The 288,358-nt window shown below is 40.1% G+C and overlaps 2 protein-coding genes, 1 long non-coding RNA gene and 1 pseudogene across 15 annotated transcripts in view; 2 read left to right on the top strand and 2 right to left on the bottom strand.

Moving 5' to 3' along the window:
- The first annotated feature begins 67,187 nt into the window (after window positions 1–67,187).
- On the top strand, window positions 67,188–254,217 carry DCLK2 (doublecortin like kinase 2). Of its 10 annotated transcripts, none has more exons than XR_188638.4 (18): window positions 67,329–68,178; window positions 89,692–90,026; window positions 186,085–186,187; window positions 189,871–189,972; window positions 190,924–190,974; window positions 194,756–194,850; window positions 215,367–215,442; window positions 218,284–218,392; window positions 221,423–221,480; window positions 230,703–230,822; window positions 231,053–231,199; window positions 239,164–239,297; window positions 239,703–239,780; window positions 245,520–245,616; window positions 246,223–246,303; window positions 247,759–247,875; window positions 250,505–250,585; window positions 252,850–254,217. XR_188638.4 is itself a non-coding variant. In XM_004469813.3 (17 exons), exons 1-17 carry the CDS (start codon window positions 67,758–67,760, stop codon window positions 253,075–253,077), a joined length of 2,352 nt encoding a protein of 783 aa, XP_004469870.2. In that variant the 5' UTR covers window positions 67,188–67,757; the 3' UTR covers window positions 253,078–254,217. The 10 variants fall into 10 exon arrangements, 6 of the variants coding, with proteins under 6 accessions (XP_004469870.2, XP_004469873.2, XP_004469871.2 ...); XR_011648536.1 differs by having other exon boundaries at window positions 250,505–251,489; XM_004469813.3 differs by lacking the exon at window positions 250,505–250,585 and having other exon boundaries at window positions 67,188–68,178.
- Window positions 103,128–104,142, top strand: LOC139439712 (large ribosomal subunit protein uL3m pseudogene; annotated as a pseudogene).
- Window positions 123,388–125,239, bottom strand: LOC131274846 (uncharacterized). Its single transcript, XR_009182173.1, has 2 exons — window positions 125,085–125,239; window positions 123,388–123,575 (listed from the first exon to the last, which is right to left on the bottom strand). It is a non-coding gene; the product is annotated as an uncharacterized lncRNA (long non-coding RNA).
- A 6,547-nt stretch (window positions 254,218–260,764) lies between the features above and the next one.
- LRBA (LPS responsive beige-like anchor protein) overlaps window positions 260,765–288,358 on the bottom strand; it is an 891,557-nt gene continuing 863,963 nt past the window's right edge. For all 4 annotated transcript variants that reach the window (XM_058282502.1, XM_058282620.2, XM_058282452.2 and 1 more), the window contains exons 53-57: window positions 288,026–288,193; window positions 272,598–272,699; window positions 267,609–267,805; window positions 263,089–263,240; window positions 260,765–261,886 (exon numbers count right to left, since the gene is read on the bottom strand). In XM_058282502.1, the coding sequence (XP_058138485.1) occupies window positions 261,796–261,886; window positions 263,089–263,240; window positions 267,609–267,805; window positions 272,598–272,699; window positions 288,026–288,193 (710 nt within the window). In that variant the 3' untranslated portion in view covers window positions 260,765–261,795. The remainder of the gene's footprint in view (window positions 261,887–263,088; window positions 263,241–267,608; window positions 267,806–272,597; window positions 272,700–288,025; window positions 288,194–288,358) is intronic.

Genomic DNA, 288,358 nt, shown 5'->3' with positions numbered 1-288,358 from the left:
AAGATGAAAATGAAATAAGGGAGAGTCAAGAAAAACTGCAACCCACAAAGAACAACCAGAACCTATGCTGGTCTCTAACTGTCTTCAAACCTCCAATTGTGATTATGTAGGTATCTTGTAGGAGAAGCTGGTACCCTTCGTCACAGAGCTAAAGGTAGACATGGTCCAGGAATCAGAGATGCTGAAGGAAAATCCAGGGGGACCTGAAGGAGCTATGGGCTTGGTTGCTGGACCAGCCAACAACAAAACGAGCCAGAGGATAAATGACAATGTGCGTGAGTGGCACCAGTACCTGTTATCTCTGGATTGACCTTCCAGGCATAAAAAGAATATGGCTGCTCCTTCATTTCCACCTTCCAATTTGCCTGCAAATTGTCTTTTATGCCCCCACCCCACCCCCAACTCAGAAAAATGCAAGGAAGGGATTTGGGGGAAATGTAGTTCCAGCTTAGCTAGGCTGACATAATACAAATCTACCATAATTCATTTTTCCACACATGTACCAGATCATTAAATGGGGGACCAAGCAGGGTGGCAGCAGTAATAAGTCATCAGGAATCAGCAGATGATTCCAAGAGGACAGTCCAAGAGCTGGGGCAACATCATCCACCTGTCCCTCCTCTCCAGGAAATTCCACTTTCAGTGCCACCTCATTTAATTGTAATATGGAAGGAAGTATTTCTTTACACATGCACATGAACTATGGGCATTCTTCAGGATGAGCTAGCAGAACCAACACCTAAACTTATCCTTTTCTCCCTCTCCCACCTCTCTGCTTCATTACCCAGAAGCTCCCAAAATCTGGAGTCCAGACTATCTTCCCAATTCACTATACCTACAAAATGGTTCTGACTCCACCAACCTAACAACGAACACAACTAACATTCCTACCAACTGAGTTAAGCCACTTCTAAAAGGATGTCTAGTGGTTTGTGACAAAATATGTGTCTTCAAAAATAAGAATACTACAATTAAAATTTAAGGGACTTATGCTTCTGATTAGGATGAAGAAATTTGCAAGAGACTACTCTTGATTATTAATTTTATGTGTCAACTTGGCTAGGCTATGGTATCCAGTTGCTTGGTCAAACACTAGCTTAGACGCTGCTGTGAAGGTATTTTGTAGATGTGATTAGCATCTATAATCAGTTGACTTTTAGTAAAGGAAATTAACCTTTTTAATGTATACAGGCCTCATCTAATCAGTTGAAAGCCTTAACAGCAAAAAAACTGAAGTTTCCCAAAGAAGAAATTCTTTCTCAAGACTACAACATCATCTCCTCTCTGAATGTCCAGCCTCCTGACCACTCACTCCCCTATGACTCAAAACTGCAACAGCAGTTCTTACCACAATTTCTAGCCTGCTGGCCTCCCCTATGGATTTCAGATTTGCCAGCCCCCACAATCACATGGAACAATTCTTTAAAATAAATTTCTCTCTCTCTCTCTCTCTCTCTCACACACACACACACACACACACACACAATCCTGTAGTTTCTGTTTCTCTGGAGAACACTGCCTAATATACTATTGTTTCCATCCTAACAATAAGAACAAGCTGGATAAGCTAAAAAATAAAAATAAATCGTAACTTTAGAAACCCAACAAAGATCTGGGGAATGAATCTAAATGAACTAATAGATGAACGGTTCCAAAAAGGATGTCTCTTTTGAAGAGAGAAGACACCCACAGCTGCTTTCACCCCCAGTATAACAGTGACAGCAGGGGTAACCTGTCATTGACTGAGGTACAGGAAAAACTAGCCTTATAACAAACTTTCAATTGTTGTGTGTAGGCCGGTGTCATATATGAGAAGCCAGAGAAGCCCCAGTGACAGAGTAATTCCTCACTTGCCAGTTCTTTCCTTCAGGGCCTTTACCACAGGCATAACATAGAAGGTAAGGGCCAGAGCAGGAAAGCTAGTAGAGATGCTTCTGAGGAGCACCTGGCATTATCCAGGAGAAGGCAACAACCAGCCTAAGGTAGAAGGCAGCATCAGAAAACTCAGCAAGATTCCTCTGAATGGCACTGAGCCTTCTCATGGCAGTAGCCACCAAAAGCTGGGGACAGGACAGAAGAGCTGAGTAAAATCCCTGTTTTAGTTTCCTAGGCTGCTCAAAGCAGATATCATGAAATGGATTGACTTTAAGCAATGGGAATTTATTAGCTTACACTTTCAGGCCATGAGAATGTCCAAATCAAGACATCATCAAGGCGATGCTTTCTTCTTGAAGACCAGCTGCTGGTAATCCTGGACTCCTCTGTCACATGGCAAGGGCATGGTTGCATCTTCTGGTTTCTCCCTTCTCTTCCAGATTTCATTGCTTTCAGCTTCTTACATCTGTGGCTTTCTTTTTTTCTGTATTCATCCCATTTATAGAGGATACCAATAAGAGGATTAAAACCATCCTGGGCCATTCTTTAATTGAAGTAACATCATCAAAATGTCCCACTTACAATAGGTTTACACCATAGAAAATGGATTAGCTATAAGAAAATGATTTTGAGGGGTACATAAAATTACAAACCACCACACACCCCAGGGCTCGTATATCCTTCACTGAGTATAAGCCAGCCGGGCTGCCAAAGAATAAAGATGGGACATCAGAGTCAGAAGAGATCTCCTGAAGTACAGGAAGCCAAGGTAGGATGAGAGGACAAAGAAAAGTCCCCAGAAATCCAAAAAGCTTGTGGTCAAACTGTATAGCAGAGACAGACCACTAGATACGCTCTGATTCTCATATCTCAAGCCATGTCAGCTGAAGTTACTGATCCTTTCTCCAAAACATTTGAAGCCAGTGATGAACTGAGTCTAAAGAAAACTGCTCCAATGGCCAGACATGGATCAATTACAGATTAGACTGAGCTCCCCACTCAACCACAGCAATTCAACAGAGCTTTGTCAGGGAAAAGATTATTTCCTTCCATCTTACTACTTTTTTATACATGATTTTGGTCATACAGTAAAAAACTACAAAATATGTGAAAGAGCAGGAAAATGTGACCCATAGTCAAAGTAAAAAACAACCTATAAAAGCCAACCAGAGATGATGTGATTTTGGAATTAGCACATAAAGCCCTTAAAGTAACCATGATGAGTATGTTAAATAATGTGTGAAAAAACTGGAGAGCATGCATGAAGACACATGTAATTTCAGCAAAAAAAAAAAAACTACAAAGAGAAACAAATGGAAAGTCTAGAACTGAAAATTACAGTATCAGAAATGAATAACTTATTCTAGCAGACTAGGAAATATATAGAAAAGAGGCACTGAAGATGGGTCAATAGAAATCATCCAAACTGAAGCAAAATTAGAAAAAAAAAGAAAAAGCAAAAATATGAACAGTGCATCTGAAAACTGTAGGTCGAAATCAAATGATCTAACATACATGAAATGAGAGTTCCAGAAGGAGAAAAGGGAGAAAAGGGGTTAGAAGAAATACTAGAAGAGAAAATGACTGATAATTTTCCGAAGTTCGTTAGACATCAAACCATAGATCCTAGAAGTTTAGAAAAATCCAAATAAATTCAAAGATAAATTCAAAGAAAACCAAACCTAGATACATCATAGTTGAAATGCTGAAAACCAAAGATGAAGGAAAAACTTCTTATAAGAAACCAGATGTGGATTTTCAACAAAGATGTCAGTGGAATCCAGTGAGGGAAGGAACACCTTTATAACAAACTGAAATAATTAAATATCCATAAGAGAAAACAATTGAACCTAGACTGTCATTATTCTGTATTTTAAAAATTAATCTATGATGAATTTTTGACCTAAATATAAAAGCTAGAACCATAACATTCTAAAAAAAAAAAAAATTAGTGAATAATTCCATGATTGGGTGTAAACGAAGATTTCTTAGGAAAGCACTAACCATGAAAACAATTTTAACTTGAACTCCAACATAATTTAAAATTTCTGTTCCCAAGGAGACACTATTAAGCAAATGAACAAGCCAGACACAAACTGGAAGGTAATTTTAACAATAAACATATGTGATAAAGAACTTATATCCAGAATTAAACTCCTACAAATCAATAACAAAATAACTATCAGTTAAAAATAAACAAAATATTTAAATAGATACTTCAAAAGACATACCAAAAGTCAATAGGCACATAATAGGTGCTCAGCGTCATTATTCATGAGGGAAATGCAAATTAAAACTACAGTAACATACAATGTCATACCTGCTAAATTAATGATATAAAAAGACTGACAACAAATTGAATATTAACAAGGATGTGGAACAAATACAACAACCATTTTGGAAAACTATTTAAGAGTTCAACTAAAATATACCTACACTATAACACACTGATTTTATTCCTAGGTAAATACCTAGGTAAATACCCAAGAGAAATAAAACTACATTTAGGGGAGCAGATGTGGCTCAAGTAGTTGGGCACTCGCCTCCCACATGGGAGGTCCAGGTTTGGTTTCTGCTTCCAAGCAGACAGACAAGGGAGCCATGGAGGGGAAGAGGGAATAAATAAAATAATTTTTTTTTTATTTCTCTCCCCGCCCCCCACCCTGGTTGTCTGTTCTCTGTGTCTATTTGCTGTGTCTTCTTTGTCTGCTTCTGTTTTTGTCAGCGGCACGGGAATCTGTGTTTTCTTTTTGCTGCATGATCTTGTTGTGTCATTTCTCTGTGTGGGCGACACCATTCTTAGGCAGACTGCACTTTCTTTGGTGCTGGGCAGCTCTCCTTACGGGGCGCACTCCTTGCACGTGGGGCTCCCCTATGCGGGGACTATCCCTGTGTGGCAGGGCACTCCTTGCACGCATCAGCACTGCGCATGGGCCAGCTCCACACGGGTCAAGGAGGCCCAGGGTTTGAACCACGGACCTCCCATGTGGTAGACGGACGCCCTAACCACTAGGCCAAGTCTGCCACCCTAAAATAAATTTTTAAAAAACAAAACTACATTTACATTGGGGAGCAGGATATAGCTCAGTAGTCGAGCACCTGCTTCCTATGTATGAGGTCCCAGATTCAATCCCTGGTACCTCCTAAAAAAAGAAGTGCAAAGCACTACATTTACAAAACAAAAGACTTTTACCAGAATGTTCAGAATAGCCTTATTCTGAACAGTCAAAAACTTGAAACAACTCAAATGTCCATCAACAGGAGAATGAAATATTGTTTAGCAATTAAAATAAACAAAAAGGAACAAAATAGTGATAAATGCAACAACATGGATTCATCCTTCAAACACAATATTGAGTGAACAAAGCAAGACACAGAGAGTATATATTGCATGACTTCAGATATGCAAAGTCCAAGAACAATGGTGACTACTATATCTATCATAATATAAACCAGAAAGTGGTTGCCTGGAGCTGATGGGATTAACCAGAAAGGAACACAAGGGGATATTCTGGAGAGATGGAAATATTGTTATGATTTGGGTGGTGTATACATAGGCATACACAATTTTCAAAGCACATTTAATATGTTGCATTTTATTTCATGTAAACTATCAATGAAAGATCGAAAATTTAAAAATATACATTGAAACTATATAGTGTTTCGGGTAATTTTATTACTAACTTTTCTACATTTGGTTCTGAGCTTCCTGGTGGCTAAGGTAAAGAAATGTTTATATTTCCTTTTAAAGAAGTTCTTCAACATATAAGGGTACATTAACATATGAACAAGGGTAAATATATCGGATTAGCTAGCTGCCAACTTGAAGCTAGCTCAGGGTCACTATCTACACTACCACTCCCTTAAGAAACCTGGTACCATTCTAGATCCCTCTTTCACCTCTATTCTTTTCCATCTACTCCAACATTAAGCCATCCAGAATTTGTCTCCTAAATTTTTCTCACATTTATCCCATTCTCAATATCTCTAACACCATTTTCCTAATTTAAACGTTGATCATCTCTCACTGCATCTATTGGATTAACATTCTAAATGTGCACTTTGTCTCTACTTTTGACCCTTTGGAATCCATCTCTCTACTTACAATCAGAGGGGACCTACATAATATGCAAATATACAATGATTTCCCCATTGACTGCAAAGTTCAAACTTCTTAGTGTGGCATCTAAGGGACTCCATAACCTCACACCTCTCTACCTCTCTAGCCTCATCTTCTACCATTCTTTGCTTCATGCCCTAAATTCATGTAAAACCCAATTGTTAAAATGTCCTCACACACACTGTTACGTAAAATCCCCATGCTTTTCTCAACTCTTCCATTTGCCCAGAATGCCTTTTTTGCCTATCTTATCCTGAATAACCCATTTCAGACTTAGCTCATGTATTGTCTTGGTTAGCCAGGGCTGCTATAACAAATACCACAGACTGGTTGGCTCAAACAACAGGAATTCATTGTCTCATGGGAGACCTGAGTAGCTAGAAGCCCAAAAGCAAGATATCAGCAGGGCATGCTTTCTCCGGAGTCTGCAGTGTTCTGGTAGCGGCTTGCTGGCCATCTATAACTCAGTGTCCACCTCCACCACGTGTCTTCTTCTGTCTCCTCTTCACTCTCTCTATGTCCACGTTTCTACAACTTACAAGGACCCCAGTCACATTGGTCTAAAGCCCACCCTGATTCAGTTTGACCTCATCTTAATAGGATCGTCAAAGATCCTGTTTACAAATGAGTTTGCATCCTCAAGACCAGGGATTAGGGCTTGAACTTGTCTTTTAGGGGGGCATGATTCAATCCACAACAGGTGTCATCTTTTCAGGATATGTTCCTTGAGCCTTCAGGTTCACACAGCACCCAATGTAGACCTTTAGCTTAACACTTAGCATATTTTTATTTCATCCACAAATACTAACTGAGCATTTAATATACAACAAGCACTGTTTTAGCACTTAGAGTACATCAATTAACCAAATAAACAGTCATGGGAAGTGGACATAGCTCAAGCAAATGAGCTCCCACCTACCACATGGGAGGTCCCTGGTTCAGTTCCCAGTGCCTCCTAAAGAAGACAGCAAGCTGACACAACAGGCAGTCACAGCAAGCCAGCACAACAAGATACACAAGAAGAAAAACATAATGGTGCCTCCTAAAGAGGATGAGCAAGACAGCAAGCTGGAGCAAGGGCAGGGGCAGCAAGCTGATGCAACAATATGATACAACAAGAGACACAAGAAGAAAAACACAAGGAGAGACAACAAAGCAGAGAATGGATGTGGCTCAAGCAATTAGATGCTTCTCTGCCATATCAAACGCTCCAGGTTCAGTTTCCAGTGCCTCCTAAAAGAAACAAGGAAGACGAAAATACACAGCAAGTGCAAACAATGAGGGGGTGGGGAGAAATAAGTAAGCAAAATAAATCTTTTTTTAAAAAGTCTTAATTTCATGCTATTAAATTTGTTTTTCTTGTCTGGCTAAACCACAAACTCCATTACTACTAATCAAAGCAATGGTGTTTCATCTCTGTAACCTGCAGCCCCAAGCACTGTGCCTGGTACATCATAGGTGCTCAGCATAAATCCTCCTGAACAGAAATGAACCAAATGATGGGACAGGACATGAAATAGATACATTTTGATTAGTAGTCACTGAGATGAGAGAGATGGATTCAGAACTGCTTGCGAAGTACAAGCCACAGAGGAGGACTCTCAGCTGTGGGGAACAAAGAGCAGGGCACCTCTAGAAACCATGGGGAGATGAAGTGCAGAAACCAAATTTCACTTACTACGTGATTTTGCCTAGAGCTGCCCCTACATGAAACAGCCAGAAATAATTTCAAGACCACGTAAGTGCTGAGTTTTTAGAAGTGGCAGATCCCTGCTGACATTCCACCTGAAGTTATTTGATTGCCACCCCCGCCCCAACTATATTCCAAACCAGATGTCTTTGGATGGCAATCTACCTTCTCTCACCTCAGGGTGGCCAGAGGGGAAGCTGGATTAGAGGTGGGTAGGCAATAGGGTAAGGGTTTTAAAAATTATATTCTATGACTGATTGCCTGAGATTATATATGAGGTGTGATTATAAAGTAATGAGAGCCATTTTCATGAGTGACTTGTCTCATATTTTAATCACACCTCATATATGGAATGTGTGTCATTTTATACAATGTTTGAAAATTACCACAACCTAGGGTATTTGACAGGAAATGTTAAAATTGTTATTGAGTGTTCTTCTGCAAAGTAACTGTACTCTGGTTTTGCTTCAGAACATGTATGTAATTAAATATTATGAAGACTCTTTCTTTGTGAGAATATGTCATTCCAGGCATGTTCACCTAAGAAGGAAGAAAGAAATACTTTATTAATAAAGGTGTGGTTATCTAAATACTCTACAGGCTTTTTACAGTTGGTATGAGCTACTTGGCAATAATGATAAATGAAACTTTTTATAAATATATAAAGGCCATACATTTGGAATTAAAGAGAGAAGTCAATTAAAATAATGTAAGTGAGAATGATACAGGATTTCTATACTGAATAATTATCATGATTCTTGCATTTGCCATTATTTTCCAAAAGTCATCTAAATGAATCTAGGGATTAGACAGACATTAAAACATGAAAATGAGTTTCTGGTGTACTTTTATTTTTGGGGCGTTCTTGCTGTTTCTAAAAGAATCCTGATTTGCTGAGTAAGCAAGATAATAACCATATTTTAAGAGTCTAAGATTTAAAGCTAAAGATGTCAAGTGCCAAAGAAATAACAAAAAGATAAATGGCCATTTATGAGGTTTATGAGAATTGGATTTCATCATTGGGCCCAGGTAGCTATATCCCTAACTATCAATATTAGGCCTTGAGGGATAATGATGGCCAGCCCAGCCTAGGAGGAGTAAAACTGTCAGCAGAAGCTACAGTCACACCCAACAGACTATGAAAAGGGGAATTCAAAAAGCCATTTTATCTAGAGTATATAATTTTCAAAATGTCTTAGGGCAGTAGTTCTCAAACTTTATGGCTCACAGAAATCAGCTGGGGTTCTTTTTAAAAGTGTAAATTACTCATTAAGGGGGAGGGTGGGACAGTAACCTAAATATGATTCTGATGCAGTGGTCCTCTGATCACATTTTTAAAGTAGCACAGAGAAAGGAGGAATTCTTACATAATTGTGATTTATTATTACAACTTCACTACATAATTTAATAATGATAAGACTAAGGTAAAGAAAGATGAAGCAAAACTTTTATTTGGGAAATAAATCCATTTTAAATTGTTTCCCCTTGAGTTTAATTATTTGAAGGGTCAATAAATCTACATGCTTTAGAGTATATAAGAGAACGCAAAAAGAACTTGATTTTCATTAGAATATGATTAATGAGTTGAAAATCATGAAGAAATAGGGGAAATATAAAATTTGAAATTAAATTTTCAAAGGTAGAGATTACAATAAATAATCAAGATGGATAGATCAGTGTGGCCAGATGTGATAATTTGACATGGAAATGAAGCTGTAGATATTCATATTTGTACTGATCTAATTTGAGTATGCAAATAAGGATTCTTTGCTGAGAAGCCATTTTACAAATTTTCTCTGAATTGCAAATGTGAGCCCAGAACATACTATTCCCACAGCCTCCAAAGGATCTAAGGCTGAACGGTTCCCATCTGCCAGGGGATTCTACCACTTGTGTGAAAGCAGCAGCTGCTGCTTCTCTGGTTTATGTTGATGTGAAACTCTCTAGTAAAATATAAGATTGGCATCTCAGCTTAATTCTACTTTGATAGAAATTTTATAGTGCTATGTTTGTAATGATTCCAAGGGGGATTTGAAAAATATAATCAGAAGGAAGCATTTCTCAAAATTCCCAATTGGATTACAAATATGTCTGTTACAGAGAAACAGGATCTTATTACTTATACTAATATAAAATGGGATTGATAAAGTATTATACAAGAAAAATGAGAAAAAGCCAAATTTTTACTACAGTTCAAGAGTAATATTTCCACATAGTAGTTGCTGTGGATTTATATCATTGAAAATATATTTATAAAAATGACATGAGGAAAATGGCTCCCTTCCCAATGGTATTAGAGGGGAGAAGGAACGAACTCACATTTAAAAAGGCACGTTGCTATGATACAAGGACACGTAGATCTCGGTAGACTCAAAAGTGAGAGAGTAGGCAATTTTACCTGGGACTGGCTGACAATTCTTCCTGGAAAATGTGAGCTGTATCTTTTTTAAAAAAATGAATAGACGAGGTGGGAATGTGCATTGCATGCAGAGGAAACAGTACAGGAATTTTGTGAACCACCAGTAGTTTGATATGGAACAAGGTGGGTCATGATATGTGTCAGAACCAGAAAGAGTCAGGAAGAAGTGGTAATTCAGGAACTTGGTCTGACTGGGAATTAGATCTCCATTTGGGAATCTCTAGGGTAGGTTGTGCATCAGTACTTTTTAATAGTGATTATTACACATTGCTAAGATTGATAACTGCTGCTCTAATGCATCATTTTCTATTTTCTACACGAATATTCAACATTTTGGTGTGGAGATAATATATACACCAATGTAATTCAAACAACACGTCTTTTACATTATTGCAGCACACAAACATTATTGTTACTGTATTTAGGATAGCTTGTGTGGAAGGGATGTGAGAAAGGAGGTGGAAGTCTAGTTAGGAGATTATTCCAGTAGTTCTGGCAGTAAGCCTGAATCAAGGCAATTTGGAGAAGATTGTGGAGATTGCATGGATGCAAGAAATAGTGAGAAGGCAAGATGAAAAGACCTGATCACAGATGCAGGGATAAAGATAAGGAGGGAATCAGGGATGGCTCCCAGGCCCTTGATTTAGATAAGTCTATGGATGAGCTTAGCATGAATTTTGCCAACTAGAAATATTCATGCTTTTCCTATCCTACCAAAACCAGCAGAAATACCACTTTTACATGTTCCCTGTGATCTTTCTTCTGACCATTCATAGAACTTTATCGATATTTCTCTGCAGTAATTAGTACTTTTAACCATTTACTGAAATAATGTACACCTGAATTTGTATAGTAGGTGCTGTATTAAAAAGTCCTTCTCATAATTGTACAAAACATAGGATTGTATAAAACAGGAAATCCTGTGGTGGATGCTGGACTGTGGTTAACAGGACAAATATCAGGACATTTTCTCATGAACGATGACAAATATATAATACTAATAGAGGGTGTTAATAATTGGGTGGGTTTGGGGGAAAATACACCAAATGTAAGATATGGGCTATAATCAGTAGCAATAATTTGCTGATGCTCTTTCATTTGTTAGTAATAAATGTTTCACAATAGTGCAAAGTGCTGGTGGTGGGGAGATGAATGAAAGCCTTGTACAATGATATGCATGTTTGTTTTGTAAATTCACAAATTTTACTATATACTTTTTGTTTATGTATGTTCATGTATGAATGCTATACTTCAATAAAATTTTATTAAAAGTCCCTCCCATAGCTAAGACCTTATAATTCTGTGCAGTGAAAAACTAGAAGTTTGTCTACAAGGCCTCCTGGAAATTATTACTCAGAGGTATAGGCCCAAAGCCTTTGTTCTTAACCTTTTTTATGTGCCATGGACTCTGTTGGCAATCTGGTGGCATTCTGGTAAATCTTATGGATCCCTATCAGAATAAACTTTTAAATGTATAAAACAAAGCACACAGGATTACAAGAGAAACCAATTATACTGGAATATAGTTTTCAAAATTTTTTGAAAAACAAATGCATAATATAATTTGTGTTTCTTTGTTAGCATATTAAATAAGAAAATATATTTTAGATATACATGTGTTCAAAAAATTATTTAATTTTTAAGGGACTTAATTGAAAGGCTGCTGTTGCTTAGTCTGAGTAAGAGCATAAAACTGTGGAGTCGACTTTTAGAAAGCAAGAAGCAAGTCATGCTGAATAGCCAATTAATTTTGTTTTATTATTATTATTATTATTATTGGTTACAGGTGTTGAAAAGTCCTGATTTGCAAAGATAAATCATTGCAAATGAAATTAAAACTTTCATAGCTACAAGACAAGACTAGCTTCTCTCAAAAAACACTCAAATTCCGAAGCCTTTTTAAGTTAAACTCCAATAGTAGTCAGTTTTTCAACCTAAGTCTAATTAATTCCTCTTTGACTAGGTCAGCTTCTTCAACAGTTTATATCAAAAAGGAATGATGATGCATGGTTCAAGCTTGATGTCACCAAGATAAGATAAAATAACATTTGAAAGTTTTCTGAAATGTTTCCAGGTGTTTGTAAATTTCTCTTTTCAAAGAAATTGACAGAGAATTTTGCAGCTTATCTCCATAGGATAAAGCAAGCCAGTAGGGTGTTCCCCATTAAGTCACTTAGCCAAGAAAGTTTATAATCTTTCAAGACTATCCAATATGGTGACATTATGGGCCCATGTACTTTTCTTTTTTTTTCCCCATGTTTTCCCATTTGTTTGTACTGTATTTCTTCTTTTTTTTTTAATTTTTTTAATTCATTTTTTAAAAATATTACATTCAAAAAATATGAGGTCCCATTCAATCCCACCGCCCCCACCCCACCACTCCCCCCACAGCAACACTCTCTCCCATCATCATAACACATACATTGCATTTGGTAAGTATATCTCTGGGCATCGCTGCCCAAAGTGGTCAATGGTCCACATCATAGCCCATACTCTCCCACGTTCCATCCAGTGGGCCCTGGGAAGATCTACAATGTCAGGTAATTGTCCTTGAAGCACTTGAACGATAACTTCAAGTCCCGAAAACGCCTCCACATCTCATCTCTTCCTCCCATTCCCCACACCCAGCAGCCACCATGGCCACTTTTCCCACACCAATGCCACATTTTCTCTGTGGACCTTGGATTGGTTGTGTCCATTGCACATCTATGTCAAGAGGAGGCTTTAGATTCCACATGGACACTGGATGCAATCCTCCTGCTTTCAGTTGTAGGCATTCTAGGCTCCATGGTGTGATGGTTGACATTCTTCAACTCCATGTTAGCTGAGTGGAGTAAGGCCAATAAATCAGAGTGTAGGAACTGAAATTGTTGAGGCTCAGGGCCTGGCTATCATATTGTCAGTCCAGAGATTCAAATCCCCTAGATATATCTTAAACCCCAGCACCAACTACAATTCCAGTAAAGTAACATGAAAGTCTTGTGAAAAGAGGTCCCATCTGTGTCCAACTCCATCACGCAGAAACACCAGCTCCAAAGAAGGGCCAACTGACATGGCAATGAACCCCATCTGCCATGACCATAGAGCCTGTGGGTCTCTTCAGCCCTCAAAAGAACCAATACCTGGGGTTGTATCTACTTTATCTGTCTCTGAGACTCTGCTCAGGTGTGTATAAGGGCAATCCTTCTGACAACCTTCAGACTCTTTTTTAGAGACTCATAGCCATATAAACTCATTTCTCCTTTCCATTTCCCCCTTACATTAAGTCAAACAGCATTTTAAACTCCTGTTATTATATGTAGACGGGGATATTTTGCTGGTCTGCGTTGAACCTTTAATTCAAGGTAATTTTCTAGTTGCATCATCAGCTGGTACTTGGTAGTGATCCCTTGGCACCAAGCAGGCTCATCCCCAGGTGTCATGTCCCACGCTGGGGGGAATGCATTGCATTTACATGCTGAGTTTGGCTTCGAGACTGGCCACATTTGAGTAACATGAAGGCTGTCAGGAGGAAAGTCCTAGCCACAGTGCTGCTCTAGGCCTTGTTCTTATTTCAGGCGTATAGGCTCACAAGCATAGTCATTAGTATCAGGGGCTTACTGTTAGACCCTCATTCCTTCCTGATCCTTACCGTTGCGTCTGGGGGACTGCTGCTGCTCCCCTAGGGACCACGACAGAGCACCTCCGGCCAGGAACCCAGTATCCCCCAGCTGTTGTTTTTAATTATTGCCACTATGAGTATATCCAAACATTACCATGCACCCTGGACATATGCCCTGTATAACTGCCTATCAACCACATATCACCTGTCAATAACATCCTATACCAGTATTTCTCCGCTGCCATTGTTGAACCACTCTGTGATCCAAAACTTCCTGAAAAGTGAAGCCCAATATAATGTCAGGATCCCTTACTAGTAAAATGGAATATAGCGATGGGTTTAAAGGTTAGATATAGAATACGTATTGATTTGGAAAAATTCTACATCCTATCTTTTTCTTTTCTTTTTTCCTAATTATTGAGCTTCTCTTCACAAGAGCCTTAGATCACAGTAATTCATATATACAATATATAGTACTCCCACACATCCACCATAAAACCTTTTCCCTTCCACAGCGATATTCTTATAACTTATTCATATCATATTTACTTAAACTGATGTACAGACTCTGAGACAATAGCTTTCAAACAAGGTGACATCTGTGCTTACATTGTGGTCCATACTTTAGGATATACAGTTTTCTAAATTTTTAGTTATCCTATGTTTTACATTATGGTTTACATTATTAGTCTGTCGTCCCCTGTATGTTTTTGGTGTAATATTACATGTTTTATATCCATCCTTGTGTATTCTCGCGAAACTCCTCTCTTACCCCCACATTTACCTTGGTTCCATCCATTTAACATCCATTTTCCCCTCCCCTTGGGGCCCACAGCGACAGCCAATCTCCATTTCCCGAGGAGCCACGTCCAGAGATACTTGCAACAGTGTTCAGGGCCTGACTTGCTCAACTGCCCTAATGCCCTGGGAGCCATCCTTTCTCTCGAGAGATACAGTTCCCTCTTTTTTGATGGCATTAGTCCTCCCCAGGATGTGGGTCCACCCCCACCCTCACTACTTGGGTCTCTATCCAATGGTACAACCCACCCTGGCAAAATGAGCATTCAGACATTCCCCAGGAGTCCGTCCCGTGTCAGACCATCCCCTCTGAGCATCCTAAACAGATAACCCTCTTAATTATATTTCGATACGGTTTCCTCAGCATTTTACTCTCAACCAAAATCTGACATGTTCGTATGTTGCCCCTCCCTCCCCCCAATTTTTTGGGCACTATTACCCATCCGCCCATCCCCAACCCCCCTCAAACCTGCAAAGCCCTACCCAAAGGCAACCCCTTGCCCCCATTTTATCTCTTCTTTGTGCTCATACTTACCGCCAGCTCATCATAGATTCCACCCCTGCAGACGTCGGCTCACATCCTTCCTCCACCCCCCGATTTCCTGTAAGCCTATCTTCCAGTCTCTAGCTCTCTGAGGCAGCTTGCTTATTTCATATCATTGAGGTCATGTAGTATTTGTCCTTCAATGCCTGGGTTGCTTCACTCAACATAAGGTTCTCAAGATTCATCCATGTTATCACATGTGTTTGTAGTGTATTTGTTCTTAAAGCCGAGTAGTATTCCATTGTGTGTATATACCACATTTTATTGATCCACTCATCTGTTGGTGGGCATTTGGGTTGATTACAACTTTTGGCGATAGTGAACAATGCTGCTATGAACATTGGTGTGCGTATATCGGTTTGTGTCCTTGTTTTCAGTTCTGCTGGGTATATACCAAGCAGTGGTATTGCTGGGTCATATGGCAAATCTATGGTTAGTTTTTTGAGAAACCGCCAAACTGTCCTCCAGAATGGTTGTATCCTTCTACATTCCCACCAGCAGTGGATGAGTGTTCCCATTTCTTCACATCCTCTCCAGCATTTGTATTCTTCTGTTTTGTTCATAGCTGCCAATCTTATGGGAGTAAGATGGTATCTCATTGTAGTTTTGATTTGCATTTCCCTGATAGCTAGAGATTTGGAGCATTTTTTCATGTGCTTTTTAGCCATTTGTGTTTCTTCTTTGGAGAAGTGTCTGTTTAAATCTTTTTCCCATTTTTTAAATAGGTTGTTTATCTTTTTATTTTCAAGATATATGAGTTCTTTATATATGCAAGTTATAAGTCTCTTATCAGATATATGGTTGCCAAATATTTTCTCCCATTGTGTGGGTTCCCTTCTTACTTTCTTTGAGGTGCAGAAGGCTTTAATTTTGAGGAAGTCCCATTTATCTATTAGTTCTTTTGCTGCTTGTGCTTTTGGTGTGATGTTCATGAAGCCATTTCCTATTACAAGGTCCTGTAGATGTTTCCCTACACTTCTTTCCAAGGTCTTTATGGTCTTGGCTCTTATATTTAGGTCTTTGATCCATCTTGAGTTGATCTTTGTATAAGGTGTGAGATGGTAATCCTCTTTCATTCTTCAACATATGGATATCCAGTTCTCTAGGCACCATTTGTTGAGTAGGCCATTCTCTCCCAGTTGAGAGGGTTTGGTGGCTTTATCGAATATTATATGGCTATATATATGAGGTTCTATATCAGAACTTTCAATTCGATTCCATTGGTCTGTGTGTCTCTCCTTATGCCAATACCATGCTGTTTTCACTACTGTAGCTTTGTAGTTGTTTTGAAGTCAGGTAGTGTGATTCCTCCAATTTCGTTTTTCTTTTTCAATATGTCTTTGGCTATTCGGGGCCTCTTTCTTTTCCAAATAAATTTCATAGCTAGTTTTTCTAGTTCCTTAAAGAAGGCTGTGCTGATTTTTATTGGGATTGCATTGAATGTGTAGATCAGTTTTGGTAGGATAGACATCTTAATAATATTTAGTCTTCCTATCCATGAACAAGGAATATTCTTCCATTTATTTAGGTCTTCTTTGATTTCCTTGAACAGTCTTGTATAGTTCTCAGTGTACATCTTTAGTTAAATTTATTCCTAAATATTTGATTTTTTTATTTACTATTGTAAATGGTATTTGTTTCTTAATTTCCTCCTGATCTTGCTCATTATTGGTGTACAGAAATGCTACTGATTTTTGCGCATTGATCTTATAACCTGCGCCTTTACTAAACTCGTTAGTAAATGAGTTCTAGAAGCTTGTTGTAGATCTCTCAGGGTTTTCTATGTATAGGATCATGTCATCTGCAAATAATGAAATTTTGACTTCTTCCTTTCCAATCTGAATGCCTTTTATATCTGGTTCTTGCCTCAGTGCTCGAGCAAGTACTTCTAAGACAATGTTAAATAGAAGGGGAGACAATGGGCATCCTTGTCTTGTTCCTGACTTTAGAGGGAAGGATTTTAGGATTTCTCCATTGTAAACAATGTTGGCTGTAGGTTTTTCATATATACTTTTTACCATGTTCAAAAAATTTCCTTGTATTCCAATCTTTTGGAGTGTTTTTTATCAAGAAAGGGTGCTGTATTTTGTCAAATGCCTTTTCTGCATCTATAGAGATAATCATGTGGGTTTTTTCCTTCAATCTGTTTATATGGTGTATTACATTGATAGATTTTATGTTGAACCATCCTTGCATATCTGGAATGAATCCCACTTGGTCATGGTGTATAATTCTTTTAATGTGTTGTTGAATACTATTAGCAAGTATTTTGTTAAGTATTTTTGCGTCTAGGTTCATTAGAGAAATTGGTCTGTAATTTTCCTTTCTTGTGGTGTCTTTGTTTGGCTTTGGTACTAGGGTAATGTTGGCATCATAGAAGGAGTTAGGCAATGTTCCTTCTGTTTCAATTTTTTGGAATAGTTTCAGCAGGATTGGTGTTAGTTCTTTCCGGAATGTTTTGTAGAATTCACCTGTAAAGCCATCTGGCCCTGGGCTCTTCTTAGTTGGGAGGTTTTTAATGACGGATTCTATCTCTTTACTTGTGATTGGTTTGTAGAGATCATCAATTTCTTCCTTCGTCAATATGGGCTGCTTATGTGTTTCTAGGAATTTGTCCATTTCCTCTGAATTGTCATTTTTGTTGGAATATAGTTTTTCAAAGTATCCTCTTATGATAGTCTTTATTTCTGTGGGGTCAGTGGTGATATCTCCTTTCTCATTTCTTATTTTGTGTATTTGCATCTTCTCTCTTTTTTTCTTTGTTAGTCTCGCTAAAGGTTTGTCAATTTTGTTGATCTTCTCAAAAAACCAGCTCTTGGTCTTGTTTATCTTTTCAAGTGCTTTCTTATTTTCTATTTCATTTAGTTCTGCTCTTATCTTTGTTATTTCCTTCCTTCTTCTTCCTGTTGGATTACTTTGTTGTTGTTTTTTTCTAATTCCTCCAAATGTGCAGTTAGTTCTTCAATTTTTGCTTTTTATTCTTTTTTGATATATGAATTTATGGCTATAAATTTCCTTCTCAGTACTGCTTTTGCTGCATCCCATAAATTTTGGTATGTTGTGTTATCATTATCATTTGTTTCAAGGTAGCCGTTGATTTCTTTTGAGATTTCCTCTTTGACCCACTGTTTTTCTAAGAGTGTGCTGTTTAATTTCCAAATCGTGGTGTGAAATCTGGGCCTCTGACCCTTGCAAATTTCCAGCTTCACTCCACTGTGGTCAGAGATATTATTTTGTATGATTATGATCTTTCTGAATTCATTAAGCCTTTCTTTGTGGCCTAGCATATGGTCTATCTTGGAAAATGATCCATGTGTGCTTGAGAAAAATGTATATCCTGCAGTATTTGGGTGTAATGATCTATATATGTCTATTAGATCCAGCTCCTCTAATATACTGTTCAAATGTTTTGTTTCTTTAGTGATTTTCTTTTGAGATATTCTGTCCAGAGTTGATAGTGGTGTATTAAAATCCCCACTATAATTGTAGTTGCATCTATTCTTTCACTTAGTTTTTCCAGTGTTTGCCTCACATATTTAGAGGCACCCTTGTTAGGAGCATAAATATTTATGATTGCTCGATCTTCTTGACAGATTGTCCCTTTCACTAAAATGTAGTATCCTTTGTCTCTCACAATTGTTTCGCATTTAAAGTCTATTTTGTCTGATATTAATATAGCTACTCCTGCCTTTTTTTGGCTATCGTTTGCTTGTATGATTGTTTTCCAACCATTCACTTTCAACCTCCATGAGTCTCTGGATCTAAGATGTGTCTCTTGTAGACAGCATATAGATGGGTCATATTTCCTTATCCAATGTCCCAGTCTGAATCTTTTGATAGGTGAGTTTAATCCATTGACATTCAGTGTTATTACTTTCAAGGAATTATTTGTGTTAGCCATATTTTGATTGGACTTGTGTTTGTCATATTTTGTTTGCTTTTTTTTCTCCTTCTCTTTTTGTCTTTGTTGTTCCTCTTACACTCTCCTCCAACTCTGCCTGTCCTGTTTTTTCCTTTCTTCCTGCAGAACTCCTTTTAGAATTTCTTGAAGGTGAGGTTTCTTGTTGGCATACTCTTTCAGTTTCTGTTTATCTGTGAATATTTTGAACTCTCCATCATTTTTTAATGCTAGTTTAGCTGGATAGAGTATTCTTGGTTGGAAATTTTTTTCCTTTAGTACCTTGACTATATCATACCACTGCCTTCTTGCCTCCATAGTTTCAGATGAGAAATCAGCACTTGATCTTATGGAGCTTCCCTTGTATGTGATGGTTTTCTTTTCTCTTGCTGCTTTTAGAATTTTCTCTTTGTCTTGAGAGTTGGATAATTTGACAAATATATGTCTTGGGGTGGGCCTGTTGGGGTTTATGATGATTGGGGTGCACTGTGCTTCTTGGATATGTACTTCTGTCTCTTTCAGTAGATTTGGGAAGTTTTCAGCCATTATTTCCTGCAACACTCCTTCTGACCCCTTTCCCTTCTCTTCTCCTTCTGGAATGCCTATAATACGTATGTTTGAGCGTTTTGCATTATCATTCAGGTCCCTAAGTCCTAGCTGGATTTTTTCTATCTTTTTATCGACCAATTCTACTATCTGTTTGATTTCCTATGTACTGTCTTCCACATCACTAAGTCTCTGCTCTGCCTCTTCTAGTCTGCTGATATTTGCTGCAAGTGTATTTTTGATTTCTTGAACTGTGGTGTTCATTCCCATCATATCTGTTACCTTTTTGCGTATGTCTGCAATTTCCCCTCCAAGTGTTGTCTTCATGTTGTTAACCTCTTCCTTTACTTCATTAAATTTGTCGGTGATAAATGTTCTGAGATCTTTCATTACTTGTGCAAAGTTCTGCTCCCCTTCCTGATTTTTATTTGTTCATTGGATTCAGCCATGTTTTCCTGATTACTGGTTTGGTTTGTAGATTTTTGTTGCTGTCTGGTCATCATTTTATCTTGACGGGTTTAATCAGTTCCTTAGCTTCTTTGTCTAGTCTTGAGGATTAATTAGCTGTTGTTTTTGCATAAGTGTTATATCTTCTCTTTGTCACTTTGTTCTTCTTATTCTAATTTCTTATTGCTGGTTGAGTTCACTTTAAAGGAGAGTATTAGGGCCAGGGAAAGGCAATTGTGTAAGCAAGGAAAAAGTGTAAAGTAGTATTGGTGATAAATGTTAACAAAGCAACAATATGAGATCTGGGAGGATGGATATTAGATTCATGTAAGTTGTGTAGAGTTATAGCAGTAGGTATAGTACCTATAATGAGGTAGTCGACTGAATATGGGAAGAATATGGTATGAATTAAAAAGCTAGTATTTTCATGAGAGAGGGAAAGAAAAAAGAAAGGTAATAGTTTCAAGAGTGGATAACAGACAGAAAACAAAACAAAGGTATTAGAAATTAAGAGTTAGACACTTTGTGGATCAAAGAAAAGGAGGTGGAATATAGGAGAGACAGTAGATGATGAAGGATATCAAGATGTAGGGGAAAGGGGATAGTGTAGGTAGCCAAAATCAATCCACACAGAAATGTGGCAGTGGAGGATGAGGAAACCCAGCAAATGTGAGGTGTTCCCTGCAGCACCTTCCCACCAAATCGATGTCCAGACACTTCCTGCCCTGCAAAAATCCCAAAACAGCCTGGTCCCCGAGAACCTCCAACACTGCCCAGCCGCTTCTTTGCAGGAGAGACCGTCAGGTAAGCTCACTCAGTCACCATCTTGCCCCACCCTCTTCCCATGTCCTTTATAAAAGGCCCTTGCTACCTTACAAAGAGTTAAGAATTCTTGTTTAAAGTAATTTTGTGTGTGTGAGAAAAGGTTCTAGAGGAAGTTTTTGGCAGGATGTAAATTTTGCATTAGCCCAATATCTGCTTTATTTGAAATTCATACTGGTTTGTGCAAATTAGCTTGACAAGCAAGTCTGAATTATGCAAATATTTAAAAAGATGATCTTTTTACTTAATTACTTTATTGCCTGTGATAATCCCTTATCCTCTGGTGCTTTAAAAGCTCCTTATACCAGAAAAGTAGGATAGACATCAAAATGCTTGAGCTTTTGTCCATATCTTGTTATCCAAGTGCTTGAGCGATCAAGGTTGTTAGAGATTTGCTGAGTTTGGCACTTTCCCTGGAAGCTCACCAAACAGTAGTCTCCCAGTCCTTCTGTGGACACAGCGCAGTCTGTGCAATTCTTCCCAAGAGCCAACAGAAAACATTTTTTTCTAGAGGTACAAAACTGAGAGAAAGAGGGAGACTGTGGAGGAAAAGGCGAGACCCTACTTTCTGGAGGTTGGCTGTATGGCAGGCATTTAACACATTACTTCATTTAACAATAAACCTGTGAGGGTGCTGTGATTCTAGTTTACAACTGAGGACATTTAGGCTGAGAAGTAATTAGCTTACTCAAGGTCACAAAGGAGACTCTAAAACCACGATTTGAAGTATTAAGAAGGGAGCCATGCTCTCCATGACCTGCTTTTGCCCTTGGAATATTATGTCCCCCAAACTTCTGAATCCAAGATTTAAAGAGGAAAGGAAAAAGAAGCAGGAAGATCCAAGTCCCTGGGAGAAGAAATTCAGGTCCTTTGGAGGCAGAAATCAGGGAGGTAATCACAGAAGAATAAAGTAAAAATTAGAATAAGTACGCCTGCTACAAGGTGTTGCTGTGCTATAAAGGCAGGAAATCAAGAAGGTTTTTCAGAGGGTGAAGATACGGTGCATATGTTTGCTTTAGTATTGCAGGGTGGGTTTTAATCCTTTACTGGAGTCCTATATAAATGGAGGAGAGGAAAAGCTGCCATTGTACCCTGCCATGTGAGCGAGGACTTCAGGGTTGCCTGCAGCCCCAGAAAGACAGAGACACCCCTAGAGGCTGAGAGAGAGACCGGAGGCTGGAATCAGCAAAGCAGCAGGAAGCTGAAGCAATGAGTCCCCTTGGAGAGGGGAGAGATGAGCTAAGACCAGATCACTCACAGCTGAGCTCGGGGAGAAAGTGAGCCTGGAGAGGCAGGCAGAGACTGGCTGCCACAGTGCCTTGCCCCATGGCAGGAGTCCAGGATCACCAGCAGCCGACCCTTGGCAAGACAGTATCTCTGATGGCTTGATTTGGACATTTTCACAGCCTCAGAACTGTGTGCTCTTTCCCTAATAAATTTCCCATTATAAAAGAAAAAAAAAAAAAGGTTTTTCCACAACCCAATGCAATTCTCACTATGATACAACACACTCATCGGGTTTTCAACCAAGTCTACTACGGTTTGTATTTGTCATAATACAAATCAAGAATCATTACAACATATGTAAAAAACATGGCTTGAAATATAGTTTTTCATCAGTCCTTTCCCATGTCCATATTCCAGCCTATATTTATTGACCTGAGTGTGGAACAAGAGCTGTTTCTTATTAGCAAAATTAGCTTTCCCTCTCCTTGGCTTAACATCTAACACAAAAGTCTTAACTTAAAGATAAGACTGATTGCCTTCTTTGAGTAAAGAGCTTTCAACAAAAATCACAATTAATTGAAAAAGCTTCCCTTGAGGTATAAACCACAGGGATTTAAAAAAAAAAAAAAAAAAAAAAAGAGGAACCACAATGAAAAGTATCAGAAATATAATATTTTATCCTGCAAGGTAGCATAAATGTAATAGCATTGGTAATTATATAGTTTATATTTATCTATGATATGTTTCTGTCAAGATACTCCACAAATGTAAATGAGATTAAATATTTTTAAATGACTGAAGATGAAAGTTTCTTTCATGCTTATATTCATTCTTCTTTTTTTTAAGCATCAACTATGTGCCAGCAGCAGAAAATATAGTAGGGGAACAAGAGAGACACATGACTGTCCTCATGATGCTTACAGGCTAATAAGGAATACAAAAATGTTTTTAAGTCACCCAGTTTTTACTTCCTAATTCTCTGTCAGTCTATACAGTCTATACAAGAAAAAGAAAAAGGAAAAAAAGGAAAAAAAAGAAGTCTATACAGACAGCCAGGACCATCTAAAAAAGAGCTGTAGATTTTAGGTAAAAAATAAAACAACAACACAGTTCTCACCTCAATTCTGCCACCATCTCTATAAACATCTTACTTAGGACTCTGCTTAAAGTAATAGGAACCATTTGTACCAGTTTAGGCAAAAAGGAAAATTTATTATAAACATATGTGGCAGGGGAGAGATTTCTTAACGTTTAAATACTACAACTTTCTCTCAAAACCTGCCCTATGCCCCCTCTATACAACCCCTCTGTCCCCAATTCCCCCAACCCTCCATTTTCCAGGCTTTGGTGATGGTCAAAGAAGAAAATGAGAAGAAAGAACATGAAAGGAGAGACAGAAAAAAGAGGGAGCAATGAGACCTAAAAATACACATGTTGGAGTTTTCTGGAGACTTTTTGAATTTGACAAGTAAGTGATTCCAAAATAGGTGTGGGGAACTGGGAATCAGATGAAAACAGTTTTTAAAAAGCTATTTCTATGGGTTGTGAATTGATCCCCAAGAGAAAAGTATAGATTGGAATTTAAATTACCTTTAATGTGCTTCTTTATGCTTCTTGCAAGCAGTTGATCAGGTATCATTACTGGAATGGGAATTCATGTACATCTATCTTGTCAATTTCCTTTAGTAGACAATTTTTTAAAATTAATTATGGGAAAACTCTCCAATATGATGATTCCCTCATTATCAATTTCTACTAAAAGACAACAAAAATGCAAATGTAAAAGTTATATTACAATCAAGTATTTGTATGTAAAATGAGATATCAACATTTCCACTAGATTTACATTTAAATATGACTATCTTTTAGTCAGTTTTTTGTTTCAGTATGTGTGGACAGTAGTCTAATTAAACTAGAAATATGACTAATTTATTCTATTATTGTTTCACCCATTAATAAGATAATTGGATAAATTTGATGGGCAAAAACATGCAATCTAGATAATTGGAAACAAACCCACCTTTCATAAGTAGGTTGTCAGCCTGAATTATATGGCAATTGTCACATTCATCAACACAGAGCTGTAGATATTTCAATAGGTAAGGATAAATTGTCAAATCATATTTGTTTTTGACCATTGTATTCCCCTCTAATACATTATATCATATAAGACATTTACAGATATCATGTGAGAAACTAGCTAGTATCTAGAGTCTCCCAATTTAATGTATAAATTGGTAGGGTTGAAGTGAATTAACTTAAATAAGACTTTGGAGTTACTTGAATACCCTATAACAGCCATTTGATAAATTGTACCCAGTTTGCCCTCATTAAACCTGGATTAAAATCATAGTTCTGGCAATTACTATCTGCATGACCTTTAGCAAGTCACTTGATCTTTCTAAGTCTCAATTTTCTTTTCTGTAGAGTAAGGATTGTTGTGAGATCCAAGTGAGAAAATGTGTATGCCCCATACATTGCCAAACACATAGTAAGTACTCAATAAATAATAAATTATTAATGCTAATAACAGTTATAAAAGATAATGAATGTATTTGCCATTACCTACAGGGAATGCTCAGTAAGACTTAATGAGGATTTCTCATCAGAAACCATAGAGGTGAGAAGACAGTATTATGGTATAATTAGGATACAGGGAGAAAAACTGCCAGCCAAGAATTCTTTATCTGTAAAAATTGTCCTTTAAATATGAAGGTGAGTTTAAAATATTCACAAATAAACAGAAAGTAAGAGAGTTTGTAAAAGAGACTCTGGCTTTGCTAGAAGCACTAAAAGGAGCCTTACAACCTGAAAGGAAAAGTCAGGAAAGAGGGGTTTGGAGGTGTGTGTAGAAGGGAAGACATTAGATAGGATACCCAAAAGGGTAAAATGACAGAGGAAAATAAAATATGACATTTGAAAGCCAAAAAATAAAATGGTAGAATTAAATATGCATTTACAGTGATATCATTGAATGTGAATGGATTAAACTCCCAATCAAAAAATAAAGTCTGAAAGAATAGATTTAAAAAGCAAAGCAAAACAAAACAAAACAAAAAAACTATGAGCCATCCATATGCTGTCTACAAGAGATTAAATCCAGGAATACAAATCAGCTGAAAGAGAAAGGTTGGAAAAAAGATATTTCATGCAAACAGTAGCCAAAAAAGAGCAGAGTTAGCTATACTAATATTGGGCAAAACATAATTTAAATGCAAAAAAAATTATAAGATGCATAAGGCATTATATTGATAACAGGGACAGTCTAATAGCAAGAGGTTACAGTCCTAAATACCTATTCACCTAACCAAGGTTCCCCAAAATACATAAGACAAACTCTGGCAAAATGGAAGAGAGAAATAGACATCTCTACAATAATAGTTGGAAACTTTAACTCATCACACACATCAATAGGTAGAACAGCTAGACAGAGATCAACAAGGAAACAGAGAACTTGAACAATATGATAAATGAGCTGGACCTAACAGACATATACAGAACATTGCCTCAAAACTCAGCAGGTTATACATTCTTCTCAAGTGCTCAAGGGTCTGCCTCCAGGATAGAACAGATGTTGGTCACATTGCAGGTCTCAATTAACAAAAAAGACTGACATTATGCAAAGCACCTCTCTGATGATAAAGGAAAAAAAAACTGGAAATCAATAATAGGTGGAAAAGGGGTAAATTTGCAAGTGTGTAGAGGCTAAACAACACACTCATAAACAAGCAATGAATCGAAGAAAAAATTGTAAGAGAAATTAATAAATAGAGATGAATGAAAACAATAATAGAACATATCATATCAAAACTTATGGTATACAGTGAAGGCAGTGCTGAGAGGGAAATTTATTGCCCTAAACACCTGTATTTAAAAAGAAGAAAGAGCTAAAATCAAATACCTAACTGAACACCTGGGGGAAAAAGAAAAAGAACAGCAAACCAGTCCAAAGCAAGCAGAAGGAAAGAAATAATAAAGATTAGAGCAGAAATAAATGGAATTGAGAAAAAAATAGAGAAAATCAACAAAGCCAAAAGCTGATTTTTTGAGAAGATCAATAAAATTGACAAATCCATACCTAGACTAACAAGGGAAAAAAAGAGAGAAGATGCAAATAAATAAAATCAGGGGTGAAAGAGGGACATAAAAACTGACCCCACAGAAATAAAAAGGATTATAAGAGGATATTATGAGAAACTCTGTCAACAAATTAGACAACCTATATGAAATGGACAAATTCCTAGAAAAACACAACCTTCATTGATTCTACAAGAAATAAAGGCACTCAACAAATCAATAACATTTAAAGAGATTGAATCAGTCATCAGAAATCTCCCAAAAAAGAAAATTCTAGGACCCGATGGCTTCACAGGTGAATTCAACCAAACATTTCAAGAAGAATTAACACCAATCCTGTTTAAACTCTTCCAAAAAACTGAAGAGGAGGGATAATTATCCAGAACATTTATGAAGCCCATATCACCCTAACAGCAAAGCCAGTAAAGACACTACAAGAAAATAAAATTATACACCAATCTCTTCAATGAACGCAGATAAAAAAAACTCTCAGCTAAATACTTGCAAATAGAATTCAATAGCATATCAAAAGAATTATATACATGATCAAATGGGATTTATTCCTGGAATGCAAGGGTGCTTCAATACAAGAAAATCAATTAACATAATATATCACATTAAAAAATTGAAGGAGAAAAAACACATGATCATCTCAATTGATGCAGAAAAGGCATTCAACTAAAACCTAGCATCCTTTCTTGATTAAAAATACTTTGAAACATGGGAATAGAAGAAAAGTTCCTCAACATGATAAAGGGCATATATGAAAAATCCATAGCCATTATCATACTCAATGGGGAAAGGTTGAAAATTTTCCCTCTAAGATTGGTTACAAGACAAGAATACCCACTGTCACCAATGTTATTCAACATTGTACTTGAAGTTCTAGCTAGAGCAATTATACAAGAAAATAAAATCAAAGGCACTCCAAAAGAAAAAGAGGAAGTAAAACTCTCACTAATCACAGATGACCTGATCCTATATTTAGAAAATGCTGAAATGTCTACAATGAAGCTACTTGAGAAAATAAATGAGTTCCACAAAATGGCAGGATACAAGGCCAACACGTGAAACTCAGTAATATTTCTGTACACTATTAATGAACAATCTGAGGAGGAAATCAATTTTTAAAAACTCCATTTACAATAGCAACAAAAAGACTCTACTACCTAGGAACCAATTTAACCAAAGATACAAAGGACCTATATTCAGAAAACTACAAAACACTGCTAAACAGAAATCGAAGAAGACCTAAACAAGGGGAAAGACATTCTGTATTCATGGAATGGAAGATTAGATATCATAAAGATGTCAATCCTACCTAAATTGATTTATAGATTCAATGCAAAACCAATCAAAATTCCAACAGTGTGCTTTTAAAGAAATAGAAAATGCAATTACCATGTTTATTTGGAAGGGAAAGGGAAACTGAATAGCCGAAAACAACCTAAAAAGGGAAGAGTGATATGTGAGGACTCTTACTTCGGGACCTTGAAACATACTACAAAGCTACAGTGGTCAAAACAGCATGGCATTGGCATAAAGATAGACCCATAGATCAATGGAGTAGAATCGAAAGTCTAGAAATAGACCCTCACCTTTACAGTCAACTGGTTTTTGAAAAACCTACCAAGTCCACACTACTGGGACAAAACAGTCTCTTTAACAAATGGTGCTGGGATAACTGAATATCCATAACCAAAAGAATGAGAGAAAACCCCTATCTCACTCTGTATACAAGAATCAACTCAAAATGGATCAAGGACCTAAATATAAAAGACAAGACCATAAAACTCCTAGAAGATAATGTATGGAAACATCTTCAAAACTTGGTAGTAGGTGGGAGTCTCTTAATCTTACACCCAAACCTCAAACAATGAAAGAAAAAAATAGATAAATGGAACCTCTTCAAAATTAAGCATTTCTGCATTTTGACACCTCAACAGATTTTCTCAAAATGATGAAAGGCCAGACAACTCAATGAGAGAAAACATTTGGAAATCACATATCCAATAAAGGTTTAATATCCAATATATATAAAAAGATTCTACAACTCAACAATAAAAGGATAAATGAACTGATTAAAAGACTTGAATATTTATTCAAGTCTTTGTTTGAATAAGAAATATAAATGGCAATAAAATACATGAAAGAAAATATTCAACATCACTAGCAATTACGGCACTGCAAATCAAAGCTACAATGAGATATCATTTGACACCTATTAGAATGACCACTATGAAAAAGACAGAGAGGGGAAGAGGACATGGCCCAATGGAAAGGGCATCCGCCTACCACATGGGAGGTCCGTGGTTCAAACCCCGGGCCTCCTTGATCCATGTGGAGCTGGCCCTTGCGCAGTGCTGATGCGCACAAGGAGTGCCCTGCCACCCCCGCATACGGGAGCCCCATGAGCAAAGAGTGCACCCCATAAGGAGAGCTGCCCAGCATGAAAGAAGGTGCAAACTACCCAAGAATGGCACTGCACACACAGAGAGCTGACACAAGATGATGCAACAACAAAAAACACAGATTCCCAGTGCCATTGATAAGGATAGAAGTGGTCACAGAAGAACACACAATGAATGGGCACAGAAAACAGACAACTGGGGGGGGGGGGGCGGGCAGAGGGAGGGAGAGAAATAGATAAATAAATAAATCTTAAAAAAAAAATAAGGACAGAGAACTACAAGTGTTGGAGAGGATGTGGGGAGATAGGAACACTTATTCACTGTTGGTGGGGACATAGAATGATATAGCCACTGTGGAGGGCTATTTGACATTCCCTGAAGAAGTCAAATATAGATTTGTCATGTGACCCAGACATCCAGAAGAACTGAGAGCAGTGACATGAACACACATCTACACACCAATGTTCATAGCAGCATTGTTCACAATTGCCAAAGATGGCAACAACCCAGGTACCCATTCAACAAATGAATGGATAAACAAATTGTGGTGTATACACCCAATGAAATATTATTCATGTGTAAGAAGAAATGATGTTGTGAAGCATATGAAAACATGGATGAACCTGAAGGACATTATGTTGAGTGAAGCAAGCCAGGCACAAAATTACAAATACTGTAGGACTGCACTATTTAGAACTAAATATATGGTGTAAACTCATGGAGTTAATAGATAGAATATAGGTCACCACAAAATAGAATGAGTTTAGAGAATGGAAAGCTAAGGTTTAATCTGTACAGAATTGGTAAAAAAAGGTTGTTAGTAAATATTTGGAAATGTTTAGAAATTATGAAAGCACATTATAGTGTAGAAGGAAAGCTAAAAATGTAACATGGACTGTATAGCCTAGTGAAACATCATGTGAAATATAAGCATGGGTAATATTGTTATATAAGACTGTTTTTCTTTGAAACAAATATACATTAATGACACATGATGTTAATATCAGGCAAAAATACAACCAAAGCAAACTCTGGACAGTAACATATAGGCAATATATTAACAATCTTCCATTAAGGGCTAAAAAAAAAAAAAAGGAAATAGTATACTAAGAAAGAAACTAGACAAAAGGTACTACAGATGGTTTGACTCCATCTATACACAATATAAATACAAATAAATTAGAGAGATGGAAACAGAATAGCAGCTATGTTTGGCAGAGGAAGGATAGAGGGTTTGAAAGTTGATTATTAAGGGGTAGAATTTTTTTGGTCTGTTTTCTATATTATTATTGGAGTAATTAATGAAAGTCCTCTAATATTGATTGAAGTGATGAATGGGCAACTCTGTGATTATACCAAATACCATTGATTGTACACTTCGCATGGGTTGTAGGCTTTATGAATACATATCAATAAAATATTTAAAAATTAATATTAAAATTAAAAAGCAGATAAGTATGATGCTGAAAAATGGTTAATAGATATTCACATTTTTTCCATCTTATTTCAACAGTAGCTCTTAAATTCTGGAAGCTGATTTTACTACCCAAATGTATCTTCTTTTCTTTCTATGTGTTTTGGTAATTCATTTTACTTTTAAATATTTTACTTTTTTTTCATTGTCTATTTTCCCCTCTCCCCCCCTCCTCCCCCTCCCCTGCCCTGCTGTTTTTGCTGTGTCCATTTACTGTGTGATTTTCTGCATCGATTTCCGTTTTTGTCTTCTCACCTTTCTCCTCTAGGATTCACCGGGATTCAATCCTGGGGACCTCTGATGTGGAGAGAGATTTCCTGTCAATTGTGCCACCTCGGTTCCTGGTCTCTGCTGCGCTTCACCTTGACTCTCCCCTTTGTCTCTCTTTTGTTGCGTCATCATCTTGGTGTGTGACTCATTTGTGTGGGCACTGGCTCACCACACGGGCACTCGCACAGACATTCAGCTCGCCACACAGGCACTAGGCTCGCCACATGGGCACTCACATGGGCATTTGGTTTGCCATGTGGGCCCTGACTCACCACATGGGCACTTAGCTTGCCACGCAGGCACTTGGCTCGCTGCGTGGGCACCCTTTCTTTTCTTCTATTTCACCAGGAGGCCAAAGGGATTGAACCCAGTTCCTATATGGTAGGCAGAGGCCTTAACACTTGAACCACATCTGCCTCCCTAAATATTTTATCTTAAAATGCATAATCTTAATGTACTTAAAGATCCATAGTGAAATTACTATGGTGTGGGTCACTTATCAATTTTAAAAATAAATATTAAAATTAATATTTGAGAAACTAAATGTAGTGGATATTTGCTGATATTTTTTATTATTGTTTTTGTTCACCTAGACACTGAACTTTCTACAGGGATCATTCATTGTGTGATGCAGGGTCCCTCTCACTCTAGAATTCCAAAAAAGGTTAGTTGCTTGCATTCCTGGCCTCCCTTACGGCTGCCGGGTGGGCACATAAAGGAAGCTCAAAGCATCAGGTGCCCCATCTCAGATTTTGAATCATGTGCTTAACAAAGAAAAGAAAGAAGATGGTGTAGAGGCTATTAGACAGGAGCATCCAGCCTAGCATGAGCAGGGGGGCATCCAGAGTTCATCAGGAGCTGCAATGCTGTCCTGGCCAGATTCATTCCAAGGCATAATTGTACCCGTGGTCCTGCATGCTGCCCCCTTTATTCCTGACTATTGTTCAGGCCTACCTTTCTAGCCATCCACGATTTAATTGGTCACTGATTGGCTTTAACCTGTTCCTTTTCTGCTTAGATCAGCCAGAGTCCGTTTCTATTGCTTGCAAACGAGAACCCTGGTGGATACACCAAATTTAAATTCAGAAATATAAAACTTTGAAAGGCATTACATAACAAATAGGTTGATATTTGTACAACTTTTTCCAAAGAATAGATCACAGTACCTAATCTCTACTCAGTGAATCACTCAGCTAAAAACAAATGAACAAAACATATATTTATCTCACACTTGAAATTATGCTTGCCAAAGCCATCAGGTTCTGAGTTGCCACAGCTAATGAAAATTTTCTGTCCTCATATGTCTTGATTTCAGAATAGCAATGGGCCAACATTTATCAATCCTTCCTTCTTGAGACACTTTCTCCCCTTGGCTCCATTACCATATCCTCCTGCTTTCCCTGCTCTCTTATCAGCTATTTCTTTTTAGTCCTCTTTGCTGGTTCCTTCTCTTTTGTCCTCCTCTTTGTCTGCCCACTCCCAGTAGGTGAATTTATGCAAGCCCCAACTTTAAATATCATCTATATTCAAATGACTAATAAAGTTATATTCCCAGCCCTGCCCCTCCCTCTGAGTTCCAGAACTATGCTTATAAATATCTACTCAACATTTACACTTGGCATCAAACATAGCATGTCCAGAACGGCACTCTTGATTTCTAGAGCAAAAGAAATGTTAACTCAGATTTCCCCAAGTCGGTGAATGAATAACCATCCACACAGTAGCTCGAGTAAAAAAAAACCACTAGTTGTTGGTTCTAGTCCTTTCGTCATCACACATTCAATTCATGTATAAAGCGCTCTTTGTTTCATCTCTAAAACATTCCAAACATGCCCACTTCTCTGTTGCTGCCACAATAGTCCAAAGTCCCGGAGGACCCACCAGGACCACAGAATTAACCCCCTAACTGATGTACCTGCTTCCACTCTCCCCTGGTGCACTTTTAACATGCAAGCCAGCAGAAAACTCTGCAATGGCTTCCCGTTCTCTTAAGAACTTTTTGTGCTATGAACACGACCTAGCTCTCTATCCTCAGTTCATGCCTCTTCTCCTCTCTGGCTACGTTTTAGCCACACTGGGCTTCTTTCTCTTTTTCCAACATATCAGGCTCCCTTTCGTTTCAGATCTCTTGCATTTGCGGTTCCCTCTGTGGGTAGCACTCTTCCCCTCAGGGCATCACCTGGGTGGCCCCTTTTGGCCATTTATGTCTGTCACATGTCAGTGCCATGATAACCTTCCCTTACTGCCTCATCTAATATTGTACTTCCATCACCCACCCCGGCCCTCTTTTGCTCAACATACTTTTTCTTTTTCTAGCCCTTGCCTTATCTGAAAGGCTTAGGAGTCATGTGTTGCTGTTATCCTCCACATTAGAATGTAAGCTCCATGACAGCTCAGAACTTGCCTGTCTTGTCTTTTCTGTACCCCAACTGTTAACTGAACACGTGTGTGCTTTCACGAAGTTCTGGGCAGGAGCACTGCATGGGGAGCAGAAGGAGGAGAGAAGCTCTGTGGCGCGGAATCCTAACACTCAGTCATCTCAGAAGTGGCTTTTACCCAGGCCACTCCCAGATGTGTGAGTCAAAAGGAAAACCGACTCATGTCAAGTGGAAGCCATTGCCAGGGCCAATAAGGCAGGTCCGGGAGTCCAGTAAGCCTCCAAATGGGAACATGAGTGATGAGGTGAGAAGCCCAGCAGATGGAGAACAGGACGGAGTGTTTTCTGAGAGAAGTGTTGTAACAAATTTTTCAGAACCAAGCCATGAACAGCCTAAATATATTGAAGGCCCCCAATTATATGAATTCTGGGGTGAAGGGCAAACATGGAGTTAACTTCGTAAAGGAACTAAAGAAGAATTTGACCCCAAGGGAAAGCAAACCCAGAGAAGAGAAGAGGTACATAGGGCAGGTAGTGCCATTTAGCTAAATAGGCCCTAGGAACAGATGCACATAGTGAAACTGGTAAATAATCCCCATTGCTGCAAGTATGCAAAAGACCTTCTCCACATCCCCTGAAAATATTCATTCTCAAGCTCTTTATCCCAAGCAAATAAAAGGACATCAGCTTTTCTATACCAGTGTAACCATTACTGCTTATAGTGATTTAATAGTATTTATCAGTATAGTCTTACACTGCTACTGGATTGTACAATTAATTTCCCTCTATGTGGGTACTGAAATAAATTTTTAAATATATTTACTTTCATACACAAGCTTAAAAAAGCGTGGATCTTTCTAAGATATTAAAAAAGTAAGAGTCATAAAAATATATTTATCCATAACCCTACTTCTAGAAGTATATTGTTGGTAAATATACAGAAGAAAAAAATTTAAACAACATGCAAAGATGTTTAATACAGATTTTGTAATAGAGTAATACTGGAAATGAACTAAAGTTTCAACAAAAGAGGCATGTTTAAACACATTTTTGGTTTATCAATGAGTAAGCAATTAAAATTAATAATAAAAAATGAAATAATACTAAATGGAAAAAGTAGAATGCATTATGTATCTGTATTAAAATTGTAACTATGTACATACTGTGCATATGTGTGTTGCTGTGTATACAGCAGTGAGCTGGAGCTGGCCAGTATCAGCTCCTGGGAACCAATTGTTAAATTTTCAGGAATTTTGCAAACCAGCTGTTAAACATAGCCATTATTTAAAATTAAACTAAACAAATTCTATTATAAACGCAAATACAGACTCAAAATTCATCACTTCCTAGTTATTTTAGGTTATGTTACTATTATTTATGATCTTTAAGTTATTCACATCTTTTATGTTAGAAATATTATGTAATGTACTACTGAGCAGCTGTACCAACTCTGTTATTTGACATCTCATTGCTGGTTGAATTCCTCTGTACTTGTGTGTAGTTGCATCAAGGAAATCAGCAAATACTGTAAATCAGGGTGTTATTTCTTTGGTCTTTTGTCTAGACTTAAAAGGTAATATAAAAAATGTTAATCATTCAGATTAAATTTCAGAATGTGTAGATGTCATTACATTATGAATGACATAAAATTTTAAGGGAATATTCTTTCAGTATTTGGAAGAGTTTAGCAAAGAATTTGCTTCTGTCATTGACAAATAAGTTCCTACATATATTTTCATCTTTTTACTTCCCTCTTAAACATTAATATAAATAAAAATATCAACCAATATTGATGTGGGAACTACACTTAGAGAGCTGGTTGTTAAACATTTAACAGCACAACACTTTGTGTGCATGTAAAACTATAGATCCTGAGTGTAAAGAAACAATTAGTAAGTTAAAATTATGAATGAACTATCCATTTTAAATATTTTCATTTCTAATGACCTAGAGATGAAATAATAATGATAATTTCAAAAGCAATAATATAAAACAAGGAGAGTGGGTGTAGCTCAGTGGTTGAGTACCTGCGTCCTATGTACAAGGTCCCAGGTTTAATCTCCAGGTACCTTCTGAAAAAAATATTAAAATATATATATAAAACAATCGGAGGTCCAGGGTTCACTTCCTGGGACCTCCTGGTGAACGCAAGCTGGCCTGCGCAGTGAGCTGGCCCAAGCAGCAAGCTGGCCTGGTGGAGTGCTGGCCCACACAGATTGCTGAGCTGTACAAAGTGCTGGCCCATGTGGAGAGCTGGCACAGCAAGATGATGCAACAACAAGAGACACAGCGGAGAGATAAGAAGAGACACGGCAGAGCAGGGAGCTGAGGGAGCAAAAAAAATTGACCACCTCTCTCCCACTCTGGAAGGTCCCAGGATAGATCCCCAGTGCCACCTAAAGAGAAGACAAGCAGACACAGAAGAACACACAGCAAATGGACACAGAGAGTAGACAGCACAAATACAATGGGGTGTTTGGGAGGGGATAAATAAATAAATCTTACATATATATTAATTAAAATTTCAAAAAAGTAACATTATGATACAATAATAAATTGTTTATTTATTTCCTTCTTTTCACCTTCCCTTCCTTTCTTCCACAAGTATGTACTGAGCCCTGCTCTGGGTAAAGTGCTATTTTACCATCCCTGAACTCATGGAGATTGTGTGGGATCAGAAAGAAAATAATTATGCAAACATATTCTTAAATGTCAATTTTGTTAAAATTGAAAAGAAAATATCAGGGTACCTAGACTAGGAGGACATTGAAAGCATTTTTGAAGTTGATGTTAGAAGTAGGAGTAGGAGCTAGACCAACAAAGAGGCTAGAAAGAGCAACCCAAGCAGAACCAACAACATAAGCAAAGGCCCTGAAGGTGTAGAAAACTCGGTCTGTAGGGGGAGCGATAAGGACAAGCTAGTGCAGTGTGACCGTGGCACTATTTAGGGCAGGGAGGTGGGGATGGGGGGGACGAGCCAAACTGCACAAGACTTTACAGGCGATAGGAAGGGCTTTGCTTCTTAGTTTAAGAGTAATTAAAAGGTACCACTGAATCTTAAAATTGCTTAGGGAATTGATTCAATGAAAACTAAGTCTAGTCAGCTCCACTGGGTTCTGAGTCAAAATTATATACATCAAAAGTGATACACTCAAATCCTTTTTTCTTTTGCTTTATATTACACTTTACAATAATAGGTATAAAACATAGGAAGATCAAAAGGTCGGCATCCCATCAGGTCTACAATCTAAGGCCTCCTATATTTAGCCCAGATGAGCCAGATTGGAACCTGGTCCTTTGAGATTCAGATAAAATTAACTCAGAGTCCATTCCTGGTAGATTAATCTCCTCCCAAAATGTCTGTAGGCTCACTGGGACTTATATTTGCCTGTTCACTTCTGGCTCCAAGTTTTTGCTCCTCCTAGATTTCAAGCTCATTTCACCCACAGTACTTCTCTTCTTGCTCCACATCTCCCCAGAAGTGGAACTCAGCCCCTCTTCCTTGATGCTCACACAAAACATCACATAAACACAAATACACGCTCAGGTATGCAACTTTGCTAAAGGGAATCAGAGCAGTTTGTCAATTTCCTTTGCCCTTAGGGTCTCACCTTCTATCTCTAAGTAGATTACATCTAACTTCCCTCCCCCACCTCTAGAGCCAAGAGTTAAAATTATATATTCATATATTCAATTTACAATATACAAAAAGAAATAAAGATTTGATGCATTTAGATAGGTAAGTCATTGCCTACAACCTTCTCCTTCTGGGACACCCATGACACGTATGTTTGTACTTCTCTTGCTGTTCTTTAGTTCCCTTCAACCTTGTTCAATTTTTTCCATTCTTTTCTTCATCTGTTCTTTTGCATGTTCACGTTCAGAGGCCATTTCTCCAAGCTCACCAATCCTTTCTTCTGCCTCCTCAAACCTGCTATTATATGATTACAGTGTTTTTTAAAATTTCATTGATTGCACCTTTCATTCCCATAAGATCTGCTATTTTTCTATGTATGCTTTCAAATTCTTCTTTGTGCTCATCCAATGTCTTCTTAATATCCTTAATCTCTTTAGCCATCTCATTGAATTTATTTAGGAGATTTGTTTGAACATCTATAATTAGTTGTCTCCACTCCTTTTATGTCATCTGGAGGCTTATCTTGTTCCTTTAATTGGGTCATATCTTCCTGTTTCTTGGTATGGATTGTAATTTTTGGTTGGTGTCTTCGCATCTGGCTTACTAGAGTATTTATTCTGGGTGCAGTTTTTCTCTTTAGTTTAGGGCTTCCTATCATTTCTCCCTTGCTGGTTGTGCAGTAGGAGCCCAGCATGTAGTTGGTGTTGTAAGCTGTGGAGGCTCAAGCTCCCCTCATTGCACCAGGGATCAATGAATCTTCTTCCAACTTTCTCCTTTGCCAAGGGTAGGGACAGAGTCACAGCTATGTGGAATAATCCACATGCAGGCCTAGACTGTAGTTGCCCAGAGAGACTGATGAAGCTTCACATCCCTTTCTCCCTTGCCTGGGGCGGGGATGGAGCTGCAGGTGTGGGCAGCAATCTATGCAGTGTGGGTCCAAGATGACCACAGTTGCCCCAGTAGACTTCTGATTTTCAGTCTATGCCAGCCAAAGTTACCTGCAGTTACCTGTATAGGCTGGTGCAGGGCTCCTCAGCCTCTCCTCACTAGAGGCAGGGCTGAAGCCTAGGCCGGCTACAGGCTGATTTGCCTGAAAGAAACTGGTTCCTGCCGACACTGAGTGTTTCAGTCAGCCTGCTTCCCCTTATGTTGGGGGCAGAGTCAGAAAGGCAGCTGCTGGCCTCTTTCTGACTTGGACTGGTTCACACCCCCCTGTTCCCGGGGTTATTTCTTAGCCAGCCAAGTCAACCAATAATAGCTGAAATCAGCAGCCAACCATCTTCTCCTCCCCTGTTTCTGGGAAATGGCGCTTCCAATTCTTGTCACAGAGCAGCTCCTGGGGCGGCTCGTGCTACCAGAGTAAGATAATCACTGGCCTCCGCAGCTTGGCCGGCAATTTCCCGGAGAGGCTGGCACAGGACCCCACAGCTTCCTCCCTGCTGGAGGTGGGGCTGGGGCCTAGGCTAGAGCTGTAATATGATCTGGATGGGAAGAAGCCGGCCTCCACCAGCACTGGGATCCTCAACCTGCCCTACTTCCCCTGGTGCCAGGTGCAGAGTTACGATGGCAGCTCCTGGCCTCTTTCTGACTTGGACAGACTCAAGCTTTAGCTGTTCTCAGGATTATACTGTAGCCCACTGAGTTTCCTCATCAATAGCTGAAATTGGTGCCAAATCGTCTCTTCTTCCCCCGTTTTGGGGAAGTGAAGCTTTCAATTCCAGCCACGGAACAGCTCCCGAGGTGGCTTGTGCCTCCAGTGGAGGATGGGCACCGGCCTCCGTGGTGTGGAGCCTCTACTTGCGAGTCTTCTCTGCAGATGGGCAGACTCCTCCTTCCACTCCTTCAAAGATATTGCAGGATGCTCTTCTGGTCTCCTGGCGCCCCCAAACAGGTGCTTCAGCCAGCTCCAGAGAGCTCTGGGTGTTTGCTAACTGCCCTGTAGCAGAAGCTGACTCTCTAGGAGCTCCTTACTCCACTCCTTACTCCTTACTCCACTTACTCCATCTTGCTGGTTGTCCTTGACCTTGATGTTTTTAAAGATTACTGGCCAGCTATTCTGTAGACTGTCCCTCAATTTAATATGATTATTAGAACTGGATTATGAATTTTTGACAGGAATATCACAGAAATTATTGTACCCTCCATAAACCATTTCAGGAGGCAGCTGATGTTGATTTTTCCCAACAAAGGTGATAACGACTTTGATCACTTGGAGGTATTTGCCAGGTTTCTCCATTGCAAAGTTAAACATTTTGCTTTGGTAATGAATAAGTAGTATTTATAACTCCCTCTTCTCACAATGAGAAGCTTGTTTCCCATTATCTTCAATATGTTTTACTCATTCACTTAGGCCTATAATACACAGAAAATGGTTTTAGAATACAACTGAGAAAACAAACCATCTAGTTTTTAAATGAAGAAACTGCAGTTCAGAGTGGCTTAAATGATTTCCTGAGAGACTAGTAAATGGCAGAGCCAAAATTATAATCCTATTCTTCAGTATCCATCATACCACCAAGATAAGAAACAAACAAAATAATGACTCTAAACATTTTTTTTTTAAAAGATTTATTTATTTATTTAATCCCCCCCCTCCCCTGGTTGTCTGTTCTTGGTGTCTATTTGCTGCGTCTTGTTTCTTTGTCCGCTTCTGTTGTTGTCAGCGGCACGGGAAGTGTGGGCGGCGCCATTCCTGGGCAGGCTGCACTTTCTTTTCACGCTGGGCGGCTTTCCTCACGGGCGCACTCCTTGCGCATGGGGCTCCCCCACGCGGGGGACACCCTTGCGTGGCACGGCACTCCTTGCGCGCATCAGCACTGCGCATGGCCAGCTCCACACGGGTCAAGGAGGCCCGGGGTTTGAACCGCAGACCTCCCATATGGTAGACGGACGCCCTAACCACTGGGCCAAAGTCCGTTTCCCGACTCTAAACATTTTATCTCTATTTGTAATTAATCAATCCCACTCAAGGTGTCAGAATCAAGGGGAATAGTAGGGAGTGTAGATGTTGCCAGTTTTGAATTGACTCTTTGGATATAAATTCTTTAGTAGGAGGCAAACATTAAAATATAGGAGATTTTACAAATAAATCTATCATTTTTACTGCATAATTTTTTAAAAAATTAATAGTCAAGGAGATTAGTGAATTAATGCTAATTGGATATATATTAATGTGAGCTTCCTTTTGACACTGCCCTCCCACCACGAATTTTTTCTCCACCCTCCACCCACTCACATTCCAGAGATAAGGCTAAGCAGTGAGTGTAAAAGCCATCCCACTCCTACAGATGGGAAGGATGCATCTTGCTAGAGAATCTCACTGTTAAGATTCTAAGATTTGAGATCTTCGATGGAAAAATCTAAATAATTCAGAGTTGCAATTACAGGTTTTGTCATCTGGCATATGCTTGTCACCTTCGTGTGGCTGATTAGAGTGATATTAATGGTCAAGTTCAGGTATCACAAGGTCTAGGAGGAAAGTATAAAATGACTGGAAGTAGAAGCACAATCCTGTTTATTTTTTTCTGGAGCAGGAATATCTAGGTAAGGACTATTATAATTCGAATGTATACAGTAATAAAGAACATGGGTATTATACTCCTTAAAATCTATTATTGCTTGGTCTTTGAAGCAGCCATTATGATACCACGGTGGTGAGACTATAAGTAGAAGATATGTGGTACCAACACATTTTGTAAAACAAAGTGAAAAAGAAAACCGTTCTTTTCTCCCCTCTAGGGGAAAAAGAGTAAGATTTTATCCACAATTTTTTAAATTAAGAGGTGTTAGGAATAGGAAATACAACTCAACATCTCACTTTGCTTTCCTTTGGGATGCAGTTCTGCTGATAATCCCTAGGGCTGAGCACTGTCACTCCAAGACAGAGAAGCAACAGAGTACAAGTAGCTAATGTGCTACCACTTATACTACTTCTAAAGAAAACCACTGTCCTTGATGGCCCTTGATGGGATTCTTAAGTGGGCTATCAGAATGAAGCTTTTGTCTGAAGAGCCTATAGAAAAAGTGGAATACTCTGGTCTGCTATGGGCCCTGAGATGTGATGAGGCAGTGGTTTACCGTCTCTGAGGTCAGTCGCACCCTCCTGTCACTCCCCGCCATAAATTGGGGACCAGTATCTCAAGCCCTCACTGACTCCATCCCGTCATAGGAAAAAACATACCTGGCAAGCTCTATCCCAAGTGCCCAGGGCATTTAGAGGAAGAAGAGGCCCCATCCTTCCATCCAGACCTGGCACAAAATGATGTGTGAGTAAAAGAGAAGGAAAGATTACCTCTCCCAAGGAAGCTATGGGAAGACTTTGTATAATACGTGGACTTTACTTGGGCCTAGAACTGCCAGGTAAGGCGCTTGTATATTAATTTAGTCAGGGTTCTCCAGAGAAACAGAACCACCAGGATACATACACACACACATGCATACATACATTAAGATATTTATTTCAAGGAATGGGCTCATGCAGTTGTGGGGACTCACAAGTCTGAATTCCATATGGCAGGTCAGAGGCTGGAAATTCTGGGAGGGATGATGTTGAAGTCTTTAGTCTGAAACTAAAGAGAGAGAGACCAGGTTGTAGCTGGAAGCAGAATTCCTTCAGATTCTAGACCTCTCCGCTCTTTGCTTTTTTAAGGTCTCCAACTGATTGCATGAGGCCCACCCACATTATCTAGAGCAATGTCCTTTACTTAAAGCCAACTGATTGTAGATACTAATCCCATCTACAAAATACCTTCACAGTAAGTCCTACGCCAGTGATTGAACAAACAACTGGACACCATAAGACAGCCAAGTTGATGTATGAAATTAACCATCAAAGTTTTTCATTCTTACAAGCTTAAAAAGCCCAAAGGACTCATCACCCAGTGCTCTGGCTCAGTCACCAAATGATTTAGAAAAGCAGCTGCCAACAAGTTAACTTGGTGGGTTTATTGTAGAGGGGCTAAAGACATCTCAGATGGGTTAAGGAAGGAGCAGCCAAATTTTCCTCACAGGGATGGAATACTTGTCTGTTGGTGAGACCAGCAGGGGCCCCCAAAGAACTCCTAAGTCTCATCAGCCCTTAGTATCTTATTTTGTACACAAATTCTTTATAATGATGAGAAATATAGTGGTGCAACTGACTTCAAACTTAGCCACAAGAGCTACTTTATTATTATTATTATTATTTATTTTATTAGAGAAGTTGTGAGTTTATAGAACAATTATGCTTAAAATACAGGATTCCCATATACCACTCTATTATTAACACTTTGCATACATGTGAGCACTCCAATAGTAGATAAGTTGAACTACATAATATTAGAACAATTTAGCCTTGTTTCGCTGCCAAAAATGCAATTTCATATGATTCAACCAATTACTATTGTTCAGTTATTTACTACTCATCTTTGAGTCCTACATAGTCCTATCATAGTATTTTTTCTTTATTTTTAAAGAAGTTTTAGATACATAAAAGTTACATTGGAAATGTAGGGGATTCACACATACTCTACTCCCTCCCCCCTTACACTTTCCTGCATTAACAAAATCTTTCATTTATTTATGAAATCTTACCATTTATTTATGGTACATTTATTACAGTTGCTGAATAGATATTGAAACATGGTCTTTTTTAAGTTTTATTTTTCACCACCCCCATACCCACCCCCACCCAGCTGTTTTTGCTGTCTGTGTCCATTCACTGTATGATCTTCTGTATCTATTTCTCTCTTTTTTTTGGTCTTCTCTCTCATCTTTCTCCTCTAGGATTCAGTGGGATTCGATCCTGGGGACCTCTGATGTGGAGAGAGGTTTCCTGTCAATTGTGTCACCTCAGTTCCTGGTCTCTGCTGTGCTTCACTTTGACTCTCCCCGTCATCTCTCTTTTGTTTTGTCATCATCTTGCTGTATGACTCACTTGCATGGGCACTCACTCACCACATGGGCACTTGCATGGGCACTTGGCTTACCACATGGGCACTCATGTGGGCACTGGTTCACCTTGCAGGCATGCTCTCTCTTCTTTTTCACCAGGAGGCCCCAGGGATTGAACCCGGTTCCTCCCATATGGTAGATGGAGGCTTTATCACTTGAGCTACATCCGCTTCCCACCATAGTCTATAATTTATATTATGGTTTACACTTTGCACCACACAATTTTATAGGTTTTGACAAAATGTATAACGGCCTGTATCCATCATTGCAATATCATGCAGAACAATCCCAATGTTCCCCCCAAAAATGCCCCGTTATACCTATTCCTCCCTCTGCCTCTCCTCAGAATCTCTGGTAATCACTGTCTTTATATCCATTTCCACTACTAGAATAATAATGTCTACGTTGGTCCATAGAAACATTTCCCACCCCCACCCCCTTATGTTTGCTCATTCTTCAGTCTTGAGGATTTGGGGATGGTGATGCCCACTCTGTTTCCAATTGAGAGGGGGCTTAGGTCCCAGGGGGCAGATGGATGGAAATGTCTTGCTTGCCGTTTTAGATACTCTCTGTTTTTTGGGATGGGTGCTGTCCATCACCATCCCTTTATTAATTGTCCTGGGTGAATCTGATGAACTGGAGAGTAGGTATTGGCTGCAACTCTGCTGAGATTCAGGGCTCAACAAACATATATGTCTCTGGGACATATATTTAACATATACAGTACTAATTATAGGTTCAAATAAAAGGGGCAGAAGAACTATGTGTAGGAAAATTATAAATGAGTCTATGATACATTAGGGAGATTATCATATATTTCAAGGTAAGGCCCACCGATGGGGTGAATATTTCCTGGAGTTGTCTGCCCTCTCTGTAGTGTCCAGCTGTCTCTGGAGCCCTTAGAAACACCCCTGCTTGAGAAACTGTTCACTGTGACAGTCAGTGAGATCCTCCTGAGACATGCATAAGGGTAACCTCTGGAATTACCTCCCAACTCACTTTGAAATCTCTTAGCCATAAAAACTCATTTGTACTGTATTTAATTATTCCCCCTGTGGTCAAGTTCTTTTTTCAAATACATCACTAGTTGGCACTTGCTATTAATCCCTTGGTGCCAGGGAGGGGCATTCATGGGAGTCGTGTCCCATGCCACGGGGGAAGATGTGAGCCTATATGCAGAGTTTGGCTTAGAAAGAGGCCACATTTGAGCAAAAAGGAGGTTTTCAGGAAGTAACTCCTAGGCAACATATATCACTAGGCTGAGTTTCAATTTTACAAGAATAAGGTTCATAAGTACAAGCATTAATATCAAGAGCCTGGTATACTGGTCTTTCCTCTTTACATAGGCACTGCCTATGTACTCTAGAGTTTCTTGCCCTCTACTACTAAAGAATGTAGTAGTACTATCCAAGATTGGAATTTAGTATTTTGCTGGTTATTGTGTGGGTCTCCATCCACTGAGATAATACCCCCATGACCACAGTAAACATATTCATATTCCATAGAGGCATGCATCTTTCCAAACACATCCCCCCACCACTGACATCCTGCACCAGTGATCCTCCCCTGCCATAGTTGTAACTTTTCTGTAAGCTAAACCCCCCAAAAAAACAAAGCCAAAAATTTTGATTTTTCATTGTGTCTTTCATCATATTAAGATCTGTTATCTTTTATGTATATAGACAATTTCTTCTGTATGTTCCTTAGTGTCTTTTTTTTATTTCACTTTATCTTCTAAGAAGCTTTAGGTTACAGAAAAGTCACATAAAATATATAGGGGATTCCCATATACCCTATCCCCTCCTTCTATCATAGTATTTTACAATAGTATTTGCTCAACGAGTAATGCCTGAGAATGTTGCATGAATGACATACTGCACGAAGCAATGAGATGATATTCAGGAAGTGATCTGAGATCCTCAGAGGAGGAGGAGGAGAGAACTAATTACCAGGTCTTTTTTTTTTAAGATTTATCTTATTTATTTATTCCCTGTCACCCCACGTTGCTTGCACTTACTGTCTGCTCTTGGTATCTCTTTGTTCTGTGCTCTCTTTGTCTGCTCATCTTTGTTTTTAGGAGGCACCGGGAACCAAACCCAGTACCTCCCATGTGGAAGGGAGGTGCCCAATCGTTTTTGCCACCTCCACTCCCTGCTTGTTGTGTCTCTCATTGTGTCTCCTCATTGCATCAGCTCGTTGCCTCAGCTCACTGTGCCAGCCCATCACATCACCTTGATGTCTTGCTCATCTTCTTTAGGAGGCACCAGAAGCTGAATCCAGGCCCTCTCATGTGGTAGGCAGTACCCAACTGCTTGAGCCACATTCGCTTCCCACCAGGTTCATTTCTAAGCTGGAAAAGACAGGGAGAAACTGTATTTTGCATATATAAATTTAATCTTCACAACTACCTACTCTTATTTTCCCCATTCGGCACATAAACTTAAGCTCAGCAGAGTCTGGTAACTTTCCACAAGTGGCATTGCTAGTGTGAGAGCCATTTACCTGTCATACTTCAAATTCTTACTCTACATCATGCTGGAAAGTTATTTTATCTGGTGAAAAATATTTTTTCCATTTTGAATATTTGTGCCTGGCCAGTGACAATCACATGATCATTAGAGATATATAAACACATTCCTTATTTGGGAATGAAAACATTGTACTTTTTCTGGGTTAGACTGGCAGAAGGGCTTTATCTATGACTGTTCATGTCTCACGTAAATATAAATAGGTGGGGAGCAGATGTGGCTTAAGCAGTTGAGTGCCTCCATAGGAGATCCCAGGTTTATTCACCACTGCCTCCTAAAAACAAAAACAAACAACAAGCAAAGGAATGAATAAACCAACTCAGGGGAGCAGATGTGGCTCAGTGGTTGAGTGCTGGCTTCCCACACATGAGGTCCCAGATTCAATCCCTGGCCCCAGTACCTAAATATAGATATATAAAAATAGGTGGGTTAGACCAAGTTTGTGCTCACCATCAGATCTCAATGAAGAGCCACAGTCACTATCACTCATCTAACTACCCCAGCTGGCCCAGATTCCCCTGGAGGGAGGGTGCAGCTTAGACACAGTCTCCTTTACACCCATCATGGTGGTGCCTCCAGAAGCCCTGTATGCATGTCCACCCTGCCTGGGCCTACGGAAGCTCTGGCCTGATAAAGTACATCACCACCAGGCATGGGATCTGGTTTTCATGGGGGTTGGCAATTCAGCTCATAAGTATCAGAAGAGGAATTCAAACTAATTCATTATATTTTTAAAATACATATTGTAAGGATGTGTTCAGCAGCAGATTACTGTTCTAGAACCTGTGAGCCAAAGTCCCAGATCTCACAACTCAGTGCAGAAAACAGAAAGCACTCTTCATATTCTAAGCAGAAAAGGATCGAGTACATGGAATTGGGTGCTGGGGCAGTTTGAGATTAGTTTATGAATCCCAAAAAAGAAAGGTATGTTTATAAACCAATCTATTCCTCTGGGTGTGATACTCTTTGATTGCATTAAATTCAGCTAAGGGGCCTTTGACTACATTCCTTGATAAGAACACTTTAGGGCTTTTTATTGAGTCTCCGCCCCCTTGCTGGGTCTGATATAAATGGAGTCACACAACAGACAGACACACACACAAAAGAAAGCCACCATGTTAAGAGAGGACTACAGGATCACTTAAGCATGAAGCCCCGAAGAGGCTGGGCCCACAGACCAGCTCAATAGGAGACGGTGAACCGGGAGGAGAAGGCAGAGATCGGTGGCCATTTTACTTCACCATGTGGCAACATGCCCAGAGCAACAACAGCGGACTATGGTAAGAAAGCATCTCTGTTGACGCCTCAATATGGACATTTCACGGCCTTGGAACTGTAAATTTTTACCCCAAATAAATTCCCTTTGTAAAAGCCAACAGATTTCTAGTACTTTGCATCAGCAGCCCTTTGGCAAATTAAAACAGGTGCTAATAAAATCATTAGCAGAGCTTGGTTTCTAGAAATGAATCCTAGAACCATGCCTCAGAACTGACTCTTAGAGAAGCTACTCCTTTGAGGCCACCACTTGAACAATTAGGTTCAACATTGTAACTGTAATGGAGAAATTAGGAAGCAAGAATCACAAAGCTGAATACAGCATTCAGCTTCCTCACACAGTTTCTTCTCTCAATACACAGAAAGCTGGAAAATGGACACAATAATATTACTTACCAAAAACAAGCCCCCGCCCCCCATCCACCTGACATCACCATGCCTTGCCTGCTAATGGAATAAAGTCAAAGTTAGGAAAATGTTTTTCACTTCTCTTCTGCCTTCCTAATCTCATACAAATGCACCTAATTATAGTAACCTATTAAGAGGAAATGAAATTTTTAACTTTCCAACTCTGTAATACAGAGAAATATACTATAAGCATGAAGAAATAAAGATTGAATTAACTAGACCACCATACCCACTACAGAGAAAAAAAGACTAATTTTACCATGTTGATTGATCACTATGAAATTACTAGAAAGGTTAGAAACTTTTAGAAAACTCAGCAAGTAAGAAAAAAAAAAAAAGAAGGAAACTAGATTTTTCTTCTTCCTTTTGTTAGACAATGAGTTTCCCTTTCAAAGTTTTGTGGTTGTTTCTAAATGTTTCCTTGAAGGAGCAGTCATTCCATTTTGTTTATTATTAGACACTGAGGACTGCTTACAGAGAAAACTTTTGAAAACTGCACTTTGAAAAGGCAATGTCTTTTTATTTAGGCCAGAATAGGTTCAACTTTGATTAGGTTATTTAAAAAAAATGGATTAGAATGGACTTACTGGTATTCTACTATAGTCTATTGTGACTAGCAATAAAAGAAACTATCATTGATGTGGAGACAGTGTCCACCATAGTTGCTGAGGACAGCAAGAGGGAAGAAGAGATGTGATGTGGGGCATTTTCAGGACTTGGAGTTGTCCTAAATGATATTGCAGGGACAGATGCTGGACATCATATATCCTGCCATAACCCACTGAATGGACTGGGGGAGAGTGTAAACTACAATGTAAGCTATAATCCAAGCAGTGTAGCAGTGCTCCAAAATGTATTCACTAAATGCAATGAATGTGCCACAATGATGAAAGAGGTTGTTGATGTGGGAGGAATGGGGGATGTGGGGGAGTGGGGTATATGGGAACCTCATATTTTTAATGTAACATTTTTTGTGATCTATGTATCTTTTAAAAAGAGACAATAAAAATACTTACTATTAAAAAGAAGTAGGGAAACGGACTTTGGCCCAGTGGTTAGGGTGTCCGTCTACCATATGGGAGGTCCGCGGTTCAAACCCCGGGCCTCCTTGACCCGTGTGGAGCTGGCCATGCGCAGTGCTGATGCGCGCAAGGAGTGCCGTGCCACGCAAGGGTGTCCCCAGCGTGGGGGAGCCCCACGCGCAAGGAGTGCGCCCGTGAGGAAAGCCGCCCAGCGTGAAAAGAAAGTGCAGCCTGCCCAGGAATGGCGCCGCCCACACTTCCCGTGCCGCTGACGACAACAGAAGCGGACAAAGAAACAAGACGCAGCAAACAGACACCAAGAACAGACAACCAGGGGAGGGGGGGGAATTAAATAAATAAATAAATCTTTAAAAAAAAAAAGAAGTATAGCTCTGTAATGGGTCAACCTCTGATCCTCTTTGTATTGACTAATACAATATTAAAAGAGTAGTTTTTTTAATATAATTTTTTTAAATTTCTTTTTTTCTTCCTTCTTATTTCTCCCCCCACCCTTCCATTGTCTGCTCTCTGTGTCCATTCACTGTGTGTTCTTCTGTGTCTGTTGTATTCTCATTAGGCAGCTCTGGGAACCCATCCTGGGACCTTCCGGAGTGGGAGAGGTGATCATTCTCTTGCTCCACCTCAGCTCCCTAGTTTGCTGCATCTCATATTGTCTCTTCTCTGTGTCTCTTTTTTGTTGCGTCGTCTTGCTGCGTCAGTTCTCCATGTGGGCAGTACCACTCCTGGGTGGTCTGCACTCCTGCAAGGGCCTGCACTCCTTGTGTGGGGGCCACTCCTTGCCTGGGGGGCACCCCTGTATGGGGTGGTACTCCTTGGGCATGGTAGCAACTCCAGGTGGGCCAGCTCACCACACAGGCCAGGAGGCCCTGCATATCGAACCCTGGACCTCTTATATGGTTGACGGAAGCTCTATCCATTGAGCCATATCCACTTCCCAACAGCAGTTTTTAAAACTACATTTCACTCTTTTTCCCTATGGCAGAGGAGTATTCATTTCCCCTAGCAAAAAACTGTCCACAAGTTTCTTTACTTAAATTATAATTAATTAAAGATTGGCACTAACTTATACAGATCATGATCATAAGTTGTTAAACCAAAAGGAATTTTAAGAATCACATAGCTTTATCCTCTTGTTTTACAAGGTAGGGGATTTGACATACAGCGATGTTAAGTATTATTCTATATATTGAACCTCTACTCCTTACTTTAAAAACATTTGCGGTCACCCCTCGGGCTGAAGTGTGGTTTGCTGGCCTGGCGGGGGAGCAGCCGCGGCAGGCCAAGCCGCTGCCCCCATAATAGGGTGGCTGGTCGGACTCACCGCCACCCCTGAAGGGAGCTCGGCATAGGTGCAGAGTGCCCTCGGGTCTCCCCTTCTCGGCAGCCATGCTTCCACGGCCGCCCCTCCTCCCGGGTGGCGCCACACGATGCCTGTGGGGCAGTACCCTTCTTCTTCCTTCTCCCTGCGCAGGCGCAGGGCGGAAAATTCCAGTCTGCCCTTTTCCCCTCCCCCGACAGCAGCAACAGCCAGGCGTGGGCGGAAAAATCCAGTCTGCCCTTTTCCCCTCCCCCGACAGCAGCAACAGCCAGGCGTGGGCGGGAAACTCAAGTCTGCCCTCCACCCCAGCAACAGCAGCCACCAATCCCTAAACCCTGCCCCTTCCCCCAGCAACAGCAACAGCCAATCCCTAACCACCACCCCTCCCCCATCCAGTACCGCCCACTGACCTTTCACCGGCAACCAATCAGAACAGGGCGTGGCTTCGACCAATCAGCCTTCCCCAGCCCCTATAAAACTGTTGCCTCTCCCTCAGTAAAGTGGACCTGCGTGTTTACCTCGTCTCCACGGTAGTTCTTCTGCCGTGCGCCCTCCAGTCCTGAGAGCCCCCGACAAGGGCCTGGCCTCCCTTGTCCCCAGTTCGTCACCTGCTTCTCCGGGCGACCCCTTCGTCGCCTGCTTCTCCAGGCGACCCCTTCGTCGCCGGCTTCTCCGGGCGACCCCGTCAGCCGAACCACGCAACCCCTTGTGAGACCGATCCCTCGTCTGCTGCCAAACCGACCCCTCGTCCCAAGCGGGACCGACCCCTTGTCCAGAGCTGGACCGACCCCTCGTCCGCAGCCAGACCCCACCTCTACCGACCGAGCAAGCCGCCGCAGCTGGCGCCCAACGTGGGGCAGTGCAACCCCACCTCTACCGACCGAGCAAGCCGCCACAAACATTCTCTCATATCTAATCATTGATCCAGTAAATACCAAGCACTTGTGATACAAAAAGCACTGTGAGACGTCTTGTATGGAAAAACTAGAGTATTTTTAGCCTTGTGTCTCAAAATTCCCTCTAGTAGGCCACACAAATACAGCCACTCAAGACTATGATGTACTTTCCAAAGGGACAAACACTTCCCTGGCTGGTCATTCCTTGCTTGGGACATCCTTCACCAGGCCCAACTCTACCCCTTTTCATGTCAAAATTTTAACCTCTGGGGAGCAGATGTGGCTCAACTCTTGAAAGCCTTCTTTCCACATGGGAGGTCCCAGTTTGGTTCCTGGTGCATCCTAGAAAAAAAAAAAACGAACAACAAGCAAAACAAAACAAAAAAACCAACTCAGGGGAACCAATGTGGTTCAGTTGTTGAGTGCCAGCTTCCCACAAACAAGGCCCCAGGGGTTGAATCTCTGGTCCCCATAAAAAACAAAACAAAACAAAACAAAAAACCTATCCCTTTCTAAAAGATCAATTCAATTGCTAATTATTCAATTAAGCTTTCCTTTCTCAAACCTTATAGTCACAATTAATTACTAGCTTTCTCAATTTCCATCAGACTTCCTTTACTTTTCTATTATTGCATGATTCATAGACTGTCTCTGGTTTGGTAGGTATGTAGTTAGATACATATTTACTTTGTGTCCTGATTCCAGCAATATGGTTGACTAAGTTAACATGGAAGTTCTTTTTAGGAGGATAAAATTATTTTTCTTTTTTTTTTAATTAAAAAAAATATTGAAGTATATCATTCATACATGAAACATACATAAATAATAAGTGTATAGTGAAAGTTGTGACCTTAAAAAACAAACATCCCTAACATCATACAGGGCTCCCATACATAATCACACCAGAAATATTTTTCTAAAAATTAATTTTTAACTGATCTTTCCAGAAAGAAAGGGGGTACTCAAGTGCCAGAAACAAAGAGGGAATTGAAGGCCAGCCTGACCTGTATGAGACTGGATGGAAGTAGCTGTATTGATTCTGTAATGAGCAGGGTTTTAATGCCTCAGGAAGAGGTGCCATCCTAGGCCCACCTGAGAGGGAAGGCAGGACCTGAGGAGTACATAAAGCCAGGACCCTCAAAAACTGCCGTCCCAGCCAAAGAGGCCAAAAAACTCAGCCAGCAAGATGTAGAAGATGACAACTGTGCTTGTGGGAAAACAAGCCTTCTGTGACAAATAAAATCCTATGCCTGTTTCTTTCATTGGTGTTTAATCTGAATTTACTCTAAATTGTGCTGCAGGAAATATTAGGCCTAGAAATTATGGTCATGGGCCACTGGCACCTGTGGGACACTTGGAAGATAGTAATACCTATACTGCCACCCATGCTGCATGAGATGACCACAGAGTCCCCCCCCCCAAAAAAAAAGCCTCACTGAGGAAGAGCTCACAATAAAAATTCATAAAGAATGTGTTAAAAAGAGTAAAGGAATACCAAAAATAGAAGGTTTTGCATCTCAAAACTTGATATATAGAGAAAAATAATCTGAAAGACAGCATAATCTAAGTAGGTTCTTTAATTTTTGAATATATAAAAGACAAAAACAAAAAACAAAAACAAATTGTAAGTCACCGTGATATTGCATATACCCCAGAAAAACATGTTCTTAAAGTTAATCCATTCCTGTGGGTTTGAACTCATTGTAAGTAGGACCTTTTGATGAGGTTACTTCAGTTAAGGTGTGATGCACCTCAATCAGGATGGGTCTTAATCCTATTCATAAGCAGAGTGAAATGCAGGCTTATAAAGGAAGAGAAAGCCTCAGGAGGTAAGAAGTCGAACTAGAACCTGGAAGAGAAGGAGACCAGGAGATACCACCATGTACCTTGGTACTATGACAGAGGAACCAAGGATCACTAGCAGCCAGGCCCAGAAACCCACTGTCTTTAGGCAGAAAGTATTGCCTGATGATGCCTTGATTTGGACATTTTCTCAGCCTCAAAACCATGAGTAAATAAATTCCCATTGTTTATCCTGACCCATTCATAGTATTCACTTCAGCAGCCTAGGAAACTTAAAACAGTCACTATGAAAAAACACATTTTTAAAAGAATAAATTAACAAATTAGAATTCTAGAAATAAATCGTCATTTAAATTTACCACTCAATGAGTGGGTTAAACAGCAGAGTAGACTTTGCTGAAAAAAGAATTAGTAAACTTGAAGATAGATTTGAACAAATGTCCCTGAATGTAGGACAGAAATAAAGTAATGAAGAACAAACATGAAGGTTCAACTTACATGTGGCAGAAATTCCAGAAGGACATGGAAATGTTTGAAGAGAGAATGGCTGATTGATAAAAATCAATTGATAAAAGATAAACTTCCCTCTCTTAATAGTCAATCGATTGCTTTGGGGCACTATATAATTTTTATTCTTATTGATATTCTTAAAACATTGTTATAACTCAATAAATATTGGTTTAATTAACATAAGCAAAAATATCAATAAAGAAAAAATAATAATAGTAATAATCAAGATGTGATAAGTGTCATTAGAGAAGTACAAAGAAAGTGCTCACTGCTGAAGAATTTATAGTGAGACATTCCAACTGAGATTATTAGAGAAGAATTCATTGACTAGGTAAATGAGTACAATTTGAAAAGAGTTAAGAAGGGGCAAAGCATTCTAAACAAACAGAATGATCTTACAAAAAGCATAGAGTGGGAAAATACAAAAAGCATTTGGGAAAAAGCAATTAGTCCATTTTTATTAAAGTGTATAAATTAGTATTAATTATGGAAAGACAAAAAATATTAGTACCAGATAAAGCCTTGAATGTCAGACTAAATTTTTTGGACTATTAGATAAAGAAAGAGCCACTCAAGTAACTCAATGCTGGAGGTCTTTTAGCTAAGGGGTGACAGGATGTGAGCTGTGGTTTAGGAAGATTTATCCAACCAATTACATAGAGACAGAAGACATTGGCATCAAGGAAATCAATTGAATTGTGTCTCCCAAAGGACTCTTGATGGTGACAGAAATGCAACCCAACCTGGCTTGAGCAAATAAGAGCTTTATCAGACTGTGTAACCAAAATGGCCAGGGTACATCTGATCAGGTATGTCTTTATCCAGCGTTGCAAAGCCCTTACAGTGGGATCATGCTTTGCACATTTAAGAAACAGCACAGAGGCCTGGGCACCTGAAATGAACAAGGGTAAGAGTGATAGCATGTGAGGTTGAACAAATAACCAAAGTTTCTCAGTTCCGGCTGCATGTTAGAATCACTTTTGGAGTCTTTACAAGACACCAGTGTTCAGGCCCCTTTCCATGCCAATTAAGTCAGAATCTCTTGGGTTGGGCCCAGGTATCTGTAGTTTTATAACTTCTTTAAATGCTGTAGGCCCTGGTGTAAGGACATTGGATTTTGGTCTGAGTGTAAGGGAAGCCAATTAAGAATTTTGAGCAGAGCAATGTCATGATCTGTCTTTTTTTTTTTACTTCCTCCCCACCCCCTTGTTGTTTGCACTTGCTGTGTGTTTATCTTCTTTTTTTCTTTGGGAGGTTAGGAGGTGTGGAGAACTGAACCCCAGACCTCCAATGTGGGAGGGAGGTAAATCGCTTTAGCCACCTCCATTCCCTGCTTTTGTTGTGTCTCTCATCATGTTCTTCTTTGTGTGTCTCCTGTTGCATCATCTTGTTGTGTTGGCTTGCCACACCTGTCCCATCGTGGCTGCCAGCTCACTGTCTCCTTTAGGAGGCACCTGGAACCAAACCACGGACCTCCCAAGTGGTAGGCAGGAGTCAACTGATTGAACCATATCTGCTTCCCTGTCATGATCTATCTTTAAGATGTAAAAGACTCACTCTAGCTGCTGCATGAAGACTACCCTATAGTGGAACAAGATGATAGGAAATCAAGTGAGGCATGAGGGTGGCTTGGAATAGGGTGCTTCTCTATGTGGCTGAGGTAGAGAGAAATGGTTAGATCTTGGGTATGCTTTGAAGGAAGACAATTTATTCATTAATTGGATATGGGGCATAAGAGGAAGAAAGAAGGCACGGATGACTTCTAAACACCAGGGCAAATGCTAATGCTAACCTGCGGCCAGGAAAATGCAATGGTCAGTTTGGTCACTGGCCAGGCCTGAGTCACATGCCCATCCCTGGGGTCAGGGGTGAAGTCAATCCTATCTAAAATATACAGACAGTGGTGGAGGAGTGTCAGAGTAAAAATCAGGGCATGTCACCAAAGGAAGGGTGTGTGGCCAAGAGCAATAGCTTATTGGAGCTTAGTTGATTACATTCTAGAGGACACATTAAGAGTAACACAAATTTAAAGGCAAAAAAAAATAAGTCTTCTTCTTTCCCTTTCCAAACAAGTCAGTCATAAAGTCCTTAGGTGGGGCCAATCCAGGTAGGTGTCTGCTCCAGGGAGGGCAGAGATTGGCCATGGTGGACCAGAACAGGATGACAGGGTGAGGACGGCATTTAGGTAAGGGAGCAATAGCGGCAGTCAGGCCTGGTAGGTTGGAGCCTGGGTGGGGTGAGAAGGGCAGTGCATAGGAGGGTTGACCTCACAGGCCAACCCAAGCAGGGTGAGGAGCATCTATGTAGGAGGGCTGCCCAGTGGGGTTCCAAGCTGAGTGGGATGGGGAGAGTGCCCATGTCGGGGGTGGGGGGTGGGGAACTGTGGTGTAAACTCATGGTTTTCAAGGTAGAGATTTACAAATAAATAAAGATGTGACTGTGCTTCATACACATACCATATGCATACACACACATATATTCCCTGGTTGTGTCTGCTGTGTTGTCCAGGAGCGCTATAACCCAATATCAATGAGTACCCCTAGTGCCCAATTCTTAGCTTCTAAACACCACTCTCCACTGAAAAGAAGAGAAATGGCTAATTCCAGGGCAAGGGCAGGGGAAATACAACATGAGCCTAGAACATGTAACTGAAAGTAAGAAAGTGCTCAAAGGATGATGGAGACAGGTCAAAGGACACAGAAGACAGCTGGAATGGGCTTCCACTGGACAAATTTGGGGAAATATGTGCATTAAAATAAATAATGGTAATTAAACAAAATAGCACACAGTGAGTATATACTATGATAAACAAATATAAAATAAACTTTGAGGAGGCACAAGATACTTACATTAGTTTCAAAGTGCATTCCTTCAAAAATACTTATTAATTACAAAGGGACAAAGGGAAGGCTGGCAAGTACTACTTAAATGATCAAAGCGAACGTCATCAGAGATGAGACTAATTGAAACCATGTGCCACCAGATATGATGCAAGAAGAGCTCAGCATCACTTCTGTGATTTTCCTGCCAAAGATGCATAACTTAAATCTGCTCCTGAGGAAAGGCCAGACATACCCAAATTGAGGAATTCTACACACTAATTTGCCTGTAATCTTTAGAAGTGTCAAGGTCACTAAAGTCAAGGAAAGACTGAAGATCTTTTCCAGGCTAAAGGAGACTAAAAAGACATGACAACTAAGCACAAAGCTTTGCTTAAAGGACACTGTTGGGACATATGGCAAAATTTGTATGGGTTCTGAAGATTAAATGATAGTAATTTATTAATGTTAATATCCTGAGTTTGATAGCTGGATTGTGCTGTGTAGGAGAATGTTTTTATTTGTAGAAATGCACTCTAAATTATTTAAGAATGATAAGACATGATTGTTGGCATCTTATTCTCAAATGATTCAGGGGAAAAAACCTCTTTTGTATAGAACTTGAATATTTTCTGTCAGTTTGAAATTGTTTCAAATTTTTTAAAAATAAAGAAAATGGTGAAGATAGTTTGGGTCTCATAGGTGAGATTAAAACTAAAATAGGAAAGAATAATTTCACTGTCAACTGGTACCATTCAGTGATCTAATTCTGAGTTTTCCTCACTCATTTCCTTCAAATAGAGACATGCTTTAAAAAGATGTCAGCAACAAACTTCATAACAAATTTTTAATTCTCTTTTCAATTATTGTAATAGATTTCTATGATAGCAGATGTGGATAAATTTCTTTATATATCATCTCTGTTTGAATTTCTTGACATTGGAGCACAGACTGAAAAAAAAAACAGTCTGACTGTGGCTGACAGACCACAGTTTCCTGTTGGAGGCCTTTGAATTAACCTTTGTAAACAAACAACTTTATACACTCTTATGAAAAACTACATTGGAGTAAAACTTTTAATCCAGAGAAATTCTTTTTACCATACCAGTAATAGAGAAAATGTGACTAATTTTACCTAGCCACTGAAACAACAGATCCAGCATCAAAAGTTTAGATAATTGTTTGAATTAAGATTAAGATAAAAAGCAGTTGCATACAGAGACATATCAGGATTTCTGCATTACACTTCTTTGCTGGCCCTCCCTTAGTTATCATTCTAAAGTACGTTAAGAATTTCCCACCGTAATTTCCCGCTGTAAACTGCATGAAATGAGATAGATAACTATAGAACTATTCCAACAGAAACAACTCAGCTATGAATGGTGGTTTGCAATATTTCCATGCTGCTAGGAGACCTATCATTTACATATTCTAGCTGTGCTGGGACTATTAAAGGAATATGAGAAGAGTGAAGAGATTACGCTAATCCTTCTTAACAAGTAAGATTTTTCTATTATATATCTTGGAGTTTGAGACTCCATATACTCCAGAAAACCATGTTCTTGAAACTGGTCCATTCCTGTAGGGGGGTGAACCTATTATAGTGGGACTGTTTGATCAGATTAGCTCAATAAGGTGAGATCCTGTGTGGGTCTTAATCTTCTTATTGGAGTCCTTTATAAATGGGATGAATACAGAGAAAGGAGGCCTCAGAGACACAAAGGAACTCAGAGAGGAACCCCTAAAAGCTGAGAAAGAAAGTCCTGGAAGCCAAAGCTGAAATCAACAGAACCCAGGAGAGAGAAAGCCACAGGAGCAGAGAGAAAGCTGGAGGAAGCAAGACACTGAAAGCAACGAGAAGAGAGTTTTACCTCCTGCCTTGATTTAGAAACTTTTTCCAGTCTCAGAACTGTAAGTTTATAAATTGATAAATCCCCATTGTAAAAGTTTATATAGGGAGGACAACCAGCAAGATGGCAGCAGAGTAAGGAGCTCCTAGAGTCAGCTTATGCTATAGAGTAACTGGTAATCACCCCAAGTTATCTAAAGCACCAGTTGCAGAAGAGCGTCCTGCAACATCCTCGAAAGAATGGAAGGAGGAGACTGTCCATATGCAGAGAGGATTCATAAGTAGAGCGCTCCTACCACAGATCCCTGTACCCATCTTCCACTGGCAGCACAAGCCACCTCGGGAGCTATTCCACTGCTGGAATTAGAAGTTCTACTTCCCAAGAATGGGGGAGGAAGGGACGGTTGGGCACTGACTTCAGCTACTGATTAGTAAACTCCGCTGGCTAAAGTATAAACCTAAGAACAGCTAAAGTTTGAACCTGCCCAGGTCAGAAGGGGCCAGTAGCTGCAATTTTAACTCTGTCTGCAGCATGAGGGGAAGCCGAGCTGACCGAAAATCACAGTGATGGTAGAGACTGGTTTCTTTCACCCAGATTGGCCTAGAGCCCTAGCCTAGGCTTCAGCCCCACCTCTAGCAGGGAAGAGCCTGGTGGGCTCTACCCCAGCCTCTCTGGGTAACTGCAGGTACATTTGACTGGCACAAACTGAATAGATGGAAGTCTACTGGGGTAACTGCAGTCATTTTTGACCCACATGACATAGACTGCAGCTCCGTTCCTGCCCCAGGCAGGGAGGAAGGAGCATGAAGCTTCTTCAGTCTCTCTGGGTCACTACAATCTAGGCCTGCATGACTTGGATTATTACACATGGCTGTGGTTCTGTCCCTGACCCTGGCAAAGGAGAAAGTTGAGAGAAGTTTCTTCAGTACCTTGGGCAATGTGGGCAGCTTGAGCCTCCACAACTTACAGCACCAACTACATCCTTGACTCCTACTACACAACCAGCAAGGGTGAAAGGGTAGGAAGCCCTAAACTAAAGAGAGAAACTGCACCTAGACTAAATACATCTAGTAAGTCAGAGGCCAAGATGCCAACAAAAAGTTACATTCCACACCAAGAAACAGGAAGATATGGTCCAGTTAAAGGAAAAAGATAAGCCTCCAGATGGTATAAAGGAATTGAGACAACTAATCATAGATGTTCAAACAAATCTCCTTAATTAATTCAATGAGATGGCTAAAGAGATTAAGAAGACATTGGATGAGCACAAAGAAGAACTTGAAAGCATACGTAGAGAATGAAAGGCATAATAAATGAAATTAAAAATACACTGGAATCATATAATAGCAGATTTGAGGAGGCAGAAGAAAGGATTTGTGAGCTTGAAGAAATGGCCTCTGAAAGAGAACATGCAAAAGAACAGGTGGAGAAAAGAATGGGAAAAAACTGAACAAGGTTGAAGGGAACTAAAGGACAGCAAGAGAAGTACAAACATAAGTGTCATGGGTGTCCCAAAAGGAGAAGAGATGGGAAAAGGGGCAGAAGGAATATTTGAAGAAATTATGGTAGAAAATTTCCCAACCCTATTGAAGGACATGGATATCCATGTCCAAGAAGCACAACATACTCCATCTGAATAAAACTGAATAGACCAACTCTGAGACACACACTAATCAGAATGTCAAATGCTAAAGACAAAGAGAGAATTCTGAGAGCAGCAAAAGAAAAGCAATGCATAACATTTAAGGGATACCCAATAAGATTAAGTGCTGATTTCTCACCAGAAACCATGGAGGCAAGAAGACAGTGGTATGATATATTTAAGATACTGCAAGAGAAAAACTTCCAGCCAAGTATCTTATATCCAGCAAGACTGTCTTTCAAAAATGAGGGTGAGTTTAGAATATTCACAGACAAACAGAAACTGAGAGTTTGTAACCAATAAACTGGCTTTGCAGGAAACACTATAGGGTGTGCTACAGTCTGAAAAGAAAAGACAGAACAAGAGAGGTTTGAAAGAGAGTCTAGAAATGAAGATAATATCAGTTAAAGTAACTGAAAGTCTCAAAAGAGCTATGAAAATAAAATATGATAGATAAAACCCAAATGTCAAAGTGGGTGAAATAAGAACTGCCTTTAAAGTAATAACATTGAATGTTAATGGATTAAACTTTCCAATCAAAAGCCACAGACTGGCAGAATGGATAAGAAAATATAAGCCACCTATAGGCTGTCTGCAAAAGAGTCACCTTATACCCAAGGATACCAATAGATTGAAAGCAAAAGCTGGAAAAAGATATTCCATGCATTCAGTAACAAAAACAACAACAACAACAACAACAACAAAACGACACCACAAAGGCAAACAAGCAAAAAGCAGCTGGAGCACCTATACTTATATTAGATGAAATAGACTTTAAAAGACTCTAGTAATGTCCAATCTTAGAAGGTAGTGATGCACTATCTGAGGAGGAAGTCAAGAAAAAAAATTCCATTTACAATAGAGACTAAAAGAATCACATATTTAGGCATAAACTTAACCAATGATGTGAAGTACTTCTATTCAGAAAACTACAACTCATTGTTAAAACATCTACTAATTGGAAGAACATTCCATGTGCATGGATTGGAAGACTATATCTCATTAAGATGTCAATTCTACCCAAATTGATATACAGATTCAAAGCAGTCCCAATAAAAATTCCACCAGCTTTTTTTAAATAAGTGGAAAATGTGATTATCAAATTTATTTGGAAGGGTAAGGGGTCCTGAATAGCCAGAAACATCATAAAAAGGAAAAATGAAGGTGGATGACTCTCACTTCCAGAGTTTAAATCATATTACCTCACTACAGTGGTAAAAACAGCATAGTACTGGCATAAAGACAGACACATAGACCAATGGAACTGAACTAATAGTTCAGAAACAGACCCTCACATGTATGGTCAAGTGATTTTTGACTAGCCTGTCAAACCCACATAGCTCAGGCAGAACAGTCCATTCAACAAATAATGCTGAGGAAACTTGATATCCATAGCCAAAAGAAGGAAAGAGGACCCTATCTCACACCTTATAAAAAAATTAACTCAAAATGGAACAAAAACCTAAATATGAAAGCAAGAATCATAAAACTTCTACAATAAAATGTAGGAAAATATCTTCAATACCTGGTGGTAGGTGGTGGATTCTTAAAGGAGAGAAGAGGAAGACTGAGATGGACTGCTGATGTTTAATGTATGTAGAAGTTTTAATTAATTTTATTGTAAAAGTGTGGAAATGTATAGAGATGGCAACACATTATAGTGAGTAACAGCTGGTTTATAAGTTAGAATGCGGCTGAAGAGGGTAGGCTAGGGATGTAAAATCCAGCTGAAAGAAAGGTAGAAAATAATTTGGGAACTGAATAACACAGTAAACCCAGATTGAATGAGAATTTTGGTTGATGGTTCAGATGCAAGAGTGTCCTTTGTGAGCTAGAGTGTATATACATTCCTATTGCAAGGTGATGGGAATGTGGAAAAGCATGGGAAAAATACAACTGGAGTGACCTATGGACTGTGGTTAACAGTAATTATGTAATATCCATGCATCTAAGTCAAAAATATATTGTGTTGATAATGGGGGAGTATGGAAAAAGTGTGTCGAATGTACACTATGGACCTGGTAATAGTCTGATATTATCCCATAATCTATAACAAATGTTTCACCATGGTGTGGTGTGTTAATAGAGGGATGTTGTATGGGAATACTGCACATGTGCATGATTGTTTTGTAAGTTTACAACTTCTGTCATAAAAATATATGTAAAAAATAATAATAGAGTGCATTGGGGGAATATACACCAAATGTAAGATAAGGACTATAGTTAGTAGTAAGATTTTGATGATATTCTTTCATCATTTGTAGCAAATGTCTCACAACAATGCAGGATGTTGGTAGTGGGTTGATGTATGGGACCCCTGTATGAAGTTATGCATGTTTGCTTTGTAAGTTCAAACTTCTACTATACACTTATTGTTTATGTATGTTCATATGTAAAGGATATAAAATTATAATAGTAATAATAATAATAGGGTGGATTGGGGGGGAAATACACCAAGTGTAAGATACTTTGGTTGGTAGTAATATTTTGAAGATGCTTTTTAATCATTATTTAAAAATATTTCACAACAATGCAAGGTATTAGTGGTAGGGAGAGAGGTATGATGCCCTGTATGATGTTATGCATTTTTTATAAGTTCACAACTATTACTATACACTTATTGTTTACATATTAAATAAAAAAGTTTACATAGTGCCTTGGTAGCCTTTAGCAAATTGAAATATATACACATGGTTAAAGAAGAATTATTTGTAATTATTTCAACATACCACATTTTCTACATATTTATACCTATATAAGACCATGTCACAGTACCCTAAAAGCCAGAACTTTAATATTCTTTTTAGCCAATCAGTCTATGTATAAGTGATAAAGAAGATAAGTCACCTTGGAACAAATCTGTGCTCTGAGTTAGTAGATGCCCACCATCTTTTTATTTATTTTGTGTTTTGTATTATTTGTTTGTTGAGTGAGAGAGAGGAAGAGAGAGAGCAAAAGAGAAAGACATCTTTCCTTCTTCTCTATACCTTCAGAAACTGTTGCTGGGCCCAGAACTGTACCCATTCTCAGTCATCAGAGGACATCAGACAGTGTGGGGCCTGAACTGACAGCATATACATATACATATACATATACATATACATATACATATACATATACATATACATATAGTGAGATTCTTTTTTTTTTTCAAATTCTACTCAATTTATTCATTTTTTAAAAAGATATTACATTAAAAAAAATATGAGGTCCCCATTCGCCCCCACCGCCCCCACCCCACCACTGCCCCCACCCCACCACTGCCCCCCCAGTAACACTCTCCCCCATCATCATGTCACATCCATTGCGTCTGGTGAGTTATAGTGAGATTCTTATGGGAATTTTCTCACACAACTGTGGGGATGGGTAAGTCCAAATTTCATGGGCAGGCTGCAAGCTAGAAACTCTGATGACGAAGGTTTTCCATGAATTCCCCAGTTGAAGCTGGCTGGCTAAAGTAGAGATGGAAATTCTCCCTTCTGACTGCTGAAATATCTCCTCTCCTTTTAAGGAGATGAGACTTCTCCCACCAATGAAGGCAATTTCTTCAGTTGATGATAGATGTAATCAGCCATAGATGCAATCAGTTTACTGATGAGTTCAGTACAGGAAATACCCCCACAGTAACAATCAGGCCAGTGCTTGCCTCACCAAACATCTGGACACCGTACCTGGTCAAAGTGACACATGAACTTAACCATCACAGGAGCTGACTCATTTTCTAGATTTCTCTTCATGAGAACTTAGGCTAGAACTTTTGAACCAAGTAAAACCCTAGGAGTTCATGGGCTTACACTGAACAGGGAAATCCTAGGGAGAAAAATATTATAATAATAATTAATGAATAATAATTGCAATTAACTTAGTCTAAAAATAAATGTAGTTTTATATTTTTAACAAATTGTTAAAGAATAATTTATCACTTACATTAAGATAAATATAATTGGATAGTACATGCACATACCACTTTGCTGGAGATATTTAATCTCAGAATATTTGTGTCAAATTTTTTATCTGAACAGTAAATCATGTAAATCAATAACAGTTTTTTTCAGATAGGGCTCTAGAAACTTCCAATGAAAAACAGTTTCATTGAATCTAAATCCATAGTCAAACAAGCATAGGGTTATTAAAGGGTACTGACAGAGTCTGAGTATTGCTATTCCCACAAATTTTCAACATTTGGATATTTCAAATATGTATATGGGGTTGAAAATATTTGTCCTAAAATAACCAGCTCATTTACATTATAAACCTACTGTAGGGAAAAAATCATTAATTTTTAACTATAAATTCCTAACAAGACAGTCCTTTTTGTGATTAATGAATTCTGAAAGATTGAAATGAACGTCTTCTAGAGTTAGCACGCCCTGGAGTCAATTTTCATCTCTTCTGCTTAATCTTACCTTTCTTAATTCCTTGTCTATAATACATCTCTTTAACTAGGTCATAACTACATATTAATCATTATAAAGCTTTATTACCCTTTAAGTGCTCATGAACATCATTATTTTAACCTAACATAGATTATGACAGGAACATAGTTTGTCACATTCAGTGTTCATATAAACATTGACTATGCTACTGAGAGGAGGAAATCACTAAAATTATGACCAATTTTAAGATAATTCTTTTTGAATTTTAAATGAAACAAAAAGCCTGGACTCAAAGAGTAAATTTTATATTTAGTATGTGAAATTTGATTCTACAGAAATAAAATGAGAGAACTACAGTACATTTCCATGGTCTTTTACTGCTGTTTTTATTCAAATAATTGTGAAAATCATTCAGCTGTGTCTCAGTTCCTTTATCTGGAAAGTAAAGATACTACTACTTGCTCAAAATTTCTTTACAGTAAGATTTAAGAGAAAAATTAAAATTAAAGTACCTAAGAAAAAAGTGCTGTATGATTTTTTTTTTGGCTTAATACTATATGATAGTTTGTTTTTTTTAAAAATTTCTCCCCCCTCCCTCCATTGTCTACTCTCTGTGTCCATTCGCTGTGTGTTCTTCTGTGTCTGCTTGTATTCTCATTAGGCAACTCTGGGAACCAATCCTGGGACCTTCCGGAGTGGGAGAGAGGCGATCATTCTCTTGAGCCACCTCAGCTCTCTGGTCTGCTGCGTCTCTTTTTGTTGTGTCATCTTGCTGTACAAGCTCTCTGTGTGAGCCAGCACTCCTGAGTGGGGCAGCACTCCACACGGGCCAGCTTGCCTTCACCAGGAGGCCCTGGGCATTGAATCCTGGACCTCCTTTATGGTAGATGGGAGCCCAATTGCTTGAGCCACATCTGATTCCCCTACATGATTTTAAAGTGATGTTTCTGTTACTTTCTTTTAACAATTACTGCAGCTGAACTGGCAAATAACAACAGCATTGAGTATTCTTCTGCATATATGGAATTTACCAGAAATGTGAGTCTTTAAGCCTTGACATTATTGAAGTAAAATATGCCCATAGGGAGAACTATTCAACCATAGTTTTTACACACACACAGGACTATTTGTGTGCTATATACATGTAAAGCTTGTATATTTGAATTTTTCTTCAATTGATGTAATATTTTCATAACGAATTAAACTTAGAATGTTTGAAAGTTTTAACCAATGAACTAAATTTGAATTTTTCTTAACCTGAAAATGTAGTTCAATCATTTCCTTACATATATTTGTGACGAAGTCCTTAATACATTTGTAAAGTGCTGTAAGGACCACAGGTTAAAAGCACCAACACAGTTCCCAATGTGAAACAACAAATGAGGGAATCGTTTGTCTGGTTCTTATTTCAAGTCTGGGTACAGGTTATGGGTTGGGGTGGAAAGTCAATTTCTGAACTTCTTTGCTTTATACCCTATTCCATTAAAACACGACTGAAAATTCTAGAATTTGTAATCAATAAAGATTGTGAAATCAAAAATCAAAGCCCATAGTCACCAGGCCCTTTCATCTTACACTGAAAACAGTTGTTTCATCACTTTTACTTCTGGGAGAAACACTTGGCACATCATGAAAAAGAATGAAATCATGAGGCAGCAGAAAGTCTCAGCACAGCACAGTTACAAAAGGTTCTTAGGCATCCTTTATGTAATAAGTAATGGAGAAACTGGAAAAAGGCCTTTGAAAACAGAAATTTCTGGCCAAGAGCAAAGACTAGCCAAGACATTTGAGAAGTAAAATAGCATGAAGGCAAACCAAGAGATATTGAAGGCAGGTTTCTTATGTAAAGGTCCACAACGAAGTATTTAAGGACGCCCCATTTAAACATATTGCCTAAAATAAAAATTTACATTGTACTTCTTAGTCAAGGTGGAGGTACAGGGGTGAGAGGGGCTGAGGAAGTTACCACTTGGCTAAAGGCAGCTCTGAGATTATATTCCTAAACCACGTGATCCAAAGAGAAGTGTAGGGAACAAAAAACAATGACTTCTCTTTTATGCCTGGTAGAGTTTACTTGCACTAAGTGGTTTTTTAGAATACCCCTCTTGGATATTACCAACAAAAGTTTTCTGTTCACTAGATGGAAATTATTACAGAAAGGAGTCATTTCTAATTGTGCAAAAATGGAAAAGATTTTTTAAATTGGTATTTTGGAATTGACTGTAACAGAGAAATGAAGCCATTTTTAAAGTACTCTGTATAAAAGTTTTTGCTTAGACATGTGTTAGATTAAGAGAGATTAGGAAAGGGTGTAAAGAATTTACAACAGAGAGAGCTAATGTGAAGGCAGGTTTCCAGGTGGTGAAGTGCCATCTGGGTCCCTCTTAATGAGGGCCCTTCAAACCAGCACAGGGCAGAGTAGGTAGATCTTGAGCTCTCCACAGAAAAGCAGACCATCTCTGGAAGGACAGATGAACAGCAAATCAGGTCGTGCTTTTTGGTTAGCATAAAGGGGATATCTCAACAAAGGGAAATGCCAAATAAAATACCTTAATCTGTAAATTCTGTAACTACATGGAAAGGGGTGAATTTGCTTTGGTTCAGTTAATTTAATTTTTTTAAAAGATTTACTTTTTATTTATTTCTCTCCCCTTCCTCCCCCCACCCCCCCCAGTTGTCTGCTCTCTGTGTCCATTTGCTGTGTGTTCTTCTGTGACCGCTTCTATCCTTATCAGTGGCACCGGGAATCTGTGTTTCTTTTTTGTTGCATCATCTTGTGTCAGCTCTCCATGTGTGCGGCTCCATTCTTGGGCAGGCTGCACTTTCTTTCGCACGGGCCGCTCTCCTTACTGGGCACGCTCTTTGTGCATGGGGCTCCCCTACACGGGGGACACCCCTGCGTGGCACAGGACTCTTTGTGCCCATCAGCACTGCACATAGGCCAGCTCCACACGGGTCAAGGAGGCCCAGGGTTTGAACCAGGGACCTCCCATGTGGTAGACTGACTGCCCTAATCACTGGGCCAAGTCCGCCTCCCATCACCCATCTAATTGACTCAACTTTATAGCCTGGGTTGGAAAGCTGGCTATGTATTAGAATATGCTGGGATGCTTTCAGTAAACTCAATTGGAGAGGACCATCTCCAGAAAATCTGATTTAATTTAATTTGTCTGGGTTGAGAACTATCATGGACGTGACCCTAATTACACTCCAGAATCCACCCCCCCCCCGCCCCATATAAACTATGTTGAAAGTCTCACACCAGCCCTGAATTCCAGCTTGTTCTGGTTGCAGACGTCAGGTATGTGCAGGTGTGTATCCAGGACCACTTTGGAGGAACTATGTATGGTGGACACATGGGAATGCTCTGGGGCATTGTCATGGCAGAGACACCAACTTTGCAGCTACTGAAGAACTATTATATATATATGCTGCCTTCTCTTATTCGTGCTCCTACAGAATCAGTTCACTCCAAGAAGAACGTCCATGCTTTCCTACGCTGGAGGTCAGTTTGGATTTGTCGTCTAGGGCCACTCAGAGAACCAGGTGCTGAATACCTTAAGGTTTCTGGGTAGTTTACCCATGTCAGATCAGAATCAAACATATTTACGCATCATCTCTCCCGGATGGCAAAATGGATATACCTAATGTTTCATACAAACCTTTGGACAAAATGCTTTTACTGTTAACCAGACACTACTAAATTAAGGCTCCTGGTATGACGGGTGCATACAGATGTTGACTTCCTTCCTAATTAGAAGTTCGGATTTGAAAAATTAAATACAACTTTAATGTCAGGGAGGGGCGCAGGAAGTCTGTTTCCTTTGCTAATATATTCCCCGTGACCGAAACAATGCCTAACCCATGACTTGAGCTCGATAAATATATGTTGATTAAATAAATGTCTCAGAAACCAATAACTTCTGATCATTCGAAGTTATTGAACGTTCCACGTTACTGAATCTGTTATGGAAATTGTGGAGAACTGTTTTATCAAAGTTTTTTTTTTTTTTAAATAAAACTCTAAATCTGTTTTTTAAAAAAATGAATTTTGGAGCCCAAACTCAATGCCATGCCTAGGATTTCTGCTCTAGCTTGGCCTCGGTTCTTCATTTGGTGGCTGGCTAAGGGATGTGATCCCTGCCCTTGAATCTCCTTCCTTTGTAGGGTTTTTTTTTTTTTTTTTTTTTGCCTGCGCATTTACGTTTCCCAGGCGGAGAAGCGCGAGCGGCGGCAGCGCCTGTCAGCGCGCGGCGCGCGGCTGGAGGGGCCGGGCGGGGCTGGAGGGGCCGGGCGGGCGGGGCTGCTAGGACCCAGGAGGAGCCGCTGCTCGCGGGCTGCGGCGCCTCGGCCGCCTACACGCCGGGCCCCTCTTCCCGCTCTTCCTCCCTCCGCGGCCGAGGCATCCCGGGGGTGGGAGGGGGCAGGAAGCCCCGCTCCCGGGCTGGCGGCGCGCCGGGCGGGCCGAGGCGCGGGGCCGGGGCGCGGATGCTCCCGGGTGGGCTGGGCCGGCTGTCAGCGGGGGAGGCGGGATCTGCGGGGGGAAGGGCCCCACGGGGCGCCCGCAGCGGAGCCGGTGCGTTAGGTGGCGCGGCCGCACCCGGGCGTCGGGCCCGCAGCGCCCGGCGGGCTCGCGGCGCCTCTCCCACGCCCCGGCCCCTCCCCCTCGCCTTCCTGCCTTCCCGTCCGCGCTCCCGGGAGCGGCCGGCGGGCGCGAGCCGCGGCGGGCGCCCGAGCTTTGTGTGCGCCCGCGGGGCCGGGGACGAGCAGGGGCCGCGGCCGAGGCTCCAGTGGCCCAACTTTGCCGCTCCTGACCGGCTCTCGGGGCTGCGTGGAGGAGGCGCTCGGGGGACGTGGGGCTCCCCGGCGGGCGGGAGGGGCGCTCGGCGCCGGGCTGGACAATGAGCGGGGCGGCTCCACGCTGCAGCCACTTTTAGCTGGGGGCGCGGGTCGGCCGCCGCCGCCGCCTCGGCCCACCTGCGAGCGGGCGGGATGACGGAGCCAGGTGTCCCGGCGCTCTAGGGCCCCTCCCAGTCAGACCCGAACCGGTGCTCGCGGTGACACTAGGCTGCCCGGAGGCTTTGGCCGGGACGTTTATTTGTGGGGAGCCCCCGGAGCAGTCGCGATGGCCAGCACCAGGAGTATTGAGCTGGAGCACTTTGAGGAAAGGGACAAAAGGCCGCGGCCAGGGTCGCGGAGAGGGGCGCCCAGCTCCTCCGGGGGCAGCAGCAGCTCGGGCCCCAAGGGGAACGGGCTCATCCCCAGCCCTGCGCACAGTGCCCACTGCAGCTTCTACCGCACGCGGACCCTGCAGGCCCTCAGCTCGGAGAAGAAGGCCAAGAAGGCGCGCTTCTACCGGAACGGGGACCGCTACTTCAAGGGCCTGGTGTTTGCCATCTCCAGCGACCGCTTCCGGTCCTTCGATGCGCTCCTCATGGAGCTCACCCGCTCCCTGTCCGACAACGTGAACCTGCCCCAGGGAGTCCGCGCCATCTACACTATCGACGGCAGCCGAAAGGTCACCAGCCTGGACGAGCTGCTGGAAGGTAGGAGGGGAGGGAGCGGCGCGGCAGGTGCGGCCGAGCGCGCCGGCAGGTGCAGTGGAGCGGGCCCCGCGCGCACCCGCCTGCCGGGCGCTGGGGGGAGCCTGCGGGGTGCTTTCCTGGCGGCTACGGGAATTGCCTGGTTCTTTCAGCTTCTCTGTGGGCTCTCTGTGGAGTATGCGCCCACATGTATTCAGACTTTCCTTCCCAAGAGATTTGCCTTTTGAGGAAAAAAAAAAAAAAAAAGGAAAGGGAAAAAATTCTTAACAGAGGCAAATTTAGGCGTTGGTGGTATGTCTTAAGATTAGTGAACTTATTTTTGTAGACGTGCAAACTGTTTGAAAAAGTGGCTCTCCCAAGAAGAGCTGATTAGCCCCTTATTAATTAGCTGTGACCGTTCAGTCCCCTGTGTAGACCTAGGAGGAAACACCTGCGGTGATTCAGCCTCCGGGATCATATTGTACCTGTTCTACTGTGATGCTGGGAGAAACGCTATAGGTAGGCTTTCTTGGTTTGCAGCAGAAGTTTCATGAGGTTAGGAGGGGTGATCCGTGACAGTGGTTCTCAATTTTGGATGCACCTTGGATCACTGGGGGCTTTTATATACACTGCTAACTGGGTCCCACCCCCAGATATTCTGATGTAATTGGTTTGGGGTGTGTCCTGGGCATTAGCAGTTGTAAAATCTCCCCAGGTGATGCTAATGTGCCAAGGTTAAGTGCTAAACGTTTTTCCACTTTTGGTTGGTAATGAGGCAAATCAAGGTCCATCTTTCCTCCACTACTAAGAGAAGCAAGTCAGAATGATAGAGGCAATGGTTGGGGCCTATCATAATTTGGTAATCCTGGAGTGTCAACCGTGCTTCACTCCAAGGAACTGCTTGGTTGTATGTTGGTTTGTCTTCGGATTCCTGTGATTTTTTACTCTCTTTTCAGAGAGAAGAAGCATTATTAAGAGTTAAGAATCTGTTTCCAGATCTAAATAGCACCCAGAAGGACCAGACAGAAGCCACATATGTGCTGACTGTTTTTATACAACCAGCACTTGTGCATCTTGCTTAATGGAAATGGCACATTCCATATGAGTCATAGCAGTATTGGCTTGGCACAGGGGGGGAACTGAACATTGAGCTAACTGCTTTTCTTAAATTATCTCGTTTTAATCCTCAAAACAGCCCTTAAGGCATTTATCCCCATTTTACAGATGAGGACGTTTCGGCAGCATGCCTTGTCACACAGTACCTGGAGTAGCCTTTATGCGAAATGTATGCTCTCACCTAGAGTTCACCTCTAAGTTATTGTAGCCATTCTAAGGACTTCTGAAAGTGGTTGCGTTTCTCTAGTTCATCACCGTTAGAAGTTTTCCCTGCCCCAGCTACGTGAGAACCCAGCCAAAATTAAGTTCCCTTTACTCTATGTGTGTTTGTGATTTCACACCGTCTCTTGATCAGATGTGTGTTCTCCTGAGGAGCTGAAGATAGCTGGAGGAGTGTTAAGTAAAATAAAGTACAGTGTTCAAAGGGCTTTATCCCTTTTCTTCCATCATGCTAAGTACTGGAAAGCAGCATCTGTATATGTAGTTCAGAACTGAGTAGTCCTTTTCTGACTGACCTGAGTCAGATCAGCAGCCCTGTGGAAGGGTCCAGGCAATGCCTATTGCTTAAGCACTTGTTACTCACATGCCCCTGGGAATCCTGTTCCTTGTGTGGTCTTAGGAGGGACAGCAATTTTAATATCCTTTTCTAAAGTAATTTTACAATCTACTTGTTACATAAAATTTACCCCAGAGATGAATATCCTCATAGGAAAAATGATCAGGATGACCATTATGCATATTAATTAATAAGAGTACTTAGTATCCATGAATCCATCATTCCCAGGAGGTGGACTGTCCACTGGGTCTAATTTTCAAACTGTAGTTACAACTACAAATTGCCACTTGCCAAATCTCCTTCCAGTCATTCATTCACTGATGTTTGGAGGATGGGCATTTGAGGAAATACTAACTATAAATATATGTAGAGTCCACATTATACCACAATATGATAAGTAATGATAGTTATAACACAAATGTTTGGACAACAAAAATGTTTCCATGGCCCAGCCAATTTTCCACTTGTTTCAAACAGTATTCCACATAATAAAATTACTCTTAGAGATGAAAATTTGGGCAGTCAACTTGTTTGTCATAGTGGCATTTTATCTGACAATGATTCTTTGTGTAAGTCTTGAATTTCCCATAAAATGAGTGGAATACCCCTATAGCAGTGCATTTTTAATGAAAGAAATAACTGCCAATGCTTAATATCAGTCATTCTAGAATTTAGTTCCAGCTTTTAGTTTGTTGTATGCTCAACTGTTCAGATTTATCATGCAGAAGAACAAACCAGCTACCTGTGTAGTTTTTACTTGCATCAATAAAAAATTGCCCATGTTGTCAAAATTGACTGCTTTTTTTTCATCTTAGTTCATCATTTTTAATAAAGACTCTCTTGGGCAATTTTTTACCCCATTATGTTTGTTCTCTCTCCTGCTTCTTTCATTCCATAAAATTTGTAGTTTAGGTTATATCGGGTTTTTTTCTAAAATAATTTTCTAAAATGTCTTTAGTGAAGAAAAGAAAATGATGACTCAGGATAGCAGGGCATGAACACTTGTTCAGAGCCCCAATCCAAATGAGCTTAGATGACAAAAGAAATCTGCATGACCCAGTTTTTTTTCTTCTTCCCTTGACCTTCAGGTCTCTGGAGAGTAAAAACAATGTTCTAGTGTTACCTGGCACTCCTTCGGCACTACACTAAACCAACAGACATCGCAGCCTATTGGTTTACCTCCCTTTGATCAAATTAATTTTACTGAGTTGATGCTGGGTGTCCCAGCCCTGTAATCCTGTTTATACTTTAAAACTGGGTAGAGCATCCTCTTGGAGAAGGATTGTGACTCAAGATAGGCAACACTGGGAAAATCAAGCTGCGCTGTCCAAAGCCATGAGCCTACTGAGCTCTGAGCATGTCTAATACCCAACCGAGGCTATTAGAGCTCAAGCTCTTGTGTTCAGCACTAAGGGTCAGAATTCCTGATCTTAGTTCTGTTCTGTGGATCTTGTCCCCTTCTGTGCATTTTGGTCATGTTTGTAAAATTTGATGTCCTGAGAGAGAGGACCAAGGGGAGTAGAATCAGTGTGTGACTGAATCAGGAGCCCTGGGTTCTACTGACCGGACTTAAGAAAATCACCTCAGTTCTCTGGGCCTCAGTTTCCTTTTCTGTGGAATGAGAGGTTGGTGGATCAATTCTCTAGGTTAGGTCCTTTCTAGTCTACAATGTATACCTTTCTTCTACCTTAGTAGTTATTTACTCAGTGTATGCTGGCCTGGCTGCCTTTCTCTACCAGGACCTGACTTCCAGAAAATTGAAGAGGCTGAAAATGTACCAGCACTGAGCAGGGAGGGTGGTAGGTCCCTCTCGTGAAGTGCTTGCCAGAAGCAAAAGAATTAATCAGTAGCTGACTGACACTGCCTCTATAATTCCAAAGTAATATGTCATTTTATGTTATTTCTACCTCTTACCCCTTGGTTAACAAGCTGGTGGACTTTTTGGCGTGTGAGAGAATTTTTATTATTTTCCTAAGTGATATTTTCATTTGCCCATTAATTTAATTTGGATATTTAAGAGAACTGAAATTCTGAAGAAATCAGCTCTTGAAGTTTCTGAGGTTCTCATACTAAACTTAGTTTGCCGCATCTGTTTAGTTTGGTCAGTCTCTTTGAAGGTGTTAAAGAGACCAAAATACACAGTTACCAAGAGTTTTTAAGTCAAGATGAGTCTACATAAGAGTTCAGATTATATTTAGTTGTTTTTTTTCTCTGCATGATCGATTTTGATAGTAATAATAGATATTGAATTCTTAGACCTTGTTGTGGGGAGGAAAGAAACTTAAACGGGTGAGTTTTTCTCTTCTGTGTCCCTTTCAGTCCAGGCTAGAAGTCTTTCTGCTCAAATTCTGTAGGTAGTTCAGGTGGGTTATCAAAAAATAGGACTTTCCACAGATCCTCCCTGGATAACTGCATTTCTAGTTCTGACGTCCACTGAAATCACTGACTGGATCTAAGTTCAACCACACCTTCTATAGCAAAGAATTTTTTGGTTAAACCCTCACATGAAACCCTATTCTCTGGGGAATTACCTCCTGAAAACTCAGGGAGATCGTGACAGAGCCACTTCTGGCCCTAGTCTAGGAGCACATTATCTGAATAGGCTGAGACTTGTCAAAAGCATCAGTTGCTAGTTCCTTTGTGCTTATGAGTTTAATTCTCAGCATATCCCTTTCTTCTCACAATTTAATATAAGCTACAAGAAACTGCCAGGATGCATCATCCATACTTAGCTTGGACTGTCCTCAACTAAATACCCAAGTTCCACTTTCAATTATACATCATAACACAATTTTGCCAAGTTTTCTGCCACTTCACACTGATGATCGCCTTTCCTCCAATTTCCCAAAAGACAGTCATCAATTCCTTATAAGTCCTCATTGGAAGTAACTTTAGTATCCATATTTCTACCAACAATTTCTTCAAAGCCCTCTAAGCTATTTCTATCAAGTACCTCACAGTTCTTCCAGCCTCATTGCACATGCCAACCCCATTTCCACATTTTCAGATATTTGTAATTGCAACACCCTACTTTCTAATACCCAAAACTCTTTTAATTTCCTAACTGCTAAAACAAATACCATGCTATGCATGCCAGCAGGAATTTATTGGCTCATGGTTTCAGAGATTTAGAAAGCTTACTTCCTCCTGGGTCCATATCTTCTACCTGGCTAACAATCTTTGTGATTCTTTGGCTTTTTAAAAAAATTACATGGCAATACATATGGTAGCATCGTTTCCTTTTTCTTTCAGGTTTACATTGACTTTCAGCTTCTGGCTGCTCCCTGTGTCTTCTCCTTCTGTGTCCTGTTTCCTTTGCATGTTGGATTAACGCCCACCCTCATTCAGTTTGGGCACATCTTAACCAATAACATCTATTTTTTAAATTTATTTATTTCTCTCGCCCTCCCCCCCCCCCCCCCCCCCGTTGTCTGCTCTCTGTGTCCATTCACTGTGTATTTTTCTGTGTCCGCTTGTATTCTTGTCAGTGGCACCAGAAATCTGTCTCATTCTGTTGCATCATCTTGCTAGGTCAGCTCTCCATGTGTTTGGCACCACTTTTGGGCAGGCTGTGCTTTTCTGTGTGGGGTGGCTCTCCTTGAAGGGCACACTCCTCCTTCCTTCTTGCACTTGGGGCTCCCCTATATGGGGAACACCCCTGTGTGGCATGTCACTCCTTGCACACATCCGCAGTGTGCATTGGCAAGCTCACCACACAGGTCAGGAGGCCCTGGGTTTGAACCCTGGACCTTCTATGTGGTAGGCGGATGCTCTATCAGTTGAGCCAAATCCACCTCCCCAAAGGTCTTATTTATAAATGGGTTCACACCCATAGGACCAGGGGTTAGGACCTGAACATACTCTCTGTGGGGGATATGACTCAGTCCTCAACAAATGGTTTTTGAAATGTTTCATGTGTGTAGTAGAATATGTACTGTATATACCTGCAAAATGAGGTCTGTTCAGTCCAAGTCTACCAATTTGTCTTGTTTGATCTCAGTTTCCTCATCTGTAATATGAAAGATGGTCAGATGATTGCCAAGTTCCCTCTCTCCTTTAATATTCATTGGTCCCAGGAAATGGTTCTTGAGGGTGGAAAAGACAAGTGGTCGCGACCCTCTCTGGTTCCATATGCCTCTTTAGAAGTTGTCCAAGTTTTGTGGTTTGATGTAGTTACCTTGGTTTAGGTGTACTTTTTTCAATAACCCTCAGGAAGACCTCCATAGACTATTCTCATGAAAGGGAACACTACAAACCTAATGAGAACTGGGACCACAGTCATCTCATTCATCCCTCTGTCCCACAGAAATATACTCCTGGTACATGGCATTTGTTGAATTAATTTTTACCTTTGTGACATATCTAAGACATTTCAGTGGGTGGGAATGGGTGGGTTGTTGGTATTTTTAAACAACCTTAGTTAAGACAGCAGCTGAATATTTGGCCAGATTTGCAGAAGTGGAATAAATTCTCTGTAATGGCTTGGAGCTGAGTACCTCAGAAAAACTTGTTCTTAACCTTTAATCCATTCCCCTGGGTGTGAACCCATTATAAATAGGAGCTGTTGATGAGGTTACTTCAGTTAAGGTGTGGTCCAGGACGAGTCTTAATCCTACTACTGGAGTGCTATATAAGCAGAGTGCAACTCAGAGAGAGAAAGTCACAGGAAACAAGTAGCTAAATTCAACGGAACCAGAACCAGAACCTGGAAGAGAATGGTGAGGCCAGGAGAAGCTGCCGTGTGCATTACTATGTTACAGAGTTGCCCAGGACCAAGGACCACTGACAGCCAGCCCCAGAAAGCCAGTCTTTGGGAAGAAAGCATTGCCTTGACACCTTTGATTTGGACTTTCTCTTTAGCTTCAAAGCCATGAGCTAATAAATTTCCATTGTTGAAACCAACCCATTGCATGGTCTTTGCTTGAGCAGCTCAGGAAACCAAAACATTCATGCTACAGGCAAGTATTAACTTGCCCTTTTATATTTCAGTTTTTAAAGATGCAGTAGACATGTTTTAATGATTTATTAATTTCGCTAGTGAGGTGCTTGACTTGATTTTTCTCAGTGACAGCTATCTTGACCAAATTCTTGTACTTTATATCCTGGGTGTATTTTGAAACTCCAGCGTTACTCTCATAAAGGCCCTGTTTTTTCAGTCTAAGTTCTCTTCCACAGCTAATGGTTAATTTTTTTTTCTCCTTAGCATTAATTCTTATATTAAGCTTTGTCTTCAGCTAATTTATTTCAATCTGAGTTTTTAACACAATTTGGTAACTCTTTACTTCTGTGATTTGGAAATGATTTTAAGGCTAGAAGTTAGATGAATATTTCTTTATTCCTAATGAAATGCTGTGAGTTTTATTCTAATCTGGACTATTTTGTCCTGTTTGCCATGTCTAATATAACCAAAAACTTAGTATAATTTTTGAGGAGCTCCTACTTTATAACACATTGGGAAAACATTGGTTTGGTGAAAGATCAACTCATTAAGTCCTTTTGAGTGTAACATTTACCAATTTATTTCAAAGACAGTGACTGAAATAGCCTAGAATTATGATCTGCTAAGGGACCTTTTGTTTATATGTTTTCAAATTAAAATCACTTGTAAATGAAATATACCTCAGCAAGAATTTTTAAAATATTTGCATTAATTTCTTTCTTCCTATATGCTTTACAAACTTCAGATTACTTTGTTAAATTTTAATTAATAAAAAGGTAATTATTTCTCAAAGTCAGTGACTAATGATTTTTTGCTCCATACCCTTGGCCATTATCCTGGTCTCTAGTTGATGGTATTTTGCCTCATCTGTTAAAGAATCAAGAAAAGAAAATGGGGCTCTGGAAACTTAATACTGATTATACTCATGCTCACCAAGACTGTATTTTTGGGTTATTTAAAAATGAAACATTGGGAAGTAGACTTGGCCCAGTGGTTAGGGCGTCCGTCTACCACATGGGAGGTCCGCGGTTCAAGCCCCGGGCCTCCTTGACCTGCGTGGAGCTGGCCCATGTGCAGTGCTGATGCGCGTAAGGAGTGCCCTGCCATGCAGGGGTGTCCCCCGCCTAGGAGAGCCCCATGCGCAAGTACACCCCGTAAGGAGAGCCGCCCAGCGCGAAAGAAAGTGCAGCCTGCCCAGAAATGGTGCTGCACACACGGAGAGCTGACGCGACAAGATGACGCAACAAAAAGAAACACAGATTCCCGTGCCACTGACAACACCAGAAGCAGACAAAGAAGAACAAGCAATAAATAGACTTAGAGAACAGGCAACTGGCGGGGGGAGAGGAGAGAAATTAAAAAAAACAGGGAAACGGACTTTGGCCCAGTGGATGGGGCGTCCGTCTACCATATGGGAGGTCCGCGGTTCAAGCCCCGGGCCTCCCTGACCTGTGTGGAGCTGGCCATGCGCAGCGCTGATGCACGCAGGGAGTGCCGTGCCACGCAGGGGTGTCCCCCGCGTGGGGGAGCCCCACGCGCAAGGAGTGCGCCCGTGAGGAGAGCCACCCAGCGTGAAGAGAGAGAGCAGCCTGCCCAGGAATGGCACCGCCCACACTTCCCGTGCTGCTGACGACAACAGAAGCGGACAAAGAAACAAGATGCAGCAAATAGACACCAAGAACAGACAACCACGGGAGGGGGGGGATTTAAATAAATAAATAAATCTTTAAAAAAAAACCAAACAAACAAACATAATTTAAAAACCTAATAGCCAAGTTATAGAAGCCAAAAATGACCTTAATTATTTTAATGACATTGTCACATAAATATTTATAAATATAAAGGTAGGCATGCTTATGTATATAGATCTTACATGCTCAGACAACCAAACAAATTTGTAACATAAGTACAACTAACATAACCAATAAAATGTAGTATAGATATATAAAGGTACAGATACCATTTTGCTGAAACTAAACTGGTGTTCCCAGCATGACTGAGGTACTGAATGCTGAGTTCAGTGTGCTGTAGTTTGGTATGGCACATAATGATGTGGTTTTTGCACTAACAAGCCTTCTATCATTTATATATATTAAGTCCACTTCTCTTTTTTCTCATTAACTCCTGGCAAAGTTATACCACTTAATGCCAATAGAAATGAGGCTGCGTACACTGAGTGGCAATGCTATACCTGATTTAGGAGCAGTTCAGATGTTATAGAATAGGATGATATTAACTTTTTAAGTTCTATCATTACAAGGAACCAAAATTAAAACTCTTAGTGAACTCTTACGGATTATGGAATTTGCTTGGCCCTGGTGTGAGGATCACAGAGATAATGAATCTGAGCTCTAGGTTCCAATCCTGCCAGAATATTGGATGCAATTTCTTTCTTCAGGTATAGCTTTTTGGTTGATGAGAACATTTTTTACTTTTACATGTAGCTAATTTCTTTGGTCATTAGTTAAATCCTCCCAGATTTTAATGCTTAATCATGTATTTGTGGATATATCTCTTTCTTCATAGTCAGTCAGATGTTCAAAATACCTTGTACCTTCCTTGATGGAATTTTCCTAGAATCCTTACAGCAGTATGTGACTGTAGGAGATGACTTGGTTCAGCTACTAGCCTTCAGGTATATTGAAAGGGCACTGGTCTTAGAAGTGAAAGATCTCACTTAGTGCCCCCAGTTCTACCCTACCGAAAGGGCAATAATACTCATTTTGTGGTTGCAAAAACAATAATCCAGAGTCACAGCAAATAAGTATAGGTGGGAATAGCATCCTTGTCAAAGCAGTGTACTTTGTCCTACTCTATACTAAATTTAAATTCTGGGTGCTGTACAGTTTGGTTAGATGATCCGATTATGCTTTCCTCAACAGAATAATAAATCAGTCTTTTTCTTACCCTGTATTTTTTTTCCTTACCTGGCTGTCATAGGATCTCATTCCAATGTGCTTTAGATGGAGATATGCATATTATAATCTACCCAGTAGGACAGTCTCCCAAGTGCTGTTCTTGATGAAGAATATGTAAACATCTTCTAGATGCAACATACCTGATTTTATTTTTCTTTATTACATTCCTTTGAAAGTCATTTTTAGGTTTGGAAGTAAGGAGATCATTTAGCTTCCTGAGATTTTACTAACATTAGCCCTAACGTGTCTGCCCATGCTTCATTTTCTTTCCTGTTTGTCTTTCTCTGTGTTACTTTATGTGTATGTGTTTAGCCTTTTTGTCTAAGACTTCCGCAGAATTTACAATGAAAGTTTTCCTTCCATTGTAAGGTTTCAGAGCTTTCCCCTACTCCAAGAGTTAGAAATAGTTTAAATGTCCAAATTTTGTCTAACTGAGCTTCTGCCATGATGTCAAAGTAGTTTATAATCATAAACTAATTAGTGGTTTAAGGCAAACTACAAAGTGGTAGTTTTTAGCTATGCACCCAAAAATTATGTTCTTAAATTCAATTTGTTCCTATGGATATGAACCCTTATAAGTAGGACTTTTTGATCAGGTTACTTCAGATAATACTTGGCCCAGGATGGGTCTTAATTCTATTACTGAAGGCCTTATAGGGAAGTTCATGGAAAGAGAAAACAAGGGGAAGCAAGAAGCTGAAAGTCAACAGAACCCTTGAAGTGAAGGAGAGGCCAGAAGAGGCTGCCATCTGCATTGGTATGTGACAGAGGAGCCACGGGCCAAGGATCATCAGCAACGAGCCCCAAAATGCCACGGTCTCCCCAGAGAAAGCATTGCCTTGATGCTGCCTTAATTTGGACTTCTCCTAGCCTCAGAACTGTGAGCCAATAAATTCCCATTGTTTAAACCAGCCTGTGGCATGGTATTTGCTTTAGCAACAAGGAAATTAAAACAGATGCTTAATGTAAATATTTTAATAAAGGTGTATGAGAGACTGTAATAGCTGATAGAAATTTGGCTAAATCATGTCATTGTTGAATTTCTAATGACCTAAGATTGCATGTAGTTATTTGTAGTCGCTAATGGTAAATTTTAAATGTCTGAAGGATTATTATTAAAAAAAGGAAATCTACATATATTTTTCCATCATTTAAAAGACATATTTATGGGATTACAAAGTCAACTCTTTACACTTTAAAGGTTTGAAATTTTTTTCAAAACTTGGTAGATACTAGGTATCTCTCATATTCTGCTTGTTTTCCTAGATGTCTTAGGCAGGTGTGACCTAAGAATATGCTCTTGGTCATTGACTGAGGTCCCTCAGAGGAGCCTGACTCTAAGTCTTTGAGGGTCATTCTGTGGGAACAACTGCATTACACAAATGCTTTACTTAGAGGCAATACAAATCCAAACCACAATATGAATAAGTGTGTTCTGGAAATATGCATTGTCTTTATTACTGTGACAAACATGCTTTGAGTTTTTTTTATATGCTAGATCCTATACTACATGCTGGCAATTTGAAGAAGGTACAGTCAGTGTTTTCAGTGAGCTTCCAGTCCAGGCAGTGGTTTGCAACCAGGAACTGTATTCACAATCACTGATGAGACTAAAAAACATTATCCATGTGTCCAGGTCCCACTTTCCATGATGCTGGTTCATTTGAACTGGCATAAGCCCAGGCATCTGTATTTATGCATCAAAATCTCACCTTTTTAAAAAAAAAATTTTATTCCCCACTAAGAATAGATGATTAGGAAAGATCAGGACATTGCTGGTTTAGGGTACAGCAGGAGCAGCCAAGAATGACATGTCATTTATTCTATTTTTTTAAATTTTTCTCCCCTTCCCCCCGCCCAGTTGTCTGCTCTCTGTGTCCATTTGCTGTGTGTTCTTCTGTGTCTGCATGTATTCTTGTCAGTGGCACCTAGAATCTGTCTCTTTTTTTGTTGTTGTTGCATTGTCTTGCGTCAGCTCTCCGTGTGTGTGGCACCACTCCTGGGCAGTCTACACTTTTTTCACACTGGGTGGCTTTCCTTATGGGACACACTCCTTGCATGTGGGGCTCCCCTATGCAGGGAACACTCCTGCGTGGCACAGCACTCCTTGCGCCCATCAGCACTGCACGTGGGCCAGCTCATCACACAGGTCAGAAGGCCCTGGGTTTGAACCCTGGACCTCCCATGTGGTAGGCGGATGCTCTATCCATTGAGCCAAATCCGCTTCCCGTATTCTATTTTTAAATTATGAAATATAACACTCCAATTGCTAGTAAGGATGTGGAGCAACAGTGGAGCAACTGATAATGCAAAAAGGCAGAGCCACTTTGGAAGACAGTTTGGCAGTTACTTACAAAGCTAAAACTAGGCATACCAGATGATTCCGCTTTCATACTTTTTAAGTATTTACCACAAATGAGTTGAAAACTTGTGTCCTCACAAAAACTTCCACATACCAATCTCGAAGCCAAACTCAGCATGTAAATGCAATGCCTTCCCCCAGCGTGGGACATGACACCCAGGGATGAGCCTCCCTGGCACTAAGGGATCACTACCGAGTACCAGCTGATGACGTAACTAGAAAATGACCTTAAATTAAAGGTTCAACGCGGACCAGCAGAATATCCCTGTCTACATATAATAACAGGAGTTAAAAATGCTGTTTGACCTAAAGTAAGGGGGAAATGGAAAAGACAAATGAGTTCATATAGCTATGAATTTCTAAAAAAGAGTCTGGAGGTTGTCAGAAGGATTGCCCTTATGCACACCTGAGCAGAGTCTCAGAGACAGATAAAGTAGATACAACCCCAGATATTGGTCCTTTTGAGGGCTAAAGAGACCCACAGGTTCTATGGTCATGGCAGATGGGGTTCACTGCCATGCCAGTTGACCCTTCTTCAGAGCTGGTGTTTCTGCGTGATGGAGCTGGACTTAGATGGGATCTCTTTTCACAAGCCTTTCATGCTACTTTACTGGAATTGTAGTTGGTGCTGGGGCTTAAGATATATCCAGGGGATTTGAATCTCTGAACTGACAATATGATAGCCAGGCCCTGAGCCTCAGTAGACTTCAGCTCCTACACTCTGATTTATTGGACTTACCCCACTCAGCTGACATGAGTGTCAACCACCACACCATGGAGCCTGGAGTGCCTACAACTGAAAGCAGAAGGATTGCATCCAATATCCATGTGGAATCTAAACCCCCTCTTGACATAGATGTGGACTGGACACAACCAAGCCAAGGTCCACAGGAAGGAGGAATACAGTAAGGATCAGAGTGGACTTAATGATATCCTATTCATGAACTATTGTGGTTAATAATCGAGAAAACGTGGCATTGATGTGGAAAAAGTGGTCATGGTGGCTGCTGGTTGCGGGGAAGGGGAGGAAGAGATGAGATGTGGAGGCATTCTCGGGACTTGGAGTTGTCCTGGGTGGTGCTCCAGGGACAATTGCCAGATCTTGTATGTCCTCCCATGGCCCACTGGATGGAACGTGGGAGAGTGTGGGCTATGGTGTGGAACACGGGACATGGGGTGCAGCGATGCCCGGAGATGTACTCACCAGATGCAATGGATGTGACATGATGATGGGGGAGAGTGTTACAGTGGGGGGAGTGGTGGGGTGGGGGCGGTGGGGGTGAATTTGGACCTCATATTTTTTATATGTAATATCTTTTAAAAAAATGAATAAATTGAGTAGAATTTGAAACAAACAAACAAACAAAAAAACCAAAAACTTCCACATGGATGTTTATAGCAGCTTTATTCATAATTGCCCAAAATTGTAAGCAACCAAGGTGTTCTCCAATAGACGCATGGATAAAAAACAAACTGGGATATATCCATACAATGGAGTATTATTCAGCAATCGAGAAATGAGCTAGCAAGCTACAAAAAGTCATGGAGAATGCATAAATGCATATTGCTAAATGAAATAAGCTAGTCTGAAAATCATACTGTGTAATTCTAGTAGTATGAAGAGAGACAATAAAAAAGATCAGTGTGATCAGGAATGAATAGTTGGAGAACAAGGCGCGTTTAGGTAAGTAAAACTATTTTGTATGATACTGTGATAGTGGATACATGGCATTATGCATTTGTTGAAACTCAGAGACTTGTACAACACACAGAGTGAGTGCTTTAGTTAATAATAATGCGTCAGTATTGTTTCATCAGCTGTAACAAGTGTACCGCCCTAACGCAAGATGTTAGTAATAGGAGAAACTGTGTGGGGAGAAGGGGGTGGGGTATATGGGCACTCTCTGTACTTTCTGCCCAATATTTTTATAAATCTGAAACTGTTCTAAAAAATAAAGTCCATGGGGAAAATATACCTATAATTTACCTATAGAAAAATTCGCAAAACATGCATGTGCAGCTCAGTGAGTTAAGAAATGTACACATTTGTGATCACCAGCTGTGTAAAGAAATAGAATATGGACAGCAGCTAAGCTCTCCCTCTTGTTACACTTCCCTCTTTGAGAGGAACGCTAGCCTGGCTTTCGCTTTTCTTTCTATTTTCCCACTTAGGAAGGCATCTCTAACAATATAGTTTAATTTTATCTGCATTTGAACTTTATATAAATTGCATCCTGCCTCTATTTTGTCATCTCTCGCTCATTAATATGTAACATATGCATATAGTTTGTTTTCATTACTGTATAGTACTCTCATATGAACATACCATAGTCTATGTAAATATTCTGTTACATAGACTGTGTGTATAACTGTTTTGCTGATAGGCATGTGGATTCTCATCTTTCGTTGTTGAGCAATACTTCTGTGAATACGCATGTGTACATATGTATATATATATATATATATCCTGGTGTCCATGTGCATAAGTTTCTCCAGAGTATTTTCCTGGATATATATATATATATATATACACCCTATACTCATCAATTGTCAGCTTAGTACTAGATAATGTGAACCAGTTTTTCGTAAGTGATTGAATCAACTTAAATCCTTCCAGCAGTGTGTGGGAGTTCCTGTTGTTTTTCATACTTACCAGGCATGCTTAATCTTCATAGGTCAGCAGTAAAAAGCCAATAGCAGAAGAAAGGAAGGTGATTTCAGGCATATAAAAAGGAGTGAGAATAAAAGGGTATATTGAGGGAAGCAGATGTGCCTCAGCCAGTTGGGTGCCCATCCACCATACGGGAGGTCCCGGGTTTGGTCCTGGTGCCTCCTAAGAAAAGAAGGGGTGCAGATGCTGCCCTCCCTACAACAAGCAGATCCCACAAGCCAGGAGATGCTGCAGCCTTCAGGGAGTGGGTGTGACTGAGGCCGTTGGGCACCTGCCTCCCATGCAGGAGGTCCAGGGTTCAGTTCCCGGTGAATCCTGGAGAAGTTGAGCAAACAAGGAGCAGACAGATGAAAGAACCATCTGGGGAAGGGCAGGGATAAATAAAGTAAAAAAAATAAATCTTAAAAAAAAAAAAGGGTGTGATGCGCTTGGGAGGAAATTGCAAATACCCTGATAATGACACTAAGTTAGAGACCTCAGGAGAAGTGGTGGGAGACAAGACTGGAAAGAGGCTTGTGACTGTGGTGTGCTGAGGACTTTCACCTTTATTTTAAAGGCAGTGAAGCAGGCTGAAGTCATCTTTTTAAAAACTTGCTGTTATAGCTGTGTGGAGGATGAGGGGGAGCGAGGCCTGGAAGGTGTAGCCTACCCCCTCTAACCCAGGTGAGAAATGAGACAATGCAGGTTCATAGGGGTTGGACTCCAGAGGGCTTAGACAGTGTTGCCACTTCTCTTGAGTGTGGGGAAAGGGAGAAGAGAAGCAGGAGTCTTGGTTTTTGCCTAAGTGACTGCATTGGTGGTGGTTTTGTTTGCTAAATTGGGGGTTCAGAGAGAGGGTTTGGGGTCACGGTGACAGTAGTGGAGCATGGAGGACGTTTCAGACATGTGGCATGTGAAGTCTTTAGGCTGTCTGAGTGTAAGAGAGGTCTGGACTGGAGATGTCCTCAGTGTTTGAGCCCTCGGTGTCCAGGTGGTTAAAGCCATGGACAGGCTTTGCACCTGCCCAGGGAGAACCTGAGGAGAGGATGTGGGCTGCCTGGAAGGGTGGAGGAAGAGGGTCCTGAGAAGCAGACTAAGGAGGGGCAGCCAAAGAAGTCAGAGGTAAAGAAATTAGATCGTGGAAGCTAAGGAAAAAAGTATTTGTAGAAAATGAATAATGACTCATGTCAAATGCTCCTCAGAGAAGGCACCAACTGAAATTAGATAGAAAGATGGGCCATGCAACTGGCTGTTAGGAAAGGTGCTTGTGGAGCAGAGCAAAAGTTTTTAGTCAGTGGAGTGCAGGGAGCAGAAGTGATGCTGCAGTGGTTGAAGAGCAAATAGTAGTGCGAACGTGGAAGCAATAAGTGAGGACTGCTCTTTAACTTGGCAGTGAATGGGAGCCAAGGGCACACTGGCTGGAGTGCAATGTGGAGTGAAGAGAGGGGAGTTTGGGGGGGTCGTGGATTGTGTGTGTGTGAAGTGGGAGACCCTTGCATGTGTAATCCTGTAAAGAGGCTGTCTAGACACACCCCTAGAGGGACTTAGCCTTGAATAGGAGGAAGGCACCTGTGTCATTAAGAAGGGAAAAGAGTGGGCGAAAATTGGCACAGATTGCAACCAATTTGTGGGGATGAAGGTTTTCAGAAAGCAAGAAATTGGGGAGCTTCTAGCTTTTAATAGCCTTTTACCTCCTAAATAGTAGGCAGTTTATTTGTTATTAGTTTATCTCTTCAACAGATACCAGGTATTACTACATAATTGTAGACACTTAGTCAATCTGCTAAATATGAAATAATGCAAACTGTTTTTGAATAAATGTCATTTCTAAGAGGGCATTGCCTTGCTGCTGGAGGGAATTTTAAGGGAAATTAAGAAACATTCTGTTCCTTTGTGTGCTTGGCAACAGTTCTTTAAATTATGTAACCACCTTATTCTATCTATCCTCTTTCTATACAGAAAGCAAATTCTCTGTTTTGTTTGTGTGTGTGTGTGTTGTTGAGGTACCTGGGGCTGGGGATTGAACCTGGGACCTCATATGTGGTAAGGTGGTGCTCAACCACTAAGTCACATCAGCGTCCCTGAGTTGGTTTTCACGTTGGTTCTCACATTTGTTTTGCTTGTTGTTTTTTGTTTTTTTCCCCAAAGGCACTGGGATCTGAACCTGGGTCCTCCCATGTGGGAGGCAGGAGCTCAACTGCTTGAGCCACATCCATTCCCAGCAAGCTCTTTTTTTTTTTTTTAAGATTTATTTTTATTTATTCCCCCTCATTTCCCCTGCTGTCTGCTCTATGTCCATTATGTGTTCTTCCGTGTCTGCTTATATTCTCATTAGGTGACTCTGGGAACTGATCCTGGGACCTTCCAGAGTGGGAGAGAGGGGATTACTCTCTTGCACCACCTCAACTCTGTTTTGCTACGTCGTCTTATTTTCTCTCCGTTGTGTCTCTTGTTGTGTCATCTTGCTGCGCCAGCTTTCTGTGTCGACTGGCACTCCTGCGCGAGGTGGCATTCCCTTGTGGGCTAGCACTCCGTGTGGGCCAGCCTGCTGTGTGGGCCAGCTTGCCCTCACCAGGAGGCCTGGGCATCAAACCCTGGACCTCCTGTATGGTAGACGGGAGCCCCACTGGTTGAGCCACATCCATTTCCCAGCAAGCTTTCTTTATACTGAGTAGTTACATCATCACAGTTTGCAAAGTGATTTCCACCAATTACTTACAGTCAAAGAATTCTTCAATGTTATTTTTCAAATGTGTGTGTGTGAGTTAAAGAGAGAGAAGAGGAGAAAGAGAGAGGAGGGAAAGTGGGGATGAAAGAATATGCCAGTTAGCCAAAACCGCCAGGAACATACCTGTAGTTGAACAAGTGGTTTTATTAATAATCACAGTGAAGAAGAATGCACATTATACAGAGCCATAGAACATCTCAGTAAGAGGTGTTACACTCTATTACAGGATTTGGGCTTTGGTTAAGTAATTTTGGGGAGGATTTAAGGAAGTAGAGACTCTTTCCATATTGGCTATTATCAGAAGACAGGGCAATTCTATTTGGGTATGTATTAAATGTTATCTATAGGAAGGGCAGACTAGATTGAGGATGAAGCTATAACTGGTAAAGAATTAGCAGTCATGCAGTAAGAGAAAATTTAGTATTTTGTGGGTTGCTCAGTGACTTTTTTTGTCTCATGTTATCATGGTCTTAGAGTGACCTCGGTTGATATAGATATTCTGTGAGACTGTTTATATCCAACAGGAGAACAGAGTGGTCTTGCTGTAAATGAAAGAGAAGTTCTGGATGGCAGGGACTGCTTTATTTATATATTCTTTTATTAAAAATTTATTTTACTTATCCCCCCTTTCCCCATTGTTTGCACTCACTGTCTACTCTCTCTGTTTGTTCATTGTCTGCTCATCGTTTTTTATGAGGCACCTGGAACTGAAACCTGGGACCTCCCAAGTGGGAGGGAGGCACCCAATCGCTTGAGTCACCTCTGCTCCCTGCATTTTTTTTTTATACTCATACACACAACACACACATATATATATATTACACTCACATACACCCACAAAAGTCCATATGTATCCTAGTTTAACTCTAATTTTTTAATGAGACTGTATTCTTTCCTTGTAGTTTTGGCAAGTGCTGTTTTAATAATATTGGCAAGAATTCAAAGAAAATTCTCTAATACTGTTGTATTTTATCAGTACATCAAGACTTATTACTTTAGTGTAAACTTTTTCAGCTATATCAGCATAGAATGTGCTGCCATTTGAAAGCTTGTTATATACTGAGGAATGAGCAGAAAACAGAAGACTCTTGATCCGAGTGGAAAGGAGGATCATTTTTAGAAATATTTAGAAGATAGAATAGACAGAGCTTGATGCAAGAATGTAGTAGGTGGGGAGACCAGAGGAGTGAAAGATGACACCTAGGTTTCCAACTGAGTAGCTTGAACACAAAGTGATATCACCAGGATGAAAAGAGAGGGAGGATGACAAGTCGACAGGGAGTAACAACTCTTAAACAAGAATCCCTGCAGTGCATGAACCCAGTTGGGGAGTGTGATTGCTTCTCATCAATCTTCTATGTGTCAGGAATTGAATAGAATAATAATTTATTGATGGATTGATTAACAGCAAGTAACTTTCCAGGTAACTAAAATCGTACATTCTTTTGCCAGCATCTCTCCCTGTAGGCAGAGCTACCTAAGTGACACATTACAATCAGGAGATTGTTTGATCTGGGTGGGGACATTATAAGGGCAGCTGGCCTGGGTATCTTTGTGGCTGTCACTATCAAGGTTTGATGCATCTGTCTGTACAGTGGGAATTTATGTGCCCAGTGTATAGAAACACAGTCTGAGCCCAAAACCTTGTCCTATGTCTCTGTGCTGAAATATTGGGTACAAGAATGCCACGGTGGTTTTCATATTGTGGCAGCAGCAACACATGAGCTGGTGCATAACAGGTACTCAGGGCATCTGTATTTGATAGAAGAGCACTCTAACGTGGTATCTGTGCCTTCAGGTACAGAGGAGGGGTGTGAGGCTCTGTCTGGCAGGATTTGCCCACCCTGCTTCAGAACTTGACACACTTATTGTAGAACTGGTCTGTATGTTTTTAATCAACATTACAAAGGAAGGAAGGGCGAGAGGGAGGAAGGGAGAGAAGGAAACCATTAAAATCTATTTGTGACCACACACACAAAACTTAAGAGGCTCTCTAGACTTCTTTGCATTCTGATATCCTGATAGATTTAAAAGGTGGCTCTACTGGTTGTTGTGTCAACTGTACAGGGACTAGATCAAGGAGATCCGATGTATTAAATTTGGTCTTATTTCGTCACTCCTACCATTGTCCTTCCCTTTATATTGGTGTTTTAATTTCCCTGGCTGCTCAAGCAAATACCACACAATAGTTTAAACAATGGGGATTTATTAGCTCAGGTCTAAGGGTATGAGAAAGCCCAAACGGAGGCATTCTGGGTCTGATGCTGGTGATCCTTGGCTCCTCTGTCACGTGGCAGTGCACATGGCAGCCTCTCCCGGTCTCTCCCAGGTTCCGTTTCCACTTCTTGCTTACTGTAGCTTTCTCTCTATCTGTCTGAGTTTCATTCTCTTATAATTGACTCCAGTAATAGGATTAAAACCCATTCTGATTGAAGTGGGCCACGCCTTTGCGGAAGTTAATCTCATCAAAGGGTCCCACTTACAATGGGTTCACACCCACAAGAATGGAGTAAGTTTAAGTACAGGTTTTTCTAAGGTACATACAGCTTCAAATGCCCACAACTGGAAAAATGTCAGCTGACTTATTTATCTATACTCTCAAAAAAAATTCATTTTCTCTTGCTGAGATTCCTTATTTTTCTTCCTTCTTATAGTTTATATCAGAATGTACAATTAAAGTGTTATCACAGGTTAAAACAGCTGTTTGATGTGAGAGTTACTTTCTTAATAAAATTAAAGAAAAACATAATTGCTTATTTTTGCTCATTAATACATAGATTTCTATTTTATGAAATTGGTATCCTATTTTTAAAATGTACATACCATTTTCTCAAATGATCGTATTGTAGAAAATGATTTAGATAAGCCTACAAAGCTGAAAAATCTCTAAATGGTGGTGATTGTGCTAGATTTCAAATTAGGGAGGTAGAAGCAGCATTGAAGACTGTGATTGGTTCTCTGGTTACCTTGGGCAGTGGCCTTATTGTGCCTTTAAATAGAAGACACTGCTTCTCATTTTAGACCCTTCTTACCTATCTGATCTATAACTGAATTATTCATGTGCCTTTGGGAAAACTTTTTCTTCATTAGAGAGGATTTCTAGAACATTGTGATCATAGTTAAATATAATATTATATTAATGGATCTTCCTCAGGAATTCCCTTTCATTATTGGTTGTTTTTGTTTTAAGCATTTCCAACACTTAAGATTTACCTTGTAATAATTGCATTAAAATGAAATTGTTATTCTGAATATGTGAAAAATAATGGATTGTTTTTGAATTAGAAGATAACTTAGAGAAAATCTTAAAGTGTAATACTCTTATATGTGAAAAGGTTAAGGCTCAAGGAATTGGCTGACTTCTGCATTTTCTGAAGGAAAAAATGGTATGCTGACATATAATTTTGGAACTTAAAAAAATTAAGGCATATTTAATTGATGAACCATTTGACAAATAGTATATAGCTTTTATGCTGTGCTTAATAAAAATTAAGCAGATGCCTCATTAAGTAATGGATTAATTATTTTTACTACTTAATAACTTTAACCATTTTAGTAGATATAGAAAATATTTTCTACTTTGTTTTTCCATTTTAAATTTGCTTTCTTTAATTAAGAAAAATAAATGCCTGAGGTATGTTTCTTTGAGCTGTCAAAACTCTTCCTTCATTTTGGTGATACTTTAATTGATTGCATAAATGATCCTATAACTGAGTATAATTTAGTCAACTATGTGAAGATGTAGTAATTATTCTTTGATTAAGACTGATATTAGTAATTGGAAGGAGAAGGATAATTGAAAGAAGGAAAATTATATGAATGTATTTTGTGATATAATTTTTTTTCCAGATGAGATTTTTAAAAATCAGATTTATCAATAGTTTTTTTTTTTAACAAGGAGGTACTTTAGAATTCAGGAGTTTCCATCAGTTAACTTTACAGATAATGATACTGAGAACCAAAGTGCAGAGGAATGAATTATCCAAGATGACACATTTGGTCTGAATAGAAACCAGATCTCATTCTGGTTTCTTGGCCCAGTGCTTTTTACCCTAGAAACCATGTCATTCTCTCAAAACCAATCTAGAAGCTTTTAAAAAGAAGGAAGGAGAGAATGCCAAGAAGGCCAAAGAAAATGATGTCATTAGTCCTTCAGAATCTGTTAAGTTTAAGAGTTTGCTTAACGGGTCACTAGCATCTTGTTTTTCAGGCAAACTGCTCCTATGGTGGAGTTAGTCATGCTAATAGAACTGATTTTTGTTTTTTAGGTGAGAGTTACGTGTGTGCATCCAATGAACCATTTCGTAAAGTTGATTACACCAAAAATGTTAATCCGAACTGGTCTGTGAACATCAAGGGTGGGACAACCCGATCCTTGGCCGCGGCCTCCACTGTGAAAAGTGAAGTGAAGGAAAGTAAAGATTTCATCAAACCTAAGTTAGTGACTGTGATTCGAAGTGGAGTGAAGCCTAGAAAAGCTGTGCGGATCCTTCTGAATAAAAAGACCGCTCATTCCTTTGAACAGGTCTTAACAGACATCACCGAAGCCATTAAACTAGACTCAGGAGTAGTCAAGAGGCTCTGCACACTGGATGGAAAGCAGGTAAGATGCTCCTAGACCCCTTCCTTTACCATTGAAACTCTTCCTTTACCATGGTGGTTACATATTTGACAACATAAATTCAGTAGTGGTTAGGAATTAGTCTGGTAGTCTCACTCAAGGGTTTTATGTGTACATGTGTTTATATTATTAACCTTTGTCTTGAAAAATGTAAGCTACTTACCTTTCTCTCACATATCTCAGGGTGAATATTGAGAAGTCCTTTGCCTATTTCTTTTTGCCATTGGAAGGGAAAATGTAAACTTTTGAGCCAAGTTTAAGTTGAGGAGACATCCCATGTTAAGTGAAATGTTTAAGAATAAGAATAGCCATTGACTAATAGAGTCATCTGGGCTTTGGTAAATCACAGTAGTCAAAATTACGGGTATTTACCATTTTGAGAAAAGCATTCGCCCCAAACTTACGTATAATATGAAAAATGCATTTCAAAAGAAAGTAATTTTATAGGAATGACCATACGAATTTCTTAGTGAACAATGGAGGTGATTAATCAGCGTTTCTTAAAAAATGAAGACACATTTGCACAGGATAATGAAGGTCCAATTATGGTACCAATACACCAGAGACTCTAAGGGACTAAAATAGGAGGGGAGGGGGCAATTTGCAAGAATGCACGAATAGCAGTTATACAAATACTGAGTTTCATCACAATTAGATTATCATTCTGAAATAGAAACATGTGGGTTCTGAAGTATTTTTTTCCTAATCAATGAAGTTAAATTGTTTATATTTACATTGTATTAAAAAATGGTTCCTGACATTAAATTTGTTTCTTCATTCCATTTTGTTTCTTCCCTCTAATACTTAATTTTATTTTAAAGTGTTTGGCTCATGTAGTCCTGAGAATGTAACAATTTAAAATACTGGAGTGGTGTCTTCTGGAAAAACATGATCCGTGTAGTTTCTAATTTTCTAGACTGTATCTAGTTATTAGGTTGTTTTCTGAAACACTAACAAAATTTTATAAATAGGTTATAAAAATTCTAGTAGATTATAGTAAGTTTACAGTGACTTTTCTAATTAATTTAATTAATGATTAGAAAGTATAAATCCCATAGCAGCTGCCCCAAGATATGTTTACAGTATGAGTTAAAATAGACACTTTTTACAACTGAGTTAATAGCACAGAACAATACAAAACACCTTCAGTTTCACTTTGGAAGTAAGTGAAAATAAATTAAGCCACAGAAAAAAGTGAATTTTTAAAATAAATTGCTGATTTTTGATGAGTATAGGGAAGATGGGAAATAGACAAATATTTAAAATACCTAACCAAAGGCAAAATGAAAATCATAAGTATACCAAATTATAAAAACTTGGCACATAAACAGGAAATGAAGATGAGATTTTTAAAAATTGGAGTACCATGTACAACTCAAATTTGGAACTCTCCAAATGAATAACGTTCTGAACACATCTAAGTGAAATGAGGTTGAACATTTAATTGATGTAATGATTAAAATTTTCATAGTTACCAAAAAAATTAACTTTAAACAAGTTCCAAACTAGAAAATGTAAACTAAAAAATGTAAACTGAAATACAAACAACTAAAAGTCAACATATTAAAGAATAATACCCTATGATGAGTGGGACTTAGGCCAAGATTTAAGATGCCTTATGTCTTAGTTTCCCAGTTGTTAAAATAAAACAAACCACACCGTGGGTTGGCTGTAACAATGGGAATTTATTACCTCATGGTTTTGAGACCAGAAGAATTACAAAACTGAGGTGTCCAAAAGGTGATGTTTCTCCCTGGAGACCTTGGTGTTCTGTGGTGCTTGCCGGCAATCCTCGGCTTCTCTGTCCCGTGGCAGTGCAAAAGGTGGCATCTTCCCCGTTCTCCGCTGGGTTCTGTTCACTTCCAGCTTGCGGCTGCTCCCGTGGCCCCCCTCTGTGCTTATGAAGACGTCAGCTGTAATGGATTAAGGTCCACCCTCATTCAGTTGGGGCACACAAAGGTCCTGTTGACAAATGGGCTCACACCCACAGGACCAGGAGTTGGGCCTGCAACATGCCTTTTGTGGGGGACGTGATTCAATCCCCAACAGCTTACTATTAAAAAATCTGTTTATACGTGAGATTTATAAGATACACAAAATACATACAACTACACAATCCCCAAATATTTTGCAGTGGCCCTTGAAAAGATACAAAATCCACTTGGAGATTTAGTAATAAAAAATAGAAGATGATTTCTCTAAAACACTAAAAAACAAAATCCCTATCTGAAACCTGTGTATCGATACATAAATGAGATAATGGAAATATTTCTATGAAAATGAGGTCTAAGATAAGGCTGCCTGAATAGCACCAGTATTCAACACTATTCTGTACATTTTTCCTGATTTTTACTTAGAGCTTAATGCAATTTCGGTAAGAATCTAAATGAGACTTTCTTTTGGGAGGAGGGAGAATACCTGACAGTGATTCTAAAAGTTAATTTGGAAAAGAAGCAGGAAAATTTTGGAAATAATGATAAATGGTCTTTCATGCTACCAGATAGTAAATCATCATTTTCATACTATACCAGAAATAAATTCCAGGTGTTTGGAAAATACAGATGTCAGAATGAAACAAAGGAACTAAAAGAAAGCATGTCAGTGGTTATGATGAAGCAGAAAAGGATTTTCTAAACATAAAAGTTGTGGGAAAATCACAAAGGAAAATGTTGATTGGTTTGACAACATAAAAATTAAAAATTTCTTGATGTCATAAACAAGAGTTATATGTTTTATAATAAGTTGTAGCAATTTAATATGACAAAGACTAAGAATACAATGGAAAAATGTATGAAAGGCCAAATGGATAAATTGGAAAGAAAGAAATACAAATAATCAACATTAGAAAAAGTTCAATCTCACTAATAAAAATTTGAATTAAAGCAATCATATTTTTTTAATATTTAAATTTGACAATTTTTAAAAACAGAATATGTCTATTATTAAAATGCAGTGAATTGGCATTCTCTGAAATATGTATTTCTTGAGCTGTATGGGAAGCAATGTTAATATGTGTAACTGTACAAATGTTTATATTATTGAACCAATATAGTAACCTCTAGCAATTTTTCCTAAACAACCTGAGAGACAAATATAATTACGGCATGAGGATTTTCATCCTAGCACAAGAGCAAAAGGTTGGAAACAGCTTAAAATTTCTAAAGTAGAAAGTGGTTAAATTATTTCCATCCAGCTTATATGTGGTCTTTGAAAAGTATATTTTGGAGAATATTTAAAGACATGGGAAATGTTTAATGAAAAAATGCAAGAAACAAACTTTGAGTAGTATTTTTAATTTTTGTGTTAAGTAGAGGAATTTCTTTTTTAACAAATTCAAAAGGAAACAGGATTATAGTTGTTACCCAAAATGGAATATTTTTTCTCATTTCCACTAACTCTTCCTCACTTTCTGTTAAAAAAACAAAAACTCAAACATGGTTTAAAAGAAAGCAATGTTGATCTCAATCAAATTTTAGAAATTAAAACTTCTGAATTCCTGAAATTTTAGCATGTTGCTATAAAATGTGACAAGTATCACTGTGTCACTGTTTATGCCTAATTAACTTAAACACTATTTTGCATGTACGAAGAAAAGAGATGCTTTTTAACGTTCAAATAAAATATTTATTTGGAAAAATTACAGATTTCATTTTGATAGCTTCAACTTTGGCTATCACATTTTCAGAGTGCCAGCTATCCTTATAAGCTATTGTCTTCTTGGTGTTATTTTAATATTGTACCATGGGTGGACTTGCTATTCTTCAAAACTTTGTCTGCTTTTGGTTGATAAATATTTTGAGTATAAAGTGAACATTAAATCTTGTTTTGAGATAACATGTTTATGAAATATGTTTTGAAATAACATTGTTTTATGTTTAAGATTAATGCAAATCTTCAGGCAGCGTTTGTTTTGATTTTTTTTTTTTAATAAAATGATTTTGTTTCTATGGTATATAAAATATCTGCTCTCTGAAAAGTCTTCAGAAAAAGACAGCTCTTTAGATAAAGGAAAAAAGTGAGAAACGAACTAAGAGCTGTAAATGGGTTGTCCCAGCACAAAATTTTAAAGTCTGCCTTAAATTATATATTTTTTCTGGTTACTTCCTACCACGATTCTTTTCATGTTAAATTAAACTTATCTTTGACACAAGGAAATAGATTTTAAAACTTTTAGGCAATTTATTATAAAGAGTCACTGACCCCATCCTAAACTCATGCTGAGTTTTAAGGAGTCCTGGTTATCTTTTATGGGCCTGAAAGTTTTCCTGATTGAAGTCACGATGCTGTGCCTTGTGCCAGTCCCAGTTATGCAGTTAAAACAATGTCCTTTGAGTCCTTCCTAAAATCAAAATGGATAATCACATCTTCCTAGTAGCATTGACTCCATTTGTAAGACTGATTAGTACAACTAATTCCTGTATTTGATGTCTCTTGATCAAACCATTTCAAAGAACATAATGTTTTCAGGTTATATGCATGTTAAGTTGGGTTTTCTTTGGTGTAGACCAGTGGTTCTCATCCAGGGGCAGTTTTGCTCCAAGGTGACACTTGGCACTGTCTGGAGGCACTACTGGGGGTAGAAGTGCCACTGGCGTCCAGTGTGCACAAGCCAGGGATGCTGACAAATATCCCGCAATGTACAGGACAGCCCTCTCCAATTCTGTGTTAAGAGTTATCTGGTCCCAAATGTCAAGAGTGCTGAGGTTGAGAAATTTTGGCATAGAGTAAGTGAAATGATTTGAAAGAACATGATACTTGTTAGACTATTAACTTTGTTATCAATTACAGCACATACTAAACTTCACTTCATGACTTGTTGATGTCCTCCTAATGTTATCTAATTGAGTCAGGTGTGATGTTGGAATATCATGGACTCTATAGACTTTATTTATTTATTTACTTTAAATTTATTATTTATTTCTCTCCCCTTCCCCCCCCCCCCAGTTGTCTGCTTTCTGTGATTGCTTCTATCCTTATCAGCAGCATGGGAATCTGTGTTTCTTTTTGTTGCATCATCTTGTTGTGTCAGTTCTCTGGGTGTGAAGCACCATTCCTGGGCAGGCTGCACTCTTTCACGCTGGGTGGCTCTCCTTACGGGGTGCACTCCTTGCACATGGGGCTCCCTGACGTGGGGGACAACCCTGCATGGCAGGGCAATCCTTGTGCGCATCAGCACTGCACATGGGCCAGCTCCACATGGGTCAAGGAGACCCAGGGTTTGAACCACAGACCTCCCATGTGGTAGGCGGATGACCTATCCATTGGGCCAAGTCCGCTTCCCTCTATAGTCTTTATATCTTGAATTTCTCTCTGTCTTCATTGTATGAGGCTGAAGTGTGCTCAGGAAGTAGAGTTTCTTTACAGGGGCTTAAATAAAGATATCCCGAAAGATTTTACATGTGTTTAAAATGAAGTGTAAGAAATCATGGTTTAATTTTATGCATTTTCAACAATTTAATACTTAAAAAATGATGTCGTGATTATTAATTTTAAAAAATACAAGCTATGTGTTTGTAGATGTGATGACTAGAAAGCATGATATATAAACAGAAGATATAATTATGCTCCTCAAAGTATTTTCTTTCAAAGTGCAATTCAGATTAAAAGCTTCATTTAAATGTTTCTCTTTGAAAAAAAAAACCTTCTTGAACTCTTAAGTTAAAGGGATTGCATAGGAAAACAAGGTTTACTTTTTAAAGTTTTGGAAAATCAAAGAGTGACTTTCTTATAATAAATTACAGCAGGAGAAGTTCTTTAAAATTTTCTTTATTCTGTTAAGGGACTGAAAAGTCCAAGTATAGCTTTTGTCCACATGTGTAAAAAATCGGGCATTTAGCTTTTCCAGAAACAGCAGAGATTTAACATAAAAGAAACGTATTTTGTGGAATTTTGGAACAAGTTGATTCTTGTCATGGGCAGAGGCAAAACAGACTCAGAAATTGCTAGCAGTTGATGCTTGGGGGGTAAAACACTTCCAGACTTTGGGACCACTGCCAGTCTTAGGATGCCAACATGGGGACCAGGGCAACCCCTTGTAGTGCCTCCAACTTTTCAGTCATCTTAGTACTCATGAAGGTCTCCGTCCTCACTTTTTAAAAAGTTTAACTATTTCATGGGTACCAAAATATAAATAATATTTATTTTATACCTTACTTTACATACTCTGGCATTACATTTCCGAGGAAAGGTTCATTTCTTTGTAATGACCTGAGTATACTTCTTTAAATCAATCTCTTTTCAAAACTTGCTACATAAAAATCACATGGTTGACATGTGTTCATAACTATTTTTTACAATTCAGTTAATCTTGACACAGTTTTTCCTTAAAGTAGATGAGGACAGAATTTGGCCTATAATCCTTCCACTGCTCCCACTGCAATGCATTTCCTTTTGTAGGTGATAGAAATCCAGACAACTGTGTTTTGTCCCAACTGCCAGATACATTCACAACTCAGAAATGCGGGCAGCTCTGCCCCATTTCAAGTAATGAAAATTTATCCCAACCAAGAGTCACTAGACTAAGAGCAACTAGTGTAATTTTTCGTTACCCAGGAAGGCCAGGCATAGAAAAGGAGAGAAAATGGTATTTTGTTCTTTGATCCCTGATCTAAGCAGATTTACCTCAGAGGGGAAAAAAACAGTGTGAAGTGGGAGTGGGGGATTAATCTTTGTTTATGATTTGTTGAACCCTTCTCACAGTGTGATCTGAAAAGTAGAGGGAAAGAAGGACATTTTAAATATCCCTCTTTTTCATTTGAAGTTTGTACATTTTGCATTCTGATATTCACTGTATACGCAGTTTCCCTGACCTTAAGTGATATTTTCTCCTGTTAATGGGAAAGTGGAGGAAAACACTGAAATCCTCAAGTTACTTTTATTGCAAGTGAGAAGAGAAAGAAACTATTTTAGCTCACAATGAATTATGCAAAGTATGGGTGAGAAGTTAAAAAATGTATCACAGCATACTCTTTTTTTTCCCTTTAATCATTTCTTTGATGTCTAAACAATGGTAATGCATGGAATATAAATATTGTGTCAAAGTGTAATTTTTTTTAAAGATTTATTTATTTATTTCTTCCCCCTCCCTCCATTGTCTGCTCTCTCTGTCCATTCGCTGTCTGTTCTGTGTCTGCTTGTATTCTCATTAGGTAGTTCTGGGAACCTGGGACCTTCCAGAGTGGAAGAGAGGCTGTCATTCTCTTGTGCCACCTCAGCTCCCTGGTCTGCTACGTCTCTTATTGTCTCTCCTCTGTGTCTCTTTTTGTTGCATCATCTCATTGCACCAGCTCTGTGCATGGGCCAGCACTTCTGCATGGGGCAGCACTCCTGCACAGGACAGCACTCTGCATGGATCAGTGCTCTGTGTGGGTCAGCTCACCACATGAGCCAGTTTACTTCACCAGGAGGCCATAAGTATTGAACCCTGGAGCTCCTATATGGTAGACTAGAGCCCAGTTGCTTGAGCCACATCCACTTCCCTGAAGTTTAATTTTTAAGTTGAAATTTTATGCAGGGTCAAAATTTTTTTCCATTTATTGAAGTATATCACTAATACACAAACATACATAAACAATAAGTATAATAATAATAATAGTAAAATTTGTGAACTTATAAGACAAACATATGTAACATCATACAGAGCTCTCATACCTCATCCTACCACCAATATCTTGCATTGCTGTGAAACATTTTTCACTAATGATTAAAGAGCAGCCTCAAAATATTACTACTAACGAAAGTATCTTACATTTGGTATATTTTTCCTCCAACCTACCCTATTATTATTATTATTTTACATAAACAATAAATATATAGTAAAAGTTGTGCTTACAAAGCAAACGTGTAGCATTATATAGGGGACCCATACATCAACCCACTGCCAACACTTTGCATTGTTATGAAACATTTGTTACAAAAGATGAAAGAATATTATCAAAATCTTACTGCTAACTATAGTCCTTATCTTACATTTGGTATATTTTTCCCCAACCTACCCTATTATTATTTTTTACATATAATTTTATGACAGGTTGTAAACTTACAAAACAATCATGCACATGTTTCCCATACAACACCCCTCTATCAACACATCACACTGTGGTGGCACATTTGTTACAGATTATGAGATAATATCAGATTATTACCAGGTCCATAGCGTACATTTGGCACACTTTTTCCATGCTCTGACATTATCAACATAGTGCATCTTTGGCATAGATACATGAATATTACATTATTACTGTTAACTGCAGTCCATAGGTCATTCCAGTTGTATTTTTCCCATGCTTCTCCATGTTCCCACCACCCTGCAATAGGGATTTATATCTGCTCTAACTCACAAAGGACACTCTTGCATCTGTGTCATCAACCACAATTCTCATCCATCTCTGGGTTTACTGTGCTATTCAGTCTCTAGATTATTCTCTAGCTTTCTGTCAGTTGACATTTACATCCCTAGACTACCCTTTTCAGCTACATTCCCATTTATACACCAGCTCTTACTCACTATAATGTGTTACTGTCGACTCTGTACATCTCCACACTTTCATTAAAGTTAAGTAAGACTTCTACATACATTATGTAACAGTAGTCCATCTCAGTCCTGCTCTTATCTCCTTTAAGAATCTACCACCTACCACCAGGTCTTGAAGATATTGTCCTACATTTTCTTCTAGAAGCTTTATAGTTCTTGTTTTTATATTTAGGTTTTTGTTTCATTTTGAGTTAATTTTTGTATAATGTGTGAGATAGGAGTCCTCTTTCCTTCTTTTGGCTGGGGATATCCAGTTCTCTCAGCACCATTTTTTAAATGGACTATTCTGCTTGAGTTGGGTGGGTTTGACAGGCTTGACAAAAATCTCTTGACCCTAGATGTGAGGGTCAGTTTCTGAACCATCAATTGGTCTGTGTGTCTGTCTTTATGCCAGTACCATGCTGCTCTTTCCACTGTAGCTAGTAGTATGATTTAAAGTCCGGAAGTGAGAATCCTCCAACTTTGCTTTTCTTTTTTAAGATGTTTCTTGCTATTCAGGGCCTCTTACCCTTCCAAATAAATTTGATAATCTTGCATTTTTAAAATGCTGATAGAAATTTTATCAGGATTGCACTGAATCTGTGTATCAATCTGAGTAGAAATGACATCTTAATGATATTTAGTCTTCCAATCTGTGAGCATGGAATGTTCTTCCAATTATTTAGGTCTTTTTTTTTTTTTCTTTTAACCATGTGTTATAGTTTTCTGAATACAAGTGCTTTACATCATTGGTTAACTTTATTCCTAAATATTTGGGTTTTAGCTGTCATGTTTTATTTTCACCACTCTTTTGAGACTTTCAGGTACTTTTACTAATATAAACTTCATTTCTAGACTGTCTTCCAAGCCGCTCTCCTGTTATTTCTTTTCAGTCTGTAGCACTCCCTTTATCTCCTGCAAAGCTGGTCTCTTGGTTGTAAACTCTCTCAGTTTCTGTTTATCTGTGAATATTCTAAACTCACCCTTATTTTTGAAAGACAATCTTGCCAGATAGAAGACTCTTGGTTGGGAATTTTTCTCTTGAAGTATCTTAAATATATCATACCACTGTCTTATTGCCTCCATAGTTACTGATGAGAAATCAGCACTTAATCTTATTGGGTGTCCCTTAAATGTTATGCATTGCTATTCTTTTGCTGTTCTCAGAATTCTCTCTTTGTCTTTGGCCTTTGACATTCTGATAAGTATGTGTCTTGGAGTTGGTCTATTCAGATTTATTTGGATGGGAGTATGTTGTGCTTCTTGGACACGGATATCCATGTCCTTCAATAGGGTTGGGAAATTTTCTACCATAATTTCTTTAAATATTCCTTCTGCCCCTTTTCCCATCTCTTTTCCTTCTGGGACACCTATGACACATATATTTGCACTTCTCTTGCTATCCTTTAGTTCCCTTCAACCTTTCAATTTTTTTTCCATTCTTTTCTCTGTCTCTTCTTTTGTATGAGGCCATTTCTTCAAGCTCACCAATCCTTTCTTCTGCCTCCTCAAATCTTCTATTACCTGATTCCAGACTATTTTTTATTTTATTTATTGTACTTTTCATCCCCATATGATCTGCTATTTTTCTGTGTATGCTTTCAAATTCTTTGTCCTAATCCAATGTCGTCTTAATATCCTCAATCCCTTTGGCCATCTCATTGAATTTATTAAGGAGATGTGTTTGAATATCTATAATTAGTTGTCTCAAATCCTTTATACCATCTGGAGGCTTATCTTGTTCCTTTAACTGGGCCATATCTTCCTGTTTCTTGGTGTGGACTGTAATTTTTTGTTGGTGTCTTGGCATCTGGGTGCAGTTCCTTAATTTAGTTTAGGGCTTTCTTGCCTTGTATCCCTTGCTGTTTGTGTAGTAGGAGTCAAGGATGTAGTTGGTGCTGTAAGCTGTAGAGGCTCAAGCTGCCCTCATTTCCCAGGGACTGATGAAGTATCTTCTAACTTTCTCCTTTGCCAGGGGTGGGGGTCAGAGCCACAGCTGTGTGTAATAATCCAAGTTGTGCATGACTAGACTATAGTCACCCAGAGAGTTTGAAGCTGCAAGCCACTTTTTCCCCTGCCTGGGGTGGGTCCGGACTGCAGGTGTGGGCAACATTCTAAGCCATGTGAGTCCAAAGTGGCAACAGTTGCCCCAATAGACCCAGATAGACTGGTGCAGGGACCGCCAACTTCCTCTCTGCTAGGTGGGGCTGAAGCCTAGGCTAGGGCTGCAGGCTGGTCTAGGTGCAAGAAGCTGGTCCCTACCAGCACTATGGTTTTCAGTCAGCCCATCTTCCCAGGCTACTGGCCTCTTTCTGACTTGGACAGGTTCAAACTTCCGCTGTTCTTAGGGTTATACTTTAGCCTGCCAAATTCACTAATCAGTCGCTGAAATTGATAGCCAACCATCTTTTCCTCCCCTGTTTTTGGGAAATGGAGCTTCCAGTTCCAGCCATAGAAGAGCTCCTGAGTTGGCTTGCACTGCAAAAGTAGGATGATCACTGGCCTCTGCGACGTGGCCTGTATTTTCCCAGGCTGGTGCAAGTCCTTCCAGCTTCTTCCCTGCTGGAGTTGGGGCTGGGGCTTATGCTAGAGCTCAATCTGATCTGGATGGAAAGAAGCCAGTTCCTACCTGCACTGTGATTTTCAGTCTGTCCACTTCCCCTAATGCCTAATGCCAGGAGTAGAGTTAATATGGCAGCTACCAGCATCTTTCTGACTTGGAAAGGTGGAAACTTCAGCTGTTCTTAGGATTATACTTTGGTCTGCCAAATTAACTGATCAGTAGCTGAAGGTGCCGAGTTGTCTCTTCCTTCCCCATTTTTTGGGAAGTGGATCTTCTATTCCAGCTGCAGAATAGCTCCTGAGGCAGCTTGTGCTTCCAGTGGAGGGTGAGCACTGGCCTCTGGGGTAGGGTGTCCTACTTAGAGATATTCTCTGCAGATGAGCAATCGCCTCCTTCAATTCTTTCAAGGATGTTGCAGGATGCTTTTCTGGTCTCCTGGAATCCTCAAACTCTTGTTTTCAATAGCTCTGGGTGATTACTAACTGCCCTCTAGCACAAGCTGATTCTATGAGCTCCTTACTCTGCTGCCATCTTACTAGTTGTCCAGGATCAAATTGTGATACCTAAAGTACATTATTTTTGTTCTGATTTTTTTTTAGTGATTATAAGAATGGATTATTACAATATATAATTTTGCTACAGGTATATATATATATGCGGCAGCGGCGGTCTGAGCCTGGCCGAGGGACAGGCGGCCGTGGGCCAGGCGACTCTTCCGGGAGGCGAGGGCGAGGCAGGAGGCTTGGCCGAGTCTCCGGCGGAGGCGTGCAAGGTGTGGAGGGCGGCGGGGACGAAGGAGACGAGACACCCTTGTGGAGCTGTAACAGAGCCCTTTATTCGGGGATGTACAGAGGTTATATAGGGCTGTCGCGGGGGCGGGGCGGAGCTCTTGCTGGGATGCCCTATAAGGCGCGCTGGGGAGACCCGCGGCAAGGATTGGCTGTGGACCACACGGAACTGCAAGGATGGGAGGGGTGCTGGGAGGAGTAGGCGTTTGCGCAGCGGGGGACGGGGGTGTATTTGCTAGGGGAGAAGGCTGGTACCTGAGGTGGGAGAGGTGGCGGCAGGGGATTGGCTATTGCTATTGCTGGGGCTTGAGCTTCTTAGGCTGTGGCGGGAAATAGAGAACAAGGCAGTTGCGTGGGGGGGAAGGGAGCGGGAGAGGGAGGGGAGGAAGAAGGGTGGAGTGGCAGGGGCCGACCAGATGTTGCGTTTAGGCGGGAGATTATGGGCGCAGCCTCTGCTGGTGCTTGGACGGGCTTGAGGGCGTCACGCCCGTGCCGGCTGAGGACGGGGCCGCCCATTCCAGCCGCCCTGTAGTAGGCCCGGGCAGGCTGAGGGCTTGCGCCCGTGCCAGCCACCCTGACCCCTGGCTCCAGGCTACGCGTATGCCTTCCGCCGGGGCTGGCCGTGCCTAGGGAGGCTTGCTGTCCCACATATATATATATGTATAAACACTTAAAGGTTTATGGAGGGAAGTGGATATGACTCAAGCAATTGGGCTCCCATCTACCAAATAGGAGGCCTAGGGTTTGATACCCGGGGCCTCCTAGTGAAGGCAGGCTGGGCCATGTGGCAAGCTGGCCCACATGGAGGTCTGCCCCGTGCAAGTAGTGCTGCACCCCTCAGGAGTGCTGGCCCACGTGGAGAGCTGGCACAGCAAGATGACACAACAAAAAGAGATACAGAGGAGACACAATAAGAGATGAAGCAGACCTCTGCTGGGAGGGAGCTGAGGTGGTGCAAGAGAATGATCACCTCTCTCCCGCTCCAGAAGGTCCCAGGATCAGTTCCTGGAGCCGTCTAATGAGAAATACAAGCAGACACAGAAGAACACAAAGTGAATGGACACAGAGAGCAGACGATGGGGAGGGGGGAAGAAATAAATACGTAAATATATTTTTTAGAAACGCTTTATGGACTGGGTGGCTGGTGGTGGATAAGCCTGAGGACTGCACTGGGCACGTGGCAGCTGTGTTGGCTGTCCTGAAACACCCCTCTAGCCACCATGGGGCATGGCTTCAGGCTGCTGGCGCAGGCACTGGGCCGGTGTAGCCTGGGCACTGCCCATGGCTGTGGGCACAGAACAAACATTTGGCTTTTTGTTAGCTCCATGGCAAGGGTTGCACTTGGTGGGATGAGCAGCTTTCTAAAGAAAATGTCCCATTTATTAAGCAGCTGGTCTCTGATGAAATTAAAGCCCCACTAGCAAGTAAACTGTGGCCTCTGAAAGATGAACCGTGGCCTGCACATCCTTGGGAACCAGGTTCCTCTAGAGGTGGCTTATTGCGCTGAAGCTGGGCATGATGCCTTTATGGACCAAGGATGGTAAACAGCATGTGGTCACATTACTTCAGGCACAAGGCTGTCATGTCTTAACGTACACTCCGAAGGAAAACCTTAATGGAAGAATGGCAGCCCTAACTGTAGGAGGAAAAACTGTATCACGTTTCCGAAAAGCTGAAGCCATGTTGGAATTTTACCGACAACTTGGATTGCCCCAAAACGGAAAATTTAAATCTTTCATGTGACAGATAACACTGTAATTAAGCCAGGCACTCCACTTCATGCTGTGCACTTTCACCCAGGACGGTATGTGGATGTCACAGCTCAAACTATTGGTAAAGTTTTTCAAGGCGTCATGAAAAGATGGGGATTTAAAGGCCAGCCTGCTACTCATGGTCAAACGAAAACCCACAGGAGACCTAGAGCTATCTCAACTGGTGATGTTGCCTGGAACTAAAATGCCTGGACAAATAGGAAACAGAGATAGGACAGCATTTGGACTGAAGGTGTGGAGAATAAATACAAAGCACAATATAATCTATGTAAATGGCTCTGTACCTGGACATAAAAATTGTTTCGTAAAGATGAGAGATTCTAACCTGCCTGCACATAAGGACTGCTGTAAAAATCTCCCTTTCCCTTCATACTTTCCTCATGGAGATGAGGAGGAACTCCCAGAAGACTTGTACGATGAGCATGTGTGTCAGCCCAGTGCTCCTTCTGTCGCCTTCACCTGATCTCACCGTGGGCAGAATCTCACATGCCCTGTGGCTTTCAGCCCAACAGTGATGCCCAGGGACAAGTCTCCCATCCTGGCCGTGATGGTACTGCACTTGCCATCTTTGTCAAGGGCACAAATACATTAGCCATCCCCAAAACGAGTTTTCTTAGGAAAATGACCACATTAAACACCATTTTAGTAGATTGGATGTGCCAAATATTAAAGGACTGTCAGTTTGCATATTAGCAAAATCTTTGTAGTTTGTGGGCATCATAGGACACGTTTCCTAAATTGTCCTAAGGTGTATATATATGAAACTTCTTTTACTAAAGAAGATTTTGTCTATCTTTGTGAGGGGGTGGTTGTGAGCCCTGGGGAACAATATGGGGACTATGTTGTAACCTATTTCAATAAACCATTTCCTAAAATTAAAAAAAACAAAAACTTTATGGAAATATTTTAGCATAAAAATTTATGATTATATACACAGTATTATTTCAGGCATGCATATTAGTGATGAGCAAAAGACTATTAAGCATAGAAACATACTACATTAGAATAAAATTGTATGAGAGATACAATAGAAATAGGAGCTTAAGAAAGCTAGTGAATGAAATAAAATTCCCAATGTTAAAGAAACCATTTGTTCACGTTTTTTAAGTGGACAACGGATGTCAAATCATTACAGCAGATTTCATTGAACACATTTAACAAGTGATAAAAACTTTTTTTCATTTTCGTTTTCCTTTATTCTCAAAAATCATTTATAAAAATATATATTGAATATGGATCATCATTTGGGAAATACAGGTATATTTTGTGATGATTATAATAATAGCTAACATCTAGTGAGCACTTACTATGTAAGACATGACATTTGTGCTTTACGTTAGTAATATTCTTCACTTATAACAGCCCTGGGAATTAGGTACTGTAATTCTGGTTTTACAGTGGGGAAGCCTAGCCAAAGAGAAATCAAATAACCTATTCAAAGACCTACAGCTTGTGGTGGAGTTGGAATTCACACTCAGACAATATGATTCAATACCTTCCACTCTTCACTGCTGGTTTGCAGTCCTCTGTGACTCATGAAACAGATATTTTTGTCAACCTCTGTGACATGCTTCAGTGATAACGATGAGGGACAGGACAAATAACAATAAGCTAATTAGGTTTTTTTTTGGAAAAAAGGGTTTAGAGTGATGCAGTTTTACTTGGGGTCAATATAAAGTGTATAATGATAAGTTGTATTGTAAAATTATACTTTCAAGTATGATCTGAGAAGCCAAAAATAGGTTAAGCAGTGGTTATTTGCTTGACCAAAAAGATAACCTTTTTTCTGGATGATTTATTTTATAGATTTAGTTTTTAAAAACTTAATGTAATATTGCAGAAATGCAAAACCCTTCCATTTTAACACTATAGTTTTTTTTAGTGGTAGTAAGTTATTTCCTCCCAGAGTATAATTTTATTTTTCTTAAGATTTTATTTATTTATTTCTCTCTCCCCGCTCCCATTGTTTTTGTACTTGCTGTCTGCTCTCTGTGTCCATTTGCTGTGTGTTCTTCTGTGTCTGCTTGTCTTATCCTCAGGTAGCACCATAAAAAACCCTGGGACCTTCCAGAGTGGGAGAGAGGTGCTCAGTCTCTTGTGCCACCTCAACTCCCTGGTCTGCTGCATCTTTTATTGTCTCTCCTCGTTGTCTCTTTTTGTTGTGTCATCTTGCAGCGCCAATTCTCCATGGGGACCAGCACTCCTGTGCAGGCCAACAGTCCTGTGTGGGCCAGCACTCCGTGTGGGCCTGCTCACCACACAGGCCAGCTTGCCTTCACCAGGAGGCCCTGGGATCGAACCCTGTGCCTCCAATATGGTAGACGGGAGCCCAATTGCTTGAGCCACATCCACTTCCCACTTTAGTTTTATAATTGAGTATTCCTGACCACATTTATATTTTCATATAAAGATTTTTTTTCTTTTTTTAAGGGAAACTTACCTAAGTAAAATAAGTATATTTTAATTGGAAACATTTAAACAATTCAGGAAAATGCAAAGAGTGAAAGTCCCTTTTTACATCTGCCCTTTATCATCATCAGTTCCATCCTACTTTTTAAAGGAAACCATAATAACAGTTTTATTACTGCAATTAAATATATATTTATACATAATTCTTGTATAGCATGATTTCTATGCATGATTGTGTATCCTTTTTTTTACATACTAATCATATTCTTTCATATTACATGATCTTCATTTTTCATATTTGAGTGACTGACCAATGTTTAGTTGGCTAGATATACCATAACTTATGGTATATCTGTTATACCAGCAATAGGATAAGAGAGGTGTATCTTAACATATTGCTGGACATTTGGGTTGTTTTTTTTTTTTCAAGTTTTACATTCCCTTATCCTCTGATCATCCTGCAGCCTATAGATTTTAACATTCTTTGGATCCTTTTCTTTCCTTAGAATAAATTCCTAGAAGTAGATTACTGAAAGGGACTTTAAAGTATTTTTGGGTTTGAGAGATACTGTCATTATCCGCAGACAAAAAGTTTGTCCCATTTGGCAGTGCCACCAGCATATACCTTGGTCTTTCCATCTTAAGAGACTGGATGCTGGACATAGTGCACACACTTAATTTGTTGCATGGAGGAACCCACATTCTGTGATATTGCTGTTGTATAAATAGAGACCTACCTACACTTCTCATACCACCTCCACCTGTGCTACATTCTTTTCTAGAAACTAGTTTAATTATAGGAGAAAAAAACCAATGATAGTTGGCCTATATGGTGATTTAATGACAAAGGCAGGTGCTGACCAAGTCACCTTGAAAATGTTAACCTTAATAGGGAGAACAAAAAATAAAATTTTTATTTTAGAAACTAGCCCACATCATGGTGCCTTAGTCATGAACTAAAACTCCTGTCACTTCCTTCAGTGTTTGCTTATAACCTTTGCCTGTATACCAGAAAATCATGAGTATATTTCTGGTACCTGGTGAATTGAAGTGCCTTTTGCTTTGTGACATTTTGCCTTCTAATTGAGATAAGGAGATTGCTTGCAATAGATGCTTTGTAAAGTTATTTTCCAATTTTGGTCAGAGCCAACTTTTGGGTTTGTTTTGTTGTTTTTGTATCTTATTGTCAATGCCTGGTGATAGCAATTTCTATCAATATGTGTAATATATAATATTAGTCTTTAAAGTTTTATTAGATTTCATGAAAGGGTCATTTGTAGATTGTGTCATACTTAAAACAAGGACAGGTGCAAGTTGGTATAGTATTTTAGAATGTGTAACTGATATAGGAAATTATTTAGCTCAACTTGCTCGTTTTACAGATAAGAAGTCTTTTGGGGTTCACAGTTGCCTTTGAGACCAGGTGAAAGCAGTGGCTCTTCTTCCCCCTAGTGAAGCCTGACTTAAAATTTTATGTATGAGGGAAGCGGACTTGGCTCAATGGATAGGGTGTCCGTCTACCACATGGGAGGTCCGCACTTGAAACCCTGGGCCTCCTTGACCCGTGTGGAGCTGGCCCACGCAAGGAGTGCCCTGCCATGCAGGGGTGTCCCCCAGGTAGGGGAGCCCCATGCGCAAGGAGCGCACCCTGTAAGGACAGCCGCCCAGCGTGAAAGAAAGTTCAGCCTGCCCAAGAATGGCGCTGCACACACGGAGAGCAGACACACACAAAAAAGATGACGCAACAAAAAGAAACAGATTCCCGTGCTGCTGAGAACAACAGAAGGCGACAAAGAAGAACATACAGCAAATAGACACAGAGAACAGACAACTGGGGTGGGGGTGGGGGAAGGGGAGAGAAATGAATAAAATAAATCTTAAAAAAAAAAAAAAGAAACAGATTCCTGTGCCACTGACAACAGAAGCGAACAAAGAACACATGGCAAATGGACAGAGAGAACAGACAACTGAGGCAGGAGGGAAGGGGAGAGAAATAAATAAAAAATTTAAAAAAATTTTTACGTATGGGGAAGCAGATATGGCTCAAGCAGTTAAGTGCCCATCTCCCACATGGGCGGTCCTGGGTTCAGTTTCTTGTGCCTCCTAAAGAGGACAAACAAACAATGAGCTGACAACAAGCAGACAATGAGAGAAAAAACAAAAAAGCAGGGGGCAGATGTAGCTCAAGCAGGTGAGTGTCCGCCTTCCACATGGGAAGTCCTGGGTTTGGTTCTGGTGCCTCCTAAAGAAAAAATGATCAGACAATGAGCAAGAGAAGACGACAGCAGAAGAGGGAGTATCCCGGGGCGTGGGAGGGGGCTTAAACATTTTGTGTGTGTGTGATCAGCTCGCTTGCAGACCATGGTGCAGTTTAAGAACCTCTGCCTTGTCCATTTCACTCTTTTCCCTTTAGCTGCGGAAGTACTTATTTTCAGTCTTATGGTCATTTATTTTTCTGGAGAGCGAAGGTTAAGTTGAATTAGTTATCCATATTCTTAGGGTGCTGCCTCATAGGACAGGAACTGATTGACTCTAAGCTATTAAGTTGCTTTGTGAAGAAAACTAGTGGTAGAATATGCATGTGTTACAGGAACCCTGAACAATTTTCCTGATTTAAAAATTAAGCTCGTGTGTTCATTATTATTTTCTTATGTAAAGAAGAGCACCGCATTTGAAACCATAAGACTAGCTTTCATGAATATTCTGTGTATTTTTAGGACATCTTAACTGTAGTGTGATGCAGCTGTCAGACTCTCAACACAAAGTGTTGGAAGGCTCCCTATTCATTAGAGGTTCACTTCCACAGTAATTTAATTTTCTGAGTCTAAGGACTCTTTAAATGAAACAATGCCTACCCAGATGGAGCATATCGTTTTTCTTTATGGTTTTGTGCTCTGCTTAAGACTTGAAATAGTGGAGGTTTTTATTTTAAATTTTCTTTTTTTTGTTTCGTAGGCTTCTCTACATGTGAGCATAAAGACATATGATTATATTTGAAAATATTATTTTTTTAGTTTGCCCACATGCTAAGTCATTAAAACACCATTTTAAGTTGTAGAAGATTAATTTAAATATCTGGATATTGAAATTTTCTGATGCAGACATTTGTTACATGGTTGTGTTTCTAAAGTTTATTAAACATGTAGTCTTTAGTAGCAGTTATGTTATATAATTTCAGTGGTACATTATTAGGGCTGACACATACTATTATGAAGATGTAAATTAGAAGACATTTTTCATTTTATGAAAAACAAAAGTTGTGAAAATAGAAACTTATAAAAGCCCACTTGGGTAACTTAATCTAAATTTTAACATTTTGTATGTGGCCTCTTGATTTTAAATCGAGGCCTATATCATTTGAGTGTAATACAGTAGCCTAGATTTCACATGTAGATCAAAATTTTAGAAATTTTACAAGTGATTTTCACTTCCAGAGCATTCCCCCTTAGGCAGCACCAATGTCTTAATCACTTCTTGAACTTCTAGGAATTGAGAGGATTGTGATCCATGAGATTTCTGCCCTACAGAGCTGATTATATGCTTTGGAGTCCAGAAAATACAAATTGAAATTTGACTTAAATGTATTCATTTCCTATAACACACAATCACATTATACTATCACTGAATGAAACAAAGTTGACATTTATACAATGATGGGAAGGATACAACATTTATTGCCAGGTATCACACCAGACCATTTACAGAGACTGTCACTTTATTCTCAAGACTACCCTGTGGTAGGTATATGGTGATATTCCCACTTGAGGGTTGTAATGAGCATGTTCAAAGAACCTTTGTCCTTTGGTTGCAGTTACACATCTTGTATGCGATAATACACTTAGCCTACGAGTCTGCCTTTGCTTCAGACATCTTTTACTTGCTCTCAGAGCTGGTTTCCAAGATTCAAAGGAAAATTGCTTTCATTACTTTATAATTATTCCTCATTGTTTTCCAGAATCTACTATATGACATGATTTATTCATTAGACTGGCTCTGAATAGCTTTCCAGGCTTTTCCCAGAACTATATTCACCCTCCATGATGAAGTGTGAAACCATCACAGATATTCAAAAGAATATGTTGTAGAATATAAGGCAATTCTAAAGTCGTTTATGATACTTTGAGCTGTTTGGCAAGTGGTAAAACAGAATCTATACTATATTTATAACTATCTGGATATAGTTATGCACATAGACAAATACTATAAAAGAATATAAAAATGAAAAAAAAATTTCTTAGTGATAAGATTATGGATGACTTTTCTTTCTCAAAATTTCCTTTATTAAAGTGATTATGCAATAAATTAAAGTATTTTAAGCACTATTGGCATGATTGAATATGCATTGACTCATGAGAGTCTGCTAGCATACAGACCTTATTTTTGAATTTCGCCATTTGTCCCACTAAGAAGTCATTCTTAAAGTGTCTGTGAGCAGTAGAAAAAAACAAGATGGTTTTTGGCTAATGAATAATTAATTCATATGTTAATACTGTATGCCTTCTCTGTGCTTGCTAGGCTCTCTATTAGATATTTGAGGACCAAGGATAAATAAAACAAGGCCCCTGTTTTTGAGGAACGGGCATTATAGTAGAAAAGACAGACAAAAGAAGTAATAATAATTGTAAAAGAGTGATGCTGTTATAGGGGTGATGCAGGGGACAGTGGCTCAAAAGAGAAGGGGCAGCTAACTCTTCCTAGGGGCATTGGGGTGCTTTACAGAGGAGACAACGAGTTTATTAAGACATTCCAGACCGTGGAATAACTTGTTTTGCTCTTCTTATCTGGTGTTTTCATTTTGAAGGACTGTCTCAGGTGATGGGAGTATATATTTCAAGTTTAAAAAATTTTTTAATGTATTTTAAATTTTCTTGCAATACTTTCAACTTATAAAAAAATGTTGCACAAATTGTACACAGATTCTATATTCTTCACTGTTTTCTGTAATGGTAACATTTTCTAACTATAGTACAACTATCTAAACCAGGATAGTGATATTGATATAATACTCTTAACTAGTATAAGTAGATTTACTTATTTGAAATTTGCCAATTCTCCCACTAATATCCTTTTTCTAGTCCAGGATCCCACATTGCATTCACTTGTCCTTATCTCTTTAGTATTCCTCTTACCTATGATATGTCCCTAACTTGACACTTTTGAAGAGTTCTAGCTGTGGCCATGTATTTTGTATAGTGCCTTTCAATTCTGGTTTGTCTCTGTTTTATCGTGATTAGATTAAGGTTATGCATTTTGGCAAAATAATCCAGAATTCTCGGGGTGTCATATCAGGAGGTACATGATCTCAGTATGTCTTATTAAAAATGTCTTAAAAATATTAATGATGTTAACATTGAATACTGGGTTAAGGGAGGTTTCTCCACTGTAAATTTGCAATTTTTCCCTTAGTAATTAATATCTTACAAGGAGATACTTTGTGATCATGAAAATATCTTGTTTCTCATCATACTTTCACCTACTAATGTTAGCATTCATTTTTTGTTTTGCCCACAACAGTTAATACTGTAGTGTTAGTCAAATATTAATAGTAATTTTTTCTATTTCCATCATTCCTTCTACATTTATTAACTGGAATTGTACTTTAAAGATGAACTGTTCCTTCTCCCCATTTATTGATTTTTTTCAGTTATTTATGATAATATGGATTAATGTATAATTATTATTTTTTTATTTTATAGGTTATAATTCTTTACAATTATTTATTATGAGACTTAAAATATCCCAAGTGTGGCTATTGGAGCTTCTTCAAGTTGGCTCTTTCAATGTGCCTGTCGAGTACCTATTTAAGAACACATGGAGTAAGGATTATAAGGACTTGAGCAGGTTCATAAGTAGACCTTGTGGCATGCAAAAATGCAACAGCAATTCTGTGTCACCACTACTGCTCTAGACCTGCCACTGTCAGGTTTCTTTTACTACTTTGCTGCTTCTTCAATGGCCCCTACCTGTATCTGCTCCTTAACCTCATGGCTTCTTCCTAGCCATGTGTTTACCAACATGCTTTCTATTCATTGCACACGTCTCCTGGTTTCAGTGAAACTGTGTCTCTCTTGGTGTGTTAATGGCATTAAACACTCTATGGTAGTAGGGCCTGTAGTATGTGATTGAGTTGGTTGGTGACTGTCCAGTATGTGAGCACCCTGTTCTTGACCTATAGATGGCTCTTCTTAGGTGAACATCTGTGACAGTTTGAAGTTCTTTTATGGATCCCAGAAAGAGAAAGATTATGTTTTTTGGTTTTTTTTTTTTAAAGATTTTATTTTTATTTAATTCCCCTCCCCTCCCCCCGGTTGTCTGTTTTCTGTGTCTTTTTGCTGCGTCTTGTTTCTTTGTCCGCTTCTGTTGTCGTCAGTGGCACGGGAAAGATTATGTTTTTGAACTAATTCATTCCTGTGTGTGAGACTCTTCATTGGACTACATCAGTGAGGCATGACTCAGGTTAAGTCCCCACCCTCTTATTGGAGCTGATATAAAGGGAGAGAGTCAGACACACAGGAAAAGGAAGCTGCCATATTTATATCTGACCCGGCCATGTGAGAGAAAGTACTCCAGGGGAAGGCAGAGGTAGATAGGCATTCATCTTCGCCATGCATCAAGATCCCAGACTCACCGGTAGCTGATTTTGGTGAGAAAGCATATCTGCTGATGCCTTGATTTGGACATTTCACAGCCCCAGAACTGTAAGCTTTTACCCCTAATAAATTTTGCATTATAAAAGCCAACCATTTCTGGTACTTTGCATTGGCATCCCTTTGGCAAACTAAAATAACACCCGTGATTAGTATTAAACAGAGTTGCTGTGATTGGGTCATACGATGCTGCAACCGAGTGCAAGGAACTTGGCTCAGAAGGGGCTGTGAGTATTGAGGGCATCTAGGAGTTCAATGTCTATTTGATTCTAAACTGAGGCAGTTTTGCTCCTCAGGACACATTTGAACATCCTGGAGATGGTTTTGGTTGTCATGGTGGGGAGTGGGGGAAAGGATGCTACTGGCATCTAATAGGTAGAAGCCAGTGATGTTACTGAGCATCCTATGATGCACAGGATGGCCCTCCACAAAAAAGAATTGCTGGCTAAAATATTGACAGTGCTTAGACTGAGAAACCCTAGCCTAATTTGATGGGTATAAGAGAGGAAAATAGCAGTTTTGGAATGGCCAGGGTAAAGGGTACAGGTATGTGTATGTGGTAGAGTGTGGGTATTTGAAATTTAAAAGTTAGGCAAGGGTAGGATTATATACAGCACAGAATGCTTTCCTAAGGGCCTCAATCACTGGGCTGTGGGTCACCATTAAAGGACTGTAAGAGGATCAGTTTTGCATTTTAGCATATTTAATCTGGCAAGTGTGAAATGAGTTCACACAAAGAGTTCTAAAGAACTAGAATGTTCCATGATGGGGAAGCATTTGAGGATAATATTATTTCAAAGTTGCAATACAGTTTCCTAAGTCCTTTTGGGAGATAGGTCCTTAACTCTACTCTAGATAGGAAGCAGAATTCCTAAAGAAATGCAAGAATTTGCAGAGGGTGAAGCCTTGGTTTTAGCAGAAAGAGAAGATAGAATGGTCAGGTAGTGGGGTCTGAAGTACATGGGCAAAAAGTATTTGGTTCAAGAGTATATAAAATCTTCAAAGTGATGAGAAAGTGGTATTTTATTTTAAATTTTGGTGGGAAAAACGGGCAATAACTTTCTCCATTATTTTTATGTTGTCAAATTATTTTGGATGTTTGTGGCAGGACAGATATCAGGGTTGTTATTCAGAACTAATGCTGGCAATGTTGGTAAATTGCCTTTTGTATGACCTGAAGGACTTGTGAATGCTTTTCTCCCTCCTTTTACTAACATGCACCTGAAATAATCCTTATGTGATTTGTTAGTGTGAGGCAAATTTATGTTTGGGAAAACCTGCCACTGCAGTATGAAAATTACTGTAATATTCTTCTCCTGATAACACATTTTATTTATGAATGATTTAGAAATAGTCACTATGACAACTAAGAAACTTTAATACAAAGTGCTTCTTGGTGGCATTATAAAAGAATACTTTTTCTTTAACACTATTAGAGTAGTTTAGAAAACAAATGGCCTAATACACACACAAAAAACTGAGTCAGGTCATAATATGTTTTACTGGCATACTTTAAAAATTTTGATAGCTTTAAAAAATGTAAATGCAGTTTGATTAATAAGATTTGTTCTCAAAGACATATTGTTAAAAATAATTTGTTATTGGAGAGTTATCTTTACTTTGCTTGGAAAACCAATACTGTTTCTTCCTAAAATCAAAATTTTCTTCTTCATTTACTAAAAAAGAAATCAGTTTGAGAAGGTACCTAAGCTCAATTAACGAGTTGACTTCATAAGCAGTTGTATTTGCAGTTTGCATGCTAGTATATTTAGACTAATCTGGTGACACACAATTTTGTATTGTTTATATTGTATAATATGGTTAATGGCTTCCTCAAACTATATTTAGAGCAGTTTAGGCATCAGTGTGGGGAAATGAGAAAGCAGAATGAAGTGAAATTTTTTTTGCAGGGAAGGTACTTACAGGATAATTACCTTGGTAAGCAAACATCTGGTCTATTTAATGAATCTGGAATGCTGAGGTAAAGCTGTGGTGCTCAAAAGTGCTTATAACACATTTCCACTGAAAACCCCGGTCTTAGTTTCCTAGGGCTGCCATAACAAAGTCTTATAAACTGGGGTGGCTTAAAACAACAGAAATTTATTGCCTTACAGTTTTGGAGACTAGAATTCCAAAATCACGGTGTCAGCAGGGCCATGCTCCCTTTGACGGCTCTAGGGAAGAATCCTTTTTGCCGCCTCCAGCTTCTGGTGGTTGTTGACAATCCTTGGCTTATGGCAGTATAACGTCAGTCTCTCCCTCCATCTTCTGTGGCCATCTTCCTTCTTTATGTGTCCAAATTTCCTGCTTCTTATAAGGGCATCAGTCATTGCATTAGGGCCTGCCCTAGTCCAGGCCTCATCTTAACTCGATTACATTTGCAAAGACCCTATTTCCAAATAAGGTTATATGGACAAGTACCAAGAGTTAGGACTTCATATCTTTTTAGGGAACACAATCAATTCACAACAGCTCCTGACTGCCCAACTTACCAGAATGCAGATGAGGTGAGATCCCTGCTCCTTTTTTTTAAAGATTTATTTATTTTTATTTATTTAATTCCCCTCCCCTCTCCTGGTTGTCTGTTTTCTTTGTCTTTTTGCTGTGTCTTGTTTCTTTGTCTGCTTCTGTTGTCGTCAGCAGCACGGGAAGTGTGGGCGGCGCCATTCCTGGGCAGGCTGCTCCCTCCTTCGAGCTGGGCGGCTCTCCCTATGGGTGCACTCCTTGCGCGTGGGGCTCCCCTACGCGGGGGACACCCCTGTGTGGCAGGGCACTCCTTGCGCGCATCAGCACTGCGCATGGGCCACCTGCACACGGGTCAAGGAGGCCCGGGGTTTGATCCGCGGACCTCCCATGTGGTAGACGGACACCCTAACCACTGGGCCAAAGTCCGTTTCCCGAGATCCCTGCTCTTGAAGCACTTATATTCCATTGGGTGAGGAAATCTAAAGCACATGATATAATTAGAGAATGGAATAGGTATCATAATTCAGCCAAAGGATGGAAGAGTGAACCAGAGGATTTGGGATGAAGAAATAGAATGCAAAGTAGGGTAAGGTGGTGGGAATGATTTAGAGACATTGCCTTCCCCCATCACCATCACAACACATCTACACACACACAGCAGTGTGGGAAATAAGAGAATGAAGAAATTGTGCAATACTAAAGGGAAACGAGAATAATGTCAGAACTTGGTAGGAAATGAGTTTTGAGAAGTTGGGAGGGGGTGGGCTTAACTTCAGACCTGGGGCTAGACTGGGAGAGAGAATCTGCTTTTGATGAAACAATGATGTCATGGAAACTGTGCGTTGAGTCTGCCAGCTGTGAGATGCTAAATGGAAGGGTGGGCACCAGCATAGCCAATGGGGAACCCCTCTCAGCACTCTAGGTGTGGTCAGTGGGGCGTAGATGAGCAGGGCAGAGTGAGACAGAGGTAGAGGCGTGAATCAGAGAATTCAGGCTGCATGATCTTTGACTGGAAAAGTCAGAGTGCTCAGAGGAATGTGGCATTTGAAAGAGCTACTCCAGTGTCCTTTATACAAGTGCCTCCTTTATACAAGTGCCAAACTGCACAGTTGCCACTATAGAAACACTGAGTCTTAAGGGGCCACTAAATATTAAATAAGCAAAAATATCAGTTGTCAAAAGTATAGCTTGTACTGTAATTTTAACATTTTGTTGAGGGGTTTGGCAGTTTGTCATTATGTCTTGGTAGGAAACATCCTAATACATTTTCTCCTAGGAATAAATAAAACAAACTCATTTTTAAAAAATACCTGCTTTAATGTTGACCTAATGAGGTAAAATTAACATTTTTTGGTTGAATTATTTGTCACAAAGGGCTTGCTTGGGAGTTTTTGTTTGTTTGCTTTTTAAGCAGATGTTCTTTGTGTGAAGAAAAACAAACTTTTACCTAAGTAAAATTTAAACCTAGTTTATGAACGAAATACCCTTATTTTGCTGAAACCCTAGGAAACATGATGAAGAACTAGACTGTGGCTGGAGCAAGTTTTGCAGAATATGTGTGACAACCTGTGAGAATAACCTGCAAGAACCTAGCAGAGGCCCCCTCTTAATGTTTATCTGGGCATTCTATGCCTAGGACCATCCCTGTTTACAAGAGGAACAGAGTCCCAGAGTCACCATTCCTTTTCAATACCCTGTTTATTAGGAGTAGAAATGACATAATGTGCAAGAGAAACATTCCCAGCCACTGGTCCTGTCCTTGCACTTTGAGAGGCCCCTCTGTTCCTTCTTAAAGTAACATGCTGCCCTTCCCTGACCCTCACATCCTGGCAGGGCTGTGACTCCTTCCCTTGGGACTCACCCATCCCCTTGTAGCAGAGTGGAGTCCTGTGGGCAAGACTAGTTATATCATTTAAGGGGCCCAGCCCAAAGGGAAAATGGAGGAATCCCTTGTCTAAAAATTAAGAATTTCAAGCCAGCAACAGCAGAGCATTAGGCCGAGTCTTGGTTGCACACCCATGAAGTTCTCCTGCCTATGAGGTAGGCTGTGGTATCCTCACCATCTCTTGAGGTCAGGCAAGGCATGGAAGGCAGCCTTACCTTCTGCTTAGGTGGAAGAAGGGGCACCTAAAACTGCCTTTTCTAGCTCTTCTTCAAACACCCTTGCCCAAGATCTGGTGCTAAAGAGAGGGTGCTTTCTCTACCACCCTCTCTGCCCTCAGGTTGGTTTTGTTATAATAGGAGCTTTGTTCTCAGGGGATTGGTTGAGTTCTCCCTGCGAGGTACTAGATTGTGTGCTACAAAATACAGGGGAGAATTCAGAATTCAGTAGTAAATGTGGGGTGTGAATCAAAGTATGCCATTGGGACTCAGTTTTGTGTGGGAAGCTCTTAGAGGTGTAAAAGGCTTGTAGGGAACAATTGCAAGTAAGATTGGAGAACTTTCAATGCCACGAATGGTTTTTGAATTCAGCTAAAGTAACAGTAGTGAGCAAATCTGTAGTGAAAAACCACCTATCAACATGACAAAATAAAGTTGTTTTTTTTGTTTTGTTTTTGTTGTTGTCATTGTTCTCTTTAAGGAGGTTCCGGGGATTGAACCTGGGACCTCCTACATGGGAAGCAGGTGTTCAACTACTAAGCTACACCACTCCCCTTCTTTTTTTTTTAAGGAATGATAGCAGGATGTGATACATCATTTATATATGATAAACCAAGACAGTGGTTTTTAAAGTTTGGGAGTTTGGTTGTGGGATGGGGAAAAAGAAATGATTGTGTCAGACATTCCCAAATTAAACCTGAAATGCATGTACTTCTCTTCTGATTATGGATTGTGAACAAGGTGTTGTAGGTTTGATAATTGACTGTGCTAATAACAATTACTGTCAGCTAATTACAATGTGTAAAAATAAAATGTCCAACTAATAGAAGGTTACATTATTTTCAGTTCATGAATCATCTCATGTAAACAAGGGTTTTAACAAAGCTAGGATATGAAAAGAGCAGAGTTCAGAGCAGGAAAAGGATATGTACTTTTTGTGTGCCCTTAAAGGAAAGTAATATTGTCCATAATAATGTCCAGTCTCATTATTTCATAATTGCAGGTGTTGATCTGGAAATCAGAATTCAGTGATTATTTGTGAAATTCAGAAAATGAGAATTACACATTTTGAAAGCATTCTCATCTTTGTGGTCAAATTCTTTTGAAGCATTCTTACGGTAGGGACTATTGTGTGAAATAAGCTAGATAAATTGGTGCTTGATGTGTTGCCAAGATAACTGAAAACAATGTCTTAATGAAAACTTCAGTCACTCATAAGGAGCAGTTCATCTGTATTTTCTTGTGTCTAGTGAGGGCTTGTACTCCAATATTTGTTTTTGTTTATCACCTCTGAAACAATTCTGTCCAGTGATGACACAGTTTCTAAGTGTCTCAGTTGCATCTATAATTGCTTTCTTCTAGCAAAGGTTAATTTTTTTTTTTTTTACTTTGTGTTTTTTTTCTGCCTTCAACAAAAATCCATCCCATTTTCCACAGCCTAGTGTGCTATTGGAGTGCAGTTTTGGCTTGTAGTTGTTCTACACAACAGTTTCCCCAATTGTGTTCTTTTTCTGCTTGCAGACTTCACTTTTACTAAAGAGACTAGGTGGGTGATCATACCACATCTTCCCTTTTCATACTGTTTTGACCTTTAAATGAGTACATCTTCTTTAAATGAGTAATCTGCTTTAAATACAGCAACTGTTTACTAGCTCGCTGAAACCAGATGATAATCCTAGACAGTTGCCCTTTAGGAAATCCTGATTTTATTCATTTTATAGTGAAATGGTTATTTGGAATGTTTTTGAATAATTTATGGACTAAATATTTGGAGATTATTTTTCTGAATTATGATTTTTCTCTGCTCTGTGGAGCAGTGGTTCCAGAATAAAATCACTCTCTCTCCTCTTGGCTTCCCCTTTCCTCCTCCTGTTCTCTTTCTTACATATACACAGTATCAGACCTCATTTGGGAAGAGCTTAATTCTTAGAGCTTTGTAGTCCACATTAGCACATTAGAGGTTTTGAAAATTCCTTCAGTGAAGGAATTTGTTAGAATATTTCCCAGATTATTTGGCCATGGAACTCAAAGCAAGAATGCTCTAGTAATATCCTCTTGGACTACTATTCTATCAAACCCTACCTTGAAGGCAAATAAGCACTTAAATGTTACCACTTACTCTATAGAGTGAGCATCTACTATGTTCCACACACCTAGCAAGTACAAGGCATACAAATGATGAATAAGACCTGTCATTGCCCTCAAGAAGAGGGCACTGAAGGATGTTACAAGATAATCTGATGGGTACGTGATAGAATAAGTACAAGGGGCTCCTGTGAAAGAATGTAGAAAGGCACCTAACCCCACCTGGCAGGGAAAGCCTCCTGAAGGAAGCAAAAAGGGATCATGCATTCATCTTACAAATGTCTTCTATGAATGGGGGATACAGCCATAAACAAGACAAGGTCTCTGCTCTCAGGAAGCTGGAATTCCAGTGGGGAAGTCATATAACAAGCAAATAGTTTAACATTTTGTGGTAGTGAAAAAATGCTATGAAGAAAATGAGGCAGGTCTGAAATAGTTTCTGTGGATGTCTGTTCTTCAAATCTTTTCACTACCACAAAATGTTAAACTATTTGCTTGTTATATGACTATCACGTGAGTATTTTACCCCTTAAATGAGTACATCTTCCTAAATAGCTGTTTGCTGGCTTACCAAAAACAGATGATAATGTTAGGTAGCTTTGAGGGTTCAGGTGAGGGTGGAAATCACGAATTTAAAAATGGAATCTTGAATGTACATAGTTGTGGTTTTTCTCCAGCAGCACCCATTGACCCAGGGAATGTACAAAGAATGTAGAGAGTTGGGTTGATTGATAATTTGAGGTTTTCTGAGTTGAGGGCACTGAGAGAACAGTTAAGTCATGTAGCTTTGACCTTATCAAGTACTGTACCAGGAAGGCTGACCTGGATAGGGAAGGAGGCCAAGTTTGGAGGGATCTCATAGAGTGAGGAAGCAGGGTGCTTAAGCAACTAACATTCCAGAAATCAAAGTATAGTGTAGTGGAAATGAAAGAGTAAAGGAGAAAAGTTGTGATTATGTGGGATATTTGATTTTTTAAAATTTATTTCTCTCCCTTTCCCCCTCAACCCCCCCCCCCCCCGTTGTCTGTTCTCTGTGTCCATTTGCTGCGTGTTCTTTTTGCCCACTTCTGATGTCGTCAGTGGCATGGGAATCTGTTTCTTTTTGTTGCGTCATCTTGTTGTGTCACCTCTCCATGTGTGTGGCACCATTCCTGGGCAGGCTGCACTTGCTTTTGCGCTGGGCGGCTCTATTTATGGGGCGCACTCCTTGCGCGTGGGGCTCCCCTACGCAGGGGAGCACGGCACTCCTTGCATGCATCAGCACTGCACATGGGCCAGCTCCACACAGGTCAAGGAGGCCTGGGGTTTGAACCGTGGACCTCCCATGTAGTAGACAGACGCCCTAACCACTGGGCCAAGTACACTTCCCGAATATTTGATTTTAAAGATCCAGGGGTGGGGCTTGGATGATAAAGGCCATGGGAGGCTGAAGAATTGTGACAGTGCTGGCCACACTGTTGCTGAGGAGATTATCCTGGCCATCAGCCTGGCCTATGATATCACTCAAGGTAATAGAAGTACCTGGGAAGGAGAGAAAGGCCACAGACTAAGGTCTAAAGCCTCAAGTGAAAGGGGCGCATGTCGGAACCTTATAATACTAGTGGTATAATTAGATGGTGTGAGATTCAAAGGAATATATATATACATCAGTGGAGGAGTGATTGAAAAAGTCCATGGGCATATAGCAGGTGCTTACTTCTTATCTGAACCCTGAGAAAATGAGTGTGGGAAAAGACGCAGCCTCCAGGATGCCTGGAATGTGGTTTAACTGGGCAACCTGGGGCTGAAAAGACTGTGTCCGCAGGCTGTATGTCCAGAACACTTTACCCTAGAGACAGAGATATAGAGGGTACAGGATAAAAAGCAATCACATTCATCCAGAAACCAAATAAATATTTATTTGATGCTGCTACTGGTAGTATATCCACTGTATGAAGTTGTGCACATAATGGACCAAGCTTTTGGAGTTATTATTCAAACAATTACTAACTTTTGGACATCGTATTTGGAAAATTGCCTTATTTAACAAATGATTGTTCTCAGATTTCTGTTTGGGCCACCATCCCTCCACCCCCAGTTCCCATATCTCTTCCACATTCGCCTATCTTTTATCTTTTCCATCCTGTCTTGGTCCTGCTTATGGCTAGAATTTCTTCTCCAAACCTAAGCCTGTGTCTCATCCTTAGGGACCTTTGAGAGGTCATTATTTCTAATTGATTTTCATTGGAGCCTTTCCTTGGTGCTCTTTACCTTAAAGATGAAGAATGAGGGTTTTGCAGTTAAGCAGACCTGCATTTGATTCCTGGATCCACCACTTATTAATGGTGTGACCTTCTTCAAAGTACTTATTAACCTATTCTCTTTTCTAAATATAAACAAAATGAGATTTATGCTAAAGCATTTAACACAGGGCCTAGCACTGTTTGATAATTCTGTTTCTCAGCATATCCAGAGGTCCTGGGAACTATTGTAGCAGAAGCACTTGGAGTTGACTGTTGAAGAAGAAGGAAATGAGTACTTGGAATCTGTTGTCCCAGCAGGGATAAACTTATTCTTAATATTCCTCCCAGTGAACTTCATATGCTTTAAGATCCAGTCTTCTGTGGACTGTGAATAGGCTGGCCCTTCATCTTTCAGGACATTACTGTAAATCAGGGGTTATTAATCATGGCTACACCAGTAGAACTTTATAGATTCAAAATCACCAGTAGAACTTTATAGATTCATGGGCCCCCTATCCAGAAGAGTCTCGTTCATAGGTCTGAGTCATCGGCCTGGGGTAGGGCCTACACATTTTTTTATTTTTTTAACCAGGGATTGAATGCAGGACCTTGTACATGGCCAACAGGCACTCAACCACTTAGCTACATCCACCCCCAGTGAGAGTAAGTTTTTTTTGTTTTGTTTTTAGGAGGTATGAGGTATTGAACCCTGGGACCTCGTACATGGGAAGCAGGTGCTTAACCACTTGAGCTACATCCACTCCCACAAATGATTTTAAATATTTTAAATTCTAGGGTGAACTGGTAGAGTTAAAGATAGGAATAATACCAATCTCCCAAAGTTGTCAGGATTAAATAACATATTAATGATTTCTGAAATTGCCTAGCACATAAATGCAGTTCAAAATATCTATCAGTTATCTTTTTCTGCATAGAAAATCGATCAGCCATATGGGATTGAAGCACCCTCTCAATTAAAGGTGGAGTGGTCATCGCCATCCCAGAATCCTCAGGATTGGAGAATAAAATATGGACTAGAGTGGATTTACTGGTATTCTATTATAGACTTGTTGTGATTCTAGCAGTGGAAGAAATTATATCATTGATGTGGAGGCAGTGGCCAGTGGAGTCGCTGAAGGCAGAGGGAGGGAAAAAGAGGTATAATATCGGAGCATTTTTGGGACTTGGAATTGTCCTCAATGACATTGCAAAGACAGGACATTATATATCTTGCCATAACCTATGAAAGGAGTGGAAGAGAGTGTAAATTACAATGTAAACTATAACTGTGCTGTGTGGCAGCGCTCCAAAATGTGTTCATGAATTGCAGTGAATGTACCACATTAATGAAAGAAGTTAATGTGGGAAAACTGGGAGGTGTGGGGAGTGGGGCATATGAGAATCCCTATATTTTTTTATGTAACATTTTATGTAGTCTATACATCTTTTAAAAATAACTAAAAATATATATTTTAAAAATATATAATTTCATTGTTGATATAATGCAGTCTTCATATTATTTTTTTCTGAGTTCAGTCACTTCTCATTTTTTCCAGATTTTTAGGTGTTTTTTTTTTATATGTTTACTTTAGTTTTTATATTTTTGAATCAAGATGATTTTTAATATTGCAAATGCTTTTTTGAATATGTTCAGTTTGCAGTGTTGTGTTATGTAGTTCTCTTCAGCTTCATGTTTAGTTTTTTGGGAAATGACATTTCATCAGTAAAATAAAGTTTACTCTCATACACACACGTACACAAAATCATCCCCAAACTCAGTGGCATTCAAAAATAAGCATTTATTTTTTACTCTTTAAGTATTATCTGCAGCAGCTTTGCTGATCTCAGCTGGGCTGCAGGATTGTGGTGGGGTTGGCGAGGGAGTGCTGGCTGATACTGCTCAGCCAGTGTTGCTTTCTTCCACGTCTCTTATCTTCCTTCCGACAGTGGGTTAGCCCAGGCATGATCTTCTCATGGTGGAGGCAGAAGCATAAGAGAGCAAGTGGAAACCACTGTAGGTCCCAAACTGGCATATAATTACTTCTGCCTCATTCAAATTGAAACTCTTGAGTCAAGGAATGACTCAATATGTATATATGAAGGGCATGGATACAGGGAGGGGTGAATGGGGACCATTAGTGCAATCTACCACAAAAGCTGGAAACCAACTTTTAGTAGTAAAAGTTTAAATGCCTGCAAATGAAAAGAAATGTCAACAAAGTACCTACTTTATATCAGGTTCAGTGGAAAAATGCCAAGCAAGCAAAAGTGACCAGGAACTCCCCCATAATAAAGGATTAATGAAGTATGTTAGTTACTTTATGAGTTAAATAGGTTTTTTTGGAACCAGGATATTGGAAACTTATATCTATTCATAACTTTTTGCTTCCCATAGGATAATGCATATAGGATTTCAAATGAGCCTTGGAAAATGAAAGTAATCATAAAATATGACCACCTGTATTTTCCAAATTGCTTAAAATCCCAGTTCATAACAAAATGTATTTTAAATGAAGTTATTGAACCCAAAACCCACATTCTATTCTTTCCAGCTACCATCTAGTTATTAGGTTGCATTTCCAGGGGAGCCTGTGAGAGACATTAGCACATTGGATTTTAAGGTAAAGCAATTGGGTACTATACCTGATACCTTCATTAGGACTATGGGTGTGAAATTTTTACTTCTGTCTGTTTCTTCATTTGTAATAATTTTTACCCTTCAAAGGTTTGCTATTAATATCAGATGTAATAATGTATGTGAAAGTAGCTTCAAGGTAATTGAGTACCATAAACTAGTAATAAATAGGTATAGTTTCTCAAACAGTGTAAGTGTGTAGACTTGCAATCAAACTGCCTAAATTAGATTCCTAGCTCTGTCAGCTTTGGCTATCAGGTGTTGGGCAAGATAGGGAATCTCACTGTTCCTCAGTTTCTCCTTGTTTAAAGAGAGAATAATAGTCCTGTCTATCCTATAAGGTGGTTGTCACAACAAATGAGATATAGTTAGTATAAATCTCTTAGCCTGGCACAGTGCCTGTCTCATTATAAGCACCCAATGAGGGTTAAATATTTTTACTACAATAAATGGGATGTGAATGAAGTTATTTGGCCCATTAAATGCTCAATTTTAACTAAAATTATTCTTAAGAAGTAAGTTCTGCAAATTTAGGCATTTGTAGTGGGACATTTAAGGTATTCTATCTTATGAATTTTTTAGTTCTCAGTTATTTAAATATGAGAATTATTTTGCAAAAAGAAATCAATCAGGCATTTATTGGGAGATCCACCACGTGTTCTGTAGTGCATTATACCTAGAGGGCAGACTCGGTGTGTAAAGACGTGTCCTCCAAACCTCAGTGAAATGGTATCTTTAACTTGACAGCATGGATTCAGATACCTGTTCAGTGATTAAGCCACAGCGTAGTGTGACAATGTACTAGCTTACAAAGGGCCACAAAATTAAATCGTGGTCTTACCAGGTGTGTTCGCAATTGAAATGGCAGTCCATAGAGGGAGAAGGAGAGTTTCCTAGTTGATGTTACAGTGCTTCTGAACCTGTAAAGGGCATCCTTTCCAGGGAGATTGCGGAAAACAGCGACATCAGAACGGACTGCGTCTCCCACGGAGCAGGTGCCCCTGTATTGTTAGGATGAAGCGGTGCTGGCTGTTGCCAGGAGAGACAGAAACAGGCCGACTGAGGGTACGGTGGCTCTGCAGTGCCAAAATTAATGCCATTTGGAGCTAAGACTATATTCCAGTGTATTCGATCGTTGTAGTCTTTGCAGTCTGTTGTTGTTGTTTTTTTTCCTTAAATGTGTAACATCACGGTTCATGTGAAATTGTTGGCATATTTCGTATCCAAGGGATGTGGTTTGTTTTTACATTTTGGCAAATACTACAGGGAAATTATACTTGCAGAATTTCACTGCTGGTTACCCTTAGCCTAATACAGTTTATAAAGGTGGCTGTTGATCTCTGTTTCAATATGCCTAATAATAAGACTGTACTGAACCATTGTATGTAATGGAATGAGGGGCACTAGTAATACAGAGGAGTTTGCAGAATGCTATTTAAACTTTGCACCAACCATGAACATAATGAGTTTTTTCCCAGAAAGTATTTTAAAGTAACTCAAAAGGAAGTCTAAAATCAAACAGAAAGGGGTGATTTGTTAATTTATCTTCTCTATTTGTTTTATGCAATAACTTCTGTATTAGCCAAAGGGGTGCTGATGTAAAGTATTAGAAATCTGTTGACTTTGATAAAGGATATTTATTTGGGATAAAAGCTTACATTTTCAAGGCCCTAAAGAGTCCAACTCAAGGTTACTTTTCTCACTAAACTCTTTTGCCACATATTGAAGCAAGATGGCGGGCAATGTCTGCGAGGGTTCCGACTTCTCTTCACTCTTAAGGCTCCATGGGCCCAGCTTCTTCCGATCTCAGCTGTAGGCTGGGGACTCCTTTCTTCCTGGGCCTTCTTCACTGCTTAGGGCTCTGGTCTCTTCAGATGCAGACTGATAAACGACTCATCTCTCTCCAGGGCCCCAGGATCAAGTTCTCTCCTCTGCCATGTCTATGGTGCTCTCTCTATTCCTGTGTATCCTCTTGTGTGCTCTCCTTGAGTGAATGCCTGTTTATATAGTCACCAATGGGGAAGGACTCAATGCTGCATGCCTTAATGAAGGGGATGAACCAAGCTTTGATCTTAACATAATCAAGTAAATGTAAAACCTTTGCATATAATACAATCAAAGGGTAGCACACCCAGAGGAACAAACCAGTTTACAAACATAATTGTCTCTTTTTGGAATTCATAAATAATATCAAACTGCCACAACTTCTTTCTTTGAATTGAAGCTCTTACAGAAGAAATTAGCTACCTTTTTACCTTCTTCTCCGGAGCTGAATGGGCCTAAATAGGAAATAAATATGTAAGCTAGACTTCTCCCGGCCAGAGTAGAGGCTTCTTTTCCTACTCCTGGTCTTCAGGACTCAGGGAGCTATGCCAGCACCAGCACAGGTGTCCACATGGTTCAGGTCAGCAGCAGTCATGCTGTGTACGGCAGGCAGGAGCTGGTGGCAGAATCACTCACAAATGCAATGCTTAGGGGAAATGGACTTTTTCATGCTAGGCTTCACAGTGTCCATGAACTATGCACTGGTGTGGACTAAAAAGGGACTGGAAAAAAGTCATTGCAAAGCGGATGTGGCTCTACCAGGTGGGCATCCACCTGCCACATGGGAGGTCCCAGTGCCTCCTAAGAGGAGACAAGCAGATGCTGCCTTCCCCAGCGATGAGCTAGATGCCGCCCCCTACACAACAAGCAGATACCATGAGCCAGCAGATGTCGCAGCCCACTGGGAGTGGATGTGGCTCGGGCCGTTGGGCACTAACCGGTTCAGTTCCTGGTGCCTCCTGGAGACGTAAGCAAACAATGAGCAGACAGAGAAGAGAACCATTAGGATGGGGGGGGGGGGGCGGGGGGAGTAGATAAAGTCAATGAAGAAATAAATCTTAAAGTCATTGTGCAGTGAGAATTTTTAAAATAGCTTTTACTGCCTTTTTTTTCCTACCATTATTTCTTTTTAGATTTTTTTTTTTAATTATTTATTTCTCTCCCCTTCTCGCCCAACCCCCCAGTTGTCTGCTCTCTATGTCCATTCACTGTTGTGTTCTTCTCTGTCCGTTTCTATTCTTGTCAGCGGCCCAGGAATCTGTGTCTCTTTTTTGTTGCGTCATCTTGCTGCTGTGTGTGGCGTCACTCCTGGGCAGGCAGAACTTTCTTTCTCGCTGGACAGGTCTCCTTACGGGGCGCACTCCTTGCGTGTGGGGCTCCCCTATGTGGGGGACACCCCTGTGTGGCAATGTACTCTTTGCGCACATCAGCACCACGGGTGGGCCAGCTCATCACATGGGTCAAGGAGGTCCTGGCTTTGAACTGCAGACATCCCATGTGGTAGGTGGACACTCTATCTGTTGAGCCAAGTCCACTTCCCATGAGAAATTTAATATACTCCGCTCTTTTTTTTCTTTTCTCTTTGTTTTTCATAGGAATCCATGAAGGTGCCTGTCCTTTATTTTTATTTTAAAAAATGGTTTTACAATTTAGTGTACCCTTTTAGATATTAACATGGGGAATACTACAAAGTGCTTAAAGTAATTTGTTGAGAGTAGTGATAAGATGATTGGTGCTAATGAATAAAATAGGGTACTATATGATAATTAGTATTATCATATTGCCATACCTAATGGTATTCAAAACTGCAGAACCTGTAAAGAATTTGAAGGGAAACTTCTTCATTGTTCAGATTTTTCAAGTGTTTATGTGAAAAACTGTCTACCTGGTTAGAGGAAAAATTATTGCCATTTCACTCTAATTCATTTGTTTCCTTCAAAAATGCAGATTCAGCTAACCAATTACTTCATTTACGGCTTTTGTAAACCAAACTACAAAATGTGTGTGGCTTTTGGTGTTCTGGTGTAGGGTTAGCAGAAGCTGGCATGGTATTTCTTTAGCCTAAGAGTTTAAATTTCATAGTAATGCTAGAACGTATTCCCTTAAATTCTCTAAAATACTGTCTTATAAAGGTCTAGGCTGATTCGTGCTGGCCTTCCTTCCCCAGGTCATGACTCATTTTCAAACTCTTATTTGAAAAGCTTTGTTAAGTTCAGGTGAAATATTTAGAGTTTGACACTGAGTATTTCCCTGAATACTCAATTGGTTTCTGCCAGCAGTGAGTGTGATGACAGGGTTAGGTTTTATTTCTCAGGTGTTCCTGTTGGTGTTTCATTTTGCAGATCTCAGTAGGGGGTTAGAAGGGAGTGCTGAAACAGAAGAATAAGTACTTCAAGTGTGATGGAAACCATTCAAGGACAGCTGGTGGGTAGGGCTTTGTTTGTTTCTTAGCATTTGGCTCCTTTGCATTTCATCAGCACCTTTGCAGGACCAGTCTTCTGGGAATATTCATCAACTCTTCTCGTCACAGAGTTCCCATTGAGAGTATTTAAATAAGTCATGGCACAGAGGAAAATTTTAAAGATATTTAGGATTAGAGGATGATAAACTTGAGGTACATACCCCTTTCTTGGCAAAAACGTGCAAAGGAAGGTCAGATTCCAGAGCAACTGTAAAAACTTACAAAGGTCTAAAATGGATTCTTAACCAGGGATGCACAGAACCCCAAGTGGGGGTCCATGGAAAGATTTCAGGGGGTCCATGAGCTTGAATTGAAAAAAAAAACAACTTATTATCTTTATTTTCTCTGATCTCTAACTGAAATCTAGCATTTCTTTGACTTATGAATATGTGCAGTAAATTACAGTAGGATTCATTTCTTATCACATTTTGGTTGTTGCATATCTCAAAAAATTGCTTATGTTCATCCATACTTTGAAATTACAGTCGTTGTTAGACCCAGTGCTAGTTGAGTGTCCTAAAACCATCTGCCACTACGTTCTGAGAAGGGGTCCGTGGTTTTCACCTGACTGGCAAAGGAGTCTGGAACAAAAAAGGTTAGAACCCCTTGTTTAAAAAGATAACTTTGAAAAATTTTTTGTGTGTTTGTCAGTTTTATTTTCTAAGAAAAGGAATCTTTCCCTACCAAAATACCATAATTCATGCTCTGGACTGTGTTCATTGTGGTGAACCAAACAGCTATAATTGTGACACATTGAATTGCCTTGAGCCCTAGTTTGAGGTTTAATGCTTGACATGTAAACATATTAGTCTTCTTTGAGGAAAAATTTCTGTAACAACGAATTCAAACTAAGTTTAACTGTTTTAACATGTTTCTTTTAAATAGAGTCATGAATTTTCTGAAATTTGTGTCCATTAGTAATGAAAAAAAATTGTGAAACTGTCATTGTGAATGAAATGATTTTTTAATACACTTTCTATTTAAATTTCTGCATTGTCAAATATTCTTTCTTTTTTTTTTTTAAGCTCTCTTTCATCATTCCCTTCTGCCTCCCTCTCTAGAGCTGCAGTCAGTTTCCAGGAGCTCATCTGTCATCATCATGTATATAATTAACACAGTGTCTGAGGTGGTGTCATCTGAATTACTCAGTGGGGATAATGATTGGGTAATTTGATTTGTCATGATTGACCCCAGATCTTCCTTCTCTGAAGACTAATAGTAGATCTGCACCTTTCAGATGAATGGAATATAGGCTTAAAGACAAGAAAGAACGAAAAAGAGTCTTCCTGGATGATTTTTGTTTCTTTTGTTTCCTTTTTTTTAATGTTTTATTTAGTGTGCTAAAGTTCTGTAGCATTAATTTTCCACATTTATGTTCCAAATTAGATTCAGTTTTTTCACATACTTGTTGACATCAGAATTGACTTCAAGCATTTTAGTAATGAATCTGTGCTGGAGTTAACAATGTGCCAGGATCCAGGGAAATAATACATTAAATCAAGTATTTGAGCACCTTGGAATTCAAGACTCTGCACAAAAGTACAGAGGCACAAAACAGACACAAAAGTCCCTAAGATATGGTTTGTACCTTTAGTGAACCTTTGTTCACTAAAATCAGTATGAAGAAGCAATTTAATTTTTCAGTAAGAAAAATTGAATTCTGACCTCTGTGTGAGGATTTTCTTGAGAAAAGCCTTGGAAGGAAATGTTCCAGGTAGTAAGGTGAGATGATTCAAGGAAGGCTGGCTCAGATCTGCAACTTTCTCTTTGGGGTTGCCTCCGATTTCTTCTCCATCACCAAGCCCTGCCCCCCTGGTTTACTGTGAGGCTGGTGATTGGTGGTTAAGAAAGCAAACTCTGATTTTGGAGGGCCTGGGTTGGAAAAGCTGGACTGCTTATTTAATCTTGAGTCTACTTTTTTACCTGCAAAAGGGGATGATACTAGAAACTTCTTTGGATTGGGCATGGCACCCTATTAGGTGTTGAGTAAATATTAGCTAATATTAGCTTTATACAGTTTTCCCTTTTAAAGCCCAAGTGTTGGCAAAGTAAATTTGTTGTTCTCATTCACTCTTGCCAAGTGAGTCAGACTGGCTTTGTAGAAAATAATTTTTCTATTCTAAGGGGCAAGGGTTGATAAGACAGTTATAGAATACATACCGTATGACAGACACTTTTCTAGGTGGTTTAGGTATGCTATTTCATTTACTTATCATGACAGATATGCCATGACTGGGCAGCCTCAGCCCAGTTTTACTGATAGTAAAGTAACTTAACCTCTTGAATATCATTTTCCTTGAGGTTACTCAACTAGTATAGTATGACATTAGAGCTGGGGTACTTATGTGGGTTTTTTTTACTGAAAATTGTATGTTTCTTCTATAATGCCTCACAGAAATAGTTATGAAGGGAAATGGACTTTGGCCCAGTGGTTAGGGCGTCCGTCTACCATATGGGAGGTCCGCAGTTCAAACCCCGGGCCTCCTTGACCCGTGTGGAGCTGGCCATGCGCAGCGCTGATGCGCGCAAGGAGTGCCGTGCCACACAGGGGTGTCCCCCGCGTGGGGGAGCCCCACGCGCAAGGAGCGCGCCCGTGAGGAAAGCCACCCAGCGTGAAAAGAGGGAGCAGCCTGCCCAGGAATGGCGCCGCCCACACTTCCCGTGCCGCTGACGACAACAGAGGCGGACAAAGAAAGAAGACGCAGCGAATAGACACCAAGAACAGACAACCAGGGGAGGGGGGGGAATTAAATAAATAAATAAATCTTTAAAAAAAAAAAAAGAAAAAAGAAATAGTTATGAAATGACTCTCAGAACCAGAGAGAATCAGAGTATCTAAGGCTTCTAATCCTGAACAGCATGTAAAACTTCACAAGCAGTATTAATTTATTCAATAATATTTGGCAATAGGATTTTGAACAAAACAGATTCTTTCTTACTAGCCTTCTTGTACATCTTCAGATGCTGAAGACCTCCTTATTTCCTGCTGTCAGAGATGCCAAGGTGCCCTTGAGCCATTCTGAGGTAAAACCAGTACAGTAGTTAACTCAAGAAAGTCATTGGCTTATAACAAAATTTATGGGTGCAAAGGTGCTTGTGTTTTAGAGCCTTGCCACTCAAGGTCTGGCCCAAGGACCAGCATCGGCGTCACTTGGTAGTCTTTTAGAAATGCAGAATCTCAAGTTCAACCTCATTTCTCTTCAATCTGAGTCTACATTTTAACAAAGTCCTCAACTGAAATGTATGCACAAATTTCAGACTCTTTCCTTTAGAAAACAATACAAGAGAAAAGTAACTATAGCAATTACCTGGGCAGTATACCGTTATAAATGTTCACAAGGGAGGAATACAAAAACATAGTTTCTATCCTTGGTGAATTTATAAACTGTTTGATGAGCACTGTAGTGTAGCTGTTGAGAGCTTGGTTGTTAGAGTCAGTCTGCCTGGGTTCAAATTTCTCTTCTCCTTACTTAGATATGTGATCTAAGGAAGTTCTTAGCAGGGGCAGTAGTGAGGATCAAATACTATCACGTAGTGAGCCTTCAATAGGTGTTGGTTATGTACTATTAAATATGAAAGCACTCTAGAATTTGACTAATGTTAAAGTGGTTATGATAAAGCATGATTTGATGTATTTGGGAAAGGAGAATAGTCATATAGTGAAAATAGGATTCCAAGGCTTGGGTTCTAGATCTTGTTTTACCATCTATTTGCTGTATAACTCTGGCAAGTTACTTAACCTCCTTAAAGCTCAGCTACCCCATCTGTAAAATGGAGATAGCAGTACATGCCTTGGCTACCTTGTAGAGTTTTCTGAAGGTCAATTGAAATAATAAATGAGAATTGATATTCTGAAGACCTCTTTTGTATGGCGAACTGGAACCGAGTTACCTGCATAAAGCTGGGTCATGAAAGACCAGACAAAATCAGTTATTTCTGTGACATTGTGATAAACAAACTGAAGTGAGATGGTAAGGAAGCATAAGCATCATGAATGAATTATACAATCACTTTATCCCATGTGCTTGGTACTGGCTCCTGACCATATCTGGTCATAACCAGTGCAGTTCCTCATAATGCAAATTGTATTCCCTTGGTATTCAGTCCCATTTTGGACAGTTTATGTTGTGACAACTGTCCTATAGAAGAAACACCTGTACTTCACAGAAAGTTCCCCGGCCTATGGAACAGATACCAGCAGCCTGCAGGGTCAGATTCCAGATGCACAATCCATTGTATACTCAGTGGCAGGCCCAGCCCTTGTAGAAACATAATGCATTACCCCTCTTTCTAACCAGGATATTTTAACTTCCTTAGAAAGTTTTAATAAAATGAGAAATGAACTGTCACTCTGGCCAATATTTTTTGGTAACTTATTGATAAGATATTTTCTCAAGTGGTGAATAGGGTTGATGTCCACTTTTACCCTGGAAGATGATCTCTGACAGCATTAAAAAGAACTGCAGTAGAAATTCTCTTATTTTAATGTAGTTTATTATTTCATGGTTGGCCTAGTAGCTTATTGATAGATCAGAAATCCCAAGGAGATCATGAAAAATTACACACACTTTTTATAGTAAATTTTAACTAAAAACCGTCAATGTGCATTCACCAAATATTTGATGTAGGGCAAAGGACTTTTCTCTGAGTGTGATTAGCTGAAGAGAGTTATGCCCTACCTCAGATAAACCACATCTACAATGTAGAGTCCATTGTTTCCAGTTCCAGTTTTTAAAAGTGGAGTGAGAACTTGGGTAGCTATGAACCAATCTGAGAACAGAATCCCTTTAAATTTTTATCACCGCACCTCCCAATAATTAAGGTGTCTTGACCACATTTAAGAGCAGTTTATTTTAGCAACTTAATTTGAGTGATTTGGAAAAACTCCAAGTTAATTTCCATTGAAAACCTTTCTTTTTATATTCATATTCCTTCAATTTATGTAGTATTTAATTACAATATATAATTTTAACAAGTACAGCTGGTATAAACAGGTTTAGGAAGAAAAAGAACACACTCTTGGTATGCATTAGTTGGCAGTACCCAGTGTATTTGGGGTACCAGAAAGTAGCCTGTGAGTACTGAATGTTCAGTGTGTTTTTCAACCAGAGTGTTTCAAGAGGGAAATGAGAGCATCGCAGTGTGAGAATTAGCAAGTTTTTATTGTAGTGTGCATTTCGACAACTAGCTGTAAGATTGCCTGGTGTGACATGAGACATTTATGTATGTGTGTGTTTTTCTTTAATATTTTGTGAAAACTAACTTAAGGTCATTTGGCAAATGTGCTATTCTGTAAAACAAAACTTGTGTTCCCATGGGGCAAGAAGCAGGAGCACATTTTTGTTTGCCACTGTGAATGTCTCACTCTGGGCTTTGGAACTGTCTATAATACCTAAAATCTGTACGGATCTAGCTTTAGTTGAAGAAATCCTGGCACACCTGTTGACTGGAGATGAAAATGAGGCAGTACAGTGACTTTTAAAGAGCTACTGAATTGTGGAACCAGTTATTTTAAAACCAAAAGGACCAAAATTTCAGATCAAACAAAACTTTACGTGTTTAAATTACTTGTGTATTAAAATGAATGTGTCTTTTTGCTTTTTATGGTCAATGAGCACTTTGACAGACAGTATAGTTGAAGTGTTTGTGAGTGTATATAAGATATGCTGACTTCTCAAAAACAGAGTGAGTTACCTCCCAACCCCCATCCCAGAGTTAACAGGAGGTTTCACTAAATGTGTTAAGAAGAAAACCTTTTTTTTTTTTTTTAACAGAAAGAAAACCATTTATATCACAGACAGCATGCTTACTCTTTCCATTTCTGAGGGGTCAATACAATAGTTTCATTCTTTGTTAATAAAGAGGAAGCACCATACCTTGACAGAAAAGAGCATTGGAACTGGCAGCAGAAGCGTAGATCTCAAACCCTATCCTGGGTGACCTCTGATATAGCTTCTAATCACTCTGAACCTAATTTTCTTCATCTTTAACAAAATGCGGATAACGCTGTTTTCATCCATAAAATTGGAATGAGTATACCTTACCTCATGGGCTGAGATACAATATTAAAAGCTCATTGCACCATGCTTGGCACAGAGTAAGTGCTTGATAAATGCATCATTTATTATTTTAAAATTACAGAGGTGATTGCTTCAGGCCTTTATCCTTGAGCCTGACATTTCTTCCACTTGTAGTCTTAGTTCCATTTTGCCAATTATATAATAATAATAGCACTTCTGGACATTTCTTCCAAACCTGTTTTCTCCCATCTCCTGCCTAGTGCCCCAAAATAGTGTGAAATTGTAGCTAACAGACTAGTAGCCAGTTGCCTACATCTTGGCCTTTTTGTCTGGCAAACCACTGGCCATTAATGAGCTTTGAATTTCTCTTCCCCCATTTCCTGCGGAGCCACATGTGGCCGAAATAAAGAATGGTAGCGCTTAAAGATTGGCTAGGGCTAGGCCTCCTCCCTCCTTGCCTTCCTCCTTCCAGCCCCCCGCAGTGAAGCAGTGAGATTATGGCTGCAGCCTTCCAGGTTCCAGTCCCACTACCTGCCCCCCCCCCCCCCCACTCCAGGGAGGGCTTTTAGGGTAGGCAGGGCTTTAGCACCCACCGACCTGCTTTCTCTGACCAACAGACCTCCCCAGGTTGTATTTGTTTTGTTTTCAGTCTAGCTATGGTAAATCAGGAAGAAACTATTCCCAAAAGAGTTGTTTGCTCATCCTTTCTCCTCCCTCCCACATCATCACCCACCAACTGTAAACAAATGAGGGAAAAATATTGTGTACAACTTGGATATTGATGTATATTTATGCAACCTCCATTTCTATAAAGGGCAATCAACATAAAGAATTTGCAGAGGACTGAATGATTTAGGGGTTTGGGAAAGCATCCTGGGTAACTTTCCTGAGTTTCTGGAAAAGTTGAGATCTTAGCATCTAATGTTGGGACAGCCACCTATAACCTCTCCATGCCCCAGAGAGGAGTGAGCCTAGAGTGAAGGTAAGCTAGCCCCTCCCCTGAGGCTGTATTGCCTTCCTTCCACGCTGGCATTTTTCTGCAGATGAGGATCATCGAAGTAATAACTCGGCAATCTTGGAAAATAGCATTTTGTATATTTTATTTTGTTCCTTAAAAAGGCTGAAATGGAAAATATCTCTTTAGATATAAAAAGCTCCAGTGAAGTTTTCCCAGTAATTATTGTTAAGATTTTTTTTTAAATGTGCTTCTGGTTAAAATGTATAGATAATGAAATGAGGTGATATGCATAATATCAATGTTTTTATTGTAATACCAGATCATTCATCTCACACATTTTGAGTCAATTTGAATCATACCCAGTTGCTCACTGAATGTATAAAGCATTGGGGGAGGAAAAAAAGTAAACCCTGATATACAGTGATTTTGTAGAAACAGGAGAAGAAAAATTCCTGAGGGAACAGTGAGAGTAGCAACCACAAGATTTGGATGTCAGCCTTTATTACATAACAAAACTTGAGTGGAAGAAGCATACGGAATTTGAAAGCACTCGTGTGATATAAAGTGAATTTATTTTCACTCATTATGCAGAACAGAGAAAGTGAATACTTAGTCACTGGTCCAAAACAATGAATTCCCTTATACTGCTTCAGTGAAGCTGAATGTTGACTTAGATTTCATTTTTGGAAATGACTATCATTAATGTTCAAGGTAAAACCCAAAACATGCATTGTCACTGCTCTAAGAGTAATTTAAAAAATAAAACCCACCTCTTTAATTTAAAAAGAAAGCAAGCAAAAGACTCCTATACTGCTGGTGTTAGAATATTTTAAATGATACTTTAAAAGGGAACAGGCTTACAGAGCAAATCCAAAGCCAATATTAATCATTTGACAGTAAAAGGAGCTGAATAATGAGCTTGGTAAATGCTTGAAGAGTTTAAACAAAATACTGTGAGAATAAAGGAATGACTCATTCTGATTGAAAGGATCTTAACCTCCTCCCAAAGTTTGGACCGGTTAAATAAGACTTTAACGAATGAGTAACACTTGAATTGGTGAAGCAGTAGAGCAGAATTTTAGGTTTAAAAAAGAAGTGTATAAGCAAAGACAGAGAGGTGAGAAAGTCCATAGAACTTGGAGACTCTTGATGAGCCCACCACTTTTAGGTCAATCTGTGTGCCTCTGCGTGTGTCTGGAAGGAGTGGGAAGAAATTGATGACAGGAGATGAATCTTGCTTGTATGGGGGGCAGGGGGTGCAGAGCCAGATGGTGACCCACTTGCCGTGTTGTGCTAAAGACAGAAGCCTTGGGAGTGCTGTGATCTGACCAGGTAACCCCAGTCACTGGATTGGCATCAGTCTTTTCACTTATTTTTGCTCAGTTTTGTGCCATTCTCCACTTACCAAACATCTGCTAGGTTTGTATTAGGATCCTTCTCATTGGATAACAGAAAACTGGTATCAAACTGGTTTGAGGACAAAATGGAGGGGTCCACTGACTTTCATAACAGGAAAGTTCAAGGGGTTGCTCTGGGTCTAGCCATGCTGGAAACTTGGGAGCATTGGGGCGCTTCGATTTCCAGTATGGCGCCATGTCCATAACTGTCTTTCCTTTGGTTTCCCCTCTCCTTGTGGGCCCTGGCAGCTTCAGAGCTGTACTGAGGTCGTTCCAGGTTCCACCGCATCCCTCCAGCAGGAGCCTCTGAATGAACTGTGGCATCACAGCATATTTTCTGAATCAAACTGATAGTGGGAAATTAGGGCTCTGTTTTCTCTGTCCAAAGTCTATCCTGGACTGAGAGGAGAGGGGTGGTTTCCCCAAGGAAAACGTGTGGTCTGTAGTCAGAAAAGCGCAGGCATGCATGCTGAGTGACAACAACCGACTTGCTCCACAGACCTGGTTCAAAGGTCTCTTTCTCCTGGTCTGTCAAGTCGTCTGCTTGCAAGTCGTCTGCTTGCCACTCTTTCCTTTTTGCTGAAGGGCACTGATCAAAATGTCCCCATAGTTTCTCCCCACTATTCTGTGGGATCCTTGAGGTCAAGGATTCATTCATTCAGCATTAACACCTGTTTTATACCAAAAATCTTGCTAGTGTTAGGGAAGCAGAGATAAACAAGTTTGGTCCATGATCTCTTAGGGTATTTAGGAAAGAGTCAGAAATGTGATTCAAATACTCCATTTTACTGGTGGGGTTTAGATCAGGAAACTTCATTTCTATAAAAAGACTTAAAATTTCAGATCCCCCTTGAATTTTTATATGAAATAATGGTATGCACTTTATTTCCCTCTGTTGATTCATTTAGAAGCCAATTTTAATATTATGGCCATATACCTTTAAACACATAAAGAAAACTAATCAAATAATTGTAGGAACTTCTTTCTCCAAGACGTGTGGAGAAACAGAAATGTAATGATAGGTTTTCATGTATTTATTTTTTGACTCTGTCATATTAGAAAGTTTATTTTGATAAGCAGTATTGAATGTGTGTGAATGCAAGTTTTCATTTAAATAAAAATAGCTCATGAAAATGACACAAAAGAAAATGAATTCACAAGGTTGAACTCATCAGATTTCCAGCATACAGATAAATATATGCTTCTTAATTTTCTTGTGAACCAAAAATTGTTTTCCTTCTGTATAAAAGTAAAATGTATAATTAATTCACATCAGCTATAAAGTTGGGATATTTTTTTCAAGGTCAACCTTTACAGCAAAACACTATTTTACAAATTGAAGAGAATGGCTCTACTGATATTTGAAAAGTGAACAATCTACTTATCACTATAGGCTGCCTGAGAATGTGTTGGGTGGTGACAGTGGTGGCCCTGGCTCCCTGGAGCTTCAGGAATGGGGAGGCAAACCTAGAGAGGAGAGAGTCTTACTGCTAGTAGGTGTTGAGAAAGGCTTCCAGGGACCAGGGAGGAAAAAATCTTGAGAGATTAATGGGATTGGATTATGCTGGGTATTATATGTCAGATTGGAATTTTTGGGTTTTTATTCTAGGAGTAGTGGGAAGAGGGCAAGGTCAAGATTCATTGCTCTCTGCAGCAAATGGGTAGAAAGAAGTGCATTCCAGAAAACAGGCATCTCTAAAAGAAGGTTAGGCATGGAAATTGAAGCCTTCAACTAAATAACCTGTGTGGAGGAGAGAGCAAGGAGAGAGAACGGGGCCTAGGACTGAGCCAGAGGGAGGAGGATGGGTAAAGAAGAAGTGGCCTGGGACTTTGGAGAAACAGGTGAGTGTGGGGTGAAAGCCAAGGTAGACTTGTGTTTCAAAGGGGCCCATGGACAAATGCTACTGAGAAGTGGTTGTGAGAGGAGAAGTGGCATATGCCCATTGGCTCAGTGGAGGTTACTGGTAACTCAGTGCCATCTGTGAGGGGTGGTGGTGGAAGCCACGCTAGAGTGGCCTCAGGAAGGGAGGAAATGGAGACAGCAAGTGAAGGGGAGGAAAGGTGTGGGGGATCGAGTGGGGTTTGTAGAGGTTCTTGTTTTTAAGATGGGAAAGACTTGAGAAATATGTAAATGCTCTTACAAATGATCAAATCAAGAAGTAAATCCTGTCAGGGTCCCAAGAGGGTGAGACAAGGTGGTCCTCAGACCACCACAGGGAGGGACAGTGCCTCTGTTGTGACTAGGAAGAAGGTGTAAAGAAGAGGTGTGTGTATAGGTGGCTGAGCTGTAGAGGATAGGACATGTACACATGTGGTGGTCCTGACTCATGGTTGAAAGTATCATCCACCTGTAGAGAGATAGACAAAATGATGTAGAGCTTTAGGGGGAAAATACATTTTTATAGTGCATGACAGTATGGCCTCCAGAGTCTGGACAGAAGCTTTTTAGTTGTATCAATTACTAATCATGTGGCTTTGGGAAGATTGCTTAACCTCACTACGTCTGTTTCCTCATCTGCAGAATGGGGATAATAGTGGCAGTTATCTTATAAAATTATTTGGAGTTTTAAATGAGGTGATATGGATAGGAGATATTCCATAGTGCCTGGTACATAGTAACTGCTCAATAAATGTTAGTAGGCATTCCAGTGTGAGTTCTAGGAAGTTTAATTTAGTTGTTGATATTTGAACTGGGTTCAAAGGATAGGAAAAGGATTAAACACCAACAGAAAAGCATGGAAGAAGTAATGTAATGTTTTTGCAGCAATGGCAAAGAAGATACTATATCACTTCTAAGAGACAACTGTAGGGGGTTGTAAGGGGGTGTGGGAGTCTTCCTTTTGCAGTAATGATAATATTCTAAATTCGACTAAAGTAGTGACAGCACAACCCTGTGATAAAAACGAGAGCCACTGAGTATACACTTTGAATGGATTTTACAAAACATAGGGCTCTGTAACACAGGGAATCCAGTGGTGGAAGATGGACTGTGGTTAATAGGACAAATACGAGAATGTTCTCTCTTGAACTATAACAAATGTATAATACTAATACTGGTGTTAATAAGTGGGTGGGTTGGGGGACAATGCATCAAATATAAGATATGGACTGTAGTTAATAGTAATATTTTGGTGATGCTCTTTCATAGTGTGTAATAAATGTTTCACAATATGCAAAGTATTGGTGGTGGGGTGTTGAATGGATTGTACAAAGCATGGGACTGCGTAAAAGAATGAATCCAGTGGTGGAAGATGAACTGTGATTAACAATAAACATGAGAATGTTCTCTCATGAACTATAACAAATGTATAATTCTAATGCAGGGTGTTAATCAGGTGGGTTTGGGGAAAAATGCACTAAATGTGGGGTTAGGGCTAGAGTAGTATTATTTTGCTGATGCTACTTCATAGTTTGTAACAAATATTCACAACAGTGCAAGGAGTTGGTGGTGGTGTGATGTATGGGAAACTTGTATGATGATATGCATGTTTGTTTTGTAAGTTTACAACTTTTACTATATACTTATTGTTTATGTATGTTCATATGTGGATGATATACTTTAATAAAATTTTATTTAAATAAAGAAAAAAAGCATGGAGGAATGTTTGGGAAACAGGATATTTCAACTTGGCTAGAGTGTAAGTTTCATGAAGGCAAATTTGTAAAACCCAGCAGGGTGTATTTTGCTAAGCACATGGCAAAGGATCATGCCAAGGAATTTGTATGCAGGCGGTGAAGAACTGGGAGAGAAGTTTCCGAGCAGGGGTGAGATGTAATCACAGAACCACATTAGGAAGAGTCTCCAGGAGTGGTGTGCTATGTAGGTTGGAGATGGAGGGCCTCCAGAAGCTCTGCTTCTGCCCAGGTGAGAGGTGGGGAGGGCTCCAGTGCACCTTAATCAGAGCAGTGAAGGTAGGAATGGAGGGTTGCAGCAAGCCTGGCTGGCTGCAGGGGGTAGGTGGGATCACAAGGGAGTGCATGAATCTCCACAGAGGGAGGGTGGGTGCCAAAACCCCACCTCAGAACGCTTAGGTGCTTGCAGAGGAAGAGGACCCCACACAGAGTCAGAGAGGTAAAAGTATAGGGGAAGAGCTGGGTTCCTGAAAACAAGAGGCTGAGGTTTAAAAAGAAAATTCGGCCATGTTTGAAGAGAAAGAACGTTATGAAACAGGTATTTCCTGGGGCAACATGGCAGTTTTTTCCAAAGCATATAGGAAAGAAGACAGACTGTGACAGTTTGAAGCTGGGTGGATCCCAGAAAACCATGTCCTTTGGGCTAAGCCATTTCTGTGTGTGTAAACCTATTGTAGGTGGGACCTTTTGTTTACATTACTTCAGTTAAGAGTCTCTGATTAGATTGCTTGACCCAGGGTGGGTCTTAATCCTTTTATTGGAGTCCTTTATAAATGGGAGAAACATTCAGTGACACATAAGAGAAAATGTCTCAGAGATGGAGAGAAGCAACCCAGGAGCTTAGAGAGGAACCCAGAGAAAGGAAACTACAGACTGAGCAGCCAGACGCTGTAGCAATGAGACCCGAAGAGAAGCAGATGCCTCCATGTGCTTTGCCATATGAGAGGACTCCAGATCAGCAGCCGGTCTCCTGATGCCTTGATTTGGACATTTTGATAGCCTCAGAACTGTAAGCCTTTAACCTGATACATTCCCATCGTAAAAGCCAACCTATTGCTGATATATTGCTCCTAGCAGCCTTTACCAGACTAAACAAAGACTGAAGTTGAAAAGAGAGAAGAGGATTTGATGAAGAGGAGAGAAATTCTTATTAGGCTATACTTAGTCTCCTCTTGCCATAAGTTGAAAATCAAGGTGTGGGTCATATTTTCATCCCGATTCCAGAAAAATTATTAGAGGCACCAGACATTCATCAAGCCACCAGCTGCTTGAAGTAATATTTTTAATGCCATAAAGAAGCCAAGAAATTCTGATAGGATAGAACCTGTAAAAATAGGTTTGAAGAAAGAAAAATATCTGAAACTATGAATGTGTACTTGAAAGTATTGTTTCTTAGATCTAACAATCTCTTTTTTAATGCCTTAATATAGCCCCAAACTTTGCTTAGAGAAGGTCAAGTTTTATGACAATTCTTAAATTGAATTTAATTTTTCCCATTTGTTTTGTTCTAAAAGCACTTGTTATGAAGAAAAACACTTCATAAATCATTTCTAATTTTTCTCATTCTCTTGCACTTTTTCTTTTTTTAAGATTTATTTTTTATTTATTTCTCTCCCCGCCCCAGTTGTCTGCACTGTATGTTCTTCTGTGACTGCTTCTATCCTTATCAGCGGCACTGGGAATCTGTGTTTCTTTTGTTGCGTCATCTTGTTGTGTCAGCTCTCTGTGTGTGCGGCGCCATTTTTGGGCAGGCTGCACTTTCTTTCCCGCTGGGCAGCTCTCCTTAACGGGACACACTCCTTGCGTGTGGGGCTCCCCTACATGGGGTACACCCCTGCATGGCAGGGCACTCCTTGCACACATCAGCACTGCGCATGGGCCAGCTCCACATGGGTCAAGGAGACCCCAGGTTTGAACTGCAGACCTCCCATGTGGTAGGCAGATGCCCTATCCATTGGGCCAAGTCTGCTTCCCTCTCTTACACTCTTAATTCTGATTCTGAGGGTGATGGTTGAAGTGGAAATCCTTTTCTTAGTTTATATTACAACTAGAAATCTAACTAAGAATATCCTTTTAGGTTTTCTGAATTTAAAACATACATGTGAGCTTGCCAAAGTGACTCTTCATCATGTGTTCCAATTCTAGGTAGTCACCATTTCTAGTGTGTATGTGTCTATCCAAATGTGAAAATACAGTAGTAGATACAGTTCTCCATTAGCTATTTCACCATTTTCTCAACTTTTAAGTTTTAATGAAAACTTTTTTCATTATCTCCCTCTAAGGAGAAAAATTGGATTGAATTAAGATTATTAACTAGTCACATGCATTTAATTAATTAAATTTATTTTAATTTCTCCTTCATGAGGCAAATTAAACACTAATACAATTTTGTCAAGTTGGGTTGAACTTTGGAGGGCAATAAATCAAAATGGTATCTAAGTGTTTTTGCCCCTAGGTACCAATTTTTAGCCACTTTTGGGGCGCTGTGCCCCTTTTGAGAATACATAAACAACTTGATCAAGATTACTCTGGATTTTGCTTACCAAACTGAGCACTGGGGATATACAGGTTCATTCCTTTATTGAGCACCTAATATATGTTGAGAACTAGGCCAGTCTCTGGGAATATAATATGTCTTTAAGGAACTCCTAGATATGTAAGCCAAAATACATACTATAATATGATAGATACACTCCTAGCAGACTGAAATGTTTGTTACAGCCCAACTCCTGAAGGGCATGAGTTGATGTGGCTGCGAGGACAAAAAACACACCTGACATTTAGTCAGGCATTATTGGGACTTACTGACAGGAGAAGCTCTCTGATGGTGGCAGTTTAGTGAATGAGATTGTGCTCCCAAAGAGATGGGAAAATGAGGGGTGATACAAGGGGTTTCAGAACAAGGACATCCCTTAGTGAGAACAGAGTTCCTGCAGGGTCACATGAAGTGCACACTCAGGGTGTGGTGATGCTTTCACTACACTCCTAGGAAGGACATTTACCAAAGACGTTTACTGCTTTGGGAAGATTGTACTTTATGATACCATCCCCTCTGGAAAGGGTTGTTAACCTTTAACTTATGTTTAGGTCACGGTCATGCAGGCAACTGTGAGCAGAGGACTTAAAGAGGGTCCTGGGTCCCCACAATGTTGAATGAATTATTAGGGGGTCATTAATGTGGAAGTGACTAATCCTGCTGGAAGAAGAAGGTTGGGGAAAACTTCACAGGACACGAACATTTGAAGGGGGTCTTGAAGGATGAATTCGACTTAAATTCCAAGGTAAAGAATCAAAGGCATGAAGGTGTGAAAGTGCCTGGCTTATTGAAAGACTCATGATTTGAACAGTGTGTGGAAACCTAAGGGAATATGATGGGCAGAAGAAATGGTGAGATGTGGGGTATATTCTGAAGGATATTGAACAAGATTTTGCTTAGGGATTTGTATTTTATTTTTTGATCAATGAGGAATTAACAAAGTAAGCAAGAGCGTGACACTCCTGGAGGCCATGTAAAATGTTTAGGTTGTATCCTATCAAAGGAATCCACATTAAATGAAATGCTCTTCACATCCTAGACATGGATTAACTTGAGAATGGGCTGGTGTGCAGAGTCCACGAGCTGCAGAGGAAAGTGCCCCTATGTTCACCCACTCCAGCTCACATGTGCGGGCACATACACACTGCATGAATGTGCTTAATGGCATACACGTGTGTCTGCTGCACTATATCAGCTGCCTTCTGGATGTCCCCTAAGGTGAATTCTCTTGCCCATCTGCCGTTATTAGATAACTAACACCAATTCCTGCCTGACACAGCCACCTCATCTAGAAGGATGGGCCAATGGAAAGTGTCTGCTTCCTGTTTGTGACCAGTTGAGAGTGTAGACTTGTGTATGTGCAGTCAAAACTATGCCTCACAACCTCCCTTGAGCTTTCAGGGCATGCAATAATATACTAAATTAAAATCTTCATTGAAGAAGGGCAACCCTTTTCCTATTTGCACACAGAAAAAATGAATAGGTAATGTAAAGGTGATGTGATCAGGAAAGTATTTTAGAAAAATAATATTGGCAGCAAGAAGGAATTTGGATTAGATAGGAATTGGGATGTGGGGAAGGGAGGTGACCAAGAGAGTGACACTTTCCAAAATTTGACTCTCTCCTTAACTAGAAAAAGCAGGAATCCCTGGGCATGGGATTTTGGAGTGATAGAAGCATGTAAAACACATAATGGTCCAGCATATAAAAGGTAATTAACCAAGTATGACTCCCTTTTTCCTCTCTGTTTATGTTTACAAATCTTCCCTGAAGACTGTCTTTGTGGGGAGTGCTTAAGAGTAAACTATTTTTTTCTTGCTAGTCATAGGTTTATTATTTTGCAGCTTTGAAGATTTATTGTATATTCAGTATTCTAGTGTTATGTTGCTCGAGAGGTACTATGGATGTCATTGAACTTCATATATCTTGGGACTCTTGATATTCTTGAGCAGTTAAAAACCAAAACCACAGGCTCATAAGCATAGTCATCAGTATCAAGGGCTCATTGTTGGACCATCCTTCTTTATTGATCTTTGCCATTGCATTTGGGGGATTGTTGCTGTTCCATTGGGGAATGTGATAGAGCTCCCCTGGTTAGGAACTCAGCACTCCCTCAGTTGTCGTTTTTAACTGTAACCACTATGAAAATATCCAGACATTTTTATATACCCTATATACAAGCCCTGGAGAACTCCCTCCCAACCATGTGCCCCCCATCAATAACACCCCACGCCAGTGTTCCTCCCTGCCATAGTTGAACCTCTCTGTGGTCCAAAACTTCTTCAAAATGAAGCCTAATATATTGGCAAGTTCCATTAATGGTAAAATGGAATATAGTGATGGGTTTAAAGGTTAGATATAGAATACATACTAATTTAGAAAACTAAAGTAAAAATAACTTGGGGTATCAAAAAATGAAAAAATGAAAAAGCTTTGTTTTTGACGTTTTGCCTTTCATCACTGCAATACGTGGTGAGGCAGTTTCTTTCATTTCTTCCTCAGTGTCTACATCCTTTCTTTTTTTTTTTTCTCTAATTATTTTGTCTTCAAAAAAGTTTTAGATCATAGTAATTCACACATATAATATAGGGTCCTCCCACATATCCAACATCAAACACTTTGTCCCTTCCCCAGCAATGATATTTTTACATGTTCATATTACATTTGCTGCAGCTGATGTACAGATATTGAAACATAGCTTTCAACCAAGGTTCCATTTTGGTTTACATTATGGTTTATATTGTAGACTATACAATTTTCTAAATTTTTAGTTATGTTTTACATTATGGTTTACATTTTAGCCTATAGGCCTAAGAGTTACCTCCTGAGAGCCTCCATGTTGCTCAAATGTGGCCACTCTCTAAGCCAAACTCAGCATGTAAATGAATTACCTTCCTCCTAGCATGGGATATGACTCCGGAAATGAGCCTCCCTGGCAATGAGAGATTACTAGCAAGCACCAGCTGATGATGTAACTAGAAAAAGACTTTGAATAAAAGGGTAAACACAGACCAGCAGACTATCTCAGCCTACACGTAATACCAGGTGTTAAAAACTGCTTTTTGACCTTGAATAAAAGGGGGAAGTGAAAAGGACAAATGAGTTTAAATGGCTACGAGTCTCCAAAAAAAGTCGGGAGGTCATTAGAGGGATCGCGCTTACGCACGCCTCAGCAGGGTTCCAGAGGTAGCCAAAGTAGATACAACCCCACGCACTGGTTCTCCTGAGGCCTATAGAGACCCACAGGTTCTATGGTCATGGCAGATGGCTCTGGAGTTCTGCGCCACGTCAGTTGGCCTTCTTTGGAGATTGTGTTCCTAAGTGTGATGGAGTTGGACTCAGATGTGACCTTTCTACACATGCCTCTTCTGTTACTTTTACCAGACCTATAGTTGGTATTGGGTTGGTGTATACTCAGAAGACCTGAATCTCTCAACTGTCCATGTGACAACCAGGCCCTGAGCCTCAGCAGACATGCAACTCCTATGCTCTGGTTTATTGGACTTACCCTGGCCAGCGAACAGGAAGGTGCAAATGGTCAACCACCACACCAGGGAGCCAAGAGTGCCTACAACTGCAAGTTGGAGAATTGCATGCATCATCTATGTGGAATCTAAGCCCCCTCTCGATATAAAGGTGGAGTGGACATAACCTTCCCAGGATCCACAGGATGGAGGAATAGGGTATGGATTAGAGTGGACTTACTGATATTCTACTGTGGAACTATTGTGATTAGTAATGGAAGAAATTGTAGCATTGATGTGGAGAAAGTGGCCACGGTAGCTGCTGAGGGTAGGGAGAGGGAAGAAGAGGTGTGGAGGCATTTTCAGAACTTGGAGTTGTCCTGGGTGGTACTGCAGGGAGAGAAGCTGGACATTGTATGTCCTGCCATGGCCCACTGGGTGGACTGGGGGAGAGCGTAAACTACAACGTAAACCATTATCCATGTGGAACAACAGTGCTCCAAAATGTATTCACCAAATGCAGTGAATGTGTCATGATGATGAAAGAGGTTGTTGATGTGGGAGGAGTAGTGTGAGGGGTGGGGGGGTATATGGGGACCTCTTACATTTTTTGAATGTAACATTTAAAAGAAAATAAAGAGAGAAACAAACAAACATATATAAATAACAAACCCAAAACTACAAGGGGTTTAAATAACTTGCTCAGGCATGTTGTATGGCTGAGCAACTGGCAGTATTAAAGAGCTAAATGCCTTCCGTTTTTCACAGTAGGCTGGGATAGAGCCAAGAACGGTGTTCATTAGTATGTTCTGCCAAGACTCCAAAGTTGAAGCTGGACAAGGCACTGATTGGGCAGGCTGTCGCATGCAACCTGAAAGCTTATTCATGTGGGACTTAGTGCTGAGAGAAGGAAAAAGAAGGCCTCCTTTGGCTTGGGTATTGCACACATGTTATTTGGTCCTAGTAAGAGGAGCCTAAGAAATCCTCTAGTCCAGTGGTTCATTTTATGGGTGAGGTAATTAAACCTCACAGAGTCTGTGACCCGGCTGAAATAACATAGCTATTTAGTGGCAAGACTCTGACAACAAATTTAGTGTTTTTTCAATTAATATATTATCTACCTATAACTTAAAAAAACAAACATGCAAAGGCTCACTGAGCTTGTTAAAGCAATTTGCATTAAAAAGAAACGAAGGAAAGGAGTGAAACAATATTTAAGTAAAACACCTGATTACTTTGTATGAACTTTAAATTATAGAGATTGTGAAGAGGGGCTATAAAAATCAGTCACTAAGGATATAGAGAACTTAGTTTAAGGGCAAATAGGAATGCTTCCCTTTTGTGATATAAATCAGTATAGAATTGCCTAGATGTAGGCTATCTTTTAACTCATGAGGGTCTTGTAAAAGAGTAATAAATGTGCTTTCTATTTGCAGTTTCAGCTAACCTCTATAAATTAGAAAAATAAATGGAATCTGGTGAATCAGAAGCCTAGAGAGCCACTTGATAGGTCTTCCCTCAAGAGCTAGATGTAAGTCTGTATTTGTGTGTTCAGAGGGTAATATATCTAGGATGTGCATTAAAAAGAAACAAAATACAAATTTTTTAGTTCCCAGAGGTCTAAGATCTTTTCTACTTCTTCAGATTATATCAGATAATTTATAAGACGTGATACTGATAAAAGGCAATGTAACGCCCCATAATTCTGTACAGTAACTCTCAAAAGATCTCTGGAATCAGTTTGCTTTTCTTATATATTAACAGTTTGTGAGGAAAGGAAGGAAACCAGATCGTATATATATTTAAAAGTGTGCACAGATGCGCCTAGAATCCAGAGAGAAGAGTTTGCGTTTATTTACATATTTTATTCCACTCGCAAATTACAAAGGGTGGGGAAATGGGGGACATGAGAGATCCCACTTTGTAAAATTGTTATTTTAAAGCTCCCTTGCCCAGGGATGCTAAATTAAAAGGAAAATAATAAGACATTATGTCTGATTTCCATGTCTAACTCCTTGTCTCTAGAGTAGGTGACTCTTCCAGGTTGTGTCTTCTGCCCTGCCACAGGCTCATAGGTTCATGATCCTTTCCAGGTTCGGTCAGGCCGCGACAGGGTTGGGAACATTTTGTCACCTACTGTGACTTTCTTCATGTTAACACCTTCTGTTTATTGTTTTTGATTTATTTTATTTTTTTTAAATTTCTCTCCCCATTCCCCCCTCCCCCCAGTTGTCTGTTCTGTGTCTACCCGCCGTGCACTCCTCCGTGACCGCTTCCATCCCTATCAGTGGCACCGGGAATGTGTGTTTCTTTCTTTTTTTTTTTTTTTAAGATTTGTTTATTTATTTCTCTCCCCCTCCCCCACCCAGTTGTCTGCTCTCTGTGTCCATTCACTGTGTGTTCTTCTGTGACCGCTTCTATCTTTATCAGCAGCACCCAGAATCTGTGTTTCTTTTTGTTGCATCATCTTGTTGTGCCGGCTCTCCGTGTGTGTGGTACCATTCCTGGGCAGGCTGTACTTTCTTTCACGCTGGGCGGCTCTCCTTACGGGGTGCACTCCTTGCACGGCGCACTCCTTGCACGCATCAGCACTGCACATGGGCCAGCTCCACATGGGTCATGGGGGCCCGGGGTTTGAACCATGAACCTCCCGTGTGGTCGGTGGATACCCTATCCATTGGGCCAAGTCTGCTTCCCCTGTGTTTCTTTTTTGTTGTGTCATCTTATTGTGTCAGTTCTCTGTGTGCGTGGTGCCACTCTTGGGCAGGCTGCACTTTCTTTTGCGCTGGGCCGCTCTCCCATGGGGCACACTCCCCATGCGTGGGGCACCCTCACATGGGGGACACCCCTGTGTTGCAGGGCACTCCTTGCGCGCATCAGCGCTGCGCATGGGCCGGCTTCACACGGGTCAAGGAGGCCCGGGGCTTGAACTGCGGACCTCCTACGTGGTAGACAGATGCCCCATCCATTAGACCAAGTCTGCTTCCCTTTGATTTATTTTTAATACATCAAAAGTATAATTATTATGGAAAGAAGAGCAATTCCAGACATTTTGCACTTCTTTTAGGGTTGGGATTTAGGGCCAGTCTAACTCTATTGCTTATATATAAATAAGTATATATACAAATATATATCCTTTATATTTGTATGGCTTCATAAAATTTCAGACTCATGTCATGAAAAAATCAGAATGATAATTTTAGTTAATATGATAAATATCTAGATATTTTAAGGTATCTTAGTGGATATGATTTCAAATAAAATATACAAATGATTTTCTTAAATTACGTTTTTTGAACATTTTCTTTCTAAGGCTTTTATTTAAAGATTTCTCTTGCTGTAAATATTCTGGATTCCTTAGGGAATTGATATAAGTTTAATCTGGAAGTAGCTTTGGACAGATTTTCTCTTTTCACTCTTTCTCCTGGATCACATAGTTCAGCGTAATACTTATTCTGAGATTAGAATTGTTTGATGGGTAGAGGTACTGGGAATTAACTATGGCTATGTGGCATATCCTTTTTTGTTCCCAAATTGGCAAAATAACAATTGTTTAACCATTCTGTAGGGCCCTTACCAGTCATTTGATACATCATTCATTCCCTCTTTTAGTCAATAACAGCTAATCATACAGTAGCTGAGAGCCCAGGATTCTATCTTTTCCCCACCCCCAGGCTTTGTGACTTGATTGAGTAACAATCTTTTTCAGTCCTTTTCCTTATATATACATTGAGGCTAGTTACAATCGTACCTTTCAAGGTAGTTGTGAATATTAAATAAAGCAATATATATTATGGGAGGTCACAGTTTGGTTCCTGTGCCTCCAAAAAAATAAATAAATAAACAACAAGCAAAACAAATGATAAAACCAACTCAGGGAAGCTGATGTGGCTCAGTGGTTGAGCACCAGCTTCCCACATATGAGGTCCCAGGTTTAGTCCCTGCCCCCCTTTCCCCACCCCAGCAAACAAACAAACAAACCTAAAACCAATATGTATTAAGTTTTCTCTCTGGGCTTAGTACATAGGAAGAACTCAGTAAACATTAGTTATTATTAAGTACTTACTACATGAAAAACATTGTGTATGTCTATTCAGGAAAATTATAATGTATTTGAGAGGCATACTTAAAGAACTTATTTAATTTTCATAAGATTTGTCTATTCTACCATTCTGTGGCTTCATTCTCATTTGAGCCCCCATAATAACATGAAAATAAGAGACCATGAATAAGATGAGTAGGATTCACCAAAGTTTTCATTGATCTAGGGAGGGTATTTTCTTTTTAATTTCTTTCAACTCTTCATGGTTAAGTACAGAACCAGCCCATTAAGACATCTTTCCAACCCTTTGATACATCCATTTTATTCCTGACATTTCTTGATGGTTTTTATGTCAGCAATATAAACGTGACCTTATATGTTTTGCCTTGGAAATTAGAGTATAATGTCTATATCTCTAAGACAGTGGGTCTTAACCCCAGCTGCATATTAGGATCACCTGGAAGAGATTTTAAAAGCTACTGATGAAATACAGATGCCTGGCCCCATGCCCCAGAGTCTGATTTAAATGGTCTAGGGCAGGCTGCTGGCATCAGTATTTTTTAAAAATATGCGGCCATTGTAGAAACCATGGCTCTAAGGAATATTCTTTTTCATGCATACCCAACACTCCAAAATTACAAACCTATTAAAGATCATAAGCAAATTGCAGCAATTCTTGACACTGTAAATTTACAGCTGTTAAATTAAAAGGCAAGTGCATCAGGTAAGTGTATATACTGTTTATAAGTATTTGAAGTTTGGTTACATATTATCAAGTGTAGATTAACCTCAAAGTGTGTCCTTGGATAATAATGATTTATTTTAAGTTATAATAACTTTATATAGAGGAAAGAAAAATTCCCTTGATGCTTGTCACCCTGTAAAATGCTTTACCCTTAGCCTTTAGAGATTTTGATTACACTGATTTATGAAAACATTTATTTTGGCTTACCTGGGTAATCTCTAATTTTTCCAGCCACAAAATGTGTTCAGGCATCCTGAGACAAGTTCATTCATTACCTTTGGGGAAGATTCCCTGAGGGCATGAATATTCATCATGTCTCTGATGATGGAATATACCTTCAGGGAAGGAAGTTGCTTGTTTAAAGAGACTTAAATTTTAACAATTATGCACTGCAGGTTTTGTGGTGAAATGAAAGTGGTCATTGAACTGTGAGTGGTTAATTCTGTGGTTTCTTCTGATGTTTGTCTGTCTTTGAGTGCACTAGCACTATTTCTGTTCTGTAGGTCTGGCAGCTGTTAGAAGTATCATGGTTGTTTGCTGAGAATTAAGTGTAATTTTATATACAATAGCTGCTGATTGGGTTGCCCAGGTTTGTGTGTGTGGTTTTTTTTTTTAATTTGCCCTCCCACATGAAGTTGGTTAGATTGGGGGATTTGCTTCAATTGCTAAAGATTGCTTTGAAATGTGCAGCCTGTTAGGTAACTGAGTCACAGTTGCCATAAGCAGCTGGGTTGTGTGCATTCGCTTGAATACACGGTAAACATGCTATGATTGGAATAGTGACTGTTACTTGAAAGGAGAGACCATCCTTCAGAGAGGACATAAATTTGGTTGGTAAAAGAATGAATGCAGACTTCCCTTAGGATGCTAGGTTTGGGAGTTTCCCTCTTCAAACCCATGCGAGGCTATCCTGAATCCTTCTCTTTCATTTACAATATCATCTATATTCGTTTTTCTTGGCTCACCTGACTCTGAGTCTGGATTTTGGAGAGAATTTAGATGCTAGTACCAGACAGTATTTGTTTACATAATCTCACTATCCACTTAATCACTATCATTTTTGGTTGTTTGTGAGAGGGAGAGTATTACCCTGGTGTTTTTATCTCCAGAGGGAGTAAAGTTCTGGGACTCACCGAGCCTGAAGAGTCTACATTTTCCAGTTTTCTTTGTGATAAATGATTACCTGAAACACAAATGTTAGTGCACAGTTTATCTGAGTTTGTGATTAGAGCAGGGCACTCCAAGCAGTGATTAAAAGTACTCTCTGCTCATAGAATCTTTGTGACTCTCAGGAAGAGGTCGGCTCTTGCTGGGCTGATTGCTACTCCTTTTCTCATTAGGAGACAGCCTACAAAAAGCAGTGCTTCTGACTTTTTTCTATTCCCTTGAATGGCAAGGAGCCTTCCTTCCTTTTCAGAGTTCTTCGCTGTCATAGGATAAATGGTGGGCGGTTCCCTGCCTAATGATGACTATGATAATGTAAAATAGCCTCTGATTAAAGACTGGTTGGGTGAGCACAATTGGCTGCACATTACTGAGGTGGGTTGGGGGAATTCTCTTGCATATTCAAGAGATAAATTACACTCATCAGAGGATTGTCAGTTTAAGGCAATTTAGAATGTGCTTTTCTGATTTCAAGGAAAAATTGCCAAAATTTTTTCATCTTTTTCAGTTGGAAGGTTTGGAGAGGAGAAACCATCTCAGAAGTCTGGCTTCAGGCCTACAGACAGGCAGCTCTTTGGGACTTTGCAATTGTTTTGTCCTTGACTTGTGAAGGACAGGCTCCCTTTGTGGCTACACTAGTGGCTGCAAAAGAGGTCCTATTCGTATTTTAATATTCATAGAAGGTTTCCTCTAAAGTTGCAGAAGGAGATAGTTTGTATCTGCCCTCTCACCTTGCACCAATCTGCTAGTTATATTTCAGCTAAATAATACTGAGACCTTAACTGAATTTAACTTTGGAGACTAAAACCAGTACTTGAGTAGGGAAGATTAGAAAAGCCCTTTATCTGTGGTGTTTCCCCCTCCCCCAAAAGGGAGAGGGGCTGTCCTTCTGTGAATTGATACTGAACAAATTCTGTTTTTTTTCTTCCAGATGAGTTATAAAGACCAATTCCTGAGACACCAGGGTTTCAAAGAGAAAGAGTTTATTTGCTTGCTTAAGCAAAGGAGGTCAATGGCCTTGTGGCCCCCCGAAACTGCACTTGGAACTGCACTTATGTGTGTGTTGTGTGTGTATATGTGTGTGTGTGTGTATATATACATATATATATGTATATATATATATTTTTTAGTAGGTACTGGAGATTGAACCCACCACCTTGTACCTGCAAAGCAGGTGCTTAGTCACTGAGCTATACCCATTCCTTAAAACTGCATTAATTTTGATATTTTATTAATATAACATCAGGATGCTAGTGAATAATTAGGGATGGAGCTGGCACAGGTTAGGTTCCTTCATTAATACACATTAAGGTGTTGAGCAGGATGAGAGTGGGTCCCAAACCAGGGTGAGTCACAAAGTTACAATCATTGTCCGAGATCCAGGCATCTGGCGGGGAGGAGATACCCAACAAACGTCAGTTCTGGGTTTTTCATGTGGATATTTTTTTCTTTTTTTTTTTTTTTGTGGAGGCACCAGGGCTTGAACCCTAGACCTCATACATGGGAAGCAGGCGCTCAACCACCGAGCTATACCCATTCCCCTCATATGGATTAAACAGAGGGAGGTGGAGTGCTTACCACCACACAGTAAACATACACAAGGTGAGCCTAGTTTTTTAATAACCATGAACAAGGATAAGGTCAGTTTAGAATTACCATCACAATAGCAGGTCTAGGCTAAGTCCAGCCAGTTTCAGTAATTTCAGATATTAACTTTTGCCTATTTTGTAATATAAAGACATCTACAATATGATTTAGTAATCATAATTATTTGCTAATTCTTCACCTTGGCTACAGTAGTTCTAACATTAGATTATTTGTCAGCCAGGACAGGAAACAAGATCAATACTTCTGTATGTGTGGTAATTATTATGATCCTAAGGCTAATAGACTTTCTTTACTACTCATTGGTTAATAACGTTTTGACTGGTTGGCAATTACACTTAACCTGCATGCATTCTTCATGTGGTCAGTACTCTACAAATGGCTAGTCCACATCTCTCCTTGATCAATTCTGGATTTTAGCTTTTTCTTGCTATTGAGCTGATGAACAAATTGTGTTATCTCAGTTTCCCCATGGGGATCTTGCTTTTGAAGATCAAAGATAAATGACCTGGTTTGATCTGGGGATGTAATGTTTCATAGATATTTTGAGAAGTCTGGCCCATGACCATGGGCGTATTCTGCCATAATTACATGTAGGAAGACATCTAGGAAACAGGAGGGCTCACCTCTGCAACTGGCTGTGTTTGTGCTAGTCTAATTGAAGGAAACCCTGCGGGATTCCCCTGGGTTGTTGCTTGGAGCGTATATATTGGAGTCCATACCAGGATGGTCATGAGAGAAAACAGGTTTATTAATGCAGGTGGAAGGAGAGGAGACAGGGGTGTTTCAAATCTCCCTTCCTCAAAACTGGGAAACAGGAGCTCTTTAGGGATTCAAACAGGGGAGGGTGGAGTAGTTATCTATCACAATGGCAAGTATACATAAGGGTGAGCCTAGTTCTCAAATAACCATAAACAAAGGTAAATTCAGTCTGGATGAAATAACCATAAACAAAGGAAAATTCAGTCTGGATTTACCATTACAATAATTAGTAAACAGAGAAGCAGACGTGGCTCAACTGATAGAGCGTCCGCCTACCATATGGAGGGCCTGACAGGTGTGTTGAGCTGGCCCGTGCACAGTGCTGCCGCGCACAAGCAGTGCGCCCAGCAAGGAGAGCCGCCCTATGTGGAAAAAAGTGCAGCCCACCCAGGAGTGGCACCACACACGTGGAGAGCTGACGCAGCAAGATGATGTAACAAAAAAAGAGACACAGTTTCCCAGTACCGCCTGGTAATACAAGCGGATGCAGAACACACAGCAAATGGACACAGAGAGCAGACTGTGGAGGTGGGGGGAGAGAAATAAAATAAATCTTTAAAAAATAAATAAATAAATAAGAATACACATGGGAGAGGCTGAATCTAGAGTAACCATAAACAGGGGTGAGACCAGTTTAGAATGGCCATTATAATAGCAGGTTTAGGCTAAATCCTGCTGGTTTCAGCAATTTCCGATATTAACCCTCTTTTATTTTATAATATAAAGGCATCTATATAATGATTTTGTAATCATAATTATTTGTTAATTTTTAACTTTCAGTTGTAGTTTTCAGGCTTCATTTTCATGCATTTGTTGATAGAGTTATTCGATTTAGGAAACAAAAATTGAATGGGGCATGCTTATAATAAAAATGCTTCAGGGCTTATCTGAAATTAAAGTTTGACTAGGCATCCTGTATTTCACCTGGCAACACTAGATACATATAATGTTGAAAGAGAGGGATGGAAAGAGGGAAAGGGAAAGGAATAACCTTGCTGATATTTGGTGGGGGGAAGTGGGAGGAAGTCAGTAAAAGTGTTTCCTGAGTATCACAAGTGTGAGGAAAGTTGACTTCAATCCAGCCTACTATTAATACATAAGCTTGCATTTTTCAAAGCTACACTATGAACAGTGAACAGAGGAAAATAGAAGAAATTACATTGGCAGTAGGAGGAGCAAGTTTCATAGATGACTTCTTCTGATGAACGTAGTTCCCTCTGATACTAGGAAATGCAAAGTAGTTTAGTACAACTGAAAAGGTTCCTTTTAGATGACTTGATCTGACATCTTCATTTCTCCAAAGAGGAAATTGAAACTGAAATATTAAGAGGCTGACTTCCCTGGTGGCATTCCCGTTATTGTTAAAAGGTAGAAGCAAGACCAGCGGCTTGATCTCTGACCCTCTCTTTCTAAAGAGTAAGACTTTGACCTCCCATAAATTTAGAGTCGGTCCAGATAAAACCATGGACTGATGATGATGATGGAGACATCTAAGTAGGGCGTTCTTATGTAAAAGCGATTATTGCAGAAAACAAACCAGCAGTTACCAAAAAAACTTCTCAATTTCAGTAACTACACTCTCCCTTCTGTCAGGGCTAACTTCACAGTCGTCTTTGCACGTGTCCTTAATCTACTTGATCTCTTACAGGTAGCATCCCAAAGAAATTTGAATTAAATTATTTTAATAGTTTCTAAGTCTGTCACTCACAAGTATTGTCTGAATCTCTCTCAAGGAATTTACAGTCTTGCTGATACAAAATATACCCACATAAATCATTACAAAAATTGGTTAAAAATGAACAATTTGACTTCACTAAAATCCATTATGTCATGTGGCCGTAAATGTTGTCACGCGTAAGCAAGGGGATAGTTGCACCCAACCTTGAGAGGATGATGGTAGTGGTAAGGTAGGGAGGGGAGGGCAAGCAAGATGTTCTAGAAACCCAAACTTTGAATGTAACATAAAATTTGTGCTTGGAAATAGTGTCAAATAGTGCTACCACAACCCTCATCACCCTGTTCCTTCTTAGCTCTAGCTCTTCCATTCTTCCATTTGAGCCTGGAGGTCAGTCTACTCATTCCATTTCTTCTCTCCAGAAGCCTTTTCAGTCGGCAGGCCACTCCCTCATCTAACTGGATAGAAGATAAACTGGCAAATGAGTCCATCTTGTGACATGTCAAGACTATGGCTCAATAATGTTTAATTATATCATTCTTCAAAAGCATGTTTCCTGCATAAAGAGATTGTCAGTTTATTTGAGTTTGTTAATCTTAATTGTTCTTCCTATACCTAGCACATGGTGGGTATTCGATAAAACAATTTGTTTCTAGTTGTTTGTTGTTCCATTCCCTTAAAGGCCTTGCTGGACTTAATAGAAAAGAGGAAAGAAATGTAAGTGCTTTTTGACAGAAGGGACTTTCTCTTATTCATCTTTAAAAAATCTCCACGGTGCCTAAGAGAGCACCTGGACCATGCAGTAGCCCCGCACTCAATGAGTGTGTATGTGTAGAAATATGTATGTGTAGAAATATGATTGGAAGGACCCTGTGCTGCTGGTTTTATTACTGAGGGACTTAGAGACCCTGAATGGTTAATAACTTTCCCAAGATCACCCAACAAATTTTAGGCATTAGAATCTAGATCTATTTATTCTAACTAGTGCTTTCTTATTAGGATGTTTTGTTGTTTCTCCTCCTTGCCTGGTGGCATAGTAACAATCTGCTGGTTTCAAGGTGTTGGATTACCTGCGCCTCTGTGGCATGCCTCTACCCTTTTCCACATTGTTACAGGAGAAGAGCAGAAGGAGCACCTAGCAGTCAGGGGCCTTGGTTTCCTTAGAGAATTCATTTGACTTCTCCAAGTTTCTGTTTCCATACCTGTGAATTTAGCACCATGTAAACTCTAGGTGCCTTCTAGTTACACCCAGTAATTGAGCAGTAGTTCTGGGTTATATTGACTTTTGTATTAATTTTTTTTTTAAAGATTTATTTATTTTTTTTATTTCCCCCCCCCCCCCACCCTGATTGTCTATTCTCTGTGTCTATTTGCTGCGTCATCTTTGTCCGCTTCTGTTGTTGTCAGCGGCACGGGAATCTGTGTTTCTTTTTGTGGTGTCATCTTGTGTCAGCTCTCCACGTGTGCGGCACCATTCCTGGGCAGGCTGCACTTTCTTTCGCGCTGGGCGGCTCTCCTTACAGGGCGCACTCCTTGCACGTGGGGCTCCCCTATCCAGGGGACACCTTGTGCGCATCAGCACTGTGCATGGGCCAGCTGCACACGGGTCAAGGAGGCCCGGGGTTTGAACCGCGGACCTCCCATGTGGTAGACGGACGCCCTAACCACTGGGCCAAGTCTGCTTCTCTTGTATTAATTTTTGAGGCTTCAAGACCTTTCTCCTCTTCTTCTGCTTCCTTCTTATGAAAAGTTTCCACAGTTTTTGCCAAAAGTAGAAAGTTGGCCGTGTGTGGGGGAGTGAAGGGAGGTGGAGAAGGGGCCTTGTGGAGGATAGGGGGCCGGATATGGCTGTAATGGGTAACAGATTCGGTGGTTTCCAGTTGACCGATCGACTCACCAGGATGACCGTGGACTTTGGGCATTAAGAATCTTTTGGGCGTTGGATGCCCTGTCTTCAGCTCCTCTTCTGTTCTGGTCCAGTTTGTTTGCTGTCACAGTGCCTGTGAAGCATAACACAGCAAAAGGACATGCTCTTTCAGAGTGTCACCCGTGGTGGCAAAAAGGTTCCTGAGGAAGAGTCGTCGTGTGAGGAAACCACAGCAGCTCCCGCCGGTGAGGCAAAGAAGTGTGTCCTCTTCAGCCCTTTGTAAGCGCTGAGCCTACTCAGAAGGATGTGATTGTTCTAGAAGGAAATGTCTACACTTTTGGCAGCAGGACTGAAAATGAAAACTTGAGCATAACCTATTTCCTTAGCAGTGAGTGCCCTGCATTGTCCTCTCAGGCAGTGTGAAAACCCTTGAACTGAGAAACTGACAGCTGCAATCAGACACTTGCATTGAGGGAAACATCATGAATTTTAATAGGAGTGCTGCTACTAGATGAGGTTGGGAGAGGAAAGAGCCGAGCCAATTCAAACAAAAGGAGCAGAAGGGGGTTTATTATACGTACAGCTCATACCAGTGATGAGAGTAATATTCAAATTATTTATCCCACAGTGATTTTGATGATTTAAGAGGGAAAGATTGCTGAACCCTTGTGAGGTGGAAAGGGTTATGAATCTTCCCTGATTATTAATGTCACTGTACCGAAGGCGAAGGGGGCGGGTATATCAAAAATGTGACTTGATAGCCAGAGCAATTCTCAAGCACTGGGCTTAAACCGTACCCAGGAAATGAGCCCCGGGATTCGCAGTCACCACTACACAGATAAAAGTGCTTCCCTCATGGACAGGCAGAGACATACACACACCCAGAGAGCCATGGCGTTTCAGGATGCCCTTCCTGTCAGCCTTCTTTCTTACACACAGCATTTCCCCTGTGGAGGGGCCAGCCACGCAGCATCCTGTTTATGGTGGGTTGGATGTGCTGGAACCTGTTTTCATTGTCAGACCTTGTTCAGGCAGTGGATGCTTATTGGCGTTAATCTCAAGATGGTCCCCTGAGTAGTGAAGAAGGTAGAAGCAGAGCTTGTTTTCTTATAATGATGTCCTGGGGAGCTGATGTAGCTTAGTTGAATGCCTGCTTCCCACGTACAAGTTCCCGGGTTCAATTCCCAGTGTCTCCAGAAAAAGAAAAAGTCCTGTCTACTTCCTTAAAGTCACCTCCAACCCAGTCATGTTTTTCAGAAGCTGGGACTGTTTGGGGAGAATCAATGAGAGATACTTTGTTCCTATTTGTTCATCTGGCCAAGGTTGTTTTTAGAACGGGATGAGAGTCTTTATTAAAATTAGGAGCAGTCACCTCAGAAACTCACTTTATGAATAAATCATGAAGGCTTTTATATATATATATATATATAGTAAGGATGGCACTTAAAAAATACATTACAATCTTTGCTCATCAAGTTCCTCTGTTTGTGAGGTGATTTATCCCAGGAAGATTTAAGCACTGCCTTTTAGCTAAAGACAGTTACCTGAGAGAGCACAGACTGACGTTCTGAATGCTCTTTAGGAAATGCTGAAGAAAACTGCCACACATTGAACAGAGGCAACAACTGTCATTTCAAAATGGCATATTAGAGATGGAAGTAATTTATTGGTGTAGGGGGTAGTCCTTCTCTGGTAGATGGAGGGGGCTGAGATGAGCGTTTCTGTGGTGGGGAGTGGAGACTCAAACCAGACTGAGGCAGCTCACATGAGAAACGGAGTGAGGAGCAGGACTGTCCCTTTACCAAACTGAGCAGAGGGGCTCATTGTTGGTCCCCCACCAGGGCTTGTCACCAACTGGTGGAGCTGGTGGTGAGGTCTTGGTGGCATTGGTTTCATCCTTAGTCTTTAATTATCGCCTAATCATTTATATAGTTGTGATTTATATTTGTTTGAATAATTGGTTGCACTAAAGATAAAGTGCATCACAATTTCTGTAACTCATTTTGGCCCTTTTTCCTGTTTTCCTAAAGTGGAAAGGGTCCCATCGCTCCACCTGGAAAGCCCTTTCCTTCCTTAGCTCTGTCTCGCTCCTTCCCTACCTTCTTTGCCTGTTCATCCTGCCCACACAGCTCCTGACACTGAGGTCTAAACAGGGGAACCAGTTATCTTTGCCCGGGTGTAAGGAGAACATGCCCTTGTTTAAGCTGCTAGAGATAAGCCAGTTATGATGGCAGAGGGTAGGTAGATGCAGTTTATCCTGGTAATAATGTTAACTTACATTTGGGATCATGCTAGTATCCTGAGCGACCTTACTACTGTGCTGACCTGCCTCCCTCTCCCCTCTCCTCGAATGTCTTCTGCCTAAGTCTTCATTTCCACCCATTTTTCTGATTTGGTTCTCTATACTCATCTCCAGGCATATTCTCCTGGTAGTAAAACTGCCTCGCCACCCCCACCCATGAGTCTAATGCTATGAGACACTTGAACCTGAGGCCGGGCTACTCATCCACTCAGTAACTACTCCCTTGTGTCTCCACGGCAGCAACAGTGCTGGTGCTCTGGGTACAGTAGGGAGAAAGACAAACAGTGTCCAGTTGCTGAATGCTTTGCCCGTCTTCCAGGTACCCCAAACTCAAGCTGCATCCTTGATATTCTGCCAGCCTCATCTGCCTGCCTAGGTTCCCAATTGCATTCTCACCCCACCCCGGCAATCCAAGGGTAACCTCTGTTCATATCGATGGAGAAATAAGGTACCAGAATGTCTTCCTGGGGAGAGGCCGAGAGGCCCCAAAGTTGTGGTGAGGCAGGATCTTCTCTCAGTCGTTCAGGTGCCAAGATGGATTGGAACATATCCAAGAAGGCAGGAGGTTCTTCTTTTCAGGCTAAATAACAGCCTCCTTGTTGGGAAGGGAATAATCAATCCCAGCTGGAGAAAAGAGACTGCATTCCCTGTGCTTTTCCACTCAAATCTAATCTTATGACATGAGTTTCTGACATGAGTAGCATTCTTGCCCAGACTGTGGCCCCAGGGAGGGGGTGGTTATTTAATACAGCTGCTCTCCAAGTAGGGCATATAACTTGATGATAAATGCTTACAGACAACTTTCCTTCCTCAGTGGTCCCAGTCCCAGTTTAATCGACACCCCTAGAGATTTGGGAGGAAAAAAGATGTTTCTTTGAAAGAATATCATGTCTCTGGATGCAAGAAAAAGATAAGAAATTCTACATGTGTACAGTTCATCAGTATTTCCCAGTTTATGAATTTCTTCAGGGGTGGATTCCTTTTGTGCATTCCCTATGAAACAAAAGTTCCCTGTGCCTTAAAAACTTGTCTTGTGTTACAGTGTAGAATAAATCTGACATGATTTTATATTTTCTTTCTTTTGTCTTTTGAGAGGAACTTTTTTTTCTATGAATTAGTGATTACAAATCGCCTTGCTGTTTTTCTTCTGAAACATTAGATATAGCTTTAAATACTTTCAGGTTTTAGTAATTTAAAAATTATGTTTTTCAGAGTTTATACTCCTTTGGGTCAAGAATCCCTGTCCCCTGGAATAACAGTTTCACCTAAATCTCGACATCTAAATGTCAAGCATTTGCTGCACATTCCTTTCTCTTAATTGAAAATGAAGACTATCAGCAAAAATGAATTGACTCACACTCCCTTGCTTCCATCTGAGAACTTGGTGTGACTATCATGGATCATGGTTAAAATATAAAAACTAAATTGAACATTCTGAGAAAATAGGTATTTATTTGAAAGAATTTGGAAGTATTGAGATGGTGCAAAATTTATCTTTGCAATTTATCAAAACTAATGTTAATAGTAGAATGGTAGAATGATAATCTTTTAAAAACAAAAATATTAGGAATGGATTAGTGCGCTTAAAAGGAATTTAGAAAAACTAAGTCCTTGTTTTGTTTCAAATTTAAAACAAATTGCATGATGATATATTCAATATGATGTAATTTGTATATAAAAATTTTAAAAAGGCAATAAACAGTATTCCTGATTATGGGTACATACTTAATTCAAGGTCTAAAAGCATAACTCAGAAGGACTATGCCAAATATTGATAGTAATTGGGGTGGGTGTGGAGTGGAGAAGGAAGAAAAGGGGAGATTTGTCAATGGGATTGGGGGCCATGAACAAAGAAAACTTTTACTTTATCATTTTATTTCCATATATTAAAGGGATCTGAGGCAAAAGTGGCAAAATTGCATTTGTTAATTATGGGGGCTGGGCATTATTTGCTGTACTTTTAGGTCCTAATTACTTAACAATATTAAATTTCCTTAACAACAACAAAAGTATTTTTTTATCTTCTTTCTAAAATTCCTTATAAATAGGAACAGAGGTAGATTGATAGACATTAACCCCTTCCATGAGTATTTGCATTTTTAGAGTGGACCTTGATAAACCAGATGAATATGAAGTGCAACGAGATCTTGCTTTGAATTCTTCTACGTGAAGTATTTGTTCTAACAATTACAAATCAGTGTGTATATATAAGTATAACAAATTCTGGCTGTATTTCAAGAACAGGTGACTCTTAAACAGAAAAATCTAATTGTGGCATTTGCCCCAGCCAAAATCAATTTCATTTTTAAAATGTTGCCATAAATAATCCAAATGGATGCCTTTCCGTTTCTGAATAGTCACAGGCATGTAACTTATTTGGAGGGTTTCTTCGATTGTAGAAATGACACCTTCATCTGCACGGAAGACTGCACTGGGAAGAATTTTTCTTACTGCTTTTTGTGTAGGGTTTATGTTGGTCCGAAAATAAAAATTTTGATTCCTTGTCATATGAAACTTGATGTAGCCACAGAAACCAGAATCTTATATTTTTTTGTAGCACAAAAATGCCCCACTTGTTTGGGACTCAAATCCTAGCCTACTCACCTGACTAGACCACAGTGTAAACTAAGAAATAACTTCTTTCTTATAGTGTGAAATTTGGGCACTAATGTTTATTTTCTTAGCTCGCAATCAAAACCTCTAACCCTCACCCAGTTTACTCATGTTTACTCTTTAAGTTTCCTAAATCCTAAGTCTCTATCTTTAAGCTTGCTAAGTGTTAAATTTAGCAAATTAGGTGTGGGCAGAGGCACTGCTAAAAGGGAGGGTGGGGTGCCTTTTTTGATACCAGAAATGAAGGTTCAGAGCATGCTGACAAGAGAGGAAGGAAATAATTTTTATTAAAAAGAGAGAAACTTAAAAAGCTACAAGACACCCTTTTCTACAAGGATGATAATTCTCCTACCAACCTAAATGGCCCTACTTTATTAACGCATGGTAACAGCGTGTGTACTGATGATGCCGAGCAGAGGGCGTTTCCCAGAACAAGTGTAGAATTAACTGCCGTGTTTCCCCCAGCACTTCCATAAACACTCCCCTTCGTCTTCATTCCAGGGGTCTTCACTGCCTGCATCGGCTCGCCATTTGCTGCATCAGCCCCCGGAAGGGTGGACTCATCTGACGGATTTTGTGTACAGAGAATCAATTCCTAAAAAATGTTGTTGGGTTTGCCTTTCTTTGAAAAATTTTAGAATCATAATATTTATTAATATATATATTTGTACTCTTAGAATTTTCAGTTTGGCAGCAAATGTTACAATCATGTGATTGTAGCATATGCTTATAATTTGGTTTTAAAAAGAGTTAACCAATTTATGTGAAGATGATATTTCAGAACATATTCAGATTCCCTAAGGTTTAGGAGGTTAACTTGAACTTGTACTGACCTTCTAACAATCCTTAGAAGTTGATCCTCTAAAAATACCTAAATCCTAGATATAAACTTATATACTTATCATTTATTTACTTCATTCAAGTAAGACTTAGAAAAATGGTCTGGTTATTTGGGTTTTAGGAAAATATGAAAACTTCTCTGACTTCTCACAATAAGTTCTCTTATGTTTCTTTTCACAGATTGTAAATCACACTGTTGATACTTTTCTTCTTTAGGGAAGGCAGTATGTGGTCAAGTACAAAGTATATTCCCAGTCAGGCAGGGTTCAAATCTCAGCTCCTCCCTTATTGCCTGTGTAACCTTGTGCAAGTTACTTAACCTCTTTGAGCCTCCATTTTTTAAATGGGAATGATAATGACTCTTTCACAGAGTTGTTCTGGATTAAATGAGATAGATATTTCATGCGTGTTTCCCTTTCTGTTGGAAATAGAAAAATCTGGATTAGAAAATTGCCACCTTTTTCTTTTGTTCTCAGTTAACTGTTCTGTAACACTTATGATTTTATTTTTTGTTTTATTTTTGGAAGATGCCTGAAACCCTTTACCAGAGTTCTGGAGTGCATTTGCTCAAGTTCCAGTCACATGTGCTTGAACACGGCTCTAGCTTCTTTAAAATAAAAGGAAAGTTCATGATGGATGGCTTAATAGATTTCTTCTGGCTTCCTCACCTGCAGTCATAAAATTTTTGCTCCTTGCTGGAAAACTCCAGAGTCGATTTGAAACCTTTTCCTATAGGGATTAGAACCAAAAATTTCTTAGTGGAGACAGTCAAAGCATCAGCTTAGAAAAAACCTTCTCTACAGGAGGAGTGATCGTCTCTTCCCAGAATATGTTTGGTACCAAATATCTCTGCATTTTAAAAATATCTTTTTGTCCTATTGATAGAAAGTGGCATTTCCTGGAGCCAAATCTTTGGACTCCAGGATTCCACAATTAGTCTTGATTGATGAACAGCTATTATTATGAGGAAGCTACGGTGGAAGAAGGAAGATTGGGTCCAGTATTTTTTAGTGGGAGCAAATTGAATGGTGGAGTTGCCTGTAGATGTAATTTACTGTAAATACTGTCATCTTTTAGCTTCAGTTGTGTTTCCATGGCAACCACATGGTCCCGGTATGCCTGGCTGAATGGATTTACAGGAAGCTGAAAAACATTGCTATTCTAAGTTGCTTTCTTCCTGCTGTAGAAAGGGGTCCTTTCCTTACTCTCATCCAGCCGGCATTTGCTGGGAACAAAGGCTATTTATGCTAATTGTATTCTGGGCAGAGGGTAAGGAAATGGGAAGAGAAAAGCCTGGAGCCTACTTACTAGCCTGTGAATTTGTCCTTGTTCTTATTGTACTTAACATTTGGAAGTACCCTGAATGACTTAACCTTCCTTTATTTCAGATATGGTTTCCCTACTAGTTTTTCCCTGTTCATTTTGAGTGGAACTTTTATTCTGGGATAGAAGTCATAAGAAAAGGGTGTGAAAGGGAGAATGTTAGTTATGGGTAAGTCTGTCTGCTGAATTGATAACTATCACATATCTAGGTGGGCAGCCTGTTAAAAAAAATGAAGCTCTCCTTGCTAGCAGTAGAAATAGGAAGACAATCATTTAAGTGACTATTCGATTTATCCTTTATTCTATGTTAAAATAGTCTTCTTTTGAATTTTCCTTACATTTAAAAAAAGTGATATTTCTATTTGTTTATGTGGTAGAAAAATTATATATGGTACAATATACTTTGGTGGTTAAAAATGACATGCAGTTCCCTTTTGGTGTTTTATGGCTTGTAATATGGCTATTACTTGGTGGGGGGAAAGGATACCAATGCACTTCTATTGAAAGCATATAGGAGGGAGGGGATGTGGCTCAAGCAATTGGGCTTCTCTCTACCACAAAGGAGGTCCAGGGTTTGATACCCAAGGATTCCTGGTGAGGGCCAGCTGGCCGTGCGGTGAGCTGGCCCATGTGGAGTGCTGGACCACACAGAATGCAGCCCTGCGCAGGAGTGCCGGCCAATGCAGAGAACTGATGCAGCAAGATGATGCAACAAAAAGAGACACAGAGGAGAGACAATAAGAAGATGTAGCAGAACAGGGAGCTGAGGTGGCACAAGAGAATGATCGCTTCTCTCCCACTCCAGAAGGTCCAAGGACCGATTCCCGGAACTGCCTAATGAGAATACAGGCAGACACAGAGGAGCACACAGTGAATGGACACAGAGAGCAGACAATGAAAGGAGGGGGGCAAAATAAATAATTCTTTAAAAAAAAATAGGGGGCAGTGGATGCAGCTCAAGCAGGTGGACACCCGCCTCCCACATGGGAGGTCCTAGGTTTGGTTCCTGGTGCCTCCTAAAGAAGACAAGCAAGACAGTGAGCTGATGTGACAGGCTGGCATGGAGAGCTGACGTGAAGAGCTGGTGTGGTGAGCTGACACAATGAGATAATGCTACAAGGAGACACAACAAGAGACACAACAAGCGGAATGGATGTGGCTCAAGTGATTAGGTGCCTCCTTCCCACATGGGAGATCCCAGATTCAGTTGCCGGTGCTTCCTAAAAGAAGACAGGTAGACACAGAGAGCACACAGTGAACGGACGCAGGGAGCAGACAGGGAGTGCAAACAATGAGGGAGTGGAGGAAAAAAAAGCCTATAGGGGAGTAGATGTAGCTGAAGTAGTTGAGCACCTGCTTCCCATGTATGAGGTCCTGGGTTCAATCTCTGATACCTCCTAAAAACAAAACAAACAAACAAAATAACCAGCTCTCATTGGGGAACTGATATAGCTAAGTGATTGAGCACATGCTTCCCATGTATAAGATCCTGATTTCAATCCCTGGTACCACCTAAAAAAAAACCTGTATAAATAATTTTAGTTTGAAATATAAGTGATTTATTGGATTTCCTTTCAGAGCTCCTTCAAATCCTCTTTAGAAGTAAACATGTATGGATTTTTTTAAAAACTGCTCTTCTTTTCAGACAACCTTTGAGTGGAACTCATAATGAAAGCATTTACTTTTTATTTTATTTTTTTTATTTTTTAGGAGGTACTAGGGATTGAACCCAGGACCTCACACATGGGAAACAGGCACTCAACTACTTGAGCTACATCTGCTCCCCAGAAGCATTTAATTTTAATAGGAGGTGTGGATTTCTGTTCACTTGCTTAAGCACTATTTCTCTCCCATACACATATACACAGTTAAAATTAGAGAAAAGCCATAAAAGGGTTGTGTGTTTTCTATTCTGATATCCATAATCTCATTTTTTTTTCATAAAATGTGATCCTTGTTCCACAAAATGGACATTTCAAGGGTGTTAGTATTTTGACCCTTATTCTTTAGATAAGTTGATGCCAGTTTAAACTGGACTCTTGTTGAGATCCAGTGATGTTTCTTTTGCATTTTTATCAGGTCTTGGAAAATTCCAATAAAATAAAATTGATTTGAAAAGTACCTCAAGAGACCCTCGTTTAATACAACCTCAAGTCTCTGAATAGCGCCAAATGGCAGGTGGCTTTAATGCAAATTGCATTGCTTTGAATCTCCTCTACCAAATGGTTGCATCAATAGATTTCACAAGTAATTTTACTCAAATCACCCTGAAATGATGAATAACGAGATTTAATCTCTGAAAGAGCTTAAGTGGTCTAAGATGAATTTTTAGAACATTATTTTAAGATTTCTAGGGACAAAAATTGATGAACCAAGTGTTTGCTGAATGCTAATTTTAAGGAACTATAGGATTTGACTGGTCTGCTCAAGGAGTTTATAGTTTATCTTGGGACAGAAAAGCAAAATCCCAACTAGGGCTATCCTGCTTGATAACGATAGGTTGATAGGGATTCAGAGAGAGTGAGAGATGGAGCCTTTAGAGAGGGCTAGTGGAGGAATGGAAGTCAAGGCATTTTAATGATTATTCCTTTAATAGAAATTTATTGAACAAACCTTCTATACTAGGTGTAGCAGTTTGACATAATTGATGAATTCCAAAAAGAAATTTTGGATTATGCTTGTAATCTGATCTGTACCTGGGCATGATTGAGTTATGATTAGGACGTTGAGTCCCCACCCACCAAGGATAAAAGGCATGGCAAAGAACAGAGTTGAGGGTTTTCTGATATTGGAGTTTTGATGTTGGAGTTTGATGCCAAAGTCTTAAGATGGAGTCCTGGGGAAAGACACAGAGCCATTTGCCTGATAGTCTACAGCTCACCTTGTGGAGAGAGACAAAGCCTAAAGAGCCTGATAGTCTACAGCTGACCTTGTGAGAGAGACAAAGCCTAGAGAGCCTCATAGTCTATAGCTGACCTTGTGGAGGAAACAGAGGAGCTGAGCCCAGAGGAACCCAGGAAGCCTGAACCCTCACAGATGTCAGCAGCCATCTTGCTCCAATACGTGGAAATAGACTGGTGAGTTAAGTAACTTATGCTTTATGGCCTGGTATCTGTAGTATCCTACCCTAAATAAATATCCTTTATAATGCCCAGCAGATTTCTGGTATTTTGCATCAGCATCCCTTTGGCTGACTAGGTGCTGTGTAATAATGTGGGAATTATAGTGATAAGCAAGACAATGATCTTGTATGCATGGAGCGTATAGTTTGGTGATGTCTGGATACAAAATCAGGCAGTCATCTTGATGACACCTTCCAAGATGGATGAATTACAGAGTATTAAGGGAACATGTAGTAGGGGTACTGAACTTGGCTTTGGAGGGATACCAAAGATTTCTTTGAGGAATTATAAAGCTGAAATTTAAAAACAAAGGAATCTGCAATGGGGACAATACTATTTACCCTAAACTTAAAATAGTCTGCCTTTTATTTCTCCATCACCAGTCCCCTAAAATATAAATCGCTCTTTTTAGAAACTAAAATATTTGGACTTTAGAATTTTAGAGCAGGAAGGGATGTTAGAGAAATCTAATCTGCTTTACCACTAACTCCAGAGTGCCAATGGGTCAGGAAATGGAGACCCAGTACAACTCCTCTGATTCAGAATGTCCTTTATGTTTTTCTACTTTGAAGAAAAGTATACATGCATAGTATTTTTAAACATCAGAACTCAGCCCTTTCACACATGTTTGTATATCCTTTAAAAGACACCAAATATGGGGAAAAGAAAGTGGTTGCGGCAGTCTACTACAAACACTGAAATTATGGCTGGCACCTATTCACCCTGACCTAATTAATGTCTGCTGAAGGATAGAGAAATCACTGCTTTCAGATGGCCCCTATTCATTTGGAAAGCTTAGATAAGCTCCCATAGATAACATTATTTTGCAGTTGGATGTTTTCCCATTAGATCCAGCTGATTGCTTTAATTTTGCACCTTAGCAGAAATATTACTTTGTATGGTTTTCTTTTATGAGCCACATAACATCCATTATTTCTAAAGAGCTTCTGGAAAAGTTCATTCTTCCTTGTGTTGAAGAAAGAATTTAGAGCAAACAGTAATAGGGCTTCTGCCCTGATACACTTTTCTTCACCCTTGTTAGGAATTATTGCAAGACATTTTTCATGAAGTTGATGTTTCCTGTGAGACAGATTTAGTAATATGGTCTGTATCCCTGTTTAAAAAGTGCTTGCTGAGGGAAGCGGATTTGGCTCAACTGATAGAGCATCTGCCTACCACATGGGAGGTCCAGGGTTCAAACCCAGGACCTCCTGACCCGTGTGATGAGCTGGCCCACACGTAGTGCTGATGCACGCAAGGAGTGCCGTGCCAGGCAGGGGGTGTCTCCCATGTAGGGGAGCCCCATGCACAAGGAGTGTGCCTCTCAAGGAGAGTTGCCCCATGCGAAAAAAGCACAGCCTGCCCAGGAGTGGCGCCACACACACACAGAGCTGACACAGCAGGATGATACAACAAAAAGATACACAGATTCCTGGTGCCACTGACCAGAATCCAAGCAGACACAGAAGTACACACAGTGAATGGACACAGAGAGCAGAGAATTGGGCAGGGAGAAATAAATCTTAAAAAAAAAAAAAGATTAACTTTACAAAAAAAAATGCATGCTGAAAGGAGCAAACAGATGAACAGCTCTTGAGAACAAGGAATATATTATAAAGCATAAAAGATTGAATTATCTTAGTATTGAAACTTAGGAAATGTTCCAAAGTTATTAAACATTTTATTCTATGAGATGTCATTTTCATCAAGTTCTCCTCTTTCCTATAACTGTCAGAGTATTTATTATTATAGCATTCATCCTTATGTAACATGTTACATCCTTATGTAACATAGTTTTCACATCTATCTCCACCACTTGACTGAGTGCTTCTTGTCTTTCGTTTCTTTCTGCCATATAATAGGGACTTGAATAAGTTAGAATAAATATTCTACATTATTCATATTATATAGTCATGTGTTTTCTATTGGGGAGAAATAGTTATTTTAGCTTACATCAGGCCCTGAGCATTTATCAGCTGTTTCATTTTGAAAAAGATCACCTGAGTTTGAGGCACTACTAGGAACAGTTAGAGTGTGCAATCCTATATACTTGTGAAATGTATACATGAGAAAATAATGACAGTGTTATACTAAGAAGTATTGTTACATAAATGTAATTTTAGCATAAAATCAAATCAGTATACTTACAGTTCTCTGTTGTTTATATTATCTTAAAGTGTTGATATTTATGCATGTATAGATATAAACCAAACATTTGCTTAGCTTTGATGTAACATATTTAAATCAAAACCTTTCTTATCTATATCATAATTATTCTAGGGGAGCTAGTAGATACTATTTAATGTATGCACGGAAACATTTTTATGTTTATATGCATATTACAAGTCACATTTCTATATTGGATTTTTTTAAAAAGATTTATTTATTTCTCTCCCCTTCCCCCCCACCCTGGTTGTCTGTTCTCTGTGTCTCTCTGCTGCGTCATCTTTGTCCGCCTCTGTTGTTCTTTTTTTTTTTTTAAAGATTTATTTATTTATTTATTTAATTCCTCCCCTTCCCCGGTTGTCTGTAATTCCTCCCCTCCCCCGGTTGTCTGTTCTCTGTGTCTATTTGCTGCGTCTTGTTTCTTTGTCTGCTTCTGTTGTCATCAGCGCAGGGGAAGTGTGGGCAGCACCATTCCTGGGCAGGCTGCACTTTCTTTGGCGCTGGGCAGCTCTCCTTACGGGGTGCACTCCTCGTGCATGGGGCTCCCCTACGCGGGGGACACCCCTGCGTGGCACGGCACTCCTTGCACACATCAGCACTGCGCATGGGCCAGCTCCACACGGGTGAAGGAGGCCCGGGGTTTGAACCGTGGACCTCCCATGTGGTAGACGGACGCCTTAACCACTGGGCCAAGTCCGCCGCCCTGTAGTGGATTTTCGAGACATTAAGGTTTGTTAATGTTGGGACTGCAACTTTCTATAAGTGAAGGCTATCGATGTATGTTTCCAGGTTGTCGATGATATTTCTTGGAAAATATCTAATATACTGGCACTCCTCATTTTATTGTGCTTTACCTTAATGGGCTTTGCAGACATTGAGCTTTTTACAAATTGAAGGTTTGTGGCAACCCTGCATCAAGCAAGTGTACTGGTGCCATTTTTCCAAGAGTAGGGACTCACTTTGTGTCTCTGTGTCCCATTTTCGCAATTCTTGAAATATTTCAAAATTTTACAGTATTATTGTGTCTGTTATATGATCTTTGGTGTTACTATTATAATTATTTTAGGGCCCACAAACCATGCCCGTGTAAGATGGCAAACTAAATAGATAAATGTTGTGTGAGTTCTGACTGCTACACGGACCAGCCTTTCCCCCATCTCTCTCCATCTTCTTGGACTTCCCTATTCCCTATGATGAAAAAAATATTGAAATTAGGCCAATTAATAACCTTACAATGGCCTCTTAGTGTTAAAGTGAAAGGAAGAGTTGTATGTCTCTCACTTTAAATCAAAAGCTAGAAATGATTAAGCTTTTTGAGGAAAGTATATTGAAAGCCACATAGGCCCGAAGCTAGTCCTGTTGTGCCAACCAGTCAACTAAGTTGTGAGTGCCAAGGAAACATTCTTGGAGGAAATAAAACGTGCTACTCCAGGGGAGCAGATACAGCTCAGTGGTTGAGCACCTGCTTCCCATGTATGAGGTCCTGGGTTCAATCCCCAGTATCTCCTAAAATTTTTTTTAAAAAAGAAGTGCTATTCCAGTGCACAGGAATGATAAGAAAGCAAGAGCCTTATTGCTAATATGGAAGTTTAGTGGTATGGATAGATCAAACCAGCCACAACCACAACATTCCCTTAAGCCAGAGCCAATGCAGAGCAATACCCTGACTCCCTTCGATTCTATGAAGGCTGAGAGAGGTGAAATAGTTGTAGAAGAAAAGTTGGAAGCTAACAGAACGTGGTTCATGAGTTTAAGAAAAGATGTCATCTCTATAACATCAAAGGGTAGTTGAAGGACTGCATTTGCTGTGCAGATCAGGAAAGCTCAGCTTTGGGGAGCCATGAAAGAAGTTCCTGGTATCTCTCCTGACTCTCCTTATCCCCTTTCCAGGACAGAGCCAGCTGGCACTCGCTTTGTTGGTTCCTGGCAGGAAAGATTGACCTGGGAAACTCCTTCCAGGCTTATCCTGCCTCCCAGAATTTGCCCTCCAGGCAAAAGCAGCTTGAGACAACCATAGAAGTACTAGGAATAATTGAGGCAAACTCTTGTAAGCAAGGCAACTCAGAAAGCTATGAGCAAATACAAGCACAGGGCGAGACACAGGCCCAGAAAATAAAAGGAAGGACCCTGCCCATTCACCTGGGCAGACCTTCCTGATGGGGGTGAGAACACTCAAGAAAGTATCTGTCATGTCACTACTGGTGACAAACTCAAGAAACACACAGCTCAAGGAATAAATCCACAGTGAACATTTAGAAATATTAAAATGTACAGTATGCAACAAAAGATTACATGACAAAGAAATAGGAAGTGATAGCCCATCCAAAAGAAGAGGATAGAAATCCAGAAAACATCAGTGAAGAAGACCACATTGTGGACATACCAGACAAAGACTTAATAAATGCTTAAGGAGATGAAGCATTTCATCTGAAAGACTTCAGTATGCTTAAGGAGATGAAGGAAAATGCAAAGAACTGAAGAATATCAGGAAAACAATGAATGAATACTATGAGAATTTCAGTAAAGAGATAGAAATTTTAAAAAGGAACCCAATAGAACTACTGGAGTTGAAGATCACAATAGCTGAAATGAAAAATTCCAGCAGGGTTTCAAAAGCACATTGGAGGTGGCAGAAGAAAGAGAGAGAATTTGAAGAAACAAGACTATTGAAATGAATTTGGCTAAGAAGCAGAAAGAAAAAAGAATGATAAAATGCAAAAATAGCCTAAGATACCTCTGGGACACCATCAGCCATACCAATATATGTACTATGGGGGGGTGGGGGGAGGGGGGAGGTCCAGAAGGCGAAGAAAGAGAGAAAAGGACAGAAGGAATATTCAAAGGCATAATGACAGTAAATTTTGTAATCGTAGCAAAAGATGTGAACATGTACATTGAAGAATCTGAGATCACCAAACAGGATAAACATGAAGAAAAATATACCCCTTCACATACTGACCAGTCTGTCACATGCAAAAGAAAAGGAGAGAGTTCTGAAAGCTGCAAGAGAAAAGCAACGTGTTTTGTACAAAGGAATCCCAATTAAATTAAGTGCCAATTTCTCATCAGAAACCGTGGAGACAAGACAGTGGGTTGAAATATATAAAGTGCTGACAGAAAACAATTGAGGGAGGTTATCACTACTAGACTTGCTCTTTAAGCAATATTAAAGGGAATTCTTCAGACTGAAAGGAAAAGACACTAGATAGTGATCCAAAGCATCATAAATAAAGACCTCCAGTATAGGTAACCATTTAGGTAATTACAAATGCCAAAAATATTGTATTGTATTTTTTGGTATGTAACTCCATTTCATAATCCCTACAGGTGCTAAAATGCAAATGCATAAAAATAATCATATAGCTATGGTTTTGGATTACAATGTACAAAGATGGAGAAGATTGTTCTTATGGGGGGAGGCGTGGGGTAGGGGGGTGAGGGGTATATAGGGACCTCATATTTTTTTAATGTAATATTAAAAAAATAAAGACAAAAGTGGTTTAAAGGAAAAGTCTAAGGTCATGTGTATTACTAAAAGCAAAGCTTAAAAATGTAACATGGGACTGTATAGCATAGTAAAACTACATATGAAATATGAATATGGGTAAAATTGCATATGTAAGATGGTTTTTCTTTGAAATTAAGCAAATGAATGTTAATGGTACAAGATGTTAAATCAGACAAAAAAATATTATGCTAAGTGAAAGAAACCAGACACAAAGTATTGCATATTGTATGATTCCATTTATATTAAATGTAAATATAAGTCAATTTATAAAAATGATTTTTAGATTAAATGATTTCATAGGACTGGGTGAAAAAAAAAGATATAATTTGTAACAAGTACAAAATAGGTGAAGAGACAAAGGGGATATAGGAAGTGATTATGCATGCTATTGAAGTCTACTTCTTATCAAATTATGATTGTTAAATATATAAAGGATATTAAGTTTAACCTGATGATAACTGTAAGGAAAAGGTATGAAAAATATATCCAGAAATAAATGAGAAGAGACTCAATATGGTACAATTCAAAACATCAAATAAATATGACAGCGTTAATAGAAGAATTTAGGCTCAAAAGGGTGTAAGACTTACAAGAACTAAGTAGCAAAATGGCAGAAGAAAATCCTGCGTTATCAGTAGTATCTTTTAAGAGTAAATGCATTAATCTCTCCAGTCAAAATGCAGAGATTAGCAGAATGGGATAAAAAAGCATGATCCAACTATATGCTATCTACAAGAGACCCACGTTAAATTCAAATTCATAAGTTGGTTGAAAGTATAAGGATTGGAAAAAATATTCCAAACAAGAGGTAAACAAAAGAGATTTGGTGTAGTTATACTAATATTAGATAAAATAGACTTTAAGTGAAAAACAGGCGGGAAAAAGACAGTCATTATATACTAATAAAGGGTTAAATTTAACAAAAAGATGTCACAATTATAAATGTATTTAACAGCAGTGCCCCCAAATATATGAAGCAATTATATCCTGACAGATTTACAAGGAGAAATTGAGAGCTCCACATTAAGAGTAGAAGACTTTAATGTACCATCTTTGATAATGAATAGAACATCTAGTCAAAAGATCAGTAAAGGGAAAAAACTTGAATACTCAGAACCAACTAGAGAAAACAGACATATATGGGATACTTTACTCAACAAAAACAATTCATTTTCTTCTTAAGCTCACATGGATCATTCTTCAGGATAGACCATATCTTAGGTCACAAAACAAGTCTCAGTAAATTAAAAAAAAAACAAAAACAGAAATCATGTAATAATCTTTTCCCACCACAATGAAATGAAATTAGGTGCCAATAACAGAACTGGAAAATTCACAAGTATGTGAAAATTAAACAACATACTATTAAACAACCAATGGGTTAAGGAAAAAATCACAAGCAAAATTAGGAAATATCTGGAGGTGAATGAAAATGGAAATAAAACATACCAAAACTTATGGGATGAAGCCAAAGGCATAGCTGAGATGGAAATTTATAGTTCTAAGTGCTTATGTTAAAAAAGAAGGAAGATTTCATATCAGAGGCCTAGACTCAAAGTTGGAAAAACTAGAAAAATAAGAGCAAACTAACCCAAAGCAAGCAGAAGGAAGAGAAAAGCAAAGATTAGAGCAGAGATAAGTGAAATAAACAATAACAACAACAACAAAAACAGAAAAAATAATCAAAACCAAAAGTTGGTTCTTTGAAAGAATCAATAAAATTAACAAACCTTTACCTAGAGTGATAAAGGAAAAAAGAGAGAGGACACCAGTGTCTACATTCAGATATTAAAAGGAGGATATTACTACTGTCCCACGAAATAAAGAGGTCTATAAGAGAATATATGAACAACTATATGCTATAAACTCAATAAGTTAGATGAAATGGACAAATTCCCAGAAATGCTCAAACCCTTTATCCACTGACTAAAGAAGAAGTAAAAGATCTCAACAAACCAATAACTGGTAAAGAGAATGAATCAGTAATAAAAAACCTCCCAACAAAGAAGAGCCTAGGACCAGAAGGCTTCATAGGGGAGTATTACAAAACATTCCAAGAAGAGTTAACACCAATCCTGCTCAACATCTATCAAAAAAGTTGAAGAGGAAGGAACACTCCATAATTCATTCTATGAGGCCAACATCGCCCTCATACCAAAGTCAGAGAGTATACCGCAAGAAAAGAAAATTATAGACCAATAACTCTTCTGAATATAGATGCAAAAATCTCCAACAAAATACTAGCAAACCATGTCTGACAGCACATTAAAATAATTATACAGCATGATCAAGTGGGTTTTACCCCAGGTATGCAAGGGTGATTCAACACAAAAAAATCAATTAGTGTAATAAACCATGTTGATAATTTGAAGGCAAAAAAATCACATGGTCCTCTTGATTGATGCAAAAAGTCTTCCAACAAGATAGTGTGGCAGTTTGATGTTATTGATGAATTCCAAAAAGAAATACTGATAATGTTTGTAAACTGGTCTCTTCCTCTGGGCTTGTGATATACTTTGATTTTATTAAGTTTAGAGGTTTCACTTTTACTTGATTAAGTTAAGATTAGGGCTTTGATTAGGCCACATCAGTAGGATGTTGAGAGTTGTGTGGTCCCCCCCTTGGTGGGTGGGGACTCATAGAAAATGACATGGCAGGGGAGGGAGCTGAGTTTTGATGCTGGAGCCCCAGGAAGAGAGCCAAACCATTCACCTGATAGTTTACAGCTGGCCTTGTGGACAGAGCAGAGCAGCTGAGCCCAGAAAGAGATGAGCCTGGGAAGAGAGATGAGCGTTATGTCAGCCCACAGCTGAGATCAGAAGAAGCTAGGACCAAGGAGCCTTACGAGGAAGAGGGAGGCTGAACCTTGGCAAAGACGGGCAGCCATCTTGCTCCAAAACGTGGCCACGGACTTTGGTAAGGGAAATAACTTATGCTTTATGGCCTTGTGACTATATGCTTCTACCCCAAATAAATACCCTTTATAAAAGCCAACAGATTTCTGGTAGTTTGCATCAACAACCCTTTGGCTGACGAATACATATAGCATCCTTTCTTATAAAAACAGTCCAAAGGAAAGAAATAGAAGGAAGTTTTCTCAACACGGTAAAGTGCATTTATGAAAAACCCCAGCTAGCATTGTATTCAACAGTGAGACAGAAAGCTTTCCTGCTGAGGTCATGAATGAGACAAGGATGCCTACTCTTGCTGCTTTTATTCAGTATTGTGCTAGGCAAGAGAAAGAAATAAAAGACACCCAAAGAGAAAAGGAAGAAGGAAAACTTTCACTATTCACTGATATGCTCTTGTATCTAGAAAAATCCTGAAAAATCTACAAAAAGCTCCTAGAACTATTTCTATATGCTACTGATGGGCAGTCTGAGGAGAAAATCAGAAAAAAAAAAATTCCATATATAATAGTGACTAAAATAATCAAATATTTAGGAATAAACTTAACCAAGAACATAAAGGACCTGTATTCAGAAAACTACAAAACATTGCTAAAAGAAACCAAAGAAAAGCTAAATAAATGAAAGAACATTCTGTGTTCATGTATTGGAAGACTAAATATAATTAAGCTGTCAGTTCTGCCTGGACTTATTTACAGAATCAACACAATTGCAATAAAAAAAAATCCCAACAGTCTTTTATTTTATTTTATATTTGCAGAAATGGAAAAGCCAATTAACAAATTTATTTGGAAGGATACGGGGACCCAAATAGCCAAAAATACCTTTTAGAAGATATTTAGAAGAACAAAGTTGGAGGACTCTCACTTCTTGACCTTAAAGCCTATACTTAGCTACAGTGGAAAAAAACAGCATGGTACTGGCCTAAAGTTAGGCATATTAACCAATGGAACCAAACTGAGAACGCAGAAATAAACCCTCGCATCTATGGTCAAGTCATGTTTGACAAGCTGTCAAGCCCACCCAGCTGGACCAGAACAGATTATTCAACAAATGGTGCTGGGAGAACTGAATACCCATATCCAAAAGAATGAAAAAGGACCCCTACCTCACATCTTATACAAAATTAACTCAAAATAGATCAAGGACCTAAATAAAAAAGTGACAACCATAAAACTCCTAAAAGAAAATGTAGGGAAACATCTCCAAGATCTTGTGGTAGGTGTTGGTTTCTTAAAACATATACCCAAGACACAAAAAACAAAAGAAAAAATAAATGGGACCTCTTCAAATTGAAATCTTTTGTTCTTCAAAAGACTGTCAAGAAAGTAAAAATGCAGCCTACTAAATGGGAGAAAATATTTAGAAACCACATATCCGATAAGTGTTTGATACCTATGTTATAAAAAGCAATCATACAATTCAATGACAAAAAGACAACCCAATTAAATATGGGCAAAAGACTTGAGCAGATAAAGTGGAAATACAAATGACCAAAATGCACATGAAAAAATATTCAACATCACTGTCTTAGGGAAATGCAGATCAGAACTACAGTGAGATTCCATTTCACACATCATAGAAAGGCAATTATTTTAAAAAAGCAGAAAACTACAAGTGGCTGGAGAGAATGTAGAGAAATAGAAGCACTCTTTCACTATTGGTGGGACTGTAGAATGGTGCAGCCTCTGTAGAAGACTGTTTGATAGTCTTCAAAAAGCTGAATATAGAACTTCCATATGATCCAGCAATCCTGTTCCTAGGAATACATTGAGAAGAACTGGAAGCAAGGACATGAACTGACATTTACACACTAATGTTCACAGCAGCATTATTCACAGTTTCTAAAATATGGAACCAGCCCAAGTGTCTGTCAACTGATGAAGGGATAAATAAAATGTGGTATATACATACAATGGAATACTATTTAGCTGGAAGAAGAAATGAAATTAGGATGCATATGACAACATGGATGAACCTTGAGGCTATTATGTTGAGTAAAATAAACCAGACACAAAAGACAAATATTGTATGGTCTCACTAATATGAACTAAATATGTTGAGTAACTCACAGAGGTAAACTCTAGAGTATAGGTTACTAGGAAGTAGAAGGTGGGTTGAGAATGGGAGGTGATGCTTAATGTTTGTAGCATTATTAATAAGGTTAATTGTAAAAGTGTGGAAATGAATAGAGCTGAGAGTAACACATTATAATGAGTATAACATTCCTAATTTATAAATATGATAGGTCCTGAAAGGGGTAGTCTGTGAATGTAAATGTCCACATTGAAAGGAAGCTAGAGAATAATCTAGGAACTGTATAATATAGTGATTTCAGTGGTGGATGAAGATTGTGGTTAGTAGCATAAATATAACAGTGCTCTTCTTTCACAAAGTGTTAAGAATATAGTGATACCTGGGAAATTTACAACTAACATAAGTATGTATGATAGTTAACATTGTAATATTTTTGCAGCAGCAAAGAACTTATATCAATTCTAAGGGAGAACAATAGGGGTGTATATAGGGAAATGGAATTCTTCCTTTTGGAGTAATGAAAATGTTCTAACGTTGACTGAAGTGAAAGCACAACTTTGATAAAAATGAGAGCCACTGAATGTAAACTCTGAAAGGATTATACTAATGCATGGGTCTATATAACAGAAGGAATCCAGTAGTGGAAGATGGACTGTGAATGACAGAACACATATGAGAATGTTCTCTCATGAACTATAACAAATGTTTAGTTCTAATACAGGGTGTTAATAAGCAGATGGGTTGGGGAAAAATACACCAAATATAAGATATGTACTATAGTTAGTAATAGTATTTTGATGATGCTATTTCCTAGTTTGTAACAAATATTTCACAACATGCAAGGTGTTGGTGGTGGGGTGTTGTAAGGGAGCCCTGCATGGTGATAAGTTTTGTAAGTTCACAACTTTTACTATACATTATTGTTTGTGTGTGCTCATGTATGAATGATATTCCTTAATAAAATTTTATACAAAAAGTATTCATCATTATCAAGCACATTAAAAGAATTATACACCATGAGCAGGTGGGATTTATCCATGGTGTGCAAGGGTGGTTCAACATAAGACAACCAACTAATATAATACACCACACTAACAGAATAAAGGGAAAAATCACATGATCATCTCAATTAATGGGAAAATGGCATTTGACAGAATCCAGCACCCCTTCTTAATAAACACATAGCCACATCTGAGAATCAAGGAAAATTTCCTCCAAGTAATAAAGCATATTTATGAAAAATCCACAACTAATCTCATACTTAATGGTTAGAGATTGACAGCTTCCCTCTAAGATCAGGATTCCTGCTGTCACCATTTTTTTTGTACTGGAAGTTCTAAGCAGAGCAATTACACAAGAAAAAGAAATAAAAGACATCCAAACTGTAAAGGAAGAAGTAAAACTTTCCCTATTTGCAGTGTTAATAAATAAATTCAGCAAAAGGTGGGGTTGCAAGGCCAACACCCCAAATTAGTAGTGTTTCTATACCTATTAAGGAACAATTATAAGAAGAAATCAAGAAAAAAAATCTATTTAAAGTAGCAACTAAAAGATTCAAATATCTAGGCATACATTCTAACCAAGAATGTAAAGGACTTATGCACAGAAAACTACAAGATATTGCTAAAATAAATCAAACAAGACCTAAATAAATGGAAGGATATTCCATATCCATGGATTGGAAGACTAAGTCTTGTTAAGATAAAAACCACAGCAATTTACAAATTCAATGCAATAACAAATAAAATTAAAGAAACCTTTTTTTCAGTAGTGGGAAAGTCAGCCATCAAATTCATATGAAAGGGTAAGGGGCCTAAATAGCCAAAGCCATCTTTAAAAAGAAAAATGAAGTTGGAGGATTTTTACTACCTGATCTTAAAACTTATTACAAATCCATAGTAATCAAGGCAGCATGATACTGGGCTGAGTACAGACATATTAAAAAATGGAATCCAATTGAGAGTTCAGAAATAAACCCTCACATTTATGGCCAACTGATTTTTGACCATTCAGTTGCAAAAGGATAGATTCTTCAACAAATGGTCCTCAGAAAACTGGTCTCCATTTCCAAAAGAATTAGGATGGACCCCTACCTCACACCATATACTGAAATCAAGTAAAAATGGATCAAAAACCTCATTATAAGTGCCAGAACTGTCAAACTAGGAAAAAAATATGGAAGCATCTTCAGGATCTTATGTTTTTTGACTATGGTTTCTTAGACTTTATGCCCGAAACACAAGCAACAAGAGAAAAATAAATGAGACCTTATCAAAATTAAAAACTTTTGTGCATCAAAGGATCAAAGGACTTTATCATGAAAGTATGACAGCCTACACAATGGGAGAAATTTTTGGAGACCACCTATCCAATAAGGATTTAATATCCACAATATAGGGAAGCAGAGTTGGCCCAATGGATAGGGTGTCCGCCTACCACATGGGAGGTCCACGGTTCAAACCCTGGGCTTCCTTAACCCATGTGCAGCTGGCCCATGCACAGTGCTGATGCGCGCAGAGAATACTGTGTCACGCAGGGGTGTCCCCCACATAGGGAAGCCTGTAAGGAGAGCTGCCCAGCACAAAAGAAAGTGTAGCCTGTCCAGGAATGGCACCACACACTCGGAGAGCTGACACAACAAGATGACGCAACAAAAAGAAACACAGATTTCTGGTGCCACTGATAAGGATAGAAGCGGTCACAGAAGAACACACAGCGAATGGACGCAGAGTGCAGACAGCTGGGGGGGGGCTATTGAAGAGGAGAGAAATAAAAAAAAAAATCTTTAAAAAAATTCACAATATATAAAGGAATTTTTCAAGTCAACAACCAAAAAGACAAACCGTCTTAATTAAAGACAGACCAAAGTCTTCAACAGACATTTCTCCAAAGAAGATAGACAAATGGCCAAAAGCACATGAAAAGGTGCTAAACATCGTTAGCCACTCAGGAAATATAAATCAAAATCATGAGATACCTATTTACCCCTCGTAGAATGGTGAATGGAAAGTTACAAGAGTTGCAGAGGCTGTGGAGAAGTAGGAACACTCATTCATTGTTGGTGGGAATGTAAAATGGTGCAGCCACTGTGGAACATAGTTTGGCACTTCCTCAGGAAATTAACTGTAAAATTATCACATTACCTGACAATCCTGCTTCCAGGTATTATTTAGGTACCCAAAAGAATTTAAAGTAGGGAATTGAACATGTATTTATACATCGATGCTCTTAGTGGCATAATTTACAATTGCCAAAAGATGGAAGCAGCTGAAGTGTCCATCAACTGATGAATGGATAAACCAAATGAGTTATATATACATAGTGGAATATTATTCAGCTGTAAAAAGGAACGAAATTCTGATACTAGTGACAACATGGATGAATGTTGAAGACATCATGTTGAATGAAAAAGCCAGACACACAAGGACAAATATTGTCTGAGTTCACTGATATAAAATAATTAAAATAAGCCAGCTCTTAGAGTCAGAATCTAGAATATAAGTTACCAGGGGGACAAGTGGGGATAGGGAATGGGGGCTTAAGGGTTAAAATGTACAGCGTTTTTCTATTTGGAATGATGGAAATATTTTGGTAATGGATGGTGATGGTAATAGCATAACATTGCAAACATATTTAATAGCACTGAAATATATACCTGAATGGTTAAAAGAGGAAATATTAGGTTGTATGTTTATGGTACTAGAATAAAAATTTAAAATATCCATGGAACTTCATAACGCAAACAGTGAACCCTAAGTTAAACCATGGACCGTAGTTAATAGTACAATTATAAAAATGTGTTTTCATCAGTTTTAACAATTGTTCTGCACCAGTGCCAGGTGTTAATAGTAGAGTGGTATTTGGGAATCCTGTATTTTTTGCATGATTGTTGTATAAATCCATGTCTCTAGTTAAAAAAAGGAAAAAAAAATCAAAAATGAAAGAAACAAAAAATCAAGTGAAGTTTTTAATACTCTGCATTTAGCATCAAGCTTTATTTGCTGAAGAATCTGTACTCCCTCTTCCCATTCCTGATCCCTGGAGTCTTCCCTATTAAAGAAAAAAATAAAGAGTAATCCCTGAAGGTTCATCACCTGAATCAGGATAATAATATGGTATTTGGTGAAGAATAAATGAAGTAACATGAAAAAGGAAAAAAAACAAAACAAAACCTGAGGCCATTAATTAAAGAAAGGTCAAACATGCAACAACTGCTTTCAAAAGTTACCACATTTCAACCTTGGGGACTAAATGAAGTTAGTGTCTTCGCTCTTTTGCAGCTGGAGAAACTGAGCTGCAATGAAGGTGAGTATATTGCTCAAGATTCCTTGTGTATCAGTGGAGGAAGCAGTCAGGCTCAGCAGTGCAGTGCTCTGATCCCAGCAAATGCTATGCCCAGCCTTGCCTCATGGGCTGACCCCTGCAACCCAGATAAAACCATAAGTAAATTATCCTATACAGTCCAAGTGAAAACAGAACCAAAATTTGCTCATTCCCCTTTGTGATGGTTTGAAGCTGAATGGACTACAGAAAATGTTTAAAGTTAATCCATTCCTGTGGGTGTAGACCTATTGTAGGGGGACCTGTTGATTAGGTTACTTCAGTAGGTGTGGCCCAGGATGGGTCTTATGCCTCTTACTGGAGTTCTTTATATGAGAATGAAATTCAGAGGAAGAGAGAAAGCAAGCCTGGGAAGCCAGAAGCTAAAATAACAAACCCTGGAAGAAGAAGGTAGAGATCAGCAGATGCCACCATGTGCCTTGCCTTGTGACAGAAGAGTCCAGGATTGCTGACAGCTGGTTTTGGGGGAGAAAGTGTCACCTGATGATGCCTTGATTTGGACATTTTCATGACTTCAGAACTGTTAGCTTGTAAGCTAATAAATCCCCATTGTAAAAGTCAACCCATTTCTGGTATATTGCTTTTGGCAGCCCAGCACACTAACATACCCTTGCATGGATGTTAGTTTTGGTTCATTTTTAATCATTCATCAATTTGCATCTCCTTTCCCTGGTGTTGTATTTCTATAGTGAGCTTAAGTTAATTTAAAAATAGTAATGATAATTCCTAAGAGACCTTGTCTTCATTATGAAAAATATGAACAGAATTGGATTTTAAACCAGCAATGTTAGAGGGAGAGAAATTTTCATTTCATTCCTCATTTGCTCATTATTGGGGCAGTGGAGTTCATGATCTCATCCCTATTCATATCAGTTTTCTTCCATGGTTGGCTCGATGCAGCCCCATGAAATATTAACAATTCAAGCCTAAAAGGTTTTGGTTTTTAGAAAATACTGTATAGGCTGGATCATTGTCCTCAAGTTTTAGAGATGAGAATTTCTTTCATGCAGACTGTGGGACCCCAGGTGAGCGAGTCACATCAAATTTCCTTCCCTATTCACTCTCCCACTCTCCTAGGCTGCAGTTTCACATTTTGTTTTCTCAAATCTGCTACACCTCCTCCCTCAGACTCACTCTCAGCTGGTGACTCTGTTGCGGTTTTTTCAGGGAGGTAAGAAGCAATCAGAAAACATCCACCAGGGAAGTGGATGTGGCTCAAGTGATAGGGCTTCCACCTACCATATGGGAAAACCCAGGTTCGATCCCTGGGGCCTCCTGGTGAAAAAAGAAAAAGCATGGCTGCATAGTGAGCCAGTGCCCACGCAGGTGAGCCAAGTGCCTGTGTGGTGAGCCAAGTGCTTGCATGGTGAGCCATCTTCCACATAAGTGTGTCACACAGCAAGATGATGATGCAACAAAAGAGAGACAAAGGGAAGAGTCAAGGTGAAGCATAACAGAGACCAGGAACTGAGATGGTGCAAGTGACAGGGAACCTCTCTCCACATCACAGGTTCCCAGGATCGAATCCTGGTGAATCCTAGAGGAGAAAAATGAGAAGAGAAGACAAAAAGAGAACTAGATATAGAAGATCACACAGCAAATGGACACAGACAGCAAAAAACAGCAGGTTGGGGAGAAGGGAAGGGGGAGGCGGGGAATAAAATGTCCACCCAGCCGCCGTTTCACCTCCTTTACTGTTGTCCACAGTGTCATCCAGGGTCAGGTCTCTTGCTTGTACTCTGTTCCCTCATTTACTAAGGAATGCAGCTCCAGCAATTCTACCTTTTTTTCTTGTGTCACCAGTTTTCCCTCTCTACTGCATCATTTCAACAGCTGTTATTTCTCCATCTTAAAAAAAAACTAAGTTCTCTGGACCATTGACTCAACTTCCTCCTTCAGTCCGCTTCCCATTCCTCTCTCCCATTCCTCTGCTTCCCTCCTCCAGTGTCAGGGCTCAGGCCTTAGGCTTCTCTATGCACATGCAGTATTGAGATGATCTCATGCCTTTTAAAACCTCCCATACACTGGTGAATCCCAAATTTATATCTCCAGCCAAATCTCCCTCTGGAATCCAGGTTTGTGCATGTCCATATTTACACAGTACCTGATGTTTAGAGCCTTTTCACAGTTACCCTGTCCAAATCTAAATTCATAAGCATCCTCTCCCCGGTTAAACTTGTCCAACCTACACTCCTTTCTGTTAGAGTTGTGAAAATTCCAAACTTTTGTTGCTCACGGAAAAAACCCTGAGCCATTAGTCATCACTGTCTTCTCAGATCCAGTGTGACCCCTTCCACTGCCTGTGCTCCTAACACCTTTGCACCAGCCACCATCGTGTCCTGCCTTAGTAAAGGGTAAGAGGTTTGCAGATGTTGTTTGATATTAAACACCTTTACACTCTAGTGGAAAAGAATGTTATATGTGAGCCTTGAAAACATATTTTATTTTGCTGACCGTTTTTATTTCACTTTTAATATTTTTAACTTATTCATTGGATATAACAGTATTTATTTATTTGCTTTTCCAGGTTACTTGTCTGCAAGACTTTTTTGGGGATGATGATGTTTTTATTGCATGTGGACCTGAAAAATTCCGCTATGCCCAAGATGACTTTGTCCTGGATCACAGTGGTAAGCAATTAATTGACCATCTCTGTAACCACCGAAATGGAGGCTTGGGATTTAGTTCCTTGGTGCATGCTAAGTGGTCTGCATAGTAAAGACAGATGGCAAGGATGGTTGCTTATTTTGAACTAATGAAAATAGAGAATAAAATGAAAGAATTTGCTTAGTTGTGAAATAAAAATCTAAGTTGAGAAGTTTTCGTTTTGGGAGCAGATGTGGCTTAAGTGTTGAGCACCTGCTTCCCACGTGGGAGGTGCGAGGTTCAGTCCCCAGTACTTCTTAAAAAAACAAACAAACAATAAGCAAACAAACGAAAAAACTCAGGGGCCAATGTGACTCAGTGTTTGAGCACTGGCCTCCCACATACGAGGTCCAGGGGTCATCCCTGTCCCAGGACCTAAAAAAAAAAAAAAGTTTTCATTTTTAGCAATTGGGGCCCATCCCTCCTTATTGCATTGTTTTTTCTTTAAAATACACTTCATGCCCTCTTCCAGAGTGGTGGCTGGCTGCGCAAAATGTCTTGATAGTGTTAAACCTGAAACAGTTGTCTGTTATTCTTGGTGTGTGTGTGTGCATAAAGAGATACATAAAAAGGTAACTGAAATGTTAATGGTGATTATCTCAGGTTTCTTTTTACTTCAGTGTTTTGTCTGCACCTTTTTAAAGATAGTAACATGCTTTGTACATTCAGAAAAAAATAAAGCTCTTATACATGAGTGGGAAAAGAAAATCCCTTTTTTTTTAATTTTAGCCAGTATATATTTTTCGATTATTTTTAGCAATAACTTCAGTGATTTCCAATGTTACTGAATCTGGGAATATTGTTTTATTCGTTGTCATGAATTAATTTGTGCATTATTGTATAAATAATGATTATTTAATGCATTATTGCATTAATGATTATTTTAGCTGATAGTAAAATCAACATCTTTAAGTGGTATAAAATCTTACAGATGTAACATTTCACAGGAGATAGAGCTTAAAGATACAGTCTTACTTTTTAATTTTATAGATGAAGATCCTTAACTTTTCAAGAATTAAATTAATGATAGACCACCTCCAGTTGTAGTGGTTCTGAGATAGTCCACAATTAGAGGAATATTATTACCACATAAATTCAATGATACTTACATGTTTCAGAAGTCAGAATGATACATTTTGGGTACCATTCTTCCTTGTATAATTCTTTCTTGTTTAACTGTGTCAGTTACACATGTGCTTGGAACTCAATTCTATCCTTTTTATTTATTTTTCTGTTTGTTTTTTCACTACTGCCAAAGTTCTTTGAGGGTTTCTTTATTATGTTCTACTGGACAGGCCTTGCTTTAGGCTGGCAATATCATTGGGAAAGTCCATAAAAGATTGCACATAATGCCTTGTTGTATTTTCTATGTTATTGCTCTCCTCCATTTGTGTAGATGATTGATGTTGACTAATATATATTCATTTACATGTCATCTCTATTATACATAGTTCTTAATTTTAGCTTCACGATATTCCTTTGATGTTGATAATGGTAATTTTGAAAGTTGAGACATTGAAATTAACAATATCTTTTACATTATTAAGCCTAATAATTATAATAGAACAAAACATTTACTGAGCACCTGCTACACCTGTACTCTATGTGTGTACATGAAAATTTATTTGAGATAATTAAATCCTTTGTAGCTTTTCTGTTGTAGCTTTGTTCTCTTACTGCCTTTTAATTCGAGGAAGGTGAGAGCAATGGATTTCTTCCCTGAATTTCAAGTTCCTTTACCTTTGGCAAATAGGGATAATAATAGTGGCAGTTTCTTAAAGTTGTTACGAGGATTAGATGAGTTGATATATGTTAAAAATTTAGAAGCATGTCTGGTACATATTAATACGTGAGTTACATGCTGTTGCTGGTAAAAGTTTACAATGAAACCAACTCTCAGCTAATTCTGCCACAGAGACATTTATTAGCAAGCAAAGATATATATAGATATGCATTTAATACAGTGATTTGATTTGTGTTCTGCTCTTTTAGGCTTTTGACAACATCTTGCATTAGAGAGCCATTTAAAGCATAGGCAATAGTATTGTAGCCATAGAATTCAGCTAACCTAATTGTAGTCCAGCAACAAAATCCTCCATTAAGAGCTGGGTGCAGGGAAGAGGATGTGGCTCAAGCAATTGGACTCCCGTCTACCATACAGGAAGTCCTGGGTTCCGTTCCTGGTGCCTTCTGGGTTTGGTTCCCGGGGCCTCTTGGTAGAGGCAGTCTGGCCCACGTGGTGAGCTGGCCCATGCAGAGAGCTGACCCAGCAAGATGAGGCCAAAAAAAACAAAACAAAACAAATCACAGGGGAGAGACGATGAAAGACACAGCAACAAACAAGGGGGCTGAGGTGGCTCAAGCGATTGAGTGCCTCTCTCCCATGCTGGAAGGTCCCAGGATCGGTTCCTGGTGCCTCCTAAAGAGAAGACAAGAAAAGAAGACAAGCAGACAGAAGAATGCGCAGCAAATGGACACAGAGAGCCGAGAGCGAGCGCAAGCGGCAAGGGGGGTTGGTGAATAAATAAATAAAATAAATTTAAATAGCTGGATGCAGGGCTGGCTCAGATTCTTAAGCCTAGGTGCAGTTTTGAAGTTGTAGGTTATTGGCTCTCTAATTCACATATCCCGCTCATAAGAGGCTTCTAACCATCCACATCCCATTCCTTTGAACAGTGGAGCACTGTCCTTTCTAACATCCTTAATGCTAAGAACTAAGCTGAAGTTGCTACAGCATTCTCTGTGTGAGGTTTTGATTAGAGTCTTTCAAATGCTAACTAGCCTCCCCTGGAGTGTATATTCCTGCTTAGTGTACTTAACTTAGTGTACTTAACAGTGTATTTACTGTCCCTGGGGTACAGAGTAAAACTAACCCACATTTTTATTTTTCTTGCAAAAATTGAAGTATCTTAAAGTGAATTACAGTCAATATGTTACCTAGTTTAAACCTTATAACAAACCTGTGAAGCAGATTCTGCTCTTATCCTAATTTCATAGGGGCAGGCCCACAAAAACAAACAGGCTTAGAACCTAACCAAGGCCTCCCAATCAGCAAATGTCAATCCATGATTCCTCCAAAATCTGCATGACTCCACAGTTTATGTTCTTAATCAAATTAGAAGTGGTGGTTTTAGCTCTAAGTGGTGCTGGTACTCTAAATGCTATTTTATTTAGAGATTTATGGAAAGACCAAAGCTATTGTTTAAATCCAGTTTCCTTATTTTTTGATGCTCCCTGCTTTGGGAAGATAGAAAAGAAGACAGGAAGGGGTTCATAAATTAGAGACTGTTCAAAATAAGATGAGCTGGAGAGAACAATTAATAGTCTTTGCCTATCAATGCTACTGATTTTTTTTTTTAATGGGCATGTTTAGATGAAGCTGTAGATGTGTATGTTTGTGTATGGATCAAGTTAAGACTTGGGATTTCTGTTTGTGATTAAGAACTCTGTTGTGGAACAATGACGTGATGTCTCAAGATGTACAGCCTAACTAAAGATAACCTTTGGTATGAACTTTGAGGACCCTTGTGTTGTGTATTAAAATTGTTTAACAATAATAGAGACATTATCAGGTAAAGTTTCCAGGCAATAAACTATTATCATATGTGATCTGCATTTGGTTATTAGTAACATCAGATTTATTTAATGCATTTTCATGCTGTTCTAGAATGCCGTGTCTTGAAGTCCTCTTATTCTCGAGCCTCAGCTGTTAAGTATTCTGGATCCAAAAGCCCTGGGCTCTCTCGACGCAGCAAATCACCAGCTTCAGGTAGTTAATGATGAAAGAATGCATGGTCACAAAAGGAGGAGATCATTTTCATCCAGACTTTTCTTTAATCATTATGAATGAGTAGTCTTTGCCAAGCTAGTATGCAGCCAGATTCCAGAACAACATAAAGATGACATGCTTTTTTAAACCAGAAAATAAAGCCCATTTCCCAAAGTTATAACAAGTCTCCTGAGAGAGTTATTTGATTTTCTTCTGACACATTTTGTGGAGAAGAATGTTATTATCTAGATTCTTCTCCTGGTATTTACATAAAATAAATTCATATTTTGACCTCTGTGTTCTGCATTTTTAATTGTGTGCTGTGAATAATTGTAAATATCTATTTTCTTAATATTAGCTGTTAATGGTTTAAAACACATACAAACCCCCCACAGAAATGTACTAACTTTTTAAATTTGCACTGGCTTTTCCTTCATCAAACAATGTCATAGTAGCTGTAATTATTACAAAGTACTACCTTACTTATTTAAGAATCAGACTTAAACCTGTAATTCAATTTCTTTCAGGCTCTAAACCTATAGATTTGTCATAATTTTTACTTTTTTGGAGTGCTTAACATGTTTATTTACTGCCGTTGGCAGTAAAAATAAAAAAGATCTTGATATGTTGGTTCTGTGGGGTTTGTTTATAGTAAATAAAAATAATTTTGCTGATATTTCCCATTAAGGAAAGAATTGTGAAAAACCATGCTTTCACCTGTGGGAAATCTGCAACGTGATGTTATTATCAGGGAAAATTCTATCAAGCATGAAACTTTATAAAAGCCTGAGATTTTTGGACGTTCCACTTACCACTGCTCTCCCTGCAGCCCTTACCCTGCTTTCTTCAGGGCACGTTGTTTTACCCTTCTCTTTGTAGACACGTTTAGACCTGCTGAATAACCACTCTCCTTACTGTCTCCCCCTCCTTTGTATATACTGAATGTTACAGTAAAGAGGGGTGGCCACTACTCCAGTGCCTATTCTACAGCCAAATCCCCAGGTGAGCCATGGTCATTATGGCTTTCTCGCTCTGCTGGGTTTTTGTTTTTGTCTTTTGCCGCATTTCTGTTTCTTTTTGCTCCATTTCCATGAATGTATCTGGCTTGTTCCAGTGTACATCTGTGCGGTATGAAATGCTTCACAATGCCTAGGGCGTGCCAGCCTCCTTCATTTGCTAGAGCAACCAGATGTCGTCAGAAGATTGTACCTGTTTGCATGTAGTTGAAACACAGCATGGTCAAAGAGGCACATCACCTCAAGGGGTCTGTCCTCTACTTAATTTTGTAAACTATTCTGTTTTTGAAAAAAAACTAAAGTTTGTAATATAAAAATGGCCGTAAAGCAGTTGTACAATTCTACTCTCACCCCGACATATCCCCAGGTTTTAGTGCTTAGAAACATTAAAACCTTAGAATTCAAAGTATTTTATATTAGCATATTCCAAAGTAGGATTATGAGGTGTTTCTTGCACTGCAGTCTTCTAGTTCTCCAAACAATTATTTTCGTAAAGTTAGAGGTTTAGCACTTTCTCTCCAAAAATATTGGCTATATGATTATTTTTAGCAGCAAACATCTCTCTGCTGTTAAGTCTATAGCAAATTGTATTATGCTTTCTATTAAGTATCTAAACACTGAGAAAGCTTGTATCATAGGTATTTTGCATAAATACAGTGATCTGAGCTTACTGTATGGTAGATAGATGATAAGTTACTCATTGCATCAGTAAAATAGCTAAAAAAATGTGGACTGAGTGTGGACCAGAGGGGAGAGTGGTTTAAGAATCAGCTATTAGGATTAATACAGTTTTATGTACCTGAGGTCAAAAGAGGAAAATTAACAAATCGAACTATAAACCTGCTTCACAGCACATTCTTTGTACAGATGGCCTTGTAAATATTTCTTTTTAATTTGAATTTGGAATGCCTAGAAACTGATAAATGAAAATCAGCATTCCCCACATTTCAACTGAGTTCATAATTTGAATTTGGGTTAATAGAGTATTCCTCAAGCATGTGAGTAGAGTTGTGAGATTTGAAAAATCAAATTTCAGAGGGCAAATGGTCTTCTTTATAAGAGATTAACTCAAAGTCCTGTTCAGCACTTAACTGCAGTTGTAGAAAAATGGAGGTCTGAGTGAATTGCTGGAACATCAGATTTTGAAGAAATCTACTGTATTTATTTACATAACCTTCTCTTACCACTCCTTACCTCCTGAAAGGAGGGGAGAGTTGGTATCAAAAAAAGCCACAGCACCTGAAATATAACTTACTTTTAGAAACTGCTTTAGCTGTGGTGTACCTGTTACCATTGAGAGAACTCCATGGGACTAATTGGAATTTTGAACAGAACAAGTAACTTTGTAAACATTATACAGTATTGTACTTTTTAACACTTAGGACAAAAATGCTGCTCTGGTGAAGCAGACTAACTCCCCCAAACAAAACTCTAATTTATGAAGGTAGCTAAATAGTATGTAATAAGCACATAGAAATTAAGCTGAATCATATAAATAGGTAGTTATCAGAATCTGAGCCTTAAGAATACTCGCTTTAGTTTTCTAGCTTGTGAATATTTATGTTTCGTAAGCTAGCAAGAGAGAAAGAATTCAGAAGCCAACAAATTCTCTCTCCTCTGCCCTCCCATTACGTTTCTTACCTTATAGTTGAAAGGGGGGTGGGACCTGGAATAACAGGCTCAACACTGCAGCTTGCCAGGTCCATCTACCCTCGCAAAGACTCTAGAGAAATGTGCAAGAAAATGAAATTAAGGACTAGTCATTAGGGAACATATTTTAGAACGTTCCCAACTCTGTTGAAAACTTAGAGGGCTACTTGTGACTTCATTTCTCTTTAGGATGAGAGTTGCTTTGAGGAAGATATGGATATGTAGTTATTGACCCCAGTTAGATTCCTGGTAGGGAGTTTCGTTAAGAAACTATGTTTAGGCAGAGGGTGTATTTTTCGGGAGACTAGTCTGCTACAGAGATTGTTACTTGCAGCACCTGATTTTTCTCTATTTCCCTTTCTATCGCCATTCCAAGGAAGCCTTTGATATCAGCGTTGTGTCTGAATGTCAATGAAAGCTAACAGTATTTGTTGAGTAGGAGCTGGTGATCTGTACAAGTTGCTGTGTGGAATGAAATAAAAGTGTAATTCAGGCCTAACTCACAGCAAGTTTACAGTTCATTGTCTATAATAATCGCTATTTTATGTGGATTCCTATCCCCAGTTCCCTTTGAAATAACACTAATTGAAAGTAAACTTAAATGAGAAATACTCAGGGCTATTGAATACTCTAAAAGTTACTAATTAATTGTACAGTTACTTGTGTTGTACTCTACCTTCATATATTTGTTTTATAAAATCTATTATATAGAACTGGTAATTAATTTTGAATAAGAAAGTGAATTTTAACTAGACAAAATAAAGTATTGTCTTTTAAAAATAACTGGGGAAATGGAAATAAAATTTGTCTTTTAACTTAAAATGAGCAATAAAATAAACAAGTGTGACTTTTAAACCCACATATCCCTGTTTACAGAAGACAGATCTAATCCTCGGCACTGAGTGGTCCAGGACTTCTGCTACCACTCAAGGCCTGGTGCTTCCTTTTTGAGGCTGTTGTTGAGGATTGTTATCTCTGTGTTTAGTTTTTATGCTTCTTAGTGTCTGCAAAATGACTGTTGTCTATTCCCTCATGTTATCCAAGGCAAATGGACTTTGTTTTTCTTTCTAGCCATAAAGATGAATAGCAGTTTTCATCTACTTTGGGCAAAAGCATTGAAGATTAATAATAAAAGGCATCACAAATTACTTTTTAGAGGAGGAAAAAAAAATCACATCAATACTAGATGTTAACTGTGAGCTTTGTGAAATTACAGCACAAGTGGATCCAGGTGATACAATTAGGAATACACATTAATCATGCTGAAATGTTTGACCAGCATTCTCTAGTATAGAATCTGCAAATCCTTCCCCAAATACTCTTCCTAGCATAGGATCTAAATTGGGTTTGCAACTTCAGGCATAAGGAGATTTGGAGAGGGTGTATAGAAAACTACCAACCTTTGCTAAATGATGGGAAAATTATGCAGTGAAGAGAAATAGAAGGAATTGTAAATAACTCATCTAGGGAAAAGAAAGTTGAGTCAAGCAGGTGTAGCTCAGTGGCTCAGTGGTTAAGTGCCTGCTTCCCCTGTATGAGGATTCAGGTACCTCCTAAAAAAATAAAGTTGAAAAGTGTCTTTTATGGCCTTTAAACAAAAAAGTAGATAAGAAGACAATGACTAGTAATTCTCCCTTTCCATTAAGACTGTACTTTAAGAATTTCTTTGTGTTATGGTGAAAGTATAATAGTAAGAACTTCAGGTTATTCATGTTGGTAAATACCATATAATTGGATATTAGAAGTTATAGAACAACCTTCTTAGTAAACCATTAAAAACATAAAAGGCATTATTTCTCTACCCTTGCTGGCAGGCAGGATATATCAGTGTTCTTGTTGACATCTCTAATTCCATAATGCTTTATGTATTTGTTTCTATCACTGTTGGAAAATAATTATTGAAAATAATTCTAGTTTCACTCCTTATTTGTCTGATTTTTTTGGTCTCTAGTACAATAAGATACATTATTTTTGCTTTTGCTGATTCGTCATCTGCTTTGAGCTTTAAATGAATCAAAGTGCCACTGAGGCTATATTTTGCATGCACGTAGAGATTTTATACTACCTGATTGTTTTGGGTTTTAATGACCTCTGTCCCTTTTGTGTCTCATGGTCAGTTAATGGAACTCCCAGCAGCCAGCTTTCTACTCCTAAATCTACGAAATCCTCCAGTTCCTCTCCAACCAGCCCAGGAAGTTTAAGAGGATTAAAGGTATGAAATAGGACAATGCCATATTTGTGTGATTTTGTTATTTTGGATAGCACAGTTTAGTTGTTTAATTCTTTTAGGGGCTTGGGGGGCAGTAACAAGTTAAAAAAGAAAAGAGTTAAGGATTGGCTTTGATTCCGGTGCCCAGTTTAGTATTATAATTTAAGTAAAACTATTTATCTCCTCTGAGCTGGTATTCCCATCCATAAAATGAAAATACAAGGTGGTGGTTAGGATTGAACATATCGTGGTAAATTACAGTTAATAGTAGTTTCCCTTTTTTTATGAAAATGACTTGCAGTGGTAATGCCTTGGAACACACCATGATTCTTTCTAAAAATCTCATTATCAATCATGATTTTACTATTGCTAATATAATTTGACTTTGTTAAAGCCTAAAATAAAGTGAAATACTAGTATAACACTTATACACACAAGTAGTACAAGAAAAATATGTTCATTTTTGGTCAAGAAACTTAGAAGTAAAACTTAGATGTTGGCTGTGATATCTTGAAAAAATAAACAATAACTTGACACAATTAGCAATTGGTTTAATAGGCAATTTAATAGGGAGAAGAATGATGAGTGAAGCCAGATTTGCAAATTTTGACAAGTTTAATTTGATTCAATCGCTCCCAGTAATTTAAATTTATGAGAGAAAAGTTGCCTGATAAAATAGCAGTAATTGGGTTTAAGATTGAGAGTTTCCTTTTGTAGAAATGATCATATTGTCTATATGATAATTATATTAGAGCTTTCTAGGGAAACAGAACAGATAGGATATATATCTATGTATATAGATATTTAGATATATACCCACTCATATTACGTAAATATTATGAGTTATTTTTAGGAATAAGCTCACTTGATTGTGGGAATTGGCAAGTCCAAATTCAAGCCACAAGCTGGGAACACCAGTGAAGGTTTTCAATGAGTTCCCTGGGAAGTAGAGATGGACATTCTCCCTTCTCTTCTGGGTTCCATTGATGTTCAGCTTTTTGCTTCCTATAAATTTCTCTTTCTTTCTGTCTGAATTTCACTCTGCTTATAAAGGACTCCAATAATTGGATTACGACCCATAGTGATTAAGGTGGGCTGCATCTTAACTGAAGTTATCTCATCAAAAGGTCCTATTTAGCATCGCTTCACACCAAATGTAAGAACATATTTTTCTTTGGTACATTACAGCTTCAAACTACAAACTCGATACACTGTACCCCAAAGAGACATGTTCTTTCTATATGCAAAATGCATTCATTCCATCACAATATTCCAAAAGCCTTAAGTCATATCAGAGACAATACTTAGTACAAAGTCCCATAAAAATGGTTATGGGTGTGGTCTGTCCTGGGCACATTTCCCCTTTGTCTGTGGAACCTAGAGAACAAGTTATCTGCTTCCAATGTACAATGGGAGACAGGCATAAGATAAACGTTCCCGTTCTGGACAGGGGTCTTGGGTCCCAAACAATTCTAGACTCAAAGCAGGACAAAATCCATGAGACTTCAAAGATCTGTGGAACAATGTTTTGTCCTCTGATGATGCAGTAGCCCCACCCCTTCCCAGTGCTTGTGCAGTGGCCATGCTCTCCCCAACCACTGGGGAGCAGGCTGTACCCTCTCTAAGCATTGGGGTGGCAGCACTCTTCATGAATAATGGGGTGGAAGGCCCACCCTTTCCAAGTGCCAGGGAAGACGCACATTTTCCACACACATGGGTGGGCCTGGTCTCTTGACATGAGGAAATACCCTTGGTCCAGACGTTGGCTTCCCTGGTTATTTCTTTGAAGCCATTCTTCCTTCAATTAGTCCCTTTTCTGTCCCTTTTAGTCTAGGTTAGCAGTGGTTCTGCTCATACAAATCTTGCAAAAACGTGTCGGTTTTACATGTAGTTCATATAAGCCCAAACTATTACACAATAGAGCCTTTCATGGATCTTTCTCTCACAACTGCATTTCCAGTCTTGAGGTCCCCTGAATTGGCCAGCTGGTTCCATTTTCAGTTAACCCTCACGTGGAGCAATAGTCTTTGGGGACTTGTTTTCTGGAAGGTCAGAATTTTCCAGACCATCAGTTTACGGTTTCTTTGTGCCCAGGAGTTCAGTTCTCTGCTTATCCCTTTCCTTTCACATTTTACTATAAACTGCAAGGAGAAACCAGGCTGCACTTTCCACAGTTAGCCTGGATATCACCTCAGCTAAATATCCCAAGTTCAAGTTCTGCCTCCTATCCAGTGCCACACTAGAACTCAATTTTACCATTTCTCTGCCACTTTAAAACAAGAGTTATCTTCCTCCATTTTCCAATAACACATTCATCATTTCCTTCTAAGACCTCATTAGAAGTAACTGTAGTATCCATATTTTAACCAACAGTCTCCTCAAAGCAATCTAAACCTTTTCTATGAAGTACCTCACAGTCTTTCAGCCTCTACCCATTACCTAATTCCAAGGCCTTTTCCACATTTTTAGTTACTGGCAATAGCAGCACCCTACTCTACTGGTACCAGAATTTATCTCAAGCAAATACCAGTGCAATGCTTCTGCTTGAACAATAGTAATTTATTTGCTTATGTTTGTTTTCTTTTTTTTTTTTTAGATTTATTTTATTTCTCTCTCCTTCCCCTCCCTGCCCCCATTGTCTGCTTTCTGTGTCCATTCGCTGTGTGTTCTTCTGCATCTGCTTGCATTCTCGGCAGCACTGGGAATTTGTGTCTCTTTTTGTTGTGTCATCTTGCTGTGTCAGCTCTGTGTGTGTGTGTTGCTACTCCTGGGCAGACTGCGCTTTTTTTGCACAGGATGACTCAATGCAGGGCACACTCCTTGAGCATGGGGCTCCCCTACACGGGGGACACCCCTGCGTGACACGGAACACCTTGTGTGCATCAGCACTGCACGTGGGCCAGCTCCACACGGGTCAGGAGGCCCTGGATTTGAACCCTGGACCTCCCATGTGGTAGGCGGACGCTCTATCAGCTGAGCCATGTCTGCTTCCCTTTTTGCTTATGTTTTGAGGCTAAAAGAAAGTCCAAATCAAAGTATCATCAAGGCGATGCTTTCTTCCTGAAGACTATGAGGTTCTGGTACTGGCTGCTCACGATCTTTGATCCTTAGCAGAGCACGTAGTGTGTCTTCCTGGTCTCTCCCTTCTTTTCTGTTGATGTTTAGCTTCTTGCTTCCTGTGGCTTTCTCTCTCTTTGTGTCTGAATTTCGCTCCACTTTTAAAGGATTCCAGTACTAGAATTAAGACCCATCCTGATTGAGGTGGGCCCCACCTTAACTGAAGTAACCTCATCCAAAGGTCCTACTTACAATGGGTTCGTGCCCAGAGGAATACATTAAATTTAAGAACATGTTTTTCTGGGGGTACATACGGCTTCAAAGCACCGTAGTGATGTTACTCTAAGAATATCAAAGTCTAAACAGTGCCATGTTTATTTGTATAAATTAACTTTCATTCCCTTGGCATGCATGGTTAACAATAGAACTACTTTTGTTAGGAATGCATTCTCTCAGATTGGTTGCCCAAATACTTCAAGTATCACCTGAGAGGTTTTCTTTACCTTAAGGATATTGAAAAATATTTTTTATTAGTAAGATAAGTGGCACACAAGGTCCATGGTGTATTGGGAAGACTGGGAGAGCCCCATCACTCTTGCTGGCCAAGCCCAGCGTCCTGAGACCTTTGGAGCAGAGCGTGAGGTCTGTGGTCCCCCTGGTTCTCAGAAGGTTCTGTTCCCCACCCAGCTCTGAGGTTTGCTTGTTCTGTCCTGAGAATACTGTGTCTACCTCAGAGTGAACTTTTCTTGCCTGATGCTCCTCTAAGAACCTGAGAAGAAAAAGAAAAATGCCCCCCAGAAAGGACAGTGCTGCGGATGACACCGGCAGGATTTATTTTTATTTTTAATTTATTTTTTAGTTTTATTCTTTCTTTTTTTATTGAAGTATATCACTCATACATAAGTATACATAATCAGTAAGTGTATAGTGATAGGTGTGAGCTTACTAAACAAACATACGTATCATACAGAGCTATCATACCTCACCCTTCCACCAATATCTTGCGTTGTTGTTAAACATTTTTAACTAATGATTAAAGAGCATCTTCAAAATATTTCTACTAACCAAAGCATCTTACATTTGGTTTATTTTTCCCCCAACCCACCTTATTATTATTTTTATCGTTTAAATTTTTATATGATTTTTACATGAATATACCTTAAGCAATAAGTGTGCAGTAAATGTGAATTTACAAAGCAAGCATTACATTATAATTTTTAATGAAAATCTTTCTTATTTTATTTTTTGTCTTTTTTTTTTTTTTTAAAGATACATAGATCACAAAAAGTGTTACATTAGACTGAGACTGGTAGTAAGTTTGGGTACAATGGGTACATTCCTCTCCTTTACCTCTAATTGCCAAAACTACGTACATTTATCAAAAGAACCAGGCATTTCCTGAAGTGCTGAATTGGCTTAGGTCAGTTCATAATACAATTTTAATGGATTTTTAATTGTCAATTCTAAGAAAAGTTTAACGATTCTAATATACGTTAAAAACCACTACTTAACCAGCTATTTTCAGCTTTCCTTCCCCAATTTATTTTCACCAGAATAGACTAGAGGCATGCTGTAAGGTTTAATTTAACCTTAAAGGGAACTAAAGTAAGAATAATTCAAATTGATTCATCTCTTTTCCAATTTCAGTTTTTGGTCATTTGTTTAAAGCAAAAGCAAGTGATTCCTAGTGCTGTTAATTGTTAACCTAGGGCAGACCCAGCATAAGCTTTCTTGTGACCCTCACACAAAGGTCATTCTAGGCCCTTGCTCCAGGTAGAGCTGGATCCTTGACTCAGAGCTGCATGTGGCGAGAAGGGCAGACACCTCAGCCCTTTTTTGTTACTGGTTGGTCACCTAAACTCCCATCTTCTTAGCCTATCCTCTGCTGGAAGACCAAGATTGTACTTTCTGTTGTTGCCACTAGCTGAGTTGGTGCTGCATAAGCAGTGCTAAAATAAGAGCAGTGACGACTGCAGCTTCAGGGCAGGACAACTGAAGATTTCAAGGAAATACATGTCAGTGTTCCCAGCACACACCCACTCCTTTACACATGAGCATGTGTGCACATACTTGCACAGGACCACTTGCATTTATGGAGTGAAGATGCACGGAATTTAAAAAATGTGATAAGATATTTTTGCTGAGACATTAGATAAAATTGTTCTTGCTGTACTGGGTTTATTTTAATTATCATGTCATCTTAGCAACAAGCACAGTACCCTGGCACACAGGAAATGCTCAGGCATTACTTATTGATGCCAAGTTATGAAAGACAAATTGTCTGTTGATCAAGGGAAATGCTAGGATTATAGTTCTTTCTTTTAAAAAAGATTTATTTTCTTTCTCCCCACCCCCTCATTGTTTTACACTTGCTGTGTCTGTTCATTGTATGCTCTTCTCCTTTAGGAGGCACTGGGACCTAAACCCGGGGCCTCCCATGTTGTTGGTGGGAGTTCAGTCACTTGAGCCACATCCACTTCCCTATAGTTCTTTTAAGTGAACCCAAAAAAACCCATCTAGGAAGCTGGGGACCCTATTTCTTTACTTTTCACTTTCAAGGTGATACAGAATCATGGAATTTTGCATTAAATAGTAGCAGCTAAATGCCACTGCCTATTTTCATGGGACATCCTTTGTAACAATTTCATCCCCTTTCATGCCCAACAGTCTGTGCTGTATACTGTCCTCAGAATAAAAACTAGCCTTTGAAATACTGCAACTTAGTCATGGTCCTTTTGTACAAAATACTCTAATTTTGATGTCACTGTAAATCTATAGTTATCTGTCCACATCCATGTCGTTTTTGCTATTCAGTGACACTACACATGGAGAATTACTGTTAATTACCATGTATTAGCTATGCCTTTTCTTCTCCCTTCATTTTAAATAGCTTATTAAAATCAATTAAGAGGGAATATCTGACAGTGGAGGACTCCTTTTCATGGGCAGGAACTCTTTAGCACTATTTATCCTAGTTAGATGCTTTAATGGCTTTGCTGGTAGATAATCAGAGAATTGACAAAAGCAAGCAAACCAAGCCAGAGCATCATGTGCGGGTGTCAGCACTGTGTCTCTTATTTGCCAGGACTTACTTGGCTTTTGGCTCAGAAGCCAACTTTAGGTTTGACTCAGTAGAGAATTAAGCAAGGTTACATCAAAGGGAAGGAGGGTCAGTGCCTAAGGAATTGGATATTCTGTCACAGGATTTTCCTCCTTTGTGCCAGTTCCTGGTAATTATTTTGGTGTTTTGGTGGGGACACTGAAAGAGCTGAAATGACAGTAGAGTGATATGTGTGATGTTTAATTTCTGACCACAGATTTTCAGTGGCATTTTTGTTGGCTCATTGGAAAACATATGAGCTTACAAAAAGCACTCCCCTCCCCACAAAATGTATTCTTAGATTGACTAGTGATGACTGTGTTGCAGAACACAGCTCTGCTTCATTTGTATGCACATAGTCATAGAGGATCAAGTTCTTTGAGGGTCAGCACTAACCCAGGAGAGGAAGTCCGACCAACGCGTTCTTCAAATTTTGAATCAACTTTGCAGGATGGAGGTGCAAAATAATGTAGTGATGAAATAATTTGGGTTCTTTACTCCTAAAACTGAAAGATGTTAGGGCAACTGAGAGTTAGTTGTACATCAGTTATAATTTTTTTGTTTTGTTGGGTAATCATAAAAATGACAAAATGTGAAAAACAAAGCATCTCAGATCTTTTAGTTCAATCTTTGTTCTATAGATGGAAACACTGAGGATCAGAGGTGTGAAGTGCTCAAGGTTCCAATGCCTAGTCAAGTCGCTGACCCTTTCTGGGTCCCTTTCTCCAACCCCTTGGTGAAAGGCTCTGACCTTTCTTCCATCACGCTTTCATTTTTTAAGATTTATTTTATTTATTTCTCTCCCCTCCTTCTCCCCTCCCCGCCTTGTTGTCTGCTCTCTATGCCCACTTGCTGTGTGTTGTGTGTCCACTTGCACCCTCGGCTGCACTGGGAAACTGCATCTCTTTTTTGTTGCATCATCTTGCTACGTCAGCTCTCCGTGTGTGGGCACCACAACTGGGTGGGCTGCGCTTTTTTCACGTGGGGTGGCTCTTCTTGAGGGGCGCACTCCTTGCACATGGGGCACCTCTAGGCGGGGGTGCCCCTGCGTGGCACAGCACTCCTTGCCCGCGGCAGTCTGCGCGTGGGCTTGGGTCCTGTTCAGTGACTCCAGCACAGGCACTGAAGACAAACAAAGGCTTGTGTAATTGTTACAGAAAAGCTCTGCTGCACAAGTCTTTTAGGTGGGTGAGCCCTGGGGGCCCTTTGCTTAGTGAATATCTGGGTTTAGATATGCGCAAATGCTCTGAGTGAAAAAGGATTGAGAGAATGGGGAAGGAGTAAGAGGGGTGGGAAAGGGGAAAGGAAATCTTGAGGTAGGGGAGAGACTGGATGAAGGGAGGCAGAGAGAGAGAGAAGAACTCCTGTTGACACTTATTCCTAGGGGATTAGATAGCTAATGGGGATTCTATTCAAGCTGCTCTATCTACCCTGAGTGCACGCCATTTCTACCTGACCCCATAAAACTTTAACAAAATGACCAAGTTTACAATATGGTTTGGGTTATTGGTTTTCTTTTGAAAACCAGCAGCGGAGCCCAGTGCTGTTAAGATAGGCACAGCTTGGAAACAGTGCAGACTTGGCACTCAGCAAACACATGGGTTATGTGGTTATGTGGTTATGAGATACTATAGTTTATATTGTTGGCTGGTGAGGGAAGCTACACTGTGGTTATAGAGGCATAGCTAGGATATGAAACCAGAGCTCCTGCTCTTAACCACTAAGGCCACAAGGAGAAAGCAAGGTCAGCTGGTTAAACAGATGACTGAAAAAGACATGACCAGACCTAAAATTCACAAAAGAAATTATTAAAGGCTCTGGCCACTCAGCAGACCCCCGTTGGGTGCCTTCCCCAGGACCCCGCCTCCAGGGCTTAGAACTTGGCGTCACTGCTATGTGGAGTGAGGGAGTGTGGCTCTCCTGCAGGGCACGGCTGCTCATGGTGGCCTTCACCTGGGAAGGAGGTGTACAACCCCCTCCTCCACCACAGGGGTGCTGGTCTACCAGGCCATGCTGGACCTGCGCTACAAGGGTACTGAGGTCCCCCGTACTCTGGTTTATCTTTCTTTTGTCTTCCCTTAATAAAGTTTTATGTGAAGGTACCAATCTGTTCCAGTTAAGCGAGAGGAATCAAGATGAAGGGCCTTTGGCCCACTTAGGCTGAAGGATTAAGGTGCAGGAAGAATGAAGTCCAGGGTTCCCTCAGTGCTCAGCCGCCTCTCCCACGTGGGGCCAAGACGTGGCCCAGGACCGTGGTTAAAAGCATGGTCCCTGAAGCCAGAGTGCTGATCCTGACTCAGCCACTCACACTAGCTGTGTGACTTTGGCCAAGTCATATCGTCCTTATTGGTAAAAAGGGGATAGTAAGGGAAGCAGATGTGACTCAGACGATTATGCTTCTGTCTGCTGCATGGGAGGTCCCAGGTTCTGTTCCCAGTACCTCCTGGAGAAGACAAGCAAGACAATGAACTGGCGTGACAGGCTGGTGCAGTGACCTGACACAACAAGATGACGCAACAAGGAGACACAAAGAGGAAAGACAATGAGAAATGCAACAAACCAGGGAGCTGAAGTACCTCAAGCAATTGAGCACCTCTCTCCCATATGGAAGATCCCAGGTTTGGTTCCCCGTGCCTCCTAAAGGGAAGACAAGCAGACAAAGAGAACAAGCAACAAATGGACACAGAGAGCGCATTTGGCTCAAGGGATAGAGCATCCGCCTATCATATGGGAGGTCCAAGGTTCAAACCCAGGGCCTCCTGACCCATGTGATGAGCTGGCCCATGTGCAGTGCTGATGCACGAGGAGTACCATGCTATGCAGGGGTGTCCCTGCATAGGAGAGCCCCATGTGCAAGGAGGGCACCCTGTAAGGAGAGCCACCCAGCACGAAAGAAGTGCAGACTGCCCAGGAGTGGCACTGCACATAAGGAGAGCTGACGCAGCAAGATGACGCAACAAAAAGGGATGCAGATTCCGGTGCCACTGACAAGAATACAAGCGGACACAGAAGAACACACAGTGAATGGACACAGAGAGCAGACAACTGGGGGGTGGAGGGTGGCGGGGGAAGGGGAAATAAATTAATAATAAAAAAAAACTTTTAAAAAAATGGACAGAGAGAGCAGGCAGTGAGCATAAACCACGAGGTGGGGCGGAATAAATAAATCTTAAAAAAGGAGGGGGGAATAACAGGGTTGGGAAGATTGATTAAATATAGGCAAAGCATTTGGACTAGAGTGCTCAACAGTGTTTTGTTATTCTTTCTTATTGCAAACCTTGGGTTTTCCAGGTTCAGTTTTCACATGAAGGAAGTTTCACTTATAAAAAAAGTAAGATGCAGTAGTGCACAAGGAGGGAAGAAGGTGAGAGAAATCCAGCTCTGGATTTTACTACGGCCTCTGCTTTTCTCTCTATTGCTGCCTTTTCCTCCTAACTCTGTCCTTCATCTCTGCTTCCTTGCTCTCTCCACAACTTCCAACCCTGTTAGTAATCTACAGGTACTTCTGTTACTAACAAGTTATACCGAAATTTAGCAGCTTAAAACAACAGTAAGAACGTATTATCTCACAAGTTTCCCGTGAGCCAGGAAGTCAGCAGGTTCTGGTCTCGGTCTCTCCTGTGGTTGTGGTGAAGATGTTTGCCAGGGTGACAGTCGTCTGAAGGCTTGACTGGAAAGGAAGGACCCATGGCCAGGTCGGCTCACTCACTTCTCTGGCAAGGCGGTGTTGGCTCTTGGCGGGAGGCTTCTGGGTGTGTGTCCACAGCGCCCGGCAGCTGGCTTTCCCCAGAGGAAGTGATCTGAGCGAGAGGGAGAGCAAGAGCTGGCTGTGTGGAAGCTCTGCATTTTATGGCCTCCCTGTGGGAGAAAGACGACATTTCTACTATATCCTAGTCATCACGGTCGTCAGCCCTGAATAGTGCGGAGGGACTGCACAAGGGCCTGGCTCAGTGGGCCCATCTTGAAGGCTGGTTACCACGCCAGCCTTCTTTCTGCTTTCATCTCTTTATCAGCCAACTCAAGTTTCCTCTTTATGCTGCCCTCTCCCTCAACTGCTTTCCGTCCATCCTCCTTCCTGAGGCCTCCAGAGCCTCTATCCCCATCAGTTTTATTGCTTTGTTCATCTTCCAGTCCTTTTATTTTCTAGACTGCCTGACCACTCCCTGCCCATTCTTTTCTCTTCACATCCTAGAGTCCCACCGCCACAGGCCTTGTTTTCTTCCCTTAATCCCCAACTTCCTGACCCTCCATTTTTTTGCTTGACCTCAGCTCCCGATCGCCTGTTTCCTCAGAGTCCCTTCAATCTGGCTGATAACTTTCCTTGCAGGAATATTTATTACATTTAAATCACAGCATTTTCTTTGGGACAGATAGGCAATAAAGAGTACTAAATGTGTCATCAGCTGCCAGATGGATGAAGAAAGTATTTCCCTGAACTTTAATTCATCATCCAGGTCCCAGTTGAAGACTTTGAAGGCAGTGGTAACTTCAGGCTTGCATGTCACGGGCACATCTGTGGACACTGAGGGATAAAATGTCTCACATTTTGATGCTGAAGCCCATGTCCAGAGGCTGTCTGCTGCGAGCATTCTTGTTGGTTGAAAGAAAGAAGAAAAAAGTGTGTTTGGAACATTATCCAACATCTTGAGATTATAAACTGTCTGATGTGTTGCTATTTTATCTGATGATGTCTCCTGGGTCTGCTGGTGGTGAAAGATTTTCCAGATTTGTGAAGTGTGATGACAGGGCTGGTAGTATCTCATCCTGATTGGCAGAGCTAAAATGTAACTCTTTGACCTTCTGAACTTGAAAACTTCTTTTCGAAGCTGTGAAATGTAAATCCATAGTAGTTGCTGACCTTAAACGTTTTTTGCTTTTCCCTGGAGCTTTGGCTCTTTCTTTTGCATTTAAAGTCAGTTAATAATCTTCAGCACTAAAAGACTAACCAGTTTTATGCTATTTTCATTACTCAAAGTTGGGTGGTGACTACATCTCTGAATGTAATTGATTTTGTTAAAGAGAAACAAAAAACAAAAGCAGTTTTGAAGACTTCAGCACCTTAACAGAATAAATCATAATAATCAATCTTAGGCACTCTCTGAGGACAGTGATTTGCACATTGTAGTTGCTCAGAAAACACAGGCATTTCTTTGGCAAATAGCTCGACTGGGCTGAAGCCCATTTTTTTGGCACTGGGGAGAGGATTTACCAAGAAAGTCAGTGCTTACATAGGCTAATAAAAGGTATATTTAAGTTGGGGTCAATTGCAAGAACGTCATGTGAACATAAGCAACATTTGTGCCAATCATAAAGGCCCCCTTATTCATGAAAGTGGATCATTATAACATCTTCTTGGCTAGTACCTTAGAGATACCTACATAGAGTTAAGGCTTAGAAGTTGTCTTGGTTTCCTTAGGCTGCTTAGGCCTTCCTAGGGCTGTTTTTATAAGTACCACAAATTGGGTGGCTTAAAACAACAGAGATTCATTGTCTCACCTTTCTGGAGGCTAAAACTCCACCATCAAGGTGATGGCAGGGTCATGCTTCCTCTGAAGGCGGTGGCATCTGTCCCATGCGTCCATCCTGGCTTCTGGCTTGGTGGCAGTCTACGGCGTTCTCTGTCTCAGTCTTCACATGGTGTTCTCCCCCTGTCTGTGTCCAATTCGCCCCTTCTTATAAGGACAACAGTCATGTTGGATAAGACCCCACCCTTATCTAGTTTTGCCTCATCTTAATCAGTAACATCTTCAAATACCCTGTTTCCGAATAAAGTCACATCCCCAGGAGCAGCAGTTATGATTTGGACATATCCTTTTGGAGGACACAGTTCAACCCATAATAGAGGTGGTTGTAGTGAACTGGCCCATTCCAGTCTGGTCAATCTCAAGTGTCCAACTGAGGTAGCCTCTGTAGCTGGAACCACCCCTCCCCTCCCCTCCCCTGGCATGCTGGAAATTGGCGATACCTCACAGTGACAGCATGCAGACAGTTTTTAGAAAGTAGGATGGTCCGTCAGCTGTCTGACGCTCTAAAGCCAATAAGCCAACACCTTTCTTGACCTGCTCACTCAGAAGGGATGCGATGAGGTTCCTATGCTATTGTTGGCAGTCAATGTAGTCAAGTGAGGTGGCAGCAATACTCAGAGAATCAGAAGGACCCTTGTTAGCAGCCTTCCCACCATCCCATTGATTGGCTGTTGAGTTGGTTGCTGTCTTAAAGTGTATTCATGCGTGGGTGGCAGGTTCTGTGTTACCACTATTAACCAATGACAAATCTCAAGCACCACTGATTTTGCCAAGTGAAGCCAACTCTAAAGTATGACTACAGATATAAATACTGCACATGTTACGAACCCCTCGATGCTGATTTAGATTAATTGTTCATGTATTTCATTACTCATATTTAAATATTTCAGGATAGGGAAACAGACTTTGGCCCAGTGGTTAGGGCATCCGTCTACCACATGGGAGGTCCGCGGTTCAAACCCTGGGCCTCCTTGACCCGTGTGGAGCTGGCCATGCGCAGTGCTGATGCGCGCAAGGAGTGCCGTGCCATGCAAGGGTGTCCCCCGCGTGGGGGTGCCCCACACGCAAGGAGTGCGCCCGTGAGGAAAGCCGCCCAGCGTGAAAAGAAAGAGCAGCCTGCCCAGGAATGGTGCCGCCCACACTTCCCATGCCGCTCGCTGATGACAACAGAAGCGGACAAAGAAACAAGACGCAGCAAATAGACACCAAGAACAGACAACCAGGGGAGGGGGGGAAATTAAATAAATAAATAAATCTTAAAAAAAAAATAAATAAATAAATAAATATTTCAGGATAAATTACCACCAGTCCAATATAAACATGATAAAGCTTCTGTTCTTAAATTCATTTATAATTTACCATTCGTACTAGTTTACACTGGCTTTCTTTCAAATTAGATGAAATAGATGTTTCTAATATTTAAAAAACAATCACAGAAATGACAATTGAAAAAGATCTGTTTTCAAGTAATAATTAATATACTCAGTCTTTTTTTTAACCTTCAGTTGTCCCCAAAGTAATCTTTTTGAAGAAATAAATTTTCTTAAGCTCCATGAGGAATGGCTGTGAATTTATTGATCAATTTGTATACCATTTGACTAAATCATAGGAGTATGACTACAGTTATGTAACTGGAAAACCTGTTTAAAATCTACTTACAATGCATATTTTGAAGTGAGTCTGGTATTGTGTGACACTCCTTAGTTGATTTAATAGCCTGGCAAGACTTCTGTTGTTCTCAGTATGAGAATCGTCAAAGTGTGGAATGTTTTTGACCTGGGCTCAGAACCTAAATCTGCATTTGCTCTGGTATTTGGGTGAGTGAGTTAACCTCTCTGAACTTTAGTTTCTTCACACTGGACATGATGACAATACCTAATTCATATGGTACGAAGTTCTTATTTCAGTATTTGGCACAAAATAGGCATTCAGTAAATGATGATACCTTTCTTCCCTTTTCTTACAAAGAGAAGGTTGTTCTTTGGCTACAGATTATTACATTATTGGATGAGTACACAGAAGACTTTAAAAAACCAAGGTAGTTGAACAGTTAATTACAACTACTGCCAGAAACTTACCCCATAAAGCTTCTCAAGGCTCATCTGTGGAGCTGGGACCCTTCCCCCAGAGAGTCTTTAATTGATCTGGAATGCAGCCTGGTGATAGAATTGTAAAAATCTTTCCAGGTGATTCTAATATGCAGTCGAGGACAGAGAACTCTGTTTTATAGAGACAGCCATACCCTAAATGTTATTCTGGTCTATATTGTAAAAGTCTAAAAATTTATGTTGGGGTTGAAGCTTTCCTAAGACTCTGGTAGACCATAGCTTTGTCGACTGCCTGTTTTTCTAGTTTATTAAACACAGCCACACTCATTTGTTTACATTTGTATAGCAGAATTGAGTAGCTGTGACAGAGACTCTATGACCTGTAGAGCCTAAAATATTATTCTCTGGCCCTTTATAGAAAATGTTTCTGACCCCTGCTGTAGATCATTTAAAAATTAAATCATAGTGATATTTTCCAGAATGCATTAAAGTAAGTAAGCTCACTACACACAGATATCTCCTAGACTCTCTATTTTTCTTTTTTTTTAATAATAATACATTTTATTTTTAGAGAAGGTTTAGATTTACAGAAAAATTACACCAAAAGCTTAGGGAATTTCCATTTAACCCCCCCCACACACACACACACGTATCCCCTCACACATGTTTTCTCCTATTACTAACATCTTACATTAGTGTGGTACATGTGTTACAATTAATGAACCAATACTGAAGCATTGCTACTAACCAAAGTCATAATTTACATTATGGTTTATGCTTTGTGCTGTTCCGTTTTATAGGCTGTGACAAATGTGTAATGCCATGTGCCCGTCACTGCAGTATCATACAGAACACTGTCACTGCCCCAAAGATGCCCTGTGTTCCGTCTACTTATCCCTCCCCTTCCTTTCCCCCGGCAACCACTATCTTTATATCAGCTTAACAAGTCTTTCTGTTAATGCAAGATAATAGCTACAATAACAATAAATCTACTTTGATATGTGGCTAGACTCCACCCTTGTGTTTGTCATTTCTCAGTCTCAAGGGGCTGGGGATCATGTCTGCTCTGACTGCTTCAGGCTGAGAGGGGACTCAGAACTTGTCCGTAACTTCTAGATTCTCTTGAAGTTCTTCCTTTTATTAAAAATCAAAATGAAATCATGTTCATTATTTCACTTAGAAGTCAATAATAATAGGCATTATATATGCTACTTTTGCTACTTTAATTGAGAATTGGCTATTTCTGAACAAAACTTAGCATTCTTAGTATAGTACCTAACATTTCTCTGTAGATTTTTTTTTTAAAGATTTATTTATTTCTCTCCCCTTCCCCCCTCTCCCCCGCCCCAGTTGTCTGTTCTCTGTGTCTATTTGCTGTGTCGTCTTCTTTGTCCGCTTCTGCTGTTGTCAGCGGCACGGGAACCTGTGTTTCTTTTTGTTGCGTCATCTTGTTGTGTCAGCTCTCCATGTGTGCGGTGCCATTCCTGGGCAGGCTGCACTTTCTTTCGCACTGGGCGACTCTCCTTATGGAGCACACTCCTTGCATGTGGGGCTCCCCTATGTGGGGGACACCCCTATGTGGCATGGCACTCCTTGCATGCATCAGCACTGCGCATGGGCCAGCTCCACACGGGTCAAGGAGGCCCGGGGTTTGAACCACGGACCTCCCATGTGGTAGACGGACGCCCTAACCACTGGGCCAAGTCTGCTTCCCTCTCTGTAGATTTTATCATTTATAGAAATTGCGGTAACCACTTATCAAAGAAATTTAATGAGGATACTCTGACCTAACTCCTGGGTGAAAACATAGAAATCTGGAGTGTTACTAATTTTCAGTTGTACTCATCAGCCATGGTTTGTTTTTTTTAAGTTGAGAACACTTTATACTTTGCTCTGTTTTCAAGTATTTAAAACAAAACAAAACAAAACAAAAACCTCTTAGCAGTACTGCCTTCCAGAGGATTCGGTGGGTGGCATAAGGGTACCAGGTACAGAGAAAGTGCTCAGCAGTATCTTCACAGTCTTTTCTGCTAGCTTCCATCCTTTAGCAGTCAGGCCTTCATCAGGAACTATATCCCCCTCTCCTCTCTATCTTTTTGAACCAGTTGGTCATTTTGGAAGCTCTCTTGGAAAGGACCCAGGGGCTGCCACCCGTCGGTGCTTTATTGAGGATCTCACTGCCGTGCAGCATTTTTTTTGTTTGTTTGTTTTTAAAGATTTATTTATTTTTATTTATTTCTCTCCCCTCCTCCCCCACCCCAGTTGTCTGTTCTCGGTGTCTATTTGCTGCATCTTCTTCTTTGTCTGCTTCTGTTGTTGTCAGCGGCATGGGAATCTGTGTTTCCTTTTGTTGCGTCATCTTACCGTGTCAGCTCTCCGTGTGTGCGGCACCATTCCTGGGCAGGCTGCACTTTCTTTCACGCTGGGCGGCTCTCCTTATGGGGCGCACTCCTTGTGCGTGGGTCTTCCCTATGCGGGGGATACCCCTGTGTGGCAGGGCACTCCTTGCGTGCATCAGCACTGTGCATGGGCCAGCTCCACACGGGTCAAGGGGGCCCGGGGTTTGAACCGCGGACCTCCCATGTGGTAGACAGATGCCCTAACCACTGGGCCAAGTCTGCTTCCCTGCCATGCAAGTGTTTACACCCTCCTCTGAGCTGTCTGATGAGCTCCTCTGGTGGAAGCATGAATGCTCATTAGCATTTTAAGATTTTAACCAAAATGCTTGGTTTGGCAATGGAAGCTGGACAGATTTAATCAGGAAAGCCATATTTGATCTTTCTGGTGCTAATTCAGTCCCTACTTCTGTAAAAGAGTAATTCTCTTACAGGAGACAGGGAAATATAAAAACCGTGCATGGGAAATGGTGAGACTCTTGTAGTCAAGGCTTTATCCCCGGCTCTTTTGCTGTTCTTTTCTTACCTGTCTCTCAGGGCACCGTAAGTGTTCTGCCTTGTAGTTAACAGTCTTTTCACATTTTCCAGGAACATGTCCAGAGATCATTGTGAATACAGCTTTTCTAGGATCCTGAGAGCGCCAAGTGAACTGAATCACAGGCTGAGCGATTCGCGTATACCGTGGGGATTCATGCCTCAGCACAGGGACTCCTTTCCTGGGTCTTCCACCATTCACAGCCATCTGACCCTTAGAGCCCGTGTCCCGGATGTACAGAGTTTGCCGAAGTGTTTCTAGTTTACACACGTGCCTTCTCACAAGGTTGTGGGCTTCTAGATCCTCCATGTCTCTCTCTTCATGCCCTGTAAAAACCCAGCACAGGTTCTTGCTATAGATGTTACGAGAGAGTGAAGAGGGAGGAAAGGAAATGTGTGCCTGTCTCTAATTATGACCCCGTCTCTACTCTGCTTCACTGTAATAAAATTATTCCCCTTATTTTGAATGCTTTTCATTTTCCTTCATGGAAAGATTTATTTTTAAATAAAGGGAAATATTTGAATATGTGATCTGATAAGTCACTCCTGTTAATTCTATATAGGTTTTTTTGTGTGTGTGATATTGCTTTTGTTGTTATTTTTTGTCCTATTTTATTTATTTTTTTAAAGATATTTAGATTACATAAGCGTTACATAAAAATAGAGGGGATTCCCATATGCCCCACTCCCCACACCACCCACATTTTCCCACAGTAATGACATCCTTCATTAGTGTGGTACAGTCATGCAATAGATGAACACATTTTGGAGCATTGCCTAGTCTGAGCATGGATTATAGCTTACATTGTAGTTTACACACTCTGCCACACAATTCTGTAGGTTATATAGGTTTTTGCTTTGTTTTGTTTTAATGCTTAAGGTTTAACATTTTTTAAAAATCAGTCCACTTGGGAGTTTTGCTTAATATTCTCCTTGCAATCTTTTTGACCAAGAAGCTAAGTTTCCTGGTGATTTGGTGACGCCTCTGCGAGGTACACGTGAAAGTAGCCCTCCATTTGGCCTGTGCCCTCTCCCCTGGACTCCACGCAGCCCCGTCCTCCTTCTGCCTCTCAAGGCCCAGGTGCCACCACTCAAGCTCTATCTCCTGCTCCCTTTCCCTGCATCTGGCTGCCCGGCTCTGCCTGAACCCCAGCACAAACCATGCATTGAATGGCTGGGAAACAGGATTTAATAAACACAAACACTGGGAAGGGTACAGTGGCTACACAGGAACTCAATAGCAGTTTCCGTCCATGTGAAAATGTAAACGGAGCTAAAAATGCCTGTGTTTTAGCCCCATCGGAGGCTTCCTTCCTGGAGAGTCCTGAGGTCAGGATAATCACCTTGTAGTCAACCAGAGCCTATTTGAATTGGGTCAAGAAAGAGACTTGTTGGAAGAATTGTGTGGGCTCCCTGGAGAGCTGAACAAGCCGGCCGCACGGAGCACAGGCCCAGCGGTGGAGCAGGGTCCCCCAGGCTGCTCAGACTCCTTCAGGCACTGAGTGCCAGGACGAGAGAGGGCCCAGGTGCCCGTTCCCGACCCAGCTGGCTGTGACGCAGGATGTGGGGTGCCCCGTTGTGGGCTGTGAGGGGTGAGCACGCGGACAGACTGACTGCTGTCCGCAGCAGTTCTCGAGCATTTGCGCTCCACCTCCCCCGTCACACATGTTCTAGGGTCAGCCTCAGCAGGGATGTTTTGGTTTATCTTTTCAGGTATAACTCCAAAAAATTACATTGTTATTATCTTTATTCCATTAAGCATTTGGCTGTGATAAATTTTCTTGCTTCTCGTATTTCCTTGACTGACAATTTTCAGTCTAGGAAAGGTTTGAATGGAAGGGGAGCAGACTTGAAATACCTTATTTAGCAAAAGGTCTTTTATAGCCACTTTACATTTGGAAATTCAAAAACATTTAATAATTATTCTTCAAGCCCTGTGCTAGGTGTTTTAAGGAAACATACTAACAACTAATAAGTGGTTACAAGTCAGTGGGGATGCCAAATGGTTTTATATTTTTGAGCTAATTTTAATTCTCTAGCAAATCTTTGAGCTGGTGCTGATACCACCCCCCTTTCAGAGAAGAAAATTTAGAATTGTTAAGTCTAAGTAACTTTTTTTAAAAAAATGAGATTGAGTTAATGTTAGTATTAAATGCATGAGAAAAAGTGATAGGAAACAAGCTGCATAGGTAGGTAGGGGGCCAGCCATCACCTGAATGCTGTGCTAATGGATTTGCAGCTATTGTGTTAGTAACTAGGACCCACAGAGGTTTTTGGATCATGGGGGTTGTGATGGTTAAGTTCATGTATCAGACTGACCAGGATATGGTGTCCAATCGTTGGGTCAAGCAAGCACTGGCCTGATTGTTAATTACTGTGAGGCTCTTTCATGGACTTAAATCATCATTAAATTGATTGCATCTATGGCTGACTACATCTACCATGAACTGAGGAGACTGCCTTCGACCTTGAGAGACAGCTCATCTAACCAGTTCAGTGCCTTAGAGGGAGAAATTATTTCAGCAGTTAGAAGGGAGAATTTCCATCTCTGCTTCAGCCAGCCAGGTTCCCTTGGGGAATTCATCAAAAATTTTTCTTGCAGTTCTCAACTTGGGGTGTGCACTAAAGAATATGGACTTGTCTATCCCTACAGTTGTGCAAGCCAATTCCTATAATAAATCTCAAAATAATTATGTTATATAAATATAAATATACATACACGCACACATAATTATCCTGTTCTGTTTCCCTAGAGAACAAGGATGATACCAGAACCATCCTTTGGAAAAGTTTCTCTGGCAGTAACCTGTGGAATGGGAGAGACTGAAAGTAAAGAGGCACCAAGTGAAGGCTAACGAAGACCCAAATTAGGGTGGCAGTCATGGGAAAAGAGTGAAAGGGGGAAATGCTGTGGTTTTCTTTAGCCTTCTCTTCAAGTCCTCTCTCTCGCATTGGTTTTGAATATTCTAACTTTTAAACATTCCAGCATACAGTTTGGTTAAATCTGGAGTTGTCTTCAATTTTAATGGCAACAAAACGAAACAGAACAAAACAGACAAAACTAAAGTTTGAAAAATTACTATTGTCCACCAATCACCTTTTGTTGTGAGGAGACAAAGTAATTGACCTCATAGGGGCCTGGTGCTTGGCCGAGTGAGGGGTTTCCACTAGTTTGAGAGACCCACATGTATACCTGTGTTCCCACAGATGTACACACCCTTTTTTGAGCTGGCCTTTACCCATTTGTTTTATCTTGTTTTCTCTGGTTCCTAGTAGTACAAATCCTTATAATGCCTGTATCACTCAGAGTTCTCCAGAGAAAAGAACCCACAGGACATATCTATGTCTCTTAGGAGATTTGTTTTAAAGAATTGACTCCTGTGATTGTGGGGACTGGCAGGCTGGAAAGAGCTGATGTGATCCTCTTGAGGCAGAATGTCTTCTTCCTCAGGAAACCTCAGTAGTTTTGCTTTTAGGACCTTCAACTGATAAGATGAAGCCACCCACATTATCAAAGATTGTGGATGCCAGTCCCATCTATAAAATACCTTCACAGTAACATCTAGGCTAGTGTTTGACCAAACAACTGGGCACCACAGCCTCCCAAGCTGACACATAAAGTTAAACCTCGTAATGCCTAAGAGCTGTCCTGGGGTTCCTAAAGAAGAAGGTCAAATGCTAGCTGCACTCTGGATCCTGAATCCACAGAAGAGCGTGGAAGGCTGTGCAATTCTGGGCCACAGGGCTGGGGTTCTGGGAAGAGTTACACCTTAACCAGGACTTCCTGAGGTAACCTGTAGGGCAGGTTGTGGGATTTGTAAATTTTTCATGATAAATAATGGCCACTTACCTCTTTCAGCAGATTTCTGCACATGGTGGATCTTCTTCCAATGTAAACGGGGGACCTGAGCTTGATCGTTGCCTGAGTCCTGAAGGTAGTTATCAATCTGATGATTACTTCTTTTTTTTCCCTTTTTTTTTTTTTTTTTTAGAAAAATAGAGATTTCAATTATTCGGTGATCTCAGTTTTCCAGTGAGGGATACAGATATGTAAACCAGGACCTCTTCCCACAAAGAGTTTGCATTCTGAGTAGGGAACAAGAAAGATACCATTTAACATAGACAAATGATTCCAGGAGGTAATGTACATGAATGTTTTGCAGAGTAGTAGTCCTTGTACAAATATATAGCTAAGTACTGTTTCCATGGTGTTTTGGTTACATTTGAAAGGGCTCTGGGAAATAAGAAATGATGTTACTGGACAAAATTAGTGGTCCATGTAATTAAAGATCCTTTCCAGTAGCACCAAAGGAAATTATAAGGAGAACAGAGGTAACTACCAGGTAGTTTTTTAATCTGTAAACTTATCCAAAGATTGAACATACCACAGGGAGTGTTAGGGATCCCAGTGATCAGTGAATGGGATAACAATATCCATAACATTCATAGACTAAACACATCCACTCAAATTCTTCTTCAAATTAGTGATTTGCATGTCTGATTTCCTCTCTTTGCCTTTTTGTCTCATATTGTCAATCACATGTGTCACATGACACAGAGAAGTAGTTGGGAAGTGTTAAACTCTGACTCTAAGACAAAATCAATTAAAGACAAATGTTTACCCAATCACATTCAAAAACAAGTTAGTAAATGAGAGTTTTCAGTCCAAAGAAGCAAATTTTCTGTATTCCTGAGAAACCTCAATTAGTTTCTTATCCAGTGAATATTTCCACATTGTATATTGCTGCCACAAACTAAGTAAGTGTACATTTTTGTTTTGCTTTTTATCAATTTTATTGATGTGTATTAATAAAGCATACATTCCATCTAAAGTGTGCAGTCCATCCAAAGTTACAATCAATGGTATTTGGTTTAACCACAAAGTTGTATATTTGTCACTTCAGTCAACATTAGAGCATTTTTATTACTCCAATAAAAGTAATAAAAATAGACCAAAAACAGACCAAAAAACTCTACCCCTTAATAACATCTCAATCTCTCTATCCTTCTGTTATACATAGCTATTATTCTCTTTCTGTATCTCTAACTTATTTGTATTTATATAGTGTATAGGTGGAATCATAACATATTAGTACCTTTTGTCTAGTTTCTTTCACTTAGTATCCTTATTTTTAAAAACTCTTAATGGAAGATTGTTAATATATTGCTATGCACTTCTGTCCATAGTTTACTTTGGTTGTATTTTTGCTTGATAGTGACATCATGCATCATTAACATACATTTGTTCTGTTTAAAAGAAAAGTAATCTTGTATATGCAATATCACCAATATTCGTGTTTTACATGAGGTTTTACTATCTTATCCAGTCCATTATTAGAGTTTTTAGCTTTCCTTCTAGTAATATACATGACCTTAGATGTTCCTTTTCCAACCACTGTCATACCCATATATTAGCACTGCTGTCCCTAAACACTATGGTGTGCTTTCACCATTCTATACATTTCCAAAATGGACAAATAGCTTTTTTAACCAGTTCTGCACAGATTATACCTCAGCTTTCCATTCTGTATCCTCCACTATATTCTAATTATTAACTCCATGAGCTTATACAATATATTTAGTTCATATTAGGGCAATCATACAATATTCGTCCTTTTGTGTTTGGCTTGCTTCATTCAACATAATGTTCTCCAGGTTTTCATCCATGTTGTCATATGCTTCATGACTTCATTTCTTCTTAGCACTGCATAATATTCCATCGTGTATGTACCCCACAGTGTATCGTTCACTGGTTGATGGACAACTGGGTTGTTTCCATCTTTTGGCAATCGTGAATAATGCCACTATGAACATTGGTGTGCTGATGTCTGCTCATGTTACTTCTGGGCATATACCTTGTGGTATTGTCAGGGCACATGGCAAGTCTATGTTCATCTTCCTTAGGACCTATAACTGCCAAACAGTTCTCCACAGTAGCTGTACCGTTCTACATTCCCACCAACAGTGAATAGGCATGATGATTACTTTTATAAAGGAAATCATCCATGTGAATTTAGAGGCCACCTACAACCCATTTGTGCTAAATTATGATATTCCTAAATGAGATGTGATCGTGCTACCCTGTGAGCTTATTGGGAGGCAGGGGTGGGGAGTCACTGAAGATGTATAAAATCTCATTAATTAAGCTCTCAGAATTTCAAATTTTAGACTCGGGCTTCCTTTATTTTACTTAATGGCAATCTTGTCACATCTTCTAAATGTAGACTTTCCTTTTTCTTAGGTAACAAAAATATGATGATTTATTTCTACAACGTGCAAGGCACTGAGGATGCATTGTGAAAAGTGGTCAATATTAAACTTCCCCTCTTTTTTGAGAAAGCTTTAACACAGGAATTATCCTTAATAAGTAATTTTATCTGGGTAGAATTCTCTTTTCTTCAAAATCTTGAGGAGAAAATCATCTTTCTAAGATTAAATGCCCACTACTGCCATACCTTTTCCTTTCTCGAGAGTTTACAAAAAAGTTTGGAAAGTTTTAGTTAGACTCAGTTTTTACCAAAGTCTGATCCTTATTTCAGCTGAGATTTCAGAGATTTGTTAGGTTTATTGATTATGTTAGTTTTTACTTCTACCAGCAAGGTCAAAAAGTGATTGATGTTTCAGGTGTTCAATTCAGAAAATATTCTCAGAGATTTTTTTACTTCTAATCATAGCTTTAGAAATAAATGCATTGCTTTTTGTTATTTTACAAATATGTAGATATCAAGATAAAATGTTCATGTTTTCTTTCAACTTTGCATTCATGTTTTTTGCAGGTGTGAATGGAAGCAGTTGCTCTGAGTCATCGACTCTTCTTGAGAAATACAAAATTGGAAAGGTCATTGGTGATGGCAATTTTGCAGTAGTGAAAGAGTGCATGGACAGGTGGGTACATATGAGAATCATATTTGCTCACCCATGCATAAATTTCTCCCTTGGAGTTCATTTTTTAAAAATAAAGTATTATTTAAGTATATCTATGTACATGCACATACATAAACATTAAGTGTATAGTAAAAATTGTGAACTTACGAAACAAACGTTATCATCACCCAGGGTTCCCGTATATCACTCTACCACCAACACCATGCATTGTTGAGATACATTGGTTATGAACTATGAAAGAGCATCCTCAAAATATTACTGCTTAAATAGCCCATATCTTACTTGGTGTATTTTTCCAATCCACCTGATTATTAATACCCTGTATTAGTATTATAAATTTACTATGGTTTCTGAGAGTATATTCTCATATTTCTTCTGTTAACTACAGTCCTTCTTGCATGACTGGATTCCCTATGTTATACAGTCCCATGTTTTGTACAATCCATTCAAAGTATATACTCAGCACACATTTTCATTGTTGAATTAGGCTGTCATCACTTCAGTCAATTTTAGAATTGTTTTCATTCTTATCTTAATGGGCAGACGGCCTTCTTGGAAGGCCTTTTTTTAATCCCCCTTCCTTGCCATAGGACTAGAAGGCCCATTGTATATGCAAATCCAAGAGTCTCCTCTTAGGACCAGACATTTTGCATTCCACAGGTAATTAGACAGAGAAAATGTATGTTTAAATATACAGGATGAAACTGTTTTATATACATTTCGGTTAAGTGATCTATCAGGTATCTCATCGAGGATCCAAGGAGAAATGGGAAAATAGATCATTAAAAATAATACTAAAAAAAATTTAAAAACCCAAAAAATCACCTTTTGTAACACCTTTGCCAGGCCCTGTTCTCAGTCCTTTACTTGTATTAAATCATTGATTCCCCACAATGACCCTTTTAGGTAATGCCTAATTGAATATACCTGTAGTTCAGGTTATGTAAGCTTTTATTATTTAAGATCAGAATCAGGCGGCAGACTTGGCCCAGTGGTTAGGGTGTCCGTCTACCACATGGGAGGTCCATGGTGCAAACCCGAGACCTCCTTGACCCGTGTGGAGCTGGCCCATGCACAGTATTGATGAGCGCAAGGCGTGCCCTGCCATGCAGGGGTGTCCCCCGCATAGGGGAGCCCCACGCCCAAGGAGTGTGCCCCGTGAGGAGAGCCGCCCAGCGCAAAAAGAAAGTGCAGTCTGCCCAGGAATGGTGCCGCATACACGGAGAGCTGACACAACAAGATGACGCAACAAAGAGAAACACAGATTCCCATGCTGTTGATGACAACAGAAGCGGACAAAGAAGATGCAGCAAATAGACACAGAGAACAGACAACCGGGGTGGGGGGAAGGGGAGAGAAATAAATAAATAAATCTTTAAAAAAAAAAAAAAGATCAGAATCAGCCAACTTTTGTCTCTATTAAAATTGTGTTTTAGATTGCTTAGCTTTATTTTGTTTAAGGCCCTGAATTCTCAAATGATAGGAAATCTGTTCCAGGCCTTTTGTAAACATGATTAAACCCCCCAAGACTCAATCATTATATTTATGGACCATATTCTTACCTTCCCAATGACAATTTTATTATTTGTGTGGAATTTTCCAGAAAGTTTTGTTAAATACTGCTTTTCCATCTTGTTGCATCACTGGTGATGCTTTAGAGCTCCTTATATTTGGGTGTACAAGGTAACTCCCTATCCTCTAAGCCCCTTTACTTAGCTCCGGTACACAGAATGCCATGCAAGGACCAAATTAGAAATCTAAAATTTGATTTCTCAAGACTTGTCCGAAATTGGAGGCAGAGTTGGCTTATGTCTGTGGGGGGAATGTAAATAGAAGTTATTCCTTCAGGGTAGGCCTAATCAGTGTGTACTCGGACAACCTGGCAGAATCAGCTGCATTTAGGAAATTAATTCTAAGAATATGCAGTGTTCTTTACTGAACTGTTTTCTTATACTAAAATATATTATTTGGCATGTTTTATATGAAACTGTGTTAAAAGTCATTAAAAATTATTTAAAATAATAGTCAAGTTTTTTGGGAAGCGGACTTGGCCCAATGGATAGGGCATCTGCCTACCACATGGGAGGTCCACAGTTCAAACCCCAGGCCTCCTTGACCCGTGTGGAGCTGGCCCATGCACAGTGCTGATGCGCTCAAAGAGTGTCCTGCCACGTAGGGGTGTCCCCTGCATAGGGGAGCCCCATGCGCAAGGAGTGCGCCCCACAAGGAGAGCCGCCCAGTGCAAAAGAAAGTGCAGCCTGCCTAGGAATGGCGCCACACACACGGAGAGTGGACACAACAAGATGACACAACAAAAAGAAACACAGATTCCTGGTGCCGCTGATAAGGATAGAAGCAGTCACAGAAGAACACATAGTGAATGGACACAGAGCAGACAACTGGGTGGGGATGGGGAGGGGAAATAAATAAGTAAGTGAAAGTTTCTTATGTCCAAGTAACTGCTCTCTCTGGTGCTAGATATGGACATTTCAAGATGGAGCTAAATGGGACCAGATCCTAGCTAATAGTAAGAAATAGTGGAAATTTGGGGTCTTTTCAGTTTTGAATTATTATGGGCTAAAGTGATTAATGGATATTGACAATTGAAAATTTTCAGTTAGTTTGTATTATTTATTTTTAAGAGGTGCTGGGGATGGAGCCAGGACCTCGTACATGAGAAGCAGGTGCTTAACCACTGAGCTACACCTACTTTTATCCATCATTCTTAATTATTTAATTTTTCCCCTGAGAAAACTACTTTGAAATTTGAGTCTAACTCTGAACAAAATTTTAAATGCTTTAAATATGTGAGTTACTTAATATTACAATTATTAATATTTATGAAAGGAGATTTGATGAACATATAATATGGTTTCAGTTTTTTTTCTTTTTTAGCTACCTGACAGTGTGTCTGATGCAGAGTAAGAAGCCAAGAAATTTCTTACCAGAATCTGTTTTGCTGAGGATATCAGGAATGATGATATCTTTGATTTATGTCTTTAAATGTCTCTATTTCTGATTATTCCATAGGTCCACTGGAAAGGAGTTTGCTCTAAAGATTATAGACAAAGCCAAATGCTGCGGAAAGGTATGGTGTACATGACTGTTTGTAAAAGAAACTGAAATAACTTGATGAGATGCTTGTTGTGGTAAAACAGGTATTTAGCAACACCGAGCAGAAACAGAGCACTGATAATGGCACAGAAAACACTCTCTGGCTTTTTTTTTTCCTTGCCATTTTTCAGGTATTTTAGTCCTAAAACAGTAAATGGATTTGATCTTGGTTTTAACTATCAAAAATATAAGTTCTCTTCTTTGAGAGATGCCTATTCCAAATCCCAGAAACACCCAAAACTTTGTGTCAAGAATGGAGAAGGATTTGAGACTTTTACCTAACATTCAAGCTAACAAGTTGGTCTTCCAGTTTCATAGAGGCTGACAGAGACATGAGATTCTTGGTTCAGAGACAAAGGACTTTATCTGCTCATGGTACAGCAGGCAGCATGAGCTTCATGATTACCTTGATCTTCAAGTCCATGGGGGTGATTAGGGCGCCAAGTGGATACCATACACAAAGTAGGTTTGTGTTACAGCATAGAACCCCAATCTTAGGAAATCCCAATCTTATGAAGGGGCTGCTAGCAAACCCACCCAACCTTTGCCCCAGAGGAAGACATTTTTATTATCTTTGTCAGGAAACAAATCTGCTTTTTGCCCCTGAAAGAGATCCTACCTCTGTGTTCCTAGGGTGTTTGCTGTAAAAACATCCTTGGATAGCCTGGAACAAAAGATGGTGCAAGGCTTCCGGAAAAACCATGGAGAATTGTCTCCCAAACAAAGTGAACTTTCTTCTGTCCCACTCTCAAGCTGGAGTTGGGAAAAGATAAACTGGATGATGTATTGCTAATTGACATTTTAGCTATGTCTGAAAAAAAAATTCTCTGTGATTGTGCTGACAAAGAGCTTTTTAGATTCCTTTTTGGAGTAGCATAGCAGTTAAGAGAGCAGGCTTAGAACTAGTCCAAATCAAAATGTGCTGAAAGTATAAAGTACATACCAGATTTTAAAGACTTAGTATGGAAAACATAATGTAAAATGTATCATTAGCATCTTTTGTGTTGATTACGTGCTAAAATGACAATATATTTTGTATATGTTGGGTTAAATAAATTGTTGTTGAAATTTTTTATGATGTGATATATTAGTTTGCCAAGGTGGTGCCTATACAAAGTACCAGAAATCTCTTGGCTTTTATAAAAGGTATTTATTTGGGGTAAAATCTTACAGTCCCAAGGTCGTGGAAAACCCAGTTTAAGGCACCATAAGAGGTGCTTTCTCACCAAAGTCGGCTGCCATGTGTTGAAACAAGATGGCAGGCAGTCTCTGCATAGTCTCTTCTTCCCCTCCAGACTTCCTCTTTAGCTCCAGATGCCCAGCCTCTTGACACTTTGTACTTTAAGTGATCCTGTAGTCCCCTCTCTCCTGGCATAGGGCTTGTTTCTTTCTGGGCTTTCTATCTCAGTTTCAGCTTTTCTGCTCTCTTCCCAAGGTGACTGTAAATTATCAGGCAAATGACTCATTTCTCCCCAAGGTCTCAGCTGTTTGAGCCTTCTCCTTACTGTCATGTGGCAGGATCAAAAAACGATAGAGCTCTTCCTGTGTCTGTGTCTGTGTCTGTTTATATCAGTCCCAGCAAGGGGGCAGATACTCAACCTGAGTCACCCCTTATTGACATAGTCAAATTTAAAAAGAGCCCTAAAAGCAATCTGATCAGGTAATCCAATCAAAGCCTTCTCAACTGAATTTCTCATACAATCTGAAGGGTATCCTACCCAGAGGAATATACAAACATAATCTTTCTCTTTCTGAGATTCATAAAATAATCTCAAACTGCCACATGTGACTATTAGAAAATTTAGAATTATAAATATGAATCATATTCTATTTCTGTTGGAGAGTGCTGCTGTAGAGTCCAATTGTATAGACTTTAATCCTGTCCTCTGCCTCTCCTTGTGTGACCTTGGAGATATTACTCAACCCTCTGTGCCTCTGTTTCTCCCACTAAAATGAGATTATTAATAATATCAATACTTAGGACGTAAGGCGGTTGTCATGGAAGATATGTAGAGAAGTACCAGTATACAGTAAGAATTTTACAGATGTTGACTATTAACATAATTGATATGCCAGAGGAATTTAGAATGTAAAATTAGCAGGATTTGGTGTGATAGTATTATTGTAAAGAAAACATTGCAATGTAGTGATTTTATGTTTATGGAACCCATAAACTAGTCTTCAATGGACATCTCAAATTGTATTTTTTAACAGAATAGAGGAAATATTTTGTAGAGTCTTCTCAGAGTCCTAGAATGGAATATCCAAGAGGCAAATTTGTCATTTACTTTTTTTTTTTTTACTACATGGTAAAAGCTAGTAAAGCAGAGACTGTTCCAAATTCCCTCTTTGAATAACTAAGTTTTTTTCTTTTATGTTACATTTTCCTTAAATAGTTAATTCTATATGCTTTTACTTGTTGTTCTAACAATATTATTAAAGTTTTTTTTTTTTAAACTATAATAACTTTCTACTCAAATGAAGTAAGTGTTGCTCTTTCTAACTGATACTGTGTGATTTAAGCAGAATACATGTTTTATAATTTTGGGAGCAGAGTTCTACACAATTGCATTAATTTTTTTTTCAAAAAGGTAAAAAGAAATTACTATGGTAATAGTATTAGTTACCTGATTAAAATCTAAGCAGCTATTTTAGCAATTGAAGGAAAAACCTTTATGTGTAAAAGAATCCAATCCTGTACACTAAGTGTTAAAGCAAAAGGATGGTTACTTCAACCTTTTGGATCTTATTTTTCCTTATTATTTAATATTATTATATTTTTATAATTCATGATCATATACTTATTTTCATCCATATATTTTTCTTAATTGAACAAGTATTTCCCCACTAAATTTATATAAAATTGTAATTTCTGAACTTGATTTGTTATAAATAGGTTAATTTTTTTCCCATTAAATTTTATGTTTAGGTGAAAAATGGTATGGAGATTTTTTTTTTAATTTAAAGGGGCTTTTAGCCACTATTTAGGGTATTGTTAGTCACCTCTGCTTTGTGGATGTTACACAGAAAATTAATAATACCAAAAATAATGTTATTTATTTAAAAATATTAAATGCCCAAGCTTGTTCTAGGAACTTTGCACATTGCCTTTAATGACTTGCAAAACAGATATACAGTTGCACAGAGGCAGAGGAATTCTTGGGATCTGAAATCTCAGGCTACTTAATTACATAACCCATACACACAAGGACAATCTCCCATTCTACTCTCCAACTTCAATTTATTCTTTTCTTTATGGAATAAGAGCCTGGAGAAAAATTCTTGAACTCTATTGCCTGCTATTCATATTTCTTTTTCTATAATATACTTGAGCATTAGTAGATTAATTTTGTCACTCACCTAAAATTCGATGTGTGTATTCCGTGTGTAAGACACTGTTCTAGGAATAGTGTAATATGACGTACAAATTAACACCAGTTCTGAAAAGAGTATTTTGGGAGCTCAGGTGAAGCATGCAGGTTGCAGAGAAGTAGGTGATCAGTGAAGACACCACAGAGCAAGAAGCATTTGAGCTGGACCTTGAAAAACTGGTATGATTTCAACGGGCAGAAATGGTGGAAAAGTCTCCAAGGTGGCCAGAAGAGCCTGAGCAAAGGCCCAGTGGCTTTAAATTCTAAATAGGAGATTATTGCAAGATCTGCCTTGGGGCCAGATTATAGAGGTTGTTGAGGAGGCTATGGTATTTGTAAATTTAAGAATTCTTTTAGTTCTATTTTCTTTCATTCTAAACGTTTATTGAATTTTCACATTGTATGAAGCCCTGGGCTTTCTGTTGTGAAACGTAGAATGGTCCGTGTTTCTCTTTCTGCCCTACAGACTTTTACATCCATAATCTTGTTATAGGCCCAGGCAGGACATAAATCCAAGAGTAAATGTTACTAGTTTCCTGAGGCTGCTGTAACAAATTTCCTTAAATTTGGTAGATTAAAACAGCAGACACTTATTCTCTCATAGGTTCTGGAGGTCAGAAGTCCCAAGTCCTGTAGGGCCATCCTCTCTCTGGGGTCCCAGGGGGAGTCCATTCTTTGCCTCTTCTAGCTTCCTGGGCTGGTGGCCATATCATTCCGGTGTTTGCTTCTGTCCTCCTCACATTGTTCTTCTCTGTAGGTCTGACTCTCCTCTTCTGTCTCTCTCTTCCGCCTCTACTTACAGAGGACACTTGTGATGGCATTTAAGACCAACCAAGATTATCTGTGGTTATCTCTTCATCTCAACACTCTTAACTTAATCATATCTGCAAAGATCTCTTTTCCAAATCGATTTGGTATCTTTGGGTGGCCATTATTCAACCCACTACATTTATCTACCCCAGAAGCCACATAGAGTTATTGGAATGTTTTCTATCTTTTCACTGTGTTATTCTCAGCAGTACTCAATGGAGTATAGCAATAGAGATGCCAGCTCTAAAGCCAGTGTTGACCGAGAACAGCATATGATGTGTTTATTCCTTCACACGGGTACTTCAGTATCTGCTATGCATTAAAACCATGCTAGATGATGGGTAAACAAGGTACACAAAAATAAGCAAGGTAAGTAAAACCCTCAAAGTACCTCTGGGGTTACAGACCAGCACACATGCAACTTAAAGGGGAGGAGGAGAGCTGTTGACTGGAGTAGGCTGAGGGACAATGAGCAGGTAAGAGGGGTACCTAACCCAGCCATGGGAAAGGAGGGAAGGCAGCTCAGAGGAGTGAAGTCTAACCTGAGCCCTGAGAAATAAAGCGTTCACTAAGAAGAAGGGAAGGTAAACTCCAGGCAGAGAAAACTCCCTATGCAAATGTCCAGATGTCAGGTGGGAGATTGGCAACAGAGGTAGGGAAGTGAATGGATGGATTCCATGGCTGTTGAAGAGGTGGACCTGGCAGGGATTGGTGAGTGGAGGTTTTGGAAGATGAGGGGGATCAGTGGAATTCCGTTTCTGCCTTGGTTAGCCAGTAGCCAGGTTCACTGAATGAAATGGAGAACATAGGAGGAGAGAACAACTTTGTGGAGCTGGAGAAGTGTAGAACAAAGATGATTAGTTTGGTTTGGGAAAGTTGTTTATTCCTCTAATTATTTTCTTGGGTTTTTTTTTTTTTTCCTTGTACATTAAAAATCACCCTAGTCAAAGGAAAGGTATCCTTTGCCAACTTCGCAGTTTTCATTGTCATTTACTCTCACACAGAATGTGGAACACTGCCACGAATTGATTCATATGTAAATTATTTGGGCTAAGAGGCGTGAATCACTTAACATAAATAATCATGGGTGCTTGAGTAATATGCATTTATTACGGTTCAAGTCGGAAGTGATACTCATAATTGTATTTAGAAATATTATTTTCCTGGAAAATGTAATTTAGAGGGTGTTTTTGAATATTAGGAACAAAGCTTCCATATGGGTTGCATATGGAATAGGAAGACAATGTGAAGATTTTATGCTGTATTTTTGTTTTGCTTCTGATAATTCTTAGTTTTAAAAAGTGGATTATTCCTTCAGAGACAATTTTACAGGGGTCTCCAGATGTGGCAAAACAAAAACTAAAAGCTCCTGAAGCCCGGCAAAAACAAAAATCTCCGTGTGCTTAGAATACTAGCCATTGTCAAGTAGTATACAGTAAGCTGAGATAGATGATGGTGGAGAAAATACTGCTGCAGTGTTCTCAGCATTTGAAATGTTACACTGCAGGGGGCACTGGGAGAAGTTCCATGTTATTTACTAGAAAGCTTTCTGTTGTGCCTCCTATTGAAAAACATAACTTTGGGGAGGTGTAATCTCTTTATACCTTACTTGAACTCTAACCTGAGAGAGCTACACTGGGTACTGGTGATGGGGCTTATTTTATATATATCACTCTAAATTAACATTGCAAAGGGTGACCCTGAGTAGAGGTAAATTTATAGACTCTTCCAACTTTGTAGGAAATGAAGAGTGGGAAACTGCAGTAATAGATATACTTTGCTTTAAAATAAAATGTGTATTCTGTATTTCATATTTACTACGGTGGTACCACTGCCTTTGCTTCATGTAGAGCAAAATAGATTCATTTGCTTGCTTTTACTTGTTCACATAAGTGCATCTAATTCTGCTTTTTGGTGTGATTAAGGAAGTGCTTGGCATAGATGATTCAAAAGCTTCAAAACTGTGTACCAATATGAAGGGTTTGCCAAGTCTTTCCTTTGTCTCTGGGACTGTGCGGGGTTGATGGTACAGCTGCTTCCCTTGGGAAGGGACCAGGATGCTGACTGCTGCTTTGTGTTGCTGCTTTTGTAACCTAGACATCCGGGCCTTGGACATAGGTAGGAGACCCCATCCCCAGCCGTCCAGGCGTGGTTTGTTGAGGTCTGGGAACCATCCTCAGGAAGATTTGGAAGGGCTGGCTGAGGACTAAGCCAGTCAAAGGCTTTCCCAACCCTGCCCATTAAAGGGAGCATAATTCTCTTCCACAAAGCTTGATGAGCTTCTGCTGTCACCCCCAACTCAGTGTGGTGCTGTTGTTTATTCCTGTCTTTTTAAGGAATTAAATGTTTTCTGCCTTGCACCTGTCATTTTCATTTTGAAACATTCCAGCTTGACTTTTATTGAAGTGTTCCTCTTTGAAAGGCAATGCTGTGTAGAAAAATACATGAGCTTGGATGTCAGAAACCCAGTTTTGAATTCCTGCCTTAAACGACTCTCCTAAGGATAGTGTTAAAATATTATGCAAGTACCTTGCACAGCGACTGACAAAGATTAAATGGATTTATAGTAAAGGCTTGCTTCCTTTCTTTCCCCTACTTCTGTTTTAGCAGTTGTACTGTCATTTGCTAGCATCTATTGAGTGACTACTTGAACAGCACAGTGTCATTAAATGCTCAAGAAACATAACCCACCATGTGCTGGGGCTTGATACAGGCTTCCTCAGAGTGTTATTTATTCATTTTTTAAAATAATTTATAGCTCCATCAATTGTCAAAAAAGGATTTGTGATGGCTTAGAGTGAAAATACATGCAAACATGGATACATGAAGAGAAGAACCGTATGATATCTTGAACTTGGGATAAGATAATTACTACAATGGAACACTGAATTTAGTTCTCAGCTTATGATGGCAAAGGCAGGAAGTGAAATGAATATGCACACATACAGATTCACATGCATTTGGGTGCATACATATGTTTAATTCAAGTACTAAATGATATTGCTTATAAAGTAAGTTTTATATGAAATCTAGAATACTTGATTACCTAGAGTATATAAGAGGGCAATTAGCAAACTTTACAAGGTGTTCTCTAAATGCAAAATAATTCATTGTGATCAACAAACGTGATATAGTTGGGAGGTTTTTGTGTCTTGACAGAACAGATCAGTAGTTCCTAATTCATGGGTTGGTGTATTGAGAGTAATTACTGAATGCTGTGAGTAAACATGTTGCTGTAGTGCTCCCAACTGCATTACTCACCAGGACTGATTAAGAGGTATTTTTGGAGGAGAAATTATTAGAGTTAAAATGAGAAATGTGGTCCCTATGGTATTGTATACTTCCAGCTTTTTGAACTATAAGGTAACACACATTCATCTGGTGGATGATTTTGCCAACAATCATTGAAGAAGAAAGGTTCTTTCTCATGAATTCTAACATGAAATATAAATTTATATTGGTAACAGTTTAAAAACTAAAAATGTCTTTAATGTGACAAGTTTTTTGCCATAAACGTGCCAGATTTTCTTATTTGCCTGGTATTTATTTCCGTGAGTATACTGAACGTTTAAACAGTACGTTATGTTGGGGCTTTGTGAGAGACAGTCATATTAACCAGTGTATGGACCCTTTGTGTTGGGCCTATCCTGCCTGCTAAACGAGGGGAGAAATAATTCTCTTGGGCGATTTAGGGGCCTTGGTTTTCGGTTGGGCATGGAGAAGTCTTCAGGGCATTGCCACCATTTCTCCTGTGACCAAAGAGCATGTCACAGTTGACTGTGGATAGTTCCAGTTGAATTACAAAGCATGGTGCTAGGCTTCATAGCCTCATAGCTTTTTAAAAATATCTATTTAATTTTTATCTTTAAAATTTATTAATTTTAGATATACAGAAAAGCTGCAAAGATAGCACAGGTCCCAGATACCCCACACCCAGTTTTATTTTAACACCGTACATTAGTAAGCATTACAGTTGTTTTTTAAGTTAAAAATTTTTTTTTTCTGTATTAGAGAACTTGGGTTGGGTTTATAGAACAATCATGCATAAAATGGAGGATTCCCACATATCACCCCACCACCAACACTGCATCGTGTGGAACTCTTGTTACAATTGATGAGAACACATTTTTATAACTGTACTATTAATTAAAGCCCATGGTTTAAATAAGGGTTCACTCTGTTATGTAATTCATGGAGTTAAAAAAATTTATTCTGTTATCTTATATATAACCATTATACAAAAGCATCATAGTTTTTTAAGGCGTTGGAGGGAATGATCAGACAAGAAGGCACAGTGTTTTATTGGCTAGGGTGGCACCACCGAACCCTCTGGGGATGTTCTTTTTGGCAGTGGCCATGAGATGTCCACACTGGCTTGTCCTGTACCTCTGGAAACCAATGAGACTAGCCACGACAGTCATGGTTCTCCTGAGAAAAAGAACCCATGGTTATATGAATATGTATTTACCATAAGAGATATGCTCATAGTCGCTGGCAGGTCTGAAATCTGTAGTGCAGGCCAGCAGGGTGGAAATTCAGGGAAGAGTTGATATCACAATCTTGAGTCCGAAATCTGTAGTGGAGACTGGCAGGCTGCAAACTCAGATAGAAGCTGATGTTGTGGTCTTAAGGCAGAATTTCTTTTTTCTCTGGAAACCTCAGTTTTCTGCTCTTGAGGCTTTCAGTTGATTGGATGAAACAGCAGAATCACATGATCCAGGCTGTTTTCCTTTACTTAATGTCAGCTGTTTGTGGATGTTAATTCCATCTACAAAATACTTTCACAGCAACACCTAGGTTAGTGTTTGACCGAATAAGTGGACACAATAGCCTAGCCAGGTCGGCACATAATTAACCATCACAGCCAGGCTTTGGTTTTTCTCTGTGCCAAGAGAGATGGTTCTTTTGGCATCAGATCTACAGACTGTTTTTGTTTTGCCCTCCTCTAGTCAACAGGGATAGAGCAGAGGGTACTGTGGTTTCTAATCCGCTTCTCCACACCCTTCCTTTGACAGGAACACCTAATCGAGAACGAAGTGTCAATCCTGCGCCAAGTGAAACATCCAAACATCATCATGCTGGTTGAGGAGATGGAAACGGCAACTGAGCTCTTTCTGGTGATGGAATTGGTCAAAGTAAGAGGATGGAGAGATTTCCTTGGTGCTGAACTCCAAGACTTAAAATACTCTTGAAGGACCTAATCAGAACAGTGTCCTGCTACCTTCTAACTTTCATTATTTATAATCACCAGCTTTGGTAGCTCTTGGGTCATTTTATCATTTAAACCAGGCTGATGATCATCCTTGTCATCCTGGTCTGACCACCAGGGTTGCTGTTCTGGCATGCTCTTTTCTGTGTTCTTTAGGGTGGAGATCTCTTTGATGCAATCACCTCCTCGACCAAGTACACTGAGAGAGACGGCAGCGCCATGGTGTACAACCTCGCCAGCGCCCTCCACTACCTCCACGGCCTCAGCATTGTGCACAGAGACATCAAACCGGAGAACCTCTTGGTACCTCATCACTGTCTTTTCTGTTCTAACTCATAAGGCCTTTCTTCTTCTAAAACGAGCAGAGTCATATGTAAACCACGAAGTTTTAGAGTCTATGCCATTCCTGCAGTAAGAGAACTTAAATGGAGAAAACGGGCAAGATTTAAGTCAGTGAGTATAAAATAGTAGTGGTTTCATTGAATTCCTCTGGATTTTACTAGACATTAGGGAACAATTTCATATACATTTCAATGGCTGGCACTGACTGATGAAAGGTGAGCAGGAAACATTTTATGGGGCAAAAAAATTCCAAAGATTAAGTTGGAGATGGAATTAGAGGTTCATAGGAGACAGAAGAACACAGGGATTCATTTATGTGCAGGACAGAAGTTTGGTAATTATCTAGTCCATTCATCTCAGTTTTATAGATATAGAAATTGAGACTTGGAGATGTTAATTTTTATTGCTTTGAAGTCTCCTTTGTCCTGTTGTACAGATGAAAGTCTTCCTCTTCTCTGGCACTCAGGGACCTTCATAATCTGGTCCCAATTTATCTTTCCCCTCCTATCCTGTTACTAACCTTTTCCTCCCCACGCAGCCCAGCGTGGCGCCTCCCTTTTGAGCCACATTTCGCTTGTGGCGGGGCCTGGTAACCAAACACAGCTTGCTAATTGGAGGCAATCCTTGTGGTCCATTGTGGAGGAATTTTGGAGAAGCAGTTTGGGGAGCTCTCCTTCCACCCCACAGGACTGTTGGCCTCTCAGCGCCAGCCATCATAATTACTGTCTGGAGATGAGTGTATCTGATTCTTCTGTAGCACGTTCATCCTAACACCCAGTCGTCGGGCTTGAGTTTATCAGCGGCCTTTCCCCTCCTCCGCTTGTGTCCATACTGGTCTTCATCTGCAGCGCCCTCTCCCTCGCAGTGCGTGGTAAACACAGTCATCTCGTAAGGCCCTGGACAGAAGCTATTTCTTTGACATCACCCCAGACTTCCTGGGCAGACTTCAGCTGTGGCTTCCTCTGGTTTCTGCTACACTTGCTCCATTGCAGTGTTTTTTTTTTATCATTTACTTGTCTCTCTCTCTCTGTACATTGAAAGCACTTAGGGACAAGCAGTGGGTCTCCCTTATCTTGGTATCCCAGGCACCTGGGGCAGTGCCACATCAGCCGTTGGTAGACAGGGAGTATGTTGGGCCCTTGGCCGACAGCCCCTGGGCTCACCAATGCACACCTCATAGAGCCCCAGTCTTTAGAGCCTGTGTAATGCTGGCACCCCACACATACTGTTAAAAGCAATGCGCGTTGATGTGTAGGTCTGAGGCCAGCCCAGGGACTTTTTGCTAGTCCTGAGTATCCTTTCTTCCCCTTGTAATATCATTTCAGGATTTTTTGAGTGTTCATTTAAAAATGTGAGTTTTTTTTAATTGTCTTCTTCCGTGAAGGAATTTTATATTCCATTTCCATGTGTTCCCATTAAGACAATAAACACCCCTGCTCTGTAATAAAAGATGTGTTATGGACTCACTTTCCTCCCTAAGGAGGAATGGACCCAGAGTTGTTGGAACGGGGATAGGGTGTTCTCTCCTCAAAACGGACCTGCCGGGCCGGCCCCGTCTCCTCCGCCGTCTGACTGGATTTGGCCAGGGGCTTCGCAGGGGCAGGCCGGCCAGGCAGAGGTCACGGGGCCTGCACCGACACAACCACTGGGCTCCCAGTGAGCTGCCCTCTTGCCTTCTCCCTGTTCTCCACCACCCGCCCTCCCGGCCGCCGCACGTGTTCTGTCCCCGGGGACCGCTGGTTGCTCCAGAGCCCACACAGCATCTGTCCTTGCTAAGGCCCAGAGAGGACAGTGACTGAGGCCGTCGCAACTTCCCAGTGAACCGGGAGTGTCTGTTCCCAGCTCACTGATCCCAGACTCGTTCCTCTTCTTTTTCCACTCCCATTTCTTCACATGTGTCAAGTCTCCTCAGATGGTGATTCCTCCTCCTCTGCTCTTGGCTTGCATCACGCATTGATCCTGTAAAGGGACTGATGTCTCCAACATCCTGTGTCTCAGAATGCAAACGGTAAATCGGGATCAAGTTCCTCTCTCGTCTAACCTGCACAGCAGTTTGCCTCTTCTCCAGGGCCTGTACCAACCCCATAGTGGTAGCCACAGGAGAGGAGAGGGAGAGGAAACTTAAACTGATGTCTGGACCAGGCTAATGTGTGAGGCAGAAGGACTGGGGGATCTGGCTTTGGAAACAGCCTGAGCTGCACATATCTAAGTAAAATATGTTTCTGTCATTGGAATCCTGACTAGATCACTCAGCAGATTCCAGATGTAGCCAGCAGGTTGGCATTGGCCAGGGATGAGAAAATACTGTTGAGGCACTAAAAAGTAAATGCCCAGCGTGTCTGTCAGCCTCTTCCTGCTCTAACAACTAATTCAGTTTTTAAACATGAGAGCACTCAGACATCTGATTTTCATCCCCTTCTCTGGTAGCAGGGTCGTAATTTAAGGCCCTGCCAGCAGAGATGTATGGGTTGCCGTGTCAGGGAGCACAGGGGTGGCCATAAATGCTGTGAGTTACAACCTGGCAGTGCCCTGTTGGAGTTTACCGTGAGAGACCAGTGATAAATTCAGCTTTTTGAGGAGTTCTGGGGACAGGGGGAGAGAAGAGGATTGGTTTCTCATATTTGAAGTCCTTCTAAATCATTATGTTGACATTTTATTTGTCGAACATGCGGTATTCACTTTGTATACGGTATCTGCATTTCTTCCTCACATTTCTTATTTTTGCATTCTAAGAGCAACTTTAGACAGAAACATCTCTTAGCCTGTGGTGAGGCATCTGAACACTGCAGGATCAGAGTTCCCATGGTTGAGATTTTTTGGTTTCACTCAAAATCTGTATTCAAGGCCATAGTCAGGTTTCTGAGAGATTACCCATATTTTTTTCAGAGACAGTATCTATGCAGAATGGTACAGTGGTTAGAATTCCAGCTTGGCCACCTACTAATAACATGTGTTTTCTATGCCTCAGTTTCCTTTCTGTAGGGTGGAGACAGTTCTTTTCCTCTTTGCCCTGTGGGGTGATGATAGAAGTCCAGTGAGATAATGTATGAAAGAATGTGGAAATCTCCAAGGTCCTGTGAAAATGTCAATTATCAGGGAGAACTGAACTCTGCCAGAAGGCCTTTGGAGCTCCTATTCATTTATTCACATCTTTATTAAAATGGGTTTCTTAAAGCAATGCCAAATTCCTATATGGGTTTTTTTTCCTGCTTTGAAAAGAATCTCCAGCTAAGATTTGAAATGTACTCATATTTTCTTTCACGTATTTGCCTGCATGTCTAGCACTGGGGAGAGATGAATCAGATAAAATGTTATGATTTCAGGCTTGTCTACCCCTTTTGACATGTCCCTTTTGATGTTTAGCCAAGGAGGACCACTTGCCCAGACATAATTCAGCGATTATAGACTGTTCAGTCTCTTTCTATTTGTGCTCCTACATCTGACTATAAATTCCTTATAACGGATGTGAAAAACGGGACTTCTGGGACTTCTGAGTATCTGACAACGGCCCTTGAATACCCCTGGGCATCTCTAAATTGAATGTTTAAAACAAACGCTATTTTTCAAAAATGTGCCTAACGAGTATATTTTTTAAGTTGTAAAAACAAAATAACAATGACATTAATAAAACTTTTTTTACTCTCATGATACAGACATTTAGAAAATGTTGCTTATAACATTCTTATCATTGAAATTACTTGGGGGAATTTCTGAAGTCTGGGTTTTGGTAAATGCATCATAAATTCTAACTCTATTCTCTGTATCAGATTGTTCTCATTAATGTTTACACTAAATGTAGTGAATGGGAAGTCATCCTAAGACTGTGGCATGACTAAGCATCTGGTTTCTGTTGCTTTAGGCTAAATCATAATAGTTTTGAATATGTTTCTGCTCTGTTGTGGAATGACTCAGAATTATAAATATCTGCGAGCAGCTCAAAATCCTCACCATTACAACTTATTTTAAAGTTATAAAGATGTGTGCTGGATATGTGTATTTAGTATATAAATAGGGAAGAAGTTATTAAAATACTAATGTGAAAATATTCTTATCAAACTGATGAGATATCAAAGATAAGGAAGGAGTATTAGTTTCATACTTTTAAAGTTTCTGTGAAGATTAGGGATCATTGGCTGGGGAGACGCTGAGGTTCTTGATGTTTTTTATTGATGACTGTATAAATACTCCCCCTCATTATGTATCAGTCTAATGGATGATGTTGTTAAACAGGCTTATCTTGAAAACACCTCTTTTTTTTTTTTTCAGTTTTTCTCTTCCTTCAATATATAGTGGTTGGGATGAAAATCTGTTTCAGTTATAGGAAAATAGGAAAAGCAAACTAAATATGATTAAAATATAAAAATAGAGAAAGGGAGACTGAAGAGACAAACAGAAAATACAAGCTGGATAAAGACTACTTAGTGGAATCTAAGCTAGGCTCTCAAAAATACTTGCTTGTCTTCCAAACTATCCATTTAGAATATAACTTTCTGACTTTTTATCCTGTAAGGAATGTTTGCTTATATATAAAATTAGATTTACCTAATGTGGAACTAATACATGCTCATTGTAAACATTTTGGAAACTGCTGAAAAGTATAAAGAAGAAAATGAAAGTACTCCTTAATGCTACCACTTAAAGATAAACAACATTTTTGCTGTATTATACTGTATATACAATTTGGAATATTCCTTTTTATTTTGTGCACATAGGGGTTATTTTCTCATATGATTAATATTTACTTGAAACATAATTATTAGAATTGTGTAATTATTATCTTGATGTACCATGATTTACTAAGTCATTGCCCTATTATCATTTATGCTGCTTCCAGTTTTTAAAAATCGTAGCTGAGTTCTGAGGTAGGCATCCTTGTGTATAAGCTTTGAAACCATCTTTCTTCCCTTAGGCTACTTTCTTAGAAGTAGATTTACTGGATCCAATGTAATAACTAGTATTAGGAAATTTGATACATGTTGTAGAAATGCTTTCTAGACAGGATGATTCAATTTAATTATAAACATTCAAATCTTCACTAGCATTTTCCATTATAACTATTTAATCTAAAAAGTCAATCCTTCCAGGAAAGGAAGCCCTGTTCCAAGTTTACCCTCATTTCATCCTCAAACCAACCCTATGGAGAAGGTACTGTTATTATTCCTATTTCACAGATGAAGACGCATACTCAGAGCAGTTAAATGACTGTCCAAAGTCAAACAACCAGAAAACAAATGGGGGGGGGGAGGGTGTCAAAGTTCATTTTCTTTCTAAAACTTACAAGGTTTTTCATTTTGTAATATATTTCATCATTGTCCAGAGTTCTAACAACCTTCCCACCTCCCTCATTAGAATTTAATATTTCTAAATTAAGCAGGCAGGTCTTTTGGAGAACACCCAGTACATTGGTGGACACTCTGTAAATACTATTTCATAGGCTTCCAAGTACTCACACACAGTCAAAACTCAACACAGGTCAGTTTCACCACTCCTAGCCTTAGTGGCAGCTCTGAAGCCACACCAGCTAAGCAGCCCTCCACCCTTATAACAGTTTTGCATTTAAAATATGTTTTGTCTGATAATTAGTATCACTGCTCCAGATCTTTTTTGGTTACTATTTGCATGGAATATCTTTTTCCAACCTTTCATTTTCAACCTGATTTTGTCCTTATGTCTGAGGTGACTCTCTTGTAGACAGCATGTAGATGGCTCATATTTTTTTTGTCCATTCAGTCATTCTATGTCTTTTGATTAGGAATTCAATCTATTAATGTTCAGTGTTATTACTGTAAAGGCATTACTTACTTTGTCCATTTTATCCTTTGGCTTTCCTTTGTTGTATCTTACTGTTGTCTGTCTTTTACCTTTTAAGTTACCCTTCCAAATAATCTTCATTTCTACACTCTTCTCCAAGTCTCTTGCCCTTGTCTTTTCCTTTCAAGGCTGTAGCACTCCTTTTAGTACCTCTTATAAATCTGGTCTTTTGATAACATACTCTCCCAGTTTTTGTTTGTCTATGAAGTCTTTAAACTCACCTTCATTTTTAAAGGACAGTTTTGCCAGATAAAGAATTCTTTCCTGGCAGTTTTTCTCTTTCAGTACCTTAAATATATCATATCACTTTCTTCTCGCCTCCATGATTTCTGATGAGAGATCGGCACTTAGTCTTATTGAGATTCCCTTGCTTGTGATGCATTGCTTTTCTCTTATTGCTTTCAAAATCTTCTCTTTATCTCTGAAATTTGTCATTCTGAACAGTAGGTGTCTTGGAATAGGTTGATTTGGATTTATTCTGTTTGGGGTGTGTTGTCCTTCTTGAATATTGGTATTTATGTCTTTCAGAAGGGTTGGGAAGTTTTCAGTCATTATTTCAAGTTCAGATGCTCAGTCCTCCAAGTCACTAATTCTACCTTCTTTCTATTCAAATCTGCTGTTATATGCCTCTAAAGTATTTTAAATCTCATCCATTGTGTATTTCATTCCCATAAGCTCTGTTAATTTTCTTTGCAGGCTTTTGAATTGTTCTTTATGCTCACCCAGTGTCATCTTAATATCCTTAATCTCTTTATCCATATTTACCTTCAACTCCTTGAATGATTTAGGAGATTTGTGTGATTATCATTGATTAATTATCTTAAATCCTGGGTCTCATCAGAATTTTTGATTTGTTCCTTTCTCTCTTCCTGTTTCTCAGTATAGCTTGTAATTTTTTGCTGATGTCTAGACATCTGAATATGTTGGTAAATTTACTCTGGCAGTCAATTTCTCGCTCTTGCTTAGTGGTTTTTTGGTTTGTTTTTTAGGAGGTATCAGGGTTTGAATCCAGGACCTCGTACATGGGAAGCAGGCACTCAACCACTGAGCTACATCCACTGCCCAATGAGAGTTAGTTTTTCTGTTTGTTTGTTTTGTTTTTAGGAGGTATTGAGGTCCAACCAGGACCTCGTACATGGGAAACAGGTGCTCAGCCGCTTGGGCTACATCCACTCCCACTTGCCTAGTGGTTTTGTTTCACAGCTCTTCTTTGATTTTTGGTTCAACTAATTCTAAGTCTTTAAAATATCCAGCTTAATTTACCAAAATAGGGCCAGGGACTCACTAATGGGGACCATAATCCAAACCAGGGAGTCTGGGACAAGAGACTCCAAAAAACATTTTTTCTCCTTGTGATTTCCCAGTTGGCCAGCAGATGGGGATGTCACCACATCTTTCCATGGAGGTGTCTCTTTCAACATCAACTTGCCTATGATTCTCTCCAGAGCTGAGATTCAAAGTGGACTCTGCTGGCCAAACTCACTGAAGAGAAACCACTCTGCTCTCCGCTGCACCTTCCCTCTTCCTGGGGAGGAAGATGTCTCTTCCCCTCTCAGTTGGCTGCAGTGAGCCTCCGGTTTTATCCAGGCAGTTTGCCTTGACTGTCAGGGATGGATGTCTTTCCTGGCTGCAGGGACTAATGGTTTTCATTTTGACTTCTTTGCGCACCAGTCCCTCGCCCTCTTGGAGGATGTGCAGCACTCTGCTGGCCTGCAGATCCCCAAGCAACTCCCTCAGACAGCTTTTTTTCCCCTTCCTTTATTGTTTTTCTGAGAGTTGAGCCTTTCTACCTACTCTGATCCCATCTTCCTGGAAGTCAGCCCCTACACCCTTAACTGCTCTATAGGCAAGCAAGTGGGTTTATTGTACTCCTAGGTTGGGAACTTTCTGCAAAGGTAGAAAATATTTTTTTCGAGTTTCACAATCATGCAAGATCTCCGAAGAGAAAAATTATAGCTCTAAAACACAAAGATCAATCAGGATGTTAACATCACAAAAAAAGATTTTTTTTTAGTTTATTAGTAAATCTACCTATGTCCTCTCTGCCTAGTTTTACAGGCTCTTTTGCAAATCCTTGAGGAAAAACAAAACCAATTGGCTGGTTTCTGTTCCAGGTATGTGAGTATCCTGATGGAACCAAGTCTTTGAAACTGGGAGACTTTGGGCTGGCTACTGTGGTGGAAGGACCACTGTACACAGTCTGTGGCACTCCGACTTACGTGGCTCCGGAAATCATTGCTGAAACTGGGTGAGACTCCTGATAGTTTAGGTTCGTGCTTTAACTTTGACGGGAAAAGGTATATTTTTGTTGTTGCCATTGCCTCACATGAAGGTAGGTGGGGGGGGGGAGAGAAGAAAGAAACAGTTGCCTGCAGGTGACTCTGTCCTCAGAACTAGGTTGTGCTCGTAGGACCAAGAGCCCGAGGCCTGACAGTTGTCTCAGGGCCAGGCTCGATCACGGTTAGTCTGGGGGGAAAGCAGCCACCTTTGTGCAAAGGGTAATTAATCCCTGTGCATGAAATGAGCAATTTTGACACTGAAAAGACCCCTTCTCCTGACCAACAAGTCAGTACTCAGTAGCGTGGACGGTTCCTGGGCGTGTTGGGTGAGTAATGGCCTGCTTCTCCCCTCCCTTCCCACCTTGTTTCCCCAGCTACGGCCTGAAGGTGGACGTCTGGGCAGCAGGCGTGATCACATACATACTTCTCTGTGGGTTCCCACCGTTCCGAAGGTCAGTTTCCCTTTGAGTGACAACATCTGGATTGTAAATTATCTCCCTTTGATCAGGAAGCAGACACTTTTCTCCTGACAGTCAGGTCCAGAAGCCGGGTATAGTAAGTAAATGCATCAGTAAAGAAGTATATAAATTGACCAAACTTTTGGTGGGAGTCCACAGCCTCTGCTCTGCATTCCTTGGGGTCATTAATTTATAAAACACACCCATGGTGCTGTGTCTGCAGTTTCCAGTCTCAGTCTTTTTAGAGTGGAGCAAGATCCTCATGAAGTGTCTGAATCTTTTCAGATGAACCTTTTCCAATTCTTGATAGTTGTCTCTCTTACTTAATTTGACATCAGTTTTTTTAAACATCTCACTTTAATGTGGTCTTCCAAGGCATTAAACTTAGAGACTCAAGGGCTCTTTCTTTTTCAACTTAGTTCATTAGTTCAAATAATATTCATTTGAGAAGTCCAATTACAAGTGCATCTAGCACAAACAGGACTGGGGCCGGACCGACCGGCTCCTGGTAAGCACGCCCTGCTGGGAGCAGAGGTGGTCACGGGCTGGCAGAGGCACAGAGTGTACCACTAGCCAGGCAGTGTGGGGGGATTTGGGGTGAGCGGGGTGATTGAGGGGTTTGGCCACAGCTCCTGTTCTGATCCATTTCATCAGCCTCTTGGGAGCAAATAACTTTGAATTAGAGCCTCATCTAATGATGCATTTTCCATTTTCTTCTGATTTTTCTGGAACTCTTTTCCTTTTAAGTCTGTTCTTTGTTCATTTTACAACAATTTATTGAGTAGCTATTGTGTGCTGAACAGTATTGCAGGTACTAGGAATAAAGTGGTCAACAAAACATAATCCCTGTGGTCATGGTGTTTATAGTCTAGTATTGGATCTGTAAGCACAAAATACATTTGTCTTTTAAAAATTCCCAATTTTTCAGTTGAGTTCAACACATTTTTATTGGCATTATGGTATGCACAAGTGTGATGCAAAGATGCCAGTTTTCCTTTGAGATCCTTATGGTGTACGTAAAGATACACATCACAAGAATATCAACCAAGAAGAATAAATTGAGCATGGGGGCATGTTCAGTTGAGAGCTGGAAAGCACTTAATGAAAGATGGCTTAATGAAAGATGTCTCATTTGAGGTGATTACCTTGTGGTATGGATTGGGTTCCTTTGGGCAGAAAGCTCTTTCCATCTGGTCATCAACAACATGGTCTTCCATCATGGTCATTGCTTAGAAGGGTTACCCAGACTGTAGGATTACTAAATGTATCAGTTAGCTTTTGCTGAGTAACAAACTACCTCAAATGCTAAGAGGTGTAAAACAATTCTGCAGATTGGTAGGTGGCTCACATGATGGGGCATGCAGGATACTCAAAAGCAGCCAGAGAGTGGTCCAGCCCTACTGCACAGCGCTTCCTGGCCCTACTGCACAAGCGCTTCCCAAGACTCTGCTTGCATCACATTGTTGATGTCCCTTTGGCCACATCAAGTCTAATAGCTAAGCCTAGAGTAAATGTGAGAGAAGATTAAATAAGTGCATATAGAGGGAGGGGAATAATTTGTGGCCATTTTTGCAATCACCTGGGCCCTGGCTGATTTTGGTGATTACTTGTTTTGGGAACTAGGAAAGGACAGGCGGACAGATTGAGTGTTTTGATAGCAGGTGATCCTGAGGGAAGTTACAGCAGTTTACATCATTGGTTAACCCATGTCGAGATCAGTTGAAAACGGGTTATCAGAATCAGTTTCAGATGAATGTTTGTTCGCAACTCCCTCTAGTGTTTCCAGTTGCCAATGCTGCTTGGGAATTTTTTTTTTAAGATTTTTTTTTTCCCTTTACTTTTATCTCCCCCTTCCCCCAGATGGTTTGCTCATCTGTCTGCTCATTGTTTGCTTGCCTTCTCCAGGAGGCACCGGGAACTGAACCCAGGACCTCCCACATGAGAGACAAGTGCCCAAGGGACTGAGCCACATCCGCCACCTGCGGGTTGTGGCGTCTGCTGGCTCATGGCCTCTGCTTCTTGTGGTGGGGGTGGAGTCTAGCTCTTTGCGGTGTGAGGTGGTGGCATCTAGCTTTGTTGCAGTGGAAGGCAGCGTCTGCTTGTCTTCTGTTTCAGGAGACACTGGGATCCAAACCCAGGACCTCGCATGTGGTAGGCAGGCACCCAAGTGGTTGAGCCACGTCTGTTTCCTGGAATTTTTTTTATTTGACTTTGCTTTTTACTTTTTCACAAAAAATGAGATGCAGATAGAAACAGTATGTGTTTGCCCTGGGTTGTTACCCCATGGGCAGCAGCTGCTTTATGGGTTCTGGGGATAAATGTGGCTCATCGCATGTGGTAAAGCTATGTCCTGAAAGCTGTTGTCCTGGTAGGTTATATTCAGAAGCAGGTCATAAAACTCCAGGGAGAGCTCACTTTTGAAATGTAAGAAAATTTATTTTCTCTTCATAGCATAATTTGGTAATGTTAAATATAAGTTATAGAAGCATATTCATAGCATTCTAGATAGATTATATAATATATAATATAGAAATTTAAAATGTAGGGATTTTAGAACTATTTTAAACATTGATGAATAATTACGGCATGAAAGATTATCTACATAAATTTGTATTAAAGGTCCTTCAGACAAATATTTTAAAATGTTTTGTTTTACACAAAAGATGACTTTAATAAACTACAAGTTTTTTAATTAAAATGATTACTCAGAATTCACAGTTTCAGCTTCTTCAACTGTAACATCTCATTCTTTTTTCTTTCAGATTTTTTAGGTTTTAGGTTTAGCTTAATGTGTATTCTCCCTCCAGTCTTTTTTAACATCAGATTCATCGTTACTAAGGAAACCAAATTTTAGTTGTTGCCTAAGCAGTTCCATTCTTAGGGCCACTGGCAAAAAGTGTTGTTTTTCTAACCACGGAGTTCTTTTAAAGTGAACCATTTTAAAGTGAACCATTTCTTTAATGGTTCACTTTAAAAGAGGCATCAACTAATGAAATGTTGGAACATCATTTGTGAAATAGCTTACCATGTTTTCAGGTTACCTTTCCTGACCTTTGCCAACTTGTCATTGGAGAGAGAGTGTTTGCAAACTTTTGTTATTTTGGGGGGGGGGGTCTTTTCTTAATGGACATTTTTAGACTTACAGTGCCTTGATCCAAAGGCTGTATTGTTTTAGAATTAAAAATGCTCTGAGTCAATCCAGCCAGGTTGTAGAGTGTGTGTTAATAAATCCAGTCGAGATTTAAGCTGAGCAGCTTTTTGTACTAAGGAGGATAACTTATCTTTAGCTTTCTGCTCTTCTAGCGAGGGGCCTCCCAAAACTCCCAAAGCTTTGACCGTCCATGTTTTGCCACGAACTCACTGCTATAAATGACTGCGGCAGACACAGCCTCCAGCTTTGTAGTTATTTACTTACAAAAGAACATTTAAAAAGCTATTTGAGATTCCAGAAGAAAATAAAGAGGTGAGGAGAGGAGCACTAGAGAGAGGTGGGTAAAGGGAACCATCCTGGAAATAGGCTTAATACCTTTTCCCAGCACTGTCTCCCGGAGTTCTCTGATGTTCTAGGGATTTTGTAAAACCTCATTGTGTTCTTAGGTGTGTTCTTCGCCCATTTTGAAGGAGAGTTGAGCTGAGTCCAATCAGTAGAAAAATAACAGTGGAAAGGAAAGAAAACATTGTGATCCCTAGAAAGAAATAGCTTGCGCGCACTCAGAGCGCATCGCTTAGGAGAGCAGTGGGGGCTTCCTGCTCGCCTGGCTGTCCTGCCTGGCTTGTGCTTCTCAGCTCGCCCCTTGGCCCAGGCACCGTGGACAAGCTGGGCTCAGCTCCACTGGGCGGCTTACTCGTCGTGGGTTTTCACAGAGCTCACACACTCTCTTCTTCCTAATAGAACAGGAAAGAAGCAGCCACACCATCACACAGCCCTGGGATTTGTCTCCAGAACAGCCTGTTTCTAAGGTGCACATCTGCCCTTGCCCCACTGTGAGGGAGTTGGCCGGGTGACCAGTGCAAGCGGCTCCTGCTGCAGGCTGGATGCCTGCCCAGGCGAACGCTCGGAGCAGAGGCTTTGGAAGGTTCTGTAGTTATTCAGAGAGAAATGTTGCACGCTTGCTGGGTAGTGCTTAACTTGCACCGCTGGATTTCCATCTTGATCCCGACAGCCCATGCTGGGTTTTCTGTTTCTACCCTGGGGCCTTGTAGTGGCCTGAGCAAGGGGGTGACTTTGTTCTGCCCTGTGACCTTGGTGGCACCCACGAGCAAGGGGGCCCCTGTGGCACCCACCAACGAGGGGGTCCCTGTGGCGTGGAGATGCGCTTTTCTGAAAGGCCATGGATGTCCAGCTTCCTGAATGCTTCCCGATATGTTTCACATCTCCGTGGAAGCTTCCATCAGAAGTCAAATAACTTTCTTTATTGGGCACCAGCCGTGTGGGTGGGACTGTTAGCACAGGCTGGGGATGACTGCCTGGCTGGGAGCAGCCAGTGCGGGTTTCTCTCCGCCTGTTACTTCTAGTCACCACCCTTGGATGGGCTCCTTCCCCAGGCTGAGCTTAAATGCAGCCGGGTTCCAAGGGTGAGCCGATCTTGTCGTGAATGCATCATCTAGATTCCCAACTCCTTATGACTTTTTCACATGTTCACTGTTTTATTGATCTTTGGCAGTTTTTTTTTTTGTGTGTGTGTGTGTTTGTTTTGTTTTGTTTTGTTTTGTTTTTTTGAGTTATCAGGGGCCAGGGATCGAATTCTGGACCTCGTTTGTGGGAAGCTGGCACTCAACCACTGAGCCCCATCCGCTTCCCTGAATTGGCTTTTTCATTTGTTTTGCTTGTTGTTTGTCTTTATTTTTTTCAGGAGGCACTGGGAACTGAACCCGGGACCTCCCATGTGGGAGGCAGGCACTCAACCTCTTGAACCACATCCACTCCCAATCTTTGACTGTTTTTTTTTTTTTTTTTTTTAAGATTTATTTTTATTTATTTAATTTCCCCCCCTCCCCTGGTTGTCTGTTCTTGGTGTCTATTTGTTGCGTCTTGTTTCTTTGTCTGCTTTTGTTTCTTTGTCCGCTTCTGTTGTCGTCAGCGGCACAGGAAGTGTGGGCGGCGCCATTCCTGGGCAGGCTGCACTTTCTTTTCACGCTGGGCGGCTCTCCTCACGGGCGCACTCCTTGCGCGTGGGGGCTCCCCCACGCAGGGGACACCCTTGCGTGGCACGGCACTCCTTGCGCGCATCAGCACTGCACATGGCCAACTCCACACGGGTCGAGGAGGCCCGGGGTTTGAACCGCGGACCTCCCATATGGTAGACGGACGCCCTAACCACTGGGCCAAAGTCCGTTTTCCGTTTGACTGTTTTATTGGAAAGAAAAATGGAAAGGAGAATGGCGAGGAGCTCTGACTCATATTTGGTGCTTTTCCACTCTGGTTGTCATAACAGGATGGGGGAGGAAAGATGTGGACATTTTTTCCTCAAATGAGGGTTCACATTGCTTGTGGATTCCATTTCCTCTTGAACCTTTGTCTCCTTAACTCCCAGGCTTATGGAAATGTGCTTTGGGGCTCATTTTCTAAAGGGAACAATTTATCATCACAAATACAATTGAGATACACAGTTGAGGTATGAAATGTCCAAGCCAAAGGGACTGCACTCCTCTCTTCACCCTTCCCATGAGCGTTTTGCTGAAAAACTAAATGGTGACTTTGATTCTTTCTTCATTTCTTTGTCATTGGCTTAGTGAGAACAATCTCCAGGAGGATCTCTTCGACCAGATCTTGGCTGGGAAGCTGGAGTTTCCAGCCCCCTACTGGGATAACATCACAGACTCAGCAAAGGTACCCCGATAAGCCTGTGTGTCTGGTTACATTACATTGAGGGGGCTGTGAAGCACCTTTCTGTGCCCACTGAGTGTGTCTGCACCACCTCCCAGCTTCAGGCTGCACGGCGTTCCTTCACTTTTAATGTGGGGTTTTTATTGATTCCTCCCATGGAATAGACCCAGAAGTTCTTAACCAAATTCCAAAAGCTGGACTGCGTGCATCCCTGGTTTCCCCTTACCACCCTCCTGTGCTCCTCTAAGCCCTAAGCATTCTTCTTTCATTTACTCAAGAAATATGTCTTGAAACCATCAGATTATAGGCTTGGACTCATTAGACACCAAATTGCCGAGAAGTAGTGCACTTTTACATTGTGGAATGATGATAACAGCCCAGGCTCTTGGTCCCCAGGAAGAAGGCTCACCTAGAAGCAGGACAGACATTCTCGCTGCACTGTGTCCGCGTGGAGGTGCAGTAGCGCTGCCCGTGTGGTGGGGAGAGCTTTAAGTTCACAGGGTTAAGCAGCTGTGCTGGCTATTCTTAAAAGGACCTGGTGCAAACTCACATTTTTAAAATCTGTGTTCCCCCTTTTCTCTTCCCCATGCTCTATTTGTTTCTTTCCAGGAATTAATCAGTCAAATGCTTCAGGTTAACGCTGAAGCTCGGTGTACCGCAGGACAAATCCTGAGTCACCCCTGGGTGTCAGTAAGTACTTGCTTTCCTAGTGAACGAATGCCGTCTCCTCTATGGGCGTGCTTCCTTGCCCTGGTTTTTGTACACAGAGTTCTGTATTCAGCTTCCACAGCAGACCAAGACCAAGTAGCATAAAAATAACCCTGGAAGAAAGCAGACTTTTAGATCCTGCTCTGTTGAGGGACCTGGGTCAGTCATTCTCCCATCCTGGGTCTCAGTTTCCCCATCTGCAAATTTAAGGGGATGCTCTCTAAGTTGTCTCTCAGTTCCAAGGTCTGAGAGTTTTCAGATTTCCCCAGAGGTGACCACGTTTCAGCCCCTGTACTAATCAGGGTTCTCTAGGGAAATAGAATCAGCAAGAGATTCCTGTCAATAGTAAGAGATTTTATCAAAGTCTCTCACGTGACCGTGGGGATGCACAAGTCCAGGCTCCACAGGCAGCTGCAACCAGGGTCTGATGAAAGTCCAGTGAAGGACCTTGATGAGTTTCTGGAGACACTGGCTGTCCAAAGATGAGCTGGGAAATTCTCCCTGGATGCTAGAATCACTTCCCCTTTTAAGGCATTCAACTGATTGGATAAAGCGTCACTCACTGCTGATGGGAATCTCCCTGACTGATGTAATTGTAACCAGCTATCTATGATTTACCATAGACTTTATGGACTAAAGTCCATAAATGCCCTTGTATTGCATTTAGTCCAGTGCTTGCTTGACCAAACAACTGGGCATAATTGCCTGGCCAAGTTGACGCATTAGCCGAACCATCACAGCCCCTACCTCTGTTTTCAAGGCACATGGTCCAGGAGGTCTCCTGCTGATGGGGAGCCTGAGACACGGTCCTTCCCAGAGCCAGGTAGAGGGTGTGTGATATTGACCAGGGTTCTCTTTGGGCTTAGGTCGCGCCTCCAGGTTTAGGGTAAATATGGTCCATTAAATGGGGATTGTTGAGAGTTTCCACTACCCCATCATCCTGCCGTCTGAGTTCATCCTCTGTGGATCTGTCCATTGCTCACCTGCAGTGTGCCTTGGCTCTTGGACCAAGTAGCTCTGAGATGCCACATGTCTTTATGAGCAGTGAAGAGTAACAACTGAATTCTTGATTAAAATGAAAACTTGTTCATTACTTTTAATGTTCCCATGGGCAGGATCTATACTAAATTATTTGGCAGTGGTGTTTTGGGGGAAAGTCTTAGAAGCCTGAAGAATTTCCGCCTTTGTGCCATTGGAGACCCACGTTCCTTGCTTGACCTACCTCAGACCCAAGGGATAGAGTGGATGGGATAAGGTTTTTTCTGCGAGCGTGGGGCTGCTGAATGACAATAATTATTAAAAGGAGATCATCATTTCCTTGACCTTGTGGCTAAGGTGGACCCATTTACCAAGAGGTAGAGGGGATGTGGACTGTTAACAAAAAAGGCAGCTGGAAGGTAGGATCCAAATCACTGCTTTCGACTCTTGTTTCTGTAGGATGATGCCTCCCAGGAGAATAATATGCAAGCTGAGGTGACAGGTAAACTAAAGCAGCACTTTAATAACGCGCTCCCCAAGCACAGCAGTACCACCACTGGGGTCTCCATCATCATGGTAGGTGGAGTGCATGTTACCCACATGGAAAGCTCTGGTGTCTGGCCTGTCTGCTGAGTCCACGTTGAATCTTTTGAAGTCAAGAGCCAAGAATTTCTCACATGGAAGTTGGCACCTTCCATGTCTCTGTTTTCGCCTCACGGATTGGCTTGCCCTGTGAAGTGCCCATCTGGCCTGACTCCCAGGCCTGGGGGGTGGGGTGCCCGTCCCAACAAGGCCACCCTGAGGCCCAGGCACTGACTTGCTCTTGGCCTCTGCGCTGGAGCTCGGGGCCCCCCAGGCAGCTGCTTGTGCTCTCACCTCTGCCTTCTCATCCAGTGAGCGGTGCCCAGCTGAGTGGGATTTCTAACCCAAGGGAAGAACTCCCTGCCTACTCAAGGCTTCAAAATTAGATTGTTTGAGGCATGAATTAGTCTTTGGGACTTAGGATAAGGAACAGCCAAAGTTAAACAAATTTCATAAAAATGAAAATATCAGTGTTTTGTAAAAGACAGTTTGGGAGCTTGTAAAACAACAGAACAGTGTAAAAAATACTAGTTTCAGGAATGGTAACGTTTTATGAGAAGTCTAGTGACATTGATCCCCCTGTGTTTTTAGACCTTCCTTCTTCCAAATGTTTTTTTTTTTTTTAAAGCAGTTTACCTAAATCCATAAACACAACAAACTAAAATTACATAAACTAACAAAGTAAGTGAAGCAAAAGGGAAAGTAAGGGCAGGAAAAACACATTGAGGTAATCTGGAGTGAGGTCAGATTACCAAAAACTGCACTTGCAGAAGCTGGGCCATAAAGACAGCTCCGGGCCTCTGGCCACCTGGTCCAGTGTCCAGGCACAAACCAGCCAGCGCCTCGGGGCCACCTCAGTCCTGCCCCCTCCACTCAGGGCGTCAGGGAGCAGGCGGGGAGTCGCCATTGCAAGAACCAGAGAGTTAGCTCAGAGTCAGAGTCAGACTTTCTGAGGTGACAGGTGCCTGTTTTTGGGTGTTTTTTTTTTCCTTTTAGCATCTTGACCACCCCGACAGCAAGGGCATGGGCAGCGCATGAGGGCACCTGGAGGTACCAGGGGATTGAACCCAGGACCTCATGCCTGGGAAGCAGGGGCTCAAACCACTGAGTTATACCCGCTCCCCCCTCTGCCCTTTTGAATATGAAGTGCTCTGGTGTATTTGCCAAGCACGTGCCATGTTCTTAGCACTCGTCCATCTCTCATTCCCTTCTGCGTTGTCTCCGCAGCCCTTAGGAGGTCCTTGCAATTCCCCTGTAGTTCCCCCCCCGGAAGACGTGCCCCCTGCGTCTCTCCCTCCCAATGTGTCTCCCTCCAGACAAAACTTGAGCTTCCAAACTGGCTTTGACACATTGCAGGACTTTGGGGGTGCTCTGTGACAAATTCATGGAAGGTCTTTTGAATTGTGGGTCTTCCTACCACTTTAGTAGTGTGCTGCCGAAGGCCTGAGAGAGTCAGGATTACAGCTTTAACACTTTGAAAAGAGCCAGCTTGGTTGAGCCAACTGCACGAGAACATTTTCAAGTGATTCGCCGTGCGATCTGGCCTTGATGGAGAGGATAAGTAGTATGCAGCCCTGCCTTTGAGCAGTACAAGGCAGGTTCTGGGAAAATTTAGAAAGTGAAAACATTAAAAAAGGGCACACTGGATATATAATGAAAAACCTTGAGAGATTTGTTAGATGCAAATGTTCACTAGCTGAATATTAGTTAATCTTCATAGTCCCCTAAGGAAGAACCTTTACGGGACTCTGCCCAGGGCCTTGAGAAAGTTCTCTGTCATTGCCTGGGTCACCTTTCAATGCCATTCTTCCATTTCCTGTCAAATTTCAAACTTCTGGGCTTTAACTGGATGTTTGTGTAAACGAACAGCCCTTTATTATATGGTGGTAGTTGTAAAAGGCTGTGTGTTTAAGTGTGTGTTCTGTTGTCATTCTGAGCGTGTTGACAGGGCGCCAGCTAACCCCATGTTCCCTACACAACTCTGCAGGTTGTTAGCTCTGAAAAACTGCTGAATGACCCATCAGAGAAACCAGGACCGCCTGCCTCTGGCGGGGCGATTCCCCAGAGCCACAAAGCCTGCTTATGCATTTTGGCTTGTCCCCAAAAGCAGTGGCGAGGAGAAAACCTCCCTGTGGAAGTTGTGCTAATTCTCACCCAACTCTGGACGTGGCCTGGGGCATGGTTGTGTGGGGGAAGCTCGCAGTGCTTCTGTGTAGCCATCATCATCCTCTTCATTAGTTAATATTTGTCTGTGTTTTCTTGCACTCAGAACCAATTCTAGATGTTTTTATATTTAAAAAACCAACAGCAGAATTACTCTCCAGTAAGTGTATGTTCTCATTCATGGCAGTACGTGAAATTAATATGGTTTGCCACAGATGGATGCATAAGTAGAAAGAGAAAATAAGGGTTTTTGAGGTTGCATCATTGGGTGACTGTCATGTACCTTACAGACAGCACCTTACTATCTATACTGTCACCTCTTACAGGCTTATGTCGTCTCTCCCTTGTGCCCTCCCTGAAGTTAGTGCCTGAGGCTCTAGTGAGAAAGGCATAGGCTAGGAACCCTAACTAGTGGTAAAGACAGTTAAGTTGATGCTGTTGTCTGCTTTTTGTTTGACAGTTTGATTTGACAGTATGAGAGACTTCAGAGTTTCAGTCTTTGCCCTGTTGAGACTCTGGGAAAACCAGAAGCAGAATCCTGGTATTAAATACACTATGCTTCTTCAGAGCAACCTCTAATTTTCAGCTCCTCTTACATCTGCATGCTCGTCTCAGATTTCTGACACCATTCGGCTCTTAGCTTCTTGTCGGGGCGGGTTTTTCTGTACCTACTGATGTCCCTTTCAGCCAGCCAAGCATTCCTTTGGAAAACTTTGATTTATTTTAATCCTTCTTAGCTTGCTGCATTGCCTCCTTTTTCCTGGAGCTGGTGAATGAAAAGCAGGAGGATTCCAATAACTCTTCTGCTAAATGATGTTTTCCAACTTAGGTAAAAAAGCCTGTTCTGGGGAGTGACAGCATAAGACAGGTCCCTTTGTGAAGGCTTTTGTTCTTTTTCTCCAGCTGCAGGTCTAGCGTAAAGACGCATTTTAATCAGTAAGACAGTATAAAGTCAGCCAGCCTTAGGGATACGAGAATTACATTGAATGAGACTTTGCTTTAAAAGACGCCTCTGGTTTTGGATGACACTTCCATCGCCTTTGACTTTTCCTTAGCATCTTAAGAAAGGACAGTGCACTCGCAGGACAGACGTGCTCCTTACCCCGGTGGGCTCAGCCCCGACTCAGTGACTGGAAGAGGCCATCTAGTGGCAGGAAAGGGAATAGAAGAAACCCTTTGCTCTACGTCTTCTAGTGAGACTTGAGAAAGGAGCCATTAAGATGGTTTTCCCCGCTCGGGGGAATTTGTGCTTCCTTTCAGGAGAATTTGTGTTTCCTTTCAGGGGTCAGAGTTTGGGAATGATTTGGGTTTATTTCCTTGATTTAAGAAAGACAAAAATGTTTCGACTGTGTTGCTTCTGTTTAAAGTAAGTCTGGTTTCTGTCCCTGCTTCTCTCGCCCTCCTGCCGCCTGCATTGCTTCCCTCTGCCTAGGTCCCCGGCGATGGTATGTACTAACCGCACGGCAAAGCTCGGTGCTGCTGCATACAGACCTGTTCTGATACACGGGAGGAGAAAAGGAGAAGTAACTCGGGGATTGTCTCATTTCTTCTACTCCTAAGAAATTTTGTGGTAGGAAAAAGCACATCTGCCTTTCCTGGCTTTCAGAGATGGTGGGCGTTACACTTTCGCAGAGGTGTGGCCTCTTTGGCCTCCACTGATATAGGAGCTTGGCAGCTTTTTAAGTTTCTGATTTGGCTTTTCCAGTTGCCTCTTTCCCAGGTAACTGATATTTTCCTTGGGAATTAGATAACGCTTGAGTTCAGCAGGGCCTGTGGAGAGCACGCGGCCACAGCTGGCCTTTGTGTGCGTAAGGCAGCCACACAGGGCTGGGGGAGGAGCCCTTGTCGTTTAGTTGTACTTTCTCCGTACTCTTTTTTTTTTTTTTCAAATAAGAATGCTGAAAGCCTCTGTAGTGCATTCCCCCTGGGTAGTTAGATTACCCAAGGCCTCTTGCTCTCTGTCCCTCGCAGCTAAGGGTGCCTGGGAACAGAAGGCACTGACCATACATACCTTTGGAAAGCTGGTCAGATGGCAGAGGGACAACAAGCGCTCAGAATGAGTCCAGGAAGGGAAAAGGGCCTGGTCTCACCCCCATCTGAGGCCAGAAAGCAAGTTGATTCCCTCACATTTTTGTGGCTCTTTCTGTGCTCCCTGAGGGAGTTGAGATGAAAAAACTCTGGGGGTGCGAAAAGCTAAAGAAACCCTTACCCGAAGAGAAGAGCAAGTGAGGAGGTAGTGGGGGATTTAACAAATAATTATTTCAAATTGATTAATACTGCACTATCTGACCCCTTGGCCTTTCATAGGCCGTACATCCACTTGCATTGTAAGGAGACGGCTTATTTGTGTGGCATATGAGCAATTTTTCGAGCTCACCGAAAACCTTCTCTCAAAAAGTAAACTTTCAGAGACTGAGCCACGCTTGTAGCATCTGCTTATTGTGTTAAGCCTTTTTGGCTTAAGATCTGGGGACAGCTCAAAGCCAGACGAGAATTAACCTCAGGTGGCCGTCCAGCGCCCCATGGCACCGAGTTTTGTTTTCCCTGGACCACGGGTCCTGCCTGCAGGCCGGGGATTTCCCCAGGTCAGGCTAGGCGCAGAGGTCAAATGCAGCCCATTGCTTGGGGGGAGGTTCCCTAAATTGTTGATTCTCTTTTAGGCCTCTGTCGCAAAAGACACCCCGAGTTGCTTCTCCTCTTCTGTTTCCGAGTCCTGTGCATGCCCTGTCGTGTCCTCTGGTCGTGCTCGCTGTGACTCGAGCCTGGGCCCAGGTAACGTGTTGTCGTCTGCTGGTCTCTCCTCAGAACACGGCTCTAGATAAGGAGGGCCAGATTTTCTGTGGCAAGCACGGCCAAGACAGCAGCCGACCCGGGATGGAGCAGCTCCCGCCAGTTCCTGCCTCGGCCGAGGAGCCTCCTGTGTCCAGGGCGGCAGCCCTGCCCCCGGCCCCTCCGGACTCCCCCCCAGCCCCCTGCCCTCCTGCCGCCACGGGCTGCGAGCGGGCAGGGACCTGGCGCCGCCACCGCGACTGAGCCGGCCCCTCTGCAGACGGCCGAGGCCGCCGCCCCCAGGGCCCCTCCTGCTCGGGCGCCCCCCCTTCGCTGGAAGAGCGCCTCCGTCCTTCCTGCCCGGCGGTTTCCTGGCACCCTGCGCGCTGCCTGGGAGCCCCGAGCCCGGGGGCCGGGGCGCGGCCCTCCAGCTCCTGGAAGTGTGTCTGTGGCATCAACTTTGGTGACAGATATTTGGAGTGGCTCATTCTAAATCATCTGTGTTTTCCATTTAACGGACATTTTACAGCTTCACCAGGAGAATGTGAAACTTTTACCCAGCATCAAATACATTTTTTTTGTAGAAAAAGGTTGGATGCATCAAGACTTCGGTCTTATTTAAGTAAACTCCGAGGGGTCCCTTTTTTCTTACAAAGAACTCGGAGCTGCCTTGGCCCCTTTGTGGATTCCTGTGCGACGGGCAGGACGCGTTCCTGCGCGGCGGGGCTGCAGGGCTGGAGGGCACTGGCTTTCTGTGCAAGAAGTGAGCACCTGCGAGCACAGTCTGCTCGTTGGACGCTGGTTCCCGCCCTGGAGAGGTGCTTTTAGGTGCCCGGAGTTAGCGGCACAGGCGGGCAGTCGGCCCTGGCTGTTTGTCTGTGCACAGCCAGGGGAGGAGGTCACTTTCCTCACTAGACATGATGTGTTTTCCCCGTCCTTCCCATATGTATTAGGAAATGCTAATGAATTGTCCACTGGGGGTTTTTAATGGAAGTCTTGGTTCTTGGTGCACGTGGCGTCGCCTTAGCCGAGGCGGGTTCTTCTCAGCAAGCAGCTTCTGGCGGAGTGGAGTGAACCAGGGGTCCTGAGCAGCCACCAGCGTCGCCCTTCATCATCAGCTTTTCACCTGGAGCAGGGGCTGGAGGAGGAGCGAGGACACGCCCTGCCGCCCCGGGCCGGGTGGTGCTCCCCGACGTCCTCTGTCCTTAACCTTCTGGAAGACTGCTGGCAGTTTTTCCCTTTTTCCACTACCTGCTCTTTTTAATAATTGTACATAGTCAGTGTATTTGTTTTACCTGCTCATCTCTAAATCAGTGGGCCCTGTAGTTCATTCTCATTGTTAGATTTTGCCTTCTACAAGTGTACGCGACCTGCAATAAACTCCTCCTTCTTGAGAAAAAGTTATCAGGGGTGAGCAGAGGTTTCTGTGTCTCCGGTTTGCGAAAGATGTGATGAAAGCACACCCGCTCGGCCCCGGCCGCTGCTCGCGTCTTTCTGCTAAGTCTCGGGGCCACGGGTGGGGGAGAGACTGAAACTTGGGAAGGACACGGGATGTGTTCATGTCCAGGATGGTTTGGTGACAGGTGAGAAACCCACTCAGCAAAAGCTCAAGAATCAGTAGGGGTTATTTTGTGTACAACAGGAATCTCACAGATCCAGGGAGGTCAGGCTTCAGGGGAGCTGGGGCAGCTGGTGGCTTGTCTCCCTCTCAGAGGTTGTGCAACCTCCTGCCTCTGCTGCTTTTTTGTTTTTATTCCACCCCTCCCCCCATCCCCCCACTGCCTTGTTGTTTTTCGATCACTGTCTGCTCTCTGGGGCCTTTTTTTTTTTTTTAGGAGGCACTGGGAACCGAACCTCCCATGTGGTAGGTGGGCACCCAACTGCTTGAGCCACATCCACTTTGCACTGTCTCTGCTTCTTGCAGTGCATCACAAGGTCTGGCTTCCTCTGCAGGCATCTTTGTTCCCTCATAATGCCTGCCTGTGGCTCTGGCTTACTGTCTCCAACCCCTCAAGACCTGACAGCTCCAGGCTGCAAAGCCTTCTAACTGGGCTCTGGATCTCTTGGCTCCACTTGCTGAAGGACGAATGGTCCGGTTGGTCGGGGCTGTGGGATTTCCCTTGGGCTGATGTGGGGCCCTGGTCCCATCAGCTGTGGCCAGAGGCCAGTCACACAGCTCAGGGGCTGCCTGCAGGAGGAGGGCCGTTTCCAAAAAGCCAGGAGGTAAAGGTCTGGAACATTCTGCTGGTCTGTCTTCTCACTAACTAGTTAAAAGGTAATTCATAGCTTCCAACAGAAAGAGTTTTGTTAATGGAAGGGATAAGGTAACATAAAGGAGGAAGAAAAATGAAGAGTGAGGGAACAGTGCTCTGGAACTGGTCAGAATCCCAACACCCCCCCTGAACTGTGAGGCTCTAAGACATTTACTGAGGCTCAGGAGACCGAAGGGCCAGGGCAGTGCTGGGGCTGGTGCCAGGGCAGAGAAGCACCTGCTTGCCCCGCACGTGATCGCCCCGCACGTGCTCCCATCCTAGGCGGGTGGCCCAGGAGGGGGTGGGCAGGTGGGGGAAGAAAGGAGGGAGGCCGGACTAGTCCTCACTGGGTGGGCAGGCCCTGCGTGGCCAACCTTTTGTAATTACCTTAGTCCCACAAAAACCTGGAGCAGTATGTGGTAGTAAAGGAAGAACCAAGGAGTTAGGTAACATATCCAAGGTCGTACGACTAGTGGGAAAGACAGACAAGAAGCAGTTCTGTGTTTTCCTGACTCCATAGCCTGTCATCCGGGGGGAAGTCGGGGCCTGGAGGGGAGGGGTCACCTACTGAACGTTCCTAAGTAAAGGGCCCAGTGCCGCAGCAAATTGCTCGTTTGCTCATTTGTTTAGCAAACTTTTATTGAACTCTAATTCTGTCCCCAGAATCCAAATTAAAGGCAGGTGCTTCACTGCTGGGCTCCTGACAGTGGGAATGACATGTGTTTACTCAAACTGAGCTCAGCATCTAAGGAGAACTAACCTTTGAAAAGGTGTAGGAAGGGGCAGGGGTGACCTGCAGAAGCCAGTGTGGGCGGCCTGCCGGGTACGGCAATCGGGTAGATAAAGTGTCTCTCTCTCTTTTTTAAAAAGGGTTTGCTTTGACAGAAACATATGGAATGAAAGCATTTGGCAACTCCTGCCCAGCATGTCTTCATGGATCAGAAGGTGAACTGTGAGTTAGGAGGGGGCAAGGATGGGTCAGGACAGACCAGCCGCTGGGACCAGTGCCCATTGGCAGCCTCTTGCCCTAGAGACATTTGCTGAAGGCACCGAACTTAACATTTCCTAGTACCACAGTTTTAAAATAGGAACAACTGATATTATTTTTTTTAGGAGGCACTGGGGATTGAAGCAGGGACCTCATACATGAGAAGCAGGCACTCAACCTGCTACACTCACTCCCCATCATTTTTTTTAAAAGGTACCAGAGATTGAACCCAGGACCTTTATAGGAAGCAGCTGTTCAACCACTTGAGCTACATCTGTTCCCCTCCGCTTAATGTTAATATGCTTCATCTAATCCAGTATATCCAACATATCCACCAATATGTGGTCAATACAAAAAAATCATTGAGATATTTGTAGTTTTGGGTTTTTTTTGGTGCTTAGTCTTTGAAACTCTGTGTGCATTTATACATCTCAATTTGGACTGGTCACTTTTTAGGTGTTTAATAGCCACATGTGGTTAGTGACTGCCATGCTGGACAGGGCAGCTCTGGAGGCGGCCACCAGCTCGCAGTCTTAGTTCTTATCCTGGTTGAGTTTGTTTGTTTTTTTGGTGTATCACGTGGACGATGATAGAGAACGTGTATCCGTTGTGTTGCTTGTCCACTGTCAGAACACTGATCCAAGCCTGTGACATGAAGTCCTGCTTTCTATTACACAGCTGCCTACGGTCTTGAGGTGCACTGCTTCAGGTGACAGATCTGGGCTTGGAGAGAATTTAAATGATCACGAACTCATTGAGAGGCACCAGAGCTGCTTAATATTGACATGATCTTCAGCTGCGTCATGAGGGTTCTGCAGACACGGGCAGGACGTGGAGCCAGGGGCTCGTCAGAGGCCTCGTTTTGTGTGGGGCAGATAAAGCAAGGGGCGCCTTTCAGAGGGCGGCAGAGTGGTGAGGGGCTTTGAAGCCACAGCGGTCAAAGATTGGTAGAAAATCTGTCAAATACTAATTAGAGAAAGCTAGAGGCGCATGCGCTAGATGCCTGTGGCTTTGTGAAGGGCTGTTGTATAGAAAAGGGTGTAGACTTACTTTGGTGGCTCTGGATGGCGGCTCCATCAGTGGGGTAGGCTGCACAAGGGGTCAGATTTCAGGGCAGAGTTGGAAGAAGAATCAAATAGCAGAGCTGTCCAGTGATAATCAGTTGCCTTGTAAAAGAGTGATAACCTAGTTCTTGGAAATCCTAGCTGCTAATAATAATGATCACAAAACTTTACAATTTATGAGGTACTTCATCCTATCTCATTTGAGCTATACCAACAGCCCTGAGGGGTATGTGCTAATATCCCCATTTAGTAAGTAAAAAGGAACTGACAAAAGCCAAGTAACTCATCCACGCTTGCTGGAGCTGGAACTTGCTGCTCCTGCTCCAGGACAGATGCCCCTGCGACGAGGGCCCTTCGAGGTTCTTGGGTGGGATTTCTGCATCGCAAATTGGGGGCGGGGGTGGCACCCGGCCAGGTGCTGTGATTTATCTAGGAGGTGAAGACGTTTCAGAAGCAGTGGTTTGTGACTCTTGTGGCTATTCAAATCTAAAAAAGAGAGCAGTTCCTCCAGAGAGATGCTGGTTAGTTTTGCCAGTGGGTTCCAACGGGCTCTCTTATGGTAAAATGCAAAGCCTGAGACTAAAAGTTTGCTGTAGAAGTTTGTTATCATTGAATGGCTACGGAGAAGGGGGGAAAAAAGGTCTGTCTGATACAGAGACAACCAAAGGTTTTTGGTTCCAAATGCATGCCCCTTTCATTTTGGGTGGACCTGGCACCACAGGCCTTCAATGTGGCCCAGAGGGTTTCTTCATGTGTGTTTGGTGAATTGTGAGAACTGGGTCCCTGTCGGTGCTGAGGTGGAGTCAGATCTGGGGAATGTGTTTCAAATTAACCAAGACCAAAGCTGCAAAGCAGCCAGCTTCTTCCTGCCAGGTACAAGGAAATAACATGCCTACCCAGTTGCCCCAAAATCTTGTTTTCTTGGCAAGGAAAAAGTTTTGCTAAACGAGACAGAAAAATAATTCCCTTCATGTCTCTGGCGTATGACTAAAGAGGTCTCTGAATTCACAGGGACCTCTGCAGATGGCCTTCCTCCCTGCTCAAGGAGGATAGCTGGCCTAAAGGCCAGACCACACTCATTTTCATGACAGAGAAAAATGTGATGTGCCTGGGTGTCAGCAATTTGCATTGCTGGTTCAGAGCAGTAAAGGTGGGGAGTGATGTGCCAGTGTCATTAATAGTAGCCTTGGGTTTTTAAATAGTGATTTCATGACTTCAGGGAGGCCAAGAAATATATTAAACCCACTGGGAAAATGCATCATGGACTCAGGTTTCAGATCTATCAAAAAGAAAGATCCAACATGCAGTTTCTCCCATTCATCTGAGAGGATATAGAAGAATTTCTTTTTTTCTTTTCCTTCCTTCTTTGAAGTGGGAAGTTTTGAGACTTCCCCGCCTCCCTGTTCCCCTTACAACTTGAAGCCCACATTATTAGACTCGACTCTACAAAATAGGGGTGTAACTAGGCGGGCGGTACAGAACTCTTTCCCTCTAACCGTGCTAGGGCAGGAGCCAATGAGAGGCACTGGCATCATTTGCTGATGTGTATGGTTTATGCAGATTTTGAAATTTAAGGCATGTCCCCCTTCTTCTGTGTTGGTGAACACGATTTTATGTGACGTGACGCTCTGGGGCCGGCCGCTACCCTGTACTTCACACAAGTTGCTGGCAAAACTTCCCCACCAAGCTCAGTGGAGGGGTTCTTCCAATTGTTTAGATGAAACAATTGAGTCAGAAGGCACCCTTTTGTATCACTGTGTTGTCTTTTGTGTTCCTTAGCAGTGATGGAGAATGCGGGAGGCTCTGGAGCACTAGGAAGGGCCAAACAAGGCCCATGATTTGCATGGTTAGGAGCTCTTGAAATGCTAGTCTGTCAAAAAGTGTCAGAGATACCTAAGGAAAATATCCAACCTTACTTCCAAGTATCTTAGGAGGGCAATCTGGTCACTGGCTGATTTCATTTACTTATATTTGCTGAACGAAGCTGTGAGCCGAACATTTTTTCTCCTTGGAGAGGCTGGAAAAGGGATGTCGAGCGGCTGCATCACGGGGCCATCTCCTGTAAACTTGACTTCTGTGACCACTGCCACCTCTTTGCCTCTCACTGGGAGGGGGGGGAAACCACGGCACCGGTGTGAGTGGTCAGGACCCTGCGCCTTCTGTTTGCTCTGCTGTTAGAGCCAAACCTGAAAGTAGTCCCAGGTTACAAGCTAGGGACCTAAAGTCCTATGTCCAGCTGCCAAGTTCCCGTGCAGGATACTGTGAATCTTAACTTTTTTCCATTTTGTTGAGTAGAACTGTATTATGTTATTTCAATAGGCAAATTAGTTCCTTTTATTGTACTTAATTTTAAAAAACATTTATTAATGGATATTTGGTGAATTTAGGAGTAAGTGTCTCATCTTAGAGTGAATTGTCTCCAAGTTCGTATCAATGTGTTTGTCAGATTTTCATGTTCTCTATTTCTAAATCCTCATGTTTTCTTAGATTACAGAGCTTCAGGGCCTTGACTGGATATATTTCAGTAAGAATCAATACTACCAGGGAGAGAAATCTTAATTCCTTGAGGCAATGTGGCTTAACACCTGCCTCAAGTTCCCCCCACGTAAACCAAACATACTGCAAGGACAACCCACCTGCCGAATGGGCCCGCCTTGCCATTCAGTTTCATCTCCATGTCACCTGTACTTGGACTTTCTTTTCCTAACTGGTTTACATTCATTTGAATTAATGGTTTTTTAAAAGTAGTTAAAATTGGATAAAATAAGGGAATATTGAGTAGACCCTAGCAAATACTAGTATGAACACAGATTCTGTCATTAAGCCCTTGTGTTGATGCCAGCTGTATGTTGTTTGAAATCTTACTTTACTTTCATTTAATTTTCCAGTACTGTAGAATTTAAGTTTTAATAAGAAATCAGTGGAGGCACTGATTATTTTTGGTTTCAAGAGGAATCTGCTTTATTAACTTTGCTTTAGGCTTCTTAAAATGGAGTAGTTGAATATCCTTAAGTCTGGCATATAACTTAGGCATCATTAATTTTTTTCTTCTATCTTCCCTAAAGTTTCCAGAGTATCATATTCATCTCAAAAGTAATACTGGTGAGGATATTTAGTTGGTTAATTTTAGTAACTCACATATTTCTTTTGATTCCAGGATGTACTCACCCTACCATGCCCACAATTTACCATCTATTGTCTTTTGTGTTCTTTCTTAATGGTTTATAAAGTAATGGTGTATCTTCGATGAGAGAGCACATAAAATCCCGTGCTTAGTCATTTGTCAGATACAGATTTAGTCTTCTCATTTGGGGAAGTCCTAGTAAGAGGGAGACTTCTGGCCAGAAAAGGTCCAGCTTCCTGCTTTCATTCAGCAGAGTCTCTCTCTTACTAATTATTGATCAAAACTCTGACAGAACCAGTTTGACCTTTTCTTTGCTACTGATTTATCAATGTTTAAAAATTAGGAATGACAAAGAGATTTCCAACAATTCAATTACTGACGCTATTTTATTAGTCTTTTTCTATGTCAAATTGAGTTTTTCCATTCCAGTCTTTGGAAAGATAGCTAAATATGTAGGAAAGAAGGGACCTCCTTCAGTAATTTGCAAAAGAGGTAGAGATGGAATGGCAAATTCAACTCAAGGTTCACAACATACAAAGACTTTATTTATGCAATGCCCTTTCTCAAATATTTTTCACAGAATTCCACAAAGCAACCTATTAGAAAAGTAGAATTATACGACACCAAAATATCATTGTTTCTTAGTATAAATTGCTAATCCAAAGGAAGGTGGAGACTTAATAACAAATAGAAAAGGGTGTTGCTTGATGCAGCACCTGGTGGGCTCTGCTCTCCAGCCTGGGCGAGGCTCTGCCTTGGGGCCCAGTCACAGTCACGGTTCCACCTCAGGGAGGCTTTGGTACTTGCATTAACTTTAAGTAAAACAAAGGCTATATGTCTAAGACAGTTTCCATCGTTTCATTTTGGTGCAGTATGAAGACGAAAGGCCAGGGGAAAAAACCAAAGACGTAAAATACTTTACACCTGCTCTAATATTAGATCCTTAATATTAACCACACAGTAAAGTAAGATAGCCTCCCCCAAACCGTAATTTCCTAGGTCTACAACATGCTTAAAGAATAATATTGATAGAAATAAGTCATTGAAATGTTTTAAATTACATTTACCATCATCTAAACATTACTATTTAAACTCCAGAAATTTCAGTGCTGAAGAAGTACAATTGTTTGGAAAAACACAGAACCCAAAGTACATAAAACTCCCCTATTTCAGTATCATCATCCATTTCCTATTAAAATCACATATTTCTCAATATTACAGATAAATGGGAAATGATTGTTCATAATATAGCTAGAATATGGTTTTCCTTGCTTCACTGGAAGTTTCCATAATTGGTGAAAATAGACTTCTCATTATGACTAAAAATATAGATTTTATTTTTTAAACTACAGAACCCAGCAGCCAATTTTCTGCTTTGCTATTCCCCCCCCCCAAAAGTCAAGCAAAGTCTACAAAAATAGCAATTAACTTTAAAAAATATTTTGCTTCTTAGAGCAAATCTAAGTTACATTCAGATGTAATAGCTATTTCTAAGAGAACAGTGCTCTGGGGTCTGTCTCCTGCCAGCTTTGGGTAGAGCCATGGGGTGACTCCTCAGTAGCGGGTTTGGTATTCGTGATGCCACCGGTTAAAGTCATTGTAGAACAGAACGATGCTTCCCGAGGCCATGCCGGAGATGATGCACCTGGAAGAAACAGAGAAGAGAGGAGGTTTACAGACCTGTTTGTGTCCTCAGGGCCTTTACTAAAGAAGAACTGCTCTCCCCAAATCTACAAGATAAATATAGAAGATGGCAGTAAAACCTGCGTTTGTGAGCACTTAGGTGTGGTTTTTGATGACTAAAATGCAGTTGTGAGCCAGCTCAGAGTGCTGCCCCTAGCCTCATCTCCACGAGGATGTCAGCCCCGGCTTGCTTTTTCACTCAAAGGACCAGTACAGGCAGAACGCACAGCACACACGTGAACAGCCTGGTACTTTCTAAGGGGGAGGGCTGGCCTGGAGTGGCATTGGAACCACGGGAAAGAATCACGACCTCAGAGTAACTGCTTGTGGAGGAAGAAGCACACAATCAAGTGACAGAGACGATCACCTCTGACAGGTACATAATCAAAGAAGAGTAACAGGTGTTGACCATAATTTGGGACATAGAGGAATATTCTAGGTCTGCCATGCTCTGGATAAGGGTCTAGTCTTCAGAACATGGTGACTCCTTGAAATGTCCACGGAAGAAAGAAGCTGCTGCTGCTTGCTCTCCTGTCCCTGAGGAGGTGACAGCGGGACAGAGAGGCTGCAGTTAGATGGGCAGTTGACCGCCACCTCCCTCGGAGCTGCTCTAAGGCACAGCCTTATCTTAGACCGTCCTCTGCGTGGCTTGGTTAGGATCAGCCCTTAGCAGTCAAACCACATTCAGTGTCCTTCCTGGTACCTCATATCAGAATCAGGAACTGAAATGGGCTAATGTATATTAAAAGGACATAAACTGCCAGGTAAAGATGAACACTCACTCCCATAATTCACCCTGGGAGGTTTTAGGAAATTAGGAAATAAGCCAAATCTCTCAGCTGAGTCCTCAGGGGCAGACATTAAGGCATTCTGCATTAAGCATGTTTACAGCTCTTCATATTTTATTTTTTTAAATTACTTTTTAAAAATTTAAAACTCTACAGAAATATAATCAGCCTTTGTTACTCAAATCCTGTCTGTTCCAGGCAAACCCAGCCTTTATCCAAGAATGCCATCTCAAAGAAAATCACTTTTTAAAAAAGTACCCTTGGAAATGCAAACATGCCACTGGCCTTTCTGATCGTCCAGGTGGCCTCCACAACCCAGTGCTTCCGTCAGCCACTGACTACACCCCTCATTAGGAGACCACGATTCCCATCTTACCTTTGGTCGTAAGACAGGGCCATGGCCCGGATCCCGGCATCGCAGCCTGGATAGGCAAAGAGCTGCTTGAGGTCAGACACCTGCCAGACCGTGAGCACACCGTGGTCTCCTCCCGTGAGCAGGTACTGCCCGTCCCGGCTCAGCTGGATGGCCTGCGGGACACAGCAGAGTGTGACTGAGGTGTGGCTTTAGGACAACGCCAGCTCCCACCCTGTGGCTGATTAATTCCTATACGATGTCAGCTAGTGCAGTGCAGGGAGGAGAGAAGGAGTGTGTGTAGGAGTCAAGGGGTTTGTAAGAAAACCTAACTCATAGAATACCTGCCATTTTTCAAAAAATCAAATGGAGTTAGGCTTAAGTTGTTTTGTTTTTGTTTTGTAAGGATGAGACAGTAAACTTTTCCAGATGTATGCCAAGTACTTGAATCGTGTGTGTTTCAGACTGGGCCTGTGCTCTAAGAGGAGGGGCCTCCTGACCATCTCTTCAGGTGTGCGTTGGCTGTGCGCAGCCTGTCTGGAACCCCAGCTGGGCAGACAATGTTAGCTGACCGCGTACCCCCAGGCACTGCTGCCTCTGGGCTCCACAGGCCAAGGTCAGAGACCAAGAGCTTTAGCACTTGTGCTAGGCCAGGGGGGTTTTAGAGCCGTTGGGTAGAAGGAAGTCCCTAAACCCGAGGTTAGGGATTTCCTTCTTGCCCCAGGACTGACGGGTCCCAGGGGTCTATGAGTGCAAATCTGCTAGAACAGCAGTCTGTCCCTTCCTGCCAGTGCTGACCCAGCAGTGCCAACACTGAACTGGCTCTTCAATCATGTAACACGAAAGGGGATGGGGTGGGTGGGAGCAAACTAAGGCCCATGGGTCAAATCCAGACCACTGCCTGTTTTTAACATTTTTAAGTGTTTTAAGTGGTTGTAGGGGAAGCAGATTTGGCCCAACGGATAGGGCGTCCGCCTACCACATGGGAGGTCCAAGGCTCAAACCCAGGGCCTCCTGACCTGTGTGATGAGCTGGCCCACATGCAGCGCTGATGCGCGCAAGGAGAGCAGGGGCTGTCCCCTGTGTGGGAGAGCCCCACATGCAGGGAGTGCGCCCCGTAAGGAGAGCTGCCAACTGCGAAAGAAAGTGCAGCCTGCCCAGGAATGGCGCCGCACACATGGAGAGCTGATGCAGCAAGATGACGCAACAAAGAGAGACACAGATTCCTACAGAAGAACACACAGGAATGGACAGAGAGAGCAGACAATGGGGGGGGGGGAGGGGTGGAGGGAGGAGAAGGGGAGATAAATAAAAAATCTTAAGTGGTTGAGGAAAGAAAGTTGAAAAAATCAAAAGAAGAATGATACTCTGGTACATGAAAATTGTATGAATTTCAAGTTTCACTGTCCATAAATAAAGTTTTATTGGAACGCTGCTGCTTTCAAGAACAGTTGCAACAGACGATATGGCCCACAAAGCCTAAACTATTTATTCTCTGTTCCTTAAAATATTTGCTGACCCCTGATAAAAAAGGTCCCTCCATATTCCAAAAGCCAATCCTGTTACCCCTTCATCTCTTCTTCCTCCTCTCTCTTTTCTTAGCTTATTAAGATACAAACCCCTTTGTTTAGCTGGGTGACGACGGCAGTTCTAAAACTGCAAAACACCTGTACTCTTAGGTCCACCTGACTACAGTGAACATAGTAATATGAATTGTACAGCAAGCCAGAGGGAAAAAGTCTAATTTCTGAAAACTGTATTCATACTGTTCTGTATTCAGGCTTCTAGTATAGTTGTCTTAAGTTTTTAATTGACCCTTTGATGATGTTTTTAAAAAATAATAGCCTCATAGCCAAGTAGGGAGTGTCTCATAGCCACTCCACATCCACTTTTAAATGCCAACTGTTATTGAGAATACAAATTATTCTCAGGTACACAAAAACACATCTAACAAAATAAAAACCCACGTGTGGAGATAGTTACATGTAAGAAGTAGTCTCTAAATCTTACTAACCAAGTATAAATATTAAGATTATTCAATATAAGTAAAAATCAATATCTTTTTCCTCTATCTCACAAATGGCGATCTCTAGGGGGTAGCTGGGAATTGCAATGAAGACTATGACAAATAATTATTTGCTACACTTATAAAATTCAGCTGATGAAAATCCATTAACCTTACAGTTGTGGTTCACTGGAATTTTATACTTGAGGCTTTATACTGGGTAAATGCTATATTAAAACATAAATTAAAACCATTAATCTTTAACTCTTTGTTCTAGTAAAGAATCTCTAATCCTAGTTCTGTCTGGAATTAAATAAAGCCTGGACTTTTAGGACTATATATTTATCAGCATCCAAAACATTTTAATCAGCCAGATACCTGCCAAAGTGAAAACAATATTTCGTTGGCTTTTCCCGTGAAGCACGTGTCACCTTCCTCTGGAGGCAAGAGCCAGCTGGCACTGGCTGACCAGCATCCTGGAGCCACACAGTTCTTAATTCTAACACACCTCGAAGAATCCAGTTGGGTTGTGACTAAGACTTTAAGACATGGTAATCTCATCCCCTGGAAACCTGAGTTGGACAACACCAGAGCTGCAGTGGTTTTTAAAGAGGTCCAGTAGTCTGCTGGGGACAACCACATCCTAAAATATGGCCCCAGGAAAAGAAAATAAATGAATTCCTATGAGTGAAATAGTGGTTAGCCTTTGTTTAGGAAAAAATAACTTTGCTGCTCTGTGCAAGCTGCCTATTTAAATTTAAGTTTTTAAGCCATCTAAACATTGCATAGTTGATGTACTATGATATGCTGGTAACCAAAATGCCACTGAACAGCCTGGCCTTTAAAATACAAACAGGTGGAGAGTCTTGATTAGCACAGAGATTCCCCAGGCGCCTGCCTGCAGGGTTCTTGGTATTTCAAAGAAACTTGATTTCTAGTCTGAGCTGATGACTAATTTGTTTCCATGGTTGCCTTTCCTTACACAGGCTCAGACTGTGGATGGAGCCCGAGATTTTTGCTCTGTGATGCCTCATATTCCCAACCAGTGGTTTCCTTCCTTTCTTCCGGGGGCAGTTAGCTGTGGAAGTGCCTGTCTCTGGAGCCGTGGCTGGTAGTGCTCATTTTAGGCACGCTCACTTTAATCACACACTTGCCACTTGCAAGTTAGTATGATAAAGTGCAGAAGTGCTGGGGAAAAGGCGACGGATTGTTTAAGCCTAAAATCCAGTGGGAGATATTACAGAGGAAAAAAACAATGGCTATAGGGCAAAGAAGAAAAGCCTATGTGTGCGATCAGTCTGCACAAAGCCCTCCCTTCGAGTGCCTCAAGGAACTTCCCAGAGCCTTTGGTACTAACTGAAATGCCACAGAAATTGTTTCAGCCAGCAAGGGATTTCAAATTATTTTACAGATTTATTAGTGCAGCTGACAATATAATCGCAACTGAAAGTGACATATTATCAACATTATTATTGTAAAGAAAAGAGGAAAGGAAAATCCTCTGATGTGTACTTGGTTTAAATGAAGTATTATGGGAAGGAAGGGAAAATAAAATAAGAGTGTGAATGTCTCTGTGTATATGCCTTTGCAGTGGAGGCAGGCAAAATGCAATGGAGAGATGTGGAGAGAGAGAAAAAAGAAACCCATTTACTGAATTAAGAAATCAATCTTAGGATACAGAAGCAGCAGGGACTTTTGATTTGATCAATGTAATCTATAGTTAGGGTTTTGTTCTGTAATGCTTCCTGACCCCAGTATTTCCTTGGGAGAAGAGGGTGATCAGATGAGATTTGGGAAAGTGGAAGGATTTATGTCATCAAAGCCACCCAGGGTCAGGAATAGCAATGAGTAAAAAGTCTAGAGCCATCCTAAGGCCACACTCAGAGGGCAGCAGCCTCTGTGGCCCTCCTTCCATCCCATTTCAGAAAATGATAGGAAAACCACAGCTTCATTTTACCTTAATCTGCAGCAGGAAGCTTGGAAGTGAGAAAAGAAGGACCTTGGAAAAGCAGGCTTTCAAGAGCACAGCCTTCCTCTTCTCCTCTACTGCTAACCCTTGTGGAGCCCTGTTCTGAAAATGATGCCATACCCCGGGAGCTTCACTGGCATTACTGTTTCTTGTATATCAAAAGGAAAAAAGTGTGCCCAATTCACATCATAATCTGAAGTCCAGTTCCCATAAATTTGCAAATTTTGGTTTGTTATCCATGAAGATATGAAATTGGAGATTAGATCCTGCGGCTCCCACCACCCACCTCTTCAGTTGTTTTTGGTGTGACCTAACGGCTTCACAAGCCCTTAAGAAAACCTGCTTAGGGATCATACACACCAAGAATTCTGGCCGAGCAGTGTGGCAGCACAGCCAGGACATGCTGAGCTCTGCGGCACGTATGAGCCTTGCCCAAATGCCAGCTGGTGATATTCTTGGAAGAGAGATTTGGGACATCTCAAAAACAGAGGTTTCTTTAGTGAACCCTCTCCTCATTTTCCACACATGGAGATAAAAATCTAGAATGTGACAATTCTACAGGATACTCACCCTTATATTATCATCTGTTTCCATAGTGGCCTGGAGTTTTCCATTCACACTGAATGTACAGAAGAGGCCGTTTTCGTAGAATATGACACAATGACCCTCTCTTGAAGCCTGAATGAGCTTTGGTTTCAGGCAGTTTTCAGGGCCCTCCAAGGTCCTTAACAGGTCTCCATTCATGGAATGTATGAGACATGGTCCTTCTGATAAAGAGGGAGGGAGGGAGGAACAAAGGCAAAGTTATTTTTTAAATAAATACAGAAAATTTGATCTGAATCATGAGCATAAATCAAAGAGAATTATGGTAATACACTGCAGTTGTAAAAACTCTTATAGATTTATAATTTATTTTGTAAACTCTCTTCTTCATGTGTGCCAGATTTCACCTTCCACTTGAGGAGGAGAGAGCCAAGCCATGCACATTCAAGCTGACATTTCTTCAAGAGACAGGAAGGTTACTTTAGGAAATTCATTATGCCAAGAGGTGACATAAACTGTAGGAATTCAGAAAGGAACAGGGCAAATTTAAAGTTTAAGAATCGCTTCAAGCAAGACTGGGGGTGCAATCAGATGTGGGGCTGCCTTCAGGCACACTGAGAACCTCGGCCTGCGCCTCTAGGGGCCTCCAGGGTTCAGAACACCGTGGGCCTAGGCAGGGAGAGCCAGGGAGGGCTGCTTCCAAATGCCTAAGCCGCCTTCCTCCGTCTCACTTCTTCAGTTCTGCTGCTTCCTGTGGCTCTCACAATTAGGCTTCGGCCATACCCTTCTGCCGCCTGCTATTTTATAATGAAAGGAGGACTCTGGTAGTCCCCCGCCCTCTCCTAGCCTCCTAAACAAGTTCACGTAGGGATCCTTCTGCTACTTTTCCTTGGCAGCCGGATTAGTCCATTTATTAGTTTTTCGGCCGCTAAAACAAATACCAACAGTGGATTGGTTTAAAACGTGGGAATTTATTGGCTCATGATTTTGAGGCAAAGAGAAGCCCAACGCTGAGGTTTCAGCATGATGATGCCTTCTAGCTGAAGACTGGTGTTCTGGGTCTGGCGGCCATTGATCCTTGGGATTCCTTGGCTTTTCTGTCACATGGCAAGGTCCTCTCCTTTCTCTTCCAGCTTCTAGCTTCTTGTGGCTTCTCTTTCTGTGTTCAATTTCCTTTGCTTATGAAGACTTCAGCCATATTGGATTAAGGCCCATCTCATCCATTTTGGTCACACCTTAACTAATAACATCTATAAAGGTCTTATTTAAAAATGGGTTCACACCCACAGGACCAGGGGTTGAGACTTGAACATGTCTTTTGTGGGGCACATATTCAATTCCTAATAGTCTACCCTCTGGACCCCAAAAGACATATTCTTCCACTTGCAAAATACCTTCATTCCATCACAACATCCCAAAAGCCTTAAGTCATTTCAATTAAAAAAACGCTGAGTACAAAGCCTCATCAAAATCAGTTATGGGTGTGGTCCATCCTGGGGCAAAAGTCCTCTTTTGGAAGGACCTGTGAAACTTAGAAAACAAGTTATCTCCTTCCAATATACAATGGTGGGACAGGCATAGAATAAACATTTTCATTCCAGAAGGGAAGAGTTGGAAGGAAAATGGGAGTCATGGGTCCCAAACAAGTCTGAAACCAAGCAGGACAAATTCCATTAGATCTCAAATCTGAAAGCCATCTGAGGCTTGATTCTTTGTCCTCCAGGCCTGATGGAGCACTTCTAAGCATTTGTGTGGTAGCCACTGTCTCCCTGAACAATGAAGTGTAAGAATTGCCCCCTCCAAGAGCCCAGGTGGATGCCTGCCCCTCCAAGTGCATGGATGGATCCACCCTTTCCATACATGGGTGGGCCCACTGTCTTGGCCTGAGGAGATATCTTCAGTCCAGACCTCTGCTCCCATGATTTTGCCCTTGAAGTCATTCTTCCTTCAAAGCATCCCTTCTCTGGCCCTTTCAGACATTTCTTCTGTTCATATAAATTTCACAAAAACCTTATTGGTTTTTTGTGCAGTTCAAATGGGTCCAAACTATCCGACAATAGAACTTTCCACAGATCCTTCCTGGATAACTGCATTTCCAGTCCTGAAGGCTGCTGAATTGGCCAACTGGATCTATGTTCAACGACACCCATTTTAGCAAAGGGCTGTTCAGATGAGCCCTCATGTGGAGCCCTGTCCTCTGGGACTCACCTCCTGAAAGCTCAAGTTGGTCCCTGACAGAGCTGCTTCCGGCCCTAATCTCAGAGCATGCTATCTGGATAGGCTGAGGATTTCCACAATCATCAATTGCTAGTCCCTTTGTAGGTAAGAGTTTAATTCTCAGCTTATCTCTTTCCTCTTGCATTTTACATAACCTAAGAAGAGAAGCCAGGCTGTACCTTCCACACTTAGGTTGGAAATTTCCTCAGCTAAATATCAAAGTTCAACACTTATTAATTCCACTTTCAATCCTACATCAGAAAACAATATTGCCATATACTCTGTCACTTGATAACAAGGATCACCTTTCCTCCAGTTTCCCATAACACATTTATCATTTCCTTCCAGGACCTCATTGGGAATACTTTTAGTACCTATATTTCTACCAACAGTCTCGTCAAAGTAATCTAGGCTTTTTTTGTCAAGCACCTGATGATTCTTCCATCCTCTATTCATTACCCAATTCCAAAGCTACTTTTACACTTTCAGGTATTTGTCATAGCAGTACCCCACTTTCTGGTACCAAAAGCTGTCTTACTGTTTCAGCTGCTAAAACAAATACCATACAACAAAAAAAGAGACAGATTCCCAGTGTTGCAGACAAGAATAGAAATGGACACAGAAGAACACACAGCAAGCGGACACAGAGAACAGACAACTGGGGTGGAGGGGAAGGGGAGAGAAATAAATAAAAAATTAAAAAATTTAAAAAATTTAAAAAAAAAAAGTACAAAGGATAAAATGTTGGAAGCTGATATGTTTCCAACTTAGAAAGGAGGATGACAATTTGCCAAGGCATGGAAAAATGCTTGCTCTGTGTCTTAATTTAGATGACAAGAAGGCAGCAAACACTGATCAAACTAGTCTTGACATGTTTTTCAGAAAAAATAAATTCTCAATCTTTCTAATGTTTTAAGCCAGTGTGTAGTTAAATATGAATGTTATTATTTGTTCATATCCCTATATATTTATAACTGAGAGGAAGACAGTTTTTAATTCTTTGACAAGTTTTTAAAGATTATGGAACAATCATACATTTTCAAGTTGATCATTATTTTTCCCCACCCCCTAGTTGTCTGCACATGTTGTCTGTCTTCTTTGTTTACTTTAGGAGGCACTGGGAACTGAACCCAGGACCTCTGATGTGGGAGGGAGACGCCCAGTCATTTAAGCCACTTTCATTCCCTGCATTGTTGTGTTTCTTGTGTTCTTCCTCCTGTGTCTCTTGTTGCGTCAGCTTGTTGTGCCTGCCTGTCACATCAGCTCACTGTCTTGCCTGTCTTCTCTAGGAGGCACTGGGAACATCTGATCCCTGCTCTGTTGTGCCTCTCATCATGTTTTTCTTCTTATTTCACTTGTTGCATCATCTTGCTGTGCCTGCCTGTCGTGCCAGCTCTCTGTCTTCTTTAGGAGGCACTGGGAACCGAACCACAGACCTCCCATGTAGTAGGTGGGAGCGCAATTGCTTGAGCCACATCCGCTTCCCTCGTGTTGATTATTAAGATCACTTTGCATGGCTTCAGTTTGCTCAGTCATTTTTATGGTCCTGTATTATGTGGACTGAAGCATAGTAGGTTCTTTCTATACATGTCTAATTTGTACACATACAGTCCAAGATCTCATGTTGACTTAGGATGTATGAAATAATTGAGTATAAAAAGGAAAAAAAAAGGCAATAGTTATAGAATTTTTGCTATCATTACTATTTCACTGTGTTGACCAACTTAAATTTTTAAACACAATCCTTTAAATAGTTAATAAGCCTTGTCAACTGGTGTAAGAATTATAGTGCAGGGCACAGATAAGGTAACTCAAATACTCTATGCTTCCTCACCACATAATTCTAAAAGATTTGAGATTACACAGTACTTTTTTTTTTGTTCAGACTTCAGCTCAGAGCAGACAGAGAGGTGAACAGACTGTTACAATGAAATAAGCAATGAATTGGAATAGCTCTGCTCCTGTCAGCTTTTTGATGTGCTCTTGGAAAGCTTAATATCTTTTGCCTTAATGTATGATGATGCCACTAGAGCAAACCTCTGGGCAAACTAGCTTAAGTATCTTTCCATTCCATTTTCTATGCCATTCTAGCCCTTGCTGGCCTTGAGATTTGGAAATTAAAACAGTCTGGGCCATGAGAACCTACCCAGGTATGCAATGGAACCCACCCAAAGTTCAGAAGAATAAACAAATATACAAAAATGTTCCTTGTTCCTGCCTCACAGAAATGAGAAAATTAATGGGCTATCTTTGTATAATAAAACATCTTTTTATTTTATTTATTTTTTGAGGTATTGGGGTTAGGGATTGAACTGGGGGTCTTGTATGTGGGAAGCTGGCACTCAACCACTGAGCCACATCAGCTCCTCTGAGTTGTTTTTTAGTTTGTTTCTTCTGCTTGTTTGTTGTTGTTGTTTTTGTCTTTAGGAGGCACCAGGAACCAAACCCGGGACCTCCCATGTGGGAAGCAGGTGCTCAACTGCTTGAGCCACAGCTGCTCCCTAAACTCTTTACAACAGTGCTATCCAATTGATCTTTCTCAATCATAGACATTTTCTGTATCTACACTGTCCAAAACAATAGCCACCATGAACATATGAATATTGAGCAGGTGAATTGTAGCAAGTGCCACTGAAGATCTGAATTTTTTATTTTACTTAAATTTAAATAGTCCCATGTGGTATTGGCTACCATAAATAAAGCACAGCTTTAGAGAAAACAGTACCAAAGTCATCTGTGCTGATCTGTTACTAGAAGACACAAGAAATGCCATATTTTATGAAGGAATCCCAGGTTTACCTTTAGAACCACTCAACACCAGACCCAGCTCAGCGCAGACCGCAGCACATGTGACCTCATAGTCGTGGCCTGTCAGAATGGCCCGAGGTGTAGTGGTCTCTCCTTTAGGAAAAAAAGCAGATAAAAAGACAGATCAATTGGTGCCCGGAATTAGCCATTTCCATCACCCAGACTTAAATACTCAACAACTTGTTGCTAATTTCAATCATGCTTAAATTTCTAATTATAGTTTGGGAATTTTTCCAAAAAGTTTCTTTTAAGACTAGATCCAAACTTTATGCATTAGTTTGATTTTGAGGACTGCCTGTTGCTGTATTTCAAGTGATCTTTACCTGATTTATCAGACAACAGTGGTTAGAAATTTAGGATTAAGACAGACAGAATCTATATTCTAAAATTCCTCAGATACTTTCCAAGTATAAAACTAAGGTCTTTGATGAGATGATTTATGGATGGATGATTATAAAAATGGGGACTTTAGCTTAATTCTTATTTCAAAGAAAGGCCTCCTCCTCTTCCTCTCTGAGCCACTGTGACTCCAGTCAAAATGAAGACAGCCTGAACTAGCATTCATGGTATCTCAAAGCAGCCTTTCTCGTAAATAATTATCTTTATTAAGTATATATTTTCCTGATACATATATATACACATACCTGTGTATGTGTGTGTGTATATATGTGTGTGTGTGTGTGTATAAATATCTTCCTTAGAGTGTAGTTCTCTATGGTTTATTCAATGCACAAAGAAATAAACAAATAAGAAAGATCAGCAGAACGAACTCTTACTTGTAATTCTACTTACAGTAATTGAGAATTAGGTAGGGGCAAGGAAGGCCGTAAGGCAGAGTAGAAGTACCCAAATAATGGGAGGCATTTCAAAACTTTTCCACAGCTGGAAAGAACAAGTCATCCTACATCTTCGTCCCAAACTAAAAATAAAACTGGTTGGTTGCAGAGGAACCCATACCACAAATGTCCCGGCACAGTTAAGTGCCACAGTAACAGGCTTCATTTGTGGCTTGATCAACACACTCTACAGGGATTACCTGGATTCTATACTCAGCCTGAAGAATGCTATTTCAAACTAAACTAATCCTCTCCTTTATAGTCTCTAAGGACAAAGACATAAGTGGGAGCAGGATTCTATTAGCATTCTACATTTCCTTCATTTGGATTGGTTTTATATTATGATTGATGAATGATTCTATGTAATCCAAAAGGAGTAAATGTGCTCAGAAAGCAGGTCGGTACCACCACCTGGGGAAAGAATAACCTGTCTAACCTCAGACACTTGGCTATCCTTGAGGTGTTTCCCATTTTGAGGAGAGAAATCTGGTAGGCAGGGAAAATCTATCAGAAACCTACCGTATAGCTTTGTCAACAAAACAAAACAAACTAATCTAGCTTCCAAAGCAGGGAATCTTAATGTGGTGTTTATGGGTTCTCTAAAATCTCATGCAAAATATAAGTGTGTGCCTGTATTTTTCTGGAAATGTAGGAAAATAGGTTTTACTGAATACAGAGAGATCCATGACCAAAAAATTAAAATAAAATTTTAAAAAAGATGAGGCAACTCTCCTACACAGATAAGGAGGGGCCTAACATCAGTACTTCAAGGCCCACTCCACCCGAGCCACATACAGTTACTTCGTGTCTAGCCAGTTACCACCCCAGCTTGTTACCCACAGGTGCATAATTACAGTGCTTTTTATCTGTGTACATACTGCAGAGCTGTGTTACCGTCACAGCTTTCTAAGACCCTAGGGACTTCTGAGGGGATTTAAGCCAAAAAGGCTCATATCAAACTTTGTACCACACTGACTGTGTTGTGTGCAGTCAGATGCTAAGAGCTGACTCACCTGCCTGGTGACAAAGGGACACCTCAAATGACATACTAAAAGGCAGAAGGAGAAGTGGACCAAGGTGCTTGGTTTCATTTGATTCAAAGTTTAAAAGCTTATTTGGGAAGGAAAACTCACCTTAATTAGAATGTACTTGAGATTTTCTAAATCAGAAAGAATATGTCACAAGAGCAGCTATTTTTGTTCGCTTAAAAGTTCACTTATTTGGGAAATTTAGGAAGGAAAAAAAAAAAAGGCAGCCGCAGCAAATAAAGCAACCCAGTCTGAATTAGTTAACTGTTATACATTTAACTCTGTTAGAGATAAGCCTTGCCACAAAAGTTAGAAATAAAAATGCTGTTTTAAAAAGTCACCTTACAAATATTTTGGCCCTGATTCATGGCTTCCCTCTTTCCCAAGAAATTTTTGCATTCCATGAAAATACAATGTTATTTTTGAAATTACTGTCTAATTATTTTGTCTAATTATATCTATTGGCAACTTTTTATCAACAATTAAAGTCATTAAGATGTAAGGAATATATTTTTAGTGTGGCTGTTCCTTTTTTATTAAGTTACCATTTTATGCAGGAGGGATAAGTGATGAGATTTTTATTTTAACTTGAATTGTCTTGGAATTACTCAGTGGAAAGCAAAAGTTTGACATAAAACTGATGGTAACCAAAAGCAATCTAAGTATAAGCCAAAATAAACAAAGGTCAGATGGATAATGTGGACTCAGAGGATATTGTCATGCATGCCAATGTTAACTTTTTGTTTTCTAGATCTAAGAACATTTTCTCAAGGGCAGAGTGAAGAGAGGTAGTACACTACTTTCAATTGTATTTCCTTTTACTTTAAAAGAGTTGAAATATTGAGAATTTTATATGACTATAAAATTAGAGTTCAGAAAGTCTCACAACCCAAGAAAGTGGGTTAAAATATAAATTGTTTTGTAAACTCGTGATTAAGATTTTTATAAGTAGGCTTTATTTGCAAAATCTTTCTTTCCAGTTATCCTAACTATCAATCTTTTTTTTTTTCCTCCACAAATCAGAAGACACACATACAGATTGAAAAAAGATTTTTTCTTTTACTTGGGCCTGATCTCTAAATAAGGAACTGTTCAGTGCTAGGACTTCGGCTTCAAAGTTTGGCAAAATGTTTCCTAATCCAGGAAGCAGGTTAGACAGCTCAGGAAATACAAGGAAAAAAGGAAAAGAAAAACAACAAATTAAAAGCATAAGGGTAGACTTATTATTAGGTCTCCTCAGGTAACTGGTTTCACAATCATTCACTGGATTTCCAGTAGAAAGGTCATGCTACCTAACTTCTCTCACCTATAAGAAATGTACATTAATGGTTTCTGAAAGTCACATATATCAATATAAGGAGATAGATCTTTCCTCTAAGAAGTGCTGTTTCCAGTCTTCTTTAAAGACTGAATTTTGTACTCCCTTTATTATCTGCTGTACAGATAGAGCATTCTTCACATTTTTTTCCTGGTCAAAAAGTAGGAAATACTTTTAGATTCGTATAAGGTCCAGTTAACCAAGTGTTTTAAATACTAAAATCTTACTTAACGAAAAATTTACTATAACAGATGGAATTATATGATATGGGATTTAAATCAAATGGTTCTAAACTATTTAAGCTCAACAGACATTTTGAGAACCATTGTGAATGAAAATACTAAGGGCAGAGGACTTCAGGAGTAAAAACACAGGCTTTGCATATGGCTCACAGAATCTATCTTTTTATTTCTCTGAAGTTACCTTTTTATATATCATCCTAGATCATAGCAGAGCCCAAGTGATAATATCCCACAGAAAAGAATGGCAAAGTCCATACATATCTCTGTATATTTCTACTGGAATGTTTAGAAACAAAGTCTACGAACCATATTCATTTATTCTCATTGTAGCATATACTTACATCTGTCCCTCCCACAGCAACTTATCAGCCCATATAGTTAATACCTAGGAAAAAATTCAGTCAAATATGATGATACCAGCCATGTGTTACTTTATTCAAAGGTCCCCAACTATCACCATCTCACACTGAAGTCTTTAAACCAATAAATGGCAGGAAAAAAATCTGAAAAAGATCAGGTTAATTTTGATAAAAATTTGCATTTCTTGATGGATATAAAAAGTCTTTACCTTGTATACTGAGATATTAGAATCTACCAAAAGCTAAATCATACAGCAGGAGAGCGTGCCTTAAGAATGGAACATTTTAAAGTTGTAATGCTTGATAAATCATCATGGCTTTCAACAATGCTGAGAAGAATTTATCTTGCCACTAGTTTAAGGGGCTATACTTCAAATTATTCTTAAGGAAAAATAAAAAGGGAAAGAGGACAGTCTTCCAGGACTGCTTTGAAAAGTTTGAGCAGTTACTTCAAAGGAAAGGGTGTCTTTGTCCTGACTACTGATGCGAATCCTCACCAAAGGCTGAAAAGGATCCTCAGTGCGTCTTATGGATGGCCTTAAAGGAAGATGAACAAGTCAAGTGAGATGAAAGGCAGCCCAAATCCTGTCACAAATACTAGGACACTCCAGTTTTTACAGATGTGCTCTTCTCAGCACATAATACTGAATTTTAGGACTAACTTACAGAAACTATTGTAACAACCCAACTTGATTAAAACAGCACAAGATCTCCATAATGTCCATTTAGCCTTGGACCTATATTTTAAAATATTAGGTGAAATGTTTTAACAGCATTAGGCAGAATAGCAGATGTTTTTATTGAGTGTTTTCTTTGGTGCCATCATAATATTAAGTATATTTCTCCATTAAATGGACTCTGAACCACTTACAATTATACCTGAAAGAAGAAAACAAGAAACAGTAATTTCTCTAGTATCTTGCTCATAAAGATCCTTTGAGAAAATACCATTTCAAAAGGTCTGTCTCCTTTAAGGCAAAGAGGATTAATAATTCATGTAAAGATAGATCTAACATGTATTTCTGGCAAATTTTTTTTTGTTACTTTTAAAAAAACAAGTTCTCTATATTTTAGGCATTTTTCCTCAGAATTAGGAAAATTAAATCACAAAATGCACTGCAGATTCTCATTAGTGGTTTAAATATGTTGCTGTTATAGCAAAGAATCTCCTTTATTCAGTTACCATTTTTTTCAATACCATTTATTATGAAATGAAGTGAGGTTCAACATTTCACCATTCTTAGCTTTTTAGAAACAGAAATATTTCTTCCAATTAATATTTACTTTAGTTGACGCCTGGCCCACAAATTAACATATCCCATTTGTTCACTCATTTATTCCTTCATTTATTTAATAACATACACTGGGTATCCATTATATGCAGTGCACAATAAAATATGGCCTTGTATTTGAAAATTACTTGATTTTAAGTGGTTAGTGGATGAGGTTTTGCCAACCTTACTATAAACCTGTAAATTATAATTACAAATCTATATAATCGTAGAGGCTTAAAACACTGTACTGAAGTCCAAACTAGTTTTGAAGTTGCACACAAAAATGATATTTGAAATTAATTAATAAAATCCTTAAAAACAGCTGATATACATTTTCCACATTGGTAAAAAAAAACTAATGCCACCTGACATTCCTTTAAGGGGAAGAAACAAAATATGAAACCTGACGTTGTTAGAAAATATAATTTCAATTGAGTATACATTTGAAAGAAAATGTTTAAAGAAAAATAAATACCTAAATGAAGTTGTTGTATAGATCAAAATTAAAAATTTAAATATTATACAATATATGCCAGTCACTTCCTAAAGATGCATACTTCTATTCTGTACATGCATTTGCCCCCCAAAATTTAATTAAATTTCGATTACTACAAAACATTCGTGAGAAAACTGAATGCTCAGCTTTCTTATGAGGCTCACCATAATGTTAAAGAGAGGCACTGGCTCTGCTGCCGCAGAAATGAGGTTAGCTGTTATGTGTTTCTTAAACCTTTCCATTAACTTTCTAACTTTTCAATTAGAATTATAATACCATACAAAGAGAAACTATTTTAAATTTATTGAATTCATTCTAACCCCACCCCTCACCCCCAATTCATTATGGTCTCTGGTGAAAAAATATTAATTTGATCAAACATATAGTTAGGGTGAGACAACTATCAGAAAGTAAATTTTGGTAGGCTCCTCTTGTAAATAATATTAGAATTACTAATGCAAAGACAAAATAACGGTGGCTTAAGTATTGCTTATAAATGAAAGTTCTTGATTTAAAACTTTATCATATATATATAATTTATGACAATGAATCATCTTCTAAGAGTACATTAGAAAATGGGTTTGAATGAGTATGTACCTGTAATTGTATACTATACGTATACCACTAAAATTTGTAATAAACTTTTTTTTTTAAAGATTGATTTATTAATTCCTTCCCACCCCAGGGTCTGCGGTGTCTGCTGTTTCTATTCGCTGTGTGTTCTTGTGTCTGCTTGTCTTCTCATTAGGCGGTTCCAGGAACTGATCCTGGGACCTTCCAGCATGGGAGAGAGGTGATCATTCTCTTGTGCCACCTCAGTTCCCTGTTCTGCTGTGTCTTTTATTGTCTCTCCTCTGTGTCTCTTTTGGTTGTGTCATCTTGCTGCGCCAGCTCTCCATGTCAGCCAGCACTCCTGCATGGGGCGGCACTCCCACGCAGGCTGGCACTCTGTGTGGGCCAGCTTGTCCTCACCAAGAAACCCTGGGCATCGAACCCTGGACCTCCTATATGGTAGACGGAAGCCCAACTGCTTGAGCCATATTCGTTTCCCTGTAATAAAATTTTAAAAACACCAAATCCTACCATGACATATACTATCAAAAGACCCTCAGATTTAAAGAAATTATCTTTGTATGTCTTTTACATATACTTAGAGTGTTTTAATGATAGGGTTGTACCAAATTCACTACAACTGATATTCCAATTAAATCAAATAAAAGATGTAGTATAATCTAGTGGTTAAGAATGGGACTCTGGAGAGATTACTACCAAGCACCAACTAGCAATGCAACTGGAAAAAGACCTTGACCAAAAGGGGAAAAAGGTAAAGAAAAATGAGTTTATATGGGTAACAGACTACAAAGTGAGTCAGGAGGTCATTCTAGGGGTTACACTTATGCACATCTTAGCAGTATCCATTGACTGCCCAATTAGACATTACCCCAAATAGCAAGGCTCCTGAGGGCTCTGGAGACACTCAGGCACTACGGTCAGGGTAGACAGCTCATGAGTTTGGTACTTTGCCAGTGGGTCCTACTTTGGGGTTTGTGCTCCCTAGTGTGACAAAACTGGACTCAGTTGTGTTTTTCCTACACACGGGTCTTTGGTTCCTTCTATTTGACTCTGTAGTCGGTGCTAGAATTGGTAGGTGTATGTCCAAGAGACTTGAATCTTTGGACAGTCCATGTGCCAGCTGGGCCCTGCGCCTCAATGGAGCAGCAACAACTACTCTACAGTTCATTGGACACACCCGGGACAACAAACAAGGTGGTGATGATGGACAACCACCATACCAAGGAACCAAGAGAGCCTACAACTGCAAGCAAGAGAGTCCCACCCATCAGCCATATGGGACTGAAGCCCCCTCTCAATTAGAGGTGAAGTGGGCATCACCATTCCAGAATTGTCAGGATTGGGGAAGGAACTGTGGACTACAGTGGACTTAGTGGTATTCTACTATAGACTTATGTGATTATAGCAATGGAAGAACTTACAATATTGATGTGGAGGCAGTGGCCACTGGAGGTTCTGAGGTCAGGGAGAAGGAAAACAGGTATAATACGGAGGCATTTTAGGGACTTGGGAATTGTCCTAAATGACAACGCAATGACAGATACAGGTCATTATATATCCTGCTGTAACTTACAGAACTGAGTGGGAAAGAGTGTAAAAAAAAAAAAAAGAGTTTACAATGTAAACTATAATCCATGCTTAGTGGCCATATTCCAAAATGTTCATCAACTGCACTGAATGTACCACACTAAGGAAGGATGTTGTTAATGGGGGCAAACGTGGACAGTGTGAGGAGTAGGGAGTAGGAGTATGGGAATCCCCTATATTTTTAATGTAATATTTATGTAATCTAAATATCTTTTGGAAAAAAAAAAGAATGGGACTCTGGTCTAGAGTGCCTGAGTTTGAATCCAGGCTTTGGCACTTGCTAGCTGTGTGACCTCTCCTAGGCAAGTTCTAGTAAGGAGATCCAGGGCAGAAAGTAATGACATATTTGAAATCTGTCCACCATCTATAAAATGAAGATAATAATATTATTTACCATACAAGGCTACTGTAAGAATTACTGAGTTAATATGTAAATAAAGTATTTAGGAGAGTGCCTAGTATATAGTGAGCACACATTAAATATTATCTAGCAGCATAAGTACAAAGTCTGTTATATATATGCCTTTCACTTAAAGTATATTATCAGATCCTATGCTGCATTAGAGCTCATTCTTATAATTTTTGCTACTCTTCTAGAAGAAAATATAATTTCAAGAGATGCTAACTTTTTGCTGGCTATCATTTCAGACTCTGTTCTATGTATAAATATAGACTATAAATGTATACACATACAGATTAGATACTTAAAAGATATACATGTAGTCTGGTGATATTTTACCCTTAGTAATACAGACAGCATATTCTTCTATGTCAAAAATGCAAATTTATAATACCTTAATGATTATACAGTATTTCATTATGGGGACATACCGTGCTTTATTTAATGTGCTGCTTTCTCTTCTCTGATTTCAATATTTTTCATTTGTTGATTTCCCATAGAAGGGCTTGTCTTTGGCGCTAATTCATCTACAGCTCCTGGAACTGTATATGGTTGTCTAGTAATATTAACATGATAAAGTTTTGCCTCCAAAAAGGATGCAGGTGAAACTAATGAATTGAAATTCTGTTCAGATTTGTTGATATGCAACATTAACAGCATGATACTTATGAATATTACTTAATATTGAAAATTAAATCTATCTATCCTAAATACCTAGCCTTTAATCAAATCACATGAAGTTCTCTGTAATATCTCCCCAACATTTTTAAGGTTCCTCTGTTAAAGATACATAAGTAAGGCACTTATGTATCTATAGAAAGTTTCACTATTAAAAACATCTTGACCCTACTCACCCGAAGGAAATAAAGCAATCTCTCCTCGCAGTTGTAGAAAGTTAAGTTACAAGAATAAAAGCTGAAAAGCCCAACAGTTATAAAGTCTTAAGCCACAAAGTAAAAAAAAATTTCTTAGATTTTTTTCTACCTAAAAATACTTCAAATATAAAATCCAAATTCTGATCAAACCAATTGAAATGTGAGAAAATTACCGGGAGGGGGAGAGAGAGAGAATAAACAACAATTTGCAGGTAAATGAAATGTAATCATATACTTAACTAAGTAATGGCAGCGTTAAAAGACCAAGAAAATGAATTTTTAAAAACCGTTTAATAATATTTCTGAAAGGCTGCTTTGTAAAGTCATATATGTGAACAGAGTATATAAAAACTGAGGTAACTAGAAAAAATAGATTAACTATTGCTTTGTAAAAGAAATCATCAGAGTCACTAATGTATTGAATTTTATATAAAAATGGTTCTCTTTTAATAAATTCTCAGGAATATCTAATGTACAATGTGAGTTATATATACATACAGCTGCCATTCAATTTCTCTAATGAAATTAACTTTTTGGAAGGTGGTAAAGTCAGACTAATATGTTATTTCAGAAGAGCTTAATTAAATGTATCCCTAGTAGTTTTACAGCAATCTCTTTCTCTCTCTCTCTCACCCACGCACACACACATATTACACAATATTTTAAAAGCAGAAGAGTCCCGCTTTTAGATTTTCAAAAAAGAAGAAAAAAGGAAGTAGCTTACAATATTTGGGTGTATTCAGTCTCTGCATTAAATGAAAAAAGACATTCTTAAAATTTTCTTTGAGAGCCTATACAGTTAAACTTAGCTGACTATAGGGAATTTGTACTTTCTTAGATTAACTCTAGTTTGAAATTGAATTTCCTATAGAAACATAAGTACTGGACAAACTATTTTCTTTTGGTGTGGCAGCAAACATTAAAGTCTATATATGAAGATACTCAGTTTTAATTCAAAGGAATAAATCATTAGTTCTTCTGTTCTCATATTTATGTGGCTATAGCCTATGGGCTGAATGGTATAGTCATTTTTCTCTGCAGCCAAACAAGGTAAATAAATGTGATATATTGGCATATCATCCCACCACTCTGCATATGGTGCACATTAAGCTTGTATTCATTTGCCATATGAATATAATCCCTTTTACCACATCTACTATTAGTTACAAGCAGTAAATACAGAGTTGTTTTGCTGGAACTTGAAGGCCTGCATTACATCATGGAGCACTAAACATCCTGGACCTTCTGGAGAATTTCATAGATGTAGTTTTAATGTCATATGAACTTTAACACTGCCAACATACTGGCTCCAAAACCTACTTGCTGAATTCTACAAGGAAAAAAGAATAATACAGGCAGTCTCAGTATTAGTGCAACAGTATACAGCAAAAGTAGGGACAGAGAGAAAGTTCCTGATGAGATACATAAGGACAAGACTCATGATCTTAGCAAAGAATCAAATTAGGAGTCATATCCTAGGCATAAAAATGCTACTTGTTGCAAACACTGCTTTCATATTTAGAATCTAGTGAACATAAGTAACTGAAGTTGAAAATAGCTTCTAAACAATTTTCCTCAATATAGCTTACTAAAGACCTGAAATCTATAAAATGAGAATTTATCTCTCAGCAAACTGTGATGAAAACTATGTCCACAGTTTAAGAAACTATGGTTTATTAGACATGTATTGTGTTTACTTTTTCCTTAAACAAAATATTTACTGTAAAGTTCCAGATCCAGGTTAGAGTGGGGCTGAAAAAGGAAGAAAGTGATTTCTTTTTACATACACATATGGTTCCACAAAAAATATACATATTTTGACATTTGTGACCCATAAAAAAAATTCACTGTGGGCAACAAAAAACGAAGTACACCTGTCTTATGTACAAATTTTCATATTACCAACATTAAGTCCCCAAATATATCCAGTAGATGGTGCTCTAGGACACCTACTCACAGAGAGTAATAATGTTTATGTTACATCCACCTATATTTTGGCAAGACAAAGAATAAGGATTTATCAGTAGCTTCGGTAAAACATATTAGCTTTATGATAAAAAAGGACATAATTCCTAAAGATGTGCACACACAAAAAAAAACCCATGTGCATAAGCTCATGTGCAAAGAGGCAACTGGTAAATAATTCACACCTGGACATATTATGATACTACTTTTCTTATAGACTTGATGAGTAGTCTATGTGTATATCAGTAGTATTTATGGTCATATGGCAGGATCATTCTAAATTCATTAAAATAAAAATTTAGAATGCCTTAAAGTTAGAATTCATTTTTAATTATAGCAGGAATGTCTCATTAGGGTGATACTAGTAAAATTAACAGCAGTAGGATTTATGGTAATGACTTAAGTGATTGATGAGAGTATAACAAAATGAAGTTTTAGACAGAGAAAAAGCAGGGCAGCTATGGCATACAGTACTTTAAAAAACAGCTCTGTGGTCTGTTAGTGCTAGCCTTATGGTTAATAAAACCTTCTTTCTAATTAACGGTGCTGAAATATTCTTAAAGAACAGAATCTTATTGGCTATGAAAAAACTTAAATAGTTCCATTTTTTTTTTCAACTAGACGCCATTCCCATAAAGGAGAAAGCTGACATAGATTAGCATGTCTGATTGCATAGAGGGAAAAAAAATGCCACCTTTCAATCAAATCAAAACCAGAATGTGAGAATGGAAAACTACTTTACTGAAATACTACACACAAATCTAGGCAACACCCTCACAGTCAGTAACCATTTGCTTTTCTAAAGCTAACCAAATAGGGCTTTAGAAAAATTAAGTAGAAACCTAAAAAACAGATAATAAGCTTTTCATTTTTAAAATTCATGTTTATGATTTTAGTGAGATTTTTAGTGAATAAATAATAACTACTTTGTGCTTTTTCATCCTGTTTATCTAAGTAAGGTCATTTTAAAGTTTAAAATATTTAAATGTCAATTGAATGAATTATGGTACATTTTCTTCAAAAATTGGAAATGTGCGATAGCATTTTTCTTAATGAAATATGAGTATCTTAGCAAAAGCAGTTTGGTGGATAAGATATAGTCCTCAAACACAAAGAATGCTAGGCAAAAGAGAGATGCTCTGCTTCCAAGTACAAAATACCTTTCATTGAAATATTCTTGGTTAACTGTATTTAAAAAACATCCACGACTAAATGGAATTCTTTTTAAATTTTTTTCTCATTGAGAAAATTGTGTACTACAGACGATAATATCACAAGACAATAAAGTCAAAGATGAGAAGGCATTATATAGGAAAACAAGGCTTTGGCTACCTAATCTAAGCAGATCTCATAAAATGCTTGTGTCCTTTTAAAAAGCCCCAAGTATACTATGTATAGGCTTTCTCTAGTTTTAATTAGTTTGATATTGCCCAGGCAATATGCATATAATTTTGGATAATATGATATTTTGAAATATTGTAATAACTATCAACTTAATATATAGGACCAATATTAGATTTGGAGAAATTGGTATAGTCTCATGACCCTGGTAAGTAAAATTACTAGCTAATTCTCTTGTTTTTGAAATAAATAAACTAAATAGCTCAATGAGACCTATAAAATGCAGAGAAAGCAAGAGCCTAGTTTTCTTTCATGTACTTATTTTCTCTTCAAGAATCAAATAAAAATCTGTATTTGAACATTTAAATTCAGGCATTCTGTGCATTTCTGGACCATATTACAATCATATGCATATAAAAGCCTGGACACTTCATAAAGGTCATTGATATCATATCTAAGAGATACAAGAGAGAATAAGCATAACCTAAATACCTCATCTGCAAAGCTCTGACTTCAGAGGCTGCACCGTGGAGCCATCAGTGAGCCAGAGGCTTATAAAATCTGCACCAGCTTGCATGAATGTTTCAAATACAGTTTGCACATGATACAAGTATCTTTGTTTTTGTTTGTTATTTTCTTTTAAAAAGCTTAGACTGGCTTGTTCATTTTTCCATTCAACTGTGTGTAAATTCTCATGATATGAAAAAAATGCCTATTCTCTTTCTCCCGGATTCATCTTTTAAAGCTTAAGTAAAATTAAATTGGAACAGCAGATATTATAAAAGGGCTAGAAAAAAGTGAGGCTGACTTTGGTAAAGGTAATTTAATTTAGTCAAGATACTACAATTTTCTAAAATTTTTATTAAATGTGCTGTTATGTTATTCTTTTATTTTTTTCTTTTTATTACCAATAGTACGAGGAATTAAAGTCCAGCACTCTGCAGACAATGAGAGGGTATTGATAAAGTGCTTTATAAAAAATATAATGTAATAAAATATGCTCAACGCTAACAGCTTTCAAGCTGGTGTTTATGTGGTGATTTATTTGCTCTAAGTATCCTGTTCTTCTCATAACACCTATAGTCAGTCACTGTTGCTTTCATTTTACAGACAAGACAAAAAGACCACAACAAAGCTAAGAATTCAATTTTTTTTTTAACTGAAACCCTACAATTTGGTCAGCCCTATTGAATCAGATTTTTAGGGGACACTCATGCCAAAACTACTTCTAGGGTGATTTATCATACTTTATAACTTCTGGAAAAGCTGAAGTTATAAAATATAACTAATTTTTAAAATATTTTAAATTTCTAAAGTGTAACTACACCTACATACAAGTGTAGCCAATGTATCTTTAGCTACTTCACAGTATATACATTGGTAATGACCAGGTGTAACATAGAGAACATGATTAGGTCGAGCAAGTAACAAAACAAAACAAAATAAAATTATCTATTTTTTTCTTGCTGTTTGGATTACTATATGTACGTGAAACATCTTAAATTTTTTCAAGGCAAGGTTATGTCTACCTACAATAGTTCAATGTCTAGGGAAAGTTCTTCCTAAATATTTTGAGATAAAAAACAAGATGGTAGATTTATTACCTATGTCAAATGTAAGTTTGCCTGAGATAATTTAGTGAATCTTAATAACTGGATTCACAGAAACAGGAAAAAGAAATCGAAAGTAGTCACTCATCCAAAAAGGCAATGAAGGAAGTAAAGTCAGAATATAAAAGAGTTCTTACAAGGTGCACTTTTCAAAAGAACACTAAAAACAAAAATCCCTGAAATTACACCTTCTATAATTTTATTGCAATTACCTATAAAATGGAGATATCTGTGTAGATATGTGAAATATATACACACACCCATACACACTAAAATTTGATCTGATCAAAAGGACATTATGATCCATAACATCACAGCCTTAAAATTATTTTTCATAATCTGTGTGGAGAATTACTCCTGTTTTGATTAAAATAATAAATATATTAGTTCATTGAATAAAAATTTTGTTTACCCACCCCACCAAAGTCTACAATGTACATATAAACAAGAAACAGCTTTGAAAAATGCTTTGCATATACTTCTTTTAAAATTATACTGGTATTTAACTAATTTTTCAAAGGTTATGCTTTCGTTTACATGCAGCTTTAAGAAGTCAATCCCAAATATGATGGACTTAAACATATTCATATTGTTTTTTAATTTGTGACTAAGGGACAGAATTAACTTACATACTATTAAGGTAAAATGATCAGGAACAACATGATCTTTCCTTAACTATATTGCAACTTGCTTTAAATTAAGAAATTGTAAATATTTAAGAGCAGTTAAAGTACTTTACCTCATGAAGTAAAACTCTAAAGCTATTCTGGCAAGAACTCTTTAGTGTTGTATAATCATTTTAATTAAATTCTCATTTTTCAGGTGGTCCCTTTAATTGTTTTTTCCTACTCCTTAATGTGTTTTTCTAAAGCTGTTTCTTTTCTGCAGCTGTGTGCGACTGGTTTTAATGGTAGCTGCTTCCTTTCTTGCCTTATGTGAATTACAATTTTAAATGGTTAAACATTTTTTGTTTTACTGCCTTCAGCATGGTTTTATAAAGATGTTTAAGGCTGTTGGTGAACATTTTCATTTCCCACCTGAAAAACCAAGACCCAATTTGAATATTCCATATTGACCTTTTATGGCCTATTTTATATTTTATTATGTAAATGAAACCATGTTTTTATAAAGACCAGTTTGTTTCCATGAAATTATAATTTTTATTTAAAATATGAATGTGGTAAACATGGTAACAGGCAATTGCTTTTACATTTATCTCTTATTGTTCATGAGTGAAACACCTCTTTTATTTGGTGATAGCTGTTTCCAATGAAGAACTGGCATTTTCATAAGAAAAACCTTTAACATGGAAAACAGATTTCATGCTTGGGTTTTAATTTTCAATGGTCACAAAATGTCAATAACAAGGCTATCTAGATCTTTCTAAAATTACAGCTAAGATATTAAAACTACTTGCTAATTCAGTTTCACTCTCAACTTAATGCAAAAGGTTCATGGCAAAATGTTATTCTATGTCACTTGTAAAAGTTTACTTACAAAATAAGTTATACTTACTGCCTGGGTTATCGCCAATCCCACTGCTTTTTCCATTCCAGTACCACAGTAGAAGAGTTGCATCACGTGACCCTGAGAGAATGTAGCAATTTCCCCCAATGTATGACTCAGAACGGGTGAGGCAAGTGACGACAGCCCAATGGCCAAACACCACTTGGATCAATTTTCCTGAAATACAAAATAATTTTTTAAAAAATTGCTATTAAAAAAAACACAAATTTCCAATGAACATGTAACTCATAAGATGAAACTGTATTAATCCAAATTCTGATAATTCTGAGTTCATAATACTTTAACCTGGTCCTACCTAAAAGTTTTCTAACAACAAAAACT

This window comes from Dasypus novemcinctus, chromosome 1 (genome assembly GCF_030445035.2).
Source record: "Dasypus novemcinctus isolate mDasNov1 chromosome 1, mDasNov1.1.hap2, whole genome shotgun sequence".
Taxonomy (NCBI): Eukaryota; Metazoa; Chordata; class Mammalia; order Cingulata; family Dasypodidae; genus Dasypus; species Dasypus novemcinctus.
The sequence above is the reverse complement of the archived record's forward strand: the minus strand, read 5'-3'. Positions and strand labels throughout refer to the sequence as shown.

Bases quoted from the DNA above. Each gene is read 5' to 3' on its own strand.
- DCLK2 (XM_004469813.3), top strand. From the start codon at position 67,758: ATGGCCAGCACCAGGAGTATTGAGCTGGAGCACTTTGAGGAAAGGGAC. The intron at 186,188-189,870 runs GTAAGCAATTAA...ATGCTGTTCTAG, and splicing joins CTTTGTCCTGGATCACAGTG to AATGCCGTGTCTTGAAGTCC. The intron at 246,304-247,758 runs GTAAGTACTTGC...TTGTTTCTGTAG, and splicing joins TGAGTCACCCCTGGGTGTCA to GATGATGCCTCCCAGGAGAA.